Source organism: Pteronotus mesoamericanus, unplaced genomic scaffold, assembly GCF_021234165.1.
Source record: "Pteronotus mesoamericanus isolate MK-2021 breed Mesoamerican mustached bat unplaced genomic scaffold, CSHL_Meso_final contig_98, whole genome shotgun sequence".
Lineage (NCBI taxonomy): Eukaryota > Metazoa > Chordata > Mammalia > Chiroptera > Mormoopidae > Pteronotus > Pteronotus mesoamericanus.
Window position 1 is genome coordinate 6,733,136 of NW_026555295.1, and position 288,358 is coordinate 7,021,493.

General features: G+C 36.4%; 2 protein-coding genes, 1 non-coding gene and 2 pseudogenes across 12 annotated transcripts; 4 read left to right on the forward strand and 1 right to left on the reverse strand.

Annotated features, from left to right (window-relative positions):
- Positions 1-51,290: 51,290 nt before the first annotated feature.
- VPS54 (VPS54 subunit of GARP complex) lies at positions 51,291-150,984 on the forward strand. 6 transcript variants are annotated; one of them, XM_054586895.1, is made up of 24 exons: positions 51,291-51,773; positions 66,414-66,532; positions 72,016-72,171; positions 73,548-73,789; positions 81,664-81,742; positions 84,496-84,530; positions 85,670-85,801; positions 89,043-89,428; positions 99,847-99,973; positions 100,961-101,068; positions 104,419-104,474; positions 106,225-106,321; positions 113,696-114,036; positions 119,765-119,894; positions 120,493-120,674; positions 121,265-121,377; positions 124,983-125,046; positions 129,870-129,975; positions 130,873-130,960; positions 131,516-131,637; positions 131,751-131,831; positions 142,889-142,996; positions 145,467-145,561; positions 149,198-150,984. In XM_054586895.1, the coding sequence occupies exons 3-24, from the start codon at positions 72,036-72,038 to the stop codon at positions 149,301-149,303; spliced, it is 2,934 nt and encodes a 977-aa protein (XP_054442870.1). In that variant the 5' UTR covers positions 51,291-51,773; positions 66,414-66,532; positions 72,016-72,035; the 3' UTR covers positions 149,304-150,984. The 6 variants fall into 6 exon arrangements, 5 of the variants coding, with proteins under 5 accessions (XP_054442870.1, XP_054442871.1, XP_054442869.1 ...); XM_054586896.1 differs by lacking the exon at positions 66,414-66,532 and having other exon boundaries at positions 124,989-125,046; XM_054586894.1 differs by lacking the exon at positions 66,414-66,532 and having other exon boundaries at positions 149,198-150,983.
- Positions 53,775-56,380, forward strand: LOC129081351 (asparagine synthetase [glutamine-hydrolyzing]-like; annotated as a pseudogene).
- Positions 75,857-76,062, forward strand: LOC129081408 (small nucleolar RNA SNORA73 family). The gene has a single exon (XR_008530307.1). It is a non-coding gene; the product is annotated as a small nucleolar RNA SNORA73 family (small nucleolar RNA).
- Positions 150,985-151,201: 217 nt separating the features above from the next.
- UGP2 (UDP-glucose pyrophosphorylase 2) lies at positions 151,202-213,994 on the reverse strand. 5 transcript variants are annotated; one of them, XM_054586903.1, is made up of 10 exons: positions 213,755-213,994; positions 194,681-194,808; positions 193,763-193,870; positions 160,848-161,033; positions 159,443-159,576; positions 158,008-158,305; positions 156,549-156,746; positions 155,785-156,027; positions 152,984-153,088; positions 151,202-151,658 (listed from the first exon to the last, which is right to left on the reverse strand). In XM_054586903.1, exons 2-10 carry the CDS (start codon positions 194,792-194,794, stop codon positions 151,551-151,553), a joined length of 1,494 nt encoding a protein of 497 aa, XP_054442878.1. In that variant the 5' UTR covers positions 194,795-194,808; positions 213,755-213,994; the 3' UTR covers positions 151,202-151,550. The 5 variants fall into 5 exon arrangements, with proteins under 5 accessions (XP_054442878.1, XP_054442876.1, XP_054442877.1 ...); XM_054586901.1 differs by lacking the exon at positions 213,755-213,994 and adding an exon at positions 212,730-213,269; XM_054586902.1 differs by lacking the exon at positions 213,755-213,994 and adding an exon at positions 212,399-212,587.
- Positions 213,995-228,103: 14,109 nt separating this feature from the next.
- LOC129081372 (deubiquitinase OTUD6B-like) lies at positions 228,104-229,097 on the forward strand (annotated as a pseudogene).
- Positions 229,098-288,358: the final 59,261 nt, after the last annotated feature.

Here is a 288,358-nt window from a genome sequence, read left to right on the forward strand (position 1 = left end):
AGCTTGAAAACCACTAGTAGCAAAAAGGGAGACTCTGAAGTGTCTGGCATCAAGGCAAGCAGAGACCATTGTCCCTTTGCTAAATTCTCACAGAGCTGGCAGGCTGATGCCATATCTGAGACTCCATCAACCTGGATAACAGTTTGACCCACCTCAGAGGTCCCTAGAGACTCTGCCCCACCAACTTACAGGCCCACCCAAGCTGCTTTTCCATATTAATGACCAGTCTTGGCTCATGCTTTATAACTTCCTAAATCCTGTCAAACAAGCAACAGCTGGCCTCAGTGAGCTCCAGGCATAGCACTGATTCACAGCCCAACTTTACCGGGGAATCTCCAAGACCAGCACAAGTAGCAGCCATCTCAGATTCAGATTGCTTTATAGCTCAGGAAGGGCCTGCCCCTCTGCCTCCGCCCCCGGGCAAAACAGGTAGGAGCTGACCTTGGCCTGCATTACCTGGGCAGACCATGTTGGAGCACCACCACCCTGCCCCTACACGGCTATCTTCCATGGAGGGCGGAGGTTGGTGGTCAGTGGTTACAGCCAGTTCTTGTAGCTGACTGGCCTGGGTAAATAGCTCCCATTGACTTCCCAACAACAATCAAGGCTCAACTACAAGAAGAGGGTGTACTCTGCCCTGGAGGGCACACCTCGAATACCCAGCTTGGGTGACAGGGGAGGCTGTGCCAATGGACCCTACAGTATACCTACTACATTAGGTCACGCTACCAAGAGAGGGAGTCGTGGCAGCTCTACATAATACATAGAAACAAACAGGGAGGCTGCCAAAATGGCCCAAATGAAAGAACATACCAAAACTGCCAAGAAAGAACTAAACAAGATGGAGAAAAGCAATCTATCAGATGCAGAGTTCAAAACACTGGTTACAAGGATGCTCAGGAACTTACTGAGGACCTCAACAGCATAAAAAAGATCCAGTCAGAAATGAAAGATACTACTAATTAAAATAAGGAACAATTTACAGGTAAACTGTAGAGTGGATGAAGCCCAGATTAAAATCAATGATTTGGAACATAAGGAAGCAAGAAACAACCAATCAGAACAACAAGAAGAAAAAAGAATTAAAAAAAAGAATAATAAGGATAGTGTAAGTAGCTTCTGGGACAACTTGAAGTAGTCCAGCATTTACATCATAGGGGTGCCAGAAGGAAAAGAGAAAGAGCAAGAAATTGGAAATCTATTTGAAAACAATAATGAAAGAAAACTTCCCTAATTTGGTGAAGGAAATAGATGTGCAGTCCAGGAATCACAGAGCGTCCCAGACAAGATGGATGCAAAGAGGCCCACTCCAAGACACATCAAAATTAAAATGCCAAAGGTTAAAGATTAAGAAAGGATCTTAAAAGCAAGAGACATTAGTTACCTACAGGGGAGTTCCCATGACTGTCAGCTAGTTTCTCAAAAGAAACTTTGCAGGCTAGAAGGGGTTGACGAGAAATATTCAAAGTCATGAAAAGCAGGGACCTACAGCCAAGATTGCTCTACCCAGCAAAGATATAATTCAGAATCAAAGGGCAGATAAAGAGCTTCCCAGACAAGAAAAAACTAAAGGAGTTCATCATCACCAACCCATTATATGAAATGTTAAAGGGACTTATTTAAGAAAAAGATCAAAACTGTGAACAATAAAATGACAAAAAAATACAAATCTATCCACAATTGAATCTAAAAAACTAAAGAAAAACGGAGACAGAATCATGGATACAGAGAGAGTTTTGTTGGTTGACAGATGGGAGTGGGGTGTGGCGGAATCAGTGAAGAGGTGAGGGGACTAAGAGATAGGTACATATAGGTAGTTACAGAATAGCCATGGGGAGGTAAAGTACAGTATAGGAAGGGGAGTAGCCGAAGAACTTACATGCATGAATTGTGGACCTGAACAATGGTGTGGAGATTGCCTGAGGGAGTGGGGATTGCTGGGTGGAGGAGGGTGGGCAAAGGGGGAAAAGTCAGGACAACTGTAATAGCATAATCAATAAAATATAAATTAAATTTACAAAAGAGAAGAGTAGTAGGTAGAGCGACAGAGGGCAAGGGGGACATGAGGGTGAAACTAGATCTTGGAGGATCTTCTGAGATTTTGGCTTTTATTATGAGGGAAATTGGGGCCATACCATTTTGAACAAGAAAGTGATATGATCTGACTTATATTTTTAAGAGTTTAAACAGATGGAAGTGGGAGCAGAGAGACCAATTTGGAGACCAGTACAGTAATCCTGGAGAGAAATGACGCTGACGTGGGCCAAAGTGGTGTAGTGGAGCTGGCTTGAAGAGTGACCAGAATCTGGGTATGTGTTGAAGGCAGAGCTGACAGTAGTGCTGGCAGATCAGATATGGGCATGAAAAGAAGAGTCAAGGATGATTCGGCTCAGCCTAAGCAACTGAAAGGAGAGGATTATGAACGAAATGCTTTGGGGGGAGGGCGCACTGATTGTGGAATCAGGAACTTAGTCTTAGAGACTAGGTTAGGACTCCCTTTAAACAAGATGTTTGCCAAAGGTAAACTGTCTCTGTTTTTGGTGGTGTTTTTTTTTTTTTAACTGCTGTCAAACTTCTTAACTATTATGATTAGTGTTCTCCATATATTCTATGCTAGTTTAGAAACAAAGTATTCCTCCTGACGAATGGTGAACTTCCTCTCATTGAAATAGAGAGTTGGGACACCTCTCATGTTTCTTTTTGTTTTGGCTGCCCTCTCAGGAAATGAAGTTCTGTTTTCAACTGCAGTAACTTCCTTTAGCCAACATGGTACAGTTTTTCTCCCTTCTCACTTGTGTATACCTTTTTCCTTAGCTCTTGCATTTATTTTTGTAAAGTCATCAATTTTGTTGAATCTTAATATTTTGTTGCTTTAAATACTTTCTGGCAGTGCCAGAGCACATGTGGGGTTTTTTTTGTTCTTTTAAGATTAATATTCAAATATTTACAGAAAGCAAAAAATTCTTAAACCTATCATATAAGTCCTGATTTTAATATCCAGTTTCCCTTAAGGAAATATGCCAAGATTTGATAGTATTGTCAGCAGAAAATGGTGCAAATGAGATCAAAAGGAATTTTCCTTGTAAAGTATCACATCCAAACATTCTGTTAAATGATATGATGGGAAAGCTGGTTTGTTTAGATTGACATTCAATTGTTAACCCAGCTATCAATGTTAATGTTAAAACACAACATAAAATAATTCCAATATTTGAGTGTTTGCTATGTGTCAAGCACTATTCTAAAAGCACTATTCTAAGTATAGAGTGGGGCAAAAGTAGTTTTATAGTTGTAAGGATATATGAGTTTATTTTTGTATTTATTAATTATTGTATAATTTTCCATGTGAACAACTGTAAATCTACTTTTGCCCTACCCTGTATATTGCTGATATTATTTAAAACTCAAAACACCCTGTGCAATAGGAACTATTGTCTCCATTTTAAAATAGAAACCAGACACAGCAATGTCTAGTAACTTGCCCAAGGTTCACGTGGTCTGTGAATAGAGGAGTCAGAATTTGAACTTTGAAGTCTTGTTCCATATCTGTGTAGGCAGCCACCACATTTTGCTGCCTCCTCCCAACCCCCACCTTTTTTTTTGTTTTTTTTTGGAGTGAAATTTGAAGTCTATTTCTTTGTCAACAACTTTTCAAAAATGATTTAAGGTGGCTTACAAAAATTAAGATCATACATCAACAACAAAAATTTTTGGAAGAAAGGAGGAAAACAGTTTTGCATTATAACAAAAGATAGAACTAGAAATGGCATGAGTATATGAATGGATATAATGAAGGCCTATAAACTTGCTAAGTCACAAATCAATTTAGTGTAAAGTTGTTTAGTAGGCCATTCAACAAGAAAACATAATCAGTTACAAGATCTATGTATCTGCCTGAAAAGTAGCCATGCATACACCACTATAGAAACTCATAATCATTTCTGGTTTTTCAACCAGAAAAATTCACATCTAGGAAGTAGTGCCATTCCTTTATACAGTGTATTCATGCAGTACTTGTCTTCCCGTGACTGGCTTATTTTGCTTAGCAAATGTCCTCAAGGTTCATCTATGTTGTCGAATGTTGCAGAATTTCCTTCTTTAAGGCTAAATAGTATTCTGGTGTATGTACATGCCATATTTTCTTCGTTTATCTCTTGGACATCTAGGTTGTTTCCACATCTTTGCTCTTGTGAATAGTGCTGCAGTGAAGATGGAAATCCTAATATCTCTTTAAGATTCTGATTTCAATTCTTTTGGATAAATAATCAGACATGCAATTGCTGGATCATATGGTAGCTGTATTTTTAATTTCTTGAGGAACCTCCATACTGTTTGCAGAGTGGAGCTGCCCCATTTTGCATTCCCACCAGCAGCGTGCAAGGGTTCCAATTTCTCTGCATCCTCGCCAATACTTCTCTTTTGTTTTTTGATAATAGCCAACCTGACAGGTATGAAGTGATGTCTCATTGTGGTTTTGATTTGCATTTCCCTGATGATTAGTGACTTTGAGTATTTTTTCATATGTTTATTGGCTATTTGTATGTCTTCTTTAGAGAAATGGCTATTCAAGTCCTTAGCCACTTTTTCCTTAGTTTATTAGGGGTTTTTTGTTTTTGTTTTTTGTTTTTTACTGTTGAGTTGTAGAAGTTTCTTAGGTATTTTGGAGGTTAATCCCTTAGTAGATATATGATTGACAAATATTTTCTCCCATTACTTAAGTTACCTTTTCAATGTTTGTTTCCTTCGCTGTACAAACAGAACATTAACAGAACAAAACAGAAGTTTTTTAATGTGATGTAGTCCCACTTGTTTATTTTGTTTTTGTTGTCTGTGCTTTTGGTGTCATATATGCTGCTTTCCCATTTTATTGATGGAACATAGTGAAGGAATTATTTCCCAAGTGGACAAGGACTATCGTGGTGCCTGGCACATGACAGAAACTCAAAAACTATTTCTTAGATAATTAGAGAAAACCGTTAGAACTCTGAACCATTAAGATATGAAAACAACCTCTGAGTAGTAGCATTAACAAAAATAGTCAAAAGAATGAAGGTTACTGAAGCAATTTGTTTGATCAGAAAATGTGTTTTCACTGGTTAAAAATACCCCAAAACTGGAAAAGGTGGAGATACTGCAAAAAGTGTCAATAACCAAAAGGTTTACAGGGCAACAGGAGGAAATCCATAGTCAGTGCCAGAAAAAGAACGAAAAGGTTATCCTAAAGAAAAGCAAAAAAAATATCAATTATAGCCAAAAACGTATGTCATCCATACATACAAGTTTTTGAGCCTGTTCTTGGTTAGGAAAGACACAGAAGTCAGCCATGACTGAAAGAGAAAATTAAGATCTACCCACGTTAGAATTTCCTAAAGCTGTACCATATCATTACTGTATGACTATTAATAAAAATATAGACTATAAACTAGAAGGGATCTTGGCAATTAAGTTACAGATGAGAAACCAGAGTCTTAGATAAAATGGCTACTGATTGATGAATCTGGTACTGGAACCTCGGTCCCCTATGTCTGCCCTAATACTCTGGATTATCATAAACCTGAGTCACAAAGATTTGGTTAAATTCCCATGTTTTCTTTGTTGAAACAGAGATAAGACATTACACTTTAATAGTTTTTATTTTTAAATAAAAAGTGTCAGCAGAATAAAAAAATCAGCTCTCATTGTCATAAACAATGGCTCCCAATGTAGGGGACAGTCTGCTTCAGAATTCTTTTCACTAAAAGGCTGCCTTGTTTGGAAATGAAAGACGAGTAGGAAGAGAGAATCAACAGCTGTCCAGCAGTTTCACTGAGAGCTCTCTGGTACTCTATCAGTCACTCAGCCAAGGTGAGTGCTCACTCAGTGACAAGGCTCTTATTTTACTTTTCTATTTATTGTGACGATAGCACCGTTGTTTTGCATACTGCACCTCTGCAGGAATTCAACACATTCAGATACTTGACTTTCAGTTGATTTCCTTGTCAAATGATCTTCAGAAAATGAGTTATTTGAAATATGGTGATTGTAATGTCTCATTACAATGTTAGAATTACTGTATTGTTAAGCATCTCAGAATCTTTCTTAGTCCGCAATATAGTTAAATAATAGTAACCCAAACCCCAAGTACCCATAAAGTTGTCTAAACCTTGATTTATGAGAGGCAGATCCCTAGGTGGAGAGATAGGAGTTGAATTGGGCTAGGTGTACAGGGGCACGAAAAAGAATTTCCTACAGAATGGACCTAAGAGTCCCCAAAGAGGGGTAGGACCAGGTGGCAGCTGAGGGGTTATGGGAGGAATTCCTCACTGAGAGTCTTGGTAACATGTTAGGAACCCTAAAGTAATTACTTCTAGAGTTGAGGTTGCACAGGAATTGGGGGCGGGAGTGCAGGGTTAGAGAACTTATTGTGGTTCCATAGTAATTGTCCAAATGTCCAGGAGTGGAAACTAGAGGAAGGAATCATACCAAGAGACAACTTGGAGATCTCTCTTTCTCTCTGTCTCTGTCTCTGTCTCTCTCTCTCTCTCTCTCTCTCTCTCTCTCTCTCTCACACACACACACACACATTGAACAGCTGCTCCTAATTTTAGAATAAGCATAGCTTTTTAAGATGACTTTTTTAAAGGAATGGTGTTCACTCGAGTGTGTAAATTCTAACAAGTTCATTAGTGTAATTCACACTACATGAATGAAAATGTTAATTATATTTCTATTGATTTTATTCAAAGAACTTTACCATGGCAATAATCCCTGAGTCAGGTGTACTCTGCAAAGTTAGTATCTAGTTGCAGAGGTAATGTAACTGAAGTTATATTTGTGATGTAATGAAATGAAAGTCTGGGATGTTACCCTTGGGACGTAGCCTTTTGCAGAGAAGCAGTAAAAGAACACTTACTGCTTTAGTATATGCTATAGGATTTTGAAAGTTTGAGAGTTAACAATCAAGAGTTTGTTTGAAGGTGCTTTTATGGTTTCATCATTGCTACCGACTTCAAATGTGGCCATATTTATTTACCAAAGTGTTTTAATTCCTCTTTAAATACAAAAGGACCATTGAAAATGTCCTGGTGGAATTTCACAAACAGAATTCTTCAGACAAGGCTCAAGTCCAAGCCTTAATCCAGTCTGGCCTCAAATACCAGTCCTTAGATGTTCCTTTATCAAAGAAGGTAACAATGGGCACTTATTCACTGTAAATAAACTAGAGACTGAGTGAGGGGAGTTAGAAAATATCAAGATAAGCAATCCCCCGTTGGAAAGGATCGAGTTATACTGAAGCCAGCATTTCCTGTAATTTTGTAACATACTTTTATGTTTAACTCCTTGGCTTTATCTGTGGTCATGAATCTCATTGCCTGCTATCCTATGGGAATAACATAATCCAACTCTTTGGCATCAATGAATTAATACTTGTTGTACCTTGTTTTAGTTTCTTAGGACTTTGGTGCTGATCCTGTGTAAAAGCAGATGGTCTTAGACTAATAAATTTATTGCCTCTTTAATTGGAGAGCTCAGTTGCTTCTTTGAAATATAACAAAATCAAAGAATCTTAAAATAACTATAAAATTATCTTCAGGTAAAGACCTTTTTAATCATTCAATGGTGAATGGAAAAGATATTCCAAATTACTCATAGCTGAAACAGTTCTGAAAAGGCATAGTTTGAGAGACAGTTCAGAGCAGTGACCCAAGATAGCAAATTCCCTAACAACAAATTCAAAGGAACAGCCCCTCCCTGGCTGGTGGTGGCTCAGTGGATTGAGCGTCAGCCTGCGAACTGAAAGGTCTCTAGTTCGACTCCCTGTCAGGGCACATGCCTGGGTTGCGGGCCGGTCCCCATTTGGGGGTGAACAGGGGCAACCAAATGATGTTTCGCTCATACATCAATGTTTTTCTCCTTTGCTTTCTCCCTCCCTTCTCCTCTCTCTGAAAAATAAATAAATAAATAAACAATAAAAACAAATTTTTTTTTTTTTAAAAAAGGAAGAGTTCCGTCAGCCTGTATTGGAATTTAATTATATGTTGACATGTGGCCCTTGTTTGAACATCTTTTTGATCTTCGAAAATGTTTGATTGTATTGGGAATTCAAATAGAAAGTTGATCTTAACCTTTTCATGCGTTTCTTTATCATGATGTATTAAGCCTGCTTACCAATGAAAAAAATACACTACAAGATGGGAGAGGCATGAATAAAATATTTGATATAATATGTAGTAGGTTCAATTTTTGCTCTGAGAATATTACATTAATTTGACTTTTAATAATTTGACTTTTGTCCTTATCATTGCTCATTATGGCTGACAATTTGGGCTACAAATTAACCTGCATTCCCAAATACCTTTGGTCTGATTTATAAGTACATCTGTAACCACCCAGCATTTGCTAAAAAAGATTTACACACAAACAAGAAGCTCACATTTCATTAAGTAAGAACATTTTCAGAAAAACTGTTGGTGACGGAAGTTTTTACTTGGAGAACAAGTTGTAATCAAACAAAATGAAATCTTATGTAGTGACGACATCACCTTCCTGGCTGGCAAGAACACATTGACTTTTAAGGACTCTTTCATTTGCTTCTGTTTGCATGGTTCATGTCCAGCTAACACAGCATTTCTGAAATGCCAGCATTTGCTTTTTATTTTCTGGGGTTTTGTCTAAGCAAACTAAACTTACCTGGGTGCCAATAAGGTGAAGCATTCCACCGGCCCCCTCCCCGCCCCCGGAATTCTAGGAGATCGGTTCTCTAAGTGAAATTGGAGATAATGGAGTAAGTTTGTTAATCTAAAATTGATTCCCGTTTCTGGACAATTTATTTTCTTTGGGAGAAAAAATATTCTATGGCCAGCAAACATGTACCAGGGACTAATATGTATTTGAATGAGTGGATATGAGGGTATAGTGCAAATAGTGCAATGCATCATGATAAATATCAAGTTGACCAAAAAGTCCATTTTGTTTTTTCCATAAAATAAAAGACACATCTTTCATTTTCACCAATAACTATTGATTTGGTTATTTTGAGTATGTTAGCTATCTCCCGCTATTGGCTTCTACTGGGAAGAGGCCAAGAGGTGCTGCTAAACATCTTCCAATGCATAAGACAGCTCCACAGCAAAGAATTATTTGGTCAAAATGTCAATAGTACCAAGAAACTCCAAAAACCACTTTTGAACCATTCTATCAGTCACAGGACCTTCTCCATACACTTCATAAATCTTTTTTTGTGTTTCAGTCATTAACGATCTTTCTAGAAATAATAAAGCATAATATGCCAAAAATGTTGCTTATTTTCTTCCAACTTCAATACTGAAAAGGCTGCCCAAAAATTCATCCACTTTGGTAAGTTTTTTTAAGTGCATGCTGATATGACAGCTGTCAATACAACCTAACAAAATTGTTGCGAATGAAATTAAAGACAACTAGGCACTACTAGAGCTATCTTACAGAAAAAAACTAAATGAACTTTTTGGCCAACTCAATATTAGAAAAAGAGCTCAGAGCAAAATTTTCTTAGATCTCTTAAATCAGTAATGTTTGGACCTGTATGACTGGGACTGAAACTACTCATCTGATTTCATTCTGCTTCTTAAAGGTCAGGGTGCTTTTGACAACAGAATAAAGCCCCCTCCTTGAAGTGGAGAGATCTATGCCAGAGAATAAAATACTTGGAGGAAACAAAGGTTTTTGATCCTTTATAAAACCTGAGAAGATAGTAAAAAATAAGAGGATATCTTACATATAATAAGCCTTCAGTTAAATATTCATTGAATATTTGAGCAGAAATGGACCTTTCATACTTCATGAAGTATGAAGAGATATTTTTAATTTTCTAACAACTGTGAGATCACAAGATAGGAGAGAGGAACCCTTGAGTGGAATAGGAAACTAATGAATATTTTTGCTGACAGTTTGTGATACACCTTTTTCTCTCTCCTTGTCCTGTGGGAATCCTAGGGGAATCTCACAGAAGAAAGCCTGTTGATGACTTAAATTGGAAAGTGAGAGCTGATTTTAATTTGATCTTGAGTTTCTTTACATGAACATCACAATTTGTAGGGCTCTGTTAAACTTAGTGATTTCATAAGAATTAAATAAAGAGGTCTGGAGAGCAGGATTTTTTTCTTCATTAAGCACGAGTGTGGTTGTCCCATGGAATATCTCTTAATTCCCTGACTAGTCAGGTGTGTTTTTTCCACTTGAAAAGGGAAGCATGTATTGAGTACTGAATACTGACTTTAGGTTCATTTATTTAGTAAAAATATGTTGAACATCTACCAAGTGAGAGGCACTGGAGATATAAAGGTGAATAAAATAGATAGGGTACCTACCCTCACAATGCTGAAAAATCTAGGAAAGTGGGAAAATAAGCAATTACAGAATGATGTGTAAGTGCTAAGACAGAAATAAAGATCCTTTGAGAACACATAGGACAGGCGCTGAAATGTACTTGAGAGGTCAGATCGGGCTCTGTAGGTGGAAGTAATATTGATCAGGGACCTGGCAGATGAGGGAGGTAGCCAGGAAGAGGGCAGGGTGACAGAGGACAGTGGGAAGAGGAGTCCCAGCAGAGGACAGCTTATTTTGTGGAGAGGCTCAGCACAATAGACAGTAACACGTGTTTGAGGAACTGAAATAGAATGCAGCTGAGTGGAGAGTTAAAGAAGGGGAGCGCAAGAGCTCAGAGACGCAGCGGGGGAGACATTATCAGTAAGGATCTTTGTAAGAAAAGTCAAGAGGTTGAGCTTGAATCCTGACAGCCATAAAGAATCAGGGAATCATGAAATCAGATCTGCACTTTTGATAGATCACTCTGGCTGTACTGTGGAAAATGGGTGTGTGCAAGACTGGCGGCAGAGAATGAATGCAGTTTGAGATCACCGTAAGATACCCATGATGCTGAAATGTTTGTGACCTAGGATAGACAAGAACATTCACATTTAAGAGGTAGGGTAGAAGAAAAGAAGCCCATAACAAAGACTGGGAAAGCGGTGTCAGAGGGAAAAAGAAAAACCGCAAGAGATCAATGTCATGGAAGCCAAGGGAAGAGAATGCATCAGGGAGGGGTGGTCTACATTGCCACATTACTGAGGAGCAATGTGAGTTGAGGACTGAGAAATATCTATTGAATTTAGCTACAAGGGGGATTTTTATGACTTTGACAACAGTATTTTCATAGAGTGGTAGCCATACTTCAGAGGTTTAGAAGATTCTGAGAGATGAAATGGAGACCTGAAAAAGTCAGGTAGTCTGGCTGTGCAGGGGAAGAGATAAAGAGGAAGAAGGAAATGAGAAAAGGGAAGAGGAGCGGATGGATGGGGAAGGGAGGGAAGGAAAGGGAAGAGGAGGGTAGAGAAGGGAAGCTGGAGTGGAATGCAAAGTTGAAGGAAAGTTTTTCTCTGTTTGTTTTGCGTATTGGAGCTCTTTGATGTTTGAAAGCTGAGAGGAAGGAGCAATGGAATTGGGGAGGAAGATAATGAATAGAGGATAGTTCTTCAGTAGGATGGAGAAGATTAGATCCATAACACAGGAGGAATTAGCCTTAGACAAGCAAATTTTATTGTAATTGAAGGAGAAAACAATGCGTGACCTTTAAGGCAGGCAACTGAGAGGGACAGTTGTTATCTAATGGTTTCCTATAACGTCCCTCTGAAATAAGCAGACTTGCTGCTGAGAGGAAGATGGGAGAAAGAAGAGTGAAAAGTTTGAGGGGTGTGAAGGTTTGGAGTGGTTGCTGGAGAGAATGGGAGACACTACTTCATAGCACTGAGGACTCAGGTAAGGTTGGAGAATGCACTGGATATCGGGCACTGATCTCCTTAGTCATGTAAATTGACCATTAGTGTTTAGAAAACCCCAACATTGGTGTGGGGAGGCATTTAGATTGATCCAATATTGTTATATAAGTATGCTCTGTTGTAAATGACCAAAAAGGCCAAATAACAGATGCATAAAAAGGAAAGAAGTTGATTGCTCTCTTACATAAAAATTCAGGTAGACTATTAAGGCTAGAATAGAGTACTACGGTGTCAGGAATCAAGATTATTTCTAGCTCCTTGCTTTGCCATCCTCAGGATTTGACTTTCATATCATGGTGCAGTATGATTTCTTCAACTCTGTGCATTTTATTTGCATTGTAGACAACAGCAGGAAGGAAGGACCAGGAGAAGGGCATATGCCATTTCTATTTAAATCCATTGATCATAGCTTAGTCCCATGGCACATCTGGCTGAAAGAAAGGTTGATAAATACAGTGTTTATTATAGATGGCCATAATAAAGTTATGGTCATAATGATAGGGGAACTCAAGGGTTAAAGATTTTGGCTTTAGTTATAGTTGGTAGGCTTAAGTGGTTGATGCAAGTGGAAAGCTGTTTTCCAGGAACTGGAATACATAACCTACGTGACACTGGGAGGTAGACAAGCAATTCAACCTTTGTGCCCCAGTAGGTCTGCAAGCAATTAAGATGGTATCTGAGCCCTTGTGTTCAAGGGAGGGAAGTCAGTGAAGCAGATAAAGAATTGTTGATCAGTAGATAAAGAAATACTAGGAAAATCACATCTGAACTGCAACTCTTATCTGATGAACCTTTTTCCAAACCCCTTACCTACCCTTTTCTTTTCTTTAAAAAAGATCATCTTGGGATAAGATACAAAGATGGTTTTTGGGGTACAGAACCTGCTGTCTTCTCAGATCACCAGCATCTGAATAAAGCACCCATAAAGATTTAATTCTTGTCTTTACTTATTGGTTCTGGTAGTGACAAGCAGTATGAATGCTGACTTTTTCAGTTTCAATAATAAGAGTTTCATTTTAAATTAAAATTTTGAGCTCATACCTTAGGAGATACTAAGAGTCATTGCCACAATAGGTTTTATCTGAATAGGTACAACGGAATGGGGCTAGGAAGTAAATTATATTGCCAAGAGGATTTAAGTAAAGACAGAAGGAATAAGGTTAGGAAAGTGCTGAATCTATTCATTTTTGTTCAGATACCCATTCATCCAACTGAGGCTTATGTGGTTCAGGGGAAAGTGAACCCCCAGCTTCAGGAAAGGGGGTATAGGAGCCTAAGCCAGCAGATTTTGGCAGGGGCACTATTGGCATTTGGCACAGGCCAATTCTTCATTTTATAGGACTGTCCTGTTCATTGTAAAACTTTCTAAGCTCCTAACTCCCACCCAGTAAATGCCAAAGGCACCCCTAGTCATAACATTTCCAAATATTCCTAAGGAGACATTACTGCTCACAGTTGAGAAACACTGGTCTAAATTAATCATGGTAATTTCACCTCCTTTTCTGCTGCTATTGGCTCAAGGATGGACAAAATACAACTCAAAGAATCAGCACATGGCAATCTCCCAGTCACCATGATTGGTTCATGCTGTTCTAATTAATGGGAGGTCAAGATTTTTGTGTGATGGTTATAGATGCACTCTCTCTAGACATTTAATGAGGAAACATGTGGCCCAGTTGCTGCTGACATTCAGCCTGTAACTGCTCGGGAAGCCAGTCCCAGAATGAAGCTGATGCTGAGGGTGGTAGAGTGGAAGGACAAAAAGGCACCAAGTCCTTGGTAACTCTGAACTGCAACCAACCCCAAGGACCTTGCCACTACTGAATTTTTTCACTTATTTAAGTCAGTGCCCTTAATGTTTAAACCAGTTAGACGCGAGTTTCCTGTTACTTGCAAATGAAAACATATTAATAAAAGAGGAAAGCAGAAGAAGGTTGGGTCAAGGAGGTAAAAATATAGGGAAGGATGTAAATGAGAGTAAGGGATATGATAGATGAATGGAGGGGCTTATGTATTGGGTAGAAACCGAGGAAAACAGGGAGAAGAGGTATACTGAGTTTGGTCAGATGTAAGATTTTATAAAAATTAGTCTCTGTTCTCTTGGACCAGGCGTGGCGGGTAATCAGAACAGTTCTAGCATTGTCCTAGGATAACCCAATGAGATTTACATTAATGTCAATGTGTACAAGAAGGAACTTGAGACTCACCAAGGACCTAAAGCTGGTAGCTGGGAGAGGTTAAGTCCTAGAGAGTTTGACTGCAGTGCCCAAGCTCTTTCCACTACTTCCCCTTTGCTACTTGGTGCCAAGGGAAACACCAGAGTGAAGACAAATACCCCTCATCAACCCCTCTACACCTCACTCCAGGACGGCAGACAAGACTGACTGGGTCAGTAGGATTATTTTCCCTGGTGGAAGGGATGGCCTACCTACAAGATGTACAGTACTGTGTTTGGGGTACAGGTGGGTCATGGGCTAGCTGGAGAGGCAAGATAAACAACTTACAAAACCAAGCTCAGTACAAATGAAATAAATAACCATGGCATGCACTGTGGAGGAGAAGTGGCTCAAAGATTTCTGGTGAGATGTAAAGTATTTAATCCTAATTGTCAAGCATTAAATATCAGATCCTGTGCATCTACATTTTCTTTTCATTTTAGAAACTTTTAATTTATATTTTGAATAGTTAATGCTGACATGTGGTACAAATGCAAAAGGTACAAAATGTGTACAGTGAAAAATATGTCTGTCTTTCTCCTCTGAGCCCCAGTTACTCTCCTGGCAATCAAAGCCCTGCCCAATCCTTTCTTCCCTCCCCTACTCTTCATTATTGGCTGAGGTACATCAAGCCATGTTCTCTTCATTCAGTAATGATACAGACCTCCCTTTTTATATACATTAAAAAAATCAAATACACAAATATGTGTATAGTAACTTTATTGTCCGTAATGACTTCTTCTTGCTTAAAAGCCCCCATTCCTGAAAACACTAGATGTTGCTAATTCAAAATATCTCAGTTGCTCGAGGTTTAAAACAGTCTCTCTTGGGAAATCACTTGGTCTCTCAGGGTTTCTCCCTTATCCCAAAATTCTGCTCTTCCCCTTTCCCTCTCCCAAATGTGGCCCACATTGAGGAGAAGCTGTAGGGGAGTTGCAGGAAAAGTCAGTCAACCTCCAGGACTTTCCAGCCTCGCTTGGTGAAGAAATTGTTCTCTCTGGCTTGGACCTACATTACTGATTCTGGCTACTGACAGCCACAGTCCCTGCCACTATGCTCAGTGGTCAAGGCCACATGTCTTGTACTTGCCTTGACCCAAGGGCAGGCCTCTTCCAGCTCAGCCCATTCATCCTGTCAGCATTCTCCCCCGGATCTCCTGCAGACCATGCACAGGCCCCCAGGGACTGGAGGCACTGTCTGAAGGCCTCTCCTTGCCTCACTAGCATTTCCACTTCTCTGTATTTGGCGTACTTCCAGTTGAAAATGGGGTACACACTTTTTTTGCTTTAGGACTCCCCCGCCACTCATGTGGGGCAACCCTGTGCTTATACCCTCTGAATCACCCCCCTCTCTGCCTGCTACTTAAACTTTTATCTTCCTTTCCAGTCATGGAAAAATGGCTCTGACATCATATCCTGTGTTCTTCCTGGCAATATCTAAGATCTGTTTAGGGGCAGTCCTCTAAGCTCTGTCTCACGGATGTATACTAGTATATTTTTTTCTTTAAGCAAAGCCTGCTTTGGCTAATCAAATGCACTTGATTTCAAACTATGCTCTTGCTATGAAATTTTTAAATCCTATTTTGAAACTCAAAGCTAAATGATGACTTGACTGGGTTGTTTTCCTTCCCATGACTCAATGCAAGCCATTGGCTCAATGGGTGGGGAGCCAGAGATAAGGGTTTACTGCAAAGGCAAATCGTTGGTTGAATAGCTCACAAATGTGTCCTCTGTTACATCAGCATAAGGTTCCCAGTGCAGGTTGAAGGGAAGCCATTGTCAGTGTGGTAAATGCTACAAAGTTTTTATGAGGTGACACAGGTATACCTGCTTCATGTGAAAACTTCATTGTCCTCCAAGTGAACACAATGAAAACTGAACTATTGATTCCACCACTATCCACGCAATTATTCAGGTGCAAACCTGAGTCATTCTGGATTCCTCTCTTTTCTTCCCACCCCACATTAAATCCATCTGCTCCTTAGGACCACTAAAGGGAAAAGGAGACAGTTAGCAGCAGCCTCATTGCTAAACCCCTAGGCCAACCCACCAGTGTCTTTCACTGAACTTCTGCCATTGTCTCCTTTCTAGTCTCCCCATTTCTATGTTTGACATCCTACAGTCCTTTCTCCACAAAGTAGCTAGACTTGTCTTTTTAAAATATAAAACAGATCATATACTTCCCAGCTTCCCTTTATTCTTTGACCTCGCTCTGCCTCCCTCTTCAGCCTCATCTCCTCATTTTCCTTCCAAGCCTTCCCTCTTCCTCTGTTCCAGCCACACTGCCCATCTCTTTGCCTTTAAATACACCAGGCTTATTTCTACCCCAGGTCTTTGGACTTACTATTTCTTTGCTAGTAGAGCTCTTCCTTAGATTGTCACATTGCTGCCTCCTTCTCAGCCTTCAGGTTGCAGCTCAGGTGTCAGCAAGTAGCTACATCACACCCCAGGTATCATCCACTACATTACCATATTTTATCTTCTTCATATCACTCTGTTCCTGAAATTGCATTTTTTATTTGTTCATGTATCTATTACCTATCTCTCCCTCACTTGGAACGTGACCACCTTGGACAGAGACTCAGTTTGCCTTCATCAGCACTGTATTTTTTTGCATTAAACAGTGCCTGGCACATAGTAAACAGTCCGTAAATATTTGTGGACTGAAACCAACTAATTTTGATCAGAGGGGAAAAGGAGGAAGAGAGTATTAATTCCACAAGCTCAAGTACTTTTTTATTAGTTTACCATTTAGAAGAAATGATCCAATTCCACTAGTTTCTTTGTAAGAGAATCAAAAGATTAATGTGGCTTTCTAGTGAGAAACTTGACTGCCGGACAGAACTATCATCTATATTTATGTCACCAAAAAAAAAGCAGCTTTTTCAAATAATCAAGTCAGACCAAAATATAAATTATTAGTCTTATTTGCCAGGTACAAAATTTGAATGATTGCATGTGTGTTGGTGTGTGCTTAACCTGCGGCAGATCATCTGCTATTTTAGGGTCCCTGATTGCTAAACGTTGTTTACTTGATTTCTTTCATTTTAAGTGGGGCTGAAGAGGCAGAGCTGATCAGAGGCAAGATGGAAAAAGAGAGGCAATGTTAATGATTTTCCAGGCACACTATGAAACAGTTACCAGCAATCTTTAGGTATTTCTTGTATTTTCAGAACTGAAAACTAAGCTTTCCTTTATATGTGATTAAAAAAACTGAATAACTAATACACTGGGAAGTCCTGAACAGCTGCATAAACTCTGAAGCAGGGACTTTAAAACTCTGCTCTAAGTGACATGTTTTAGAACAAAGATGCAGGAAAATAATGCCTCATCTTGGTCAGAACAGAGGAGGCCAAACGTGCTTCTCTATTCCTGGTGTCAGAGAGTCTGAAATTTCTACCATTAGTGCTTCATTTTTTTATCCTGGAGTTCTCTTCTAAAATGCAAACATTCCTGGAAATATGTTAGACTAATTCATGAAGATATTGGAACTAATCAGACCCATGTTCCTTCCAGTGGGAGAGATTACCAGTAAGAGAGCCCTGAAAGAGAAATGGAGTGATGTATTGGGGGAGACTAGAACCACCAACTGTAGTTCTTCTGAACCTAGAATGGACCCAGTACAGTACAGCAGTTGCTGAATGACTTTGGATGATAATATTATGGGACAAATAAAATAAGAGTAAGTTTTGTGATGGGGATTACTTCATTTGAGAAAATGGATTTTTAAAAAAATTCAAGGGTTGCTATGCAATATGAATTTTAATGGATTTTTTCCCAGTTAGGGTCCCAACAGGAAACAGATGGCATATTTAAATTAGTATAATCTGGGGAGAAAGTTTTTTTCAAAGAGATTATTGGCAAGAGATTTGGTGTGGTGTAATGGAAACCGAAGGGATAGTCTAGGGTCTAGGTGTTGGAAGCAGCAGCAAGGGAGACATGCTTCAGCCCTGAGGGAAAGATGATCAGAACCTGGGAAAGAAGCATTATTTGGAGCATACAACCGGGAGTGGAGCAATGACTTTAACAGAGCCAAGCAGAGGCAACCTCACTGGGAAAAACCGAAGGGCATAAGTACCTTGACCTCTTTTCCCTTCCTCTGGTCTTCTGCAAGGGCTCCCCAGTGGCTAAATGCCACTGGATGTGAAAGGGAAAAGTAGTACATCCATAAGAGTTTAGCTTCCCTGGCAGAGAGAAATGTAGAAAAGGGTAAAGAGTGGATATCAGAAGCAAATGGAAGAGGTCTGGTGTAACGATATCCCATTCACTTCACAAGAAGTTCTGAGGAAGAGCCATCCCACATGCCTTCCCCTCCCCACTGCAAGCTTTCAGAGTAAAACCTTAAGGAGCTACGATGTAAAGGATGTGTCCTGACATCAGATTTGGGGTTTTGATTAGTATCTTGGTCTTACCTAATTTCTGCATCAAGATTGTGTTTCTAGCCCTGGCCAGTGTGGCTCAATGGTTGGAGCATGGCCCAGCAACTGAATGGCTGTGGGTTCGATTCCTGGTCAGGACACATGCCTACGTTGCAGGGTCATTCCTGGTCCAGATGCAGCCTGTGTGATCCCAATCCCATCATGGATCCCCAGTCTGGGTGCGTATGAAGGCAACCAATTGATGCTTCTCTCGCATCAATATTTCTCTCTCTCCCTTCCTCTCTCTCTCAAAAAGCAAAGGAAAATGTCCTGGAGTGAGAATAAAAGACAAACAAACAATAAAACAACAACAGCCTGTGTTTCTAAGTGAAATTGACAGTCAATGATGTCAGGGTGGCTGGATAATTAAAGGTCCTGTCAGAATTTATATCGCAGAGCAGAGAAAGGTGAATTTGTCCCCTCCATACACCCTACTTTATATATATGTAAAAGAACAGTGGGGACAAAAATAAATGAATAAGGTTGTATTTGATTAGATCAGAGAATTGTGCTTATTCAACATACCACTTACATAATCTTTACCAACTTGCTCACTTTACAAGAAATGAAATGGAATTCCAGAGAGCTTGATTCACATGTCCCATTTCAGCAAGCCATTTTACACACAGATCCAAACTAGAAATATGAATTGAGACATCTATAGGTTATGTGGCTATAGGCTTACACGTTAGGGCAAATTTCAACAAGGTGACAGACATTAACTAACAGCCATTATCTTTAGGTGGCACAGTAAATGGTGAGTGGAGAAGTCTCAGTGACCAGACAAGGCTTCCTTAATACAGTGACTTGTGCTTCTGCTCTGAGGTTTAGACCTTAGCTTTGTGATTCAGTAGCTCAATTACATTTATTCATCCAAGAATAACCAGGTCCTGATGAAGTCATGTATTTGCCAACCGCACAACATATTTACTGGTGAATCAAAATGTCTATTGAATTACCCTCAGAAATGGTATTGTCCAATAGACAAGCCTGGTGTCCTCTGGTTAACATTCTATAACTGAGCTGTTTGGAGAAAGAATATAGACAAATCAGACATTCACTTTTATTCTCAAGAAAATAACTCAAAGTATAAATCCCACTGATAGTGGATCAAAAGCATAAAAATCACATGTAAATGACAATATATACTATTAATATGTCCACTTTTACAAATTTCTGGGTACCTTTTTTTTTAATCCTCACCTGAGGATATGCTTTATTGATTTTAGAGAGAGAAGAAGGGAGAAAAAGATGGAGAGAGAAACATCAATGTGAGAGAGAAACATCAATCGGCTGCTTCCCGTATGAACCCCGACAAGGAATTGAACCCGCAACCTAGATATGTGCCCCAACTGGAAACCAAACCCATAAACTTTTGGTGTGTGTGACAGTGCTCCAACCAACTGAGCCACCTGGCCAGGGCTCCTGGGTTTGTTGATGTGTATGTTCTGCAATGTGGTAAAACCTAGACATCATAAAACTTAGATTTGCCAGACCTTAATTAGAACCCTTAATTTAAAATAATTTCTTTTGATACATGTCCTAGTTATCAGTTTATTTCTTCTCAGCTCCAAATCCACCTTCCACTGCTTTGCTTTGTGAAGCTGGAGCTAAACCCTGTAAATATGTTTTCTTTGCAGCTGCAATGGTTCTCTGTCGTAAAGATCATGCATGGATGACCACCACAGGAAGGAAGTATTTCTCCTCTTTAATTCTGATGTGCTTGTCCTCCAGCAAATCAACCAAAATGCCCAACGGAAACTGTTAAAGAAAGAAAAAAAACCCCACAATAACACTTTGTTAACATAAGAAACATCCAAGTCTTTGGAGAATTTTTGTAGTTTATTTGAGCCAACCTGACAACATATGCTGGGGAGTAAGACCTCAAGTGCTCCAGAGAATAACAGTTTTGCAGCTTCTTTTATGCATTTGAAATTAAGGAGGGGACCTAAGGAAGATTACATGGGGGGAAAAAAGGTGGGAGAAAGCAAGATGGGGATTGCATTACAGGATAGTTAAGATTATTTGCTCTCTGGAGGTGGTTATATCTTAGAAGTGGGGGAGAATCTGAAAGTGTGGTTCACACATTAGAAGGAGGGGTTTGAAAAGAGGCATTTCAAAGATGTGTTAACCTAGATACACAGAAAAAAAAATGGACAGGGGCTTGCTTAAGGCAAAAATAAAGATTTAACTGAAAAGTTATATGTGTGGAGTATGATACCTACCAAGTAACATGTGAGGTTAGTTTCTATAGAACCCCTTTTTTCATCCACAACTTGTTAAAGATGGTAAGGCAGGCTTTATTTAGGGCCTTTGTGATAGAATGACCACTGTGATGGGACTTTGCAGTGGGGGAGAAAGAGAGTGGGCTCAGCTCTGAATGCATCAGGCAAGTAAGGATTTATAGACAAGGAGCAGGGTCAGGGTCAGTGGATGGAAAATTAGTAAGAGGAAACATCAGGGTAAGGGGGCTCCTGGCAAAAGAGACCTAACAGGATTCTTGCCGAAGGTAGACTGAGGTGATCAGATGTCACTTCGGGGATGGTGAAGGGTGAGGAATCTGATCAGATGTTGAAGGTGAGCAGATATTGAGGGAGCAGTGTTCTGGTTAAACTGACTTAGTAGGATTCTTGCTAAAAGTGAATTTTCCAAGGAAGTATTGCACTACTCAGTTGGACCTAGGAGAAAGTTCAGAAGACTGACTAAAGTTTCATCGAGCAAAGAATCTCTGTTAAAACATTGGCAAAGCATATGAATAGCCAGTTCTTAGAAGTGGATACCCAAATGGCTAAAAAGGGTTGAAGAAAAGTACATCACTAGTAAACAGAGAAATACATAGTAAGAGTATTTGAGATACCACCTCACACCCAACAGATACGAAAGTTGGACAATGATTTGGCAGTCTTAGCAAAAATGTGAGGAAACAAGAACCTTCATGTGCTGTTGGTGTAACTGTAATTAGATACAGGTATTCTAGAGAGCACTTCAGCAGTGTTTAAATATGTGTGTGTGTAAGTGCACATGTGCTCACATACAATCAGTGACTCAGGAATCCCTCTCCACACAGGTTCATAAGACTTGTATGAAGATGTTTGTCACATTGTTGTTAGTGGTACAAGTTTGTGATGCAATCTAGGTGTCCATCACTAGAGAAATGGTATGTAAAAAGTATCAGACACATAATATGGAACCTTATGCAGCAGTTCAAAGAATAAAGACGCATGGAGAGAACTTAAAAATAGTATTGTGTTAGAAAGCAATAGACAGAATAAGAGTCATTCTGTCTATTGAACACAGAATTAAAACACATTCATAGAATGACATTATATAAAAAAAACAACTCGGGGCTTTGTGCATATCAAAGCATGTATTAAATACATTAGAGTGGCTGCAGATGCTGGAGATAAAGAAAATAATAAAATAAAACTAGAAAATAAAGTAAAATAAAATAAGAAAAACCTCACATGAGAGGAGGGTGATTAACTCAAGTCTTTGCACTTAAAGTTGAGAAGAAAAGAAAAAAAAGAACTAAATCTTATCTTTCTAGAAATTTTTCAGTCCTTAAGTAAGATGTGATACCTGCATTTTAAGATAATATAAACAGCTATGTGAGTAACCCATCCATGTAGCCAGTTCTTCTGGGGACACTTGAGCAAACACGCACCCTGAAAAGCCAGAGAATGGGAATAGAATAGAGAGAGTGGAGGATAAACCTGTAAATTGAACTCTATAAACCAAAGCCTCAGTGAAGCTTTCTTTATGAAACTAGAAGTTTAGGGTGAGACCAAGAATGAACATGCTGTGATATCAGATCAGAGACCCTGGCTTGGTTATTTCTATCCAGCAAAAAGAAAAATTATGTGAAATATTACCTAACTATGAAAAGCAGAATAGAGACAAACAGGTAGCTCCAAGATATCTGCAAAAACAGTTAAATTGGCAAAGGTGTATTATTTGGCATCATCAGGCAATATAAAATGCATCTACACATATGTGTGTAGATATATGTATATATACATATATGTGTGCATGCATGCATATATATATACATATATACATACACACATACACACACAGTTTTTTAAAGTGATCATCTCAGGATTCTGTTTGTTTCAAAATGCCTTCAATCAAACAGGAAACACAAATCCTGGTTTGATTCCGAGACTCTTCCTTTTTAAGGCTGCTGGTTTGTCCTCTAACAGGGGCTGAGAGCAACCAAGGCTGAATATTTCTCTGTGTTTCTGAGAAGGGCTTGCCTCACCCATCCTTGCAGCTGCAAACACCACGTGTGGAAGGAATCTGGTGCCCTTTTCCAGTTCATTCTTTCTCATCTCCAACTGCCTGCCTAGACAGATGATGTCTGGGAATTCGCCTTCTTTTGTTTTTCATGAGCTTTAAAACTATAGCCACCTAACTTAACTCACACTCCAAAGTTAGCAAAAACTGCTTTTTAATGAAAACCTGAGAGGTAGGGACATGAGGGAGTAAGGACCGAACTTGTAATTCTTTGGTGTTATATGATCACTTGATCCTTCCTCTGAGTTATCTTTTGTAATTAAAAAAAAAAAAGATCCTTTTATATAACCATTAAAGTGAATGATTCTATAAACTATATTCACTCAAGACACTAAGATACTTGAAAACATTTTGGGCTATCATTTTATTTGGCAATCATTTTATAGTGGACTCACCTACAGGTTTAACTAAAAGAATATCGAGATGTCCTTTGGCAGCACACCAAATATTATTTATCTTATAAAGAAAATTAACTTTAAAATGTATAACACTGGAAAAAATGTAACTTCTTAAAAGTATATAAGGACATACTACTAAAGTAAAACTATCACAAAGTCTCTTAGAATTTTATAGGGGAAAAGAACTGTACTTAGCACTTACTGATAGTTCTCAACCTCTTTCTCCTGCCTCTGTTCCACCATACTTTGTAGCATCACTCCTACATAATGAGTCTCACCTGGGAAGGGCAAACATGGTGTAGTTTGAAAAGGTACACCTTTGATTTCCCCATCCAAGTTTATTCACTTTTAGAGACCATTTGGTGCTAATTGTTGATAAAAGTAATACAGGCTTAGCTTGTTGCATTGCACTTTGTTATGCTTCAGAGATGTTGTATTTCACAAATGAAAGGCAAGACCCTCCACCAGCGAAGGTTACGGCTGGCTTTATAGCTATACTCGCTTTATTATACTGGTCTAGAAGCCAACTCACAGTATCTCTGATTTTGCCTGTAGTGTGATTCATAGATTTCCCGTTTTATCAACCAGACTGTGCTTCACTTTGAATCGGATAATGTAGGATAGCTGTCTAAGGGCCATGAACACAAAACAGCTGAGTCTCCATCTGCAGAGAACCAGTAAGTACCTGGACATTGTTTAGTTTCCTTTTTAACCTTTTCATTAAATTCCACATTTTCTGCTGTTGATTGAAGTATTTAACATTTAATTTAGAAGATTTTTTAATGGGCTATTAATATAAAAGTATTTGCTATATTATCAAGAGCCTAAAATATTGTTAATCAGTTAACAATTTTTAAGACACAGTATCTGGCTTTGATTTTTAAAATTTTATTACACATATTCATGTAGAAAAAGTTACAAAATACAGCTGAACAAAAAGAGAAAACAATTTTTTATAATCTTACCACCTAAAGAAAACAGCTTTTTTCCATATGTACTTCTAGTCTTCATTTTCATCTTAAACAACAATATTTTACTTTAAAATTTTCACCCAAATAGACATTTCTACAAAGGTGAGCTTCTGAGAAATCAACGTCTTTTGTGCAAACAGCAGATTTTGCTTTGGGGGGAAGGAAGTGGCTCACATCCTGGCTAACAGGGGCTTATTGTTACTCTATCGGAATTGGCACAAAGCCTTCTTCAGTCAGAAAGACTATTATGTGACAGAGAATTCAAGACTTGGGCCTGTCTTAGGAGAAAGTGGCTTAAAAGACAGCGTGTGCTAGATGTCTTTTCCATGTCTTCTCTCTGATTATCACCCAGAAAAACCTGTGTTTGAATCCTAGTTGACCCTTACAAGCCAGGTAACCATGGATCCATTATGAAGCCCCTCTCTGCAGCAGTTTCCTTATCTGTTAACGATAATAGTACTAACTGTACTGGGCCCTTGCCAAGAGTTATTACAGCAGAGTCCTTAGTGACTGGCCTGCAGTAAGGTTTCAACAAATGTCGGCAGCAGTGTTGTTATGGTCGTGGATTGTCATGAGGATTATATGAAATACTCCATTTGAAACTCCTGCCACCTGTAGGAATTACTATTACAATACTTAGTGTTACAGGGAAGGTTTGTTCTTATCCACACACCTTTTCAGTTGGCAGTGCTCCCTGTTTTTTTCCTCTCGCTCAATGCTCTTCAGTAGAACTTTCTGTGATCATAGATATGGGCAATGATCTGTGCTCTTCAATATGTCAAACACTAGCCATATTGAGCTCTTAAAATGTGGCTAGTACGGCTAAGGCATTTAATTCTTAGTTTTTATTTTGCTTAATTTTAATTAATTGAAACTGACACAGCTAGTTCCTTGATTTATGCCTGTTCGTACCTGTCTCATCACCCCAATTGCCTTTAGAAGCAAAGCAAATCTACCTGTAGGGATGTTAGTAAATGGCTCTTCATTCACACTAAGTTTTGAATAACATAATTTTCTACATAGTACCTTCTTCATAAGTTATAAAATATAATCTTATCATTAAGAAAGTAGAAACAAATTGGATATATTTCCAATATCTAGCTTCTTTGCCAAGTCCTGTTTTCCACTAAGCACTTTGCAAACTTGAATGAAAAGAATTTAATAACCTTTCCAAAAAGCATTTGGCAGAGTAGTTTAAAAGGCTGCTTTACAGATCTGGAATGAAAAGGGGTTACTCTGCTGTCAAGCACCCTCCCTCACAACACGTAGCAGGGTAATTCTTGCTCTGCTCAAATTCTGTGTTTTGGGGCAAATTCTGCTCCTCCCTATGGACTCTTGCTGAGAGTCTATTCTGAGACTCAAGCTGACATGCCTTCACCCACACACTTGGTGCTTAGTCTGCATTTCACCAGCCTCTCTGAGGGCAGCCACTGAGGAATTCAGAAGCAGCGGCTGTGGGGTTGGGTCCAGGAAGTGAGCCCACACTCCTCTTTCCAGGCTCCAGAGTCCCTCTGTTATGAAGTCAATCTTAACTTCTGATCCTATATAAATCAACTGACAATTATATCAAAGAAAAGCTATAAAACCAAAAACTATTTTGCATTAGGTTAAGACAAGCTCTTCTCTTCCGAGGAAAGACTGCCACCTGCTGTAATATATTAGCATTGGGCTTTTCCAAGGTCACTGAACAACCAGTTCCTCTTCACAAAATTAATGTATGCTCAACCCCACCTGCCTTCACCTGAGTGTCAGGAGTGTAAAGAGAAGGGCAAATCCTACCTCCATTTACAGGCAGAAAGAAGCAGATTTTGGAATCAGGAAAGGACAGAAGTGCTTTTTTTGGTGTAAGAGAAGGCTTTAAAAAATTGCATCAATTGCCAAAAAAATGAACCCTTGTAGTATCTGATATTTCTGCATATTCGTGTGTGTGTATATACTTTTTATGAGTATTTTTAAGGCAACATTTTATTTATTTTAATATTATAACAATACTAAATGTTTAAAATTCCACTTCCTTAGCTTTTATTTTTGCTTCTACAGTTTTTTCAGCTGCATTCTTTTTACATACTATTTTGTAATCTACTCAAAATTTTTAATGTCTCGAACATTTCTTTGAATTACTATATTAAAATTTACATAATTATTCCAGTTACTAAAGATTTAGTTTTCAAATTTTTCATTTTAGTTAGTTCTGAACTATCTTTGAGAAGACACTTCTTTCCTTCATCTAAGTTAATTCACCATCCATTACAGTGAGGGGGCATGTAGTAAATGCTCAGCTAATGTTTGTTGTTTAAGTAAATTATTGATAATAGACTATTAAGAATGAAAATATAGGGGTCAAAGATTAAAACAATTCTGATATATACTAGTTAATGTGGGTTTTTTTTGCAAGGTAATTTTATTTACTTGCAGCATGAACTTAATGTCTCCATATAGATCGCTACCCAACTTTCACCAGGTAAGTGTCCAGCATAACAGTTCTATCAATACCTTTTTTAATCTTATTAATTAACAAGAAGTCAAGTTGTGAATAATACTGCTAAAATCAAAGGACATAAAGGGTCTGAGTCAATGTGGAAGGTGTGGACCATGTTTTTAACTATTTATTTATTTTAAAGATTTTATTTATTCATGTTTAGAGGGGAAAGGAGGGAGAAAGAGAGGGAGAGAAACATCAATATGTGGTTGCCCCTCATGCACACCCCAAGAGTGGGGTGTGGCCTGCAACCCAGGCATGTGCCCTGACCACGAATTGAACCAGCAACACCTTGGTTCACAGGCCAGCACTCAGTCCACTATGCCACACCAACCAGGGCCTTACCTGTCTTTTTCAAAGTCTATAATTGACTATAGTTTAATTTTTCATTTCTTGAGGTCCAATTTCTAATTTACAAGGTAGATCATGTAATGGGATCATTTAACCTCCCAGATTCGAACACTTTAGGCAGTTTGGGGTTATTAACTTTAACCCAAAGCACTAAAGTGAGACAGAAATTGTTACCGGGTGAACTATGGGCAAGAGAGGAAGGTCAAGAGGCCCTAGAACTGAACTACTCACACTGGAGTCCCCAGGCCAGCTGCATCAGCATCACCTGGGAGATTAAAAATAAAAGTAAATGTTAGAAATGCAGAAGCCCAGATCTACTGAATCCAAATCTGTAGTTTTAAAGAAGATCCAGGTGATTCTTATGTCCGTTAAGTTGGAGAAGCAGTGCTCTTGACAGTGAAAATTGCTACTGCCAGTTGTCTATAGGCTTTTGCTGAAAAGAGAGCCCACTGGGAATATTAAGAACATAAATCTGAAGACAGCAAAGAGACCTCTGTAATTTTAATTTGGGTGGTTCTTTTGAAAACATTCTCGATAATATAGCCTGGCTTTTAAATAAATATTTATGGAGAGCTTTAAGTATAAGCTTATTCAGTGTCTCACAGCAACTCAGACTTTTCTTTTTATAAAAAATATATTTTATTGATTCTGCTATTACAGTTGTCCCAGTTTTTCCCCCTTGGTCCCCAACCTGGTACCCCAATTCCCTCCAGCAATCCCCCCAACTTAGTTCATGTCCATGGGTCGCGCACGTAAGTTCTTTGGCTTTTCCATTTCCTATACAGTTCTTAACATCCCCCTGTCTTGTATCTACCAATCTGTACTTCTTAATCCCTGCATCTTCTTCCCCATCCTCCCTCTTCCCCCTCCCAACTGATAACCCTCCAAATGATGTCCATATCTGTGATTCTGTTCTTGTTCTGCTTGTTTGCTTAGCTTGTTTTTTAGATTCAGTTGTTTATAGTTGTGAATTTATTACCATTTTAATGTTCATAGTTTTGATCTTCTTTTTCTTATATAACTCCCTTTAGTATTTCATATAATAACAGAATGTTGACAATAAACTCCTTTAATTTTTACGTTGTTTGGGAAGCACTTTATCTGCCCTTTAATTCTAAATGATAGCTGTGCTGGGCAGAACACTCTTAGCTGTAGGTCCTTGCTTTTCATGACTGAATATTTCTTGCCAGTCCCTTCTAGATTACAAAGTTTCTATTGAGAAATCAGCTGACTGTGTTACGGGAACTCCTTTGTAGGTAACTCTCTGCTTTTCTCTTGCTGCTTTTAAGATTCTCTCTTTATCTTTAATCTTTGGCATTTTAATTACAATGTGTCTTGGTGTGGGCCTCTTTGGGTACATCACGTTTGGGACTCTCTGTGCTTGTATGCCTATTTCCTTCTGCAAATTAGGGGAGTTTTCTTTCATTATTTTTTCAAATATGTTTTCAATTTTTTGGTATTCCTCTTCTCCTTCTGGCACCTCTATGATTCGGATGTTGGTACATTTAAAGGTATCCTAGAGGTTCCTAAGACTATCTTTGTGTTGTTGTTTTTTTAATTCCTACTGTTCTGATTGAATGCTTTTTTCTTTCTTATGTTCCAAATCTTTCTTTTGACTCTCAGCTTCATCCCTTCCACTGTTGGTTCCCTGTACATTTTTCTTTATTTCACTTAATGCAACCTTCATTACTACCTGGGTGTTTTTTATGCTCTTGAAGTACCCAGTGAGTTCCTGGGGCATCCTGATAACCAGTGTTTTGAACTGTGCATCTGATAGGTTGCTTATCTTCATTTCATTTAGGTCTTTTTCTGGAGTTTATTTTGTTCTTTCACTTGGGCCATATTTTTTTGTCTCCTTACTTTGACAGCATCCCTGTGTGTTAGGTAGAGCTACTTTAACTCTCTGTCTTAGTAGTGTGGCCTGTTGTAGAAAAGTGTGCCTATAAGCTGTATGGGGCAGGGCCTTAGATAATCACTGAGGCGGGGCAACCCATGTTACCACTCTGTGGCACTGTGTCAGGGAGGGCCCAGAGAGGGGACAATGCTGCTCCCTGGCCTCTGGACTTTTGCCCAGGAGGAAGCTTTCTCTCAGCACTCATCCTGTTGCCAGTCACAATTTCTCCCAGTGTGCCACTGGTGCCCTTCCAACTGTTTTGCCCTGGTGCTGAATCCCAGAGTCTGCATAAACCCTAAATCCATTGCATGCCCTTTAAGAGGAGTCTCCTGAGAATCCTGCAGTTTCTTCCACCGCCCCAACCCCCACTGATTTTTATAGCCAGGAGTTATGGGGACTTATCTTCCTGGCGCTGGAACCCTGGGCTTGGTGGTCTGGCCTGGGACTGGGATCCCTCGCTCCCAAGGTATCCTCTCCTATTTTTATCCACCACATGTGGTAGTGAGGCTTCCCGTTCCACACCTCAGTGCCTCTCTGAATCTCTCCACCTCTCCATGCATCTCCAAATCTCTGCCCCTCCTACCCATCTGGACGAATGTGGCTTCTTTAAATTCTTGGTTGTTTGACTTCCATACAGCTTGATTTTCTGACAATTCTGGGTGATATTTGTTTTATAGTCAGTTGTAATTTTTGCTGTAGTTGTCCAAGGATGCAAGGCATGTTTACCTACCTACACCTCTATCTTGACTTGAAATCCAGACTTTTTCAAGTATAGATTTTATTTCAATCATTCTACCAGACAATGAATTATTTGATTTCTAAAATCCTCTAGAGGTGATTTTTCAACAATCTTTGCTAAAAACTCCTCCTGCCACCAATTAAAAATAACTTGTTTCTCAATGAGATTTAAGTTCCTTCAAAGCAAGGAACTTGGTTTACTTATATCAGAGATTGTCATAATTAGCTCTTTGATCCACTTGCATCAGAATCATCTATCCTGGGGTGACTAGTTTTTAAAATGCAAAGATTTGGAGCTTAATTCAGTCTTCTAAATCAGAATCTCTGGGTTTGGGGCTGAAGAATCTGCATTTAAGTAAGCTGATCAGTTGATTCTAATGCACAACAAAGTCTGGGGACCATCATCTTCCAGGTTTTAGCAGAAAGCTGAACACCTGAGCAATGGTTCTTAAATTTGGATGGACAATGGAATCACCTGGAATACTTTAAAGAAACATTGATGGCTGGGACCCGCTCCCAAAGATTTTTATTTAATTGACCTGGGGTAAATCTCCTGAGCATTGAAACCACTGACTAAGTGCTCTAATAAATATTTATCTCATTATACTTGTCATCCACTTTGTGTGGAAAGAGAAGTGGCCAGAGGTTAAAATATACATAGTGTCATGAGCAGTGGCAAATTCCTTGGCCAACTGGTCAGGGCCTAGAAGAAGAAAAAAATGGAAGATCAGCAATGAGATATGGAATGAGTTGGCCATATGGGAGTGAGTTATAAGGTAGGTATGAAGATTGTATGTTAATACCCACTGGATATCATCTACCACAGGAGAGACATTAAACAACCAACAGACGAAATAACCCAGCTGGTTGACTTCAGTCAGCCTCTATCATGAATTTCTAATGCTAAAATAATAGACATATAAACAGAGCAGCCATGGGGGTAGCATGGAGGCCACACAAGAGCCCCAAAGCCTGGGCTCTCTGTGGGGTCAGCTGTAGCAGCTAACACTGCACCACATCCCCACTTCTCCCTCTGTCCAGTCCTGCCCACTCCTTTTCCCTTCTGCAGGTGTTGCTCCCAAGTGATCCCAAGAGTACCTCCTAATAGAATTCCTGCATGATGATCTCCTTCTCAGAGTCTACTTCCCAGGGAACTCAACTTGCAACAACTGACAATGCCAAATGTTGATGATGATGTGGAACGACTGTAATTCTCATACACTGCTTATGGGAGTGTAACTTGCTACAGACATTTTAGAAAAATGAGAGAATCTACTAAAACTGAACATAATCATAGCCTGTTATCCAGTGATGCTATTCCTAGGTATATACACATGAGAAATGTAGATATATGTACAGTAAAAGACTTGTACAAGAATGATTATAGCAGCACTGTTTGCAATACTTAAAACTGGAAACACACTACATATGCATCAATAGAATGGTTAAAAACCTAAGGGATTTTCACACAATGAAATACTCTATCATGATGAGATCAAACAAACTACTTCTGTACATGACATGGGTAAATCTTGCAAGCATACTGTTGAGTGAATTAAGCCAGACACCAAAGAATATGCTGCTATTTATATATGTAAAGTTTGTACTGTAATTATATGTATACAAAGTTCAAAAACAGACAGAACTTTGGGTTACCCAAAAAGTTTGTATGTTTTTTTCCATAAGATGGCTCTAGTAATGCTTAGTTGTCTTTAAATTCATTCAAAACATTATTTTTAGATTGTATTGTGAAAGCTGTCATATCAGTATGCATTTTTTAAAAACATCAAAATTGGTGAATTTTTTGTGTAACCATTTTAATATTGAAATATGGAAGAAAACATGCAATATTTTCAGCATATTATGCTTCACTATTTCAAGAAAGGTAAAAACACAATTGAAACACACCAAAAAAAGATTTATGCAGTGTATGGAGAAGGTGCTGTGACTGATCAAACATGTCAAAAATGGTTTGCAGAGTTTCATGCTGGAGATTTCCTGGTAGATGATGCTCCGCAGTTGCATAGACCAGTTGAAGTCCATAGCAATAAAATCAAGACATTAATTGAGAACGATCAATGTCATATCACACAGGAGATACCTGACATACTCAAAATATCCAAATCAATAAAGTTATTGGTGAAAATGAAAAACATGTCTTTTATTTTATGGAAAAAGCCATGCATACATTTTGGCCAACCCAATATATGTGTTATACATCAATAAATGGCCCTTACTTGCTGGAGGAACATACTAATGTATTCATGATAATATGATACCTGAATTTTCCTTTTTTAAGAAAACTTCTTGAAAATGATTAGGTATGGGATAGGTGAAACAAAAATATAGAATGTTAATAATTCTTAAGCTGTATGATAAATGCTTGAAAGTTCATTATTGTATTTTTTCTTTACTTTGTGTATTTGAATACTTTTGTAATTAAAAGTTTTTAAATATTATGGGTGAAATGTTAATCTTAGGGTGGAGAAAGACATAAAACCCAAAAGACATAAATAAAAATTATTATGCTTCAACATCCATTTCTTTCTGCCTTCCACTTTAAAGGGTGTAAAGTAAAATGCTGGCATCGGTAGTCCCCTGGCACTGAGCCTATCTATGTGACCTAATGCTGGCTACTGAGTGGTAGGCAGAAATCATACATTATAGCTACATACACAAGCAATACAAGTGAAATATCAATGAGGTGTCATCTATTTTTCCCCTAGTAGATTGATAAAGATAAAAAAGTTGGTTAATATCGTGTTGTTTGCTGTTTAAGGACACAGTTGTTCCCCTACACTATTAGTGGAAATATAAATTCACATAAAAATTTGGAAGGGTAATTTGGAAATATCTATCAGAATTGTCTGGAAAGCAAAAGCAACATTTGGATGGTAACAGTGGGGATAGAAAGGAGGTAAACGGGATATGAGGCAAGAGTAGATTACAGTCATGCCAGGCAGAATGAGGGGGGTAAGTTCTGAGAAATGTGTCATTTTTAGGCTAACACCACAAAGTGAATTCACACAAACCTAGATAGTATAGCTTCCTACACACTTGGCTATATGGTGTAGCTTACTACTCTTCACCTACAAGCCTGTATAGCATGTTACTGTGCAAAGACAACGTAAGATTAAATCAAGCACAAGAGAAAATGATTCAATCAAGAGCCAGTAAACACAAGACGTATGAGGCTGCTGCTGGTGTAACACAGCATATCATTTTACAGTCAACTTTTTTCATAAGTAGAACAAGAGTACATTCTAGAAAACAATAAAAACTATAGTATAGTAAGTACATAAACCAGTAACATAGTTGTTTATTATCAAGTATTATGTACTGTCCATAATTGTATGTGCTTATACTTTTATATGACTGGCAGTGCAGTAGGTTTGTTTATTCCGGCATGCCCACAGACACATGAGTAATGTGTTACGCCATGACATTATGACAGCTACAATATCTCTGGGTGATAGGACTTTTTCAACTCCATTATAACCCAACAGTACCACTGTCGTGCCTGCAGTCCCTTGATGATCAAAATGTTATGTAGCACGTGACTGTAATTACATGACTTACTAAATGTGGAGAAAAGGGTCCAAAATTATTAGGGAACTGAAATGTTGTTTTGCAGTGTGTGACTGTAATTATATGACTGATTAAATGTGGAGGAAAAGGTCCAAAATTGTCAGGGACGTTAATAGAAATAGGGAATAATTTGTTTTACAAATTTTGGGAAGTAGCTGTGAACACACCAGCTATCTTCATCTTCAGAACATATTTGACATATTGACCACTTTGCTCACCATGCTAACTTGCTTCCAACCTTACTTATTATAATAGCTATTATTATGTTCTTCCAGAAGAATCTTCTGCGTTCACTTGCAAGTTCTTGGCCTCTAATCACCTGATATTTGGTTTTGTTGAGTTTGTCATTAACTACTAATATGTATGATCACTCAGTTAAAAATATATCTTATTTCAGCCCTTTTCTCCACGCCTCCCTTTGCCATTGTGAATAGCACCCCTTGAAAAATGCTGCATGAACTCATACTTCTTCCATTAATATTAAACTTTATTTTGAATTCTCTTGTTCCTGTATTGTTCGATCAGATTACAAGGAAGAACAGATCAATTTTCATGTGCCTTCTGTAACTTCAGTTCTCAGTACCTCAATCATGTCCCTTTATAGTCTTCTCTTTTGCAGGCTAAATAATCACTTTGAGTCAGTGGCTGCAGTGAAACTTGAAACCTGGTCACTGGAGAACCCTGCAATTTAGCAGAAAGCAGGGCACACACCAGGATCTTCTGCTCCAGCTGCACATTGAGGATTCTGGCCTTTGCTTTTTGTTTTTTGTTTTGTTTTTTAAGGCCCTTAAATTTTTAGTTAGTTTAGTTGCTCTAATTCTTTCCTTAAACAAATGTCCAAAGTTATTTTTTAAGGCGTTTTTAAGGAACATCATAGTAACCCCCAACTCCTGGGCAGCTCACTGTAGTCTTATGATATATCACCGTGTCATAATTTGTGGGAAGCAACACATGGTTAAATGAAATTACCGGTTAAGCCACTTTATCTTTCAATCTCATTGCACGATTCAAATTTTGAGTTGCTTCATTCCTGGAAATGACACTGTCATGACAGGAGGGCACACACTGCTAGTGGCTACTTTGAACGCACCTCTGACATTTTGTTTCTGTTGTCATTTGTCTCTTTCTACTAAAAGTAAATCCTTTCTCTCTCCTGTGTGTGTGTGTCAGTGTGTAATTGGAGGTGCCAAGTAATACCAGTTAACTGGGTTCTGGTTAATTTGAGGTTTTACTGTTAGCAGACCCAATTATCTCAGCTCTAGAAACACCAGAATCAATTTTCTTACTTTTCTTCTTGTCCTTTTAAACTAAAACACATTATTCACAAAGCCATATTTTCAAACTATTTGTGAAACCACATTGTTAAAAGCTATCAAAAGCCCTTTTTGTACTTCATTTTGTCAACTGGATAGCCAGTGGTTCTGAGTGCATAAAATTCTTTGAAGCATCAGGAGAGAACTAGACCATGGGATCTGAGGAGGATATGGGATATGAGGGCAGATTTAGTAATGATTTGCACAGCTCTAAGCCCTAGACAGAGAGGGAAATGAGTGACATACCAGAAAGGCACCACTACCATCATTAATTCATCCAGCAATTTTTTAAAGTCTACCATGTACAAGTCCCTGTACTCGGGGCCATGGAGAGGACAAACGCGGTGAAGTGGTCTAATGTGGAAACAAACGTCCATTAATATTTTGAACAGGAGCTAGTATGTCACAAATGTCTTGTCCATGGTTCAGGAAAAAATGATATGAGAATTGAGAAGTGGTGGAAGATGTCACTTCTGGCTAAACGATAAGGGAAAATTTTGTAAAAGAGATGACATTTTAGCTTATCCTTGAAGAAGTTGGCAGCACGTAGCATAAACAAAGAGGAGGGGAAACCTGTCTGTTTAGGCATAGAAAGGCAGGTAGGATCCAGGTAGGGGCAACTTTTGCAAGCTAGAGTTTGAACTTTATTCCAAGCACATAAACATTTTTGACCAAAGCAGTGGCCAAGCACCCAGGCTTTGGCATTAGATAAATTTAAGCTCAAATCCTTATTCCACTAACTGTGTGTGATCTTGAGCAAGTTACTTACTTTTCCAAGCAGCAGATAAGTAATTTCTATCACACAGGGCAGTTATCAGGATTAAATTCAATTTGGATATGAAGCACTCAGTCATTCAGAAAACATTTATTGACCCTCCACCAGGTATGTTCTAGACAATGAGCTTTGTACTGGTGACACAGAGATAAAGGCTGAAGGAAGGCATGAAGCAATGGGAAAGGCAGGTAGGTAAACAGAAAATTACAATACAGTGTAAGTGAGCACAGAGTCAGAGCAGCTGAGTAACGCAGGTCAGGAATGGGGATGGTAAAGAAAGCTTACCTGAGGAGGCAGCCCCTGGCCGCCTGAAAGGAGCCTTTAAAGGTGGGTAGAAATGGAACTTATTTTCCAAGATCTGATTACTTTTATTAATCTTCTTGTTACATTGTAGTTTCTACAGAAACAAGCATATAAAACTCTAAATTATGTTGTTTGGTGGGTTGATTGTTTTTGGCTTATTTCAAATTTAGAGATATAGAGATGGTGTAAGGGAGAGTAGCCTATTTCGCAGCTGATTCCATTTGAAATCACATTAACAGTGAAAGAAGTAAACAAACCAAATCACTGAAACATTTGTGGTAAAATGAAAGGGATTAAAGGGAAATTGACCTAATATGAAGTAGCAAATCTGGGTTTTTGTTTGCAGGAGACCTGTTACAGGACATTTACTGGGGTTTCAGCCCATAATTATTTTTTCTTCTGAAATGGAGCCCCAGTTTTGTTTTGCTTTTCTTTTTCTGGAGAACCACAGCTTTCCTTATTCTTTTTTTATGTATTCTGGTGTGGTTGACTCCATTGCATTCTGGTTTAGGGGTTGGTTGTGATTCAGGCCTGGTTAATCAGACCCTTACACTGTCCTAGTGATGGTCTAGGACACCCTAGTGCCACCCAATCAGAACCAAAGAGAGACAGTCTGGGACTTCTGCAGAGCCTGTAAGTATGCCTTGGCTACTAGCAGACTGAGAGCTGCTGGTAGCCATTTTCCTACTACTTCGTACCACTTGAAGCCTAAGATTGAAGGCAGCCAATGTGGTTGCATCTTGCATCACCCCTACTGGGGACCTGGCCAGCAACCCAGGCATGTGCTCTGACTGGGAATTGAACCAGCGACCTTTTGGTTCACAGGCCGGCGCAAAATCCACTGAACCACACCATCTAGGACAATCTTACATTCTTTTAATGGATTTATTCCTCAGCATTTGATATTTTTGTGTAGTTGTAAAGGATAACAATTTTTAAGATTTTCTATTTGTTGCTAGTGTATAGAAAAACAATTAAAGTTTTGTATATTGACCTTATATATTGGTTTTCTATTGCTGTATGACAAATTATCACAAACTTATCATCTTATGAAATAAATTTATTATCTCACAGTTCCATGAGTCAGTAGTCTGGATACAAGTTAGCTGGGTCATCTTCTCAGAGTCTCACAAGGCTGAAATCAAGGGGTCAGCCAGGCCTATGATCCTATCTCAGACTGTGAGTCCTTTTCCAAGCTTACTGCTTATTGGTGCAATTCAGTTCCTTGCAATTGTAGGGCCAAGGTTCCCTTTTCACTCTGGCTGTCATCCAACAGCCACACTCAGCTACTGGAGGCCACAGCAATTTCCTGTCATGCAGCCATCTCTGAAACACGGCATGTTTCTTCCAGACCAGCAGGAAACCATTTCTCTTTCTTCAAATATTCTGATTTCTGATACCTCTGACCCCTAAACTCTCTATTAAACTCTCTTTTAAAAGAGCTTACCTAATTAGGTAGGGCCACTGGGATGATCTCCCTTTTGATTAACTCGGGTTCAACTGGTCTTAATTACATCTGCAAACTTCCCTCACCTTTGCCATATACTATAACATAATCATGTGAGTGAAATCTCATACTCACAAGTCCAACCATGCTTAAGGGGGCAAGAGGATTACATAGGGCTTGTATACCAGGAAACTGAAATCTTGGAGGATAACTTAGATTTCTACATACCTTCCAGCAACTTACTGATTAATTAATTCTGCTAATCTATAGATTCCTTGAGATTTCCTAAATATAGTTATATTATTAAGTATAATAACAGTTTTATTTCTTCCCAATTCTTATATTTTTTAAAATTTCTTTTTCTTATCGCACTGGCTAGAAACTCCAATACTATGCTGAAAAGTAGTAAAAGTAGGTTTGCTTTGTATCTCCAATGCTTAAAATAGGGCATGAGACATACTAGCTTTTCAATAAATATTTTTAAATGAATAAATGGATGACAGCAGAGGTGAGAGATGGGGAAATTGGTTCCTGCTTGGTCATTTGGTTTCAATCAAAAGTTTTAAATGATATTACATCTCCTGACCCACAGAATAATACAAATGACCAAATATTTGGGAGAAAATTAATTATTATATTTAGTGGAGTTACTTTTTTTGTTTGTTGTTTTGAAGAACACATTTGAATTCCAAAACATGTTCTTCAAAACATATTTAAATAATTACCATATTAAGAAAATGCTCTCTCACAACCACTTCTACCTACCATTCCATCTAGCCCCTCTTTTTTTTAAAAAAAAAAACAACAAAAGCATTGTACTTATTTATTTTTTAGAGAGAGGGAAAGAGAGGGAGAAAGAGAGAAAGAGAAACATCAATGTGAGAAAAAGACATCTATTGGTTGCCTCTTGAATGTGTCCTAACCTGAAACCAAACCTGCAACCCAGGCCGTGCCCTAGCTGGGAATTGAACCGGCAACTTTTTGCTTTGCAGGATGATGTCCCACCAACAGAGTCACACTAGTAAAGACATTTTTTGGTTTTTTTTACAACCAATCTTCTAAACAGTTTAGTTGTCCTTTTTTTCTCTCCATATAACTGCCCTCAACTCATCACAGTATGCTTCCAGTTCTACCATCTACTAAATGTGTCTTGCTAGGATGAATTGCGACCTTCATGCTCTAAATTTAATGGACAACACACATCTTATATGCTATAGTTGACCACTCCTAGCTGCTTCCAAAAACATTACTTCCCTTGTTTTCTGTGATCCCCATAGTCTCTCCAGACTTCCCTGTTATTTCCCTTCCTTCCTCTTTCTATTCTTCTCTTGTTGCTTTTCCTCCTCTTAGGACCTAACCCATTAACCAGAAGGGTATGATAACTGTGAAGGAAGGCCTTGAGAAGTGAGTTGTTCTCACTCATGGGTCTAATGATATGAAGGGGAACAAGAACGCAGATGTTCAACCTGGCATGACCGGCAAGCTGGCATGCAGAATGTCTTGGCAGGCATGCCACCAAGAATTGAACTATCTTGCTTGTTCTTTGGAGTTCGCTAGAGGCATGGAACGGCCTTGGTTGTAGAAACACTTGAGCCCTGACTAGCTGGGAGTGCATGTGACTGATAACATTGGTTTTTTGCTTTGAATGCATTATTGTCCACCCTCATTCTTCTCCTGTTTAATAAATATGATGAGAAAACCCTGCTCGGGGCTCTTTAGCCTTGTACTCTTCAGCCTTGAGCTGCTGAGTCCTCTGCTCCTCATCTTCATCCGGATCAGCGATTGGTCTTTGAATTGGTCACCATTCACACTACAACAGATAACCATCTAGAATTAGAGTAGTACTTACTGGTACATATCAGTGAGCCAGCTTAATCATAAAAACAAAGCCATTTATACAAACATTTTTTGTTTGCTCGTTGATTTGCTATACGTTAATGTTTGATTGTTGTGTGGATCTGTGGCTAGTCACAGTTCCTCAACCCTTCTTTTTCCTTCCTTCCTTTCCCTTCCACTCCTTTCTCTTCCCTTCATCTCTCTATTCTCTCTCTCTCTCATAAATCTCATACACATCCATCCTCCCAATTATTAACTACATGTTGACAACTTCTGAATTTATATCTTCATTCAGGTCTCTCTTCCGAGTTCCAGATTCATACTCATATACCTAACTGCCTCCCTAAAATTTCAGGTAGCTATTACAGATATCCCAAGTTGGACACATTCATTACTGAGCCCATGGTGCCAAATATTTTTTCCTTCATTTTTTTTCTTCCTTGCTAAATGGTTCCATCATCTTCCTAGTTGCTCATGTCAGAATCTAGAAATCGTTTTTAACATCCACCTATTTCCTAGCTCCTTTGTGCAATCAATCAACAGGTATAGTCAATTCTGTCTCCTAGAATACCTCTCAAATATTAGACACTGTCTTAGTCAGCTCTGGCTGCTATAACAAAATACCAGAGACTTAAAAAACAAACATTTATTTTTCTTGCAGTTATGAAATCTGGGAAGTCCATGATCAAGGTGCTAGCAGATTCATTTCCTAGTGAGAGCCCTCTTCTTGGCTTACAGACAGCCTCCTTTTTGCTATGTCCACATGTGGTAGAGAGAAAGCAACCTCTCTCTCCTCCTCTTCTTATAAGAACACTAATCCCATAATGGGGGCTTCACCCTCATGACCTCATCTAAACCTAAGTAGCTCTCAAAGGTCCCATCTCCAACTATGATCACATTGGGGGTTAAGGCTACAACATATTAATGTGGAATGGGGGTGGGGATGGATTCAAACGTTCAGTCCATAACGGATCCCCTTCTAACTGCTTGTGCACACCTTCTCTTGGTTACCTCCACTAACTCATTAATAAAGGTCAAACTAATAAAGTTCAGACTCTAACATGACCTCTAACTCCCTGTATGGTCTGACTTTTGCCTATTTCTATCTCATTTCATGCCAGCCACATTAACTTTTTCTGTTTCCTCTGCTTACCTACATCCTTCATGACTCAGAGCTTCTTTCTGCTTGCTGTTTCTACTGCCTGGGACTCTTCACTACCACTATTTCCCTTCCATAGCTAGAGCTTATTCATTTTTCAGTTTAAATGCTACTTCCTTTAGCAAGAACCCTCTGTTCACCTACATTAAATTGTACTCATCTTTATAAGCTCTCATAGCTGTTTTTTTTTTACCTTTCAATGACACACATCCAATCTGTTGTTGAACAATTTCTATAACTATTTGTTCAATATCTCTCTTCCCTATTGCTCCACCCCACCCCAGATTGTACGTGCTATGAGAGCATGGACTAGATCAGTCTTGCTGACTGCTAGCCTCTTGGGCCCAGAAAGGTCTTTGATAAATACTCATTGAGTGTGGATGGATGTCTGGATGTCTTCTTGAGAATGAGGAAAAGTGCAGTGGGCTAGGAAGTATTGGCGTAGGAATATTTTTCATACTCCTTCATTATAATAAGAGACTCAGAAGCAGAATATAGGTTCCACCATTAAGAGGAATCACAAGTTTGACAAAAATTAATCTCATTTAGGGGGCAAGTAGTGAGTAACGGAGGGAGACTATAATGTACTGGAGCAAAGTGCAGACAGCTTGGGCAGGCATTGAAGAATCAGACAGAGAGAAGAGCAATTTCCTTCTGGGTACCATTAACCAGAGAGATACGCTGACCACCTGGCATCAGAGCAGCACTCACTGGCATGCATCTGTGAGCCAGTTTAATCATCAAGACGAAATCATTAATACAAGCCTTTTGTTTCACACTTATTTGATATATGTTTGTTGTAGGGATCTGTGGGGAAATAAAACTGCCAGGAATCTGAGTTTAAATTTGTAATAGATAAAAAAAGACTTATATTTTGTAAATGTGTTCTGCATGCTCACTTTACCATTTCTTTTGCTGTGCATACTGAACTGCAAAGTAAAGTTAGGATAAACTTAGAAGAATGGAAATAGGCTTTTGCATATTTATAAAGGTAGAATACATTAAAATAAGCCAGGCATTTCTAAAAGACTACATTCTTGCAACCAAATATGGAGCTGTCTCTTGGATTTGTAAACTGCCAAAAAGTACTTAAAGTAATAAATTAATCTACATTGATTGTTTCAAAAGTTATTAAATAGCTATTACCAAGTAAAATCTTCCTTACAAGATTTTTTTCCTGTAATGAAAACCTTCATATTCCATATTCCATACTTTAGAGAAAGCCATACCTTTTCTTTGGAGGAGAGAGGGAATCTGATAACATTTTTTCATTCAAATAACAAGTAACCCCACTTAACATAATTACTTTTTCAGTAATTTGTTGCTGTGGCATTCTCAAAGGATAGTGTACAGACAAAGAGCTTGGGACTGGAAGAACTTAAACCCGGTGTCTGATTGGAAATGGGCTGTCACCACCAAAATGTTATTTGTCTCAACCTTTTGATCTTCATTTCCTCATTTGTCAAGTGAGAGGCCTCTTCTGTCCCAAAAGTCTTTGATTTCAACGATGTTTTCTTTTTTAAAAAAATTATCTTTATTTGATGTAGATACTTAAAAGCTAGTAAAAAAATGATGGAAGGGGGCAAATGCTGTTCTAAATTTAAGGTTAGGTTTTTGGAAATAAGACTACTAGATTTAAACCAGATTATGTTTGAGAACTTGTTTTCATTAATGCTCAGGAATTCATAGAAATAAAGAGAAAAGGCAAGAAAACACAGAAATTTCACTTCCTGGTAGAATGGGAACCAAAATGACCAGGCAGTGGCATGAGAATTAAATGGCCTTTCTAATGCATTTTGGTATTCAAAGAAAGTCCATTCTATAGTTGCAATCCATTGTTATAGTAATCTTTTACTTTGGATTATGTTGTGAAATTGTCCTGGTTTCATGATATCCAGTGTTCTTTAGTCTCTGTTTATTTTTTCTTGTAAAATATTTCCTCAGTTTGATTTTTTTTTAATTTAAAAATATTACAGAGTGGTGTTAGAATTTGTGTTTCTGCTGCTTAAGGGGTTCTTTCTGAGTGACGGTGGTGTTGAGTCATGTACCCAGTTGACACAGAAGTGGTTCTGAGGAATTCCTTTGAGAGACCAACTATGGTTTCTGTTTCTCTGGAAATGTATGATTTCTAAATTACTCATAATTTTCCTAGAAAATTTTCAAATAAACTTTCTCCTTTTCCTGAAAAAGTTTTAAATGAAATTCTTTTCCTAATAAATGTTTAACCATTTAGTCCATATAGTTATACTTCATTACAGCATTGCATATTTTAAAAATAATTCCATACAGTTATTATTTAAAATACTCCAATTGTAAAAATAGGCCAAGAATATTGTCTTTATCATAAATCTAATAAATTAGTAGTGGCTTACAAAAATCTTGAGCCTTATAATGTATCGGTGGCAAGTTGTTTTCAAGACATTAGACTAACTAGATACTCATGGTGCTTAGTGACTAGAAGAAGGTATTTCACCAGTTTGTCTTTATCTTTCATTCATTATTTTAACAAGTATTTATTGAGCTCTCAACTTGCACCAGGCACTGCTCCAGGTGCTAGGGGGTAAAATGGTAATCAAAAACCAAAATTTTCTGTCCTCATGGACTTGCGTTCCTGAGGGGGAAAGACATTCAATAAACAAATAAAACATATGAGGATTAGATGATAATAAAGTCTAAGGAGAAAAGGAAAGTAGAAAAGCAAGTAGGGCATGATGTTACAATGAGAAATATGTATATCATGAAATGTCTCACTGAGAAGGTAACATTTGAATAAAGACCTGAAGGAGATGAGGGAGTTAGTCATTTGGATAGCTGAGGGGAAAGCATTCCAGGCACTAGGAAGAGTAAGTACAAATGCTCTGAGGCAGGAGCATGATGGCATGACCCAGGAACAGTGAGGAGCCCAATATGATTAGAACAGAGTAAGAAATTGGAGAAACAGGAGGAGATAAAATTAGAGAGATAAGACTGGAATTTGATAATGTAGGGCCTTGCAAGGACTCTTGTCTTTTACTATGAATGAGACAAAGCCACTAGTTAGTTTTAAGAAGACACATGACAGGATTTGATTTAAGTTTTAGCAGGATCAAGCTGACCATTGTGTTTAGAGTAGACTGGTAGGGTACAAAGGCTAGGAGACTTGCAATAATTCAGGAAAGTAGGATAATTGTACTACACAACTCCAAGAAGCATAGTTTACCCTGAAGCTTCTGTGAATGGTGCTTTCTGTAATGAGCAGTGGCTAGCCCAACAACGGTAGTCACGGGCTCCACCAGCAAGATGGGTTGGACCAAGAATGATACAATGTGAGTGGTGAGAAGTGTTTAGTTTAGGCATATTTGGAAGGTAGAACTACTAGGATTTGCTGACACAGTCATTTTGGGATATGAATGAGTCAAGTATGATTTCAAGGTCATCTATGAAGTTTATGAATTATTAATATTTATTGTACCAAATACCATTTACTAAGGGGAATAATTCATGTTTATTTTTTAATTCAACATTTATTCAAAATCTACTATGTAGTATATTGTTGCGTATTCTATAAAGATTTTTTTTTCTTATTCTCTTACAATTGTCCTAATTTTTCCCCCTTTGACCTTCTCTGCCCAGCGCACCCCCTGCTCCCACAGTCATTCCCCACACCATTGTCCATGTCCATGGGTCATTCATATATGTTTTTCGACTAGTCCCTTCCACTTCTTTCCACCATTATTCCTCTTGATCCCCTCTGGATGCTGTCATTATGTTCCATGTTTCCATGTCTCTGGTTCTATTTTGCTCGTTAGTTTATTTTGTTCTTTAGATTCCTCTTATAAGTGAGATCACATGGTATTTGTCTTTCACTGACTGGTTTATTTCACTTAGCATAATATTCTCCAGTTCCATCCATGCTGTCACAAAAGGTAGGCACTCCTTCTTTCCTTCTGCTGCATAGTTTTCCACTGTGTAAATGTACCACAATTTTTTTATCCATTCATCTACTGATGAGCACTTAGGCTGTTTCTAGCACTTGGATATTGTGAACAGGGCTGCTATGAACATACGGGTGCCTAAGTTCTTTTGAATGGGCATTTTGGGATTCTTAGGGTATATCCCCAGCAGTGGAATCACTGGGTGAAAAAGCAGTTCCATTTTTAGCTTTTTGAGGATATTCCAAACTGTTTTCCACAGTGGCTGCACCAGTCTGCATTCCCAACAACAGTGTACTGAGGTTCCCTTTTCCCCATATCCTCGCCAGCACTTGTTGTTTGTTAATTTATTAATGATAGCCATCCTGACAGGAGTGAGGTGATATGTTATTGCATTTTTTTTTCTTAAGTTAATTTTATTTTTAGACAGAGGGAAAGAGAGGGAGAAGGAGAGGGAGAGAAGTATCAACGTGTAGTTGCCTCTCGTGTGCCCCTACTGGGGACCTGGCCCACAGCCCAGGCATGTGCCCTGCCTGGGAATTGAACCTGTGGCCCTTTGGTTCATAGGCTGGAGCTCAATCCACTGAGCCACACCAGCCAGGGCTCATTGTGGTTTTAATTTGCATCTCTCTGAAGGCTAGTGAGGTGGAACATCTTTTCATTTGTCTATGGGCCATCTGTATGTCTTCCTTAGAGAAGTGTCTATTCAGGTCCTTTGCCCATTTTTTGATTGGATTTTTTGTCTTCCTGGTGGTGAGTCATATGAGTTCTTTATATATTTTGGAGATTAAACTTTTGTCCAGTGTATCATTGTCAAATATGTTCTCCCATATGGTTGGTTCCCTTTTCATTTCAATGATGGCTTCTTTAGCTGTGCAGAAGCTGTTTAATTTGATGTAGTCCCCTTTGTGTTTTTCCTTTATTTCCCTTGTCCTAGGAAATAAATTGGCAAAAATATTTCTACATTAGGATATCTGAAATTTTACTGCCTATGTTTTCTGCTATGACTTTTATGGTATCATGACTTATATTTAAGTCTTTTATCCATGTTGAGTTTATTCTGGTGTATAGTGCAAGTTGGTGGTCTAGTTTCATTTTCTTGCATTTATCAGTCCAGTTCTCCCAACACCATTTTTTGAAAAGACTATTTTTACTCCATTGTATACTCGTGCCTCCTTTGTAAAATATGTGAATTGGAAGAATTAACATGATTAAAAAGTCCATACTACCCAAACAAATCTATAGAGTCAATGTAATCCTTATTAAAATACCAATGGCATATTTCACTGATCTAGAACAAATACTCCAAAAATATATATGGAACCAAAAAAGACCCAGATAGCCTCAGTAATCTTGAATATGAATAAAAATGAATATCACAGTACCTGATATAAAACTATAATACAAGTCCACTGTAATCAAAATAGCTTGGTACTAGCATAAGAACAGACATGTAGATCAATGGAACAGAATAGAGAGCCCAGAAATAAACCCATGTCTTTATGGTCAATTAATATCTGACAAAGGGGGCACAAGCATACAATGGAGTAACAATAGTCTCTTCAATAAATGATGTAAGGATATTTTAAAAAGTACAATAGCAGCAACAACAGAAAATCCTGTCTTGGAAGTATTTATAACATAGTTTGTTAGACAAAGACTCCATAGATAAAGGAGCCAAATAAAATAATAAAAGAACCAAATACTGTGTAAAGCAATATAAGAAAAAAAAATATGATGAAACTAATAAAATGGTATATATACACATACGTATATATTTCTCTAGGGAAATGGTCCAATTTGAAAATAATTTTACATTTGTCAGGATATGCCCATATTTCTGATTGTTTTACTCCTCTAATATTTCAACAATTAATTTACTATTTTCTAATACTAACATGCCTCATATGTTTCCTATTTAAAATCCTGGACTAGATATGCTCTATGATTGACTCCTGCTCCAGGATGAAGTATATAAAGACTTCATGTCTGAGGTAGGAATTACCTGTTTCAGGTGCTCTTCTGTTGCTGATGTCTTAGGTTGCATTCCTCACAGGTTGGTTGAGAATTCACAATATTATCTTGTCTCCTAGTTCTTATTTGCTCACTTTCTGACTTGTGACTTTTCCTACCTTCTGACCACTTATCTTTCTTGCGGCCCTTGGGTTCATGAGGACTTTTAAGACCTCATGGCTTCTCATCACAGCCACGCTTTGCCACTTCCTGTTCTGTGGTTTTCATTGACACAGCTTTCTTAATAATAAGAAGATAGTGAAGATTATAATGATGAGTTTGATAGCTAACTTTTTTTTTTAGTACTGATGATGAGCTAGGTACTAAGCTATGTTATTTAAGTATGCTTTAAATGTTATCCTCACAGTACATATATGAAATGGGCACTATCTTTATCCCTGTAGAGAACTGCACTTTAGAGAGCTTGATATGCCTGAGGTTACTCAGCTAGCAAGTGGCAGAGCTAGCATGCAAACTCAGAACCTATGAATAGTATGATGCCATAACATGTCCTTTTCTATCACATGCATAAACATGATTCAAAGGGAAAATAGGTCAACAACAACAACAAAAAATCCCAACAAAGTTCTCTAAGCTCATTTGAAAACTTCTATGTGTAATACTTGTGTTTCTAATGTTATGGATTTATCATTTGTTAATTTTGCCTAGTTTGAGTTGGAGATAACATTTGCAATACAATCCTATTTTTAAAGGTATTGATACTAGAGTTTGTTTTGCATGGCCCTAGACACAGGTACATACACACATACATACACACAGTCTGGACACAGACTGGAGAAATAGCAGTTGAAGGTAGTAATGCCAAGGGGGATTATTAAAATAACATTAAAAAGAGAGGAGGGAAAAGGAAGAAAACCAACAAGTGTTTATTGAGCTTTTCTTTTTGTCAGTTACTATGTTAAAAATGCTCATTTAATCCCAACGACTCTATTATTATGCTCATTTTACATATGAGAAAAATAAAGTATGAAGGGGTTACTACTCTTATATGAAAATAAAAGATTAGAAAATGAGATGAAAATCACACTGCAAAAGTGTCATAGCCAAGGTAAAAAACCAGGGTTAGCTAAATTCCAAAACCTATGGGAATTAATTACTGCAGATTGTAGACAGACTCACTCTAGAGTAGCCACCATGATTCCAACATCCTGGTGTTCACAATTTTGTGCAATTCCCCTCTCCCTGAGTGTGAGCTAAACTTGTGACTTGCTTCTAAACCATAGAGCATGGCAAAAAATGATGGAGTATCAGTGACTTGCTAGCTGACTCACTGTAGAGAGTTTAGAGATACTCTATTCTAGTTATGTGAAGTAAGCAGCCATTTTGGGAAAACCTACATAGTAAGGAACTACAGGTATCCTCTAGGAGACAGGAGCAGCCTCCAGCCAGGAAGAAGCTAGGGCTGTCAGTTCTACAGCCGAAAGATCTTGGAACAACCTGAGTGATTTTGGAAGCAGATTCTTTCTTAGTTTCCAGTGAGATTACAGAGTGATGAATGCAGCCTTATAAGATCCTGAACAGAAGATCAAGCTAAACTGTTCCTGGACTCACAGGAACTGTAACATAATAAATGTTATTTTAAATTGCCAATTTTGTGGTAATTTGTACACAGCAATAGAAAACTAATGCAACATACTACCTTGGTTTTCCCTGTGCTTGGAGCACAATAAATTCTTAGCAAATTGTTGTTGCTATTATTATGATAATCAAAATGGAAATTTAGAATATCAGAGTCAAAGAGAAATGGAATAGAGAAATTTAAGAGTTAAATAATGGTTTCCAAAGTAATCAAGCAGCTAATTTAGAAGACACAAAGAGATGATGACATATGAAAAATTTGCATATTACAAACTCCCAACAATTATTGAGTATATTATTATCATGTGAAATATAAAATTTCCAGTGCTGCTTATACCCATGTTTAGTTTAATGTCTTATACCATACTAAATTGCAAAGTTTTCCTACATTAAGGTAGACTACATTAGATATGGTGAAATATTAAAACATTCAGATTCCAATCATATTGTTATAAATTGTGATCTTTAAACATTTTAATATTTTTAAATAGCTTACATGTGATGGATAAAATAATTCAGGGCACTGGATCAAAAAACTAAATGCAGATGAAACCACTAACAGTGTAATACTTTCAGTTCATTAGTGCACATGATTTTTGCTTTACCAAAGATAATTTACACTAAACACACACTGTAATTATATGAGGCCTGTCCAGAAAGTATACAGCCATGTAATATGAAAAATAGAGACATTTATTGAAGAAGATGCAAGATACAAGAACATTGTACATAGGACAATGATGCCTAATTCCCCTTCAAAGTAGGCACCTTGGGACCTCACACAGTTCTCCCAATCACCATCAGTTGTTGTGTTGTCTTTTCCTGAATCTTAGTGACGGTCTAAAATCTCTTTCCCTTTCAAACGTGATTTTAGTTTTGGGAAAAGGCAGAAGTCGCAGGGCACCACGTCTAGGCTGGAGAGGGGCTGAGTCATCTGAGTGATTTGATGTTTTGCCAAAAAACTCTGCACGAGATGTGATGCATGAGTGGGCATGTTGTCATGGTGAAGCTGCCAATCACCAGCTGCCCATAGCTATGGCCTTGTGAATCATCTGAATAGTTTCCGTGGAGGAATGTTCAAGCTTAAGGCAAAATTTGATGCAGATTCCTTGCTCTACTCACTCAGTCTTTTAAGTGTGACAGCCATACAAACGCTCACTCAACAGCATCTACCACCCCCACTGACTAGTACAGTGAAGATGTCATTGTTCACATATGTGCATTCCAGTCCACTCTTCTTGGCTGCCAGGTTACATCGATGTCATTCGAACTGTTCTTGCCATATTAACAATGGTTGGACTTACACCACCCAGACCTTGAATATTTAGCTATAGAGTAGGTAAGAGGACTTGAATGGGTTTCCATTTTATACATTTAAGTTTTGCTATTGTGTAAAAAAAGAGGGACTAGTGCTCATGTCTAACAAAATTGCAAAATACTTTTTCTGATTGTTCCTTCTACCAGTGTCCCCTTTCCCTTCTGAATTTATATTGGCATTTGAATGGATAGTTTCTGTCAAATCATTTAGAATGGTGTTTATTGATTGAGTTGACATGTTAACCTAACTACTGTCACACAAATAGAACACATTTTATTGGTGTTCTAGAATTTAAAAATTTGTCCATTCTTCCTCTAATGAGAATATATTGCCCTCATAATTATCACCACTCATAATCTTAACAGTTTTAATAAACATGCCAAATGCAGTGTTAGTAATATGGTAGCTAAATATTTTCTCCTTTTTTAGGGCAATGATGATTTCTATCAGTTTTTCTTAATTTTCTGTTATTTGTGCTTTCTGGAAATATATCTATATTTTATATAGCTATACATATTTGTGATTTGCCTTTTCTTTCTAATATGAAATGATTCAAGGTATAATAAATGAACATATTAATTTTAAATTGATCCACCTAAATTAAATTACCTGTCCAGTTAACAGTTTTTTGTTTTGTTTTTGGCAAATCTGATCAACAGCATTTACTTCTCTGTTTAGACTCATGATATGATTAGTTCTGTGGAAAAGTAAAAGTAGACATTATGCTGGATCCCCTGAAAGAACTATGCACAATACCCGATGTGTATTTCCTCCTTATGGTATGTTATCTACAGTTGGATAATGAGTACAGCAAACCAGTCTGTCTTGTTCTAGTGTTTACAAAATACTTCAAGGCTATTATTTAATCCAATTGCCCATTTTAGCCACTTGTAATCTTTTTTGGAACAAGATGGAGTATAAATGCAAATAGTTTTTGAAGTAGATTTGACTTGGGGTAGTGAACACACAGTACAATATACAAATGGTATATTATAGAATTGTACACCTGAAACATATATAATTTTATTAACCATCCAAATAAATTCAATAAAAAGAAAAAAACAAACAGAAAAAAAACACAGTTTTTAAAAGGCCAAACCACCATGCTTAAGGCAGCTTTTGAACTCCTGATTTCCTGGTGCAGGTTCAAAATATAGGAACTTACTAAATCCACTTCTTAGTAAAATCTATGAACTGAATTTGGACTTAAAGTGAAATTATTTTCCTCTCTGGCCTTAGAGGTAATTTGAAGAATCTTTGCTTAATATTTTCATAATATAAACTCATCTTTTTTTTTAATGAGATTAGGGACTTAGGTGGATTTCTTTATTATTTTATAGTTAAATTTATTTCATGTTTGGAATTTCATGTTTGGAATCCTGACTCTCCTCGTTACAAAATTGTGGAGAATTGAAATGAGAAAAACATAATGTAAGAATTACCACTCAACCATTTTTGTTTCTTCTTTTCTGTCCTTCCCTTCCCCCAACTTTAACTCTTTAGTGGGTAAAATATTACTTCACAAAGAATTACGGTCACAGTTTTTAAAGTGATTTCTTGGAAGTGAAACTTGCATGGATTTTTTTTTTCAATTCCCAACTATAAGAGTTACATTTTCACTTTTGTGCTGCTTAAATATACCAAGCGTCTTTTAAATGCCTGAAACCTTGATATTTTTATTCAAATAGTTTCAAAATTGAAAGAACTCTTCCAAAAATTAAGACATTAGGACTCAAATGAATGAGGGCCCTTTTTTTTCTCTTTAAAAATATTCTAAGATACTCCCTTTCTTGCGGACTGTATTTTATTGGATTAAGATTGTAGGCCCTCTTAAATTGGATTACCGTTAAAAATCACAATGGGGAGGTATTAATAATTCACAAAAACTTCAAATATCTCCCTCGATTTCAGTGCCAGAGAAGTGTGATAGGTGCCTGGGAGGAAGGCCTGAACTAGGGGAAAAGGCTGATCGGTCGGGGAAGGCCTCCATGGAGTCCACGTACTGTTTTCAAGGTCCAGGGGGTTGTTGGAGAGGGAGGTGACCTTTAACTTTTCAAAGGACAGTTATTTGGGAAACTGAACAGCGTTCACTTTGAGGGGGTGGGAGGAGAAGTGGAATGTTGTGGAAGTATGTATTTGAACAGGCAATGGGTGATTTAGGGACTTCTGGAGTCGGTGGGTCTGGGGGGAGGGCGAGGGCTCAGTCCCGGGTAAGGTGGAAGGCGGCACCTGGATGCTCTTGAATACAACTTCGGGTGGGGGAAGGGTCGTGAGAAAAGTAGAGTTTAGCGTGGGTTTCTGCCTTCGCACGCAGGACTATGAGGGGAGGTGCAAAGAAACCGTGCGGGGTATTTCCCTCTGCGGTGGAACGCCGGTTGCGCCAATGCCGTAGCCCCTCTCCCGAGGCAGCGAGTACTCCCTCTGGCCCGGGCCGCGGCCCTCCCGCCCCAGTGCAGCCGCGCGGTGGATTGTGGGCTGGGGGCTGCGGCGGCCTCGCGGCGGCCTCCGGCGCTGTCTCCCCAGACCCAGCCAGGCCGAGCGGGGTCAGCTGGGTGAAGGAAAGCAGTCAGCAAGGAGCAGAAGCGCTAAGCGTAGTGGTCGCGACGCGGCGGCGGCTCCCCTGCAGGCCGGGAATGTGGGAGAGGCGGTGGCAGCAGCGGCGGAGGCGGCGCTGCGGACCCGGGGGAAACTGCTGGCTGACAGAACACCCGGGAGAGACGTGAGGGAGCCGCCGCTGCCGCCTCTTACCCGCAAGCGGAGTTGGGCTCAAGAGGGCGGCCCTGTGCTCCCCGGGCTGTCGGACTAGGCGGCGCGGGGCTGGGGCGAGAAGCCGGGCTCGGGCCCGGCCGGGCTCCGGGAGGCGGCGGCCGCGGAGCAGCAGTGTCTGCGCTACGTGAAGGGCTGGAGGCGGCGACGATGCACTAGGCCTCGCTCTGGGGCGGCTGCCCGAAACCCGCAGGTAGGTGTGGGGCCGGCCCCACTCGGCTCTCAGCGCTTCGCGGCCCACCCTCCACCCGACCTCCTCTGTGAAGAGAGGGACCCAGACCCCACCCCCCGTCTCCTCCCCGGTTCCAGGCCGACAGAGTTTCGGTCATAACTGACCAGCGCTGAAGCTCCATTCACCTCTCGGTCACCTCCTTCTCTTTCTTTTTATTCCGTCCCGAGATCGGTCCGGCAGATGTCCTCACCACCTACAGTCCCTGATCGCAAACGCCGTTCTCGCCCCTCTGCCGGATCCGGGCTCTGGAACTTCACCACCCTCCTTAGATGCTGCCCCCAAACTTTCTTTTTACAGCCGGGCCCTTAGGCCCACTTTTGATGGCACTGGAATAATTTAAATTAAAAAAAATCATTTTTGTGTCTGGGCAAGCCTACCAAAGAATAATTCGGTGTTCTGCTGTGTGGCAGTTTAGTTCGCAATATTTTGTTCAATAATTAATGTTCTTCAGTTCTGCTTCTTCCTATCTCTGTTTTGATTACAAAGGCAGGCCTTCCCTGTCGTTGACAAGGGAACTTTTGCCTGCCCATTGTATTTGACCACTTGGGCTGCCCATGTGCTGAGGTCAGAATGGTATTTTTAGAATTTTGGCTGAGCCGGGTTGCATTTTTAAAAAATTCCCCTTTAACCAGCTTCATTTTTTGGTCTTTATCGAGGCCTGCCTTCCTTTCGAAGAATTAAAATGTTTGGAATGTTTTTGTTTTTAATTGGTCCTATTTCTGATTTTTCAAACCCCAGGGCAATCTTAATAGTAAATGCTTACAAGGCAAGTGATATTTTGATAGTATACTGAGAAGAGTGTTATTGTGAAAATTGCAGATTTTGATGGACATTCAGGTTGACTTTTATAAATCTATGGGTAATTCTAATTGGAAAAGTACCTGGAGAGCCTTCATCATTTCTAAGCATTTATGATGGAACAGAAAGAATGATGGGATTTGTTTGTTGGACTGTATTCATATTGTAATTAGAATCCAATTTCCTAGCAATAGTTGTTACTTGATGGTTCATAGTGATCATCGTTGCTCATGATAGGTTTGGGTAAAAATGATCAATATGTGCAAATTTGGTTTGGGGGATTGGATGTTTGTAATTTAATGTGATTTGGCTATTTTTAAATAATGCTGTAGTAACCAGAATTATTACAGTACCAGGACAGACATTATACTTTGAGAATCACTTTTAAAAGAAATGAAACATGTTTTAATGGTTTTGTTTATAAAGAATGTATCACAACAAAACTATTAAGACAGTCCATGTTTTGTTGTTGTTGACTATATTCATATACGGTGTCCAGCAGAAGTAATGCCTGCTTGCGTGTGGTTAGGAGGGTAGTAATATGGGTGTAATAATTTATAGTTTTAATTCAGACATTTCACCTAAAATGTCACATGATGTGTTTGAGTGTGATATTGTTATGTTACAGAATTACATGCTTATGATTTTGTAATAAAAGAGGGGCATTATTTGTGCCGAACTCCTGTATTTTGTTCTTGTGGAGGTATGTTACTGTAATACTACACATAATGTTACTGTAGCATTTGGTTTTCTGAAATGTTTTTCATAGCTTCTAAATCATGCAAAGTTTACTAGGTAAAAATGATTAAATTTGCATGTATTTTTTTCTGGAAAAAGTTAAAATTTATTTCTGGGTAGGTAATGTTTTAATTTTAATTTTTTCCTTTTTATTGAATTTATTGGGGTGACTCTAGTTAACAAATTATTCAGGCTTCAGGTGCACAGTGCTACAACACATCACCTGTACACTGTATCGTATGTCTTCATTCCATCTAGTCTCAGTCCATCACCATTTATCCCCCTGTACTCTCCTCTACCTTCTATCCTCCCTACCCCACCACTCAGCAATCGCCACACTGTTGTCCTTGTCCAGAAGTTCTTTCTCTCTCTCTCTCTCCCTTTTTTTTTTTTTTTGCTTTTTGCTCACTCCGTCTCTCACCCCCTAACAGCTGTTAGGGTATTCTGGATAGGTAGTAAGTTTTTCATAATTTCAGAACTAAAATCAAATCTTATAACTCATGAAATGGCAAAATTTGCGTAATTTATTCTTAATCACATTTTCCTATCAATAAAAGTTGATAAACTTATTTTCCTTCTTTTAGCTTTTTACAGACAACTTCATTGAGTGAAAGTACACTCATGTAAAGTGTAAAATCAGTGATGTTTGGTATATTTACAAAGTTGTACAATGATCACCATAATCAATTTTAGAATATTTTCATCACCCCCAAAAGAAAACATCTCATTAGTGGTTACTCTCCATTCTCCCACCTCATGTCAGACCTAGGCAAACACTGATCTACTTTTCATCTCAATATTTGCCTCTGTGGTTCATTCATATAAGTGGTATTAGCTCAATAGCTTGAAAAGTTTTTATTTTAAAATCAATTTACATGTTAAAATATTTTATTTTACTTTTTTTTATGTTGGAGGGGGTATTTGCATTTATTTTACTGGATATAGCCAATAAGAAAGTATTCCTGGGCAGCAATTTCCATGGAGTCAAACCTTTGTTTAAAACTATGATAGAAAATAGATTTGGCTGTGTGTTCAGAAGCTAAAGTTCTTGTTAACTTGTAGCATTGCACAGCCTTTTTTTTTTTTTTTTTTTTTTTTAACTAGAACCTTTTCTTCCTGGACACTGTGAAGTTTTGGATTTAAAGCCAAATGGCAAAGGTGTGTAGGTGGAAATGGTTAAATGTCATCACTGCACTATGACAGTGTGGAGAAATTATTCCCAGATTTGAGAAAGAAATCGTGAAGAGCAACCTCCAGATCCTTTTTAATAATGCTTTAAGAAATGTTTGATGACAGATGGAAGGATTGATTGTCTTTTATCAGGAGGCTTGGATTCCAGTTTGGTTGCTGCCACCCTGTTGAAGCAGCTAAAAGAGGCACAGGTCCAGAGTCCTCTCCAGACATACGCAGTTAGCATGGAAGACAGTCTAGGTTAACTAGCTGCCGGAAAGGTGACAGATCATATTGGGAGTGAACACCAATACGAGTAAAGTCCTCTTTAACTCTGGGGAAGATATTCAGGTCCTGAAGGAATTCATACCTTCCTTGGAAAACCTATGACATTACAACCGTTTTTGCTTCAATGGATACATACTTAATTTCCAAGTACATTTGGGAGAACAGAGATAGCATAGTGGTCTCTGAAGGTGGTTCAGATGAACTTACACAGGGTTACATATATTTTCACAGGCTCCTTTCCTCTGGTTTCTGGCAGAAGCGGGGCAGAGTTGGCCAGAGACACCCGAGGAGAGGCTGGGGAAGGAGGCTCCGGGGAGAGAACTGAGAGAACTGAGGAAATAACCGGCACGATCCTGGCGCTGACCCATCCCCCCATGTGGCAGCAGGCATCTTGCTTAGGCAGACCCACATATTTAAAATATTTTATTTGAGCCAGAATAAGCAACTGATCGTTGATATTAAGCGATGCTTTCAACACCTGACATGCTTTTTTTTTATTGTATTCAGCATAGATTAATATAATGGGTGAAGAAAGAAAAAAGCAAGAATGTCTCCAGTCACCTTAAGAGGTGGTCTGGTCAGCTGGGAGTCAATAAGTAAAAGCTGAAAGAGTATTTTTGTCAATAAGTAAAAGCTGAGAGTATTAGGATAGAAAGGTAGGACAAGACTTTAAAGGTCATCAGCTTATTTCCTGCTTGCTGCACAAATAGATGGCAGAAACCAGATGAGGAAATCTGCAGAGTGGAAGCTTGAGTCTCTGGAATGCATGGTTCAAGAACCACAATGTGGCCATGAAGGGCAAGAAATGGGGATTTGTCAGTTAGAGTTGTTTAGGTTCTCTTATGCATGTATGCATGTACATACTGTATTTGACATTTTACTAGCAGAGGAAGGAGAGACCTGGACATTTCCCCAGAGGGGGAGGACTAATGTTTCCACATGGATGAAATTCATGTTACAAAATCCTCTAAAAATGCATTAAAGAGTATGGCATATGTAATATATTATTTAATCTGCTTGTACTATCACCATTTTATTTTTAAAAATCTGAATTTTAAAAACAATTAATTTTTAAAGAATTATAATTAATGGGGCTGATTAGAGGCCTCCTTTTTCAAAGACCCAGGACCCTAATATCTAACCAGTGGTTCTCAAGCAGGGATGATTTTACATCCAAGGGACTTTTGGCAGTGTCTGGAAACATTTTTCATTATCCCAAGTGAAGGTGGGGTTCTTTTGGCATTTAGCCAAGGGATGGTGCTAAACATTCTACAATGAACAGGCTATATCGTACCCCCACCCTGCCCCTCCCAAAACAAAGAATTAATTATCTGACCCAAAATGTCAGTAGTATTGTTCTAAACCTATGGTAAGGGCCTGAGCTAGGTGGGAAAATACTCTCAACGGACTCTGAAGGATCAGATTAACTAGGAACTTTCTTTGTAGGGTCAGGCAGTTAAGAGAAAAGTAAAAGGAAACCTATGTATGACACAATGCAGATATTCTTTAGTTTGCTTTGCTGTCTTCAAATCGGAAGAAAAAAAAATTTATTTTTTTAAATTGAATTTATTGGGGCGACATTGGTTAATAAAATTATATGGGTTTCAGGTTATACTACATCACCTGTATATTGTATTGTGTGTTCACCACCACAAGGTAAGTCTCCTATCACCATTTATCACCCCCATACCCTCTTCTCCCCCTGGAGAAAAAAATTTCTTTCCTGAAAATGGCGTCCTTATTTTACTGCAAATTTGGACTACTATTATGTTTTGAATTATTCATTACTGGTGCATAGGTTTTTTTGAAATTGGAAATAGATAAAGTGTAGTAGTAGTTTGTTTATGCGATTTTATTTTTTATGATAGCGTCAACTGTCAAGAAAAAGAGAAGTAGGCTGTTTTAGTTAATTAACTAATAGTATATTAATGTCCAAAAATTTTCAGAGTTTATACATGAATCTTATCATTTTTCTTCCTATAAGCCCCAGTTTTGATTCTTTAGTTTGTTTTTAACAACTCAATTTGGTGATGAAAGAAGATTGACAGTTGGGATATCTTTTGCTATTTACTTGCCTTGTGACCTTAGATAAATTATTCAATCTTTCTGACCTTCAGTTTTCTCTTCTATAAAACAGGAGTAGTGATAATTCCTGTATTATAAGGTTATTGTGAGAATTGAATGAGGTAATTGTGTTAAGATGCTATGTCAACTATAAAATACTGTGTGAGAATTGAATTAGTTAATACATCTGAAACAGTTGTTATATCAATTATACCTCAATTTAAAAAAAGGGTTAGTTACTTAGAAGAATCAAAATAGAATGGGAAAGAGAGGATCCCAAAGGCAGGAATATAGATAGCAAGGCAGAGAACAGTGACTGCTGACAGCCTCTCTAAGAAGAGAGAAATTCTAAAAGGATTACAGTAGTATTATTACCATAATTAGATGCTCTTTAATACAGGGGCACACTGACTTCCTTTAGTAGCATCTGAGAGTATAACTATTATAGAACAGTATAATACTGATTATTAAAATGATGAAATCAAGTTATTAAGGAAAGATTACCTTGTTTTCAAGATATGTTATTTGAAAAATCTAGAAAACACATAATTTCAGAATTAAATTTTGCAGAAGTTACTTATTTGTACAAAAAGTTTTAGGCTTTTTTGAGAGTAAGGTACAGTTACCTGGATTAATTTCCTTTTGGGAATAATTCTTTCTGTCTTCATTTACTATTCTTGCCTCCTTTATATTTGAAGAGTTCTTCTACCACTGGTAGGTATTCTTCAAATGTGAAAACTTACCTGAAGAAATAGGGTTTTAAATCTACCCACCCATTATTTGTAAAATCTATCCTTTTAGATTTATTTCTTTTTCTATTATTTTCCAACATCTTTTTACACAAAGAGATGCTTCGATTCTCTTTGACATGTCTAGTAGTCCATAGTTCTGTAGCATTTAAAGTTGAACTAACTAAAATACATAAAATGAATGGGGAAAAAATCTCTTACAGTTTTATTAACTGGTTAGCTTTCACAATCCTACAAAAGTAAGACTTCAGGTAAACAGCTGAAGCTATTCAGTGAGATTTTTCTGGGGTAGTAGAAGGGTAAAATAGTTTGAGACAGTGTTCAGAATAAGTCATGTAGTGGTATTGGTAGGTATATATATTTTTTAATATGGTGAATTTAAAAGATTAGATTTTAGAAAGTGGAGGGTGTTTTCAGGGCAAGAAAAATGCTGCCAATGCCCTGGCCAAGTGGCTGAGTTGGTTGGAGCATTGTACTGTACAGCAAAAAGTTGTGGGTTCAGATTCCGGTCAGGGCACATACCTAGGTTGTGGGTTCGATCCCTGGTCAGGGCACATATGGGAGGCAACTGATAGATCTTTCTCTCTCTTTCTTCCTTCCTTTCTCTCTAAAAGTCAGTAAACATATCCTCAGATGAGGATTTTTTTTAAGCCACCAATTTGGAGAATTTTATATTCAAATAATTGGTATTTTGACTGAAAAGGAAGTTCAGAGAGTAGGTGGTGTATATATGAATATTGTGATGATGCATGATATTTTATGATGTTTATTTCTTATGGAGTGAATAAAGTACATTTGGAAATCAAAATAATTATTTTAAGGAAGTTCATGCCCTGTTTTTTTCACCTTTCTGTTTGACTAAACTGAGGGGTAGATTGGGCTCAGGTTGTAAAGAGTTTTTAGACTTCATAGACTTGATATATATACCACTATCAAAGAATACTTAAAGAGAGTGACCTAATCAGATCTGAATTTTATAAAGATGATTCTGAAGTTGAGTGAGGTTAGGCTCAAAGAAGGATTTTTGGTACGAGACTCTCACCGTTATCTAATCTGCAAATAAAATCCTGAATTAGAGCGGGAGCAGTTGGAATGGAGAGCAAGACATGGATTTGTAATGAATTCTGGAGTTAGAATCCATTGGACAGTCCAACTTGGTATAGAATTGAAGAATGTAGAGAGGTTAAGGATCCTAGAGGTCCTAGGGTTTCCAAGTTGGGAAACTACGTAAGTTGGTGTTGCCATTCACTGAGTTAGAGAAGGAATACATTTTTGGCAGGTGGAAGAGAGGAGTAAAGGTGGTAGATGAGTGTAAGTTCTGGATGTATTAAATTTTAGGTGTCTTGTGAGACTTGTAAGATTATCCAGTAGGCAGTTTAAATTTGTGTGTGGGACAATGAAAAGAGGTTAGGACTGCAGAAGGATCTAAAATCTATGTAGTATTCTCCATCTCCTCTACCATTATCTGAGTTTTAGTTCAGGCTACATTCATCTCTCACCTAAATTATTGCAAGTTTGCTATGTGGTCTCGCCTAGTCTTCGAGTTCTCTAAATCATTGTCTGTGCTATAATCAGTAATCTTTCTAAAGGGCCCAATTAAATTATTTCTGTGACTTTTATTCTTAAGATGAAATCCTTATTCCTTTAACAAATTTATAAGTTCATTTGTTATTTTCTCAACTTATCTCTCTAGCCTAATGACTCTCCACAACTCCCTCCTCCTCCTAAATATATAACTTTCTCAGAAATATTGACTTAATTTGTAGTTTCTAGCAAGAGGCTCTCTCTTCCCTTCAAGCCTTTGCATGTACTGTTTCCTATTCCTGGAGTGTTCTTGTCATACTCTTATTCCTCTCCATTTGTCTGTCTCATTTCTACTTCAGTTTTTGGTAAACTTTCATTGGTTTGTTATTATTATTATTGAAAAACTTAAAGTCCACAGAAAAGTCAAAAGGATAGTAGAGCGAGAACCTATACACACACATGTGCACACATTTTCTTTTTGCCAGATCTGAAAAGAAGGTTGTAGATATCATGATGCTTCACCCCTAAATATATAGGTATGTATCTTCCAATTACAGGGACATTTCCTTGCACAACCACAATACCATATGACACCTAAGAATAACAACAGTTGCTCAACAACATTATTCAACAGATAGTCTGTACTTACATTTCCTCATTTATCCCCAAAATCTTTATATCTTTACCCCCGCCCCCTGCTCATGCAAGATTCAATCAAGGTTTATGTGTTTGGAATGTTTCTTCAGTCTCCCTCAAGCTGGACTAGTCCCATTGCCTCCCTCTCTTCTTTGGTTTATCTTTTGAAAAGTAAAGGCATTTATCCTCAAGTATATTCCATATTCTGAATTAGTCTGTTTCTTCATGATTAGATTCTGGTGAGATATTTCTGGCAAGAATATCCCACAGATGATATGTGTATCTACCACTTTATTGCTTCAAGAGACACATAATATAAGGCTGTCCCCCTGTTGGTGTGATTCCAGCTTGATCACTTGATAAGGTGGGAACTGATAGATCTCCTAACTGTTTAATTAAATAAGATTGGATGGTATTTTGTGGCCATGTAAATGTCCTGTTCCTAACAACCTTTTAAACCAGTGGTTTTAGCATCCATTAATGATTCTTGTTTGAATCATTCATTGTATTGGATGATTACAAATGGCGATTTTTCTAATCCTTTCATTCCATCTACATTTATTATTTTCATGGACTTTTGAAGGCAGTGATGTGAAGTTAGATGAAGACTGACTATAAGCAATTGAATTTAAAAATCAGGTTACTCTTTACCTTTTTCAGAGCCACGTGAGTGCTGGAGATGGAAGACATTGCTAAGGACATAGACCAAAGAGAGAGTAAAAGTTTACCAATGAAGGGAGGTAAGAAGTAGCTTGAGGAGGTAGAGTTGAGAGAAAGAACTTTAATTTAGTACTTGAACTTTTTTTTTAATTGGCCAATGAGACAAAAGATAGGAGTTAGGGGACAATTAATAAAACAAGGTCTCAGATGAAGTGGGAAGAAGTGAGACCAAGAACAGCTAGCTGGTTTGGGGATTAATCCTGGAAAACACCTATACTGTACCTCAGAAAATTAGGAGTTATGTGTAGGTGAGAATTAGGTATGTTTGGATATGCAGGGAAGAAGTCATATCTGAGAACTTTATTTTGTGGGGTGGTATATGAAGTAAAAAGTCTACTTTTTAAGCATGGGCTTGATGAAAGTAAGTTAGGGGATAGGAGAGTACTGAAAGTTTGTAATAAATGCTGTGGGGTCTGGGAAAGAGAAGGCTTTCACAATAAATAAGTGAGAGGACTGCTGAGCAGGGCTACTTCCGAGATTTCGAACTTACAAATATATATATTTTTCGTGTTTTATGTAAGTTTTCTCTGGCAGTGTTCTGCAAGCCAGGAACAATGCAAAGACATTGTATTGAAGATAGATAAGGGAGGAGATAATTGAAGATATAAGGGAGACTGTTGAAATAATTGACCATGGGATCCAAGTTAAGTAGAGAAGCTAGTAAGGCAGAACTGGGCTATGAGAGCCAAATAGTGGGCAGGCAGGAGTGTAGAGGTAATGTCAGTCAGTGATTACTTAAAATATTAATTTATTGTTGGTTTGAGATTATAGTAATAATGAATTTCATAGTTATTTACTTTATACCTTAAGATAACATTTAATATTTTCATTTCTGAACCACTTCCTGACTCATTGAGGATGAGTTTCTAGCTTTTTGCTTTATTTTCTCTAAAAAGAAAACTCCTTAATAGCATCATCTTTATTGTTACTTAACATTCATAGAGTACTTATTTAGATTACTTGAAGACCCTTCCCTTTAGGAAGCCAGGTATAAAATATATTTTATTGACAAAGATAGACAGTTAACATTAGATTATTTGTGCTCTTAAAAGAAACAAGGCAGGGATAACCCCAAACAGTGAATAATCCAGCCCTAGCAGGGGTGGCTCAGTTGGATGTAGCATTGTCCACTAAACTGAAAAGTCATGGGGTCAATTCCTGGTCATGGCACATGCTTGGGTTGCAGGTTCTCCACATATCAGTGTTTCTCCCTAACATCAATGTTTCTCTCCTCCTCTCCCCACTCCTCTTCTCTCTCTAAAGTCAATAAGCATGTCCTCCAGGTGAGGATTAAAAATAAGTAGATAATTCAATTCTTATTTTTGTTCTTATGAAGATATTAATATACAATTTCTTATAGCAACTATTTTCAAGGTAGCGTCAATTATACCAATTTTATTTTAAATTTACTCTTTTTGTAGGCATTTTAATGTGTCTGGTAGTTTACATATCTGGTAGTAATATGTCCGGTAGTTTAAGACATATGTATTCTCCAATAACTGAATGAGCGATTTTAGGATTTATTTGCTAATCTTTGACCAAGACACCAAACATAGAATACCAGTGTTCTAATTTGACTCACTTTGACAAAAATGTCGTAAATAATATAGTCATATCAATAGCACAAAGGAGTAAAATAAGCATCCAAGTTATATTTGATTTTTATTGAATTTTTTACATGCTAGAGACAGATTTTTATCACAGTATAATTTTATTAATCAATTCTAGGCCTGTAACTCTTAATTTCAGTGGCTGCTGTATTATGTTATTTTAGTGTATTAAGTCTAATGAGTGCTTGGGAAAAAAGACATTGCTTTATTTTGAATAATTTCTAGATTTAAAATACATACATATATATTGTTTTTAAAGATATTTATGAAAATTTATTCCTGATACGGATGTCACACATGAAATATCACTTATTTTGTAGCCATTTAAAATAATTTAAGTTTAATAATACAGGTAGTTGTACTTTTTGTCCTTCTAGCCAAAATTATCTCCATCTTGTCACTAAATCAAAAGTAAATAAAGAACTTCAAGAAACATTTATTCAGAGTTTCCTACAAGGCATAGGGTTTTATAAATGTCAAATGAGAATGTAAGGAAAAGCAAATTAGATTAGTTCAACTTTGTTTTTATTTTCTGGGTTCTTTAGTTTCTCCCATTCTCTTTTAATGCCAAGATGACAAGACAAGTACTTATTTATATGACAGCCTTAATTCGTTAGCATTTTTGAAAGCCTGGATATTTATGTTTACATTTTAGCTTCATTATTGAGATTGTGACCAATAATGTGTATAATAAATGATTTTAAATTTTTTAAGTACTTTTAAAAATTGTGGTTAAACTAGATTTTTGTCACAAGGTGCTAAATCTTATACCTAAATAGTGTATGAGTTTACTGTTGTTTCTTTGCTTTTTGAAAGAAGGTTAATTATACCACTTTACAGAAATTAGCTCTTAAAATTCCAAAAGCGTTGTGGGAAGTGATTTTTAGAATATGAGATGTTTGAGATATTTTAAATTTTTATGATTAAAAAAAACTCTACTGATTTCTATAAAGTCAATCTTTAGTGTAGGACATTACAGTTTGTTTTTTTTTCCTTGCATAAATCAATACTAAATTTGAGGAATTCAAGTTTGCCATTTGTTTGCTTTTTTAAAAAATAGCATTGAGTATTGAATTTTTCTTTTTTACTAAACTTAAATCCATTGTATCAAAAAAAAATGCTACCTCTGTCTAGCTCCAGTGTAAAAATATTTCCTACTTTATCTGTAGGAATAAATACAATTCTCAAAATACAATTAGGCATTATAAAAATTCATTAATAAGTCAATTATTTAAAATTTAGAACATAATTCCTGTTGAGAGTGCTAAAATGATGGTCCATGGTAGCATATTTATTCCACATTGCAGCTCAAGAATTATATCTTTGCTAAGAAAATACTATATATTGAGTTATACTGATGAAAGTGTAGAGTGTCTCTTTACCTGAACAATGATTCTCTAGCAGTCTTAATTTTATAAAATTCCTTGACCCTAAAAAGAGAAAGTCTTAAAAAGTTTATATCACAATCAGATGTTAATTATTGCTATATTTGCTTTATTTCTTTATTTTCCCACCTGAGGATATGTTGACTGACTTTTTGAGAGAGAGAGAAAAACACTGATGTGAGAGAGAAACATCAGTCAGTCGCTTCCTATAAGCTCCCCTGCTGGGCGGGCTCGAACCTGCAGCTGAGGTATGTGCCCTGACTAGTGATCGAACCTGCAGTGTTGGTGTACAGGACGATGCTCCAACCAACTAAGCCACCTGGCCAGGGCCACTATCACTTATTTTTAACATAAAATGGACATCAATGATAATTATTTATGAGTGTAAATAATTGTTTTTGGATCAACAATTAATCTTATAATTATATATCTTATAGATTATAATCTTATAATCTATAAGGAGAAAAAGAAGAGGAAAGTACTAGGTGCCTGAAATGCTTGGGAGACAGTAGTGAAATAACTTAGGTGTTTTGTTTTGTTTTGTTTTGTTTTGTTTTGTTTTGTTTTGTTTTTTTGGAGAGGCAGTCTGGAGTAAAGATAGAGGCATGGAATTTAGAATCAGAAGATCTGAATACAAATAACCATCTTCACAGTTAACTAAATGGTCTTGAAACTGACTACTCGAACCTGTACATTCACCCACATAATGAGGATCATTGACTCATTCATTCACTGATAGATTTATAAATGTGTTTCTTAGTAAGTGGCTAGGAAGACCAACAAAATAAGCTGAAAGAAAGCAAGCAATTTTGAACTGTGTAAGTATTTAGTCAAATATTAGTGATGACATAATTTGTCTTACTGTCTTTCTATTGGTTCCCTCTCCTCTGCCATCCCTCCTTTAATGATAACATATTTTCAATGCACTCTTGATCTTAGGACATCACAGAAACTTTAGAACTAGTAGCCCCAGAGTGAGGCAATCCAGGTTTGCCCAAATCTCAGCTTGATTCCCCTCACCTCTCAGTAGGCAGGAGAGTAGGGTGGAATTCAAGTTCCCTGGATTAGCTTGCTCATTTCCTCACTGTTGCCTGATAAAGTCCTGTCTTTCTCAAGTTGGGGGATAGCCTACGGTGCCTAATAGTTCCTGGGTGTGATTAGTCTCTTTCTCTCTGCCTCTATTCCCATGTATATCTAAATTTTCCCTCTCCCCCATCTCCTTTCTCTGATACTTTTTCTTGTTCCTTTTTAGTCTCACCCATTGGCTGGTTTCTTGCTGTTTGCCCACAAATATACTCAGGTTTCCCATGGCCTAAAATATTCTTGCTCAACTCCTAGTTTCTCTTCTGTCACCATCAAAGAGATGTTGATCTTATTGCCTTTATTACTTCATCACTTACTTAACCACAAGTGGTATGGCTTCTGTCCCAACCACTGTCCTAAATTTGTTCTAATCCAGTGTCTTTTTGAAGTTAGCAATTTCCTTGGCCTCTCTCTGCAGCATGTTGACACTACTGTTCACCCTTTCCTTCTGAACACTTCTCTTTTGGCTCTTGTAAGGATGGTATTTCTCGTTGTTTTCTTCCTTTCCTCTTAAATGTTTGTACTACCCCTAGCTCTGAGCTCTCATTAGCCTACTTTTCCCTCACTTTCTCCCTTTGTAGTATTACTTTCCTGTGACTAAAATTTACTCTATCATTCCTGTAATGTAATTGAACAGAGGCAGGATTCTGTTCACTACAAGAAATAATTTTTTTCCCTAAAGCAATTATAGTTGTTTTATAGCAATAATCTGCTTTTGAAGTATTCAATTCTCCATTATTGAAGAAGGCTTTCAAGTGGAAGAAGAAAGACCCCTTGCGGAAAGGATTCCTGTATTAGGTAGAAAGTTGAGCCAGACAAAGTCCTGTCCAATTTAGAGATTTTAATTTTGATCTCATCTAGTTGACTCCCAAGGATTCAACTTTGACCTTTATTTAAATGTCTTCCAAAGCATTATTTCCATCCTCTCTGCCTCCTCATCCTTTTTTTCTCCTACGAGCATGGTGTGTGTCATAAAATTTGCTTCTGTTCTAGGTCATCATGCTTTCTAGTTTTAGCATTTTCTAGGACTCCTTTTTTTCTTTCCTTTTACTTGTATGGATTTGAGGACCACTGTCCTGTGCTTGGCTACTTTTCTGATACAATATTATATCTGCCCATATTGGCTTGCTGTCTCTTCTCCCCCTATCTCCCCAAACTAGGGGGACTCAAGCAAAGGGCATCTGTAGAGGAGGCTCAGGATCCTAAGGTTGAAATTGATATAAAACTAGGTATGGCATAGTGCTAATGTTAATACTTAAGATGCTTATAATAATAAATAGCAGTAATTGGAATTATTTATTGAATGTCTTTTATGTGCCAAGTATTATGTCACTGGTTTTTTTGGGTTTTGGGGGGGAGTTGGTCATTTGGAGGTAACCATTGTTAAGATTGTGGTATATGTCCCTGCGGGGCTTTTGTTTTTTGTTTTTTTGTTTTTTGCAAGTATGCATGCTGATTTTAAATTAAAAATTTGGGATCATATTGTGCATGTTTTGAAAACTTTCTACTTAATGTATGTCAAACATTTTTGTCATTAAATATTCTGCAATCCTCTTAACGAATTTTGAAATTGTGATGAAATGCTGATAGCATAAAATTTACTATCTTAATTGTTTTTAAGTGTTCAGTTCAGTAGTAGTAAGTATATTCACATTGTTGTGTAGCCACTCTCCCAAACTTTCTTTGCATCTTGCAAAACTGAAACACTATACCCATTAAACAACTCCTTATTTTTTCCTCCTCCAATCCCTGACAACCACCATTCTATTTCTGTCTCTCTGAATTTGACTACAAGCATACCTCTTTTTATTGCCCTTTGCTTTATTGTGTTTACAGATGTTGTGTTTTTTACAAATTGAAGGCAGGACCTCCACCAGCAAAAGGATTTGACTCAGCTTTATTGCAATATTTGCTTTATTGCGGTGGTCTGGAACTGAACCCATAATATCTCCGAGGTATGCCTGTACTTAAATAAAATACCTTATGTGAATGCAATCATATGGTATTTGTCTTTTTGTGATTGGCTTATTTCACTTATCACAATGTTCTCAATATTCATCCATGTTGTAGCATATGTCAGAATTTCCTTTTTAAGGCTTAATAGTAATATTCCATTGTGTATATATACCACATTTGTTTATCCATTCAACTGTCAATGGATACTTAAAGTTGTTTCCACCTTTTGGATGTTTTGAATAATGTTCCTCTGACATGGGGTACAAATACCTCCTCAAGACCTTGCTTTCAGTTCTTTTGGGTATATACCCAGAAGTGGAATTGCTATATCTTACGGTAGTTCTGTTTTTACTTTTTTGAGGAACTGCCATATTGTTTTCTACAATAGCAGTACCATTTTACATTCCCACCAACAGTGCCTAAGGGTTGTAATTTTTCCACATCTTGCCAATACTTCTTATTTTCTGATTTTTTTTTGATGGGTGTGAGGTCTGCAATTCTATTTTTAATGACCATATAATCCATTGTTTAGTTGTACTATAGCTTTTTAACCAATTCCTCCTTCTTTCAGAGTATGATTCTTTTAACTTTTTCACTCTTAAAAATAATGCTGAGATTTTTAAAAATCTTCATCCAAGGATTATGTTTATTGACTTTAGAGAGGGAAACGGGGTGGGGAGCGGTTTGCAGAGAGAGAGAAACATCGATTTGGAAGAGAAACATAGATCAGTTGCCTCTCGTACCCACCCCAACTGGGGATTGAACCTACAATTTAGGTATGTGCCCTGGCCAGAAATGAAATCTGCAGCCTTTTGATATACAGGATGATGCTCCAACCACCTGAGCCACCTGGCCAAAGCAATGCTGGGATTGTTTTGGAGTGTGTATATTTATTTTCTTAGTCTATGTAATCTAGAAATGAAATTTAAGTGACTTTTGAAGGGAGGAGAGCTATTAGATAAATAGAAAGATGGTGTGATTATTAAGGAGGCCTCGCTAGCATGATGAATTAGAGGCACAATTTGACCCCCTGTCTGAAATTTACATTATCTGTGGGTAATAGGAAATAAGGCTAGAATAGAAGGTAAGTATCAGATTGTGGAAAGCCTGGAGTACCAGCTTGTGAAGCTTGGCATTTGTTTGGAAGCTATAAAATTTTGAGATGAAGTATAACAGAATTAAAACTTTCTAGACTTAATCCTAAAGCAACATGAAGAATGGTTTAGATTGCAAGCAGATAGACCAGTTAGAGGACCACAGTGTGACAGAAGCAAGATACAAGTCAGACAGGTTTAGATTTTATAAAGTGTTTTTAAAGAAGGGTATCACTTTTGAAAAACAGGAGAAGGGAAATAAATGATTAGTTATTAACCATTCTGCTAAACTATTTTGTATACATTGAAATGGTAGAGGAAAAATAAAAAGATTTGCGTATTACCTTACCTATAGTAGGCAGTTTCATGGATAGTTCAGAGTTGACTGTAAATGATATGTAATTCCAGTATTCTCTGTAGGTAGTTACTATATCAGTGTAGAAGCAAGGGAAAAAATTGTTGCACAGTATTGGGTAATGCTTTTGGTAAATGTTTCTCTGTCTCAGTTGCCTTCTCTTTCAGCCTTTACGGCATTCCAGTTTCAATATGTGGTATTATTCTCCCACAACGTTAAAATTTCATTGAAATCTATTGATTTTTTCCCTCTATATTTCAAATTGTACAATAATGCCCCCTTCAGGTAGAGTAAGAGTTACAAATTGAATATTCTTCTTTCTGATATCCATATTTTGCATTATTTATCTATTTAACATTTGACAAATATGAAAGTTTCTTTTCCCCAACATTTTATTGTGAAAATTTTAAAACAGAGAAAAGTGAAAAAGTAGAACATGTTGCACTCATATATTTCACTTAGAGATACCATTTTTAAATGTTGTCATATTTGTTTTATATGTGTATTTTTTTTTTTTTTTTTTTTGCCAAATCCCTCCTAAATACTTCAGTATTCATGTCTTAAGTGTAAGGACATTTTCCCCTAATCTCAATACCATTAATACACCTAAGAAAACTAATTAAAATTCTAAAATATCATATAACATCAAATCCATATTTAAAATTTCCCAGTTGTCTTAAGAATGTATTAGAGCCATTTTTTTTCTTTTTGAATCAGGTCTCAGTCAGGGCTCACATATTGCCTTTAGTTGTTGTCTATTTATTTCAATATAGAATGGTTCTCCACCTTCTCAAAATGACATTGATCTAAGTGCCAAGACCAGTTTTCTTGTATAATGTCTCATATTTTTAATTTGTTTGATTGTTTCTCCATGTTTTGGTTTAACCTAACAATCCTGCTTCTCGCTCTTTCCTGTAGTTGGAAAGGTAGGTCTGGAGTAGAGGTACTTAATCTTGCATTCATAGACTTCATAGGGTCTGTGAATAGAATTCTGGGAGTCTGTGAACTTTGGATGGGGAAAAAAATTGCGTCTTTAACTCTTTGGTTCTCAACTCGGTTGATTTTATTCTTTTCTCTTTTCCACCATCCGCTGGGATGTTTGGCTTTGTCTGGAGATATTTTTGGTTGTCACAGCTAGGTGGGTGAGTGCTATTGGCATCAAGTTATTAGAAGCCACAGATGTTTCTAAAGATCCTGCTGTATGCAGAGGGAGCCCCCCAAACAACAGAAGTATTCAGTTCAAAATGTCAATAGTGCCAAGGTTGAGAACTCATGCTTAATTGGGTTTTAGCATTTCCTTTGATTATGAATTTAGGAAGCTCTTCACAGGGGTATTAGCATTACCTGTAACTTTGTCACCAACAGAAATTTCACATTAAATTGCTGCAGGTATCTCAAAATGTTTATGCTCACTTATTGCTTAGAGAGATTTGCATTCATTGAGAAGCAAAAATATTACTATACTACAATGTAAAAAGATAGTTTGATAGCTATACTTAAGTGTAATTGTCCTTTGTAATTTAATGTATTTTATGCATTATAAACATTATTCTGGGAAGGGGTCTGTAGACTTCACCAGACTGCCAAAGGAATCCCAAGGACCAGAAAGCTTGACACCTGGTCTAGGGGCTTGACCATCTCCCCATTTAGCTTTCTAATATGGCATTTAGGATTTCTTTTTGCTGTAAAAACATTATGGTAAAAAGAATAAATTGAAATTGTAATATATTATTGTTGGAATCAATATTTAATTTATCAGACATCAAGCAATGGGAGTTCAATACAATACATTTTGTACATACAGGGTCTGACACAAAGAACACCCTTTTTTATTACAAAATCATAAGCATGTAATTCTGTAACATAACTATCACACCATATAATGTTTTAGGTGAAATGTTCAAATTGCTGTCCATTAAAGTCCCTGATGAGACATTCACATACCCTACCAACCACACTCAAGCAAGCCTTACTTCTGCCAGGCCCTGTATTTGTAGCTTATCTCCTAAAGTGTCAAAATGTGTTTATTTTAGCCATTTTATTAGATGAAATTAACAAAAAAAGTTAAACATACTTAATGTATAATTTAGAATTGTCTTCACCAAATGCTTAATGTACAGTATTCTGTGTCATATGGGGTTTCCTATCATTTAGATGTTTTTTCTGTCTTAAATATGCAAATAATTTTATACAGAAATAACTGTACAGTTAATGTGTATGGAATATAAGTGCAGTGAACCAATGTGCCTTTCAAACCAAGTCCCTGATTATTTCCCAGATATTTTCCCAGATATTTTCGTGATAGTGTTCTTTTGTCCTAGACAACTCACCCAAACTGCCAAAGAAGTCCACAGGACAAAAAAAGCTTATGGTTCCTTATTGCTTAGAGAACAACTATAGTCTGGCTGTACTGTGGATATGTGTGTGCTTTGTCACTTCCCAGGGTAAACATTTCATGCTAGCCCGGTCAATTTCCACACAGTCTTATGATTCCATGTTTCTTAACCTTTATTCATGCTGTTATTTGCTTTCTGTTCAGGGAACTTGAGGAAGTTATTTATCTTTGTGTATTTTCTTAGTAGGTTGTTTCTTGTTTCCTGTGGTCTCAGTGAATGGTGTAATTGCAAGTGTCTCCTTTGCATTAGAAGGACTGGGACAGATATGCAAGGAAGTCTGGGAAATGTAATTTTTAGTTTTCTGCCATACCAGAGGGAAATGAGAGTGGATGAACTTTTTGTCACTGGTTCTAGCCTTATGTCTTTGCTCATTTTATTTTTCTATTTACCAGATGTCCTAAGTTGGCTTTTTTTTTTTTTTTTAATTTATTTTGTAAACTTGTTAAACCATATGTATCTTTGTAAACCACTTAGTCTTTCTAGGCCTTGCTATACTTACCTCCATCATGAGGGAACTTAGGTTAGGTGATCTTTTTTTTTGGCGGGGGGGAGGGTAGCTAGGTGATCTTTAGGTTTCCTTTCAGCTATAAACTTGTTATATCCACTTATTTATTCCTTCATTAAAACTATTTATTGAATGCCTGCTATTTGACAGATATGCTCAGCAATAAAAGATTGTCTACTCTTTAATAGTAAAATACTACATGTTTTTCAGTGTCCAGGTTATATACTGCTTCATTGTAAAGTCTTACCCAACACTGTAACCTATATTATGTTGTCCACCAATTCTTTCAGTGCTTACTAAGAAACATAGACATAGGTTAACTGACATTTTGCTTAGTGTTTTGATAACTTAATTGCAGGTACCTTGAAGAATGAGACTTTTATAATCATTGACAGTCATATAGTAATAATAAATATAATGATAACATTTATGAACACAGACTTTGAGGCGGGCATTTTTAAATGCTTTACATATATCCATTCCTTTGTTATGTCATGTTTATGAGATGAGATCTCTTTTTTTCCCCCTTTTTACAGATGAGATAAAGCACACAAAAGTCAAGTAAATTTCTTCAAGGTTATACTGCTGGTATATGAAGCTGGGATATGAATCCAGGGAGTCACATTTCAGAAAAGCGTGTACTTACCCATTTTCCTATAAAGCATAATTACTGTATACTTGTTGAATGAATGGAATGTTTTCCTTTTTAATAGATATTGATTACAGCTTTGCTATCTATTTGCACTTTGGATTAAGATTAAGAAAAGATTAAGGATAGGTCACTTTGAGAACAATACTTTTTAAATAAGGACAAATAACTTTCTTGCAAACTAAATAAATATTGAGTCACTCTCAGCAGTGAATATTCAAATTGTGTACTTGGGGATTTTGAGTAATGTGTCTGTTTTTGTAAGATAGTTTGTGACATGCATAATACGTATATGGGGTGGGACAAAAATAGGTTTACAGTTTGTTATGGAAAAAAGACATGCAGGTTATGGTTATTGTAGCAGCTTTGTTAACTGTGTTTCACATACTCACAACTAACAGTAAACCTACTGTTGCCCCACCCTGCAGATGAATTTTGATTTATATCAAGTATCTTGATTATTTGTTTCTTACTCATTTTCAGTTGAGTGGTGATTTTATGCAATGGCTTCAAGCCACAGTTCTTCACCAGTGCCTCAAGGAAGCAGCAGTGATGTTTTCTTTAAAAAAGAGGTAGATCCAACTAAACACATTCGACCTGTGCAGTCACTGCCAGATGTGTGTCCCAAGGAACCCACAGGTAATGCTTTTTTTTTTAGGGTTTGTATTATCTTTAAATGAGTAGACAGATTTCATATACTTATCTTAGAAGAGTAAATTTTATCTGAAGAGATATAAATGATTTGGAACTAAGTACGTTAGGATATTGGAATATAGTTGTTTTCATGCATTTTCATATAATACGTTATTTACATAAATGTAAAAAATGTTTTGAAAATGTAGGTACAGATCGAAAGATCTTTAGTTAAACATAATACTGTCAGTTCTCATTATTTATAGTTTTCATATTTGCAAATTTGCCAACTCCTTAAAACTTATTTGTAACCCCAAAATCAATATTTTTGGCACATTTGTTGTCATTTGCAGACACACAAAGAGGAATAAAAAATTTAAATCGCCTGATGTACACATTCCCACCTGAGGTTGAGCAAGGCAACACTTCTCGTGCTGCCTTCTTGTGTCAGCTGTCATGCTGTAAACAGGTGTCTTCTATGTAGTCTATTTAGTACCATGATTTTTGCATTTTTATGCCTTTTGTTGGTGATTTTGCTTTTTAAAAGGTTCCCAAATATAAGGCTGAAGTGCTTTCTAGTGTTCCTAAGCAGGAGAAGACTAATGTGCCTTATGAAGAAAATAGGTGTGTTAAGCTTCATTCTGGTTTGAGTTATAATTGTGTTAGCCATGAGTTCAATATTTATGAATGAACTATATATATTACATAAATTGTCTTTAAATAGACATGCACAAGATTCTGTATTAATAAGTTGATAAAAATATTGTGACCAGAGACTTGCAGGAATCTAACCCTGTATTTCCACTAGGAGCAGTGGTTCAGTATTTGCTAATTAAGTGTTCAGTGACTCACTAGAACAGAACTACTGTGAATAATAAGAATCAACTGTGAGTTTTCCTTTCCTCTGTGGTTAACGTCACAGCAACATTTGTGTTATCTAATAAATAAAAAATTTTAGAACCAGTCCTGTCTGCCATGGTACAGCAGAAGAAAGGCCTATGTATGGGGGGTAGGGGGAACTGGAATATGGAAGGATAGAAGATATTCAATAGAGGTAGAAGAGTTTCGATGTGGAAAAAAGTTGGAGAAATTGTACAGTAAGGAAAGGAATTATTAGAAGACTGTCTTTATCACCTAACTCACCCTGCAACTATAGCCCTTAAATTTTGCATATCTTTTATCTTGTACATGTTTTTCCCTCCTTTGGTAATTGATACAGAAAGTTCAAGTTTATTTAACCAGATTGATTTTTATTAAAACATTTGCTAAAGAGGAGAGTTAGTTGCTTTGTATAATGTAGAATCTAACCATTTTTATTTTTCTAGGACATACTTTCAAACATAGAACTTACTTTACAGAGTCCTCTTGTTTACTTTTTGCAGGTGATTCAATTAGTATATGTGTTGCCCCATCTCTAGTTACAGATCAACATAGATGGACTATATATCATTCCAAAGTAAATCTCCCAGCAGCATTAAATGATCCTAGATTAGCAAAAAGAGAATCTGACTTCTTCACAAAAACATGGGGATTGGACTTTGTGGACACTGAAGTCATACCTTCATTCTACCTCCCACAGATCAGCAAGGAACATTTTACAGTATATCAACAGGAAATCTCTCAGGTAATATCTAATCTTGAAGTTAGTTATAGTAAGGTCAAAAGTAATAGAAATTCTTTTAATTTGATTTATAATGGATTTTGACCAAGAGTCTTTGAGGAACATATTGTATTCTTTTTTGCTCATATACATTCTGTACTAGGTTGTATTTAATTCTTTGCTTAGATTTATATAAATACATTTCTTTTATTATAGTGATTTTTCAGAATTACATATTCCTAATATAAAAAGAGGAGCAAATTTAAACCAAACAGAAGAAATAAATATCAAAGTCAAAATGAATGAAATAGAAAATAGAGAAACAATACAAAAAAATCAGTGAAACCCAAAGCTGGGTTATTTATGAAAAGACCAATAAAATTGACAAACCTCTAGCAATACTGATCAGGAACAAAAGAAAGAAGACAAAATCACCAATAACAAGAATGAGACATCACTACAAATTCTAAAGAGAGAAAAAGGCTGATAATGAAATATGAATAACTTTATGCCAGTAAATTTAACAACTTAGATGAATTGACATATTCCTTGAATGACAGAAATTACCAGAGCTCTATCAAGAAGAAATAGGTAACCCAAATAGCTTTATCTTTATTGAAGAAATTAATGTATAGTTAAATACCTTTCTACAAAGAAAACTCAGGTCCAGATGGCTTCTCTGTTGAATTCTACCAAACATGTAAGAAAAAAAATACCAAGTCTGCACATATTTTTTCCCATTTTGGTGACCATGTGGAGGACAAGACCAGTTCTAGGATGCGGTACGTGAGGTGCTCAGGGTGTAAAATATGAAGGGGCAGCAGAATCTGAAAATAGGTGCCTCCTTAAATACTCTACCCATGGCTCCTTACTTGCCTCACCCTATTACCAGCCCTGGTGTAGTAAGTAGAATTCCCATACACTATTGGTGAGAATTTAAATTGGTAAAACCCTTTTGGAAAGTAGTTTTGCAATTTCTTAAAAAGCTAAAAAATACTTCTGGTTCAGCATGTAAGGAACTTGGAAGTTTTTACCTTGGTCCTCACAAGAAGAAAAAATCTGAACAAACTTAAAATCAACAACTGAGAAGCTATTTGAAAGTCACAGTCCAGGGACACGACTTACTAAAAGACTGAGACCTAATCAAAAGACTGTAGAATGCTTCCCCTCCTCCCACACCTTACCACCGCGTCAGTAGGGAACCTGTATAGTAATAGGGGAATACAATGGAAAGGCTTGCATGTCTCAGACTTTACTTAAGAAGTCTCTAAAGACTGCAGCAAGGAAGATCAAAACGAGGATACCATAGGAAATTTTAGCCTCTCACACCTGTAGCTACAGTAAACAGTAAATACAGCCTACTTCCTAGCCAGGTAGACATAAGACCTTGCAGTTAAAGGCCTATTTACCTCAGTTCTTTTTATCCAGTACATCATATGTGGATTTCAACCAAAAAAGTTAAAATATATAATAAAAACAACACATACTGCTTAAAGAGACAGAAAGTACCAGGACAAGCTACAAATATGGCAGCAATGTTGGAGTTATCTGACCTGGGAATTTAAAACAACTGTGGTTAATATGCTGAGGGTTCCAATGGAAAATGTGTATAACATGTAAGAATAAATGGGTAATGTAAGCAGAGAAATGCAAACTGTACGGAAGAATCAAAAGAAAATGCTACAAATTAAAACACTAACGTATGAATAATGCCTTTGATGGATTTCTCAATAGACTTGGAATGGCAGAGGAAACGATCAGTGAACTTAAGGAAATGTTGATAGAAACATATCAAAATGTGTGGGTTGAAGTGAAAGCAGTGCTTAGGAAATTTAATAACATTGAATGCATTTATTAAGAAAGAAGAAAGATCTAAAATGAATAATCAAGCATCCACTTTAGGAAACCAGAAAAAGAAGAGCAAATTAAATTTAAAGTAAGCAGAAGAAAAGAAATAATAAAAATCAGAGCATAAATCAGTAAAATTGTAAGCAGGAATTCAGTAGAGAAAATCAAAACCAAAAGCTGGTTCTTTGAAAAGACGAATAAATTTGACAGACCTTTAACCAACTTAAGAAAAAAAGAGAGAATCTAACATGGATACCCCTGGGAGATCACTCCCCTTGAGTCTCTGTCCAGGTGGTGTAGTGGAGCATAGGGCTCTGCCTTGTGATGGACAGTCCCTTTCTGCAGTGTTGGAGAGAAAGCTGGACCTTGAGTCTGTACCTGTATATTTCTGCAGCTTCTCAGAGTTCTGTGGACAATGACTGAAGAGATAAGCCATGCAGAAAACATCTTTAAAAAAACAGAAAGAAAAGAAAAACAGAAGACATAAATTATTAATGATCCCATGGACATTAAAAGTATAATGAAAGAATGTTATGAACAACTCTGTACCCACAAATTTGATAGTACAGATGAAATGTACCAATTCCTTGAAAGACACAATCTACTATAACTTATACGTGAAAAATAAGTACACTGAATAGGCTTATACTTAAAAAAATTGGATCAATAGTAAACTCTCAAAACATTTCTTTGTATTCTATTCCAGAAGAATAGAATCAAAGGGGATATTCTCTAATATATTTTATGAGGCTAGCATTAACTTAATACTAAAATTAGACAAAGATTTTTTAAAATATATTTTATTGATTATGCTATTATAGTTGCCCCAGTTTTTTCCCCTTTGCCCCTCTCCATCCAGAACCCTCGTTCCCTCCAGCATCCCCTCCTTGCAGCCTTAATTAATGTCCATGCATCATGCATACAAGTTTTTGGCTACTCCAATACCTATACTATTCTTAACATCCCCCTGTCTAACCAATTTGTGCTTCTTAATCCCTTGACCTTTCTCCCCATTTCCCTCTTACCCCTCTCAAGTGATAACCCTACAAATAATATCCATGTCTATGATTCTGTTACTGTTGTTCTGCTTGTTTGCTTAATTTGTTATTTGGGTTCAATTATTGATGGTTGTGAATTTATTGCCATTTTAATATTCATAGTTTTGGTCTTTTTCTTATGTAATTCCCTTTAGTATTTCATGTAATAATGGCTTGGTGATGATGAACTTCTGTAGTTTTTCCTTGTCTGGGAAGCACTTTATCTACTCTTCAATCCTAAATCATAGCTTTGCTGGATACAGTAATCTAGGCTGTAGGTCCTTGCTTTTCATCACTTTGAATACTTCTTGCCAGTCCCTTCTAGCCTGCTAGTCCCTTCTTTTGAGAAATCAGCTTACCATCTTACGGAAACTCCTTTGTAGGTAATTCTCTGTTTTTCTCTTGCTGCTTTTAAGATTCTCTCTTTATCTTTAACATTTGACATTTTAATTATGATGTGTCTTGGTGTGATCCTCTTTAGGTCCATTCTTGTTTGGGGCTCTCTGTGCTTCCTGGACTTGTATGTCTATTTCCTTCAGCAAATTAGGGAAGTTTTCTTTATTTTTTCAAATAAGTTTTCAATTTCTTGCTCTTCCTTTTCTCCTTCTGGCACCCCTATGATTTGGATGTTGGTACATTAAAGATGTCCCAGAGGTTCCTAAGCCTATCCTTGTTTTTTTTTTAATTCTTTTTTCTCCCTGCCATTCTGATTGAATGTTTTTTCCTTCCTTATGTTCCAAATTGTTGATTTGATTCTTGGTTTTATCCTCTACACTGTTGGTTCCATGTAGATTTTTCTTTATTTTCATTTAATGCAACCTCTATTTCTGCCTAGATCCTTTTTATGCCGTTCAAGTACCCAGTGAGTTCCTGGAGCATCCTGATAACAATGTTTTGAACTTATCTCCATTTCATTTAGTTGTTTTTCTGGAGTTTTGTTCTGTTCTTTCATTTGGGCATATTTCTTTGTCTCCTCATTTTGGCAGCTTCCCTGTGTTTGTTTCTGTGTATTAGGTAGAACTACTCTGACTCTGGGTCTTAATGCAACTGTTAATTTAGGTGGAGCCTTAGGTAATCACCAGGATGGGGCCACTGTGTCACAGCTTTGTTGTTCCGTGTGGGAGAGGGCTCAAAGAGGGGACAGTGCTGCTACCTGGCCTCTGGAGTTGTGCCCAGGATGAAGCTGTCTCCCCACTTGTACTCACTTTCTCTCCACATACCACTAGTGCCCTTCCAGCTCTTGCCCTGGTGTTGAAACCCTGAGGGCGTGAGTCTGCATGAGTCCTAAGTCTGTTGTGGGCCTTTTAAGAGGACGCAGCTTCTTCTATTGCCCCAACCCTCACTGTTTTTTTATAGCCAGAAGTTATGGGGACTTATTTTCCTGGTGCTGGGACCCTGACCCAGGTGGTCTGGACTGGGGCTGGGATCCCTTGCTCCCGAGGTATCCCTCTTGAATTTTAACCACCACATGTGGATGTGGGACTGCCAGTTCCCATCTCCACATCTCTCTGCACATCTATGCATCTTCACCCCTCCTACGTTCCTGGATGAATGTGGCTTCTTTAAATCCTTGATTGTCAGACTTACGCACAGCTCAATTTGCTGCCAGTTCTGCATGATATTTGTTTTGTAGTGTTGCTGTATTTTTTGCTATAGTTGTTTGTGGAAGTAAGGCATGTTTACTTACGCCTCCGTCTCTACCAGAAGTACCTAGGCAAAGATGTTATAAGTAAGGAAAACTATAGACCAATATCTCTCATGAAGAAGGATGTAAAAATTCTTAACAAAATATTAGAACTGCAATTTCCAACCTTTCTCATTCCTGGCACACATAAACTAGAGTTCTGTGGCAAACCAAAATATATAGTTTTTTGCTGATCTGACAAAAAATTAAGTATGATTTTGATTCATTCATACCAGATGGCTATTGTTCGCTGACTGTTGTCATTTTTTTTATTTGACAGACTAAGGGAAAAGAGGTCAGTGACTCTGACTAACTGGTCAAGTATTGCATATTTTAAAGATTCTTATGATACATCAGTGTGCTGTGGCATACTGGTAGAAAATTGCTGTATTAGAAAGTCAAACACAAAAATGTATAAAAAGAATTATATATCACAGCCAAGTAAGATTTGCATGGCTGGTTCACTATTCAGAAAGCAATTAGTGTGATCCAGCACATTGACAGGATAAAGAAGAAAAATCCTATGTTTTTATTAATACATATAGAGAAAACATTTGACAGAATTCAATATGGATTCGTGATTAAGAAAAAAAGCAAACCTCTCAGCAAACCAGGAACATAGAGGAACTTTGTCAGCTGGATAAATAATATCTACAAAAACTATACAGCTACTGGTGAGAAACCAGAGGCTTTCCCTTAAGCTCAGGAACAAGGTAAGGTTGTTCCTTCACACCCATTACTTGTCAACATCATACTGGAAACCCTAACTAATGAAGCGAGACAAGAAAAGGAAATGAAAAGTACACAAATTGGGAAGGAAGAAATAAAACTATGTTTATTCACAGATGTCATGGTTGTCTGTGTAGAAAATCCCAGAGAATCAAAAAAGAAACTTTTTGGAACTAATTAGCAATTATATAGCAGGGTTGCAGGATACAAGTATACTATTACAAAAGTTTGCTTTCTTATATACTAGTGGTGTCCAGTTGGAATTTGAATTGAAAACACACCACCATTTACATTAGCACCAAAGAAAATGAAATACTTAGGTATACCTAACAAAATAGGTGTAATATCTGTGTAAGGAGAACAACAAAATTCTGATGAAATCAAAGAAGGTCTGAATAAATCGAGAGAGATTCCCTTTATACATAGATAGGAGTACTCTATATTGTCAACAACTCTGTTTTCCCAACTTGCTCTATAGAGTCAATGCAATCCTAATTAAAATCCCAGCAATTTATTTGTTAGATATTAAGAAGCTGATTCCAAAGTTCATATGGAAAGGGAAAAGAGAATAACTAACACATTATTGAAGGATAAGAACAAATTTGGAGGATTGATACTGCCTGACTTCAGGACTTATTGTAAAGCTACAGTAATTCAGACAGTGTGGCACTGGTGAAAGAACAGATATTATAAATAAGAGAAGTAGTATAGACAGCTCAGAAATAGACCTATACAAACATGGCCAACTGATTTTTGACAAAGGCACAAAGACAATTCAGTCATGAAAGGAGAGTTTTGAGTAAATGGTGTTGGAACAACTAGACATCCACATGTAAAAAAAAAAAAATTTAGATGCAGACTACTTATACCTTTCAAAGAAATTAGAGCAAAAAGGCTCATATACCAAAATGTAAAATGCAAAAGTGTAAAACTTCTAGAAGATAGCATAGGAGAATATTTATGACCTTGAGTTTGGTGATTATTTTTTAGATATGGCATCAAAAGCACAATCAATGAAAGAAAAAGTTGACATATTGATTTCGTAAAAATTAAAAACTTGTACTATATGAAGGACACTGTTAAGAGAAGGGAGACTGGAAGAAAATATAAGTGATAAAGGACTGGTATCCAAAATATACAAAGAACTCTTAAAACTCAGTAAGAAAACAACCCAATTTAAAAAATGGGCAAAGGACTTGAATAGATATTTCTTTGGAGGAGATATACAAATGACCAATAAGAACATGAAAAGATGGTCAACATCACTAATGGTTTTAAATGGTAAATTTTATGTTATGTGATTTTAACACACACACACACACACACACACACACACCCCACCCCCCCCCCCACCCCCAAAAGAGCTGAACAAATGTCTTCACCAAATATGGTTAAATAAATGTATCAAAAATGCTCATCATCGTTATATGTCATCAGGGAATTGCAAATTAAAACATGAGATGCCACTGCATATGTATCGGAATGGCAAAAATCTGTCCTGGCCAAATAGCTCAGCTGGTTAGAACATTGTCCGTGGAAGGAAAGGTTAGGGGTTCAATCCTAGGTCAAGGCACCTACAAGAATCAACCAATGAATACCTAAGTAAGTGGAATAACAGCCCTGCCCTGGCCAGGTGGTTTAGTTGATTGGAGCTTCATCCAGTACATCAGAAGGTTGTGGGTTTGATTCCTAGTCAGGGCACATACCTGAGTTCCAGGTTTGATTCCTGGTTGGGATGTGTGCAGGAGGCAACCGGGCAATGTTTATTTCTCACATTGATGATCCTCTCTCATTCTCTGCTTTCTTCTCTAAAAGTCACTAAATGTATCCTCAGGTGAGGATTAAAAAATAAATAACTGTAACAACAAATCAATGTTTCTTGCTCTCTCTCTACCTTCCTCTCTCTCCAAAATCAATTAAAAAATATTTAGAATGGCAAAAATCCAAAACACTGACAACACCGAATGCTGGCAAGGATGTGGACTAATAGGAATTCTCATTCATTGTGATTAGGGATGCAAACTGGTACAGCCACTTTGAAAGATCTGTGTAGTTTCTGACAGAACTATCAGAACTCTGAATACGACTAGCCCAGTGTTCTTTCGTTAACACACTGCACTTTCCCATGTGTCCTATTTGTGGTATCTCTGAAAAGGTGACAGTGTTGTTAGTGGTTATTTAATCTGAAATCAGAGCAGACTTTTTTTTTTTTTACTCAATTTCAACTAATAACTATCTTAGGTATGTTCTCAAAATTTCTTCCTTGTTTTAAAAAATTATTTCTTACTTGATTTTTGTTATATAAAGTAATTTTTCATTTGCTTTCCCACTTCATTCCAAATTTGTGGAGATTTTACTAATTATGTAAAATGGACAAGTATAAGTATATAGGTGTTTATATATCTCAGTGATATTTCGTTTATTAAGCATACTTGTTATTTATATAAAAGTTCAAGAGGCTAATGGTTTCATATTTAAAAATCATAGAACTAATTTGGTATATCTGATACTAAGTTGTGAAACATGTTGATTCTTTGAATATACGATACATATTACCACATACCATTGATCACATTATTTATTAATTGTCCTTTTATCAGAGAGAGAAGATTCACGAGAGATGCAAGAATATTTGTCCTCCTAAAGATACCTTTGACAGGACTCTCTTACATACTCATGGTATGAATATGTGCTATTTGTAGATAAGATGTAGATGAATATGTGCTATATAGCATAGCATAAATATTAATGAACACAATATTTTGGGACTTGCTGGCTGTCCCACCTGTAATTTTTATTTCTAGTGAAACTTTTATACCTTACAATTACAATCTTTTCTGAAAGCTTTTAGAGAAAATCTTGGGTCTGATGGTAGTGTTATCTTCAACAAATACATATTTAATATCTGGATGCTTGGTACTGTGCTTGTTGCTTAAAAATACATAAATAAGAAATAGTCCCTCTCATCAAGAAGCTGATGGTCTCCTCAGTAAGGTTTAAAAAAAATAAACCAAAAATTGCAGCACTGTATATCAAGCATTAAGTTCAGCATGGTAATGTATAGAGCTCTTAGCCTTAGAAGATTTCCTGGAGTTGATGACGATAGCCTGCATTTTAAACCCGCTATTGAGAAAGATTTATGTGAGAGAAGGCATTACAGGAACAGGAAACAGTTTGTGCAAAGCTATAGAGTCAAGTGATAAATTAGCATGTTAAAGGGACTGCAGGAGTTCAGTCTATTGACTCTACCAGGGTCAAGAAAAGAAGCTGAAGAAATAGGTGGGAGTCAGATCAAGAGCCTTGTATGCCATGCTAAGGAATATTTTCTTAAAGCAGTATAGAGCTAAAAAATCTTTTAATCAGACATAATCAGATTTATGGTTACACACTTCACTGTGAAAACAGTTGGGGATAATACATTTTTGAATGATCATAAAACTGGAGACAAGGAGACAGTTGGAGGCTATTGCATCAGTATAAGTGAGAAATTACGTGGCCCCAAATAGCAGTTATAATAAAGAAGAGAGGAAGTTAGGCCTTTAAGAGATTGAGGCACAGGTTTTGGTGGTCACTTAGTTTTTGATGATAGAACAAATTGATTCAAGGATGACTCCCAGATTTCTTGCTTGGGCAGCTGATACAATTTAGTGAGAAAGACAATACAAGAGGAAGAATTTTGGAGGACATGGAGACTGGTTTCATTGTACAATACTTTTGCAAAGAAGATGTCTGGTATGCAGCCTGGAGCTCAGGAAAGAGATCTGGGCTGGAGATACAGGTATAGTAGACATTATCATAGACAATATTCTAGATAATATGGTACTTGAATCCAAGGGCATGGATGGCATTATCCAGGAAGGATGTGTGAATAGTGAGAGGAAAAGAACTGATGATAGAACACTAAGGAGCTGTCACTTTTAAGGGGCAGATAGAAAGTGAGGTACTTTTGAAGGAGACTATAAAGAAGTGGTAAGAGGGCTATTGCCACTTCTCTCCTATTAAAAAAAACAAAACAAAAACAAAACCAGAAAGAGAGAAAGTAGACAGAGTTCTGCTATTGAAATGAAAGGTAGTGAGAATTTCAAAGTGAGAATGATTAATCTACAATGTCAGAATACTTCAATTTGTACACTGAGAAGTCTTCATGGGTTTGGTAATTTAGGGGCTCTTAGGGGAGAGCATTTAGACTGGAGTGGTGGTTACAGAAACCTCGATACTATATATTAAGGTATGAGTTCAAGAGAAAGAAATGGAGGCTACCAGTGTGAATGTGACTTGAAGATCTGAGATACAGGGTATTGACTACAGAGGGAACAGAGTGGAAGAATGTTTTTGCATGCCCCGGACAAGATGAGGCAAGAGAGGCATAAACCTGAGAGAGAGTGCTTTTTTTAGTCTTACACCCAAGTCCTCCTTTGCCTCAGTCTAGTCTGAGCCCTGTGTTAATCCTTCCTTCCTTCCTTCTTTCACTCTTTTTCTTTCTTCCCCCTCCTTCTTCCTTTCCTCCCTCCCTCCCTTCTTTTTTCTTTCTTTCCTTTCTCTCCCTCCCCCTTTCCCTCCCTCCCTCTCATCTCCTTCCCTCCCTTCCTTTCCTCCCTCCCTCCCTCCCTCCCTTTCCTCCCTTCATCTCCTCCCTTCCTCCCTTTCCTCCCTCCCTTCCTCCCTTTCCTCCCTCCCTTCCTTTCCTCCCTCCCTCCCTTCCTTTCCTCCTTTCTCTCTTTCTGGTTTTGTTTTTGTTTTTTTTTTAATAGGAGAGAACGAAACATGTTTATATGTTGGAAGGAAAATGCTCTCAAAAGGAGGAAGAGGTTGAAGATAGGGAGAGAGGCAGGGTAATTGATGAAGTGAACTCACTGTAGAGAAAGGAGGGGACCTTGTCTGAGATGTTATTGGTGAGGTAAAGATAAAGTAGGTTTAATTGCAGATAAGTTTGTAGATGGTACAGACTGAAATGTAAAAGAAAATTAATATATTTTAAAATATTTTTAAAAATATCTTTGATCAAAAGAAATTCTGGAAGGGATAATGGATGTTTTGAATAATAAAAAAACTAGTGTTTCTATTTTAGAATTCAATTCATTTTTAAAAAACTACATAGTATGCCAAACTTAACCTCATCAAAACTTAATAAGATCGTATCTAGCTTTCTGTGTAGCTAATCATTGTAGACTAATTGATCTCACTTAAAATGTATTTAGTTATTTTATTGCTACTGTACAATTGATTAAAATTATTTGAATATATGCCTTATTCAGTGCTTTGCATACTGTTAGGGACATAGGAGGTACTTGATAGATAATATGTTGAACAAAGAAACTTCAGTCATTATTTGTGACCTAGTATAGTATTAAATCTTGTCAAAGTATATTTTATGGAAATAAAATGAATATAAGTTTAAAAAATCATATTTTCCCTTTTCCTTTTTTTCATAGATAAATCCAGGACAGATCTGGAGCAAGTACCTAAGGTACTTATGGGGATACAAAGAATAATAAACTATAAGTCCAATCTTACAGAAGATAGTCCGGGGGGAGATACACATATTAAGCAAATAATTTTTGTTAAGTGTGAGATACATAAGTGTACATGGTATACCTGTGTTCAGAGGTGAGGTGGTTAATCTCTGTGTCATATAAAGAGACATGCTTGCCCCTTCGATTGGGTTGAATAGGAATATAAGCAAGAGCATTCTAGGCCAAAAACATGTATAAAGATACTTAAACATAAGAGGGTATGGAAGATAGTTGAATACTGCTCAAATTCTACTTGTAAAGAGTGGGAATGGCAAGATAAAAAGAGGTAAGTGGGTCCAAAAAAATGAAGGGCTCTCAGTGCCTTTCTAAAGAGTTTGGCCTCTGGGTCATCGGAATCCACTGAGAGATTTAAACAGAGAAGTTAGTTCAGTTGTATTTTAAAGGGCTGTCTCACAGCAATATAGTGAATAGATTGGGTGAGGACATCATTAAAGTGTCCATTTACTGTAATTCGGAAATAATGAAGAACTGCTTTGGAATGCTGTGGAGGTAGACGAGAGAGGGGATTCAAACAATATTTAGGAAATATAATGAGTAAGGCTTAGTACCCAGATGGATGTGATATGTAAGAGAAAAAGAGTAGGCTTTTCATATAATTGAATTTGTTTTGGTTTTAAAATTCAGTGTATGGCTAATCTTTAAAACCAATTTTGAAAGAATTTTGTGCAGGAGAACATAAGTATAGAGAAATTGATATCTGGCATTTAAAAGAACTCCCACTAGTAGTGGGAAATAATATGGAAATTTTAGGATAAGTATGATATCTCCCTTTGGTATATGCCCAGAGGGACTGCTTTAGTGCAGTTGATCAAGTTTAATGGAATGATCATCTCCATTGGTAAGACAAAAACACATTTTTCTATTTTCATGAGCATGCTTAGCTTGATAAGATGAGACTTCTACACTTTTCTACAGATTTTTATGTAAATAACTCAACCCTTGTTATCACTTTCTTTTGATGTTTATAATGAGATCCAAATTAATTATTGTTTAATGGTCTTATGATATTAGAAGGGATAATGGATGTAAAAAAGATGTTTTTCTAATGCAAGGAAATGCATTTTTTTAATAGATTTTTATGAAACCAGATTTTGCCTTGGATGATTCTTTAACTTTTAATTCAGTTTTACCATGGTCTCATTTTAATACTGCTGGTGGAAAAGGAAATCGTGATGCAGCTTCCTCCAAGTTGCTACAAGAAAAGGTACTTTCTTTTTTACTTTTTCCACATAGAAAAATTTTTTGTAGTTAAGTGATGCTGCTTGGTGTGGGTTCAGATTTAGCTATTTAGTAAGCACGACTTTTTAAATTGCATTTTGTTGTTACAGATAATTATAAGCCTTCAAATATTTACTGATAAAGTAATAGTATTTTGTTTGAATGGAATACAAGTTCTGCTGGTAAAAAGGAAAAGCTTATTTGAGTACTGATTATCTGAAACAGCAGTTGATAGAATTTCAATTGAAAATATATATTAGATAAACATGTAATTATAATTGCTTTACATTTATCCCAAACAATATATTGGCCAATTTTATATTCCTCATGATTTAAAGCGCAGAAAATCAACTTACCTGAGGCACTGTTTTTCCCCATTTACGTAGTAAGAGTGATTATTTTAAAGGAAAAATTTACCAATATTCCCATTGTATTTTTAGCTTTGCAAAGCCGAGTCTTTTGCATGTTATTAGTCAACAGCTTTAAAATTTTTCACAGTGTTCTATATTTCAGAAATCAACATCTTGAATGTCATTTAAAATGTAGAACTTTACAAATATCTTAACTCACAAATCAAGAATCTTAAAACAGGAAGCAAAGACCTTTGATCTCTGGTCACCGCCGCCCCACCCCCACCCCTGCCTTCCTGACACACACTCAGTTTAGAGCTTTTCTAAAACTGTGGTTCTTAAACTGAAAAGAAAGCATTTTGTTTTAGTCTACTGACATCTCTTGGTAATATGAAAGCTTGTCTCAGGAAGACGATTCAATAAGTTAGGTCCAGTACTCCTCAGTAACTAAATAAAGGACAGTTTGGGGAGGATAGGAGAAGGAATGTAGGAAAAGAATCATGAGTATTCCTTTTCTTACAGATATATCAGGATGATCACTTAGTAAGTTATTTACTGTTGAATCATTGGATTGAATACCTGAAACTAACATAATAATATATGTTAACTGTAATTGAAAAATAAAAGTGATTTAAAAATGAAAATGAATTCACTTTTTTCCTTTGGCAACATGTCACTGGTAAAGATTTTCCTTCAGAAATTCATAAATCTGATGAAAACAATGGTTTTATAGACATAGGCTCACTCCCAGACCGCTTCTTCACATTCCTGGTAGAAAAATACCTTAAAAGAGAAAAGCAACAAAAGCCAATAAAAATCTCATTGATCTGTATAGATACTTTTAGGAATACTTCAAAAATTGTCTCTTTTATAGAATTTTAGTAAGAAATGATTATGAAAATATTATGCCTTTGGAAAAAATAGATCAATGGAATATCAATAAGTTGCTGAAATCTTTAATATTCAAATGAAACAATTTTCTCTTGCTAAATGTTTGAAGTGACTAAAATAACAACGTTTGGTGGGGGGGGTTTGTTGGGGTTTTTTTTTGGAAAGTTGCAGAATCAAGTTTGGTATATTTGCATTCTGGCTCCTCATTCTGCTCTGTTCTTAGAAAAGTAATGGAAGACATTCCAGGAGAGCAGTTTCAAACTCTATGATTGACATCAGCTGTTTTATTTTTCTAGCTTTAGAGAAAGGAGATGTTACAACCAGGATCAGAGAAATTTGTATGCTGCTATAGTGCTACCCAAAGTGCTGACCTGTGATGAAATAAGGAGTTTGCATTAGAATATGAATCATAGCATTGCTTTCTTTTAAGGAAGTCTTTCTACAAAAAAGACAACGCAGTGGGTTTAGTGATGTAGTTGATTCACTTTCCAGCAAAGTTCTGTCTTTTGTCATGGACCTGCTAAACAATTCACAGACTGGCAGCAGCATATAAACTGCATTCTGAATAACACTGTCCTGAGGGAGTTCCCCATTCCGAATTTATTACTCTGAAAATTGAGTCCATTTTAGCTTGCAGTGTACCCTAGTACTTTTGTCCCCATACTGCTTCTTATGTAAATAAATGAACAGCTGTATTGAAGATGAGAAGAGCAACATCAGGAGGGTATAAATGCAAAGAGATTTAAACTGTGGGAAAATTTCTTGTTTGTGATCTTTTTTATATTATAATAGATCACTGAGGGAGCCTTACTGAAGATATTATGCTCATCATGGTTTTAAGGAAGCAGGATAGGTGGCCATCTCTTCCAATCTTATGAGTCCTAATGTAACCTTTTAACACTGTACACTGTGAAATCTCCTGACATGTTCAAGAATAATGCCTAAATTAATTTTGAGCTATTGGTTGAAGAACCTACAAGTAAAAAAGTGAGAAAGATGTAGAAAAGTGTATGCAGTTAGAAAGGAAAAAAGGACAATTCAAGTTTTAGAAGTCCATATTTGAAATTAAAAAACATTTTTAATATATGTTACTCTAGGAATTAATCTTGGTACTATTACAAAAACATATATGCACTAATTGTTTAAGGCATTTGCCAACCTTTTAAGAGGAAAATTCATTGGAAATTAACTGAATTCTACAAATTAATAAAAGAATAATTTTTGAAATGTAAAATAAGCAACCTTAAAAAAAGATCCAAATTAATTTTAGTACTTCTTATAATTTGTGACTGGACCACCAACCTGTCTTTTGTGGATTCTTTATTTTGAGGCAGCATGGTACAGTAGAAACAACTTCAGCTTTTGAGTCAGAAGACCTGGGTTCAAATTTTAGTTTTGCCACTTACTTACCACGTGACTTTATTCAAGTGCCCAGTTTCCACATCTGTAAAATGAGAATAGTAATAATTACCTGTATTCCAAGATTGTTCAAATTAGAAAATGATGTATATAAAATATCAGTGCCTGGTACATAAAAGGAAAAAGAGGTCAATCAATGGTAGCTATAATCATCTTTTAGATCAGTTATGTGCTGTGTTGGTGATAGCAAAGGTCTCTGGCAGTAAAGAGATAATTGCCTCTCAGATTTTAGAATTTGTGAAACTAGATGATAGTCTGAGATGACTGTGGGGTACTCTTTCTTCCTAGAAAGTGGTTCTTGTTTGGAGGGCAGTAATGGCAGGAGCAGCAGAAGACAGTAAATCACCTTCTTCTACTCTGTTGCATAACATTTATTAATCTTTGGGCTATTCTTTTGACCTCCCTTCCATTTTGTTATGTCCAATATCAAGGACCCCAATATCACACAGTTCACACAATGGGATTTAAAACACATGTAGAAATCTTGTATTATTTTCACAAAGTATTTGGATAGTCAAGGAAGGTATAGTTATAATACTCCATGATTTTTTTTCCTTCCCTCTTAAGCTGAGCCATTATCTGGATATTGTGGAAGTAAACATTGCTCATCAGATCTCTCTACGTTCAGAAGCATTTTTTCATGCAATGACCTCTCAACACGAATTGCAGGACTACCTCAAGAAAACTTCCCAGGCTGTAAAAATGCTTCGAGATAAAATTGCACAGATTGATAAAGTAATGTGTGAAGGATCACTACACATTTTAAGACTGGCACTTACCAGAAATAATTGTGTTAAAGTATACAATAAACTGAAGTTAATGGCCACTGTACACCAGACTCAACCTACAGTACAGGTGTTGTTATCTACTTCTGAATTCGTTGGAGCATTGGACTTAATAGCAACAACACAAGAGGTTCTACAGCAGGAACTTCAGGGCATTCACAGCTTCCGGTATGTCAATTAAGTAAACCATTAGAAATAATGTTAGAAATTTTTAAAGGATAAAGTTTAGTGTGTAATGTTAGCAGAATAAATGTGACTGTTTTTAATGTTACATGGTTATTTTTTTCTTCCAGATTGATCTGTTCAGTAATGTTATTCTGATATTTTATTCTTAGTTAAACAAAACCCATAAGGACCAATATTTACAGGGACTTTTGGATGGAGAAGCAAAACTACATTTTCTAGTAGATGAAATCACAACTTTGAAAAAAATAACATTTTGAAAATGTTGAAATGTTTTTTTTGTCAAGATAGTAGATCAAGGTAGAGGAAGGAATACCAGTATATCTAAAATTAAGTTCATTTTAAAAGCTCTTGAACAGGTTTTAAATTTAATAATTATTAATTTTATTTCTGATTTTCAGTCTGTTTATCACATTACAAAAAAAATCCCACATGATGATGGAAAAGACTCAATTTCTCCTAAGTTCTTATTTTGAAAATACCTTTAAGTTAGGGTTTTAATTATTTTATGTGAAATCATGGCAAAATGTTTAATTTATAGATAGACCAGTTGCAAGCCATCAAAATTTCATTCAGTTAAGCAGGCTTGCAGTGTCCTTATAAAAAAGTTTCTATTTGCTAGGAAACCCATCCAAACCTTACACTGCTGAGTAACTATAAAGAAGTTTTATGGAATTATGTGCTCTGTATCTTAAAAGATATTTAATATATTCTAGAAAACTTTGCTTCAAAATAAGTTTATATTAATTGAATTATAAATTCTTGTTGACTATTACATAAGGATGTAGAATTGGAACATTTATTTAGAAAGCATTTTTAAAAACTTATCCCAACTTTAATTACATAAATGATTGATTCATTCATTGAAAAAATGGCTTTTGATCATCTCTTTCATGGCAGACAAGACAAAATACTAGAAATACAACCATGAACAAAGTAGAGATATTCTCTGCTCTCATTGTTTCTACAATTTATTTGGAAGGAGAGGGGAGACAAATTACTGGGTAGTTATGATACAGTGAAATACAGTAAGATGAGGAAGGTACAGATTGCTCTGGAGCTCTAACCTTAGTGGAGGAAACTAATAGGCTTGGATGTTTATACAAAAAGTTTGAGCCACAAACCTCTTTGAGAACCTCTTGAAAGCTGTGCTTGGGACTTTCTTTTCATAAAAATAACTTAAGGTTAGATTTTACAAGCAATTTTGGTTGGTCCATAGTACTTTGAAACCTACTTTGGGTTTTCCAGCCTGGAACTCAGGGTGACTAAATGATTTTCAGTTTCCTTTTCACCTCTGATAGTTTAAATATTTCTCTTCTGTGAGTGTATGTGAAATATGTTTTTAAAATAAATAATATTAATTTTTGTCACCACGTTAGAGAAATGGACTTCTGTAATGATAGAAGCTGTGTTTTTCATTTATCACTACTATATAATATGAATGTTAATGAATATTGGGATCCAGTTCTGCAGAGTGGAGTGCTTTATCCTCTGAATAGGACAGTGCTGAGAGTAGAATCAAAGATTGAATGCTTGCCTGCTAAACACAAATTCTAAAATTGTTCTCATTTTTACCCTAAAGGTCATGCAATTTTTGAAATTTTATTTTGCTTGACTCAAAATTATGCCCAATAATATTGATAAAAAGTATAGTTATCCAAAGCAATCTAGAAAATATTTAAGTACTGGATTGATATTTACTCCCAATATGTCCTTTTAGAAGACAGAATGAAAATTTTATATCCTATTTATTTTGAGCCCAAGGAAGAGTATACCTTTATTTTCAACCTTACTTCTTTTTGTTTGTACCTTAACTCAAAGGAAAAAATGTTCTTCATAAAAAGGTGTACTGTAAGTCCTCACTTAATGTCATTGATGGGTTCTTGGAAATTGTGACTTTCAGCAAGATGATGTATAATGAAACCAGTTTTACCACAGGCTAATTGATATGAACTATAGTTAACTCCTATGGCATATTTCTGGTCACAGAAACATCACCAAACTTCTAAATAAAGACCCCCCAAAACATGTCTAAGTAAACATTGAAATAAATGTGAGCTATAACTACATTTAAGAAGATTAATGCAAGCAAGTAAGATAATTATTTTTCAACCTGCTTATGCCAGTTCAAGGCATTTCAGGCGGCTGGAGCCTCTCCTAGCAGCTCAGTGCACAAGGTGGGAACCAACTCTGGACAGGACATTCTTCCACCTCAGGTCACATTTATATCCACTCCCACACTTGCTCAGGCTGGGACATTTTAGATATGCCAAAGCACTTTACATGCACATCTTTGGGATGTGGCAGGAAACTGAAGTACCCAGAGAAACCCCACTCAGACATGGAGAGAACATGCAAAAATTACACATACATTGGCCCCTGCTGGGAATCTTTTTTTTCTTAACATTATAACAAAAGGTTTTTGAATAAAAGGATATTATTCAGGGACCTGTTTATGATTTTTAAAAGGACTTTCAAATATTCTGATTGCCTACATTTTGCTCAAACATCTTTTTACTATTATTTTTATTAGAGCCTACACATGTGTAAAGAATGTTTATTCTTCATATAAAACATTTCTGTAAAGCAATCAAATGTCAATTCCAGCATGCTTATCACTGTATAAGTCTGGTATCAAAACTGTGTTGAATGTCTAACTTCTGATAAACATCTTCATTTGCAAAGAATTTTCAAACATAGAAGTATTGTAAAAGAAAATGTTTTTCTAATGAAGGAAGAATACTGTCTCATACTTGAAATAGTTCAAGGCTGACATATTGCAGTCCAGTTTTTTGTTTGTTTGTTTGTTTAAATACTGTTTTGTTTAAATACTATCTGATTTACTTGCTTGACTTTATCATTCATATTGCTATAAAGCTGTCAAATATCAACATTTTAAACTTTCTTTTATAGCTTCACAGGTATGTTTAAGGCCATTTAACTTTATTTGGAAGCTTAAGAATAGTTTGGACTCTATATTTGTCTGATAACTTAGGATAACATAGTTTATGTCTGTTTATTATAAGCATTAGTGGTATAAGGTGTGTTATTAGTTTATTAACATGATTACTCTTTCCTGCCAGAAGATAAGAGATGTACTTGAATGTCACATGCTTTTTTCCTGTTTTTTCATATGAGAACAAATTTTAGTAATTTTTGGAGCATGTCTTAGAAAAGCAAATAGGGCCTTATTTAAAATAAGAAGCCTGTTTTTAAAACACCTATTTGAGAGAGACACAGAGACATCTATTTGTTGTTCCACTTATTTGTGCATTTATTGGTTGATTCTAGTATGTGCCCTGACTGAAGATTGAATCAGTAACCTTGGTGTATCAGGCTGGTTCTCTAATAAACTGAGCTACCCAGTTAGAGCCAAAACAAGGACTCTTTCAGTAGAACCAAGGATTCTATTGGGTTAATTTGTTAATAGTCTTTCCATTCGATAAATCTTAGTCCTGGTTTGCTTTCAGCTATATTTTTCCCCTAACATTTTTAAAGGGAAATTTGATATCAAAATCTTCCAATAGTCAAATTACTACAATTGCAAATCTCTATTTCTTTAAAAAGAATTTGAATGCTTTATTTGTACATAATTTTCCTGAAAATATATTTTCTAGTCAGTGGTAATAAAAAATACTTATGTGTTTTTTCTTATTTTTTCTATATTTTTTACCTTGCTATTTTCTGTATAAATTTTTTGTGACTTCTGAACCTCGAGAACTTTATTTACGTGCTAATGAAGTACAATAACATTCTTCCATATTTTGTCATTTGTGATATTTTTTTTAAAAAATTTTTCTAATGAGCCCTAAGTGTCTTGGGCAAGAGCTGTCATACACATCTTAACACATATTTATGGAATCTGAATGATCCAGAGTGTTAACCTAATGTATATTGACTCTGTATCATTGTTGTATACTTTTTTCCTTTCTTTTACTTTTCATGATCACTATCCCTAGTTAACCATTTATAGTTTATGTATGACTATAGTTCTTAATCCTGGTTGCATATTAAAACTCTCAAAAGAGCTTTATACAGTAAAAAGCATAACACACCCCATCCAAACCAATTAAGTTAGATTTTATAGAGGGTGAGGCCCTCACAGCTGCCTTCTTTTTTTTTTTTTTTATAGAGCGCTTTAGAAGTTTCTAAAATGCACTAGAATTGAGAAGCCTGGTTTTCAATTACAGTTGGGTACTGTACTCTTTCAGGATTTGGAATTAAAGGGGAAACATCTTACATAATTTTATTTTTTTTAAAACAAGGTTTTCAACTAAAACATCTTCCTGTCTATTCAAAGAGGGCTCTACTAATGCATTAGGGGTGCAGTATACTGTTACCAGTGTAAAAATCCCAGTTTGATTCCCTCTTCTGAATGTGGACAGTGATTTACACAGTGGAAAATTTTGGCTTATTGAATAATTCATAATTATTAAAATGGATCTTTTGTACATTTGTTGATTTCTGTAATTGTAAAAAATTTTAAATGATTTTACTGCCTCAATTGTTGAAAAATTGACCAATTTGAATTATTAGGACGTAAATATTTTTAACCACTACTCATGGAATGAAATTCTGCTATTAGCAATAAAAAATGTCTGGTAATCAGTGAAACTAAGTATATCATTTGTGATCTATGGTAATTTAAGTAAAAGTGTTGCCACAGTTAATGACATTCAGTTGTTTGTTAAGCAGATGTAATACAGAAAAATCATTATAGGCCCAAGAATGTATTTGAATCTTGATATCTTGCAGGTTTTGACATAGAAAAACTTCAGTTACCTTGAAATTTGAGGATGTAGTGTTATTATTTGCTCTTTCTTATTGTAAAGATTTATGTAGAAACTTTGTTTTCACCATTGTTAACTTTTTTTCTTGCTACTTATTACCACCGTTATTCTATTACCACCACCACAGTAAAACCTAAGAACATTTAGAAATTCTTTGATACTCTGTAACAGGTACTATGTTAAGTATATATATTTCATGTATTATTTGATTCTGCCTCCCACTTTCCCTTTAAAAACTCTGTATTAGATCAGTGATCTTACCCCAATCTAAGAGTTAAGGAGATTGAGGCATAGAAAGGTTTAGATAACTTGCTGCAAGTCATACAGCAAGTTAAAAAACAGTAGAATCAAGATTCAAAGTAGGTCTCATCTGACCCAAGAGTTGTTATGTATGCTTTCTAATATATTTGAGAATTTATAGGACCTCAAGTAAATCACTTTGAACACCAGTGCTAATTTTATACTGTGATAGATGTAAAACTATGGGCAATTAAGTTACAAGTTTGCCAAGCCAGGACCTACTATGGTAATTGATTTCAGGATAAAAATCAATGAAACTAGCTTGATTTCTAACCCTTTTTTTTTAAAAAGGTGGGAAACATTCACTTAATTATATGTCCCAGTTTATTGTGCTTTCATTGATCTGAGGTCGCCTTGGGATTCCATTTAAGGGATTTTTATTATTGGAAGTATCAAACATAAAGAAGATTTTGACCCTGATGTAATCTATAATTTAGATCTTCAAAACATTATAGTAAGGAAGCATTCACCTTGTATGCTCTGGGGTGAAACCAAAAACTAGACTTTCTGCTACTTGATAAAACGAATATTACTGTAGGGTTTATATATAAGTTTCTCTGATAAAAGCACAAAGGTCATTGTAGTGAACATACAGTTTAGTAGAAGAACTGAATTAATGTATAAATTGAGGCATGTCAAAGGAGGAAGTATTGGAGTTGCCCCAATTTTTTTAGCATGTAAGGCCATAAGTATTTTTTTCAGAAAATGTAATTTTAGTTAGTTATTGTATCAGTATATTTCATTTACCATCCTAAGTTACTGTATGTGATTATTAGAATACATACTTTTAAAATGAGCTGCTAACAGCTTTATTAAATATTTTTGATAAGGTTAATAATGTGCAGGCCATTGTTATATCTGTTGTCAAAGTAGTCAAGAATAGAAAAACAATAAGCAAGGATGAATAGGTGAATCTTGGAGTACACTTTAATCCCGAAAGTTTTGTTTATAGATTTGTTTAGACATATCTTTGTATATATATTATATACTTGTGATTATCAAATACTATTTGATGTTAATATTGAAATCAATACCTGCTCTTTTAATTATATTTATTAGACTTTAAAAGTAGTTAAAGAATGCAAAAGAGTAAAGGTTCTCAGTTATTTAAGACAATATTGGGGTCAAATAGAACCTCTCATATAAGTTATGCTGAAATTACAGTTTTATTATTTTGATGCCCAAACATCAGTAGATACAATAATGCTGAGTTCTTAACATAATTCTATGATGGTATTTGTAGAAGACTCTTCATTCATACCTGAAGGTAACACGTACCTGGAGTGTAACCTATAGTGTACCTTAAAAAGGAATCTGATTTTCATAAAAATTGAGAAGCAAACAATGGTAAAATTATGGGTGGATTCATGTGATACCATGTTACTACTTAAAAAAAAAACTTACTGAAAACACAAACATTAAAAAATAGAGCAAATCATATGAAGAGAGTTGTATGAAGCTGGATACATTGTATATCACCTGGGAGTTACAAACTTGTGGCCAACTTTGTTTTCTCTGTGCCCCCCCTGCCGCTCTGGATTGGAAACAAATTCAAAACATAATTTCATTTTATTCATAAATATTTCATTAGGTATCTTGAAGAAAAACATTTTTAAAAACAACTCTAATATTTATATTTTCAAATAACTAGTCAGTGTTCAGATTTTCCTGTTTGTCTCAAATTCTTTTTTATAGTGTTTGTTGAAATCAGGATCTAAGTAATATGTATACAATGCAATTGGTTGATATGTTTCAAGTATCTTGATATTATAGATCTCCATTCTTTTTATGTATTCTCCCTTTCAGAATATTTATTGAAGAAACTGAGTTATTTGTCGTATAGAGCCTTCTCACAGTCTGGGTATTGCCACATCCCCATGTTTACTGTGTTTTTCCTTTGCCTGTATTTTCTATAAACTGGTAGTTACATTTAAAGACTTGACCAGATTTAAGTTTTACTTTTCAACAAGAGCACCTAATAGGTAGTGGTGTGTATTTCGGTCAAGAAGCATATTATCTAGTTGTCCTCCTTTGTTGCTATTAACAGCTATTTGATGGTCATTACCTAGATTTATTATCTCATTTAGGGTTCCAAATCATGATATTCTAATTCTGTACTTCCTCATTCACTTACTAACTGGAATATTTCCTTAAAGCAATATTTCTACATAACAACTATTTGATAACTCTGAGGTACATTTTTTATAAGTATAGGCAGGATAAATTCTAGAATCTTTTCACTTATTTAGAACTTTTTCAAAAAATGATTTGAAAATCTAGCATCTCCTAAAGGTGATTGATGAGTTTTTAAGACATATTTTTATAAACACATGAATTTATGTTTATGTTTGAAATGTTTAAATTCTTTGCTGTATTTATTTTTATCAGTGTTCAAATTGTCCTCTCTTTTGTAGGAACCTCCTTCAATTCATTCTTGAGTCCTTTTGATATGACTCCATTAGTAGTCAGTCATTGTTTTTTTACTTTGTGTTATGACAAGGTACTCATATTATTTTCTGTCCCAGACTTGTAATCTCCCATTTCTCTAAGGAGCTCTAGTTTCTTTTAGTAGGAAATGTATTTAAAAATTATAGTCTGGGAACCAGAGGTAATTTGTAATAGAGCTAGAAAATAAATTTCCCTTTATAAAGAAAAAAATCTGAGTTTGTATATATGATAGTTTCCACTTAAATTCAGGATTATAGAATTCAGTCTTATCTATATATCCTTTTGAACAAGCTGAAAACTGTGGCTCCTAATGATGTCATCCTAATTACTTTTTGTTTTATCCCCCAATATAAATAGAATGTTCTTACAACTAACAATATGATTACTACAAATGTAGGATTTCTTTCCTTAAGGATATATCCTTTGTTGAATAAATGGATAAATTACCATGTTTTAACATCTTTTGTAATAATTCCTCTTTGGGTAAATTTACCAATACCTCTGTTTACAGTTAAGTTAGTTTGTTTCAATTAGTTTTGATATATAAGGATTCATCTTTCAAGATGGAATGTTGTTTTATAACTATGTTAAATAGTTACGTGGTTCCCAAAGTCAAATCAGTGAAACAAAGGATATTCAGAGAAATTTAACTTCTTTCCTGGTCCCTTTCCTTCCTACTTACCTCTGTAAGTCACCATTTTAAAAAGTTTTAGTTAATATTTTTGCATCCATTCATCCCCTCCATCCATCCATCTCTCCATCCATCTCTCCATCTGTTCCTCATCTTAGATAAACATTAGCATACTGTACATTTTTCTACCTTGCTTTTTTTACCTTGCAGTATACACTGGAGATGACTTTACAGTATACAGTCTCAAAGGTGGTCAAGGATACCACCCCATAGGGGCAAAAGTGGTTCTTGAAGGGTGGAAAAATCTTGGCTATTGTAATGGTTTGTGGCCCTCCAAAGGACTACAGTATGTAACAGATAAACAGTATATCTGTGATACTAAAATTTCATGGGCGAGTTGTTGATTAGGAATAAAAATATCTAAAAAGACTTTTTAGGGTGGCCGTAGTGAAAAGAGGGTGAGAAACTGCTCTGTGACGGTATACAGTATATTAATTGATATTCTTCAATTCTACCAATTTTAAAAGTATGTAGTGTCTGTTATGATATATTCAGCTAGCCCCCATTGGTTAACATTTGGGTTGTTTATATCCTTTTGCAGTTAACAATGCTGCAATGAACATACGTTCTTTTGTATTTTTACCAGTGTATCTTTGAGACAGATTCCAAGAATTGAGATTCCTAGGTCAAAAGCTAATTGCCTGTATAATTTTGCTAGACCCTGCCATAATGCGTATTTGGGAATTAGACACTGCCAAATTCCCCTTATGGCAGTGTTTTAGTTTGTACTGGTAGAGATGTTCTAATAATTGTGAGGGGTTGGTACCATTTATGAGAATCTTATTATTCTTCTAGTTAGCTGTAAGAAGTATAATTTTCATATTTCAAAATGCAAATTTGTTATTTTAAGTAAATGTTGTGTGTCTGAATGTGTGTATATATAAATGTTTGTTATTTAATTTAGTTATAAATGTTTAAGATTGAATTTAAACATTTGTATATGAATATTTAAAAACTTCCCCCAAAGATAGAACTTAAAAAAAAGTTTTATCCTGTGGTATAAACAGATTTCCTAATGGTCCATATCACTTAATTTTTGGAATACTTTGGACCAACTAGATTACCTAGGTTTCTTCAACCCATTGTTTTTATAAAGCTATTAGCCCTGCCTGGTGTGGCTCTGTTCGTTGGGCGTTGACCCACAAGGCAATATGTTGTCACTCGCCAGTTTGATTCCCAGTCAGGGCACGTGCCTGGGTTGCTGGTTTGGTCCCTGGTTGGGGCACATGGAGGAGGCTGCTGATCAATGTTTCTCTCCCTCCCTTCCCCTCTCTCTAAAAATAAGTAAGTAAATAAATAAATAAAGCTATTAGATAGTGTAGCAAATATTCCCTTGTATATGAAGGTATTCATCCTTAGTGCTCTGCAGGGCAGGGACTGCATGCGACCATTCTTGTCATTTGGACAGTGCATGCTTATTCTAAAGGTTCCAAATAGTGTTATTTGCCTTAACCATCCCCACAACTCTGCCCAGATTGGAGTCCTCACTTTAATCCTAGCTAGGATCTGCAACTATTAGAGGTAGATTAAAAAGAAACATTTTATGATAAAAAGTTTCATGAATACATTGTAGTTCAATATTTTTGTGTTTTCAGTCTTTTGTTCTAATGACTTTCAATTAACTGACATGAGGGATATTGCAGGTAACTCAAACTGATGATGACAGATTGAAATGAGTCAATCTGTCCCTATAGTCAGTCCTTCAGATACTTATATGCACCTAAAGCAGGACCAGGCACATAGTAGGTGCTTGTATCTGTTGAATAAATGAATGGCTTGGGAGCTACTGGCATTGATACTCAGTAAATGGTTAATGATGATAGGATTTTTCTCCCTCCCACCTTCCCGCTCTCTTTCCCTCTCCAAAATCAATTTTAAAAACAGGAAAAGACTTAGAATATCTGAATATTTTATTTGTAGAAGTAAACAAAAAAGCAGTCATGAAATTTCTAGAGCCAGCTTTCCTACAACATGTTTAACTGGATGTTAAAGAGAAAATAGAATTTGGGAGGTGCCATGAAACTATTGGGAGTTATTTTTGTTAAAGAACTCCATTTTACTAACATATCACATTATTGCACAAGTACTGTCAGAGTTCTGCCTACTGGTTCCCTTAACTGTGGAGTGAATTTGGATTTTTAATGACTGTAAATAACATTTCTCGTCCTTTGTAGGCATTTGGGATCACAGCTTTGTGAGTTAGAAAAACTGATAGATAAAATGATGGTTGCAGAATTTTCTACTTATTCTCACAGTGACTTAAATAGACCACTGGAAGATGACTGTCAAATTTTAGAAGAGGTATGTATTTTGAACTGTGGAATGAAATTGATGTCATTGCTTAGTACTAATTCCTAACAACCTTAGTTTAGAACACATTCTCAGATTATGGTGAACAAAATGACATTAAATTTCAAGCTCCATTTGACCTAGGAAGTCCTTCACTACATGACTTTAGCAAGTACCATAATTGTTTATTAGTCCGTGAAATTAGAAGGTAAAATAATTTTATAGCTTAATTAGAAATTAGAGTTAAAATGAAGTCTTTATTTAGCTTGCAAAGTTCAAAATACAGATATAGAACAAATTAACATATATCCATGTGTATGCATGTATTGGCGTATATCTTTTTAAAAAGTGGTCATTATTATATGGTAACTTGTCAGTCATTCTTTAGTCATTCACTGAATACCTATTATGAACATGTTTTATATAAATGCATATACAAATATATCATATTCAGGCTTTACTTATCTGGTAACTTTTTAGTGCTGATTACTGCCAAGAACTAGTTAAGAATCCAAAAAGCCCTGATAGCAGTCTAAGTAGTTAAGAGATATTTGTACCTATTTGCAGTTCCACAGATAGTCCAAGTCATCATTCTAGTCTTCTAGACCACTAATTAAAAAACACATGGGTCACAGAGTATTTATTGCTCAGCAGGATCTGCAAAGGACACTTTCTAGCTACTTGAAACTATGCCAAAATATACTCTTGTAAGATTGTTTTGCCCCCAAACAAGCTTCATTTGATCCACTGTTGTGGAATAGAATTTACCTGTTTTTAAGCACTGACTCCAAAAATCTGATGATAAGATTGCTGTGGAAAGAGGGTTTTTTGTTTGTTTGTTTGTTTGTTTGTTGTTTTTTTTTTTAGGCTTCTAGAATATACCACATGAAAGATAGAGTTCTGAGCATCAAAACAAAACGCTTGATATTTAATATTTCTACCTGTGAGATTATTTGATATATAAGATATGAGTTACATACTCTTCTTTTATTTTGATAGGAAAGACTAATGTCTCTTGTATTTGGACTTTTAAAACAAAGAAAACTTAATTTTTTAGAAATCTATAGTGAAGAAATGATTATTACGGCAAAGAATATCATTAAACAGGTAATTACATATTTTTTATATGATCTGTTTTGGTCTAGAATCTTTGGCGAAGTTTATTTTTACATTATTCTAGAAATAATATACAGGGTCTGGCACAAATAATGCCTCTTTTTAATTACAAAACCATAAGCATGTAATTCTGTAACCTAACAATATCATACGCAAGCACACTATATGACATTTTAGGTGCAATGTTCAAATTAAAACTGAATTATTACACCCAAATTATTACCCTACCAACCACATTCAAGTGGGCCTTACTTCTGCTGGACGCTGTATGTAGTATAATAGTAGTATTTTCTCATTTATTTAAAAATTAAAAATGTAGAAAAGTAAAAAAAACCCGAAAAACAACATAGCACTATCAGCCAAAATATTATCATCTAAGAATATTTCTAAGTGTAAATTGTTACTGATGTTTTTCAGTGTTGCTATCATACTGTATATAGTATTTTGATTTGTGCATATATTTTAGTTAGAAACACAAGCATATTCTCAGTATGTAAGCCTTCATAGACATCATTTTTAGTGGTTGTATAAAATTTCAACAATATTATGTTAGTTAAACCTTAACCATTTCTCTATGCTGTATGTTTAGGTTGTTTTCAGTCTGGTACTATAAAGAACATTGTGACAACTGTCTGTGGTATAAAGTTTTGTTTGGTTTTTTTCATAAGAGTGTTTCCTTATAACAGATTTCTAAAAGTGGAATTATTGGTTAGAGTGTATCCAATTTTTAAATTGTTTGAAATTACCAATATACGATCATCAGCAGTAGATAAATATTCATTTCATCTTACTCTGATCTCTAAGAAACCATAATTGTAAACTCAAAACCATGTTTTTTTTTTAGTCTTTCCTGATCTTTGTTGTGACATTTTTTTACTAAGATAAATCTTACTCACTGAACTTCAGTTTTTCTATATATGAAAATGAACAATCTAAAATGTATTTTCTAGGCTTAGTTGATTATCATCAAGTTGAATGTTTGAGTTTTTAATGTTTAAATAAAACAAACCAAATAAAAGATTACAATCACCCCATCTTTTACCTCTTTCAAAAACTAAAACAGTATTTTTAAATTATTAATATCACTTTCAGAAATTGATGGCAATATCTACTAGTGCTAAATATATACTTTATTATTAGCAGTTCTGCCCCAAAGTACTACCTGACAGAAATGCATATGTAAGCTCACCAAAGACTTTTAGTGGCAGCACCATTTGTATTAAAAAGTAGAAAAAAAATGTATAATCATTAGAAAAGATAAATAGAATCATGGTATATTTATGCAGTTGAATACTATACACCAATGAGAATGAATGAATTATGTGGAACAGTATGGATGAATATCACATACATAATGTGGAACCAAAAAACCAGACACAAAGGAATATACGCAGTATGGTTCTTCTTATGTGAATTTCAAACACTGGCCAAATGAATGTATTGTACCAGAAATTAGGATAGTAGTGACTTTTGAGAGGAAGTAGTCAGTTACTAGGAGGGGAGCAGGAGAGTAGCTTATTGGCAGTATTCAGTTTCATGATCTGAGTTCTGGTTACACAAGTATACCCCATTGTGAAAAATTATTGACCTATAAACATAATTTGTACAATTGTCTGTACAATATACTTTTAAACAAGTTTTTTTAAAAAAGAACTGGTGTTTTAATTCCCAGACTTCTTCTGAAGTCTAAGCATTTTTTAAAAACTTTAAACTGTTGTGTGTATTGCAGGGGAACATAACTTCCAAAATAAATTTCTTTTGGACTTAAACCAATTACATTTAAGTCTAGTTGGTATACAGTATTATATCAGTTATATTAGTTTCCAGTATACAATGTAGTCATTCAACATGTTTATACTTTATTATATGATCATTCCACTAATTATAGTAACCATCTGTTCCTGTGCAAACTTTTCACAGTATTATTGACTGCATTTCTCTTCTCTTTTCCACTCATCTCCTCACCCAGAAACCATATAGTATTTGTCTTTCTCTACCTGACTTATTTCCCTTAGCATGGTACCCTCTAGATTTATCCATGTTCTCGCAAATGACAAGATTTCATTCTTATTGCTACATAATATTCCATTGTACAATATATACACACCACATCTTCTTTAGCCATTCATCTGTTGATATTCCTGATGAACAAAATTGTCAACAAAATACTAGCAAACGGAATTCAACAGTACCTTAAGAAGATTATACATCATGATCAAGTGGGATTTATACCAGGCATGAAAGGGTGGTTCAGCATTCAAAAAACAATGTCATGACATCAGCAAAAGCAAGGATGAAAATCCTGTGGTTATCTCAACAGATGCAGAATAAGCATTTGACAAAATTCAACATCCATTTCTGATAAAAACTCAACAAAATGGGCATAGAAGGAACTTACCTCAACTTGATAAAAGCTGTATGTGACAAACTCACAGCTAACTTCATACCCAATGGTGAAAATCTGAAGGCTTTTCCTCTAAGGTCAGGAACAAGACAAGAATGCCCTCTCACCACTGTTGACTCAAGTACTCAAGTCACAGCATTCAGACAAGAAAAAGAAATAAAAGGCATCCAGATAAGAGAGGAAGAAATAAAACTGTCATTATTTGCAGATGACATGATACTATATATAGAAAACCCTAAAGATTCCACCAAAGGCCTGACCAGTGTGGCTCAGTTGGTTGAGCGTGCCGCAAAATGAAGTCACCAGTTCAGTTCCTGTCAGGGCACCTGCCTGGGTTGCAGATTCAGACCCTGGTTGGGGTGAGGACAGAAGGCAGCCGACTGATATGTCTCTCTCATATCATTGTTTCCCTCTCTTTCTCCCTCCCTTTCCCTCTCTTTAAAAATAATCTTTAAAAAAAATGGAATCTACCAAAAAGTTAATGGAATTAATAGAAAAAGTTCAGTAAAGTAGCAGGATATAAAGTCAATATACAGAAATTTGTCATATTTTATTTGGAATTTTAATATGGGGCTTATATCTTATTCCCAAGTATTACAGTTCTGTTCTGTGTTATGTTTCAAACAGTTTTTAAATAGTAGGGGATTTTAATTACAGTTCAAGTGACTCTAGAATAATTATTTAATAAGATAACAGTAATGCTGAAGTATTTAAAATGCTTTGATGTATGTATAAGAGACACAAGAGAAATCTCATAAAATGATTATCAGAGTTATTGAGGCCCTTTTAATTTAATTTTTAGATGTATTTTCAAAGTAATACTTTTTTTTTTTTTACTTTGTAGTGAGTGCATTGAGGCCCTTTTACATATATAATTGAACATGACATGTAGTACTTAGAATTCACATTAATCACATTTTTTTCTTAAAATTTGCAGTGTGTCATTAATAAAATTTCACAAATAGAAGAACTAGACACAGATGCTGTTATGAAGTAAGTATAAATATTAGGTTGGGGTTTATCAGTCACAGAAATGATGGCACAGACATGGAAAGAGAGCAGTTAATAGAATTCAGGAGAATGACATGTATTGGTTGGAAAAAAAGACATACAGTAGTTGAAGTGATCTTCACTGGAAGGAGACAGTCATCTGGAAGGCAGCCCCTCAAAAAGGGGAGATGGAGCTATAAGCACCTTTCCTCTTTCCAATCTTTTGTAAGGGTCCCTCACTGGCCAAGTCCAGCAGGGCAGCCTCCCAGGGCAGAGAGAAGGTAGAAAGGACAAAGTGTAGATGTAGAAAGGAAAAATTGAAGATAATCCATTTCGGAGGAATAGCAGTGTTAAATTTAAATTACTATGTCAAATAAAACAGAGCTTCTAATTGGCTTTGAGAAGTTTGAGTACAGGATTTTGAATTGCCATGTCTGTAATTTTTCTCATCCTTGAAATCCCTATTTTATTTTGAGAATAGTGATAAATATTTTATGATTATGAATTTCTTATTCATAAAGATACATAAACTTTATTAACTGGTCTAAAATATGAATAGCTATATGGACAACTTGTGAAACTTCTCTGGGTCTTACTCATGGAATGAGAATAATAGAGATTTAATTTCCACACTGTTTTCTAGTGAAAACTCAGTTTCAGAATTAGGTGAAGCAACCCTCATAATGCAGGAACCATTAGTACAGTAATTGGAAAAATTAAGTTAATTGGGACTCTGTTAAAAGCCCTATAGACAGGGAGAATCAGTTATTTGGAATTTCTTTTCTTCCCTAGGGAATTTTCTCAAATAGAGAACTTTCTGTATCTCAAGTACAGGAGTATCTCTGGGAAATAAACTCTAAGCCTCAGCAGTACTCATTAAAAATTTGAAGTAATAAGCCATTGTAGTACTATAAAATATTTTTATGGAACTATTTTGCATTAATTTTTTATCGTAAAGTTAAGTGATTGGTGTCAGCTATAAAAATATTGTTTATATGATTATATATTATACTAAGATACATAATAATGAGTATAGTATGTATTATATCCACTATATATTACATATGTATGTATACTATATGATACTGGCTAATACATAGCACTTTTTTATGCACCATGAATTGTTCTATGTACTTCTTATTAATTCATTTAATATTCACAGCAACCATATAAGGTAAATTCTGCTACTTTCCCTATGTTAAATTGAGAAAATTAGAGCATGGAGGGGTTAAGCCACTTGTCCAGAGTGATACAATTAGTAAATGGCCAGGCTGGTACTTGAACCACGGCAGTGTGGCCCAAGAGTTCATATCCTCAGTCACCATGTCATATGTGGAAAAATATTTAGTTTGTAATTAGAAAAGTACGTTATTAAGTTTTTTTGAGAGCGATGTTATGTTCCTATTTTTATCTATTTCAGAATATATCTTCTCCACCTTAATCCAAAATTGGGATATTTCTCTGGCTTTTCATTCAGTGGCCATGAGTTGTGGTCACATGGAATTATTATATAAGATTCTTAAGTCAGTGCACTTGACTAGACTAGTCTTAGAGATATTTAAACAAGAAGGAGTTGTTTGGTAATTGACTTTAAATAAATTTTATGATATCAGTTAGGTATCTAGATAAAATTGCCTGATTCTTCTGTTACTAGATAGTATTTAGTATAGCTTCCTTTAATTTGTAGGTTTTGTTCATATATCATTTGTCCCAAAGACAATCATTATTTTTGTCTGAATTTTTTTTCCCCTAGGCTTGCAGATCAGATGAGAATGTTGAATTTCCCTCAGTGGTTTGATCTGCTAAAGGATATTTTCTCTAAGTTTATAGTTTTCCTACAGAGAGTTAAGGTAAGCTTATGTGATTATCAGTTTATCCAGAATATCCCTAAAATTAAGTCAAGTTTATAGGTGTATAAATATATGTAGAATCAATTAGAATAAAACAATTTCTTTGTTTTTGTAATTTTTCTAAGAGGCTTGGTTTTCAATAAGATTTGAAGTATTTCAGAGTATTTTGGTACTTTGTATAATTTAGATGATTTGTTTTATATTAAGAAATATGTTTGCTTGGCATTAAATGTTGTACAATAGTATTTTCTCTTATGATTTTGTGATACTTGAATCTCTCTAGATTATCTGGAGGTCCAATGTTGTGAAACATTCAAAAGTCTGTCTGAAACCACTTAATTTTTTTAGAAACTTAGTGTTGATAATAATGACATTTTTAAATATAAGTTCATGTTAAAATTGCTTTATTAATGTTTTTTATTGCAGGGTTTTATTTCATTTTTCAATCTGGTATCCAATCAAGGATCTTGTATTACATTTAATTACTTTGTCTCCTTAGTCAAACCACTTTTAGGCCACTCCGTTTAAGAAAAAGAACACATCACACAGCATTTTTCAGGAGAAAAGATGTCACAGACTCTAATATAGCAGCCCCCAGCCTTTTTGGCACCAGGGACCCGTTTTGTGGAAGACAATTTTTCCATGGACAGGAGCAGAGGGGATACTTTCAGGATGATTCAAGAGCATTACATTAATTGTGTACTTTATTTCTATTATTACATTGTAATATATAATGAATAATTTTACAACTCCCCATAATGCAGAATCAGTGGGAGCCCTGAGTCTGTTTTCCTGAAACCAGACAGTCCCATCTGGGGGTGATGGGAGACAGTGACATCTGAAGTGTGTTGCTTATGTCCAGTCTACTGTATAATCTTGTTTTGGTTGCTGTCACTGCAGAAAACCCTACTTCACAAAGACAGGATGTTGGAAATGGAAGCGGGCTTTTCAGTGCTTTTGTGGCAGTTGTAGGATATCTCACCTTGACTTTAATCCAGAACATACGGAGATTTGAAGTTGCCTGAAACATACTTTTAAGGCCACCGTCAACTGCGATCTCAAGCAGTTGATCCTCTTCTAGCACAGACAACATCAATTCACCCGGCTTATTCACAGATGGGTCGGACATTTGTTTTTTACTCATTTTAGCTAGAGTTAGCATGTGGGCTTACCAAAAAGCTGTGACTGAGACAAGTGCGCAGTATGGGAAGGAGGCATGGACAAAGTGGTAAATAATGGACAAGCCACATGTGGACTAAAATAAGTGTCGGATTCTGACTTGAGGCCTGCCACCAGATGCAGCTGTACAATTGAAGTACATCAACTCCCTTGCCACAATAAAGCCTGTTGCCAAATGGAGCTTAATTGCCACTTGCCACTAACTGATAGGGTTTTGATGTGAGTCTGCAAGCAATTGGTTTCTTGTGGTCTCTGTGCAGTTAAAATTCTCTGCTAATGATAATCTGTACTTGGAGCTGCTCCCCAGCGCTAGCGTCACCGCCTTAGCTCCACCTCAGATCATCAGGCATTAGATTCTCATAAGGAGCGCATAGCCTAGATTCCCTCACATGAGCAGTTCGCTGTAGGGTTCGTGCTCCTATGAGAATCTAATGCCACCGGTGCTCTGACAGGAGGCGGAGCTCAGATGGTAATACAAGGAATGGGGAGTGGCTGTAAATACAGATGAAGCTTCTCTTGCCCATCATTCACCTCCTGCTGTGTGACCCAGTTCCTGACAGCAGTGGTTGGGGACCCCTGCTATAAGACATACTGGTTGGGATTATGTTTTGATAAGAGAGCCATTTGGAATTAATGAGTATAATAGGATATTTGTGAAATTAGGTATTTTTTTAATTATCAGGTGTCAGTATTGTGTTTTATGTACTAGTTAATATTCTTGGCATCTCCTGAGTACCACGTTAAAATGGTCTTGGGAACTTTGGTGTTTATTTATGACATGGTTTTTCATTATTGATGTTTGAGTAATGCTAAGTCATATGCATATACTCTCCGATCAGAGTGGGAAAAGTTTTATAAACTGTGATTCACTATATTTAATTTAGTCTCCTACCAAAATATTGGTCCCACCCACTGATAGTGAGAGATAGTAACCTTTTATCTGTGGATTGCTCAATAACTAGGTCATGTATCCACATTTTTTTGTATTCCCATCATGACGTTATCACACACTTCTACTATTACATGTCTGGATATACAGAACTCCCAAATTGCATTATATTAGCCAACATTTTGCTAGTAATTTTTTAAGTAACTATTTCACTTTTAGGTTCTGTATCAGTTAAACTAAGCCAAATTATTACAGTCATTGTTGTCCCCCCCCCCCCCCATTACAGTGTTGCTTTGCACAGTTTTAGTTACCCATGGTCAACCACAGTCTGAAAATATTCTTTGGAAAATTTTAGAAATAAACAGTTTGGTACACAATTCATAAGTTTTAAATTGCTCACCATTCTAAGTACCATGATGAAATCTCATGCTGTCCTGCTCCATCCTGCCTGGGATGTGAATCATTTCTTGTTTAGCAGATCCATGCTGTATACACTCTTTACCTGTTAGTCACTTAGTAGCCATCTTGGTTATCAGATTGACTATTGCACTATCTCAGTGCTGTGTTCAAGTAACAATTATTTTACTTAATAATGGCCCCAAAGCACTAGAGTAGTGATGCTGTCAATTTGGTAATGCCAGAGAAAAACCATAAAGTGCTTCTTTTAAGTGAAAAGGTTAAAGTTCTTGACTTAGTAAGGAAAGGAAGAAAAAATGGATGCTGAGGTTGCTAAGATCAGTGGTAAGATTGAATCTTCTATCAGTGAAATTGCGAAGAAGGAAGAAAACATGCTGGTTTTGCTATTGCACTTAAAACTGCAGATTTCTGGTGACAATGCATTGTAAGTGCTTAGCTAACATGAAAAAGGCATTAAATTTGTGGGCGGAAGGCGTGAACAGAAAATGTTCAATCAATAGAAGTGTGTTGCACCAGAAAACATTGAGCTTATACCAAGACTTTAGCAAGAGATCCCTAAAACAAGTCACCACATTCATGTAGTTTTTACTGCAGTATGTTGTTATAATATTTTATTATTATTGCTGTTAATCTTTTACTGTGTCTTAATTTATAAATTAAACAATCATAGGTATGTATGTGTAGGAAAAATGTAGCATATGTAAGTTTCAGTACTATTTGTAGTTTCAAGCATCTCCTAGAGGTCTTGGAATCCCTGCAGAATGGGGGGATTACTATTTTTGATGTATGTACATACAGTATAGGAACAGTGATTTGTCGTAGTTGTAATTTCTCATTTTCACATTTAGGCCACTTAAACTAATACTTCTGTATACATCTTTGAAGATGACATATAATTTTTAAATACTGTACTTTATCTTTGATAAAAGTTTGTGATTCTGTAAAGGTATGATTTCACTGGAAAATAATGTTAGTTATAAGCTGTTTGTTTTTATTGAAGAATTTAAAAATAACTACAGATTGGAAAGAACCCAGATGTCTATCAGTAGAGGAATGGTAAAATAAGTTATACCTGGTATATTCATTACCATGGAATATCATCCAGCCAAGGATTTTTAGTTATTGAAGAAAATGCATATATTATAACATTAAGTGAAAAGACAGGATACAGGCCTACTTACGCAATATGATTTCAGCTATGTCAAAAAGATTTTTTTATCTCTCACAGAAAAGAGACAGCTTGTCTTTATAGTGATTATGTTTAGGTCGTAAGATTATGTATAATTTAAATTTGTTATTCTTTTTTGTTTTTCCTAAATTTTCTACAAAGATGTATTACTTTTATGATCAGAAAAGGTTGTTTTGTTTTTAACAGTGTTTACCATGTTACAGGGATAAACTATTTGAAGCTCTTATTTAATTTCCCAGGGTTATTAATGTACTGTCCAGCATTCTTATATTTATTTCTTAAAAGCAAAGGATAGTCTATATAACACTTTAGTGTGAAGTAAATTTATTTTAAAAAAGAAATTAAAACTTAAAATTTTAACCAGAACATTTTAATAATATTTTTAATGTAAATAGAGGAAAAATATTAAAAGTTGAGGGCTTGAAAATTTTGTATTTGAGTAATTATTAATGACTTAAGAATTCATATTGTTTTTAATTGTATTTTTTGAAATTTTTTTTTCTGGTAAAATACTCCTCACATTAAATTTATCATCTTACCCATTTTAATTGACCGGTTTAGTGGCATTCACATTGTTGTGCTGTTACTATCACCATCCATTTATAAAACTTTTTTCATCTCAAAAAACTGAAACTCTTTATCTATTAAAACAATAACTCCCCTTTCCCTCCTTATCTCCTGGCAACCACTGTTTACTTTCTGCCTCTGTGAGTTTTACTACTCTAGGTGCCTCATATAAGTATAATTACGCAGTATTTGTCCTTTTATGATTGGTTTATTTCATTTAGCTTCATGTTCTCAATGTTCATTTATTTTATGGCATGTGTCAGAATTTCATTCCTTTTTAAGACTGAATATTCCATTATATGTATATACCACATTTTGTTCATTTCTTCTTCCATCAATGGACACTTCCACCTTTTGCTATTGTGAATAATGCTTCCATGAATGTGAGAGTACAGATATCTCGTAGCTCCTTTCAGTTCTTTTGAGTATATATTCAGAAGTGGAATTGTTGGATCATATGGTAATTCTGTGCACAAGAGTTCTACTTCCTCCACATCCTCTCCAACATTCATTATTTTTTCTTTTTTTGGTAGTATCCATCATAGTGGGTGCAAAGTTGGACCTCCTTTTGGTTTTGATTTTCATTTTTCTAACGATTAGTGATGTTGATCTTTTTATGTACTTATTGGCTATTTTTGTATATCTTCTATGGAGAAATATCTTCTTTGCCCATTTTTTAATCAGGTGTTGCTTTCGAATTATAGGAACTCTTTATGTATTCTGGCTGTTAACTCTTTATCAGATATATGATTTGCAAATATTTTCTCCCACTCTCTGGGTTGCTTTTTGTACTGTGTTGGTTGTGCCCTTTAGTGCACAGAAGTTTTTAATTTTGATGGAGTTTATTTATTTTTTTTGTTGTTGGTGCCTGTGCCTTTGGTATTATATCCAAGAAATCATCACCAAATTCAGTGTTGTGAAGCTTTCCCCCTATGTTTTCTTGTAAAAGTCCATTGTTTTAGGTCTTATTTTAAATCTTTTATCTATATTGATTTAATTTTTGTATGCAATATAAAAAAAGGGCTCTACTTTGTTTTTTGGCATGTGGGTATCAAGTTTTCTAAACACCCATTTTTTAAAAATCTTTACCTGAGGATATGCTTATTGATTTTACAGAGAGGAGAAGGGAGGGAGAGAAAGGGAGAGAAACATTGATGTGAGAGAGAAACATCAATTGTTTGCCTCCCACAAACACCCCGAGAGGAACTGAACCCGCAATCTAGGCATGTGCCCTCGCCAGAAATTGAACCTGTGACCCTTTGGTTTATGGGATGATGCTCTAACCAACTGAGGCACACTGACCAGGGCACACCATTTGTTGAAGACTGTCTTTTCCCCACTGAATGGTCTTAGTACCTTTGTCAAAAATCATTTGATTATGTCTGTGAGCGTTTATTTCTGGGTTCTCTATTCTGTCTCATTGATCTCTTGTTTGTATTTATGCCAGTACTACACTGTTTTGATAACAGTATCTTTTAGTAACTTTTGACATCAGACTTCCAACTATGAGACCTCCAACTTTGTTAGTCTTTACTTTTAATTGTATTTTGAATTTTTATTAAAATTCTTATTTGTTGTCTATACCCCATAGCTTAGGCTGATTTGTATAGTTGGGAAGGGAAAGACCATGTTGACCATCATAGTCTTTTTACTAAAAGAAAAAGTTAAAGAAAATCAACAAGATGGAGAGACAAGGAAGAAGAAAGGCAAAACAAAGGTCGGGAAATAAGCCCATTAAATATTAAGACAGTAGTGGAGATTAAAATCACCAGTGGTGAGGTGTAGCAAGGAGCAGGTTTGTGACAATAGAGGTTACTGATCAAGACAAAGGGAAAAAAAGGCAGGGTCCATAGGCATTTTGGTATTGTAGCCCTTGAAGGCACAGAATCTTTGCTATATACAGTATGGGCTATTGTATCTTTCAGAGTGTTCTTAGTTCCAAATAATGGAAAAATATAAGCCAAAGTGTCTTAAACAATTAAGGGGATTCATTAGTTTATATAACTGAAAAATATTTATAGGTAAGTCAGCTTTTAGTGTTTTATAGAGAAGTTGATGATACTATCTATCCTAGGTTTTCTCTCTACGTTTCTCTCAGTTTGTCTTCTATGTATCTTCTTTAGCTTTAAGCTCAGGCCATAGTGGTTCCATGTGCTGATTGCACTAGTTTAGACCCTTATCTTGTCTTTGAAGACCTGAAGTTGGGAGTCTGCTTCCCTAGAACGATGTAGATCTTGAAAAACAAATCAAGAGTTTTGAGAAAGGGGGCAACAAATTATGAAAATGCAACCATGAATGTTACAGTTGGCAGGTAACCCCTTATTTTCTAATAGTTGATAGAGACTTAATTTACATAAAATTACTTAGTTCATCTAGCTTTCAGTATTTATTAAGAACCTTCTATGTGCTCAGCACTATTCTAGTATCTCAGAGCTAACATTGTAGTGGAGACCTAGAATTAAAAAGTTAAAAAGATAATGAAAACTTATTTTTTAAAAACTGGGTAATGGGATAAAGTTGCTGGGACAAGAGTCAGAGAAGGCCTCTTTGAGGAGGTAACTTTGTGCAAGAACCTGAGTGATTAGAGGAAACACTTACGCAGAGATCAAGGTGAAGAGCATTCCAAACAGAGGAAACAGCAAAGGCACTGAGATGGGAACAATAAAATTTAGAATAGAGAGAAAATCAGAATATCTAAAGAGTAGTGAATGAGTGAGAAAAGGCATGAGATGAGGAGAGAGAGATGGCTATCTCTCCATGGGTAGGCATGGTAAGGAATATAGATTTTTTTTTTTCTTTTAAGCAGCACATCAGTGAGTATGATTCTCTGACAGGCAAGTTATTATTTAGTATAACCTATCTAAGAGGTTAGAGGAATCTGCAGTATATTTATAGAGATATCTATTTACAAAATCAATTAAAATACAGACATCTATTCCTAAGCTTTAGGGAACCTATCTCTCTTGAGCTTTTTCACAAGTCACAGTTTATTGAAAGAGTGGCCAAAATTCTTACATGTATGACCTTAACACATTTATAATTTGTTCAAAAGTACACATACAGAATTCACTTTGGGGAACTTTAAGTGCAAGGTATTTTAAATCCTTTAAAAATATTTCTTCTTTTCTTATAGGCAACGTTAAATATTATTCACAGTGTTGTTCTCTCAGTTCTTGACAAAAACCAAAGAACTAGAGAATTGGAGGAGATTTCACAACAGAAGAATGCTGCAAGAGATAACTCACTGGACACAGAGGTGGCTTATTTAATCCATGAAGGCATATTTATAAGTGATGCATTCAGTGAGAGTGAATTAACACCGATAGCAACTGACACTACCTCTCAAAGAAATGCATCTCCAAATAGTGAGCCCTGCAGCAGTGATTCGGTATCTGAACCGGAATGTACTACTGATTCTTCATCCAGCAAAGAGCAGACGTCGTCATCTGCTGCGCCAGGAGGTGTGGACATTATGTGAGTATGGTAACTACTGCCATCTTAACAAGATTTTGAGTCATTAATGGTTTCAGTTAGATTGATTGTTCAGTATATTGGAAAACCATGTAAACTTTGGTTTTGGAATTTATAAGAAAAGTGAATTAATTTTATGAAACGTGTCTTTTTGAAAAATGTATGAAAGGTAGTAAGGAGGTAAGCTTTGGAAATAATTGAGAACTGCAGAATTTTATGGTTAGAAAGGAACCATTTAATTAAATGCCCTCATTTCAAAGAGTTTAGATAACTTAAAATCACTAGAGGCAGAATTTGTCCTGAAACAAGATCAATATTACTTTGCTTATTTTTCTTCTACTGTGTCACTTTTCTACCTTGTGAAGATGTTTGACTTACAATTTTTGATTTTTAAAGAAATGAATTTCCAAGTGGATCACACTGTCTTTTTAAACATTACTTTTTAAAACTTATTTTGAAATTTCAGATTTACAGAAAAATTGCTAGAATAATACAAAACACTGCATATATCCTTTGCCTTGATTCTGCAGTTTTTTAGTTTACCACATTGCCCTCTTTCTTTTGCCCTTCCTTTTTCTCTCTTCCTCTACCTTCGTTTTTCTTTGTATCTCATGTTAATATTTTTTCTGAATCATTGGACAGTAGGTTACAGACTTGATGTCCCATTATCTCCAAATACTTCAGTGTGTATTTCTTAAATACGGTAACACTACCTTAAATAACCACAGTATACCTATGAAAATCAAGGAAACATTGATAGATTATTCCCATCTAATTCACAAACCCCAATGGTCCTGATATTCTGTATAGAAAGAATGAAAACAAAACAGAGCCAATAAAGTCTTTCTGGTCAAACAATATAGTTGGATTTAATTATCTTAAGAGTAGTAAGAACTCAGCACTTCTGTTCATTTTAACATAAGTCGATTTATGTCCCAGGAGCTTGTATAGATTGCACTAACAGCATAAAGTCAGCTATAATACCTCCCTTCCCCACCAAAAAGATAAGTAAAAACAGAAAACAAAAAACACCTCTGAACTACATATCAAAACATTTTTCTTCTGTTCAGGCTAATATTTTCTCATTTACTGGTTAGGGTACAGTCTAAAACTGCTATTAAAAGATGCAAAAACCTGTATAGCTTAAACAATATAGAATTATGGTTCTCTCATGTAACAGTTCAGAGTTAGGCAGTCCAGAGCTGAGAAGGCAGTTCTTCCATCCTCATTGTGTAGCTTCTAATCTTTGTCTAAGGAGTCTGCTCTAGTTTTTATCATCTCGTCTGCATCTCTAGCAGCAAGAAGGAGAGGGCAAAGGTTTAGTACCCTCTTTACTTTTTTTCTTTTTTTTGCTTTTTAATTGGAGTATAATGCATATATAGGGCAGTGCATCAAGTGCAAGTGTTCAGCTCGTAACAAAGTGAATACACTGGTGTAATGGCCACCCAGGTTAAAAATAGAATGTTATCAACTCACTAGAAGCCCCTCTTGCCACTATGCCTTGACTTCTCCAATTCCTAGACTTTTATTGGTTTTCTGGTTTTTAAACTTTATAGAAATGGAACCATGTTCTTTTGTCTCCGATTTCATTTATTGAATATTATGTTCGTGATACTATTTTTCTAAGTTCCTGCATGTAGCAATAGTTTATTTATTTGTATACAAAGATTCCACTTTCTGACTACACTACAATGTATTTATTCTTTCCTAGTGATGAAATTCAAGTTATTTCAGTTTTGATTCTTGTAAACATTCTTGTAGATATATTTTTGTTGCACAGGTTGTAAGCATTTTTGTTTATATATTTCTGAATGTATACCTAGGAATGAATAAGGTATGTGAATGGTCATTTTAACCAGTTTCCTAAAGTGGTACTCATTTACAACCCCATCAGTAGCGTGGAAGAGTTCCTGTCACTAATCTTCATTCATTCTTGGTATTGTCAGTTTTTTCATGTAAGTCATTCTGGTAGGTATGTCACAGGTGTAGTCGTTTTGACCTTTATTTCCCAGATGATTGGTAAGAGAGACTTTTCATATATTCATTAGTTTGGATAGCCTCTTCTGTGCAGTGTCTATTCAAATCCTTTGCTCATTTCTCTATTGGTATGTTCTTTATTTCTTACTGATTTATTGGAGTTCTTTATGTAATCTCAACACAAGCCCTTTGGCATTTGTGTATATTGTAAGTATCTTTTCTCACTCTGTAGGTTGACTTTTCATTCTCTTATTGGGCTCTTTGGTGAAAAAAGTTTTTAATTTTAATATAATTCTGATTCTTTTTCTTTATGATTTGTGCTTTTGTGTGTGTGTGTCCTATTTAAGAACTCTTTTCTACCCTAAGGCCTTGATGATATTTCTTTATGTTATATTCTAGAAGCTTCAGTGCATTCCCTTTCATATGTAGATCAGTAGTCCATCTAGAATTGATTTTTGTGTGTAGCATGGATATCTTTCTGACCTCATGCCATTTGTTGAGAAGACTGTCTTACTCATTGCTCTATAGTGCCATTCTTGCCTTAAATCATATGTGTGAGTCTGTTTCTAGACTCTGTTGTCTTCATTTGTCTGTCTTTGCACCAGTAAAGTAAAATTGTCTTTGTTACAGTAGCTTTATAATTAGCCTTAATATCTGGTAATTTCTCCTCTTTCATTTTTCTTCCAAGATTGTGTGGATTATTCTTGGTCTCTTGCAAATTCATTTAGATTTTAGATTTGTTAATTCTCTGTTGCCTGCACATATATTTGTTTATATATATATTTTTTCTTTTTAAGAACACAATCCAGAATTTGAATTATTATTTCCACTCATATCATAGTGGCCAGAATATATCACATGACTATATCTAGCTATAAAGGAGGCTTGAAGAATAAAGTCTTTAGCTTGTTGGCTATTTATCAGCTAAAACTATTATTGTGGCAGAAGAAAGATAAGAGATTGAAAGATAGCAAGCCATCAGTCATGCTATTTGAGATTCCTTTAAATCAGGTGCAGCATCATAGTTTATACCTCTCTTCTGCCTTCTCCATTGTGGCTGACTTTGAAGCTTCTGTGGCTTTCCCCAATTGCATGCTCCCATGGCATGATAACATAGGTTATTCAGATGGTTTCTCCTATGTTCCATAGACACATAAATGTCTGCGAACTATATAGTCCACAGAGGCAATGGATTAATTGAGCATATTTATATCTGTGACCCTAATTACTTGTTTCTTACAAGGGCTCTAGCTATTCCTGTATCTAGTTTTTTTGCAATATATAATTGTGTCATGGATACAGCACATGCAAAAATGTTGTATCACTTTTTCTTTGTTAGTGGTAGATTTTCCTTATTTTCTTACATTGTCAAAATGACCTACAATTTTGTAAGTTTAGTGCAATGCAGATATGGACATAAAAGAATAAATAATTTCCCAGGCAGGGAATGAGAAAAGAAAAATAATGGAAAAGACTAGAAAATTCTGTGGGTTTTTTAAAAAAACAAGAATTATTTTAAATTGTGGTTAGGAAAAAAACCGTAAAATTTACCATCTTAACCATTTCGAAGTGTACAACCTGATAGTATATTCATGTTGTGCAACCTATCTCTAGAACTTTTTCATCTCGAAAAAGTGAAACTCTATGCCTAACAAGTCCCTATTTCTTCTTCCACCCACCCCCTGGCAACCACTTTTCTACTTTCTGTCTCCATGAGTTGGACTACTCCAGGTACTTCATATAAGTAGACTCATAGAGTATTTGCCCTCTTGTATCTGGCTTACTTCCACAGCAAAATGTCTTTATTATATCTTTAACCATGTTGTAACATATGTCAGAATTTTTTTTTTCATTTTAAGGCTGAATAATATTCCAGTGTGTGTATGGACAACATTTTGTTTGTTTATTCATATGTCAGTAGTCTCTTGGATTGCTCCCATCTCTTGGCTGTTGCGAATGGTGCTAATACTTGAATATGGGTGTGCAAACTCATTGATATCTTACTTTCACTTCTTTGTTATATATACTCAGAAACACATTTGGTCTTTTTTTTTCCTATTATGAAAAAGATCCAATTAGACTTAAAAATCTTTTTAAAAAGCAAAATTATAAATGATTTCTTTTAAAAAAACAAACCTCAACTTTTTAAATTGTCACCATGTTTTTTAAGCACTTGAATTGTTTCTATTTGCTTTTTTTTTAAAAAATATCTTTGTGAATTGGTAGCATATTGCAAAGAGTTCCAAATTCTTAATCATTATCCAGTTATATGGGGACAAATTTTAGGAGTCCTTCAGAAAATAAAATTTTATCTTTTAAATCTTTTTTTAAAAGATTTTATTTATTTACTCTTAGAAGAGAGGGGAAAGGAGGGAGAATGTGAGGGAGAGAAACACCATTGTGCAAGAGATACAAGATTGGTTGCCTTTCCCATGCCTCCAGCTGGGGACTTGGCCTGCAAACCCAAGCATGTTTGGGAGTTGAACTGGCAAGCTTTCCATCCACAGGCTGGTGCTAAATCCACCGAGCCACACCAGCCAGGACAAAAAATACAATTTTATTTTAATAGTAAATTCGAACTTTGAAATTTAAGCAAACAGTTTGTAGGAGCTGGTATTGACATAGCACTGGATCATCTATATAGGAGTAAATGTTGGAGTAGAGGAAGCTTAGCAGGTTAGAAATAAAATTAGACTAAATCTGAATTCTAGTCTTACTCTCTCATCTTGTGACTTTGGATTGGTCACTTAAATTTTCAAAGATTCAGTGTCCTCATCTATAGAGTAGGTATTTATATACACAGAATGTGTATATCTCACAGAATGTGAGAACCAAACAAGTTACTTTTTCTGAGAGTGCTTTAAGTATATTAATCCCTCTATTATTTTAAAGTACTAATACATAAATTTAGTGATATTATAATTTTGAATGATAGCAGGAAATAACTTTTTAATACCTTACTTAACCCAGTTAGAGTAATGGTTTGCCTCAAATTAATATACAGGAGAGCCTCTTTATAATATCTTTGAAAATTATTTTAATTCAATTGAAAGAAAGAAAATGATGCTAAGGCACTTAACTTGGTTTATGGGAAACTGAATTGTTGGCATGGAATCAGTGATCTTTATATATGCCCAGTGAAAAATGTATAATAAAGTCTTATATTTCCTTTTTAAAACTGGAAGAAAATGCATTACATCTTATAAATACTTCTGTTCAATTTTAAGCCTTGAGGGCAGTAACCCATGATATCGCCTTCAGTGTCAGACATTTAAATACAGTAAGTGCTCAGGAGATGTTAGTTCAGTTAAACTGAATGCTAATGATCATTCATAATTGTAAGTAAACAGAGGGCCTGTTTGCCATGAAATAGCATTCCTTCCTTTTTTCCTCCTTCCACTGTGTCATCCTAGACACCTGTGCACAACCTACTATAGCTACCACCTTGTACCTAAGTAGAATTTTTTTTTTTGCTGTAGTTTTTTCAAAATTTCCAACCAAATTCTGAAAGTAACTATTAAAATTACTATAGTAGAAAGAGGAAATTATTCTTATATAAGACTAGGGTAAAATATATTTGTATTATCTTGACACGTTTAAGTGATGCCTTACCACAAATACAAATATTTGATACATCACAGAATTTTTCCTCAAACCTGAGTTTTACAGCATTTTGTTTTTTATTGATATGTCACATATGTAGAACAATTTGTTCATAACTTTCCCTAACTTAATCTATTTTAATTATTTTCAGGGTGAATGAAGACATGAAATTAACTGACTTAGAACTAGGAAAGCTGGCAAATAATACACAGGAGTTATTGTATAGTGCCTCAGATATATGCCATGATCGAGCTGTCAAATTTCTCATGTCAAGAGCAAAGGTTAGTTGTTTTAATAAAGCGTTAGATATTTTATATATAGTGTAATTATTTTGAAAATCTGGAATCATATCCCTGCTTATGTCCCTGTGTTCCCCATAATGCATATTATATTTATGACACTTAATGAAGTACTGGTGTGGTCTATTAGGAAGATGTTAAAATAAACCAAGTAAGAGAAACAAGAAAACTTACTCAAGCATTCTTTTCAAATAAATGATTTAATAAAAGACATTTTGAAATATACATTAATAATTAATTTGAAATTAATAATGCTGTTTTATATAGTGTGTATAACTGGTGAACTCCAATGTTGTGAGGTTTTTATACAATGACCTGAATTTATTTGAGCTAATGTATTTTAAATGGTCAGAATGAAATTTAGACATCTTAAGCTTTCTATGTGCAATTTCTGAGACTAAAGTAATGGAAGATTTCATTAAAATGATTTTAAAATAATTTTTATGAAGTAATAGAATTATATTACATATCATAAAAATAATATAAATATTAACATTTGTTAGAGTGGTTGGTTTTATAACACATCCATATTTGGTGTTATACTAACTCTCATGATTTTTGTGTTATCTTTAAAATTTAGGATGGTTTTCTCGAGAAGCTAAATTCTACGGAATTCATAACACTTTCTAGATTAATGGAAACATTCATTTCAGACACTGAACAGATATGTGGAAGAAAAAGCATGTCATTACTTGGAGCACTTCAGAGTCAAGCTAGTAAATTTGTAAACAGGTTTCATGAAGAGAGAAAAACCAAGCTCAGGTATCATAACTGTATCCATTCTGTTCTTAATTTTTTTTCCATTTCTTGCAAAACACAATTATATTTAAAAGAAGAAGCTTAATTGATTGGCCAACTATAACTCCTGACAAATTCTTTTCTTTTTAATTAAAGGCAAATTTGAAGTTAAAATCTTATTTCTTGGTTTTTCAATGTGAAATTAGAATGTTTATTTCCATTAAAGCATTTATCAGGGAGATCATTAATAAAAAGCCTTTCTTTCCCACTCAAAGTGAAGTTAATTATGTTTCATCACTTTTCTTGGTTAGGCTAAGAGGTATAAAAAAGAGAAATACTTTTTGAAAATATCCATACTGTTTATGAATGATTTCTATTTATTAAGGTGTTCAGCATTTTTAAGTCTTATGTACTAACAATAGCTAATGGACATCATAGTCTAAAACTCAGTGCCTTGTATTGCATGAGCTCCAGTTGAATTTAATGTGTTTGTAGTTTTTATTATTATTAAAAGACCTAAAAGTCTTACATACTTTCTTAGGTCTTTTTAAACAAGGAAAATGGCATTGGCATATTATTGACGTTTATCTTTCTTTTTTCCTTTTTTTAAATAGCCTACTCTTAGACAATGAGCGCTGGAAGCAAGCTGATGTTCCAGCAGAATTTCAGGATCTTGTTGATTCTTTATCAGATGGAAAGATTGCTTTACCTGAAAAAAAATCAGGGGGTATGTGTATTTTTTCACACACTCTCTTCCAATTTTATATTGTCTGTCCATTTTGTAGAAATGCTTACTATTTTTTTAATTAACAGTGCCTCCTTAAAAGCCTAGAACTAACACTCCCCGCTTAGTAAGAAAGTAGTTGACTGTAAAAGTATCTGAAGTAATTTATAATAATTTCAGATATTTGTTGATGGTTAATTGTATTCCAGACACTGGACCAGCTGCTTTTTAAAACTCCAGTTTATTCTCTCAACAATTTGTTATAAAGATACTGTTGTTAAATTAACAGTGAGGAAGCAAGGAAGCATGAAGCTTTTAAGGGTTAAGGAATTTTGGATAAATGTGATAAGCTGGGATTTGAAACCAGCTTTCTATAATTTCATAGCTATATTCTTAACCGCTGTACCATATTGTTTAGAGACATGTAACCATTCAGCACTCGTAAGCTTTTTGTCAGATATTGAAACAGGCATAGCAGTTATCATTCTTTAAAAGGGTTAAGTCCAATGAAAAAGTATGCATTAACAATCACATTGGGCACAATATATTAGCAATTAATGTAGTATCATATGATAGAGAAAACCACAATGTAAAGTACCATAGAAAAAGAAAACTATGGAGACTTTAGAAAGAAGGACCAGAGAGGTAGGAAGAAAACCAGAAGAACTTAGAAGTCAAAAAATCAGAGTTTCAAGAAGAGAATTGTCATTGGTATCAAATTATCAGTTGAAAGATGAAAATGGTTAAAGTGAAGTTGTCATGTGATAATAATGTAAATTTATGTACAACTTATCCTGTAATACCAGATTTGAAGCTATGAAGTCCTTGAATATTTTTAATGGAGGAGGCATTTGCATTTTCACATTTTATGCATTTAATAAAAGTTTAATATTTTTACATAGAAATATTTTTAAATTGTATACTTCACATTTGCACAAAATATAATTGCACTGCAATAGAAAAACTGAGTAAAATACAGATAGAGACCACTAGTTTGACATGTAGCTCATTTGTTATCTTAGTAATTGAGTAGAGTGATAGAGTCAGATTGTAGGTCAGTGCTAAATAACTTAGAACATGAGGAAGGGTAGATATGTATAGCCTACTTTTTCAACAAGGTTGGCTGTGAAAAGAAAGTGAGTGAGGTGACAGCTAGAGACATAAGAGAAATTAAAGATTGTTACCTTAATCCACACAGGGAATTGAGAGAACAGTTTTAAGGTAGAAGAAACTGAGTTATGTTTTTATGCTTGACAGAAAGAGAAGGTTAATTTAGCGTAAGAATGACATAGTGATTGTGGAGCAGCTACCCTGATGTTGAATCTAGAGTTCAGAAGAAAGGAAGTTGTCTCTTCTACCACTGTGACAAGAGACAAGGGGTTAAAGACAGGTGTAAAATAGGTTAATTCATATAGAGCAGAGAGAGGAATGAAAGGAATTAAGTAAATTTATGTTTTCTAGTGCCCATTGTTAGTAGATAACAGTGTTGGGTGGTAGTCACAATTTTTAAATTGTTTTTATGATACTAGCAAAGCAAAAGCATTCAAGTAGTAAAAACTGGAAGAAAAATAATACACTGATCATTCTAAATCACAAGCATAGAATAAGATTTATCACTCATCTGCTACTCTTTTAAGCTATATTTGATTGACTTTCTACTGTGCAAAGTGTTCTACTGGTTGACTAAGACATGTTTTCTGTCCCCGAACAGCTCAGTCTTGCAATTCACTGTCATGCAAACATAATGAATTTTTAATTAAAATGATATAGCGTGATTGAATTAACTATGTATTTTTCTTGTAAGGTAAACTATTTATTTTCATTTCCTGTTTGAAGGATACTAACAGAAGTTTCTCAATACACCCTACTTCTGTTCCAGTCTTTTTTTCTTTCCTCTGAGAGAGAAGAAAGTATATACTATTAGAAGTCCATTAACATTTTACTAGTTCTTACCGAGTTAAGGGTCCTTGGTTCTTATTTATCCACCATTTATTAAGTTACTTGCTAGTTCACTAAGCATGAGGGAAATGAAATTTAATGGATAACAGTTAATATTGATGCTAGATAGTTTGCTCTAAGCATTTTACATTGTTATCTCATTTATAGGTCCACGAGGTAGTCACTGTTAGTATTGCCAATTAACAAATATGAGAGTGGAGGCACAAAGAAGTTAAGCAACTTGCCTAATGTTACATGACTAGGAAGTAGTAGAGCTGAGATCCACATTAAGGCAGACTGACCTAAGGCTGACTCTAGGGCCCTTTCTCTTAACTGCTGCTATGCCACTTCTCTGCAGTGTAGAGAATTGGTTAAGAAGCATTCCCTATCCTTGAAAAATTTAATCTGACATACAGAGTGAATTGTGATTAGAAATTATATCATACTGAATTTTTATACTTTAAAGAAATGAGGAAGTAAATATTTAATGTATTGACATAGGGATGTCCAAACCTGTAGAGAATTTTTATAAGAGTTTATTTGAGCCAAACTGATGGCATGCAGGAAGCAAGATCTCAAATGCTTCAGCAAATGAGTTTTATGGTTCTTTCTGTACATTTGGAATTAAGGAGGGAATGTAAGGAAAATTACATGTAGGTGGGAGAAAGCAATGTATGGAACAGTTAAGATTATATGCTCTCTTGAAGGTGGTTATACTTCTAAGGGGTCTGAAAAAACAGGCATTTCAAAGGTCTGTTAACCTAGATGCGCAAGAACAAGGGACAGGTTTTGCTTAACGAGAAGATAACTTTTTACTAGGAAAGTTAGAGGGATGAGGCATGACTACCTACCATGGCCTGCCCAGTTTGGATTTTATGATCAGATAACTCTGTGAGGTTACTTTCTGTCACTGAACTTAATCATAGCCCCTTTTTTATTTACAAATGTCTTTGAGCTCAAAGGGGGTTTGAAGTTTAGGAAAGCATGATGACTCATCCATGGTAATCTAATTAATTTGGCTGATTCAGGACAAAAATTCAGTCTACCTTTCTTTTCACTTCAATATGATGAATTTTGTTTTATGATGATAAAAAATACCATATTCTGAAAAGAAAGTAACTTCTGGATTAAAATCTTAAAAATTAAATATATTCTCTCTCTCTGTTGAATATAGGAATTAACTTGCATTTTCAGAATTATAATAAAGAAAAGACAACCACTAGAAATATTCTGCCTTTTAAAACTAACTTTTTTTTTTTTTTTTTTTTTTGCTGTACTACTTACTAATCATTTATCATCTGCCAGACCTACAGGATAGACAGTTTGTAATTTTTATCTCTATCATTAACAATAAGCCCAAAAGATAGATGTAGTTATCCATGTTTAATTGATATATATATAGAAACTCAAATAAGTTGAGTCCAAGGTCATGCATGCAGTAATTGGCAGGATTGGAACTTAAATGCAAATCTCTCTGATTTCAAACTCAATATACTTTACTCTGTGCCAAATTGCTTCCTAAGAAGTAGATATTTATTTTCAGAAATGAGACAGTTTCAGGCTGTAAATAGAAACTATCTTATTCCATTTTTTTGTAGTTTAAATTATTCGTTCATATTTTGTTTCATCTTGTACTTATGTCTTTCCTGTTTATTTGCTTTATTCCCTAGCTACAGAAGAAAGGAAACCAGCTGAAGTTCTCATTGTTGAGGGACAACAGTATGCTGTTGTTGGGTGAGTGACACATTTTTCTTTATTAGTTGTCAATTATTTAAAACATAGCTCTTCCAGCTCCCCCTTGATGTGAACTGGAAATTTTGGATTAACAGTTTAAAATCCTACAAAGAATTTAAAGGAAAATTTATAGATTCTTAATTTTCTGTATTTTGTAGCCTCTGTCCATTAGTGCGTACACTGGCTTAACAAAAAAGGTTATATAAGATTTTTGTCATTTAACAAAAAAATCTAGTAGTACCTGATCCAAGGGTGGTATAGTGTCCTCATAATGCTATTAGTGTCTCAAACTCTTTTTTTCTGCAGCTTTTTTAGTGTGTAGCATATAGCATAATAGTTGAATCTGTGGCTGCTGGAGTCAGACTGCTTAGGTTTGAATCCCAGGGTCTCTGTTAGACTTTGTGACCTTGGGCAAGTTACCTGGTGTATATCAGTTCCCTTATCTGTAAAACAAAATATAAAAAATAGTACTGTACTACAAATTACTGCAAATTTAAACAGATAACTCATACAAAGCTTTTAGCACAGTTTTAGCACCTAGTAAGCAGTTGATAGTTGTTGGTAGTTATTTCCATTATCATCATTTTCACTAGATCTTATACCAATAACAGTATTTAAATTTAAGTTAACTAAGAAAAATATAAATTCCAGTGTTGTTTGTCTAGTATTATGTGCCTTTTTATTAAATGAGTAACCAAAATAATATCTTTATATTCTTTAACAGCACATCACAGTTTACGTATTTTCCTATATATGATCTCATTTGATCTCTACAACCATTTTATAAAATAGACATTTCAAGGTTAACTGTTTCCTTAACAATTAAGAGAATTGAAGCTTAGATGGTTAAAGGGTTAATATAAAATGACCCAAATAAAGCCAGGATTAGAATCAAGATCTAGCTCCCAATATCTAGACCAAAAATTTTTTTCACTCTTCTTTGTTTCTTGTCACTGTATAAGTCTTTTCTGAAATAGCCACTCCTTCCAGGAAGAATGGATGATTTTCTCCATGTAACTATACACACCTCTATTATGGTACTTCTCACAGTATATTAGAATTATTTATTTATGTATATATCTCCCTGGTTGGACTCTGAGTTCCTTAAAGGTGGAACCATTTTTATTGTTTTTTGCACATAGTAAGTACTCAAAAATATGATGCTTTTTCTCAATCTGTTTTATCCACAATTCTGCAGTACCCTGTTGTAAGCTAATTCCTTTCTCCTCTGGAGTTCTTTTCTGTCTTTGGTAGGGCAAAGCCTGTAATCTTATCCCTTCCATCTAATTATGATCTCTCTCTTCAACTACTCTTTATCTGGTTACTCTTCCTGGCTTTTTAGGTAAAAAGCTGAACTCCCTGGCTGAAGGGGGAATATTAAATCTGCTGAGAGAAAACCACAAAAGATAAGCAGTAGACTCCTGTCCAGTAAGAGTAACCATTATGGTCTGATCATTAATCTGTTATAAAGGCTAGACACTATTCTTACCAGACTAAGGGAAAAGAGGGCAGTGCCCCTGACTAAATAGTTGGGTATTGTGTGTTTTAAAAATTCTTGCTGCATATAGTGTGCTGTAGCACATCTGTTGAAAATCACTGGTATGGGAAATGGCACCAAGCCCAGAGTCACAGATAAGTTAGTACTAAAGGACCTGGATCCCCGTGGCTCCAGGGGATGGGTTATAATGGGGGGAAAATCATTAATCATGAGGTGTAAAGGAGCTGGGGTCCTGGGCTCTGCTGATTGGTTGGGGCAAGTGTAGGGAGTATTTGATTGTTACATCACATCCTGATGTCAGCCATGATGTTGTTTTCTCTGGTTTCCTGTATGGTTGTTTTGCTTTCTTGGACCTGGGGCTGAAATACAACTGAAGTCAGGATGTTACCTTTAGCTTTACTAAAAGTCTGTTTCTGTGGTCAGCAGACCTGAAGCCTTGTTCGTAACCCTGTGGAGAGTGAGGTCAAAAAAGTACAACATAGGTTACGTGCATCTAATATTCATTGCTAGTATGTGCTGCAGTGTTCTAAAAAATATTTAAACACTACAGATTTGATTTATTATAGTTATATAACAAAATACATGATTTTTTAATTTTCAGTTATAATCTGGAAATTATTAAGGAAATAAAAACATAAATTGTAAAAATTTTTCTTTTCAAATAATGGAAACATGGATATTGCTAAATAGAACCAAAAAAAGTCTTTAACATTAATTAATCAGAATTTTCAATAGTTGGCTTTGCAAAGCATTTGTAACAGTCATTGCAAACAATATTGCTATGCTCAAAGCGTAAACACTTTTCACAACACTTGCAAAATATTTCAGTGGGCAACTCAAGTAGCATTTGCTGAAGTTCTTCAACATCTTTTGGATTATTGAATCGATACATTTTTTTCCAGCCATTTTCAATAGTAAATGAAGAAAAAAATACAACACTAATTTTGAAGTTCGCCAAAAAGAAAACCAATTAGACCAACACTGACTTCAGAGTTCTCAGTATCTCTCAAATACAGTTTACTATTGAATATCCCACACCCTTACAAAACATGTGTTATAACCAAACTGACGGCTTAAATGTTCATGGCTTAACATTAGTCACATACAAATATGCAGTTAGTCATGACCTTAAACCTATGCATCCAATATATGTAACACTATTTAAGAAAAGAGTTTGCTTGTATCTCTCAGATCAGCCACAACTTCCACAGGGTTAAGGCAGTTTGACCAGAATCTGATGTCCTAAGCGTTTAATGATTAAGGAAATGAGTATACAGCAAAACGTGTCATGTTAAAGAAATGGATTTTCTGCAGGTTACACTATCTTTCTTGAATGACTACTTCCTCATATCCTTCAGACTTTTCTAAAATATTATTTTATATGAATCATGTACTTCTGGGCATCTTGAACTTAGATATCCTTTAATGAATGGCTATTTTTCTCCTTAATTTCAATCTTACTTAACCTCCCAGTATTTCTTTTTTCAACTTCTGATATGTCCTGCTAATAAGCGGTAGACTTTCACATTTTTGAAGAACCTTTTGTGACTGTTAGTGTAAGAAATTTCCAAACCTATAGAGAATTTTTGTAACAGTTTATATAAGCCAAACCAATGACACATGCCAGGGAGTAAGATCTGAAATGCCCCAGAGAATAACAATTTTGTAGCTTTTTTATGCATTTGAAATTGAGGGGAGGGAAGGAAGACTACCTGGAGGTGGGAGAAGGCAAGGTGGGGATGGGATTATAAAATAATTTTAACAAGATTATGTGCTCTCTTGTGGGTGGTTAAGCTTATTTCAAAGGTGTGTTAATTTAGATGAACTAAAACAATGGATGGGACTTCCTTAAGGCAAAGATAAACCTTTTACTAAAAAGTTACATGCTGGGGGCACCTTCACCTGTCCAGTTAGAAATTTATGATCAGATCACCTTGTGAGATTACTTTCCATAGAACCCCCCTTTTTTTTAATCTGTATGATTTACCAATAAACATTTTAGGAGGTACATTGTTCTTAGTTATCACAGTTTCTCTGTGATCTCACTAAGAAAATCTTGACTACATTCCATTCATTAGTTCAGTAGTTGTGATTAAGGACCTACTATATAATCAGAAACACTGTGTAGCCTTTTTGTCCATGTTTCTGAATCTGTTACTGAACAAAACTGGGATTTGGCTGCTTGCTGCCAACCATTGGCAAATTCTGGAGGCAGAGGATGGTAAGGTCTTTTATTCAAAAGTTGCATGATCTGGGAGGATGGCAGCTTCCTGCCTCAAAACCCATCACCTCCAGAAAACCCAGCCATCCCCTGCCAGACCAGCCCAAGGCTGCGCCCAGAATTCCTTCTCCCATTCAAAAGTACCATCCCTTGGCAATCACAGGTGACTGCAGCATGACTATCCAGACGGCTTAGCTTGTTCACAGTTGCAGTCCAGCTTTAAGCTTATTCCTGGGGGCTCCATGTGTGGCCTGCACCACCATTGACCATGTGGCTTCCAGGGCCAGCCAGTCCCACAAAGCACTGGCCAGTATGTATACAAGATGGGTCAAAGAGAGAGACCCTTTGTCCTTTTCTCTTGGTTTATATATTTCAGACCAAGCTTCCATGTGCTCCTGGAATGGTGTCCCTGACTCCCCCCACCAATCCCATCTTTTTCCCAGGCTAGACTGATAAGTCTTTCTCTGGCACAGCACCTTCCCCTGCTGCCATCTTGACCTCTTAAGATACATGCAGCTGCATCCTCTGGTCCCACCCCCATCCAGGGACCAGAAGGGAGTAGGAGAGCATTTCCCTTTGCCAGTCACCCTTGCTAACCTTGCACATGCTCAGTGCAAGGCCTTCCCCTTCTGTGTCTTGCCATGGCACAAGGTGGGGGTAGAATCTGTCATCACACACCCTGCTAGCTTGGTTTACCAGAACAATGTGGTGCTGCCCCTGAGTCTCCTCCCTTCTGCTCCCACAGGCACTCCTTGCACTAGCCAGGCTACTGGTATCAAATTGACCAAAGAATGGAATACCTACTTTATAGAAGAGACATACTTAATAAGGATGCCACACAGAGAGTGATATGCACACAGCATAAAATTTAAAGAGGTACTCATTCTCAGTGTCATGCAAGTGATGAACCTGCAATTATATGGCCCTGAAATTAAGTGCCTCCTTAATTTTGCACCCTCAGCCTAGTGAGTTCTTACTCTGCTGCACTTGTAGGTAAAACACATCATTTAGCAGTTACCAAGATTATTGTTGATTTTTATATGCAAAACCAGTTTGATTTTTCTTATTTTGACTGTCTATTAGATCATCTTTCTTTTCTTATAGAACTGTATTGCTGTTGATAAGAATTATCCTTGAATATTGCCAGTGTGTGGATAATATCCCATCTGTTACTACTGACATGCTTACTCGTCTCTCAGACTTATTGAAGGTGGGTATGATTTTATTCTGTTATGAAAACATAGTTGGAAGAAGTAATTCTTTAGGGTGTGGCTTATCTTCAAACTCTAAGGCATTTCAAGGTTATCTTTAAAACATTTATTTTGTGACATTAAATTATGGTTAAATCACATATATCTGGAAGAAGGCTGTCTGCTTCCTTCTCATGCCACATTTAGTGACTCCTCATTACACCCATAGAGTTGTTAATGACATTGGAGACAGGAGATGATTTGTTCGTTAGGTGCTGAACATGACTGAGGCCACTTAGGTCAAAAAACCTGGACTGGTTTCAAATGTGCATGGAAGGAATTCACTGAACTTTACAAAATTCATCTCACTAAGGTTAGAGATTTTTCTTAAATCATTCTTTCAGAAACATTAATGTAAAATAAAAATGTGGTGATAATTTTATTCAGGCATTTCATATTAAGGTATTTTTAACTGCTAACATAAAGAAAAGTTTTCATTTTTCAAATGTCTAGTCTATCAATTATGTCCCAAAACTGAATTGTCATATTTTAACCCGGAAAGATTTTGTTACCCTTTTGAAAATAGGACTTGTCCAGTAAGAATGACTGAAGAAAATGACTGAAATAGTTCTGTGAATGCAAGTTAAAGCTTAATTTCTGAACAATTGATTGTTAGGATTTCTTAGCTTTTTTTTACTACCAGACAGTACATACTATCATTTAGGAACACCCGTTTCTTCCTTTTTTTTTTCTTTTTTGGTCATTACATGAATAGACCCTATTTGCTCCTACTAGAAGATTTACTTGGTCATTGAATAAGAGGAAAGATGATGCATTTTTTAGATGTTAACACACTGCCAGCATATGAAGAATGTTTTTTAATAAATTGTTGGATTTTTTCCCCCTTCCTTTGTTAGTACTTCAATTCGAGAAGTTGTCAGTTAGTTCTTGGAGCTGGCGCACTGCAAGTTGTTGGATTAAAAACAATAACTACAAAAAACTTGGGTATGGATTCTTTAATTTATATGCTGAGGTGTTATACTTATGTTAGTATATTCCTGATTTTGGTATACCTGATGTTCGTTGCTCTAACCAAAGCCTGTGTTTAAGTGGCAAATGCTACTTCACTCTTTTATGTATCACTATAATTTAAAAATTAAATTCTGGGGAAATGCTATGAGGAATTTCCATTTTAACAAGTATGTTATTTGGAAGTTGCACCACTGCGAAAAATTTTAAGCTGTGTTATGTGTGAAGTACTTTGGGGTGGAAGGTATCTGAATGTCAGAAGAGAACCAGTTGTACCATCAGCTTCCTCATGCCAGCAATACTTATACCTGAGTCTGCCTGGAAAATCAGTACATTCATTATAGTATTGAGTACCAAATGATTTTCTTAAACAAACTGAAATATGTTGTTTTCTGCCACTTTGTTCTTCATTTATAAAATAAACTGGGGTCTGTATATAATTAATGTTTTTTACTTAATTTTATATGTACTTAAAGTCAACTAATATTGTTTTTTATTTCTCCATGATATATCTACCACTTGGGTCTTCAGCTCTTTCTTCACGCTGTTTGCAGTTGATTGTGCACTACATTCCTGTGATCCGGGCTCATTTTGAAGCCCGACTGCAGCCTAAGCAATATAGCATGCTTAGGCATTTTGATCATATCACTAAGGTACTTTTTCATATTTTTTATACTGGAGTTGCATAAATTTAATTCCTGAATCATTAAGTGTTTTTTAGATTTATCCCAGGGACTTTAAAATATAATGCTATTTCTCATTTCAGGACTATCATGACCACATAGCTGAAATATCAGCTAAGCTTGTAGCGATAATGGATAGCTTATTTGACAAGCTGTTATCTAAGGTAATTATTTACAGAAATTATTTGGCTTTGCTTAAAGGCATTGTGACTTTTTCATAGTTGTATAACAAATCAAATTTTTGAGGGTTTAGGAAAAAACTCAATGAAATCTTCAGATTGCTCAAAGAGTTGATATTCATCTCCTAAGGGATTCAGGAGGAGGGAGGGATGATTTCAAAGATGAAAGAAACCTTATATAGAAGCAATTTTATATTAGCTGTATTGACAAATATATACCTCTTCAAAAATAAGTTTTACTCTGAAAGCCTTCCAGAGACAGAATTGAGAACAAAGATCAAAATAGAGAAAAAAGTAAATAAATTGTGGTAAAATATGTTATTAAAAATGCGGAGTCTGAGGTGCTCTATTTTTTCCCTTATAGATAACCAGTTTCAATGTCTGTTTCTTGTTTGCATCTCATTCCCTGTAGGTTATTAAAAGAAACAATGTTTTCCAAAGAATTCTCAATTACACTGGAGGATATCTTCAGAAAAATGTCACTTAATCAGCCCCAGTCACTTTTGTCCTACCTGTCACTCTTTCCTTTTTCTTAAGTTTTTCAACACATATCTTAAGGAGAAAGCAGATATTTTAGAACTTGAAAGTTTGAAAGTTTACTTAGTTTCTACCTTTATCCAAGAGCATGTTTAGAGTAAGTTTATAAAGCAAGTCACTTTGATATGCTTTTCCTCCTACTTGCATCCTTCATAATCTGAGATGGCAGGAGCAACAGGCACATAAAAGTCATACAAGGGCAAGATAAAGTGGTGCCCATTCACATACATGGACATGTGTCTAAACTTTTGTTGGTGACAGTAAAAAATGAGTGCTTGGAAAAAAAGATTGTGTTTATTTAATAGTTCTCAAATGTTTTGGCCACAGAACCGCTTTATACTCTTAAAAATAATTGAGGACCCTAAGTACAAGCTACATTCAAAAGCAGTTCTATTCCACCAGTTTCCTTTTTGAAACATGGCATTCTGTGTACCAAAAGTCAATAAATAATGCATTGTGACGACCCTCAATGTTTACCATATAATATGGCAGGTTACTGTAAACACCTAACAATGTAGAATAAGGTAAACGTTAAATAGTAGAACTAGTAATTAGCTGTGGGATATAATGAAACACCCCCCCCCCCCCCCCGCCAAATTCCAGTATCCCTAAAACCCTGACTTTATTCTGTTGTAACTTAACCAGAAACAAAGGAGGGGAGGTTGGATGCCTGCTGCCACAAAAGCCAAATTCATGAGCCAGTTGCTGGTGCAAAGGAAAGAGGTTTTATTCAGGTGCTACGCAATCTGGGAGAATGGTGGACTCCTGTTGCAAAGCCCATCTCCTCATGAAGGCCAGACAAAGTTCACAGAGTTCAGAGCCAGTGTTCAGAGTTCCTGCTCCAAAGTACAGTCCTTTGGAGTCCGCATTCAGCTGCCACATGGTCATATCCCCATCCAAGTAGCTTAGTTTGTTCCCGGCTGCTTTTCATTTCATGCTTCCTCCTGGAGCCCACGTGTGGAGGCTGCATGACCATGAGCCATGCGGTTGCTGGAGCCACATGATCACATGCTCCCAGGTGAGAGAGCACATGAACTCATGGGTGAGTTTATCATCAGGTGGGCAAGGCAGAGAGAAAGAGAGGCTTCTTCTTGGAATCTATGGGTCATGTGGCCTTAGCAGCCATGTGACCCATTAGAAAGAACAGGCAGTGCACTATGCAAGTGCAGGTCGCAAGCAAGCAAGTCACAAGAGAGCTGGCCACATACCAGAGCAAGCCTCTTTGTTCCCCTGGGATTATATTAGCTTGAGTATGGGATGGGCCAGGTACTTTCTCAAAATGATCAATCAACTTCTCAAACTTGCACATACTTTGGGAGGGTCCACCTCCCAACCAACCCCTTCTTTCCCCAGGCTATACTTACAGGCGGCTTTGGTCTGGCATCTCCCCAAGTGCATTTTGACTTTGCTGCCCATGTGCCTGTCTTCCCCTGATCCCACCCCCAATCTGGTACTGGAACAGGGTGAGGAAGACTTTTCTCTATCCAATTATCTTGCTAGCTTTTCACACACTCAGGCCCTATCCACTGATATCTCTAGCTTTCCACGTTGTCGGTGTAAGAACATCCACCTGCTACCGTCTTGGCTGACCAGGGAGACTCCCTAGTGTCCCAAATAGACTGTCTACTGATAACATTATCATTTTGGTCATCCAGAGTTTTTGAACAAGAATTGGGTCTGTGTCTCAACTTTTTCCTGTGACAATTCAATTTATTTAATTTTGGCAAAGAAAGATGAGGATTATTTAATGAGCTTCCCATATATTCATCACCTATTTTTAATAGTCATTAACATTTCGCTTTCTTTGCTAAAATATTTTATATATTTGAGGCTTTATGATATTTCATTCCTAAATACTTATGTATTTCTAAAAGGACACTTTCTTATATAATCACTCTAGCATATCATACCTAACAAAATTAAAAATAATTCCTCCTAATACCTATTTCTATTTGAATCTTATCAATTATACCAAAATGTCTTTTCATAATAACTTGCTTGATCAAAGATTTCTACATGGTCTGCATATTACATTTAGTTATTATGTCTCTTAAGTCTTTTAGAAGCTTCAAATGTCCCCCTTCCCATATTTTATATCTCTTTTTTAATGTCAAAAATGTGCCTAGATGAATGCAACTTAGTGTTTTTTCTACCACCTTCCCCACCAATGACTTCTGTTATCCTGTGTTCTTTCCTTATTAACAAGGGTCTTTTTGTCACTCCCTGTCATATATACTTCCCCTCCCCCCACCATGGGTTGCCTAGGAGTTTGACCCTGGTTTTTTGTTTGTTTTTTTGTTTTTAATCTCGTCACCTGAGACCATTTTTTTCATCGTTTTTAAAGAGAGAGGCAGGGGGAGAAGAAGAGAGGAGGGGGGAGAGAGAGAGAGACCTCAGTGTGAGAGAGAAACATCTATTGGTTGCCTCTTGTAGGCTCCCCAGCCGGGGACTGAACCCACAACGTAGACATGTGCTCTGACCAGGAACCAAACCCACAGCTTTCTGGTATACAGAATGACACTCAAACCAGTTGAGCCACACGGGCCAGGGCTGGCCCTGTTTTTAATTCATACCAACAAAACAGACAGTGATTAGTTTTGGTTAGCCTCTTACTTTTCAGCTTTTCATTTTATTATCTGAAATTTTAATTTGGGTAAAGAAGGATAACACAATAATAAAGGCTGATTCAAAGAGGCTAAGTAAGTGGACATTGCTTGGGTAGAATGAAACATTAACATCTAATTGTGCTATTGGCTAGAGTGATGTCTTAGCCATAATTCATTCATTTATTAAGTTAAATGGTGTTAGGTAACAGGGATACATAAGAGTGTAGAAGCCTTCTATCTTGTCCTCAAATAATAAATATTTATAATTTTAGATATTAGATATTTACCTAGTAGGAAATGTATACTATCTATAACAAGAGGTAGACTATACAAAGTGTCATAAGTAAAGAATTAATTTAGTGCCATTGGAACTTTTAATGTTTTGGAAGAGATGGTTGCCAGCTAGGGAGGGAGACCGGGGAAAGCTTTATGGGCGAGGTATGCATATAAGGTTTGCTTTAATAATAAATATGGTTAGAGCAAATGAAGTTGCAGTATGGAGACACTCTGAGGTGACAGCATAAGCAGACATGTTGATAGGAATCATAAGAAGGAAGTTTAATGTCAAGGTTTTAGAGTCAGGTAGACTTAAGTTCAAGTTTCATATTTGTCACATATTAGCCATTTAAGGACCTTGGGCAAATTATTAATCTCCTTAAACCTCAGTTTCTGTCTCTAAATGGGGGTTATAATAGAGTTCCATAAAATTGTAGTGAGGATTAATGAGATAGAATATGTGAAGAACTTTTCTTTTACTATGTGTCTAACTATAGCAAGTTCTAGTAAATGTTGACTGCTAATGCTTCTGTTAATAACAAATGTAAGCAATACCATTAAACTAATGTGTTAAGGTGAGTGAACAGAAGAGTGAGAGATATGTTGGAAAGATAGTGGAGAACTTTACTGGTGGAAAATGAAGCAACTTAAGTCAGGTTTTATGGAGATACAACTTACATTCAGTAAAATTCATTCAAATATATATTTTGATGATTTTAACAAGTACATACAGTAGTAGAACTACCACTGTCAAGATATTGAATAGTTTCATCACTGTCATTCCTTCCCTTAGGCACTTTTGGGGTTAGGCCTTTCCCCACATCTTAAAACCTGATGACCTCTTCTGTGATTTCCATCTGTATTGTTTTACCTTTTCCAGATGTCCTATGAATGGAATTACATTACACAAACCGTAGCTTCTTGTCCCAGGCTCCATTCATTTAATATAATACTTCTGAAATTCATGGATATTGTAGCATGTGTTAGTAGTGTTTTTTTCCCTGTTTATGATAAAGTAGTATCCACTGTATGGATGTACCACTATTTCATTATCCATTCATCAGTTGATAGATATTTGGGATATCTTCAGTTTTTACCTGTTATGAGAAATGCTGCTGTAAACAGTTGTGTGCACATCTTTGTGTGGGCATTTGTTTTCATTTCTTTTGTGTAAATACTTTGGAATAGATTGATGGTAGTATAGAAATATAAAACTGCATAACTATAAAAACCGCCAGATTATTTTCCAAAGTGAATGACTACACCATTTTGTCTTCCTACTTGTGATGTTTAAGAATTGTAGGTGCTCTTCATCTTTGCCAGCATTTTTATTGTCTATTTTTTTAATGTTAGTCCTGTAGTAGGTCTGTGTGGAGTGATATCTCATTGTGTTTTTAATTTTCTTAATGACTAATATGCTGACCATCTTTTCATGCATCAGTTTGCCATCCATATCTTTTCTTTGTTTGGTAAAATGTTAAAATTTTTTCTTCATTTAAAAAATTGGGGATAGGGGGTCTTCTCTGGAGCATGCACATACCTTTCTTTCCCCTTTCTTTCTTGGGCATACTTTTTCTCCCGAAAATCTAAGGGTCTCCACAAGACTTGCAACCAGGGGAGCAATGGGCAGCAGAAGGTTGTCCTGGGCTAACCCCTGAACCTTGTCTTCAGAGCTCCCTTTTCTCTGACTTTTGGTGAACCAGCAGCAGCCCTGCCTATACTCATTTCTCTCCTATAGTACTTCTAATGAGCCAAAGCAGTTCCACCTAGGCTCTCTCCTTGTTGCTTCTTCTATCCTAAGTCCTTCCTTTTTTCACTATCCCAGGTTTGATAAACATACTCTCAAAATCAAAAAATAAAAAATAAAAATAAATTAAAAATTGGGTTTATGAATCTTGCTGAGTTATATATCCTGGATACAAATCCTTTGTCAAATATGTGTTTTGTAAGTGTTTTCTCCCAGTCCATTTTCATTTTCTTAACAGTCTTAAAAAAAGCAGTTTTGAATTTTGATGAACTTAAGTTTATCATTTTTTCTTTTATTTTTCATGTTTCTTGTATCCTGTGCTAAGAAATTTTTGTGTAACTCAAGTTACTATGTTATTTTCCAGTGCTCCCTTCTAGAAGTTTTATTTGTTTAGCTTTTACATATAAGTCTATATCCATTTCTACTTGATTTTTGTGTATACAGTTACCATTGAACACGTCGGGGGTTAATGTGCTCCTGTATATATTGTGCACCCACATTTTTGGCCCAAACTTTCCGGAAAAAAAATCTTCTGTTTTAATTTTTTAATTTGATTTTTTATTTATTTATATTTAGAAACAAAACTGATTATCGTATTTCAGGGTATTATTTTGCATATGGATGTTGTTATTGCTCTCTAGTGTTACACTTTTAACACATAAGCATAAATAAAAGAATTAAAAACATTTGTAGAGATACAGAATTAGTACTACCCATGTATAATGGGCATCCTTGTTTTTCCCTCAAAAATTTGAGGAGAAAATCATACACAGCAAAATATGGTAACATTAGACTCTGCTAAACCTTAACTTCACTTGGCCCTTTGCATCTGCAGATTTCCAACCCTGGATCAAAAAGGCTGACGTTGAACAAACCAGTATTTTAAAATTCTGTATATAAGTGGACATGCTCAGTTCACGCCCATGTTGTTAAAGGGACAACTGTAGTACAAAGTATAAGTCAGTCCTATTTTTTTTTTTTTGGACAGTTCCAGCATTTTTTCTTGAAAAGATCATCTTTATTAGCCCCGTTGTAGAAAATCAATCGACTTTTTGTGTGGGATTACTATTGGACTGGAACTCTATGTCTGTCTTAACTACTGTAGCATTATTCTAAGTCTAGAAATCAGGTAAAGTGAGTCCTTGGATCTGAAGCCTTCTCAGTGTTCCCACCCCTCCTGCAGGCATAGCCAACCTCCGCTTCGATTGGGGTAGAATCCTGAGCTTAGTGTGTTTTCCTTCCTTCCCTCTGGAAGCATGTTTTGTTTCTACCCCTCACGCTCTCACACTTGAAGTGACTTGGAGTGACTCCAGGAATAAGTTTTGTGTCTCTTCTCAGAGACTTAAGGTTTTTGCCTTGTATAAGAGGATTCCAGGAAGTGGTTGGCATTTCTTGCTTTTTTCTAGTGGTAGCCTCCTCCTGTTTGCACATGCAAATGAGTGTGACTCTGTGGTGTTCTGCCCTGACCCCAGTGTTGCTTGTGAGTACCTGATGAAGACCTTTGTGAGTTTGCTCTTTCCTTGTGGCTAGGATTCTTATTTACTCTATGCTAGTCTATATTTGGCCTTTGAAAATTTGTGAAAATGTTAGTTGTTTTTTTATTTGCTTCTATTGTAATCACTTCTTCTTTCTGTGTTCTGCCCAAAGTGAGACCGTTCCTATGTCCTGTCTCCTGAGAAGGCCTTGTCAGCCTTTGGAATTAGTTCCCTTGGTTTCCATGACCTCTGCTCTCTGATGAGTTTAAGAAAAGTTTATTTTTTTACAGAGATGGGGGGAGAGGAGGAATGAGGGGAGTGAGAAAGAGAGACAGACAGAGCGATATAGAGAGAGACAGCAATTTGTTGTTCCACTTATTTATGCGTCTATTAGTTGATCTTGTATGTGCCCTGACCGGGAATCAAACCCACAATCTTGGCCTATCAGGGTGACACTCCAACCAATTGAACTACCCAGCCGGAGCAAGAAAAGTTATGATTTATAAATTATTCCAGTTTTTTCTTGTGGTTAGGGTAGTAGCAACATGCTCTTGAAGCTTTCTAAATTTTAAATAGAAGCAAAACTCCAAAGTGTTTAAACTAATCAATCACATGATTGCATTTTAGAAGGATTAATGAGATAGTATGTAGAATGGATTTGAGGTATGTACTCTATTTGGAATACTTTTACTTAATTTTTTCTAAAACTTTAAATTTTATTTTTCAGTTACAGTTTATATTCCATATTATTTTGTATTAGTTTTAGGTGCACAGTATAGTGGTTAGGTAATCATATACTTTACAAAGTGTTACCCCAATATTTACAGTACCTACCTGGCACCATTCATAGTTATTACAATATTATTGACTATATTCCCTATGCAGTACTTTACATCCCTTGACTATTTTGTAACTACCGATTTACTTCTTATTCCCTTCACCTCTTTCACACAGCCTCACTGCCTCCCTCCCCTCTTGCCACTACCAGTCCACTCTGTGTCTATGAGTCTATTTCATTTTTACTTATTTTTTTTTCCTTTGAAGACTCAGAAGCCCAGGTGTTCTCCTCAGGGAGCCATTTCTGCTACTGCCAAAATGTCCTTCACCTGTGTCCTGTATCATGAAAAATCTGCTCTCTGGCCCACCACCTTTTAGATAGCCCCCCCAAAGAGGACTTTCTCTGAGTCATCTTTGTATACTCCAGCTAGCAGAATATCTAACCCGTTCATTCAAGCATACACATGCCTACCTGTGTGCTTACATACAAACATATGGGTACATATACACACCCAAGAAAAATATTTGTTTTAGAACTTACTATATGCCAGGTAGTTTTAGTAAATGTTTGTTGAACTAACACCTGTACTCTTGAAAATGGTACTACATTTTTTCAAGTGAGACGTATTGAAGGCCTCACCTAAGATGGTGTTTCTCAACTGAAACAATTTTGTCCCTCAGAGGACATTCAGAAATGTTGGGAACATTTTAGGTTGTCACAGTTGGGGAGTGGGATGATATGGTAACTAGTGAGTAGAGGCCAGGGATGTTGCTGAATATCCTGCAGTATGCAGGCAGCCCCTACAACAATTATCCAGCTTCAAATGTCAGTACAGAGGTTGAGAAGGTCTGACCTGAAGTGCTAACTAATGTGTAAAATAATCTGAATGTACTTAGTCACTGATTCATTCAATACAAGAAAACAAGGAAAAGGAGGAATAAAGACTGCAAATTTCAGTCTATGTGAACAGGATTGTAATACCAGCAATAGTAATTGAAACAAGTCAGAAGAGCAGGCTTGGGGAAGATCATGGTAAACTTAGTTATGGAATGGAACACCTAGGAAATGTGTGACTTAAACTCAATAAGGTGGTTCATGACTAGAGATTTATTAGAAGTCATGAGACTGAATGAGATTGATAGGAGAGAAAAGATGGGAAGGTAAGTGGGGGTTAACTTTGAAGAAGCAGGAGACAAAAAGAGGAAGGGTAGGTGGGGAGCAACCGGGAAAGCATTGTGCTACATAAGGATAGTGTTTCAAGTGTGAGAGTGTTTAAACTACTGCAGAACAATGAAGAAGGAGAACTAGAAGAGTTAACTAAATTTGGCAGTTAAGACGTCTTTGGTGATTTTTTTCCAGAGAGAAATTTCAGAAGATTGTTAATAGTGGGGAAAGGTGGTTTGGGTTACGGCAAGAACCAAATTTATTTTAAGGGTTGAAAATAAAGCTTGTGATGTATCAGGTTTAGTTGACTGAAGAAAAGTGGTGGTGAAGGTAAGATGGAAAGAATAGTATCATTAGGGAAAACAGGGGAGAAGAGGAGGTTTTGAGGGGTGTTCTAGTTTCCCAGGGGTGCCATAACAAATTACCACAGACTGGGTGGCTTAAAACAACAGAAATTTATTCTGTTACAGTTCTGGAAGCTAGAAGTACTAAATCAAAGATTTGCCAGGCCAAGTTCCCTCTGAAGGCTGTAGTGAAGAATCTCTCCTACCTCTTTTCTAGCTTCTAGTGCTTGTTGTCAATTGTTGGTATCCCTGGGCTTATAGATGCATCATTCCTATCTCCGACTCTGTCCTCTCATGGCTGTCATCCCTCTGTGTGTCCCTGTGTCTAAACTTCCCTCTCCTTTCTTTTAAAAGACACCGGTCAGTGGATTTAGGGTCCACTGTAATCCAGTATGGCGTCATGAGGTTCTAAGTAGAGAGAAATTTCAGGGAGATTAACTATTCAATTCATTAGGGCAAGGGATAGTTAGATAAGGGGATGTTGTATAATGAGATGCCACTGCATACCCATTAGGATGGCTAAAATAAAAAGGACGCAGTAATTAGTGATGGTGAGAACATGGAGAAGTTGGAACCCTCATACACTGTTGGTGGGATTGTCAAGTGCTATACCTACTTTGGAAAACATGGTGGCATTTTCTGCAAAGGTAAAACATAGAGTTACCATATGATGCAGTGATTTCACTTCTTAGGTGTATACCCACAAGAATTGAAAAAAAGTCATACACACACACACAGTCTATCCATGCATGTTTATAGCATTATGAGTCTTAATAGCCAAAAAGTGCAAATAATCCAAATGCCCACCAATTGATGATTGGATAAACTATGGTATAGTTATATGATGGAATATCGTGGAGCCATACAAAGGATGAAGTACTGACCCATACTAGAACATGGAGAAACTTTGATAGCTTTATTCTAAGTGAAAGCAAGCCAGTCATAAAAGCCACATATTGTATGATACCGTTTATTGAGATGAGTGGTTGCCAGGGGCTAAGGGGAGGGCGGGGTAGGGAATGACTGCTAATGCATGTTGGGTTTCTTCTTGGGGTGATGAAAATGTTCAGAAATTAGTGTGATAGTTGTGTAACTATGAGTTTACTAAAAACCAGTTAATTATACACTTTAAAAGGATAAATTTTATGGTATGTGAATTGTGTCTTAGAGCTGTTATTAATAAAAAATGGGTAAGGGGATGTTTGATATATTTCTAGGCTGAAGAGAGACAAACTATTGGATGGTCACAACTTTATCTGGGTCTAGTCACATGGTGACTTCAACATGAGCTACAGCAGTATGTTGGAGCTCATCATTTTAATAAACTGTATAAGATGAATGCTTCTAAAATGTATTTAGCCAACTATATCTTATAAATAAGAATGGTATATAATTTAAGCTATGAATTTTAAAATGTGGGCCAAAAGATGATTATCTAAATTGTACCAGGTTGTTGTTCCAAATGTAAGAATATTAAAATGAACTTACCTAAGTTTAAATTTTCAGTATAGATTATTATGGAAAAAGTCTTCCCTTAACTTTAAATATGATTACTATATTGGCCTACCTACTAAAGAAAAAGAACATTTTAATTCTACCAGTTATATTGACTTCAGATATGATTATGACAACACATTCATAAAATCATGTTTTAAGAATAATCTATTGATTCAGAGGGCCTACTTCAATGATTCATCATTGTATTTTGAGCCAGATTAGTAGCTAACATTTTTTGAGTACTTTATCAGGTACTGTTTTATGTTCTCATGAGCCATCTTTTAAAATCCTCACAGCAAGCCCTTTGAGATACAGAGAAATGAAGTTACTTCCCCAATGTTACATAGCTAAGAACCGGAAGCTCTGGGAACCCTAACAGGCCATCTTAAGGAAGACAGCCCATGTTCTTAGCCACAAGGTTATGCTGACTCCCTCAAAGTAGATTGGGATATTTAATGAAAAGTTCTTGAGATTTGCATGAGTAGCCCAGATCACCTTGAAGTATGAGCTTGAGCACTATGTCAGAGTTAGATGTGTAGGGGAAGAAAACACTTGTCTGTGGGGACAGTGTGCTATTCAAAGGATATGAACATAATTCTCGTTATTTCTCCCTGCCAGTATGAGGTGAAAGCTCCCGTTCCTTCCGCCTGTTTCAGGAATATTTGTAAGCAGATGGCAAAAATGCATGAAGCTATAATTGATCTCCTTCCAGAAGAGCAAACACAAGTGAGTAGTAATTCCTAAAACTACTTTTTTGTATATAACATATGATAGACATGTAGAATTAGTATTTCACATATTTTTGGCACAATTAAGCTTAGTTCATATTCTATTATGATTATTTTTTCCAGTTGTTATATTGACAGGGAATATGGATAAAAATTTCTGATTTCAAATTGCCCCTTACTTTGACAGGTCAGAGCAATAATAGCTTTGCTATATGGTCAGCAATTCTAAAAAGCACATTTTCCATTTGTCCATTTAGTATCAGAGATTCCAGATTCTACTTACATCATTCATTACATTATTACCGTATTTTGCCATTTAAAATATACTCCTATGTATAATGTACACCCATGTTTTGGGACCAGACTTTCAGGAAAAAAATCTTTTGTTTTAATGTTTTAATTCAATTTTTTATTTATTTATATTTAGATACATTTTTGTATTATAAAGGAATTTTAGCATTTATTTTTAACATATTATGGTAAAAGAAATTTTATGTAACAAATAATTACAAAGCACAAGAACAGATACAAGGTATTTCAGGTACTACCCATGTATAGTGTGATCTTTAATTTTCCCTCAAAAATTTGAGCAAAAAAGTGTACATTAAACATGGCAAAATACAGTAGTTTGAAAATCAGAGTTGGCATTTATCAATGAACATAAATTATGTTATGGTGACTATTCCAAATTGGATAGGGGAGAAGTTAGTGATAAAGTTAACAATGAGAAGGTGCATAAACTAACTCAATCAATATGCCTTACCACTAATATTTACTAGATCAGGATAAGTGTTCTATAATAGGCACAAACCAGGAAAAATCAAATGGGTAGTCTTTAGCACCTCTCACCTACGAAATATCCATCTGCTGTCCCTACAGTCTTCCTCTACAGAAGTATCATAGAGTTCTCTTCACTTTTTTTTATAGGAGAAAGTTTATTTAGAAAGTCACAGAGGTAGAAGAAGTGAGCCATAGAAGGAGTGGGTTCGGAAACAGTTACAGAGGCAAAACAAGGGCCCTTGGAGCTTAGGAGAAAAAGGCAAGGAAGACACACCTGGGGAAGGGGGTAGGGAAAGCTGTGGTCCTGAGAGAAAGAGCACTCAGGTGAGCAAGAGAGCACCTCCCTCTTTACCCTTCAGTGACATTCCTATACCCCACTCTGGGGTTCCCTCTCCTAGGGCTTCGAAGGTTCTAGAATTGTTTTTTCTTCCTAGTTTTCTTTACCTACCTCAGCTCGTTCCTCTATACCAGGTGAGGTCATTCAAGCTAGCTATAGAATGATACAATGTTATAACACAATCCTAGTTCTATGACTTAAAAACCTAACTTTCACTGGGATTTTTGCTATTCACACAAGTTTGTTATTTCAGTTTGTCTCTAATTGATTCAATGTATGGAAGTGGTAGTTGCAAGCAAAGGGCAGCTTTCTTAGTGACTCGCCTACTCTTGCTCCTGCTAGTCTCCTTTCCCATGCCACATCAGACTTCCATCTTATATAGCTATTACCATTCATGCTTCCCTAGGTTTTCATTAATCATTCTGACCTCATGATTTGGAGCTCACTGAGGACTGAGGAGGAGCCATAAGATATGGAACACCCACTAGGGTCTGTTTTTTCTTTCTCATTTCTTCTAGCCAAGTCACCCTTTTCACTCCACAAGTAAGATCCCCTATCTCTGACTTTCTGACCTTTTTGGATTTGCTATCTGCATTCTAATTCCAGGGCAAGGCTTAGCCAGGTTAGGGCACTGGGCTTACAGGTTATTTCACTTATTTTTATCTACATTATAATTTAAAGGAAACTATTGTCAAAACTGGGCAAAAATGATAGATTTTATGTCAGTATTCTCACTTGAATACCAGTAATTCTCAGAACTTTTCCATAGATGGCTTTATACATATTTTTCCCATATAAAATATTTGTTATTGCACAGAACAGTTTCCATAGATTAACTGCATATAATTTCAGGTCAGATATTTCCCAAAGAAGTATTGGGCCATTGCATTAAAAAGTGCGCCTGCAGGAGCAATAAAATACTTAGAAGTAACTTTACCAGATTGGAAGGGTAAAGGTGTTGTTGCCTCTACCATTGAGACTTTTTTGCTTTCTCTGTCAATTTCCTAATTAATGTATTACAGAATTCTCCATTTCTTTTTATTCTTTTTACCTGTCATATACCACTTATATAGCTCAGAGGACTTTTTCTAAGGGGCAGAAAGGCAGTGATAAGTCATAACACTAAAACTAATAATACTGAAAAGGGGAAAAAGAGCTTTCATCCAACTAATGATAAATAGTGTACTGAAATAGCAATAAAATACTTTCAAGGGAGCATTTTAAAGGTGCAATATATGCCAAAATGAAGGTTATTTTAAAATTTTTTCTGATTTGTTAATTGATAACCCCAGATACTTATGTTTTCTATTTCAGTAGAGCTTTAAGACATTTAGTTTTCTTTCTTTTACAGATGTTATTTTTAAGAATTAATGCAAGTTACAAACTCCACTTAAAAAAGCAATTATCTCATTTAAATGTGATAAATGATGGAGGACCACAAAATGGGTATGTTTTCAAAATATTTTTACCACGTACTGCCATATCAAATTGTTTGATTTGTTGTATTCATTATGCTGCCCTTTTCCACTAGCCATGCTGGAGTGCCAAATATTGTAAAATCAGCGACCTTTTGCTTTTTTTCCCCTCTGTGGATATGATATATATCTATGTCTGTCTGTCTATGTGAAAGTGTTTTATAAAGGTCAGTTACTTAACTGACCTTATATGTCTGTTTTGAGGCAGTGTGGGTTACTAGTACCTTCTTAGGTTACCCAGTATAGTCTGTTGCTATCCAGACAGAACTCAGAAGTCCCACTTTGTAGCTGTAGCACCATGAGAAAGCCAGTTCACCTCTGTGCCTTACTTATGAAATGATAAAATCTGCCTAATTCCTTCAGAGGGTTACAGAAAAGTGTGAATATGTACATATTTTATCATAAGCCATTAAACAAATTGTATGTGTTAGTGAAATAAATCATGGAATATATGAAAAAATATAGGATTTAGAAGAGGAATGAATACTTGGGTTAAGTTCTGTCACTTACTAGATGTGTAACTTTGGGCAGATCACATACCCTCTCTGAAAGACATGGGGAAGGATTGTACAAAATACAGTGATTTCCTTAGTGTATTACCTGTTCCATGGATTTTTAGGAATAAAATATTTTATTCCCTATTAAAGAACTTTTCGGCTTAAATGTCAGATTTGTAGGAAAAAAATGAAAAACGTTTTGGAGTCAGAAATTGGCGTTGCCCTTAAAAAGAAGTACACTAAACTGATTTTGCAAAAAAAAACTATTTAGAAGTGTCAGACTGCTGAATCTTTCAGCCAGGCTGAAATTAGTTTTACACAAAAATCTGATTCTCTCCCTTGAATATTAACTGGTTCATTTTTTTGCTTTGTTTTTAATTTATTTTTTTTAGAAAAGGGAAAGGAGGGCAAAAGAGAGGGAGAGAAACATCAGTGTGTGGTTGCATCTTGCGCACCCCCTACTGGGACCTGACCTGCAACTTATGCATGTGTCCCAGACTGGGAATTGAACTGGTGACCCTTTGATTCGCAGGCCAGTGCTCAGTCCAATGAGCCACACCAGCTAGGGCTTTCTTTTTGTTTTTTAAAAGAATTATTTGTTATTTTCAAAAATTTCAAAGCCACAGAGTTCAAAGCTAGTCTACTGAACCTCAAGTACCTTTCAGAGACTATTCAGACGGAGCTAATATTTTTAAGCCCCACTCCACCCTTCTACTTTTATTCACATACTAAATCTGGGTTGGTTGGTTTTCCTCAGAACGGTAGTTCTGAAGCATACAGTTTAACTCATTACCAGTTACCATATTTGGTAATGTAGCTATTTGGAGGTTGGTACAGGCTTAGAGATCTTCACTGTCATGTACTTTTAAAGACACTAATTCTGTGTAAGTCGATTGGTGTCTTTGAGTGAGCCTTTGAAAGAATTCCTTGAAAATTAACCTCTAGACACTAGCCAAAGATATAATGCACTAACTGCTTAAAAGGAATTTTTGTTCTTATAATGACTGACTCTAAAAATGTACTTTTTCTTTTTTTTCAAAGTGAAATTCACATGAAATGATGTTTTACAGTTAATTCAATGGTACTTACACATTCACAATCACCACTTCTGTGCAATCAACTGTTTAGTTCCCAACATTTTTTACTTCATGAGGAATTAAGCATTGCTCCTTATTCCTCCTCCCCAGCACTGTACTTTCTTTTGAATGTGATTTTTCTCTACTTTAAGATATTGTAAAGAGACATAAAGAGAATATTTATATTCCTGCTACTTAGAATTGATCATTTTAAAATTAGTCACTTTCACTTGAAAAAACTGTTTGTTTTAAAAGGGCATTCATTCCAAATGAAATTGAAGTATCCTTTGACCCCATCACTAGTCTTACTCTCTTTTCCCCAACCCTTAGGCAACATTTCTAGTAAATTTGTCCTGTCCTTCTCATTTATTATCTCTATCTTAAAAAAAAAAAAAGCACTTTTATAAATTCAGTTTACTTATATAGTATATTATACATATTCTGCTTGCTTTTTCCACTTAGTGTTGTTACTGACTTATCTATGTTGATATAAATTACCCATATTTTGACTATTGTATTGTCCCACATAAATCACCTGTATTTAATGTATCCATTTTCCCCTAGTGATAGATTTCTAGGTTAATACTTTTTCTATTACAACCATGCCACAGTGAAGATCTTTATATACACCTACAGGTTTGACCATTTCTTTAGGATATATACTTACAAGTGGATTAGAGCACATGTATGATTCCACTCTACCAGGTATTACCAGAATGTTTTGCAAAATGACTACCAAGTTTACACTCCCACTGTTTCTTCATATCCTGCCAATGTTTGCTGTAAAGGTTTTTTTGTTGCCAGTCTTATGGAAGACAGTGGTATTTTGATTTGCAATTCCTGTTTACCTTTTCATACACTGATTAGGCATTCAGAGATTCTCATCTGTGACTTTTCCTGTTCATATTCTTTGCCCATTTTTCTTTTGGGTATTATCTTTTTCTAGTTGATTTTAGATTTTTCTGTATGCCTTCTAATTCTTTGTTGGTTATGTAAGTTGCAAATGTCTGGTTTCATGTTCTCTTTTTATCAGCTTTTCAGTTTTGATGTAAAACATTTTCTATGCACTTTCTCATATAGACTAAATAGTGTTTATTAAACATAACTTGATATTTTTAAATGGAGATTTCTGTTAATTTTAGTTTTTAATGTAGGGATGTTGCCTTAGAAAAGCTTTATTCTGTTTTGAACCATTGCTGTCTGTTTCATTGTCCTTACCATATTATCACAAGAAGTATAATAATTTAGAATCTTTTTATAGATTTTAAAGCACCCTAAATTAGATGAATTTCAAACAAAAAATATGGTCCTTAGTAAACTGTGCCATGTGATAGAAGGTGAAACATTGAATACGTAAGTCCAAAAATACTTATAAATTAGACTGCAGTACAAATATGAAGGGTACTTAAATACCTTTGCCCCAACGTAATCCAGCAATCCAGAACTTATGTTTTTATTAAAATATTAAGGCTGGACTTCTTTTACAAAGTACTAAATTAAGGTTTCTTGTTTGTTTTTCCATGGGCTACATCTTTCAAAGTATGCATTTAATCAGATCTGTCCCTATTTTTTATTTATGCAGATATTTCTGTTTAAGTGTTCTTGCCAGGAGTTTCTTCAGGTTATAGGCATTAATGTGACAGCTCAGTGCAATTCTCTTTTCATCAAATGTTGTTGTATTGATTATCAGTACTATGATTTTATTAGTCATAGTACTCTATCGATAACAGATCAAAAAAGTTTTAACTTGTTATTTTCTCTATTTCATTGTTTTAAGATAAATCTATTTTATTGGACAGAATTAATTCTGAGATTGAGTCCAACTTGCATTGGTTTATTGTTGGAACAGAACACCAAGTGGTCTCACTATATGACAGCAAGAATTCCACTAAGGTGTATTGACATTTGATCTCTAGGAAATCTGAATTTTGAGTAGCAGTCTAGCAGCTATGATAGGACTGTTAACTCTGAGCATTGCTACTTTACTTGAATAGAAAGTATGAGATTAAAAATAATTTTCTCTCCAATGTTTAGGTTGGTCACAGCAGATGTAGCTTTTTACACTGGAAATCTTCAAGCCTTAAAAGGCCTTAAAGATTTGGACCTAAATATGGCCGAGATCTGGGAACAGAAGAGGTGATGACATACTGGAAAACTGTAGCCTATCTGACCATGGGATATGTATGTTTATAAAGAAAGTATGGATGCCTGTGATTGAAGAACTCAACCTGGAACCCAAAGTGAACTGGGGTAGGGAAAGGGGAGAAGGAAAGCATCAGTGTTGGGAAACTGGTATTCAGTAGAATCTACAAGGAATGCCAGTTTTGTGCTTCCTTCAGTGAGGAGTAGCTGATCAGGTGTCTATAACATTTCTTATTCTCTCTGGAAACAGACTCAGGTTTCTTTGGACCAAATCCAAAAGAACACATAGCTGTAACACAGCTGTAGTTGACTAGAATGCTCTGTATACTTTATATTAAAAAATGCTTTGCATTTCTTCCAGTGCAATGAAATTCATATGGTGTCCCACCTTATTTAATGATGGTACAATTTAAAATATTAAAATCTTAGTCAACCTCTGTAGAAAGTTTTCTCTATGAAAGTAAAACTGAAAAATTATTTTTTTACAGATCTTTCTATAAAAAATAAACAACTTTTGATTGCTTGGATTTAGGAATTTAATTTTCGTGTTAGTGACCAATGTCAAGTTTCAGGCTTCATGTGTCATGTATTTGATCCTTCCACCACCACTCTATGTCAATTGGGGGAAGCCTTCCAGAGTAGTCTAAGTCCTTGAAAGGATGATCACAAGTAATACAAAATAAGATATTGGTGTTTATTTATGCAACTAATTTAAATAATTTTCAGAAGTGGTATATGAAAGCCTGCAGTTTAATAGTTGTATTTTTATAAAAATATCTACGAAAGGGTTGGGTTTGTTTGTTTTTTTTCCTTTTTATGTCTAGCAGAGGTAAGAATATGTTTTTATATATTCTGCCTACTTTGTGTTTTCATTTTAACATTTCGATAACATGGAATATGGTTCCCTTGGGTTCTTGTTTGTAAGTTAATTTTGATGTGTATAAGAACAAAGCCCAGGGAGAAACAGAAAATATAGGCTCCTGTGTTGGGGCCAGAAAATTAGTGATGAGTAAGTTATTTACAGACTTTTTATAATACCTACCTTCAAAATTAGAATCAGCAGCACTCTACAAATGAAAGTGCCTGTGCCTCACCTCACACCAGGAATCTTGCCTAACCCTGTTGGAGTGCCTAACTTTGTGGTGATTATGTACAATGAAATAGTCTTATTTTGTGCTTTTTGGTTTCTTAAAAGAAAAGCCTGTTTTCTTTCCTTTATCATTACAGAGGTATATGTCACCGGCTTTCAAATGTCTGTCTGAAATAAAGCTGTAAACAATTACCAGACTTTAAAAGACAACTTTTTTTACAGGATACACTAAACTTTAAATTAAACAAGCAGCCTACTCAAAAAACAAGTATGGAAGAATTGGAAAACGTAGTTGATTCTTAGAGAAAAGCCACAAATTATACCACCAGTAGACCTGGTCTGAAAGGTTATTCATGAACATTTTTTAGTCACAACAAGCAAGCTTCAAGAAATGAAGCTTCAAGGAAAGGAAACTTCTTAAAAATTATACCCACACCCACAATACTAAAGAACAAGGATGTGAAAGAAATGTCTTACCTCTACCCACCCCCTCTCCTTAAGCTGGTAAAAGAAACACCACTTTGTGTTAAATAAATGGAGAGTCTGTGGAAAGCATGGCAGGCATCCCAGCTTTAGAACTAAATGAAAGGTACTAAATACCTTCAAGTTTAATTCCTATGGGAATAATGATGTGGTTAAGATTCTTAGAAGTGTAGACACTTGGTTTTTTTAGGTAACTGGTGAGTATACATATTCCAAGAACAAATCTTCCAACTGATATAGTAACTAACTCTTGAGAAGAGTAAACCATTTTTTCTTTACCATTTCATAAATTTAGCATTGACAAGTATAAACATACACACGTATTGCTTCACAGCTTTATTTTTGAAATCACAAGCAATCAAAGTGACCATCACTGAGGCCTCTGTTAAAATATTTTTCAGCAGAGCTGCCCCAGTTTTAAGATTAAACAATATTGCACTTTAAGGTGAACACTCAGGATCCTCTTCCAACAAGAAAAGTATTGCTTCCATCTGTGCTTTTCTTAGGCTAAAAGCATACTCTTATGCAAAAAGGCAGAAAACTCTTTGAAAATTAACACTGCAGGTTACAGTAAAATAGTAGCATACCTGCCTATCTTAGAATCCTAGAGAACATTTCATTATAAGAAACTAGCCCATAATTAGTATAAAGTGTACACGGTATTTTTTCATTTCAGTGGTCCAAGATACGAAGGTTCCCAGATACAATCTTGTTCTCTAATACCGCTCCAGGTGGGATGTCAATTCGGTCACCATGATTTGCGATGATGATAACAGTTCCCTAAGTGACAGGGAAAACAAAAAGCAAAAATGTACTTGCAACTCAAGCTGAAATGCAACTGACTTTTCCTAAAATGATCAAGTTTATGTAGAACTCCATTTACAACGGAGTAACTATTTGTAAACAACATTAAACATGAAAAACAACATGATAAAGAAAATTGTACCAAGTCCCCTCTAACAGGTCCTGGCAATAGTTCTAGATTCCTTGTTTCCTTATCAGAAGTGGTACAGGGAGTGGGAAGTGAATCCTGTGCTACAACATGACTGGCCCTTTCAAAGAACTACTTGCAAGGCCACCAGAATACCTACTTCCATAAAGAAACTAAAAGGTGCTTAGTTTATATTTACATATCAGTTTGGGAGTTTTATTAAAAACAATTTACTCAAATTTTTCATATCTTAAGTGAGACTGTTTAGATAAGGCAGTATGAGCAATAAAATTCAACTTGATATATGTTTTTGTTTTTTCAAGATCATTTAAGTAGCTTTAATAAGATCGTTTAAGTAGCTGAAATCTAGGTATGGAATTTTATTTTGTGTGTGTGTTTTTAATTTATTGATTTTAGAGTGGGAGAGAAAGAAACAGCAATTTGTGGTTCCACTTATTTATGCATTCATTAGTTGATTCTTGTATGTATGTACCCTGATCAGGATCAAACCCACAACAACCTTGGCATGTCAGGACAATGCTCTAACCAACTGAGCTACCTGGCCAGGGTTTTAGGTATGGGATTTTTAAAAAACAATTTGATTAGGAAAATACTGTTGTGTCTGGTTCGGAGCTTTAATACTTATACCTACAGTTTTTCCTATTTCTTAAAATAGGCTGGAATGATGGTTATAAAAGTACCCAAGTACTACAATAATGTGAATGACTATTGCTTATAATAGTTGATGACAACAGATTAATAGGAATAGGTTATATTCAGTATAAGTGAAGTCATTTTTTCTACTTTCATTTAGTTTCAAATAGTCATCTTTAATGAGCTAATGCTAATTTAACAGTCATTATATTTTAAAGATTGTCATATTTCAATAAAATAGTACCAGTTCAATTATATATTAGTGTGTGCTTTCCATTTGAATGCTATGTTCCACAAAATTCCCATATATAACGCTTATGTAGTTTAATTGTATTGTATATATGTGGAAGACAGTATTAATACTATTATAGTATGCTATTTCATTTTTTTAGCTATAGCTGTATCTTACAAACACCTTGTACAGACTAGGAAGTATTCCTTAAAATAAAGGCAAATTTAGGACTAGAAAATAGAACCTGTTTTGTAAAGTTACATAGGACCTGTAATTTTTATAACACACCTTTAATGAAACATTCTTGCCAAATGTCACATCTCCTGAAACTGTGAGATGATCTAATTCAAGCATATCTGGTATACTTTCGAATCTCCTTAGATAATCTTGAACCTGAAAGAAAAATGTAAACATATAAATTGTTTCAAAAATGGGTTAGGGATTAAATTTACAGAATAGTTAAACTGAACTGTAAAAATATTCTGTTTATGGCCAAATTCATGCCCTCTATGGGAAGAACCTATTTGTTAATAAGCATTCACCATATGCTAGGATCCTGTACCGGAGAGGCCAGGGGATAACACTGTTCCTACAATCAAGCAATTTACAGCTGAGCAGATCAGACATTAGAGGAAAAAAAAAAATGAAAGGATAACCATCGAGCATGCTAAGAGCCAGATAAGTAGTTCAGATAATCTGGAGTTAGTTGGAAAAAGAGAAGTCGTCATGATCTCAAGCAAACTAGACTGGAGCTCGGCTTTAGGGATGGGTAGGATTTAGGAAAAATGAAAAGCAGCTGCACAGATTATCATTATAAATGGTTACTGCCTTTGCGTCTTATTTCCTTATATTTATAGGCACTAGAAATTGTCCTAGATAGCCTTGTTTCCCTTTTTTGCTGAGAAAAATAGAAGCAATCACAAAACTTTCATTGGCTTCTGCTACCACTGCTACCATGCCCACCCGCCTTTGCCACCTCACCCATTACTCTGCTCCTCCTAGTACTCAGGTGGGACTGTTTCTACTCTAACTTAAGACCAGCCCTTCCTATGGCCCATTCAAGGAACACGGTCCAGCAATTCTCCTTTTTCCCTCTTTAATGATTTTCCCTTCCTGATTGCATCACTTCACATCTACAAATATATAGACATGTTGTAAATTCTCCCATCTTTAAAAAACAAAAAAACCCTCCCAAATGTTATATTTCTTTCTGTCTGTGGTTCCATTTTTGTTTTTCTTTAGGGCAAAATTCTTGAATAAGTTGTCTACATTCATGTCTCCAATTTCTCTTCTATTCTGTTTTAAATCCATACCAGGCAGTCTCCAAAACCTCTTTGCTGATCAGTCTAATGGTGAATTCTCTTTCATGTTACTTGATTCAGCAGTAGCACTTGACAAAGATGATCACTCTCTCTTTTCTTCATTTGGCTTTCAGGACATAAGCATTCATGGTTTTCTACCCAGTTCCTAACCTGTTAACTCCTCAGTCACCTTTGCTGCTTCTTCCATCTTAGCGCCATCCTCTAAGTCTTGGGAGTACCCAAGCGCTCAGTTCTTGGAGCACCCACCTCCATTCCTCACTCACTGTGTAGATGATCCTTATCTTATGGTTTTAAATACTAGCTATAAACTAACAACTCTCAAATGTACCTGTCTCTTCTAGATCCCTCTAGAGTTACATTCATCTTCTCCATTTGAAGGTCTAATAAGCATGGTGTGCCCAAAATTTAACTTCCCATGCTACTCCCCCTCAGCCTACTCTACCTAAGCCATACCCCATCTCAGTAAATGGCAATTCCATGCTTCTAGTTGCATAGGCCAAAAACTTTGAAGTCAACTTTACTCTTTTTCACCCTTTTATCTATGCCAACAATGAATCTTATAGGTACAACTTTGAAAATACCTCAGAATTTTTCATTTCTGAAAAATGTCAACATTTTTCACTATTTCCACTGCTACCACTGTGGTCCAAAATGTCATTCCCTTTTGCCAGGATTCCTGCAACAACCTATTCCCCAGTCTCCCTGATTCACCCCTCAGCCCACAACTCACCAATGGCTTCTCATCCACACAAGGGGGGAAAAAAAAAAAAGCAGCATTCCCAATACTCAGTTATAAGGTTCTACACAATCCACCTACTCCCAGTCCCTTACTTGCTCACTTTGCTCCAGCCTTATTGTGCTCTCAAATGTCCCCAAAACACGTTCTTCCTCAGAGCAACTAACCATTTCCCACTCAGCCCCTGTTCTCAAATTGAGGCAGCTAAAGTTCTTATCTCCTGAGGGGTATGGAGACTGGGAGGGAGGGAATGAGGCTAGGTGAAATATGGTTAGCAATGCCATCTCAGGATGTGAGAAGACAGTGGGTCCTTGCATCTCCAGGATTTTCCCAGTCCAACCAGGCTGACAAAAGAGGCATCAAATAATGGGGAGACTACTAAGAGGCCAGATGGCTATCCTGGAAATTCCAGCCCAGCCATAGGACCCACTACATACATACATACATACATACGTACGTACACACATACATAGGTGGCACTAAACCCCAACCAGAACTAGAATAGCAGGACTCTACAGACTAGCCACAAAGGCTCACCATCATTGCATTAACCTCTCAACATTTTACGTGATTGTGTTTTTGGGATTCCACTTATTGTGTTAGGAATGGGTTGACTGTACTTGCTATTCCTGTTTGGAAAGTTTTCATCCCAGACACCTGCATGACACACAGTTTCTCAGTGAGGCTGTCTCTCGCCACTGATGTACAATGATACCACAGCCAGCCCCACCCACACATTCCTATTCGTGCTGTATTTTTTTTTCATAGCATTTTCTACCACTTGATATACTATACATTCAATTTATTTGCTTATCATCATCCTTACCCCACTAGAATATCCATGAAGGTAGGATTTTATTCTGTTTTATTTACTGCTAAATACCTAGGACATAGAACACTGCCCAGTAAATGGTAGGGGCTATGTCTGTTAACAAAGAATTAACATTCTCTTCCTGATGAAAGCAGCAACAGTCTTAAAAGAGACATTAGATTCTGATTCACATGCATATTATATCTTTGTAATTACATACCTTTGTGAAAGAACTGCCTAATTTAACCAAGGGCACTGTAGGAAATTCCCGCTTTTCACTCATTGTCAAAGATCCTGCATTAAGGCTATAGAGGTTTGACATCACAAGCAAGAGATCTGATGTGGTTTTGACAGGCAGAAAACGGCTTCTAGGAACATTGATACCTAGAGAGTTCTCAAAACTTTTAATGGCAGCCCCTACTGCAGTCTCTAACTGGATGACATTCAGGCCTCCATCCAGAGTCTGTAAGAAAAGGAAGGAGGGAAAGAAACAGGTTTGAACAGTCTAGTTCCATGTTCGTTAATGTCTGGGGAGTGGTTTCAGAGATCCATCGAAGGAAACAGAAGTTTGAGAACTAACATTGATCAAGCACCTAGCATAAACCTGGTAAACGTGATCTTTTTTCAGTGTCATAGTTCCTCCACTCAGCAATATTTCCATTTTATGATAAAGAACCACAGGTTCAGAAAGGTGCTTATGGCCAAAAGCCCTATAAGTATCAGAGCAGCAAGTAAGCTGAGGCAGGTCCTCTACTTTTGGGCCTGGTGCTCTTGCCACTACCACAGCCCAGGACCACGTAAGGGCACCATGTCGGCACACTGAAGGGCTGGATGTAGACTCTCAAAGACAAGGCCAGGACCTGGAGAGACTGACTAGACAAAAGGAGTGACCAGTGCACTAGGCAGGCCAGTGGGGCTAGGGTAGTGGGTCTGTGTGTAGCCTAAAATGATCTCAGGAACCAGGGAGCCAGCACTTTGGCTTACCTTTGGATTCACAATGATTTCCATGTCAATAGCATTCTGCTCCTGCAACCTTTTAACTGCTGCAAGAGAGATCCAGAGGTTGTTTGTGTTAAATATTTTGAATTTTGAGACAGACTTGAACTCATCAACATGTGCTTTTGGCACTTGAGCGATTTCCACCAGTCTCAGTTTTCCTTCATACTGAGTGAGTGTCCCACCCTAGAAAAGGCAGAGAAGACTGCGTGAGTGCTCCACATCTCTCCCAACCACATCCATACCACACTGTTTATACCTATGAATGTTACAGAAGAGAAACTGAGAATAAAATCCTCTAGAAATAAGAAGCATTGGCAGTGATTCGATCTGTGATACAAAGCAACATACGTATGAAGATAGAACCAAAGAAAATAATTTAGGATGTCTGTCATTTTATACTGTATGCCTGCTCTCTTGTCCATGATAAAGCTCTGGAAGACATCAGTCTGCCTCACTTTCTGAAGGCTGGCTACAGGAACAGTCATTCCTCTTATTCCCAAACCCCTGCCCATCACAAAATAATCAGTCCTACCACCTCAGACCCTGCTCTGACTGGCTCTTAAAAAATGGGAGAAAAGGGAAGAAAGAGGCAAAAGTGGACATGAAGGGACCCCTGTGTGGCCTTACAGCCATGAGGCCACAGCAGTGTGGGAAGAGGGGAGCACTCACGCGTGGGATGGACATTTATAAGAGGCATAGAACCCAGCTCAGGGACTGACCGTTTTAGTATTCACACACTGCCCACTTTTTTTTAACTCCCTGTGAGTAATTAGTAAAATCTTGTACACCATTTAGTCAAAGGCCAAGTTTCATTACCACTAAACATGCAAAGTTTAAAAATCAGATTATTAAGTGGTGATGGAAGGAGACTTGGAGTGGTGAACACACAATATTAAGATGGTATCTTGTGTACCTGAAACTATAACCAATAAATTCAATAAAAATTTTTAAGTCAAATTTTTGCTTTGTGCCAAACAAAACTGCATTTTTTTTTTGCAATTACAAAGATATTACAGTGATAAAACACTAAAATATAGAAATACATATTGTACTGGAAACAGTAAATTTTCATTAAAGGAACAATGAAATAGAAATACTTAAGCATCAAACTAGAAAAATAAAGGTTCGAGTAAACATACTGAAAGTGCTTTCACGTATTTAAGATTTCTGTTACAAATATATATGGAACGCTTTTCAGTTAAAATTGCCCACATAGATTATTCAAAAAATTAAAATGATTTTAATACTATTAAATCTGGATTTACATACACATTGTTATATCACATAGAACGTAGGGTACTCTACAGAATACTATGTCATTCTGTCTTACAACAATGTTATCAAGTGGATAAATGTGTTCTGCTTCACATGGAAACTTTCCAATAAAAAAGAAGTCTGAACTACATAACTTACGAAATGTGAAGATACTCCTCTCAGTATTTACCTTTACATCTGCACGTGTTTTATTTGTGACTTCCATGACAAATTCACAGCGTTTTCCATTGGGTGGGTTCATTAGATGATTAAGAATATAAAGATCCACCGTGGCACCCAGATTATCTATGTTAGACACAAAAATATACTCTTTGCCTTCTCCTATGAATATATCAAGTAAACCAGAGTTGTAGAAGCTGGCGTAAATATCTCCATGACCTGGGGGGTACCAAGCTTCTGTATTTTCCCCTGAGTAGGACACATCCTTCGCTACTGGCAGTAAAGATTCTTTATTAATCCTCGGGTACCTTTAAAAAAAAAAGTTCTTTTTCAATATCAACTCTAGAACATTGCAAACCTTCAAGAAAAACCTTCAAGAAAATGCATTTAATGTTAAATAAAACTTCCCTCCTTTTCAGTCTGTCATTAGCAAGTAACTTAATCAGATGTGAATCCATTTAAGGAAATTCTTGTTATCTATTATCCAAAAATCAGTTTCCTAGATAATTACATTTACTGCAAAAAAATTTTTTTCCATGGTCATACACATGGGAGGACACCTCTTAGTTTTAAGATAATACCTTTTATGACTATCCAAGAGAAGAGAGAGATTAAGTTTTCTCAAACTCACTGGTCATGGGATTGTTCTTTTCCCTGAAAACCTATTTGGGGAAAGCTGTCTGAACATATATTCAGGGGTGGTATTCTTTCTTTCATGGAAAACCAACAGCAGATCAGTGCCCAGGGAAGTCGGCTTCCTGCTCCTGACGTGTGTAGGGGCTGGCAATGGGGGAAGAGGAGCTGGCCCTGTAACAGACTAAAGAGCAACTAGAATATGGAGGCAGAGCACCTGTGACATAAGAAAGAGTGCTTGATAAAATAGGTTTTAAAAAAACACCAAAAAACTAAAGGTACATAGAAGCATCCCTTCCGTGCAGGATCACATAAACCCATGTCTATCCTAAAATGGAAGCCTCATTTCCCCAGTTGCCTGGGCTTTATCATACTTCCTTTTTACTTAATCTCCCTTCCACAAATAGAAGATTTTCTCCAGAATTTATTAAATTTCCCTCGAGCCTGTATTAGGATATTCAGGAAATTCCTTACAATAGGAAAGAAGGTTACCAATATTGTGGAATATAGAAAGATTCCACCTGGAGCCCAAACATGCCCTCAGAAAGCAAAGCTATCCTCGAGTATTCTGGGCATGTTAACAGAACATCAAGCAGATTCTCTTTTAAGAACTGAAGTTATAGAACCTCAGTGTGATTATAACAATCATATATCAAATGTTCAGCCTCTAAAGGCATCAAACACTTGTAACATTAGCTTTGGGCATATGCAGTACATCTTGAGGTTACTATGTTCAAGCAAGACAAATAAGTCCTTTCCCAGGAGTACCACCTCCCCCACCCCCCGGAGTTAATTTTTTTTATTCCTTGTACCTGCTTTGATTAAAAGTATAAATTTTCACGCGACAGTGACTATACTTCTGTAGTATCTTTTTTGTATCTTCATCTGTATTAAAAGAGTTCATCAGAACAAGAGGAACATCAGTATTGTAGGTTTTGTTCAAATGCTAGGGAGGAAAATGACAATGAGATTATCCAGACTGACTTTTCTTTTGCATAAAGGCATAAAATTAACTCCTAATTGTTAATCACAAAATGTCCAAAACATTGTATGTAGCCAAATATATAGTTCTGAAATAACTACGTAGCATAAGCCATTTTGCTAAGTAAGCAATTTACCATGTACTTGCTCTTAAATCACAACTCTTGGAGAGAGAAAAACTATTGTCTACAATTTGCAGATGCTGACTGAGGCCCAGAGAGGAGGCAGGTCAGCAGCAGGGCAGGGACACCTTCCTCCCAACCACAGTCTGACTCTGGAGCTGTGTGCCTGGCCACTGTGCCCTAGGGCTTCAGCAAGTGCTGACGTGCATTTAGTGTGTCTCCAGAGCACTGTGGGGATGAAAGTACAAACATTACAGAGTCACGGCTCCCTACTCTCAGAAATATGTCAAGAGTTGTGAATCACACCTCAACTGAAATCCTTTCAGTCTCTGGAAAGTGCCGAGGCAACAGAGAGTGGGTGGAAAACAGGGCCTTAGAAGTCAGACTGTCTCTATTCTCTGCACTTACTAACTAGGGAATCTGGGCAAGTAAATCAACCTCTCTGTGCCTTGGCTTCCTCATCTCTAAAATGGGGAGGATAATAGTACTTCTCTTAGAGTTTTTGAGAGGAACAAATGAGTCAATTCATGTAAAGAGCTCAGGATGATACATGGAAGATAGCACGTACTGGATAAATGTTAGCCACTGCTACTATGTTAGTGTTGTTATTGTGGTTGCCAGCACCGCATTAGAAACTAGGGATAAAAGATGAAAAAGACAGGCCATGGCTCCTGAAGAGCCTATGGTCTCTGATTAATTACTTCATTGTAAGAGAGAAGCCAGGAACAGTTCTTAGCATCCATGGCATCCAACCAGATATGTGAAATTCTCCCCAGCCATCTCAAAGGGGTTAGTAAAGCCACAGCATCCCAGCTGTGATGAAGGCTGCCACTAGAAAGAAGGGGGCTGAGAGGAAGGGAGATCAAAGAAGAATCCAAATAGACCCAGAGATTTCAGCCATCACAAATGCTATTTAAAGATCAAAAGCTTTTACTCACCCCAAGGATATGCCCTTAGGAAAACCAAACCTTTCTATATACTAAAACAGTCTAAACAAAGCAAGCTCTCTGACTAGCTCAAATCCCCATCTGTTAGTTTATAAGGTAACATTTATAATAACCTAGCAACTAAAAGCAATTTTAGGAGCTCATGAGAGAGGCTAAATGTTACTCACTTCAATTTGCTGAACGGTCAAGTCCAAAAACGTATTCTCATTCCGCACGCCAATCAGACTTTTTGGGCCTTTGCAACCCATGCTGGTTCCCAAACCACCATTGAGTTTTACCACCACCAACTTGTTCAGCACAGAAGATATATTATCAGGTAAGCCCCTGGCCTTTATCTTTTCATAGGGTTGAATCTAAAAAAAAAAAAAAAAGAATTATACACAATGGAATACTACTCGGCTGTAAAAAACAAGAAAATTTTACCCTTTACAACAGTATGGATGGACTTGGAGAATATTATGCAAAGTGAAATAAACCAGTTAGAAAAAGACAAATACCATATAATTTCACTCATGTGGAATCTAATGAACAAACTGAACTAACAAGCAAAACAGAGACAGATTCATAGATGGAGAACAGATGACAGTGGGGGTGGGGAACTTAGGGGGTGGAGGGATTGAGCAAAAAGGAAGGACTCATGGACATGGACAACAGTGTGGTGATTGCTGGGGGAAGGGGGTATAAGGGGACTAAATGGTAATGGAAAAAATACAATAAAAAATAAAAATAAAAGAATTATAGAAGTAATTAAAGCAGCTTTATGGAAGGTTAAACCAAACCAATCCCAGGGTTATTTCCAGGCTTAAAAGAGCCTTAAAAGAGCTTAAAGAGCCTTGCTTTCTTGTGAAAAGCTTCAGTTGCACTTACTATAATGTCACAGGCACTTCTGGTTCAAAATCAAGTACGTATTGTCAACTTCCCTTGCACACAGAAGTAGTTCAGTGGTTCATTCACAATGGAGTACAAGAACGGGAAAAGTTACAGGCTACAAATATTTGGCTGGCTGGTAAGAACATGCAGTCCTCTAAGACTACCTCCAAAACCTCAGAATTCCCAATTTGCATCAATACAACAAATGGGATACACAAAACTCATCAAGTCTATAAATAGTTCTGGTGTACTGTGGATCTACTTGAATTCCAGAGAAGTATCTATATATGATCACACACTGTTCCTTTTCCAAAGGAGGGAAACACTAAAACCAAAGTATTCCTTGCCATTCTCCTCCACTCAGTCCTAAACTTGTCCTTCAGAGAATGATGGCATAGGCTTTTTGTCGTATTTCTCGATATGTACAAGGATAGAATTCCTTAAGAATTTAAAGTTGGGGCATCACTGTATAAAAGATTATATTGGAAAAGCTAAGTTTTCTCATTGTTCCAACCAATGTTGTGGTAGGGAGAAAGGGCGAGATCTGGGGCTTGAAAGAATCCCAACCCGATCTCCCTACACCCTCATCATTTCTGTCAGTACAGAGACTTAATCTTCAACTCTTCCCTTATCCAAAAAGAACAATGGCACAGTGGAACCCCAAATTCTTTTGTTCCAAGCAGAGGCACAAGCAAGTGTAAACATTTCATATCAAGAATGAAAGTTTTTAAAAAGATCACAATGTATTTTCTATCCACTTATGGGGCATTTTTTCCTGTTACCTTTCTTTAATGGAATAGGGCATCAAACGTACTCCTCAGTTACATCACAGCACAGGGCAGATAACACTTGAGGGGGCTGGGGAAAAAACCCCACTAAATAAGTGCTCAATGAACACTGTGCTGGCTTTATTTGTTCTGGTACTTGGGCGGGGGGGAGGGGTGTGTGTGTGTGTGTGTGTGTGTGTGTGTGTGAGAGAGAGAGAGAGAGAGAGAGAGAGAGATGGATGGATGAAGTCTGTGATGGGGAAGGGAGTTGATGGGCTCACTCTCCAGTGATTAAGCTGTGGAGGTAAAAATCCCTTTATATGTGGTCAAACATACATGTCACATTAGTTAACACAATTCCTGCTATTAACAGTTCTTTTCACAAAAACCAGTCTGTGACTTTTATTTCCTCTCCCCTGCGAGACACTGTATTAACTGCCAAGTGCAGATGAATATACTTCGTTGGTTGGTGTAAATAATGAGGAACATGAAGCCCTCTTCTCCAAGACTCTCCACTGGTTGTCACCACTGTTATCACTCATTCTGAATTATTTTTTAATGTGGTAAGATTTCTAATCTTCTTGGTAAGTGCCAGGGCTGGTGAAAGAAAAAGACCAGAAGGGACAGGCCCATGGACGCCATGGACTTCCAGTGGGTGATACTTAAATACCCAGGGTGCTAACCACCAAAGAAAAGCAGGAAGGAACACAGACCACGATGGGTGTTTCCCTGGCAACACTTGGTCCAGGCGAGGACAACAGATGGGTGATAACAACCTGGATGCTTAACATACACAAAGTGTCCATGTTCCAGTTCACTGACTTTCCCTGAAGGATGTTTTATTTTTATTTTCTCTCCGCTGCCATGAATGAACATCATTTGTTCAGCATTTCAAAGAAATGGGTATGGGAGAAAAAGTCCAATTTAATTGTCACACTACTAATAGAAGTAAGAGTACATGACAGAGATGGACCTTTTGCTCCCCTGATATAATATGGTAGCTTGTAATCCTTTCTAGCCAAGCTGTTGAAATCAACCAGCCAGTAAAAGCAATGCCACTGTGATACAGCCTTATTCACAATGGCCAATAAATGGAAGCAACTTAAATGTCCATCAACAGATGAGTGGATAAAACAAAATATGGTATATACAAAAAAAATTGCAATATTATTCAGCCTTAAAAAGGAAAGAAATTCTGACACATGTCACAACATGGTTGAACCTTGAGAACATTATGTTAAGTGAAATAAGCTGGTCAAAAGAGATAGATACTTTTATGATTCTATTTCTTTAAGGCACCTAATCAGATTCATATAGAATGAAAGTAGGTACTGATTTCCAGGGGCTGGGAGTACATAGAAATGGCAAGCTTTTGTTTAATGGATATACAGTTTTAATTTTGCAAGATCAAAGAGTTCTGGAGATTGGCTTTGCAACAATGTAAATATACGTAAAACTATGGAAGTGTACGCTTAAGAAAGTTTAAAGGTAATTAAAAAGATTGTTCCTGTATAAAATGAATTAGAAAATAAAACATTAAAAATCTTCTATAATACCATCAAAAATATCAAATATTTAGGAATAATCTAGCAAAAGATATGTAAGAGTTCTACATGGAACACTGCACAGCATTTTTGAGAAAAATTGAAAAGACAAAAAGAGAAATGCATTTATCATGTTTATAAATTAGAGGACTTACTAATGTAAAGATGTCAATTCTACTCAAACTGATCAATGCAATTCTAGTCAAAATCTCAAGATTTTTTTGTGTGTGGAAACTGGCAAGCCAATTTAAAGTGTGTATAACAATGCAGAAGGCCAAGAATAGCTGAGACACTCTCAAAGTTGGGAGAAACAGTTTTGTAACTTTTTTAAAAAAATTGTAGTAATTTATGCATAGCATAAAAGTTGCCATTTTTAACCACTTTACGTGTATTTGCATTATTTTACAATGACAAGAACTTTCTTTCATCTTGCAATACTGGAAGTATATTGATTAAAAAATAAATCCCCATTCCCTCCCTCCTCCACCACCTCCTGGCAATCAGATTTCTACTTTCTCCCTCTGTGAGTCTGACTATTCTGCGTAACTCATACAAGAAGAATCACACAATATTTGTCTTTCTGTGACTTATTTCATTTAGCATTATGTCCTCAAGATTCATTTAGCCTTTTTTTTAAAGTGGCTTATATGCTTGAGGAAGTCCCAAAATAATGCAGGTTTTTCCAGAAAAATGTCCATGTTTAATAATGTTTACTTGTATCTATGCAACATATCAGAGAGAAGGAGGGATTGGTACAAAGGACTGGAATACAGGTATATGTGTAAGTTGACATTCTTTGGCAAATTGATCCTTATAAAACTTATTTATTCCATTTGCAGATATTAAATAGAATACAAGTTCTGAAGTCTTAGTTTAGTAATCATAAAAACTGAATCCCTTTATTTAAATTTAATACACATAACACCCTTAATTTAAATTAAAGGAATTAAAAAATTAAAAGGGGGAAAAGAATACTGCAAGCATAACCACAGTTCTATAAGTTAAATCTAAGAAAATGCTGCTCTTCAGATACATGTGGAAACAAAGCAGAATGGCAGGACTTGGGTTGCAAATACTGTTCAACACCTGTGTTCTGAATTTACTAGTATCTCTGAGGGATGTACAACGTCTTATTTCAAGGCAAAAACTTTACAAAAACGTAAACAATGTAAAAAGAGATTTCATTTTATTTAACTATGGAGTCAAAAGATCAAAGGAACGGGACATTTTTCACTGTCACTCTCTAGACAAAGTGCTGCAATTATGGAAATGTCTTATAATTTCTGTTGGCTATAGGTGGCTATTAAGCACTTGCAATATGGCTAATGCAACTGAGGAACACAAGTTTTAATTTTACTTAAAATTAATGTAAATCAATGTATGTGGCTAGTGGCATATGTGGTTCTAAATAGTCGATTTAAAAAAATCAACCATGGGATCAGAATTCATTTTACTTCATTTTAATAAAACTCTGCCAGAATCTTTTTTTAATATAATCTTTTTTCATTTAATAACATGGACATCACAAAACATTGAAACACATAAAGGGACTAGCTAAAACCTTGTTCTTCCTTATCTTCACACATCAACATCCCAATTACATAACAATACATAGTAGTATACTGTAATACAATGCATAGTAATGAATAGCTTTTACTAAGGATACACTGATGGTCAACTCCCACTTCAGAATTTCACCAAATAATTTGTATTCACCTTAGCCTAAGACTGAGGAAGACCAAATGCCAGCTACTATACTCAACACCCTTTCAAGAGTCTCTGAACCAATGATGAGGTAGGTACCTTACATATTTTATCATTAAAACAACATCAGCTATTCAGACCAGGCATATTGTTGGGAATAATATTTGACTATTCTACTTCAAACAGAAAATTTCCAAATAACATTTATATTCTATCAGTTAAAGTCATGTAAATGCCTTTTATTACATGAGTAAAATGCTATGTTAATTATTTTAAAAACTTAGTTTTGTACACAATGCTTACAAATATTTCAGTTAAATTTAAACTGGGAAACCTACTGGCAGTAAGCATAAAAACTGAATATATTAAGACATCTTTAGGAATAATATAATTCCCTCTTTGACCCCACAAATGTTTATATAATTTCAAATAATAGTATCAAGCAGAGCAATGTAAATTGGATATCTTAATCCTAACCTTTAAAGATCTGTTTGGTATACTAACATTCATAGCATTAAACAAAGTGAACCAACCATTTTTAGCTATTTAATTACATTTAGATAATGAGTCTTCAAGAAAAAGTACTAATAGGAATTTTCACTTCCTGAATTAAAAACCACATGTTGCCCCAACCAGTGTGGTTCAGTTGGCTGGGCATTATTCCACAACATGGAAGGTTGCCGGTTTGATTCCTGGTCAGGGAACATGCCTGGGTTGGGGGGTCCAGTCCTCAGTCAGGGACATGTGAGAGGCAACTGATCAATGTTTCTCTCACATCAATGTTTCTCTCCCTCTTTTTCTCCCTATCTTCCCTACTCTCTAAAAATAAATAAAATCTTTTTAAAAAAGTCAACCTTGTGCCTTAAAACTTCACAAGAAAAAAAAATCCTCCAAAATCATGTATATTCATAATAAATCATCTGTGCTGTATATACCTAAAAGAATATAAAGTTCATGAAAATATTTAGAAAAAAATACATTTTATTTACACTAATCAAACTTCAAAACATACATTTTACTAGAATGCTTTAATAAGACAATTCCTTATGACTGAGTCAATGTAGGCTAAACAAATTTTTTGCTTGTATCCCAAAAACTTACTCTAGGGTGGTAATATAACATCTCAGCCTCCTAATGATTTTACCATTAGGCCATTTGGCCTTCAGCCAAAAGGTATATTAAGTACACTTTTAGTTTTAATTAAAATCTAAGATATATATCTTAAGAACTTGTTTAAATTTTAAATTGATTTCTGAATTTTCAAATTATTTGGTGTGAAATATAATAAGCTAATCTAAGCATAATATTAAGCTTCAAAACCCAGTTATAGAAGACTTTTGGGCACAGGCCAAGGCAACTCACAAGCAGAAAGACTTTTTTACCATTCAGTTGCGTGCCCAGAATTCTGTGAAGTGCCACATTTAGAATCTTGTACCCCAAATTAAGTGGGAAAGGAACTGCCCTACTTCTACAAATGTCAAGGAACCATGGTTCATGTGATGCTTTCAATAATACCTACTTGTCTTACTATATCTAGTCTTTAAAGCAGCCAATTAAATTAAGGCCCCACTGAAAAACTTGTTAACAAGGGGATTCTGAGAAGAGAGCTACAGAAGGAAAGAGAAGAGTCACAGGGTATGTGGTAACAAGCAAGGTATGACGAGGGAAGAAATGTCCAGAGTGGTCAGTTTACTATTGTTAGAAGCCTCCATTGGAGGTCATTCACTTATGTTTGGTGAGTTATTCCCATCTGCCCCCAATACACACACATGCAAAGAAAGGTACCAATTGTTTGATTACAGCAAGCTGGGACATTTTTTGTCTAAGGTTTATTATGGGTAAATCAGGTAGTAAGCACAACTTCCCATCATGTAAATTACCCCATTTTCCAAAAGAAGTTCTCCCTATTGGTCATGCTGTCCTCACCCTCACCCTCGACAGAGCTCAGTTTAGTGCTACAAGCTAAGGGGATCTGTGTTAGAAAGTTGCTTGACAACAGCTGAAGTTACACTGGACACACCTAGTGACAGACACACTTTTTGACCTGCGCTCCACTTTTCCCTCCTCAGCTCTCTCAGGAGAACGCACAAAGACATCCACTCAGGTAAAGATGGGTGGCGTTGGGAGATAACAGGGAGTACCATGTGTTGCCTGATACAGCTTAAACATCATGCTGACTGAGGTGCGTTAGTCAATTACTCGAGTGATCTTTGTTCTTTCAATCCTAATCACCTGTTTTGCTTTCTTCCAAACACGAATAGAATTCAGTGTTCAAAGAAAAGCTCTAGTACAACTAAATATACAGTAGGACCACCTCTATAGGTAATGTAGGGCAAACCCCTTGAGACTCCCTGCAAAATGCGCAAAGGAGGCTAGGCTTTTCTTTTCACTGGGATAAAAGAATTGGTCAAATATCCAACTTCCCCTGGGGAATTAACGAAAGAAAGTAGTTGGCAAGATACTAAAGAACAGTTTAAACAACATTCTGCCCTCTAGGATGTCAATCTAGTTTTTCTGCAGAAACTGATTTTTTTAAAAGATCTTTTTAAAACTACCTACCATGATCTGAATCTTGCCAAGTCAGTTCACAACTTAGTTTCCAGTTAGAAGAAAAGCTGAATTCATCACGCAGTCATAGACACACTGTTCCCATTAGCAATAGTATAACCCAGTTCTTGGTAGCATATTTGTGCTATTCCTGGAGACAGTGCCAAACACCCCAAACAAGCTAACAGTACCTGCCCTGTTATGGTTCACAAGGGTATGATTATTGAAACCTGAAAGACTTTTTTTCAACAAAAGCAAGTTTGCTGGAAAAAATGATCTGTGTAAACAGAAAAACAAGTTTGGAATGTCACTCCATATGTACAGAAAGTGTCCCAAGAACATTGGCTCATTCACTCAGCCAAGACACTTACTGCAGCGTCTGTGTGCCAAGCTCTGTTCTAGGCACCTTCACATATTGTCTCATCTCACACTTCTAAGGGTAATGACCAAACTATGGGTCATTTGAAAGCTCTTACAGATTAATTTAATGACAGAAAAGTCATACCTAGACCACAGATCTTTTTTTTTTTTTAAAGGAAAGCTGACAAATCTTGTACATTACCACATGGTCCACCAACAAGTTCATCAATACCCTCTTAGCCACCACGATGAGCTAAACTCCTATTTCATAAAGCTAAGAAAAGCCATGATATATGGAATGCCCTCAACTTTCTGCCTCCAGATCCTCAGGACCTTCTCCTGCATCTCCATTTCTGCTTCTCCCCCTCCTGGTTACAAGAGCTGTCTCCCATCCTAAGGCAATCGACCAGTGAATGCCTCCAGAACCCCATTTCTTTAATCATCCAATCTCATCTTCAGCCTCCCCCTCTCCATTCCTTTCCATCAGCATGAACATATTGAAATATTTGCCATCTAAAAATCAAAGAAAACAGTGAAGCATAGTCACTCATTCCTTCCAACACCCGTATCTTTTTTTTCTCCATCTTCTTAGAAGCAAAACAACTTGAAAAAGTTGCTACATGCACCTCTGCTTTACTTCCCTTACACTCCTTCACCCAGTGCAATCTAGTTTTCTCCATCATTCAATGAATTGCTCTTAACAAGGTCATCAACATTCTCAGAACAGCTAAATCATATCAATAATAGTAATACTTCTCTTTGCACTCAGCTGCATTTAACACAACTGACTACTCCCTAAACTTTTGAATGCTCAATCCCCCTCGACTTCTGAAACACCACATTCTATTTTCCTCCTCCTCCTATCTGATTCTTTTCAAGCCCATTCTTGAGTAGACCTCCTTGTCCCTGGCAATCTGCTCTAATCCCATGGCTTCAATCACTCCTGTCTCTATGGCACCAAGACACTTCCAGCTGCTAAGCCAGGAGCCTGTTCACATCTGATCAATGACCAAGTCTTGTCAGTCTCTATCAGTCAGCACCCTGTTCGCCTCTCACCTGTGTCATGGCAGGGGCCTCTACAGTCTCCTTACCCTTCACCTTGCAGGTAGGAAACCTTTTAAAAAAGAAAGTTTGAACATGTTTCTCCCCATATTACACCATTCACAAAATATAAGACATTGACATGGCATGGCAAAGTTATTAACTGCCCACCCCAACATCATTTTTTCCCCTTCCACTTTAGAACCCCAATTTTCAGCTGGGCACACCACCACTCCAACTAAAAGACTACACTTCCCAGACTCACTGCAGCTGTCTGTGCCAAAGTTCTGATCAATGTGATTAACTAGAAGTGAGTTGAAAGAGTTCCAGGAAGTTTCGGTGAAAAAGCAAGGGATGTACCATTTGTCCTCATTCCTGCTGTTTGCACTGGAGATATCCAAAGTTCACTTAGGCAGCCATCTGGGACACCATGAAGAGATATGCTAGGATGACAGAGTGCAAGATAGAGAAGCCCAGGTGTCTGATGACCACCACACTGCCATAGTAGCTCTGGATTGTCTCTGTCTAGAATTATTGTGTTATTTGGAGTTTCACTATTAAATGTAGCTGAATCTAATCTTAAATGGAAGAGAGTTTTCACAGTCCTTAATGTTGGCTGTTTTGCCTTTCACACCTTCCTCTCCTACCCCCGGGACACTGTGCTCCAAAAACGTGGTTAGGCTCTCTAATGTGCCACATCTCGTTTGTAGTCCTCTGCATTTTTCCCCCTCGTGCAGCCTCACTTCACCAATTACCACTTCTTCATCCTCCACACCTCGGGTCAGACCAAGGATTCTCAGGCTTTATGAGCTATCAGGCACTTGTAAAAATCAGAAGTTGACAGATGCTCTTTCAGAAAACTGCACCCCCATGTCCACCCCCAAAAACATTTTGCATACAATTTACTACAGGGGAAATTTCATTCACAGAATATAAAAATAATCTTTATAAGAGATGCCATATATTTCCCAGTGAAAGTTAATATGCAAATAAACCTAAAACTAAACTTTGACTCTCTCCAAACTGATTTTCAGTGAGAAGGCTTCGGTTTGGTTTGACTAAGAAGTTGACACTGTGATGTAGTTTGAGATGGTTACATGCATGCCATCCTTATTCGCCATTCTATTTGACTTTTCTTTCTCATGATCATAAGTACTGAAATCCTCAACTCTCTCCAAGGCAAGCTCTCACAACTTGCTCTGACAGTGAATGCAGGCCTGTACTAAGAACAGCAGAATTCTCCAAGATTGTGAGACTTCAAAGCTCAGAAATTTCCTGCGTCTTCAAAGTCAGTAAGGTCATCTTTGGTGAAGTCTGCATCACTCATGCAGGACTGCACTATCTTCAATGCAAGTCTCACAGATACAGAAGGGGATGAACTACAGTGATTAGTGGCACTCACTCTCCTCTGCAACAGCAGGGCCAAAGTGCTGGCTGGCACCACAGATACTATCTGCGCACTGAGCACCAAGATTCTCTTCCAGCACAAGTTTTGCTTGGCTTAGAAATTTTTATCACTTTCAAACATTTTCGTTAGAAGTTCATTAATAATTCTTTGAGGAAACCAGCAGGCACATAAACCAGCAGGATGAAGACCAGTAGTTGGCTGCCCTGAAAAATGTCTGAAATTGCAAGGACATGCTAAGGGGACTGATGTAGCTGCTGTTTCCTCCATGACCTGATTCAAATCACTGAAATAAACTATATCAATTCCAGTGTGAATGGTATCATTTGACAAAAAAGACCACTCCAAAAATGAATGAGGCAGTACAGTATAGTAGCTGAGCACAGGCTTTAATGCCAGGCTGCCTGGGTTTGAATCTTAGGCTCCACTGTTTATTATGGCAAAGTATTAACTGCTCTAAACCTTTTTCATTTACTTCATTAATTAGTTATGAGGATAAATGAGATAATGCATATAAAGTGCTAAGCAAGGTGTGTGGCCCACAGTAAGAATTCAAATCTTGGCTGGTATTAACACTACATCACTGATTCAGACACATTCTCTTAACTGCCACCGCCCACTTTTAACACTACTGAAACCAGGATGCATCATACAACCAATGGGATCCTAAAATTAATTGGCTTCACTTCTTTTCTTTTTTAGTGGTATATAAAAGGTGCAACTTAAGAGTCAATGGCATAAATTTGATAAAATATGGTATTGAATCTCTCTCTCTGCTCCAAGTCACAAAGTAGCTTAACGATCTATCAGGTAAGGGTTTTACCCAAAGTCTCTCTCTAGTCATGTGTAGCTTGAGGATACTTTAAGACAGGGGTCAATACACTATAGTTTGTAAAACAATCAGGCCCGCCACCTGTTTTCATAGTGTGTTACTGGAACACAGACTCTCTCAGTAGTTTACATGTCATCTATGGCTGCTTTCATGCTACCATGCCTGAGCTGAGTAAACATGACAGAGACTACATAGCCTACAAAGCATAAAATATTTACTATTGGACCTTTTCAGAAAAGGTCTGTCAAACCCTGGTTTAAGACAGTCTTCTGAGATGAGAAAAATACAAGTTTTGATAACAATTCTTCCTTTTCAAACTATGCTTCTCCTAAAGCGGCTCCATACAGAGAGCAAGACTTCCCTCAGGCTATGCTGGCTTCATGCTTCCGAGGCAGGAACACTGCCTTATAACAATCCCCCAGGATTTTGCATCTCCTATTTATGCAGGAAAGTAAACCCATGAAAATGCAACTGGTAGCAGAATTCAGGGAATTTTCAGAACAACAGAAAGAAAACCTAAGATTAGAAAGGTCCTTTATTCACTTTTATGAGGTATCTAGAGGAGTCAAATTCATAGAGACAGAAAAGAATGGTGGCTGCCAGGGCAGGGGAAGGGGGAACCGGGAGTTTCTCAATGAGTATAGAGTTTGGGTTTTACAAAATGAAAAAGTTCTGCAGATTGGCTGCACAACAACATGAATATCTTGAATACTACTGAAGTGTACACCTAAAAATAGTTTAGACGGTAAATTTCATGTTATGTATTTTTAACACAATTAAAATTTTTTTTAATGTTTAAAAGTATTTTGTGTGGGTGTATATGTTCAGGCACATATCTGCTCTGTCAAGGACTCCAAGAACCACAGAGCAAAAACATCATTCCTTTAGAAGCCTTTTGTGGCCCTCATGTCCCAGAGTGAATCTGGTACAGCCCCCACTTCTTGCTTCAGGTACTACCAGCTTCTATGGTAGCAATCATTACACTGCCTCCAAATTGCTTGTTCAGTGTTCCACATCTCTTACATGACTATAACTCCATGAGGGCAGAAACTGCCACACTGTACTCCACCCACCATATTCCTCACCTTTAACCAAGTGTCAGGCTCCCTGGTGACACTCAAATATTTGTTGAATAAATGAATGGAAGTGATAGAGTTATTAATAAATGAAATCTATTCTCTGGAAATTTCTTTTCCTACTTTGAATAAAGAACTTATTTCTTGCTTTATTAAATACCAAGTTTAAAGAAAAAGTGGTTTTATCACTAATTAGAAACCAAATTAGAAACATCCATTATTTTAATTCAAGAAAAAAATACTGGGTTAGCATACATTATACTCATGTTCAATAAAGAAAATTGGAATTTAAGACTTCACTTTGCATAACAAATGTTTACAGTCCATAATGTTAATGTAGTAATTAGATAGAATCCCTCTGTGATAAGTAAACAAATAAAATGAACACTCACATCATAAACATTATAACCTGAGCCTGGAAAAGTACATTTCCTAAGAAAGTTCTTTTGTCTTCCTTCACTTATAAATTATAAGAACATAGGGCAAACTATCAAATCAAGTACATATTTCAATTTTGTCAGCTATTAACTCCCACATATTTGGGTTTTTTTTTAAATTAAATGATTCAACAGTGGCGGAGGGAATCAGCTGTCCTATTCATACACTAAGTCCTCATATGTCCAAAGGCAGTAATTTATGACAAAAAGCAAACAGGTACTTTCAAAGAACAAGTCAGAAATCTTGACACTAACACTGTTCTTTAAACAATCACACTCATCAGCACCAACTCAATAACTCATGCTCAATATCCTTTAATACAATCTGTTCCTTCAGTTACCAAAATCAAATTTTGCAAAGAAATCTCAGCAAAAACTATTACCAGGAACCAGAATCATGAAAGTCACTTATTGTCATCTCAAGTCTCATATTGCCCTCTTTGGGGAGCCCAACTTGAATACTATAACTTTTTGTTACACAATGTTAAGGATCACAGCAATTCAAAATCCAATAACCAATTACTACAAATAAAAGAACAGTTCTCAATTAAATATTTCAAGCAACAATAAATTTTAATAAAAATTTAAATAAAAAATTAAAAATATTATTCATCTGAACTAGTAAATTATTTTTATAAGCAATACTTAATGCTTCAATAAAGGTAGTGAGACTGACAATGAAATAGTTTGTAGGTCTCCATTCAATGTCAACTCAGAGAGGTCTTTCCTATCTTTGCCTACCCTATCTAAAGTATTACTTCTATTTCTTCATTCTCTGTACCCTCATCCTGTTTATTCATAACCATGTCACTTATCACTACTTGAGATATAATATATTATCTTTTATTGTCCACACCTTCACCAGATGTAAACTAGAAACTAGATGAGGATAGGGCTTTACCAGCACAGTACTGTAATGCACAGCAGGCACTCAAAAAAAAAAAAAAAAAAGCTGTTGAACCAAAAATTAATCTGAATGAGAGTAGAAACTGGTAGTCTTTCTGGGAAGCAACTGGAAATATGCAACAAGAACTTGCCAAAGTTCATGTCCTATGAACAAAATATCATTTCTGATTATTTATTCTAAGAAATAATTCATACATGAAAAAATTTTTATGTGTAAGAGTATTAATCACAGGGTTTTTATAATAGCAAAAAATCAGAATCAACCTCCATGTGTACTATAGGAAAATCCCCAGAAGTAACACAAACTAATACACTTGTACAAACTCCCAACCCTCATGTCCCATCAAGTATTTCTACTATTTCCTTCAAGTGATAAGGTGGATTCATTGCCTTATCACTTCCCTTTTTCATGGTTCCCTACCATGAAAAAATTAAGGAAATCCAAAGTTTTACCATGCTCAGTAACAGGTGATCAAAGAATTCATCCTATGATTATCAGCCATCCTTCCTATAATTTCACCTAAGCTTTAATACTGCAATGCCTCCCTAGCTCACTAAACCTTATACCCCACAATGAACACACACCAAGCCTTTAAATACCTATACCTTCACACAGTGTAAGAATGGGCACCCAATTCTTTTAATAACTAAAACAGTCCTCTGAGACAAGGCCAATACCTTACATATCTACCCTGAGTTTAGTAGATTATAAAATCTATGAATATATATGGAACTGTTCGTTAAAGACAATTCTACATATATCCTAGGGTTTTCACTAAGTGGATATCCTTTAATAAAACCCACCAAACAGAATAGTAGAGCTAACCATTTTCATAAAGGAGAGCCTTATGTTGTCTATTCTTGCTTACCTGACAGAGTACAGATCTCCTGTAATACTGAAGGTTAAGAGTCAGCTAAATTTGATCTCTGCAATAAGGAAAATTTGCTGGGATAGATAAGCTTTATTTATTATAATGAAAACTACAAACTATCAACACATCTGATACAAGAGAATTATAGGGATGTAAATTATCATTCTACTTTATGAAATATTTTGCCAAAAATATAAAAATAAAAAGTATCACTCACAATCATAAATGACATGTATATCAAATTAAGTATACTGATAATGAATATATTGAAATATATTCACCAAAGACAAATAACAGAACATGTAAGTATGAAACTTAAAGAGTTTTTAAAAGAAATACCATCTATATTCTTAATAAAACTCTGTGTTTCTACTGTGCCCAGGATAGTACCTAACATCTAGGAGGAACTTAGTATTTGTTGAACGCATAACAATAGTAAACATCTATCAAGTTTTTATCAGAGCACCTGGCACAGAGTTAAGTGCTTCACATGAATTCTCAATAATCCTCATGAAAATCTTACTTTTATGTCTACTTTTTATGAGTGAATAAACTGGGGCTTAAAGCAGTTAAATAATCTTCCCAGTGTTACATGGCTAAGAAGTGATGAAACTGAGATTTAAAATTCTGGAGTCTGTGTTCTTGAGCTCACTGGCATTACTACTAAACTGGCAGGGGGTGGGGGGTAGTGTTAAATACACCGAAGGCAGAATGAATTCAGTATGCCTAACTAGGTGGTTTTGTATTGGTTGAATAGACTGTGATTGACACTGAGCATAAAGTAATTTTGCAGATACCTGTTAACTAATCATAAGATTATAGCTCAATCTCATTAAATATTTTAAAACTATAAAAAGTTGCCCAATTCCTATGTAATTTGGGGTTTATTTAGGATTTATGAACTTAAAGCACAGACACTCCTCACCTGCCTCCAGAAATATGTGTATTATTTCAATCAGTATGCTGTAAATCTGAGAACTTCTCATTTCTTCTATTTTCCAGCATCTTCTTCAGCCAAACTGAGCCCTCCTAATTGACAGTAAGTTGCAGACATGGTCCCCACTTACTTTGCCTATTCTCATCTCCCACTCATTTCCATTCTTACTCTCTAGCAGTACTATAAAACTGTAGTTTTTAGAGCACCTTCTACTCTCTCATGTCTTGGGCTTTTGTACACTACATTCTCTTAATCCTGAAATGTCCACCTGACTTTTTGGGCAAACTCTTACTTTTACTCAGTTCTCATATAACCTCTTCATCTCTAACTTTCTCTGGACTTCCCAACTGTCCAGCTGCTCCTTCTTCTGCTACACTTAGTACATATATAAGAAACCTACGTATCTAAAACATTCTGGATAGAACACAGTTAATTTATAAGTTCAAGCACAGAATAATCAAAAAGTTTTGCCATAGGTACATAGGTACATAACCTATTTCAACTTTTTACAAATCAATGTACATTCACTAACAAAGGTCTTTTCCTTAGTTATGGTATGGATCTGTTGACCAGAGCTCTGTGTCATCCTATATAAATCACACCAATAATACAGCAGCTGTGATTTCCAGTTTCATTTCTTCAGAGTGGATCAGGAACTTAGTCATCTGTGAAACAACCTTCATGCAGAAAAATCATTCTAGACTTATACAAATTTTCTCAATCTTTCATACTTGTCTCACCTACATCAATATTTTTTTCTTTTTGTTTTTTGTCACTCATCTTTATCTAATTTTCCCAAAGCATTCAACTCATTTTTCATATAAATAACCTTTTAAAAGCCCATTTCATTGGTTTATATAAAATTTAATTACATTTGTCATTATAACAAATATAACTGGCATGAACAGGTTTGGGAACAGAGTTGAGTTCTGGTGAGCAAACCACTGTTTTAATGAGAGAAAAATAATGATAATAAAGAGAAGATCAGGCATGCAAAAAAAAAAAAAAAAAAGAATACCAGTTAATCTCTCTAGCTTGTCTGGTGAAAAATGACTAGTGAAGGGTCTCCAGATCTACCCTCATAGCTATTACCCCATTGTACTATAGCATGTCTTTATGCAAACGTCTCCCACTATATCAAAAATTCAAAACTGGTCTGCTATTATTGCATGCCTGTACTGTTGATTCCTTTAGCCTTCTAGGTAGCTGAGGAGCGCTTGAGAAAGCAAAAGTCCCCCTGCCAGATAAAGAGCCTCTTATATTTATTCTGGTCACTTTTTATTTATGTTATTACAGGGGAAAGGTTCGGAAGCATTATACAAAGTTGTAAGCTCCTTAAGAACAGTGGTTGTCTTTATTTTTTACATTCCCAATAATTAAAATAGTGGATATCTGAGAAATTTGTAGAATAAAAATAATGAATACAGGAGACTTCCATAGCTTCATGTAGTGACTACAGGTAAACCAGAAAGAAGATACTTCAGCCAAGGAGATGTGAATGCTGAGGGTAAGTCTAGGCCAGAAGAACAGTAATAGCATTAGTCTTTAAGAGTATCTAATTTATTTACACATTCATGTTTTCTCTCTCTCACTAGAATGAAGCTATATTAGTGTTAGGCCCTTATCTATCTAGTTCACTTGTATCCCAATGATGAGATAAAAGCCCACAACACAGTGCTATTCAATAAATATTTGTTAAATGTTTTGCTAGAAGGACTTCAAAGAGAAGCGAGGGTATTTTAAGCTCTAAGGGAAGAAACAGAGCCTACCTAACAGTTCTACTCAAGATGGAGAAATGATGGAAAAGCCATGCTTAAAGACTTTCAAGTTCCTTTCAAACACTGACGGCAGCTGGTGACTGTTCTATAACATACCATAATGGTTAAGAGTCTGAGCTCAGGCAGATCTGGGCCTATATACTGGTTCTACCACTTATTCTCAAGCTAAATCTTCTGTGTGGACAACAAGATCCCTCTCAGTATGAGAGTATTCCATTGTAAAAGAGGGATAATAGTGAGCTCCTAGAGTTGCTGAAGGATCACGTAAGGAAATGAACGTAAAGAGCTGAGAACAATGCTTGGCACATTAGTACTGAATAAGTATGTGCTGTTATTTCTATTACTAGTCTTGTTGATAAGCACATAAAATACTCCACATTCTTTGCACTAAAGATAAAGATAGGTTTGTACTCCTTGCAGCACTCTATTACTGTTATTAAGTGATACCAAAGAACCAGGTCTTTAGAGCCTGACTGCCTAATTCATACCAGGTCTCTTTCTCTTAGGCAAGTTACTGTGAACTTCAGTTTCCTCTTTTGTAAAATGAACATAATAACAGTACCTATCTTCAGGTCTGTTACAAATATTAAAGGAGATCATGAACATAAAGAATTCAGTACAACATTGACATACAGGCACTCCAACGTTAACAATAAGCATTAACTGTAGATGTAGAGCTTTGCAAACATACGTCTTTATACACTTTCCTAAAATAAAAAACACTTTAAAAAGCTTTGCTTCATTAAAAAAATAAAAATTTAGGAATGGCGTTTGCTTCTTGCTTTTCTGAAATAGAAAACTTACCAGTCTCCCAAGGGCTTTAAGACTAAAGACACTTGTTTTAAACAAGCCCATCCATCTATAAATAGAAATCTTTGTTTAATGACTTACATACACCGTTTTCCATATTTAGTCTAGTCACAGGTATCCCTCTGGCATTTCCATGTTTCAGCTTTTTTTTTTTTCCATTTTAAGTTTGGAAGGGCAATTCTGTCAACATCTTCATTAATTATTTGTGCTTCTATTGTCACAGCACAAAGTTTAAAAATGGGAAATAGGTAACAAAATCACCTTGGATATCTAAATGCTGTTTCCAGTTAAAAACAGAGTACCTTTGCAACTTTTCTATAAATCAAAATATCTTATAATTATTTAAAAACATATATTATAAATTGCTTCTGACTTATTCCATCCTTATAGTATTTAGTTTCTTATTTTTGATATTTTCTGCCTCTTAAAGTCCCATACCCACTGTCCTTCTACTAAAAATTACAGCACCAAAAATGGAACTGCCTTTTGATCCAGCGATTTGACTGCTGTGATTTTACCCTAAGAATCCTGAAGCACTAACTCAAAAGAACCCATGCACCCCAATGCTCATAGCAGCGTTATTTACAATGGCCACATGCTGGAAACAGCAGAAGTACCCATCAGTAAATGAGTGGATCAAAAAACTGTGGTACATTTACACAATGGAACACTACACAACAGAAAGAAAGAAGGAAGTCCTACCCTTCACAATAGCACAGATGAAACTGGAGAATCTTATGCTAAGTGAAATAAGCCAGGCAGTGAAAGACCAATGCTATATGATCTCACCTATAAGAGGAACCTAATGAACAACACACACAAATGAGCAAAATAGAACTAGAGGCATAGAAACAAGAAACAGACTAAAAGTGACCAGAGGCAACAGGGGAGAGGAATAAGGAGGGAAAGAAGGGAAAGGGACTAGTCAAGGAACATGTATGAATGACCCATGGACATGGACAACATGGTCGGGATTGACTGTGGGGGCCGGGCAGGGGAGCAGGGCAGTGGAGAGCAAAGGGGGAAAAGTTGGGACAATAAAATAATCAATAAAAAGTAAAAAATGAAAAAACAAAAAAACAAACCCAAAACCTATAGCACCTTCCAAAATGCTGAAGAGATATAAAATTATAATACTCCTAAAAGGACAAAGCCAGCACCAATTGCTTTTGTGGCACCATTTGCCTAGCAGGCCTGTGACCTCTTAAACATGACTGCCATTTTATTCTTTTGAGTCTGTCCCCAGGACTGGAAATTACTGGAAGCAAGAACAGAACTAACCACTCCTTACAGCCACAGGCAGAAGATAACATTGGAGCAAACCTCAGCCTCATGTTACAACACCCCAAGGGCCCAGGGGCCACACAATAGCAACCCTCCACCATCTTTTAATCCAACTGAACAACCAATGCAGCAGCTTTGGGAAAAAAAAGTTCTATGGAATGTTAAAAAGCAGGTGTGGGGGTGGGGGTGCGGAGCACAGTGTGAACAAAGGCTAAGAAAAAGGCCAGGTGACAGGGAACTGAGAGTGGAAGCTAGGCTGACCTTTTCCTTTTGAGAAGTCTGAATGAAGGAAATGGCAGTATTTCAGAAAGATATACACTGTCTTAGCTTATGTGTTTAAGGGAAGAGGTAAGTGGGAACCAGAGCCTTGTAAGGGTTTAAGAAGAAGCATAACTTAAAGTGGCACAGGGGATAATGGAAAAGTTCTATATCTTGATTGTGATGGTAGTTAAATGTTGGGAAACACCCTGTCTGGTTTCAGGAACTATAACCCCACCAACAGGTGAGAGGTCCCCAAGGCTGGAAATACTCAAGGAGGCCTTGGGAAAACAGGCCACTGAGGAGATGAAACCTGTCCCCCTGGCAGGGGCACAGCCCCTGCCTCCCTCACATCACCCTGCTTGTCCCTGTGATGGTCAGTTGTCAATGACAGGTAAGTTCTCTTGCAAGGAGAAACCACCTCAGACAGACATCGGCCGGTATGTATAGCAGGAGAAGGACTTGGGGGACACGGAGAAAGAACAAAGGCCCACAACCCCTCGGCTCAGCCTGGACATGGCCGGAGTCCTCATTCTCTCTGAAAGAAGTCTCCTTGTTTCTTGGCAGCTTCCTCCCCCCGACCTGACTCAGGCTTGAAACAATACTGGAGGCAGTCTTAACCTGGATCCAGCAGTTACCAGGGGAAATCAGGCCTAGAAGTAAATTCTTTAAAGTATGCTTTGTTTCTCCCTCAAAAGCTATGATAGCCAGCTCATGCTGGGAAGAAAATTTACATTATTCACAGACCCTAACCTTAAACCCTTTGGCGCTCTTACCTTTACTACCCTCTCATGTTTACTAGTCTCCTCTGGGATCCTGTAAATAGGTGTGTTCCTGTCATTTGTTTTCTTCAAAACATCATCTATTCTCTGTAAACATTAACACACTGATGTAATGAGATAACCTGAGCATTCCTGTTACCTAGCCCCACTGATAACCCTTTCAATAAAAGCCTTTGAAAAAAGGGACACAGGACCTTCCCCACCAGAGGCAAGAGCCATGTCCTCTCTCCTGGCAAACAGAGAAGTGTTTGAGATGACTCATGTTATTCCCCCAATCTGTGACAACCCTGGGACGGGCTCTGCGGGATTCAGAGTCCACACTCCAATCTCAGCTGGCCGGGGACAGGAACCCTCAGATCCCGGAGTGCCATGCTCCCCGCAACACGCTCCGTCCCCATGGCAGTTAACTGAATGCATTTGCCAGAAATTATAGAACTGTACAGAGAAAAAGGTAAATTGTACTATATGTAAATTACATCTCAATAAACCTGACATTAAAAAATAAAAGCTATTACCAGCTAAAATGCCAATTAACCTTATAAGGTTTCTTTATCACAATAAAAAAAAAAAACAAAAACAAGAATAAGCATTTTTTTTAACTATTTGGGTTGTTTTACAAAAAATCTAAACTAACTGTTTGAGGTATATAATGAAGCATGGTTTTTAAATTCTGTTTCAATCTTCCACCGTTAGTATCTCTCTTAAATGGAAATGGTAATTTCTGACATCTCTCCAGAGTAGCCTCAATCAGTGAACAGGGGCTCCAATGACAGGCAGAGACTCCATATCTGGCTCTCTCAGGGCTTTTCTTCTGGCTGTAGGCTTGGAGAAGCAGACACATCCACCACATTCTACACAACTAGAGAACAATTACATGCTGTAAGGCTATGATTTCTAGACTCCTAACATTCTCGAAGCTTTTTTCTTTGATTTTCTTCTATCATCTGAAATCTTGCTTCAAGGTTAAACCCAGGAGTCTACTAATACCAGCAAGTCTTTTTTGAGCCCCTACGCCAGTGAGATGCTTCCACAGTACCCCACAGATTGTTTATGGTGCTGTTCTATAGTCAGCTGTTTCTTGATCCATTTTCTCTACAAACTCAAGGCCAAAATGCTGAAGAGGGACCAAGACTGATTTTTGTAGCCCCAGCATCCAGCTAGCACCTTGCAGAGAAGAGGTATGCATTTAATGTTTCTTAAGTGAGATTCTAAGATGGTAGTTATTAACCTTTACAGCTCATGAACCCTTTTGAGGGAATCTGCTCTGAAAGACATGCACATTTATACACAGATTTACTTAGAATTTCAAGAAATCTATGAAAGACCTACAATCCCACCAGAGACCTCCCAGACTGAGATCCCTGGTGTAAACATTCCAATCTCATCCTGGTTATACAATGGGAGCATAGTCAGCTGTCCACATGTGGTCTAAAATAGGAAAAAAATTTAGTAAAATATCCCCCAAGGAATGACAGGACAGAAAGGATTAGAATTAGAGGAAGGCATGGAATCTCTCAGTATCAATCTTATAGGTTCACAGCTATCCTATATTAAATAAAGATAATGGAAATTCCCTGACAGTTGTAAAACAGATGAAGATGTGGGATAGAAGAACCTCACACACTTTTCTCATCTACCTATAACACAAAAAATACCTACATAAAGTTACACCTGAAGAGTGAAATACCAAAATAATCTGTATTAAAACATGAGCAAAGGTCCAAAAATACTGTAGGATGGGGGTTGCAGAGGGGAGAATGGCGGTATGTTCAAAGAGTGGTACTACCATCAATACACACACTATGATTTCCCCAAGGACCTCAACTCTGTGAGACTGGACAGTCCCTACAGTGGACACAAAGGCAGTGATTCAAGATCTTGGTTCAAGATTACCTGGGGTCTCTCACAGTCAGTCATGGAGCTGACATAAAGAAGCCATGTGTTTACTATTTATAAAGTAAAATAATAAAAAATTAACCAGAATGGAATTAAGAATCACAGACTTGAGGTCAGCCTCCTTAGGCAAGTCCCTTTCTTAAAATAAAGGTCCTGTAATATAAAGATACGTGTGAAGAAAGGTAGTCCTAGGGGAAACTAAAGACCCTTCAATTCAAAGTGGAATAAAAAAGCACGTGATTAGATTTGGTAATATTTGTTAAGTTAATATTAGTATATTTGCTCAGATTAGTAATTCTACAATTATCATTTAAAAACTTTTATGTCAAGGAAAAGATATGACTCTCGTATCCAGCAATGTCCTCAGGGCCATTTCCTTAAATACCACCATTTCCTTTTTGTAGAAAACTTTTACATTCAGGATCTCATTTTATCTTTACACACATACAAAACAAGTCTCCAATGGCTTTACCATTAGCTGACTACAGTTGGGAAATCTTCATGCTCAGAGCAAACCTGTGTAACGTCATGTCAGATTCTTGGTTAAACTGTCTCCAGTAAGTTTTTCAGAAAGATGTGCAAACATTTGCTGTATAATACACTATAATTCACCTAAAAAAAAAAAAAACTCTGTATTTTTACTCTGTGCATGTATACTATAACTTCCTCAGAATGCTTTGTCTTTGAAACACACATTTCAATCTTTCTGTACTGACAGACTAAGTACAAAAAGCTCTCATTTACTTTATGAAGCAAAACAAAGAAAATCTGATGAAGCTAAATACCATATTGGTATGATATGCTGTATGCCAATTCCCTGCCTCAATTTAAAAAAAAAAAAAAAAAAGAGTTCACTGATATAACTCCTTTTGAGGACTTTAAAACAAGAACAATGGTAATCATAAATCAAGTGCAAACAACTTGTGTTCCTACTTAAATGAAAAAACGCCTTCTTTAGAGAACATTTTTCACATAAATGAGAACGTACTTTATTATCACCAGAGGTCACTGCCAGCCAGGTGACAACAGGCTTTAAGTTATGGCTTAAACGAACCCATTAGCCTCAGTACCATCTTGAGCAAGGTGTGCACCCTCCTCATCTGTTTTATCATTTCCCATCCTCTCTCATCTTCAACAGGTAAGCTCAAACATTAAGCTTGGCCAAGAACAAGACATTCTCACAGACTATAAAAAAATGAAGTTCTTCAATGAAGCTGTAGATGCTGACTGGGTCTCCTTGATCTAATCTAAAACGTTATTCCTAATATTTTTTTCAAATTTGCTGTAATTTATGTAGCTGAATAATTAAGATAATCTTGATTATAACATTCACTTAATTAACAAAATTACGGTACAGCATTATCCATAACTCCAAAAATGGGTTCTTCTTAGCCATTATTCAATAAAATATGGACTCTAAAGGGCTTTTCAAAACACATGTATGTGTTCACTGACAGAGCTAAAATGAAGTATTCAACACAGTAAGCAAGAATAAGTAAAACTTGACAACATAAAATTTCAATGCCCATCTCTAAGTATGTCCCTCAATCTGGTATTTATGAAAAAATAATTTTGTCCAAACACTAATCATCTGAATTGAAAAAGGCACTTGAGGTCAGTTTTCTGAGAGCCAAAGAAGTAAACTACTAAAAATCTTCTGAAAAGAAATACATTAAAACGGAGTCATCACGTACAAGGTCTGTCCAGAAAAAGGCCAACCATTGTTAATGTTAACGAGAACAGTTTGTGCAACATCGATGTAACCCGGAAGCCAAGGAGAGTGGACTGTAATATACATATGTGAACAAAAACAACTTCAATAATCATGGGGGGTACCGTTAAGCGAGCATGTGTACAGTGAGGCCATCACATTCAAAATGACTGAGTGAGTAGAACAAAGAATCTGCATCAAATTTTGTGTTAAGCTTGAACATTCCTCTACGGAGACTGTCTGGATGATTCAGAAGGCTACAGCTATGGGCACCAGGTGACTGGCAGCTTCATTACAACAATGCGCCAGCTCATGCATCATGTCTCATGCAGTTTTCTGGCGAAACATCAAATCACCCAAGTGACTCAGCCCTCCTACAGCTTAGATTTGGCGCCCTGCAACTTCCGCCTTTTCCCAAAACTAAAATCACCTTTGAAAGGGAAGAGATTTCAGACCATCAGTGAGATTCAGACAAAGATGATTGGGCAACTGATGATGATTGGGAGAACTGTGTGAGGTCCCAAGATGCCTACTTTTAGGGGGATTTGAGGCGTCATTGTCCTATGTACAATGTTTCTTGTATCTTCCTCTGTATATGTCTCTTTTTTTCATAGTGCATGGCTGGACACTTTCTGGACAGACTCTTATCTTCCATGAAGTACCAAAAAGAAAATAGTTTAGATTTTGCAAACCATGTGGTCTCGATCACAAATATTAAACTCTGTCATTGTAGTATTATTGCATTGTAACAGCTATAGACAATACGCAAATGAATGAGTGTGGTTGTGTTACAATAAAACTTTATTTACAAAATAAGATGGCCAACTCTGGTAGTTTGTCAACTCCTATTCAAAAATACAGATCCTCTGTTATGACATTATTTATGTGCATACCTTTGATGCAGGGCTGATGTGAGAAATGTCACTCTAAATGCTATTTTCCACAACAAATACCTGTTTGGGTGTTGGGGGAGGAAGCTGGAGGAATGTAGCGGAAGCAGGGTGAAGGAACATTAACCAATGATTTGTATTCTCAGAAGTATTTCCAGAAGCTGTCAACACACAGAGTATAAAGCACATTTCTATCCTTAGGAAGATCATGACACAGTTAAAAGAGTAAACTTGTTTTTTTTCTACATTCCAAAACCAGCAACATGAAAGCACATTTTTCAAAAAGATGCTCTAAGCCTAGGCTTTAAAATAAAGACATTTTAAATAAAGATTTATACTTTTATAAAGGAAAGAAAAAAAGACTTCACAAAATCATATTACATCCAGATTTCTGTTTTCTATTTCTGTTCTTTTTTCTATATCAATCATCATTCCTATCAGTAACTATGGTTCACTTCAGTGACTCAGCCTCTTGAAGGAATTGGTCAGGTCCTTGCTGAGGATGGTTATATTGAACTGGAAAAATCCCTAGATGATTCTGATCCCTCTACTCCCTTCCTTGTTCACCCTCCAATCCTCACTCCAAGAAACACTACTATGTATTATAATCTCTCAAAATACACAAAGGTAGATTTCTCCACTGGCAAAGCAAATCTTGATTCTTAAAATATACTAAAAGTAATAAATCTGCATGCTTTCCTTAAAGGTAGGCTCTGTCATCAAGCAGTTAAGTTCGTGTAAGAGAAAACAAAAAATACCCAGGTCCACAAGCAAGAATTAAGAAAAGCACACCTTTATACCCAGGTCCATCATTAATTAGAAGAGTGAGATTATTTCAATTAGGAGTAAATTCCTAGGCAAAAGTTATATAAGTATCTAAGGAAAGCAAATAGATATGCCTGAATTTTTTTATTATAATTTTAGGCCTGCTCAAAAACTTTTTAGAAATCTAAATGTAAAACTAGTTCTTTTTAAAAACTATATACCTATACAGAAGAATTGTCTTATTACTTTTTCAGGAGAAAATATTATTAATTCTGCCACTTAAATGCAGAAAAATAAGTCACAATACCTTCATTATGGCCAAGAAAATCAAAGACTAAAAAAAGTAGACCCTAAAGAAATGCACTATAATGGGCAAGCATTACAGATGAGTTTTAACTTCAACATCAAAAATGAGACTCCTCAAAGTGAATGCTTAAGTGGAACTTTAATTTTAGCTTGTTAATTTTCTTTTTTATAAAGAACATGTAGTTTGTAAGTTGTTTAAGAACTGAAATATATTTTTCACACAAGAGAATAAAAGTACTACTAAACAGAAATTATATTTAAGATTTTCTCATTAGGAAAAAATTGAGGGACTACACTGGCTTAAACCATCATAGATGGTGTATCAATGAAAGCATGCAGTTATGTTCCAATAAAATTTACAAACACAGGAAGCCCACTGTAGTGGGTAGCCTTCAGGCAGTAGTTTGCCAAAAAAGTCTCCTCTAAAAAGCTCTGTTTTTAAATTAGTATTAGACTATCTATGATTACAAGGACAAAACACATAAACTATCTACATACAATTATTCCACTCTATCAAGTCTTTTCTATCTACAGGGAAAAGCTCTGCTAGCAGCAGATGTCAAAATTGCTGACACAAAAGGGAAGAATGGTCAGTAAGTATGTTAATAAAGCCTATTTTTAAGAAAATCACTTGAGCCCTGGCTGGTGTGGCTCAGTGGATTGAGTGCCAGCCTGTGAATCAAAGCATCTCTGGTTTGATTCCCAGACAGGGCACATGCCTGGGTTGCAAGGCCAGGCCCCTAGTAGGTGGCACACAAGAGGCAACCACACATTGATATTTCTCTTCATTTCTTTCTCCCTCCTTTTCCCTCTCTCTAAAAATAAAATAATTTAAAAATCTTAAGAAAAAGGAAATCACTTCATTTATTATTTTGTATTTATTAAATATAGTTGGTATACAGTATTATATTAGTTTCAGGTGCATAATATAGTAATTCAACATTCATATATCTTACAATATGATTGCCATACTAATTCTAGTAATCGTCTGTCACCATGTCAATTTATCACAATATTATAAACTATATTTCTCTTCAAGTTTTTCATCCATCCATGCATGCCCCTCCCCTGTGGCAGCCATTTGTTTGATTTGTTTATGAGTCTGTTTTTGTTTTGTTTTAGATTCCACATATAAGAAAAATTATCCACTATTTGTCCTTCCCTTCTTATTTCACTTAGCCTAAGACCTTCTATATCCATCCTATCTATATACAATTGAGTGTTGTCTCAAATTACAAGATTTCATTCTTTTTATTGCTGTGTAACATTCCAGTTTATATGCACCACAGCTTCTTTTTCAATTCTTCTACCAATGAACACCTAGACTACTTTCTTATCTTAGCTGGTGTAAATAATGCTTCAATGAACATAGGAGTGCATCTTTTTGATTTAGTGTTTTTGATTTTTTTTTTCAGATACATACCCAGAAGTGAAATCAATGGGTTGCATGGCAGATCTATTTTTAGTTTTTTTAGGACTCTCCATACTGTTTCTCACAGTGGCTCCATCAATCTGCAGTCCTGCCAACAGTGGATGAGAGTTCCCTTTTCTCCACATCCTCACCAACAAATGCTATTTGTTTACTTTTTGATAATAGCCATTCTGACTAGAGTGAGGTGATATCTCATTATGGTTTTGATTTGCATTTCCCTGATGAATAGTGACATTGAGCATTTTTTAATGGTTTTTTTTTTTTGGAAAAATATCTCTTCATGTCATCTGCTCACTTTTTGATCAGATTTTTTTAATTACTGAGTTGTCTGAGTTCTTTACATTCTGAATATCAATCCCTTATCAGATATATCATTTGCAAATATATTCTCCAAAAAGATACTACTCAGATTGATGTCAAATAGTTTATTATCTATGTTTTCTTCTAGGAGTTTTATGATTTCAGGCCTAACATCTAAGTCTATAATCCATTTTGAGTTTATTCTTGTATATGATGTAAGAGAGTAGTCCAGTTTCATTTCTTTGCATGTATCTGTCCAGTTTTCCCATCACCACTTGTTGAAGAGACTGTCATTTCACTATTGTATATTCTTGCCTCTTTGTCATAGATTAATGGACCATATAAGTAAGAGGTTATTTCTGGGCTCTTTATTCTGTTCAGTTGATCTATATGTCTCTTATTTGTGCCAGGACCATACTAGCTTTGTAGTATAGTCTGAAATCAGCATGGGTAACACCTAAAACTTTGTTCTTCTTTCTCAACAGTCTTTTGGCTATATGTGATCTTTTGGGATTCCATATGAATTTTAGGATTATTTGATCAAGTTCTAAGAAGAATGTCACTGGTATTTTGCTAGGGGTTGGACTGAACCTTTAGATTGCTTTGGGTAATGTGGTCATTTTAACAGTATTAATCCTTCCATTTCATGAACATGATATATCCTTCATTTGTGTCCTTTTCAATTTCTTTCTTCAGTATCTTTAATTTTTTATTGATTTTGAGGGGAGAGAAAGAGAGAGACAGAGAAAGAGAAATACTGATTTGTTGTCCCACCCATTCATGAACTTATATGTGCTCTGATAGGGGATCAAACCCACAACCTTGTCATATTGAGACAATACTCTAATCAACTGAGCTATCCAGCCAGGGCAATTTCTTCAGTGTCTTAATGTTTTCAGAGTACAACTCTTTCAGCACATTGGTTAAATTTATTCTTAAGTATTTTATTTTTTTTTGGTACAATTATAAGTGGGATTGTTTTCCTGTTGTGGTTCAGACTTCCAATACCACATTACATAATAGTCATAAGGGTAGGCATCTTTTTCTTGTTCCTCAGCTCAAAGGGAATGCTTTCACCATTTCACCATTGGGTATGAAGTTAACAGTGGGCTTGTCATATACAGCTTTTATCAAGTTGAGGTAAGTTCCTCTATACCAACTTTGTTGAGAGTTTTTATCTTAAATCGATGATGATATTGTCAAATGCTTTTTCTGTATCTATTGAGATAATCATACGATTTTTGTCCTTGGTCTTGCTGATGTTATTAACCACATTGTTTTGCAGATGTTGAACCACCCTTGCATACCTGGTATAAATCCCACTTGATCATAGCACATAATTCTATTAATGTATTGTTAAATAAGATTTGCTAGTATTTTGTTGAGAATTTTTACACCTATGTTCATCAGAGATACTGGCCTATAATTTTCTCTTTTTGTAGTGTCTTTGTCTGGTTTGGGTGTCAGGGTAATGCTGGCCTCATAGAGTAAGTTTAGAAGCATTCCTTTCTCTTCAATATTTTGAAATTGTTTGAGAAGGAGAGGTACTAATTCTTCATTAAATGCTTGGTAGAATTCACCTGTAAAGACATCTGGGCTTTTGTTTGTTGGGAGTTTATGGATTACTACTTCAATTTCATTGCTAGTAATTGGTTTGTTCAGATTCTGTTTCTTCCTGTTTTAGTCCTGGAAGGTTATGATTCTAGAATTTATCCATTTCTTCTGGATTGTCCAATTTCTTCATAGTAGTCTTTAATAGTCCTTTGTATTTCTGCAGTGTTGGTTGTAATCTCCCCTCTTTCATTCCTGATTTTACTTATTTGGGCTTTCTCACTTTTTTGAATCAAAAAAGACTTCATATGATGAATCTTGCTAGATTAGATGTTTGTCAATTTTTTTAATCCTTTCAAAGGACTAGATCTTAGTTTCATTGGTCATTATATTATTTTTCTAGTGTGTTTTATTTCTGCTCTGATCTTTATTTCCTTTCTTCTATTTACTTTGGGTTTGTGTATTCTCCTTTTTCTAGTTCATTGAGGTATAAAGTTAGATTCCTGTTTCTTGAGGTAGGACTGTACAGCTATGAACTTTCCTCTTATAACTGCTTTTGCTGCATCCCATAAATCTTGTAAAGCTGTGTTTTCATTTTCATTAGTCTCGAGGTAGTAGTCTGTTGTTTAATCTCCATAATGTTCTATAAATGTCTAATAAGTCAACCTAGTCTAATATAGCATTTAAGGCCATTATTTCCTTAGTATCCATTGAGGTAAGTGGAGTGTTAATGTCCACAACTACCATTGGTATTAATTTCTTCTTTTACATCCATTAATATTTGCTTTACATACCTGGGTGCTCCTATGTTGGGTGCATATTTACAATTGTTATATCTCTTTGGGCTTGGAATGACCAATTAATCATTATGTAATATCCTTCGCTTCTTTTTTTCTTTTATTTTTAGAGAGAGGAGAAGGGAGGGAGAAAGAGAAGGAGACAAACATCAGTGTGTGGCTGCCACTCATGCACCCCCAACTGGGGACCTGGCCCACATGTGCCCTGACTGGGAATCGAACCGGCAATCATTTGGTTCACAGGCCGGCACTTAATCCACTGAGCCGCACCAGTCAGGGTCCTTTGCTTCTTGTTATATTCTTTGTTTTAAAGTCTATTTCATATGATGTGAGCACTGCTGCTAGAGCTTTGTTATTGTTTCTATTTGCATGGAGTATCTTTTCCATCCCTTCCCTGTCTGTGTTTCTTCCAATCTAAAGTGAGTCTCTTATAAGCAGCAAATAGATGAGTCTTTGTTTTTTTTTACCTATTCTGCCATGTTACATCTTTTGATCGAAGCATGTCATTTACATTTAATGTAATTATTATAGGTATGTGCTTTTTTTTTTTTGCCATTTTGTTATTTTTAGGTTGTTTTGTTGTTCTTCATTGCTCCTTTCTTCTCCTCTTGATCTCTTTCCTTTTGATTTCCTGGTTTTCCTTGGCGTTTTAATTGAGTTCCTTTCTCTTTACTTTTTGTAGGTTTTGGTTTACGGTTACCATGAGGTTCATATATATCCATATATTTCTATGAAAGGCCCTTGTGTGTGACTTGTTTCATTCTTGTCTCTTTACTCTTAACTTTTGCCATTTTTGTTACAGTATGTTTTGGTATGGGCCTCTGGATTTGTCTTGTTTGGTATTCTCTGTACTTCCTGGACTGGAATGTCTGTTTCATTCCACAGTTTAGGAAAGTTTTCTATCATTTTTTCATATATACTTTCTGCCCCTTTCTTCTCCTCTGGAATCCCTATAATGTGAATGTTGGAGCACTTTACCTTATACCAGAGGTCCCTTATACTATCCTTATTTTTAAAATTCTTTTTCTCATTTTGTTGTTCTGATTAGGTGATTTCTACTTTTCTGTGTTCCAGGCTGCTAATCTGTTCTTGTCTGCTAACTAATCTGCTGTCAATTCCTTCTAATGTATTCTTTATTTCAGTTAATGTAGTCTTCGCTGGTTCTTAATTACATTTTCCATTGTTGAAGTGCTCTCAGAGTTCTATTCTATTCTCAAGTCTGTTGAGCATCCTTATGACTGTTTCTTTGAATTATTTATCAGGTAAATTACTTATCTCCATTTTATAGTTTTTCTCCAGGTATTTTTTTGTTCCTTCATTGAGGCCTATTTTTTTGACTCCCTATTTTGTCTGACTTTCTGTGTTTTTTCCTAAGATTTGCATGAAATAGCTATCTCTTCAATTTTGAAAAAGTTGCCTCTGTGTAGATTGTGTCAGATGGATTCAGCAGACCAGTATAGTTAGGGTGGGTACCTGTGGTGCCTGATACATTGCCAGGACAGAGATGTGAGTTCTGGATGGGGAAACCTGGTATGTATGTGCTTCCTTGCTCTTTTGATCTGGGCAGGGCTGTCCAGAGTAGGGAGAGCTGCCCAGTTTGTACAGGGTATGTCCTGTTGGGTTAATTATCTGTCTCCTGAACCAGGTCTGGCAGGACTGCTCTGTGCACATGCCTCACAATACCTTCCTAGCTCCGAACTTTCTCCAGATGGGGCAGCCCTAGGTGCACACACTGCTATACTTTGCTTGCTCAGTACTTCCTCTCTGGGCAAAGCAGCCCCACATGTGTGCACAGCAGTGCCCCACTATCTCTGCCCTTTCTCTGGATGGGCAACCCTGCCTTCAGGCACCACAGCGTTTTGCAATCATCACACTGTTTCTAGGTGAGAGAGCCTCATGTGCATGCACAGGTCAGTTGGTGCACTCTGTGGCACACTGCCATAGCAGCTGAATCAATACCTGGGTGGAGGGGCCCCTTGTATGCCAGCTTCAGTGCCCTCCTCCTGCTCCTGCTGGATCTAGCTCTAGAAAGGGTGGCAGGGGATGTGCTACAGCAGCCTTTCAGGTTGGCCAGAGAACCTGGATGGATCTCCTACCTACTATCTATGTGCTGGGAAACATTAATAGTTGTATTCCTGGATAGTTCCTTCAGCTCCCAAGAACTCCCACAGTTTCCTAACCTTCTCAATGTGGTCTCTCTCTATCATTCGTTGTGCAGAAGCTGTTCAACTGGTTCTTGGTCATCTCTCAGGAGGAACTGCTCTAAATGTAGGTGTATATTCAATGTGTTCTTGGGAGAAGTGTTCGGCATCCTCCTACACCACCACCTTGGGCTCCACTCTAGACAAATACTTCATTCAAATCATCCATTCAACAAACATTAAATCAGGACACCCAGTCCCCTGGCCTTAAAGACTAGTATGAAGACAACACAGGCATATAAGCAACTAATACTAACTAGGTCAGTTAAACACCATAGGATGGTAGAAATAACCACTAACATCTGCAAAATGCTTTAGAGTTTATGTTTCTTAATAAGGCCTCATAACAACCCTGAGAAGGACATAAAGCACTTGGTATTATTCTCATTTTACACAAAGCTTATAAGCAAAGAGATACTACTGCACTATACCTCTTTGGGGCAGCTTTCTGTTAGGAGCTGATGATAGAGGTAGATGCATTTGATAGGTAAAGAGACCACAGCATTCCAAGGAAACTATATACACAGAAGTCTAGAAATACAATATGTGAGAAGGAACTGCTGGGTTGATTCACACAAGACAGGCAGAGGAATATGGCTATTTGGGTTGAAAGCATGGGGAGAGCTTTAAGCAGCAGACTTAGTGTCTGTTCATGACCCTACAGATAATAAGAAATCAGATGGTTTGGGACAGGGAAGGAAGAAAAGAACATAAATGAAGACTTACTGTGCATTTCATACTTTCCCAAAGAATTGCTTCATAGTCAGGGATATTAAGTTATGAGGTACTATTTAAAGGGAGAATAGACTTTCATAAGTCTTCTGCAGAACTGGAAAGAGGGTCTAACAGAGGGGAAAATGGTAGAAGACTATCTCTGCAGTTTCAGTATAAGGGAACAGTAAATGCAAAGCAATATTCCTGTGTCTGAATGATGATTTTTACAGGTTCCCTAGACTATACCTCCCATATTAAAACAATGTCCTAAATTACCTTAAATTTTCTTACATATTTACTAAAACTTACCGAATCTTCTGGAGGTCTCTGGATTTTTCCCCAATCTACAGAAGGTCCCTTTTCTTGCAAAAATCTATGAAATAGCTTGCGAAATCCATCAAGGTCTTTTTTAGTGTGCTATGAAAACAGAAATCATTGTTACAACTAGCAGAATGCTTAATATTTAATAAAACCAGATAAATATTATACACTTAAAATCCTTTTCAATGAAAATCTCACACTATTAGAATGGAGTCTTTTTTTATACCACAATTTAAAATTAAAGAGGAAGTAAAAGCTGACAGGAACCACACTTAAAGGAATACAAGCAAATAATCCTCCCCACCTCCCACCAGTATCATGTAATCTGAATACCATTTGGTCCATAGGAATTCCAAATGGTTCTCTTTTATATTCACCAGTATCTTTCTCAGCTTCTGTTATGTGAAAATTAATCTTCACCAAAAGAACAAGAAGTAACAAAACACAGCTAACCTCACAGTAAGTACAAACTGAAATTTGAAAATGAAAGGGATAATCTATTGATTTATAAATAGAAAGGATGTCTATTATACAATAGCTGACAAGTAGCATAGTTCTATTAGAATTGACTCTTTGGAAAAGGTATGCAAGATATATGGTTCATAAACTAACTTTTCACAATTCTAACAACACTGATATCCATTTCTTCACCCAATGATATCAAAACACAGAATACAGTATAATTTTGTTCTGATTGTCTTAGACTAGAAACTTCCTAGAAATAAAAAAAAAAGAGACAATGGTTTTACAATGGCCAAATGTTGAAAACTCTTAATTGTTAAGCAATCTTAATTTTTTTTATGTTCCCATTACATCTTGTGTTTATTTTAAGCTGGATGATCAGCAACTGCAATAGCAATTCAGCAAGCAGATGAATGAAACCAAAAAGCATTGTAGAGTCCTTACCTCAAACTCATGTGATGGTGCTGTGCTGAGTATTTTTTCTAGTTCCTCCTTCACAGATAATTCTAGCTCTTGTCGAATGACCTCTTGAAACTGAGAAGCGCCATCTTGCGACATTGCTTTGCTAAGATCTTAAAACAAAAATATAAAACCACCAACTGAAAAATCAGATAACCATTCAAACAGCTGGCAAGCTATAACTGATTTCTTTCTGGTGTTCCAGCAAATGAAAAGGGTTCAACTCTATAGTCCCAACATCCTTGCACCTAATTTCAGTAGTAGCAATTAGTTAGGACTATATAATCACATGTGCTCAAATTTGACTACTTGGTACATCTATATGCTTTACTAGTATATCTGAAACACTAAACACTTTTGGGAAGATGGGGCAGGTGGAAGTAAAAGGATTAGTCCTCATTTGAGTACACAATTCTATCTCTACTAATGTTTCCCTCTAGCCATCAAAGCTGGAGAAAAATCAGAACAATTGGAATAATGTTAATAAGGGTATGTTTTATGGAACATATCCTTATGGAACTGCTGCAACATAAGATAACTGAAGGGATCTAGCAACTTCGCAGAAGCAAAAGACTCCTCCTGCCTCCAGGTCAGATGAAAAATTTAAGAAATCCTTTCCACTTTAGAAGGACAGCCGAGTACTCCAGTTTCACATTTCTTGTTGGAACAACTCCTTGAGAGATAGATAATGGCAATTCCAAGGTGCCTCTACTTCCCTGGCATCAAAATTTTCACTTTAAAAGGAAAAAGGAGAAAGGCACAGGGCTGATTCCCCACTCAGGTCCTCAATTTCAGCCAAGACATTTCTGTATTTATTTTTGTCAGACAAGACTATCAGGGCTTTTGGCATAGCTGGGCATTTCTGTGACAGATGGCTCTTACTAAAGGCGACAGAAATGGTTCTTAGATGAAAACAAAAATAGAAAAACACAAAAAAGAAAACATCCCAGGCCCAAGTTCCTTAGGAGAAAAATGCCAACACAGATGTTTCACATACTTAAATATCTAGTAGTAATTATCCTATTTCTTATAAAATAAGAGACAATAAGATTATTGTTCCCCTTCCCCTTTACCCTGAATACCTACTTAATTCAATCTTAATTTATAAATGTATTTGTGAAGCTTATATTCAAACATTTTCTTTGATAACTAATTAGTTCTACAAATACTGGTTAATTTAGCAGAATCATATTTCACATACCATAAATTCTTTCACTTGTTATCTAGGCAGAAGGGAACATTTATATAGATAGAATTAAAGCCAACATAATAAATATTTTGAAGATACTTCTGAGAGCAGAAATTAGTATATTAAGTTAACTCCTGAGGCAATTTATTTAATATACACAGCTTCTCCCTCTCCCTAATATCTAAAAATGTTAACAAATGAGATAATAACATAGCTCTCCAAAAATATTTTATATATACTTTCCATCATACTAAAATCCAAGAGAGGGAAAAAAAGGATATTTGGTGACCGCACACAATCTAATCCCAAAATTGCCATTTTCTAACTGTGCTCTTTTTACAGGAATAAACCCACAACACAACTAAGTTTATGGACTCCAGTAAAACTACCAAAGTGATCCAAACTGTGGTTCATAAATAAGGTCTTTGTGAACTAAAAAAAGACCATAAACACATGTGTGTTCCATAAATAACTTAAAGATATATTTCAACTAATAAATAGCAATTATAATCTGTAAAAATCGATGATAATGGATGAGGATGTTTGCATAACTATGACAGGTAACTAATAACCTCCTCCAGAACATTTTAAACTAGAGCTAAGGTGACATCACTGACACATGTTCATCCCTTGGCTAACTTAGCTGTAATTTAAAATCTGTCACAGGTTAAGTCCTCTACTCTGCCACCCAATATAGACCTGGGATGTCTCTTCTCCAGCCTTTAAGCCAACTCCCATATTAATGTTTAGAAAATAATTTGGAAGCAAAATCTATAAATATAAAATCTCTAAATTAAAGAACACATGAATTACCATGGCCAGGTAGCTCAGTTGGTTAGAATATTGTCCCAAATGCTAAGGTTATAGGCACTTACAAGAATCAACCAATGAACACATAAATAAGTGGAACAACAAAATCAATCTCTCCTCTCTCTCTCAATTTTAAAAAATAAAAAACACATGAATTGTTTCTATGTCAGAGATTGATTAAAATAGATCAAGGAATTGCTATATAAGGATTTTTTAAATAAAGGGTTTCTTTGTTAAGACTCAAAGACATCTACAGACTTGCTGTGTTGTTAAAGCTAGATCCTGAAGGCCAGCATTCAGTCACATTCCTAAAAAATATAGTGATGGAAACATTTAACTTACTTATATTCTGGGCAAATGCCAAAATGAGATAAAACTAAATGTAACTGCTAAATTTAAAAATAACTCTACTAACTGTCTGAGATTTGTCTACATGAGAACAGTCCAAAGGGGGGAAAAAATCAAAACCTCACACCAAATTTTAAAGACTGCAGAACAGCAGCCTATCAACGTTATATGACTTAAGGTCAAAAGGCACAAACGAACCCCTGCCACTATCCTCCTTATCAAGCCAAGCTAAGAAGACTGGCTGAAAGGCTCACATTTAATATTACATGTGATCTTTGCCCACTGTAGCAGCTTCAACCTTCAAACAATGATTCAAAAAGACAGAACACAGATTCAAATGTGAATTGTGACAAATAGCCCTAACCTTTATTCCTCCCATTTGTTTGACATAGCACCAAATGCAGAAAAACAATTTGTATTCCTTCCACCCCCTCTACAAGTATGAACAGCTTACACAACAAAAGAATATTACAACATGCTTATCACTTCTTCCACCCTATTCCATAAGCTGTTTCCCTCTCCCTTCCATGAGGAAAGTGCAACTATGAAGTTCTGTTTTTAACTGATTAGACGCTAAGGAAGGAATTTTAAGGAATAAAGAATATTGAAGAATAAAGAATAGTGCATTTAATCAAGAAGAGTGTCTATCTTGCACAGACCAGGAGGCACAGATCTAGAAACCATTTCCCTTTGTACTGACCTCCTTAGCCATCTTGAATTTTTTAAGAAAGGCCTGGAATTTCTGGGTAGGAAAAGAAGCACAGATATTAGAAGCTTTCCTGAGCTTTTAACATTCTCAGGTTACACTTCTGGCAATGACAGCTGAGATTCTAATGGAAGGTCAATTAAAGTATCCCTTGAATAATGCAAGATTTCTAACCTCCTAAAATGTTTTTTTCCCCTCATTTCCTAGCAATAGAGAATTGATTCTCCCTGACTTTAGACAGAGAGTGGAATAGGAATCAAACATTTCATTAACTCAGTCATAAATCAAAACATTTTTAGAGATGATAGGGAGCATTTAATCTACCCTCAACATTTTACAATAGGAAAATGAAGTTGAAATAATTTAAATGACTTAGCCAAGGTCACACAGCAGGCTATTATATGGAACACAGAAACAAAGCCAATTTATGCTGAGGCACAGTCCCATACAATGAGGGGAAAATATCTTGCTCATTATTTTCCTCTTGGTCTAGCTCTTTAATCATGGCACAAAAATCCCTAAATAACTCCTCCAAAAACACTTCTATCAGAATGTCTTCTTATATTCAATGGGACAAAAACTACCTCCACATTGAAACTGGGCTTACTAGAACTGTCTTGTTTGACTTAATGACAATTTAGACAATTTGGGATAGCACAGGCAGTAACTTTCTACATGTTTTCCCCCACCTCAATTTCCTAATTCTCCCTTGTTCCTAAGAACTAAAATTTCCACATCATGGACTTTCCTCTATCCAACTGGAGCCAAGAACAACTTAAATAATAAATAAACAAACAAATAAAGGAGGCCGAGAAAAAGCAGTAAATCAAGAGGTAGAAGACAATCTAACATGTGATTGTTTTCATTCCTTAATTCAGGTATTTCATTTCATCCATTTCAGCAGCTAAGAAGTGAACGTATTACCCTTCCCTAACATCAAGATACTGGCAAAAACAGAACAACTTCACACTCTGAAGTACAAAGATAGCTTCACAAAGCAAAGGCCATGGAAAGGCTGAAGAAAGAATACCAAGAGCAACAAACAAGGTGAGGTAGCCCTCTCCTGGCCGTGGCCCAACATTCATTGTTTCTGAAGAATCCCAACCTTCGAATTGGAGAGCTCACTTAATCTTAAACCAGGAAATGACTTGAGATCCAAGTAAATGTAAAATTCCAAGAATACAGCAGCAACTGGAAATAATCATGACTAAAGTTAAAGACATATACTGACTAGATTTATGGCCAATTAAAGCTAACCATCCTCTTTTGGGGTTACACTACAGTCCTTTAAACTCCGTTATTTGTTAATTTTCCTCCTAGAAAACTTTTTTTCTTTGGATTCCATTGCCCAATGTTATCCCACATTTTCTTCTACATCTCTGTCCAGGCCTCAACTTCCATTCTTTTTCTGCTCCCTGGATTTCCTAAGATTCTGTCCTCACACCATTTTCCCCTCAATTATCCCCTTACTATTCTCCTTACTAATAACTCCCAAACATGACTCTCATCCTGATTTTTTTTTTTTTTTTTTTTTTTTGCTGTGAGCTACAAGTTTACATTCCCTATAGTCTTCTAGACCTTTTGCACCTGGATACTCAGCCGGGTACCTCAAATTTAACATGTCATCTAAATTCATCTCCATGGCATTAACATTCTCCTAGCCACTCCTAGGTGACCCAGCAATCTCAGTTACAATTGACTCTTCCCTCCTTTCCCTTGATTGTTACATCCAATCCAATATTATACTTCTTAATTAAATACCATTCACTGTTTTCCATTTCCACTGCTGCTACCTTAATTTCTCTTTCATTATCACTTGCCTGGTCATAATGAAAACAGCTTTGTAACTATTATGCCCATCTGTCACTCTAATCTGGTGGTACTAAGCAGAATGAATTGGTTCTCCCTAAACTGCAAACTTAATCATATCACTTTTCTTCCTCACTTTATGGAATTTCATTAGATGGGAAATATATGTAATTCCTTAGCTAGGCATATCTTTCTCTCTCTCTCTCTTTTTTTTTTTTTTTTTTTTTGGCGATTACAAAGGTCTTTTACTATCAAGATAGGTTATATACATTTTACTTTTTTAAGTCATGTTTCTTCTATTACAGTTGTCTCAATTTTCCCCCCCTTGTCCTCCTCCACTCCGCCCCTCCGCCCCCTATTCCCACAGTCAATGCCCACTCTGTTGTCCATGTCCATGGGTCATTCATACATGTTCTTTGTCTAGTCCCTTCTCCTTTCCACCACTATCCTCCTTCCCCATCCCCTCTGGTCAGTCACTTTCAGTCTGCTCCATGTTTCCATGCCTGTGATTTATTTTGTTTGTTTATTTTGTTGAATAGAGTCCACCTATAGGTGAGATGATATGGTATCTGTCTTTTACCCACTGGCTTATTTCATTTAGCATAATATTCTGCAGTTCCATCCATGCTGTTGGAAAAGGTAAAAGTTCCTTCTTTTTTTTTTTAATGCAGATTGATTTTATTAATTCGTTTAAATGTCAAAGTTAATTATAAAATATTTAGAAATTTTTAAAACATTATAAAGTCTCAGCAATTAAAACAACATGACACCAGCACAGAAATAATCAAGTAGATCAATGAAATAAAATGAACATTCTAGAAACAAACATATATATCTAACAATGTAATATATGATTAAACTGGTTTTTCAAATCACCTGGGAAAATAAGGCTTATCCAACAAATAAGGTGCATGGGACACTATTACTTGACATAAAACAAATACAGAGCCCTATTTCACACTTTACACAAAAAATATTTAGGTGAGTTAAAAATCAATATGTAAAATCTAAGGAGTTTTAGGAGAAAATACAAAATAATATTTTTCTTATCCTGAAGTAAAATATTCAGACTCATAAGATATAAAAGTAAAATACTGACAATATGACTATATTAAACACTTAAGACTATATAGTAATATAAAGAGTTAAAGGACAAGTAATAGAATAGGAAAGTATTTGCAACACATCTAAAAAAGGGTTACTAGTTTTTTGGGGATTTTTTAGGGAAAAAATTCTATAAACATTTAATTAAAAAATGGATAAATACCAAAAAGTCATTTAAAGCTTTTTAAAAATAATAGAAATAGGCAAGAAATATAAAAAAAACAGGTTTAGTTTCAACAAATAAGAAAGTAACAATTAAAATAACACATCATTGTCACAATTAGATTAATAAGTATTAAAAATATTGGTAATATCAGGTATTGGTGACTGTGAAAAGAAGTGGGTATTCATAGGCTCTTTTTCTTCATCTTCTTAAAGCAGTCCCTTGAGCATATCTTGGAATGCTGGTTTGGTCGAGGTGTATTCTTTTGGCCTTCTTTTGCCTGGGAAACTCCTTATTTCACCTTCCAGTTTAATTGAGAGCCTTGCTGGATAGAGCAGTCTTGATTGCAGGCCTTTGCTTTTCATGACTTAGAATATTTCTTGCCATTCCCTTCTGGCTTGCAGTGTTTCTGCTGAGAAGTCAGCTGCTTGCCATCCCTTGTAAGTTACTACCTCTTTCTCCCTTGCTGCCTTTAGGATTGTTTTTCTTTGATATTTGCCATTTTAATGATGATGTGTCTTGGAGTAGGCCTCACTGGGTTCCTCTTGAATGGGACCCTCTGTGCTTCCTGGACTTGTATGACTTTTTTCTCTCCTCAAATTAGGCAAGCTTTCTAGCATTACTTTTTCAAATAGATTCTCTATCCCTTGTTCCTCTTCTTCTCCTTCTGAAATCCCTATTATATGGATATTATTATGTTTCAGGTTGTCCTGCATTTCCCTCAACACCTTTTCATTCTTTTTGAGTCTTTTTTTCATTTTCTTGCTCTTTCCAGGAGCTTTTTTCTACCTTGTCCTCCAGCTCACTGATTCATTCCTCTGCTTCATCTAGCCTGCTTTGGATTCCTTCTACTGTGTTCTTCAATTCAGAAATGGTATTTTTCATTTCCTCTTGTCTCTTATTGATAGTTTCTATGTCCTTTTTCATACTGAAATAGTTTGCAGTAAGTTCCTCATAGTTTCCCTGTAGTTTTTGTAATTCTGAATTCATTGAGCTCATTGAGCTTCCTTAGAACTGCTGTTTTGAACTCAATATCTGATAGTTTACTTGCCTCTATTTCATTTAGTTCTCTTTCTGAGGATTCCTCCTTTCCCTTCGACTGGAGTGGGGGGTGTTTCTTTGTCTTCCTATTATTTGTGAGATTCTTCTCTTTTGCTTCTGATTCTTAAATTGATCTGCCTTGATTTCCTGACTCTGTGGTGTGAACCTCTATTGTAGGAGACCACTGTTTTTTCTTTCTGGATCTGCCTTTGATGATGTCAGATGTTGACCCTGTCTAACCTTAGGCAGTCTGTTTGAGACTTCCAGAAAGCTCCTGTCTGTGGCTGTCTCCTTCAGCTGTCAATCTAGTCACTCTGCACTTAGCAGGAAAGCTTAGACACCACAGGGTGGGGAAGAGTCCCTCCTGGGGGTGGGGTTATTGGGACCTCTCACACTACTGCTGCTCAAGGGAATGGTCTCTCTGAGCCAGATGGCTGCTGCCGTATTGGGGAGGAGTCAGCACTGGGATCCCGCCAGCTACTCTCTTCATTCTCTCCCCAATACCTCCATCTCCAGTCTCTCCTCAATTGTCTCTAGACCTCTCTGCACACACTTTAGCCAAGGATCTACTATCTGTGGCTGCCACTCTGTACTCAGCCATCAGGCTTTAGCACTACTGGGCCAGGGCCAAGTCCCTCCTGGGGGCAGGGCTATTGTGTCCTCTCATGCTGTTGCTGCTCAGTGAAATGATTTTCCCAAGCAAGATGGCTACTGCCATTTGGGGGATGAATCAGCACCGGGATCCCACCGGCTATTCTCTCAGTTCTCTCCCTAAAGCCTACTTCCCCAGTCTCTCCTCAGATGTCTCTAACTCACTCTGCCCCCACCTTTGCCAGAGACTAGAGTAATTGGCTGCAAATAAAAATTTATGTGTTAGCCCTTTTAAACAGCTCTTTGCGTCTCCAGCTGCCTATGTCAGAGAGCAACCCTGCAGCTTTTTGCAGCTGGCTGTAATCTGTGTACTTTTTGGGCTCTGGTGCTGTAGGCTGGAGATCCCCACTTATGGTTTAGACCTCGCTGTTCTCAGGGGGATCCAACTGTCCATTTCAATATCCTGGTGCTGCTGCCTATGGGTGCCCCGCCTGCCTTTGCGAATCTCTACCACACTCCTTACCAGTTAGGTTGTGCTAAAGCTGATTCTTCTGTCTGTCCGAGGTTATAAGGCTCCTCTCTTGCTATTGTTCAGTTGTTTGTTCCAGGTGATTTCTCTACAATTTATTTGTAATTCCAGATTGGTCCTGGGAGGAAGTCAGTGTGACTTCCACTTCCTCCTCCACCATCTTGATTCTTATCTAGGCATGTCTTAAAAACCAAGTTGAAGTACCCTTTTTGAGTAGCCAAAGCCAATGAAAGTGCTAAAATAGAAGGTTTAAAGGCTGCATTTCCTACTCGGTTTGTCACATCTCAATAGTGCTTCTAAAGCTTTTAATGTGCATACAAATCACCTGGAGGGCTTGTTAAAACACAGCTCCCTGGGAAACCTCCCAAAGATTCTGACTCAGTGGGTCTGGAGTGGGGAGAATATGCATTTCTAATAAGTAAATGCTGCCAGTATTGCTTTGAGTAGCTCTGAGATAGATTATACTCCATCTTAATATATTTGTAGTAGCTGTGTACATTGTACTCCTCCCTACCCTAATGTTTTTCTGTCACCTATTCTCTGCCCCAAGGCCATGTGCTTAAGAAATGGCACCAGGCCCAGATTTTAAAGCTTTCCCTGGAATTGGTTTAATCATGAAACATAATATGTATGATTCTGGCCAGTAAGCCAATGAGGGTAGTTTGCCTAAGAACTTGGGAGAAAAGCATTCCTCACCGAGGAAAAGAAACACGTGAGAAGAAATAGTACCCTTTTCACCCCTGGACATAATGAATGTGTGTTCATCTGTCACCTCCAGTTTCTTTTGCCATTTCGTGAGCTTAAAGAAAGCCGACCCAAGAATAAGATAGATCTATTTAAGAATGCAGAAGGAAGGAAAAACTGATGCAATCTTTGTACTGAATTTACCAATGGTGGAACATCCTACTTCAAGATTTATGCGATACAAGTCCCTTATATTTTAAGCCAACTGAGGTGGCCTCTTTCTGCTCCATGAAATTAAAAGCATCCTATTATAAGTTTGTTCCAAAACACACATCTCAAATGTCATTCAATGCTTTTAGAGAAGAGTAGGCAGAAATGAGGAGAAAAAGTTGGAAGGTAATAGCCTAGTGTGAATTCTAAAATTATGGGAATCACCCCAATCTCCAGGAAACCTAATCCCTCAGTCCCCAGAGGCTCAAACCCTGTGACTTTCGCTTCTGCTATTTTGGGAGTGGCATTTCTAGTGTTCTGGGTGGTACGTTGTGAACATTCGAAGCGGCCTTCCTTTCTACCACAACTCTTAGGTCAATTATGTTATTCATCTTTTTCCCCCCAACACCTACCTCAGCACCTGGCACACAGTACAGGCACCTGATAATGTGTAAACAAATGGGAGATCTTAAATTCTTATATTAGTGGCTTGAATAGTCATTAATATATCATTTGTCAGAGTTCAATTGTAATCTCCTCCTAGAAATCTTTCTAAACCAAGCAAAGTTGCCATTACATGCTCACATGATAGATCCTCGTGCTACTCTTTTATAACATCATACTTTTAAAAATTTACTCAATGTCTACTTATCCAACAAATTACAATCTCTTTAAGAATAAATCATCTCTATTTTGTTCACTGTTGTATTCCCACTGCCTAACAGAGCAAGAGACATAGTAAATACTCATGTAATGCTTATTAAGTAAATAAGGAAGAGCCTCTTATGATAGTTATGTACTGGGTACAGATAAAGAAGATAGAGTCCAGTCTCATGAAGGTAGTGCCTGATAAGGCCATATAGAAAGTGCTTAAGAGTCTTTTCTGGTCATGGGGAAAGGGGAGTTAAGAAAAGTGTGGACTATTTCCTGAGTACTTGAAATCCCTAAGGCTTCTCAAACAGAGGCTGATTTAGTAGTCAAGTATCAGGGACATGGTCAAAGAAATTTCAAAATGTAGGTGATCTAGACAAAATGACCTTAAAATTTCCTTCCAACTTTTTATTATCCAATATATATGTTAGCATAATGCTTTCACTAAATTTAGAGATTAAACAAAATTGGGCAACTATAAGTACCACTCTCTAACCGACTGCACCACTGGAGCTCCCAAAATCGGGCAATTATACTTAGGCTTAGCTTAATTTAGTAAAAATAGGGAAAAGTTATAGTCCATTCAATCATAATAAATATCAGTAAGTTGATTTTACATGATCTTTTAGTATTAAAGTCAATGTTGATTATTTTAGATTGTAAACTATAATATGACAATTTATATTTACATATTTTTAAATGACTCAGCTTTATACACACATGAATGCTTAATAAAAGCATTTTGGTAACATAAAAAGGCACCAGGCTTTTGAGAACTGTTACAGTACTCGAGTGCTGAATATTCAGAGCCACTTGCTAATTGAGATTTTTGCTAATCATGCACTGCTTACTTTAAAAAATTTTTAACTGTTAGAATTCATATCTAAACCAGACTTCTCATTAACAATTAAGAATAACCTTGCTCTCATACAACAAATAGCTCTTAAAATCTAAAAAAACCCCACAAAAACAGAAAATATCACTTCTGAAAACAGAACATTCAGAAGAGATGTGTCAACTAGTTAACAGTTGGCATCAAATTTAGTGGATGATAGGAAAGAAGGCATTCCAAGGAGCCTATCTCACTCATTTGCTGAGAGGAAGGAAAAAGGATACAACATCAAATCACCACCAAGGACTAAAAACTTATTTGGAGGACTGCTCTGTAATTCTATATATGTGTACTTAGAGTAAACTTTTAAGCTCGGAAAGGCTTAAGGTCAGTGACTGAGTCCAATTCCCTTATCTTAAAGATGAAATGGGGCAGGACAAGGCGGGGTGCTGACTTGCTTAAGGACAGAGTAGCAGTGCTGACTGGAATCCAAACCCTGCTGCCTGGTGTCCTCTTCCTGGAGGAAGGTCTCCCCTTTCTTTGTATGCCACCAAATTTGAATGAAAATTGGCAAAAACTCACTATGCCTTTTATGAAATATTATCACGTGAGGTTAAAACTATGTATCAGAATAAGCATTCTCTTCTGCTCTTCAACTTTTCCTTCTATATAGTTTATTTTCTGGGCAATGAGAAATCGAAGAAAGCTCTTACGCACTCTATAAATATTTTATTACCAAGGCTAAGCATTTTACCATTGGCATAAATGAACCCAAAACAGTCCACAGAATTGTGTTATTCTGTCTTCTTGCACTCACTGGAAGTTTTACAATTCTAGGCAGGGCTATAACATAAAGGAAACATCACATCAGCCTTTGCCAGAGCAGCAACCAGAGAAAAATGCAAATGCCAATCACCTTGTCTGCAGGTCTCCATGGCCAAAGAGTAAGTCATGCTATTGTTAAAGGGAGTGTCCCCTACAATAGTATTTTTTTACAATTTGTTGACTAATAACTAAAAGTAGATTAAGCATAATATGACTATTTTATGTGCATGAATACAATGAATAATATTTTTAAAGCTATAAGTGAAATCATAGAGAAACAGGGAACTCTTGATTTACGAAAAAAATTAACAAATATCTAGAAGTGTTTTTGGAAAATGACACATTTTGTTGTTTATGTAAGTTAACTAAGACAACAAGCCAGTTTCTCTATGGTTCTCAAAAACAATCCATAATTATCACAATGATTTGAGGGCACAATCACTTTCATTTGGCAATGACTGAGAAAAATAAACAATGGAACTGTTGGCAAAGGCAGAATTTGAGCCCCAGACAATTACTGCCCAAAGAACTAAACGAGATGCCTGCATTACCAATCAAGAGAACTGGGAAACAGCTTTCAAATGAAGTATTATCCTCTTTCTCTCACATAAGCCCAATCAAAAAACACAAAGTTTAATTTTCTTTCAGTAGCTTAGCAAGCCAACTTTCAAAGAATTTAATAAGTTGTTAATAAGAAGATGCATGCCTGGTAGAATTTTAGAGGTCTAAGTCAACTAATAGTCATTGTGCCTGAACAATCCATTAAATTACCCAAGATGTCCACAACCCAAACACTATCATACAAAATTCAAATATATTTTAAAAGAAATTGTAATTGTGTCAAAAGGACACCAGTCTTTAGATAAACTCCAGTTTCTAAACAATAAAAAAGGTGGTAAGTGAACTACCTCATTCACTAAAGCCCAAACCCTCAGAAGATCTAACAATTTTATTCTAATATTGCTGAAAGTTTCTCCACTGGCATAAATACTGGATATCAAAAGAAAGAGCATTATGAAGAGTTAGCATAGTCAACTCTTAATTATTCATTTTACAAATAATCCAGAGTCAGTTTGACTTTTGAATATTTGTTTATACTAACTTTTCAATAATGGATACACCTTGACTTTCTGGGAACTCCTGCACTTTCACAAAAAGTACCAAATACAACTTGCTGGAAACTGGAAAACTACAGTATATTATTCTTTTGTCTAGGACATTTTCATTTTAGGCCAACTAATGTTCCTCACATACGATTAAATATCCTATTATTTTAATTAAAGTTACAATTGTCTATGAAGAAAAAATAACACAGAGTGTGTGAATCCATGTTACAAGAAAACACCTGTTGTCCAAAAATTAATGTCTTAATTTCCTCATGAAGTTATTTTTCAATTTATCTTCAGAATATTAAAATGGCACTACTGAGCAGTGTACTAGCTAGTATTTCTTATTTCTCTTATGTTCCTTGTCAATTTCTTTTTTCCTTAGTTGGCTTTCACAAATGAAAATCATCCATCTTACTACAAGACAGACCTAGTTATCAAGAACAAGTCTAAACACAGAGAACAAGGTCTACATTAGAAAACAAAATTTTCATCAGCTCAACTCTTAATTTTTAGTTTAATTTTCCATTTATAACTGTGACTCTGAATTTAATTAAATCCTTCATTCTCTAGCTGAAGGATTAGATGAATCCTAAGGCACATCTTTAAAAAAAATGTGGAATGTGTCTTAGTCATTGCTTTGCCACCTCTGGTCCTACCTCAAGTCCATGCCACAATCCCTCTGGGCTAAAATATCCTAGACCTCTAAAAAAGCAGCAACACTCTCAGTTTGGTCTTAGGATTTGAGAAGAACCAGGCCAAGGTCCAACCTCCACAATCTAGCCCAGAATGTTTCTCATCCCGGTATTCATCTGAGGTCCCTCTAGTTATTATTGGCTCAACTAATCCTCCCTGGCTTGCTGCCATCTACCAAACAAGCATCACCAAAAAAGTCATAAAAAGAGAATTCCAACAAATGGGAAAGTTGACAGGTCTCAAATATTTTTTAAACACAGAGATACTCAAATGGCCTCCTTGGAAATATAAGAAAGTACCTCAATTTAAGAATATTAAGAGACATATTTATATAATTTAGGTAGATAATGGTCTATTATAAATTTTTTTAAAAATTCCTCTAATATTATAGTATAAGCACAGAACATGGCCTTAGCTGGCTAAATGACAGTAGTCCTTGCACCATTTATAAGGTTCATACCATGTACGGTGACTACCTCATTAGCAGTCAGAACTTTTTAAAAAGCAAAATCCCAAAGGGCATGGGATGACAAACCTGGCAAAATGTCAGAGCTGCCAATTACCCCTAGTACCTCCAACTGTGATAAGTAGCCCCTTCTCATTCAGCTAGTACTCACATTTACTTAAAATAACTAAAGGGCCCTTAAGGAACCCCCTGCACAGGGAGAAAACTGGCAAATGAAGTACTATCACAGGCAGGCAGGCAGGTGACCTGAGGGCAAAATACACCAAACTAGGGTATTAAGCCCTAGAACAGATAAAGAAGAGCCTTCCTCTGAAAAGAAATTTTAAGTGCCTGAGAATCACAGACTTGGAGATGCCCAAAGAACGCTCAACCTTCTTTTGGCCAAGGAATATATACTGAGAACTCTTAATACATATTAAGTAGTTTTATTAATTGAACATTTTTACCTTCTACCTTATGGTTAAAGCACTTGAGAATGGAGATGCCCAGCTTTTCTGTAAAAGCACATTGCTTAGGTTTGGTGGAAGAGATTCAAGCCAAGTATAGCAACCCCAATTTCTCAGAAATTCAAAAACATGTATACACAGCACATCTTCTGAATTTCAAGTTCCCACCATAAGAGATACATGAAAAATCCCAATACAGGACACCGTACTTTGTAAGCATTCAAAAAAATTTTTGTTCACTGGATTGAAACAAAAACTGTCACCAACTATGTATTTATATAACTATTAAGCGTCCCCTCTATACTCCACACTTCTTTTTTTGTTGTTATTAAACATATCAACTCCCAAGTGCCACAGGCCTGAACAACAAACCTAGAAGAGGAAAATAAAGACCTGTCATGCCTGCCTTGTTTCTGTTTATTTCTGTTGAGGGTATATGGTTATCTTTATGGTGGCAATGTTATCTGAAAGGCCACTGTCATTTTAAGAAAGAAAAAAAGTAAAAATTATTGGCCATCTAATATGTGACTAGTACATTCACATAATTCATCTCATTTCAGCTTCTCAGTCACCCTGTGGCATAAGTATTAATATCCAATGTTTATATAAGTAGAAACTGAGGTTCAGAAAAGTTATGTGTCTAAGCCTCTTAGTAACAGGGTTCAAACCTAAATCCACACTCTCTTAATCTCTCTCAACATTTATGATATCTTAAAAAATACAACCAAAAACGTAGGCTAACCTACTAAAAACACATGGAAAGTGCTGGATTGATTGCTTATCATTCATGACAAATTCTTATAGAGCACCAGCCACTACAAAATAAAATGTACTTGCCAAAGGGTTATGATACAATGTCCACAGGGAACTGACAGTTTAGGAAAAACATGCCATTTAGATAAGTTTTTAATGAAAGAAGCAAAGGGTATTGGAATGGACAAGAGTTTTAGACGTATCTACGCATATATGAATTTCAGTGCTTAGTAGCTGTGAATTTTGAACAAGATACTTAAATTTTCTCAGCTGTAAGGTCAATATAAACATCTGTTACTGAAGGGGCCAGGCTTTAACACTAGGTCAAGCCTGGGCCGAAACAAGAAACTAGAGCAGACAGTGCCCCAAGATGAAGGGAAGAATTAGAGCCCCCCCTTGGTAGCAGGATAGGACAGCGGCTGAGCCTTGACTCAGATAAACAGCCGGTAGGGGCAGGGTCAGAGCTGAGGATAAGGGAGAAACTGGTACCAAGAAAAACATATCAGGGTGCAGCCCCCATGCAGCTGGGCCAGAGTCGACAAGAATGAGGAGGAGGCATGGGGCGACGGTTGAGCCTTGCCTCGGATAAACATCCTGACCAGAGAAAGACAGAGTAGGGGGCCCAGTAACAGCCTTGAACCTAATTAGCAAAGGGAGAAAGAAAGAAGCTGCCTATCGCTAACTGCCACTTCTCGCCCTTGTATCTTGCTTGCTTGCTCTGCTTATAAAAACCCGTGTACCCTTACAGCGGCGCGCCTTTTTCCTTTCGAGGGAAAGGTGGCCCCTGCGCAGGTAAAACTTGGCCAAATAATAAAGAGTGTGTGATCAAACTCTAATTTCTGAGCTCATACTTGCGGGGATCGTAACAGTTACCACACAGGGTTCTTGTAAAGTTTAAATGAGACAACGCACGAAAACAGGGGCGTAATGCCTAATAGTTGTTCAATCTTTGCCCTATGAGTGGCAAAACCTATGTAAATCAATGAGTGGACATATCACTAAAAAAAATTTGATCTACTAAAAAAATTCAAAAAAAAAATCCCAGTCTTTACACTTCCAAACTGATCTGTGGAGACAGCTAATTCATTAGCCAATTAGATTTATCTCTTAAAAGAGCAACACAGTTCATTAATCATATAAAGGGTTTACTTTACACTTGAAGTACAAAAAAATTTTTTTAACTTTCACCCAAGGATATGTTTATTGATTTTAGAGACAGAGGCTTCCTGTAGGCATCCCCACCAAGGAGCAAACCCACATCCCTTTGGTGTATGGGGACAACACTGTAACCAACTGAGCCACCCAGCCAGGATTTGAAGTACAAAATTTTTAAACAATGATAAACAGGAGCACAATCATGGTAATTGGGGGCAGGGGGAGGCGGATTCACCTCTGTGCAAAACTGCCAATTTAAAAGGCAAACTACCATTTAAAGCAAAAGTGTATCACAACTAAACACAGTGCAGGACTAAGTCATGGAATACTAGTGTGAATAAGTCTAATTTAGTTAGTAGTAATGTACCTATAATTTCTTAGTTTTGACATGTGTGCAGTTGTCCTATAAATTTAAAAGTATTCCAAGATAAAAAAAATTTTTTTTAAGTAGATGATAATAGAAAGGAATGACAACAGTCACAGCAACTCTTAGGTATTGTCACTTGATTTAGAATCTGAAGACAGTTAGCCTTTAACAGTAAAGACTGTGAAATTAGTCAACACACACCACCTCTGGAAGCTATTCTAAAGCACAGCTATAAGGAACAGCTGGAGTTTAATATTCTTAGCTTTTTAAGAGAAGTGACTTGTCCACTTTTACCTAGCTTATTGTTGCAAAATACTGGATTTCCGGTCATTAAATTGTGTTGTTGCTCTTACAAAACCAGCACATTTCTAACAGTTACTTCTGCCTTGCTATTTTTGACTAAGCCATTTACTCAATAAGCATATAAGAAGCATCTCTCACCATATGTAAGGTATATCATGAATTTGAAAGTCTAATGATAAGTGACATTTCTGAGCTTAGTGCTAAAAGCAGGCATGTCCCCTCTGTTTCCAAATTCTTTTACTTTTTTATACAAAACTCAAAGAAGAGTTAATGAAGTGATGTAAAATTTACTATGGCATTTTTATTCCCAGGGTCAAATGAGGGCTATTACTGACATAATTTCTTTTTTTTTTTGAAGTACATTTACATTTATTGAAGAGTCACATTAAGTGGTTGTGAACTTTACTAGCTGTGTGTTCAGCAAGATGGCTGAAGCTTTCATACTCTGGGGTCCACATGAATACAGTTATTTTGCATACCAGAAGGCAAATTCTATGCAATAAACTGGTGACAGAGGTTTAAGATAGCACCAGTTTCAAAGTGTACAACGCATACACGCATACACGCAATGTTACTGCTTAAATCTGTTGAGAGTAATTCCCTAACCCCTTTCTAATATACATGTAGAATTTAGAGGGCAATTTTCAAATTTCAAAGAAACCTAATAATCTTTGTAGATTTTAAAGAAAGAGAAAAATAAACAGCAATGCAGCAAAGTCATTTCTCCTGCTGAAATGACCTCCAGCTTCTATGAGCTACTCCCAGTTTCGCAATAAATGAATTTGAGACTCAAACCAAGCACGCAAACGGAGTAGGTGCTGAGAACAACACTCAAGCTCCCCGAACAGTCTGGCAAAACCCACCTGCCTTCACTAAGCCTTCCCAGTTTGCCTTTTTGTCCGCGCGCGCACACAGTTACCTTAACTTCGACCAGGAAAGGAAAACAGATTATCAGCAACCCAAATCCTGTTTTATCATCATTTACAGCCACGATCCCGGGGAGTTAGAGTGCTCCTAACCTGATTTCAGGGAGGCAGAAGTAAACCCAGCAGAACACAGGGGTATAAATTATACGTATCTGAAACGCCAGTCCAGCAGTTCACGGCAGCTCAAATGTCAACTTAACGAAAAAGGTTTCGCAAATAGTATCTCAAATGAACATTTCCACTTCCAAACTACCCACCAACCCTCTCAAGTGCCTCTCAAATTCGGCTGAAGCAACCCGGGAGATAAGAAGAAGTGTGTCTTACCTTGTACAAATCTCGACATTTTAGGGATTTACTAAAATACTCTGGATTATATATATGTTAGTTTCTAAAGAAGTCACGCTTATCAGGTAGTGATTTCCTCCCCTTCTTTAACAACCGACGTGTTCTTTCTCCTCTTCTAATGTTTAACTACTTAAGGGAGAGTATTTATTGAAAGCGATTAAAACTGCCTCAAAAAAAAAAAAAAAAAGAAAAAGAAAAAGAAAACCTCCACTTCCAAAGACAGAAACTTGGTGCGACTGAGTCTGCTTGTAACTCCTGTCTACACTGTTCTAACACAAATAAAGGCCAACTGGAAACTCCCAGGAAAGGTAAAATCACACGAACTTAAATTTCATCAATGAAAGAGGCGGATCTACAGCGGCTATTTCAACGCCCCCGGGTCCCCACGCCCTCCGGGGTTCGACAGCGGCAGGCGCTGGCGGGTCGCATTCCTGGCTCTCTTTCCCCTCAACGCAGTCCAGCCTCCGACCAGTTCTCCGCAAAACCGGTCAACAGCGGCCCCCACCCAAGCAGGGTTCCGAAAAGCGGGAGAGGCGGGTGAGGTTGGCAGCTGGGGGTTGGGGAAGAAGCAACCATTTTTACCAGCCCATAAATATCTGGGACTAGGAGGTGCTAAGAATTCCCTGCGCGGGCGGGCCGGGGCCTCCAGCTCCCCGCCTTCCCATTCCAAGTAGCGAAACCTCAGCCGACATATTTTCAAGGGAGGGGAGGGGCCGAAGGCTACATCGCCCCTCCCCCACGGTACACTAAGGGGCCGCCGGCAAGGGGAAAATCCGCGCGCCGTCCGGAGTCCTAAGGACAGGAGCCCGGGGAGACCTGATCCTCCTCGCACACACTGTAGTCCCTCCTGCCCAACGCTCATCGAAACACCAAATTCGGCCTCCGGGGCCACACAGCGAGTAAAGGACAAAGGTTCTACACATCTTAGAGTGGGAAATATACCCTCCTATAGGGAGGGGTGGGAAGCCCGCCACCCCTCCCCCCAAACTGCCACCGAGACCCACCTTCCTCCTCTTCCTTTAGCAGCTGGGAAATTGGGGGCGTTTCTGGCGCCCCAGAAAGAAGGCCCGCAAGCTGAGTGAATGTCACCTCAGAGGCACCCTTCTCTCTCTCTCTGTCCCCTCACACATGCACACCTTGAATGCCTCCACCGCGGCTGCAGCCTAGCTGCTAAACCCCTCCGCCCACCCAACTGCTGGCTTCGGGTACCGTAAGCGCCCCCCTACTTTTCCTGTCAATTTCTAAATAGTTCCCCTCCCCCTCAGTTTGGAGCAGCCTCCACGATGCGGAAGTGCTCCTGCCTCGCAGATGAGCAGGAGCAGCCGCCAGTCAGGAGCCGAGGCGAACGCAGGGCCTGGCCAATGAGAAGCGCGAATGTGTCAGGGGGCGGAGCGGCTGTAGCCCCAGGAAGCCCAGTCCAGGTAGGCGCCGAGCCAAACCTGGAGATTCCGAGCATTGGATATGCACTTGAGTCGGCGGGCAGGAATATTTCGCCAGTAAAATGCCTCTCTTTCTATAGATACTTCAGCAAGGGAGTGGTCATTTTTCAGTCCGTAAAACTGTTTCCCTTTACCAGAGGCTGAAGATAGATACTAATCCGGCGGGTAGAGCCAGAGCACCAGACTGCACCTCTCCCGAGAGACCCCAGGCCCTTCTCACAAACTTTACTCACAGTATCTGTTTAGGAAGGGCGAAGATACCTTAAGGAATAAGCAGGGGATGTGTGCGGCCCACTAACAGAAGGAGGGATTTAGAGTATGGAAGAGAGTGCGGAAGGAAGGCTCTTCCACCAGAATTCTCATCTCCTTGCTTCTATCCTTGTAGAGATTTCTATTGTAATAGGCATTTACTTTTCTGGTCAAAGTGTCAATGGCTTAAATTACCCGTGAAGAGATGTTTACCTTTTAAAGTCCTCAAGGGAAGAGGATGTTAAAAGATAGAACGTTGGCAGTGGCCAGGGACTGCAAGAGGGCCCGCCCAGCGCTCGCCAACCCCGCCTTACTTGGAAGATTTAGAACGCCAGTCCATGGGTATATCTCATACTTTACATCTCTTGACTCAACCTGTCTACATCAGGACAGATGAATTGTTCGCACTCTCTTAGGTGCCTTCAATAAACCAAGTAATTCTATAAGCGTTTGGACAACACTAATCAACCCAGGTAAAGTGAGAATTTTTAAATGGCTCATTCTCTAAACAAACTAATTTTTTTATGGCCACCTATTCATGTGGAAATATTATTACACAAGTAACACAGAAAAGGCTAGTGATTCATTTGTCATACTAAAGAATGACAACCTTTGTTACTATATTTGAAATCCAAAAAAATTACACCCAAAAACCTATCAGCTATAAAATAATTTCCCCAAAAAGTAGCTGAAATCTAGATGTCTACATTTTAATAATGGTATTTGGAGACAGACGATCTTAATCAGAATCTCCACATTTTTTGTGTATAGTAGAGAAATTGTTCCAGCTCTAAATAAGCAGTATTTATCAATCAGCATTAACACCAAAATAAAATATCACTAAAAAATTTAGGTCTCATAGGGTTACTTAGCCTGCACTAGATAAAGTTAAAGGGCAATGAAGAGTCTTTAATGATACAAGGTTTATTAGAAGAAGGAAGATCAGTTATTTTCTACCCTTGCAAAAGATTAAGGGAGAGGAAGTGACTTTTTATTGCAGCAAGAGCGTTTGGTAATATCTAAGAATCACATCTTAATTTATGAGTGATTATTTACTGAGATATGGTACTAAAGGATGTTGTGCATGTGCTATCTCAAGAAATCTCCAAAAAGTAAGTACCTGTCTTCAGTGGTTAAGTTTATGACCACCCAGATGCTGGCTGTTAGAGAACACTACAAGCCATATTCCCAAATATTACTTCTAAATAGTGCCCTGTAAGTGAAATTTCCTTATGCAGTGGCTTAAATTTTAATCCTGAACCACAAAAGATTTTGTAAAAGAGCCTCCCACAACCTCAGAACCATTAAAATCAACCTCACTCAGCAGATCATGTGGGGCTAGAAAAGAAAGATAATGGCATGGAGCAGTTTCAAGTCTGTGTAAAAGGCAGTTACCTATTTTTCTCTATGTTTATATATGTAATAGCTGAAAAATTGCTTGTGCTCATTCTCTCTCTGTTTGTGGTTAGTGCTGTTTTTCATAACACACTACAATGGCATTTCCCCTTAAGGTAAATGATACTGATACCTGTATCATAAGAAATGTATAACATGGATAGATAGATATACAGACTGCATCTTGAGAGAAACTCAGGGGTATCTAAAGGAGGGTGAAGATGGGAGGCTGTGAAGGAGTGTATGTGCAAGATTGAGCTGGAATGGATTATAAACTACAAAGTGCTCTATTCAAAGGATGATATAAACTCTGCCTATACTTTTCTCATTCCTTCTTTCTACTTCCCCATAGAAGTTTGAGAAAATTCAGTTTCGTTTAACCAGTCTCATATCCTGGCATGTACAAAACCTTGACATATCACTTTCTTTTTTAAATTATATTTTACTGATTAACAGTTGTCCCAAGGTTTCCCCTTTGGCCCTCTCCACCTAGCCCCCAACCCCAGCCTCAGGCAATCCCCACACATTCTTCATGTCCATGGGCCATGCATTTAGATTCTTTGGCTACTCCATTTCCTATGCTGTACTTAAAATACCCTTGGCTATTCTGTAACTACCTATTTGTACTTCTTAATCCCCTCACCTCTCCACCCATCCCCTCATACCCACCTCCCATCAGGCAACCATCAAAACACTATATCCATGATTCTGTCTCCATCTCTGTTCTTGTTTGCTTAGTTTGTTTTTTAGATTCAATTGTTGATAGGTATGTATTTATTGCCATTTTATTGTTCATGATTTTGACCTTCTTTTTCTTAAATAACTCCCTTTAACATTTCATAAAATAATGATTTGGTGATGATGAACTCCTTTAGTTTTCTCTTGTCTGGGAAGCTCTTTATCTGCCCTTAAATTCTAAATGATATTTTTGCTGGGTAGAGAAATCTTGACTGTAGGTCCTTGCTTTTCATGACGTTGAATATTTCTTGTCAATCCCTTCTAGCCTGCAAAGTTTCTTTTGAGAAATCAACTGACAGTCTTATGGGAATTCCCATGTAGGTAACTAACTGCTTTCCTCTTGCTGCTTTTAAGATTCTCTCTTTAACTCTAACCTTTAGCATTTTAACTGTGATGTGTCTTGGAGTGGGCCTCTTTGCATCCATCTTTTTTTAGGACTCTCTTTGCTTCCTGGACTTGCATGTCTATTTCCTTCACCAAATTAGGGAAGTATTCTTTCATTATTATTTTCAAATAGATTTCCAATTTCTTGCTCTTTCTCTTCTCCTTCTGGCACCCGTATGATGTGAATGTTGGACCACTTCAAGCTATCACAGAAGCTACTTAACACTATCCTTACTTTTTTTTTTTGGGGGGGGGTGTTCTTTTTTTCTTCTTGTTGTTTTGCTTCCTTATGTTTCATATCATTGATTTCATTCTGGGCTTAATCCACTCTACTGTTGTTTCCCTGTAAATTGTTCCTCATTTTAATTAGTGTATCCTTCATTTCTGACTGGATCTTTTTTATGCTGTTGAGGTCCTCACTAAGTTCCTTGAGCATCCTTGTAACCAGTGTTTTGAACTCTGCATCTGATAGATTGCTTTCCTCCATTTTGTTTAATTCTTTCTTGTCAGTTTTGATCTGTTCTTTCATTTGGCCATGTTTCTTTGTCTCCTCATTTTGGCAGCCTCCCTGTGTTTGTTTCTATGTATTATGTAGAGTTGCTATGACTCCCTCTCTTGGTAGCGTGACCTAATATAGTAGGTGTCCTGTAGGGTCCACTGGCACAGCCTCCCCTATCACCCAAGCTGGGTACTTGAGGTGCACCTTCTATGGAGCTGAGTACACTTTCCTTCTGTAGTTGAGCCTTAATTGCTGTTCAGAGATCAAAAGGAAGTATTTACCCCAGCCAGTCAGTTGCAAGGACTGGCTGTGACCATTGACCACCAACCTGGAAGATCAGCTGTGTAGGGCCAGGGTTGCGGTACTCCAATGTGGTCTGTAGCTGTCCACTGGGTGCTTAGGCTCTGGGGTTTCCTGGATGGTGTAGGCCAAGGTTAGCCCCAACCTGTGTTTTGCCCATAGCCATCCTTCCAGAGCTATAAAGCAATCTGAGATGGTTGCCTACTTGTGCAGGGCTTGGAGATGCCCAGGTGAAACCAAACTGTAAATCTAGGCTGGTTGCTGCTAGTGCCTGGCCTGCAGCCACTTAGGAAGAGGTACAGGAGCTGAGGGCTCACTGAGGCTGGCTGTTGCTTGTTTGAAAGGATTTAGAAAGTTGCGAAGCATGAGCCAAGACCAGTCATGCATATGGAAAAGCAGGTTGGGTGGGCCTGTAAGTTGGTGGGGATGGAGTCTCTGGGTATCTACAGGGTGGGTCAAACAGTGTTAGCCAGGTTGATGCCATCTCACATATGGCACCCACCTGCCTGCTCTGTAGCTCTTTTGGGGGAGGGATCAGAAAAGGGACAATGGCCTCTGTCCACCATTTTGTCCCCTGGCTCTCACCTTGATGCCAAAATCTTCCATTTCCCCCTTATGCCACTGGTGCCTTTCAAGCTGCTACACCAGTGTTGGAGCTCAGAGGAAGTGAGTCTGAGTAAGTCTGTGTTTGGGTTCTTTAAGAGGACCTTCATGGGACTCCAGAAGTTTCTTCGCCGGTACAATCCCCACTGGCTTTTGCAGCCAGAAGTTGTGGGGACTTATCTTCCTGTCATTGGAACCCTGGGTTGGGGGGCCTGGTGTGGAGCTGGGACTCCTCACTCCCAAAATATCTTTCCCGAATTTTTATCCACCACAAGAGAACGGGACCAGCCTGTACTGCATTTCCGCCCCTCCTACTCGTCTGGAGGGATGTGGTTTCTTTAATTCCATACTTGTTAGACATCCATTCAACTCAATTTCTGATGATTCTGAGTGATGGTTGTCCTATAATTCAGTTGTAATTTTGATGTGGTTGTATGAGGAAGTATGGCGTGTTTTCCTGTGCCTCCATCTTGACTGAAAGTAGCTCATTTTCTTTTTCTTTACACAGGAACATTCTATCAAAAACAAGGAGACAATAGATAGTGCTCTATTTCTAAGCACTCTTTTTTGTGCCTGTTTAGATTTAATGTTTGGCACAGTATCTGATACATAGCAAACATCAGTAAGTGTATACTGAATGACCAGTTTATTGCCACTAAATCTTTTTAACTGGCATTGTTTTACTCTTTGAGAGCTGTGAACAAGATTTTTAAAATTTGTATCTAGAGGTATTTGTTTCAATTATTTCTCCTAGAATGTCAACTTGGGCCAAAGTATAAGAATAGCAGCAGCAAATGAAACATCCTGATAACTTCAGAGTAAGCTTTGCTAACTACCCACCATAGTCATTATTCAATAAGGAGTGGTTTAAAAATTGCTAAAGTATGAAATATGTGCACAGATCAGCAATGTGTGTGGGTTTTGGGGTTTGTTTTATTCTCATCTATTCTGTCCCCATTCCCTACACACAATAAAATAAAACAGTGCAGTTTTGGAAAACATGTCAGAGACTTAAAAATTTCCATGTAATGCTCAAAATGTTTAGCCAGGAGGCCAGGTAACAATTATACACTAGGCTGTTGCTCACACTCAATTTTGGCTTCCACCTGTATCCATCTCAAATCCTAGGCAACCCACATAAAAGAGGAAAAAGAGGGCCACTATTAGTCAGACGTTGCCAGTTACTGACTAGAAACAACAATAGGGCATTTCACTTGAGTGAAAAGGTAACTAAACAAGGTTAACTGGAAAAAGATATTAAATGATAACTATGAGATGGACTATGAATGAATGAGCAGTCTAAAATAATGAATGTTGTTTCATTCTTTCCTATTGCCAGCACCCTGTTAATCAGGAAGTTCGCTGAAAGAAGTTATGAATTTGAATTATGACATATCCTTCCATTTCTTCATAGCACGATTTTAAATTACATTGGAAGGTTATATAACTTTTATATCACAGCAGTAGCAATTATTTCAAATAACTAAACTGCTTTAACTAAGCAACAGGGTTTTCTCACATTACAGATAATCAACTAAAAAGTTGAAAAGGCAATCTTTTAAGTAGTTTTAAAAGTCATTCGGCTCTCAGGAAGGCAGTTTGACCACAACATGCACTACATTATTCACATTTATCAATAATTCTCCATGCTGTCCTCTGAAAATTGCTTAGAAGATGGATCCTTATTATGTTGTGTTCCTGTTTCTCCTCTTCATGTTGCATAGAGCAGAGTTGACAAGGATTGGTGGTGCTCATGAAATTGAACCTCACTCATGTGCCAAACTGCATCTCCAAATCCCCCTTGATTATAAAGACAGAAGAGCTATTTCATTTAATGAGTAGACCCAGTAATAAACTATAAAGAAACACCCTGTATTTTCTTAGGGTTTTTAATAAACATAGATCATTGTGTAATCATAATTTGGAAATACAAAAAAAAAAAACCTTAAGAAATAACACATCTCTTACTAAACTCCGAAGATAGAATAAACATTCTTTTCTGTGATGTATATATAGATGATGAGGTTACTTATTCTTAGTGACTTTGAAATCCTTATATAGAAGAGCCATGAAACAGAAAAGCATTCAGTTTAATTCTGTTTTTTGTGTTTTTTTTACTCTTTCAACCATATAAAAGATACCCTGTTGTGCATTCCATCAAATGTCTCTTGATGGTTTTCCAAACATCTCTGCCTCTGATCCAGCTTATTAAATTTCCTGCTAGTGCCACCACTGGGAAGGAAAGGATGAAGAACTTTTGTTTACTACCTTAGTCTCAGGCAATTTATTTTAAGCATTTCATACCCACCACTCTAACTAAATATCAAAGAGAAGATCCTGAGGATTATTCTTTGGATAAATAATTGGGTAATTATATGTCATTAAGTGTACAATATATTTAGGGAATAAAAAGTAACAGTATTCTTCCCTTTCTAGAATGAAAAGGAGAATATCATATTTAGATAAAACACCACGGGAAAAAGTGTGGTATATTAATGTTAAATTCGGGTACCATTTATAACTGACTTTTTAAAATTTTTCAGTAAGGATGCACATCTTTTAAAAAAATCTAACTAGTACCAAAATGCCCATAATGAGTAACAGTACTCTCCTGCCTTACCTCTCTTTACTCCAACCCTGCATCCCAGAGGCAACCATTTTTCTTCTGACAGTTACCTCAGTTATATATACCTGATAATTATTTCTAAATACCTACATTGCTATTTCTTTGCTTTCTGGATTTTAGGCATTATATGTTTTAATTTCCTATTATAAGAGATATAGATTCTGCTCACTTACACACCCAGCCTTCTTTTTTCCATTGTATTAGTTTCCTAAACTTTGTAGAGCTATTTTTCACAATGTTTCCCTCATCATGACATACAGAGGGAAAATGGTAATATTTGCATGGCACCTGGGATAACCTAGAAGGAATATGTGGGTATCTGTATTGGACATGGTGAAAAATTAATTGCTTTTAAAATATACATTAAATTATGAAAATAAAAATTAATGCAAAGTAATAGGGGAATAGTAAATATTGAATATGTATAAAACTCTTTTTAATATTATTAAAGATGTATTTATTTATTTTTAGAGAGGGGAGGGTGAAGATAGAGAGGGAAAGAAACATCAATGTGTGGTTGCCTCTTGTGTGGCCCCTCCTGGGGAGCTGGCCCGCAACCCATGCATGAGAACTAGACTGGGAATCAAACCAGCAGCCTTTTGGTTCACAGGCCAGTGCTCAATCCACTGAGCCATACCAGCCAGGGCTATATAAAACTCTTGAGATAAAATCTTTTCAACTTTTTGAATGAGAAATTTGAACTTTTTTGCTTAAGCATAAAGTTTTTGAATCAGATTTTATGTTTGAAGTAGATGCACATAGTTTCTGATCAAGACTTTGAAATGAAAGCCACACAGTAGTTGACTGAATAATGGCCCTCAAAGATATCCAGTCCTTAAACCCTGAGACCTGTGACTGTTACCCTATATGATAACAGGGACTTCAAAACTGTGACTAAATCAAGGATTTTAAGATGGAGAGATTATTCTGGATGGGTCCTAAATGTAATCACAAGTTTCCTTATAAAATGTGGACAGAGAGAGATTTGAAGACAGAGAAGAAAAAAGCAATGTGATGATAGAAGCAGAGGGACAAAAGGCAGTGTGATTTGAAGTCATGAACTAAGGAATAAAGACTGCGTCTAGAAACTGGAACAGGCAAGCAAATGATTTTCCCCTAGAGCCTCCAGAGGTAGGGTGGCCCTGGTAACGCCTTAATTTCAGCCAAGGGAAATTCATTTCAGACTTTGGGCTTCTAAAACTGCAAGACAATAACTATATGTTGTTATGAACCACTCTGTAGTAATTTGTTTCTTCAGCCAAAGGAAACAAATATAGTCATCATTCATGAGAAACATTGCACAAATAGTGATAAAAATTTTTTAAACCATTTCTTTTGCAACCTTTCAAAAAGTATTCTGAAGTTTCTTCAGAATAATCCCTACAAAATATGTACCTTTGGATAAAGTTTAAAACAAATTTATTGGTGCTTTTTCTCTTTCAGTTACTCATAACAATATTGGTTTCTAAGGAGGCAGAAAAGTATATTGGAAAAAGCAGACTTTGGAAAATAGCCGGGGGTTTTTTTTGTTTGTTTGTTTTATTTTACTTCTGCCGCTTAGAACCTGAAAACCTTGGATAAATTACTTGGTTAACGCTATGAACCTTACTTAGTTTCCTCATCTAAAGATAAATTTAACAACTGGTTACCTGCCTTGCCTCTTACAGGATTATCATAAAGATTATCTCACACAATGTTGGAACAGAGTCTAAGTAATAATGATTTCCTGTGTTGCCTTGCCATAACATTAATCTCAAATTATTATTACTTGATTGATGTTACTTATTAAATATCTATTTTTCCCTCCATAAACTCTAAGCTCTTTGAGGGAAAGGACAATATCTATCTTGTACCCCAGAGCATATCAGTGTGGTTAACACATTATCAGCACACAAAAGAAGTTTGTTGAATGAACTATCAAATGAGATATTTGTGATGAACTTTAAAAGCTCTAAGCACTGCCCTGATCGGGTGGCTCAGTTAGCTGGAACATCATACCATACACCAAAGGGTTGTGGGTTTGATTCCCAGTTGAGGCACACACCTAGGCTGCAGATTCAATCCCTGACTGGGGTACATACAGAAGGCAACCAATCGATGTTTCTCTCTCACATCAATGTCTCTCTCTCTCTCTTTTTTTCTCTTTTCTTTTTTCTCTCTCTGTATTTCTCTGTCTCTCTCACACACACACTCTCTTTCTCAAATCAAGAAACAAATCTTCAGGTGAAGATTAAAGATGATAGGTAGACAGATAGATAGATAGGTAGATAGATAGATAATAGATCAGTAGATATATGCTGTAGAGTGCTATATTGGTGTATATTAGAGTTTTCCCATTATTTCTTTAGGAAGCATGTTTTAGATAGCAAATAGTCATCTTATAAATTTACTTCTAGGAACACTAAATAGAGGAGGCATTTCAAAATGAGTTCTATGTGATAAAGTTTTTGCAAAGATGGCTAAAATTCTTCCTATCCCTCTGGTATGCTTTTCTGCAATATGACCTTGTCACTCCTCCCATTAAAAGGTAGTGTTTTGTTTTGTTTTGTTTTTTACCTATTGGTCTGGTGACTTTCTTCAACCAATAGAATGAAGCAGAAGTGATGTGTGATGTCCAAGCCTTAGCCTCAAGAAGATTTTCAGCTTTAAGTCTCCTTCTTTGGAATGCTTCCCTGAGATGACCATATGAAGAAAGTCCATTCTAATCTACTGGGAAATGATAGGCCACATGAAGTACAAACAGGTGTTTCTAGTTGAGGCCACCTAGACCAACCAGCACTAACTGTCAGACATGCTTTGGAGCCCATCTTAACCTCTCTAGCTCTAATCAGACTGCCTAATAAATCAAAATGGCCATGTGAGTGACCCAGGTAAGATTAACAGAAGAATTGCCCAGCTGAGCTATATCTAATACTGTGTATTGTTACAAACTATAAGATAACTGATAGACCTACACACATAGTGTCAAAGAAAAATCAAACCATGCTCACTTACTCTCTGTTCAGCCCCAGAATTGCCCTTAATCTTTGCACACTGGTACTTGTTTTTTCAGTCCATTCATTACTCACCTCTAAACTCTATTCTCCAAACTCATGAGGAAGAGATTACTTTTAAACACTTTCCTTGTCAAAATCAATGTCCCTGAACTTACATATCTGCTTTTCAGCTAGAGTTTTAGAGATTCTTTAAGTGGAAAAAGATGTTTTGACTTTAAAATATATTTTTAAACATAATTTAAAATATAATGCTTTAAAGATGCACTGTGATACAAAGATATTTTTTACAGTGCTTTAATAGTAAAAAATGAAGATACAACTTAAATGTACCAACAGGGAAGTAGTTAAATTATGATAAATACATTTGGAATCAATGTAAAAGGAAGCATATTATTAGTCATTCACAGATGGCAGTAGCATGTATACTGATTGACCTGAAAAGATATTCTTTATATCCTAAGTGGGGCTAAATCGGGTGATAGATTAGATAGATAAAAAGATCTGGTTCTTAAAAACTTTAAAAAAATTTTGTTTGTTATTTAAGACTGAATAAAAATATACCAAAATGTTAATAATTGCCTCATGGATTAATTTTATTTTCTTCTTTTTGATTATTTTTATATAATATTGCAATGAACAGGTATTATTAGTGTAATAAATATAAAAATATAGACTCACTCAACAACAAAGTATACCTATGTTCCAGCACCAGTATTAATCAACCTAGTTCCTTATTTATCAATGTAGAAAATCAAGAATAACCAGATACTTGAAGAAAACCAACTGCACCAAAGGGGGGAACAATGAAATTTAAAACTGTTTATGAAGAGCATGAAAATTAATTCAGAGAATTCGAGATCCTATGTATATAAAACAAGAACAAGCTATATAAAAAGACAATCACTACATGAAATAATGCTTGGGAATTAAAAATATGATTGCCAAAATTAAACAATTTGATAGAAAGGATGAAAAGTAAAGTTCAAGAAATTCCTGAAACATATAGCAGAGACAAAAAAGAAAATATGAGAGAAAAGTTATGACATGATTTATCAGTCCAGGAATTTCAGTATCTACCTATGTCTTTTATTAAACTATTGAAACTAGTTGTCCCACAAACATGAAACTTTCTAAATGTTTTCTTCAATCATGACCTGTCAAATTACACTCTTCTGTGTCTTGACAAAACCTTGGGCAGATTCCATAGTTTATGGTTACTTTTGGCTTTTAAGACTTGGGCAATTCAGTTCTAAGAGATTCCATTTAAATCTCATCTGCCTTTTCCCACTTCATTTTAGCTCAGACTTTACCTGTGGCTCCAGGGACCTGCAGTGGAGAGGGAAGCGTGGTCTTCTTTTCACTCCTCTTCCCTCTACTGGTTGTAGCTCCTCAGGAGCTGGGAGACTGGAAGGAAAAATGGGGAAGAGTGATAAGTATCTCTTTACTTCACTGGGTTTGTAATTACAGTTCTCTAGTTGTTATTGCTTTACTTCTAAATGGCAGACAGAGATGCAAATGTTATTTTTCTAATGCAGGGCTTATGTGATTTTTAGGGACAGGAGGAGGGTGTTTGCAAGGCCTTCCAGATACAGTTTGCATAGATCTCCCTAACCTAGGAGATCTAATGCAAACTTGACGTCTTTCACCCTATCTCAGCTCTTACAGCTGTCAATGTAAGCCCTTGGTTTACACTGGCTTACATTGGTATGCAAACCCTTGGTATGAGGATCACCTAAGCCAAAGACTGCTGGCACATTAGCACCACCTAAGCCAATGACTTAAGCCTTGCTATCTTCCAAGGAGTCATTGGCTAATGAGAAATTCCTACTTCCTCACCAAACCAGATAGTCTGAGTACATGTTTCTCTGCTTCCTGCTTTCTACCCTGCCATCTTTTTCACTTCATCTTTCCCCACTTAAGTGGTACTAAGGCAGATCAACAAGTAGGCTCCGTAAAAAATATCCAACATTTGAAGTTGTTGTTGGTCTTGTAAGAAGTGATTTTCAGTCTTCATCTTTTGAGAGGTAGGGAAACACTGCCCTACTCCCTGTGGAAAAGGTGCTGCACTCTGGTCTACAGCAATGATAAAAATTTCTTCTTTCACTATCCTTTTTCATTCCCTAGTCATAGATACTGGGGATAGCTGGAGAGGGGGGATTGATGTACTGGTTAAAAATAGCAAAGCTCTTAAGGCCCTGGCTGGTGTGGCTCAGTGGTTTGAGCACTGGCCTGTGAACCAAAGGGTTGCCAGTTCGAGTACCAGTCAGGGTACATGCCTGGGTTGCGGATGAGGTCCCCAGTAGGGGGCGCTCAAGAGACAACCACTAATTGGTGTTTCCCTTCCTCTCTGTTTAAAAATAAATAAATAAAATCTTTAAAAAATAAATAGCGAAGATCCCAACTGTTGAGGCTTTCTCTTTAAAATGAAAGATACTTAATACCTTTTTGTACTCAGCTTGACATATCACCAACTTTGGGGCAATGGAATAAATCCCACTCAAATCTTTTGATGTGTCAAAAAGAAGACCTGGGAAACAACAGAAAATTCAAGGGGTAGAAATAATAAATAGTAAAAGAAAATGTAAAGAAGAACAAGTATTCAGATAAATGTGTTCATGAAAAACTAAACTTGACTTAAATCATTTTTTTTTACATTCTTATGAATTTCAGAGCACAATTTCATTCATTTATTCATTTAATAAATATTCTTTGAACACCTATCATGAACCAGGCACTGGTAGGCTTTAGGTTTATAATAGTGAACTCGATAGAGAAGTTCCTAACCTAAGTGGGAGTGACAGATCATAAACAAGTAAATAAAATAATAATTAGTTAAATAATCGCAGATTGAATGAAAAGCTATGAAGGAAATAAACAAAGTGCTACGATCCAGAATAACAGTCAGCATTAATTTTGTAAGGTGATCAAAGAAATGCCTTGAGAGGTGGCATTTAAAGTGCTGCCTGAAGGAACTAAAATCCAACCTACACTGTGCTCTCCAGAAGGGTACCTTATGCTAAAAACTGAAGGATAAGAAGGAGTGAGCCCATGTAAAGACCTGTGGGCAAGGTATGCCAGATAGAATAGCAAGTACAGAGGCTCTGAGTTGAAAAGGGCATTGTGTATTTTAATAGATGACAGGAGGCTGGCATGAGGAAATAGTGGAGATAGGCAAGAGGCAAGAAATGATTTTGGAGAAGTAGGAAGGAATAAAATATTCAGGGCTGGCTGTATAGGTTTTGAGTTTTATTCTAAATACAGTGAAAAAGCAATCTGTCATTTCGAGCAGGGAACTGACATGATCTGATTTACATTTTAAAGAAAATAGAGATATATTTTAAAGGCAGAGATAACAGGAGTTGCTGATGGACTGGATGAAGAGGGAGGAGTCATAAGGAGTGAATGAAAGAGAAGAGTGAAGGACAAATTAATCAGAGGGCCATTTGTTGAGATGGTGAAGGCTGAGGCAGATCAAGATTTAGAGAAAACCATTTTGGTCATGTTAAGCTTGAAATGCCAGGGAAACATACAAGAGAGATGACAAATAGATTATAAAGATGTGAATCTGTAGCTCAGAAAGGAAGTCTAACCTACCATTATAAATCTTGGAATTGTCAGCAAATAGTTTTAAAAGTATTAGAATGGATAATATCACATAGGGAGAAGGCATAGAGAATAGAAAAGAGGATACAGGAACTTCAACCTTTACAGGTCACATAGAAAAAAGAAAAAAACCTTGAAGGTGAAGATGCAAGAGTAGCCAATTATTCAAGAAAACCAGAACAGTGTGTGGTATAGAGCCCAAAGAGGAAAGTGTCAGAAAAGGCCAATTATGAGAGTTTAATTAAACCAAGGACAGAAAAGAGTCAGCCAAATAGAGGTTGTCAGTTACATTTACAAGAGTGATAGGGACATTGAAGTAGATTGAAGTTTCCCATTTACCTTATCAGCAACATTGATTATTGGAAGACAGTAGATCAATACCTTCAAAGTTCTGAGAGAAAATTATTTTGAACCTAGAATTCTATAGGCAGACAAAACATTCATGGATGAGAACAAATTAGGGACTTTTTCACTTTTTTGACCTCTTATGCACCTTTACAAAAAAAGAAAAAAAAGATTGCTTTCAGAAATGTTCTAGAGGAATAAAAATAAGACAGAAACATGAAAACCCAGGAATGGGATCTGTTCTAGTAGTACAATGACAAGGTGTTTCAGCACAAAAATTTAAGCCTTCAAGGTGACCATAGTATTAGAACAGGAAGTTAAAAAGATCTCAGTAGAACATCTTTAAGAAAAAAGTAAAGGAGTGCTGGTCTACCTGGTGGTCATGGAAGTAGTCTTGGCAGAAGGGCTTGATGAAGAGGAGCAGCTGGTAAGAAGGAGTAGCAAGCCAAAATTCAAGGCATAAAGAATGTGGTTCCCAAGAACGACAAAAAGAGGAGGAAGCACCTCACTGAAGGTTGGAAGCAGAAATAGAACAGAAATATAGAGAGGAACTGGAGCAACTGAAGTTGAGTAAAAGAGATTTTACTGCTGTTAACATTTCAAACCTCAACCACCTAATATATCAAGAGTACAAAAGAGGTCAGATTAAAAAAAGGGGGAAAAAAAGCTGCATTTGGAAAAGGAACAGAAAAAAAGGACAGCAGAGGCTGAAATTGAGAACTACCTCAATTTCATATGGAGCTATACATGTAGAAAATGAAAAACTTGCTCAAATATTGGCAACTAGACAGTTGGAAATTAGATACCATCTGATGGCTACTGTACATATAGAGCCATTGAAGATGAACTGAAAGAACAGGAATGCCCTCTAACTGCAGCTGCCTTAAGAAGTCAAACTGCTAAATATATGCAAAGCCATGTGGAAGACTTTCTGCCATTTTTAACAAACCCTAATTTCAGGAGATACGTAGACTCCAAAAGAGTTTGGAAAGTACTGTGATAATATAAATGCAGCTCCTTGGGGAGGTCAGCTTGAGCTGAGCCCAGTCTCATATTTTACAAATATCAACAGAGATAATACAAGCAGATTCTCCTCCTACTGTAATTGGTGAAAAATATCCAAAAAAAACCCCGTTAATACTTGTATGCATGACACATGCATATATATAACATTCTGTTACATGATTGGTGAACAGAGCTATTGAAAATTGCAGCTAGTTTACAAAATGCTGCACAATTATGTTTTATTATAGTGTGCCAATATGACTATTCATACCAAGTGTTGGATTGTTCTCAATGTTACTGAAAAACACAACTACCTTAAATCAGTTTTTATGACAAAGCTGCCTACAGGTTTTTTAAAAATGTGTCAGAGATAAACTTTAACCAGTGTAATCCTTGGTAGTATTTAAAAAATACTTATAAGTCCATTGTGGAGAAAAATATTTATAGACCAACATGCAACCTTATTTGCTTATATTTTTAATAATATAGGATCCTGAATATTCTGTTAAATCTTAAATGTTTTACTAAAAGCCTTCAGTACCATTTCAATGTAATTTTTCTTGGAGAAATGAAATTACTCAGTCCCTTTGTCACTGCAATAATGTAGGGATGGTGATAGCAAATTTAATTATTCCTTATAAATAAATTTGATTGCAGTAACTTTGGTATTGATGGGATTAACATTGTAAAGCTTTTTATAACCCCATCAAAGTGCAGCTAAGAAGCTTGCTTTAATTATTAAGAATTTTGAAATATTTTTTCTGACAGGAATCAGTTGTTAAGTTTTAAGAAATGAGACAAATTCAAAGGTAAGTAGGTGTTCCTTATCAGATTTAGAACTCTAAAGAATTTTAAAAGACCCAACAGATTAGTGTCTAAATCACTTGTTATTACTTGCTGTTTCTTAAACTTCAGAATGGAATTAGTACCATCATTTCTTGATTATTTTCATAACTACAAGTTTTTATATACTCTGTTGGGCTTTCTCCTTCACTACTTAGCTGCTTTCCTTTTTTCTTTTTCCCAGCTTTTCCCACTGAGAAAAAAAGAGTTTGTGACCTCTCATATTCTTTAACTTGTACAAGTTAAAGGAGTAGCAATGAAAAAGGGTCCAAAGCCAAATTTACTTCAAATCCTTCCTCTTTTCCAATTTGTCTTACAAGATATTTCTCCTTTTGCTTCATCTCTAGGATTAAAAGAAGGCCTTTTTTACCTGTTATTTTGTTCGCATTATTAATGTCACCTTTCTTTAGCTTAAGTATTTGAGAATTTTTGTATTATATATATGGATCAAGTTGAAAGCTACTCTTGGGGAGCCAACATTGTACAGTAAAAATTAGTGTACAATACTTTTTGGTGTGAATGATTTCTCTAGATTAGATTTCAGGCTGCACATAACAGTACTCCTCCTAAGAATTTACATATACAAACATGTCTGATAATTTGATAGGTATGGAAATGATATGAAAATGAGAATTTTTTGTTGGATCTATTTTTCCCCGATTAGAAGTGACTAGAACCATTTAGCACAAAGTTTATAATATTTGAATTTTTGCTTCATGAATGCAACTAATTTTTGCAATTAAGTATCAGGCTTGTAATACTAAAAATGAGTTGTTAATCATATGGCTAGCAGGTGATGTTGTGGGAAGTTAGTCAACCAGAGCAACTGAGTACTTCATGAAGATAATTCAATTTCAAGCCAAAAACTATTCTGCTTGTCAAACAAAATATATTTTAAAGGCTGCCTCTTTTGTAATCCATGATCTGAGTTTTCTTGGGGATCTGAAATTTATAAAATAATGAAATTATAAAATATTAAACACCTTGGCTTTATTTTGAAGTAATCTGTTACTTTAAAAGTAAAATGTAAGCATGAAGAAGTAATAAAACAAGATATCATGAAACCTATTTATTTATTTTTTTAATCCTAAACCAAGGACATTTTTTGTCATTGCTTTTAGAAAGAAAAGAAGGGAGAAAGGGAGAGAGAGAAACATTGATGTGAGAGAGGAATATCAATTGGCTGCCTCCCTTACAAGCCAGTGATCGTAAGTGCCTGGACCACAATTGAACCCACAGTCTAGGTATGTGCCTTGGCTGGGAATCAAACCCATGACCTTTTGGTTACAGGACAACACTACAACAAATTGAACCACACTGCCCTTGGCAAATTCTGGGTGTTATAAATTTCACATATATTTAAAGTATTTGAAAATACCTTAATGGTAGCTATTTTTTTATAAGAAGACGAGTGGAATTTTCTTGATTATAGGTTTACTTTTTATTTTTATTATTTTAACTTTTAAATGGTCACCATGGTTATGAACAACACTTGTATGGTTAGTTTCTGTTCTTTCACAAAACTTCAGATAAAGATTATTTTAACTGTAACCTATAATTGAAGTCTTTAAAAAATGATAGACATTAATTTAAAAACAGATATACTAATTTTGTTTGCTCTATGATAGTAGTCTAATGGAAGTTTTATAAGCTCTGTTTTGTCCTAATTCAGAAAGTATGTGAGAGTTCTGGAATATGTGTTCAACCAAGAATTTTATGTACTTAAATATGTTTACAATTTGCATAAAACAAAAAGAGTGTATATGACTATAGCAAGCACTATAGTTTTGTTCATGTTATCTGTTAACAAAAGAAGAATAAGAGATGAATTAAATAAAAAAAGTAGATTCACGATAGGAAATAGCATGATTAAAAACCTAATAACCATAATATTCTCAACACTAATAATTTTGATATTAATACATGCTTCTCCTGCCATCAACACCAAAGAAAGTCAATTGGAATCTTTAGTAAAGGCAAAAAGTTGTATTAGCCATGGTCCCATAATGAAACAAAATAAAATATGATATATGAGTAATCAATGGGCATATAAGAAAAGAGAATTCATTTGACACTGAAACTTAGAACATTCTCCTTCAATATGTGTATGTTTAGTAACATGGCTTACATTTTCCTTTCATAAGTCCATTCACACTACCTGATTCAGTAGTGAATAGAATTTACAAAATTCTAATACTGACTGGGAAACTTCACTTTTAAAGAAATTTATAGAAAAACGTAGAAAACAACTATATTAATCTTACGTAACAGAGGAGTCAAGAGACACTTTGAAGTGGGTGGATCAAGAAATAGAGGTTTAATTATAGTACAGTTTTGGGGGACTCAAAATTTAAATGTGGATTTTCAACTACAAGGGGTAGGCACCCTTAACCCCTGTGTTGTTCAAGGGTTAACTCTATTCTTTAAAACAATACAGTAACAAATAAAACAATGTAATATAATAAAAATTTCAAAGAGGAAGCTAGGGGAAGAAAAATGGAGAATAATGTGATTGAGCTAAATTCTTACTCATTTTTAAAGTGTGGAGTCAATTTTAAAAACTGAGGACTTGAACCAAAAAGTGGCTATGTGTGTATATAGTTTTATTTGTTTATTTTTAACCATATTTTATTGATTATGCTATTATTGTTATCCCAATTTTTGCGCCTTTGCCCCCCTCCACCCAGCATTCTCTCAAGCAATGGTGTAAACTCCCTTAGGCACACCATTGTTCATGTCCATGGGTCATGTGTATGAGTTCTTTGACTGCTCCATTTCCTATACTGTACTCTACAACCCCATGGCTAATCTGTAACTACCTATTTAAACTTCTTAATCCTTTCACCTCTTTACCCATTCCCCCACACCCTCCTCCCATCTGGCAACCATCAAAATGCTCTCTGTATCCATGATTCTGTCTCTGTTCTTCTTTGATTTAGTTTGATTAGTTTGATTTTTATATTCAATTGTTGATAACTATGTGCTTATTGCCATTTTATTCTTCATAGTTCTGATCTTCTTTTTCTTAATAAGTCCCTTTAACATTTCATATAATAATGGTTTGGTGATGATGAATTCCTTCAGGTTTTTCTTGCCTGGGAAGCTCTTTATTGGCCCTTGGATTCTAAATTATAGCTTTTCTGGGTAGTGCAATCTTGGCTATAGGTCCTTGCTTTTCATCATGTTGAATATTTCTTGCCAATCCCTTCCAGACTTCAAAGTTTCTTTTGAGAAATCAGCTGACAGTCTTATGGGAACTCCCCTGTAGGTAACTAACTGCTCTCCTCTTGCTGCTTTTAAGAGTCTCTCTTTACCTCTAACCTTTAGCATTTTGACTGTGATGTGTCTTGGAGTGAGCCTCTTTGCATCCATATTGTTTGGAACTCTCTGATTCCTGGGCTTGCATGTCTATTTCCTTCACCAAATAATGGAAGTTTGCTTTCATTATTTTATCAAAAAGATTTCCAATTTCTTGCTGTTTCTCTGCTACTTCTGGTACTCCTCTGAAGTGAATGCTGGATTGCTTAAAGGTGTCCCACAGACTGTTTACACTATCCTCTTTTTTTTGGATTCTCTTTTCTTTTTGTTGTTCTGATTGGTTGTTTTTTGCTTCCTTATGTTCCATATCATTGATTTTTATTCTGGGCTTAATCCACTCTACTGTTGTTTCCTTGTAAATTGTTCTTTATTTCAATTAGTGCATCTTTTGTTTCTGACTGGATCTTTTTATGTTGCTGAGGTCCTCATTAAGTTCCTTGAGCATCCTTATAACCAGTGTTTTGAACTCTGCATCTAATAGATTGCTTATCTCCATTTTGTTTAGATCTTTCTTGGGAGTTTTGATCTGTTCTTTCATTTGGGCCATGTTTCTTTGTCTCTTCATTTTGGCAGCCTCCCTGTGTTTGTTTCTATGTATTATGTAGAGCTGCTATGACTCCCTGACTTGGTATCATGACCTAATGTAGTAGATGTCCTTTAGGGTCCAGTGGCATGTTGAATTGAATTTAACTGAATCATAAGGAACAAATCTAATAATTGCATTTTCACATAAAAATATTGACTATAGATTTTCTAAAGTTATAGGTTCATAATTTGACCTGAAAATACCACAAAATGGTTGATAGGGTTTTACAAATAAATGCATATCTTATAATTTTTAACAAATTTAAGTTAACTCATGTAGTGTTTTTTTCTTTAAGTGAAGTCTGTATAATTCATAGTACCGATGTAAATATCTCAGTAATTTCAAAATGTGTAAAGCATAGAAATAACATTGGAATCGATAGCTGAAATACAAAGTATAGGGATGTGCCAAAAAGAGACTGCAGAAAGCAAAACCCTTGTATTTAATGAGGCATTACAAAATTTAATTCCCCTACTTGCCCTGGAGGCAAAGTCAAAGCTGAGATGAACTTCGTTTGGAAACTTTGGAACCATGCATTTAAAGAAAAAAGAGGTTGGTCAAGACTTTCTGCCAAAGTATATCACAAGCTTAACATGTTCCTACTGCCTGCTCTTCAAAGGGAGTGTCCATGAGCTGGCCAGCTGTTAGCATTTGGGATGCCCTCTAGCTAGTTAGGGATCAAAATGGGTCACAGCTCCATTTTGTAAGGGAAGCCCCAGAAACTTTTTGTTTCTCCTCTGTCATATAACTTGTTGGCTCTGTTTTATAAAATCCCTCAATTTTAACCTTAGAGCTAACTTATTAAAATTTATAAATATGAAAATACATTCATAACTAAGCTAATCACCTTCCTGATAAATATGCTCATCCCACATACTCTGTTATGGTGCAGCTGTCTTTGCAAACACCCACATCAAAAAAGTTGAAGTAATAACAATAACAGCTAAAATTGTGCTCTTTGATAGTTGTAAGTTTGTCATCATTTTATTGTTCATAGTTTTAATCTTCTTTTTCTTAAATAAATCCCTTTACCATTTCATATAATAAAGGCTTGGTGATGATGAACTCCCTTAACTGTATCTTGTCTGGGGAGCACTTTATCTGCCCTTCCATTCTAAATTATAGCTCTGCTGGATAGAGTAATCTTGGATGTAGGTCCTTGCTTTTCATCACTTTGAATACTTCTTGCCAGCCCCTTCTTGCCTGCAACGTTTCTTTGGAGAAATCAGCTGATAGTCTTATAGAAACTCCTTTGTTGGTAACGCTTTCCTTTTCTCTTGCTGCTTTTAAGATTCTCTCCTTAACTTTAGTCTTGGGTAATGTAATTACGATGGGCCTTAGCATGTACTTCCATGAGTCCAACTTCTTTGGGACTCTCAGAACTTCCTGGACTTCCTGGAAGTCTTTTTCCTTCACCAGATTGGGGAAATTCTCCTTCATTATTTGTTCAAATAAGTTTTCTATTTCTTGCTCTTCCTCTTCTCCTTCTGGCACCCCTGTGATTCAGATGTTGGAATGTTTAAAGTTGTCCCGGAGGTTCCTAAGCCTCTCCTCATTTTTTTTGAATTCTTGTTTCTTCATTCTGTTTTGGTTGAGGGTTTATTTCTTCCTTCTGCTCCAAATTGTTGATTTAAGTCCTGGTTTCCTTCCCTTCACTGTTGGCACCCTGTATATTTTCCTTTATTTCACTTTGCATAGCCTTCACTCTTTCCTCTATTTTGTGATCATACTCAACCATTTCTGTGGTCATCCTGATTACCAATGTTTTGAACTCTGCATCTGATAAGTTGTCTATCTTTTCATTGCTTAGTTCTTTTTCTGGAGTTTTGATCTGTTCTTTCATTTGGGCCATATTTCTTTTTCTTATATTGTAAGGGGTGGAGCCTTAGGTATTTGCCAGGGCAGGGCAACTCACGTTGCTGCCTTCTGGTGCTGTATGCGAGGGAGTGGTCAGAGAGGAAACAATGGTGCTTGCTCAGCTTTCACCCCACTTTCAGTCACTTCCCCCACTTCCCACAAACAATTGGCACCCTTCCAGTTGCTGCCCTGGTGTTGATTCCCAGGTTGGTGAGCTTGTGTGCATTCTAGGACCCTGTGGGCCCCTCCAAGGGACTCTCCTGAGAGACTGAAAGTTTACTCCACCACCACAACCCCCACAGGTTTTTACAGCCAGAGATTCTGAGGCTTTATTTGCCTGGGGCTGGAACCCTGGGTTGCGCAGTTTATCTTGTTCCCCAATTGTTCCTCCTGGTTTTTATCTGCACACAAATGTGGGACTGCCTGGTCCGCCAGCCAACCTCTTCGCCCCCCTCATCTGTCAGCTGACGACTTGCTGTGCATCCTTTCCACCCCAGCTTCCCATTTCTGCCCCTCCTACTGGTCTGGATGAATGTTTCTTCTGTAACACTTTAGTTGTCAGACTTCCATACAGTTTGATTTTCTGGAGTTCTGGTTGTTTTTTGTTTTTAAATTGGTTGTTATCCTTCTTTTGGTTGTGTGAGGAGATGAAGCATATCTACCTATACCTTCATCTTGTCCAGAAGTTCCGCTAGTCCTGCCACCAAACAGAAGATAACTTTAATCTTAATAGCAATCCTGTTAGCTCCCCACAATAAAAATTGTGGCTTAGAGAGGTTAAATAACTGTTCATTAAGTAACAGAATCCCCAAGGTTTGAACCAAGGGCTGTCTTGACTCCAAGTCCTCTCTTTTACCTTCCTATATATAGGTCCTAATTACTTCTACCTCAACTCTTTCTGTTGGATTCATCTTTTTTAAAACTTTGTTTAAAATTATGATATAAAATACCTACAGAAAATTGTATCAGCAGCACCTGTATGCATCTCTCTCCCCATAGGTAACCACTATCTTTATTCATGGTAATTGTTTCTTTGCTTTTCTTCATTAAACCACATCTAAAAGTACTCTCAAAAAACATAGTTTTTTCTGTTTTGAATTTCATATGAAAAAATTATACTTTTTATATCCTTTTGTGTCTTGCTTTTTCATGTTTGTGATATTCATGCATGTTGTTGTATGTAACCATAATTTGTTCATCTTTGTTGCTATATATTATTTCATTGAGTGAATAATAAATATTTTATTTATCCTGGAATTCATCATTTTTTTCATTCCCACTGTCACTCTCCTACTTCAGGCATTCATTAAACAATTTCTTATTATTTAAGTTACCCCAGTGGTCCCTAACTGTTCTTCTCAATCTCAGGCATTCCCCAACTGCTGCCAAAAGAATCTTCTGAAGGTCCACATGAATCAATATCCCCTCTGTTGAAAGAAATTGTAGGATAGGAAGAAGAAAGTCTGAGAGGTAGGCAGTGACACATTATTTAGGACCATGGAGTCCATTTTAAGGATTTTGATTTTTATTCTAGGGGCAATGAGAAGCCCTATCTGGCTAGTAATTTTTACTTTCTAAGCTTAGAGACTCTTACCTGAGAGTCCCTAGACCATCAGATTAAACCCCTTTGAGAATTATGCCTTCAAGAATCCAACCATTTGTCTAGACCTACCTTAAGCTATGCCTCATGGCACCTTGGGATTACTTCGGCTGCTGTTTAAGTTCTCACAGCCCCGCCCCCATCTGTTGCCAGTTATTTCCTTCATTTCTCTGTAATCAACTGTTAAGTTTTGTAGGGAAGGGAAATTTTTACCTTTACTCAAGGTCCTGTTGGCTGGGTGTTGAGAATTAAATTGACATAAGATAGATCAACAGAAGAAAAATATACCCATTTATTTAATATGTCTTACATGACACAGGAACCTTCATAAGGAATAAAGACCAAGAGAAATGGCAAAACCTACTTTCTTTTTTATTAGGTTGAACAAAGAGAGGCAACTATGGTAAAGTGATTAAACAATGTAGGGAGGCTAACAGAAGATAAGAATTATTTTAACAAGGTCTCCTTGTATAGAATTCTCTCAGTCCTAACTTCTTGTCCTCGATGATAAAAATGTTATTTTCCTTCTAGTGTAGGGAGAACAACATTCATATAGGAATTTCATCATCTGCTTTAAGAAAAATAAGTCAAATCAGAGTGTTTTTCTTAAATATGCTATATTTCAAGGGCCTTTAACTCAAAATAGTTAATATGCTAGAGTGGCATATTTTGGGGTGGCATGTTCTTAACTCCTTCAGGTCCTAGCATATGGCACAGAGGTCATATAAGTTAATGCACATATGGATAAAAGGCCATGACTTTGGACCATGCAGTAGTAAAGTATTAATTGTGCAGCAAAATGGCAAATTAAAGAAAAATGAACTAATACACTAAGAATCATAATCATAGAATTTAGCTCAAAATCTCACCTATGTGCCTAGGGGAATGACATTTCAAATGTCTTAACAAACATTGCTAAGTCATACTGTTGAGAATTATACCATGTTAGGCAAGAAAAGACTTCCATAACTATAGACATAGTTATAGACTATTATTTTAGTGCAAAGGTTGGCAGACTTTTTCTGTAAAGGGCTAGGCAGTAAATATGTTCAGCTTTTTGGCCATACAGTCTCTGTCAAAATTACTCAGCTCTGATTTTGTAGGGTGAAAGCAGCCATAGGCAATATATAAATGAATGGACCTGGCTTTGTTCCACTAAATTTTTTTGGAAGTAGGTCACATTTGGCCCATAGGCTGTAGTTTGCCAACGCCACTGCCTTAGTGTATGATTTCAGTCCTCACTGCTGTTTGTAGTTTTGTGTTTCTCTCAGTATTTTTTTATTACTATCTAATTTACTTTGAATAAACATAGCAGCTCTTAAGTGGACATTTTGATGAGTTTTTGACTAATGTACTCACTTACATAATACCATTCTAATCAAGGTGAAGAACATTTTTATTCCCTGAGAAAGTGCCTTCAAGCCCCTTTCCAATCAATCCCTCACCCCTATTCCCACCTGTAGAGGTTAACCACTCTTCTGGTTTTTGTTTTCATAAACTAATTTTGCCTGTTCTTGAATGTCATATAAATAAAATTATACCATGTCTGTGTGTCTGGGTACATGGCTTTTTTCACTCAACTAGTTTGTGAGATTCATCATGTTGTTGAGGGCTTATGTAAGTTCATTGTTTTTTTAAATTGCTGAATTGTGTTCTGCACTATGAGTACCCCACAGTTTGTATGAATATACATGTTATTCATTTCATAGGGCTGTCATAAGAAATTACCACAAACTCATGGCTTAAAACAATAGAAATTCTTATAGCTTTGGAGGCCACAAACCCCAAATCAAGGTGTTGGCAGGACCATGCTCCCTCTGAAGATTCTAGGGGATAAATCTTTCCTTGCTTCTTTCATTGTCTGGTGGCTGCAGGTGTTCCTTAGCTTGTGGCCATCTAACTCCAGTTTCTGCTTCTGTCTTTACATGGTCTTTCCCTCTGTTTCAGTGTCTTTTTTCTCTTCTGTCTTTTATCTGTGCAGTGTCATTGGATTTCATGCCCACTCTCATTGAGAATGATCTCATCTGAAGATCCTTAATTATAGCTTCAAAGTTTTTTTTTCCCCCAAATAAAGTCACATTCAGAGGTCCCAAGAGGACATATCTTTTGGGGAGCCACTCTTCAACCCACCACAGTATCACAGTTTGTTTATTCAGTCACCTAATAACAGACATTTGCGTTATTTATTTATTTATTTTACTATTATTAGTAAAGCTGCCATGAATATTCTTATGTACTTGTACAAAGTTTTTTGTGGATATGTTCAGCTTCATAGTTTCTGAATTTCAATTCTAATGACCTTAATATTAGATGTGATTAATTTTCTTTTTAGTGATAATTACCCATAATAACATTTTTAACTCTGGCAGGGATTCCTGTAAGAATTGGTCAACCTGCATACATCTGACTTAAATATGTTGTATAACTAAAAATACAATAGATAAGATATGAAATATCTTGCCAAGAGATAAGATAGGGAATTTTAGTAAATATCTTTATTTTTGTTCCTTAAGATACTATCAAGGAACAAACAAGTTTCAGATTAGGAAACCCTGACTTTAACTTTTTAAAATAACATTAATACCTGATTAAACTAAAAATCAAAACAAATATAAGTTGACTCCATTCTGCCAGTTCTCTTGTTTTGTTATAATACAAATCATTAATTCTTACAGTCATTACCTAGGCTAAATTTGATACACTTACCTCATTATGGGCATGACAAACACAACCATTCCACTAGTAGGGGATTGAATGCAGCTCCTCAGTAAACAAACAAATAAGGCCATTCACCTGGACTGTTCTCCCACCCTTAGATTTTAATAGGCCCAGCCTTAACAGAACTACTGGGACATGGTTTAGAGGCTTTCTGCTTATGTGGCTGGCCGCCTCTCTACAACAAAAGCTTCTAGGAATGGAAGATCTCTGTCTCATTTGTCTGTGTATCCTCTGACTCCAGACCCAGCTCAATGCTTGCTTAACCTTGTAAGTGTTTCTTGAAAAAATAGTGACTGTGAATAAAAAATAAGAAGGAAGACACTGATAGCCTTACTCTTCATAGTAATTTCCACTATTGCAGAACAGTTCCTGTTAATGAAATTTCTTAGAAACTGTTTTAATAAATGATTCCTTTTTAAAATCTGTTGGAAAGACTTCCGAATTGTTATTTATTACACTGGTGGTTTCTTATTGAATATTTGCTTCCTTCATTCAGTAACTCTAGGAACTGATGATTGGCTACACTATTCATTTATAAAAGCAATTTAAAACACTACTCAAGCCTTGATGACACTTGGCAAGTGTAACAGAGAAAAGCATAGAGCTCTTATTATGCTTTTAGACAGCTTAAAAATTGGTCCTGTAAAATGGTTTGGAGTTTTAGAAGTAGGAACAAAGTTATGTAATGTGCTCTGTCATTACCACCGCAGTCTTTTGCAATGTCTATAAATCAAAAAAATCTTAACTTGTTTTTGCTTTTTTTTTTTTTTTTTTGAAAAGTGTGGATAGAGCTGCATTATTTTGGAATGCAATTACTTTGAAACTTTTGAGTGGATAAATTTGGAATTTTCAATAATTCTAATTTTCAATTTTTACAGTATCCTGTTCCTTTCATTTTAATTTTAATAGGCCTATATGAAATCAGAGTATGTTGACAAACATACTTTATTGAAATTATAATTTCTTCATTTTTGACACAATTATCCACAGGATGAGGTTTCACAGAAGAAGCAGTGATGGCTATTATAAACACAAATATTAGGTAGTGTAATTTATAATATATTTTTAAAAGATACATAGTGCCATTTTCAAAACCAAATTAGGCATTTTAAAGACATTTCATAGATAGCATTATTTATCAGATTGTATTATATCTAGACTTTTTAATCTCCTCTATTAGTTTGGAAATATTTTCAGCTATAAGCAACAAAATAACACACTAATAGATATCAAGCAAGAGGGGTTTATTTGTCTAACATATGAAGTCTAGAATTAGGTGAGGTGCCTGCTGGCAGTGATTTAGCAGTTTAATGTAAGGGCTTAGGTTGATATCTCTGTAATTCTCTCCCTTCTCTCAGAGTCACACAATGGATGCAAAAGCTCCAATCATCACAACCATTTTCTTTCTTTTTTTAAAGATATTATTTATTTACTTTTTAGAGAGAGGCAAAGGGAAGGAGAAAGAGAGGGAGAGAAATAGCAATGTGTAAGAGATACATCAGTTGGTTGCCTCCCACACACCCCCATCTGGGGAAAGTAAGCCATAGCCTAGGCATATGTCCTGACTAGGAATCGAACCTGCGACCTTTTGGTTTGCAGGCCAGTGTTCAATCCACTAAGCCACACCAGCCAGGGCTTCATCACAACCATTTTCAAAGGCAGGAAGCAGAGGACTCTACTGACAGAGCTTTCTACTTTTCTGTCCCTTTCTCTTTAACCAGAAAAGACTCATCTTTCTCAAATCATCTATCCAGTATTTCTCCTCGCATTTCATTGTCCTTAATGTTGTGTCACATGGCTATCCCTTGCTATAAAGGAGAATGGGATAATGAATGTCTACTTCCACCTTGGACATTATAGGGAGGCAAGGAAGAATGTGTTGGCAATGACTTTTGGGTAACCAATCATATCTTGCATAGATTATGTGTTTGTTATCCACCTGTTGAGTGAATTAATAAGTGATTCACAGTGTTCAACGTGGCTAAAGTTTAGGTATACACCCACCCTTTCATTATCTTTCCTATTAAATTTACATTTTCTTTTCTTTATTTTTCCAGGAGCATTGGGAGAGGCTCTCAGTTGTACAAATTATCAGCAAACTTTTTTTTTTAAAGATTTCATTTAAGATTTTTAAAATGTAATTTTTAGAGAGGGAAAGAGAGGGAGAGAAACATCAATGTGTGGTTGCCTCTCGCATGCCCCCACTGGGGACCTGTCCTGCAACCCAGGCATGTGCCCTGGGTGGGAATTGAATTGGCGACCTTTTGGTTCACAGGCCAACGCTTAATCCTCTGAGCCACACCAGCCAGGGTACAACAAACATTTTTTAAGCATGTGGAATATACTAGCTCTGTGACTGGGGAGAGAATTAGGAATTACTAATACTAACATATTGATCCATTTACTCCAGACATTTATCCTTTTACTCAAGAAATATTTATTGAGTGTCTACTAAATGCCAGGCATCACTCCAGAGTTATTGGATATATATGTAAACAAAATAAAGAGCCATACCCTTGAGGATGTCTACATTCTAACAATGTATATTGACATTTTAATTGGATTTTAAGAGGTGAGTTGGATTTTCATAAGTGAACATAATTGGCACATGCAATTCATTTGAAGCATGAACAAAGACATGGAAATATGAATATGCCTGTCATGTTTGGAGAGCATCAAAGAGCTCCATGAAGCATAGAATACATGGTGAGGGCTGAAAAGGCAGATTACTATCAGGTCATGAAGGGTTATGTCCAGAGCAACGTAAATTTTGCCAGATCAAAACTAGCATCTCTCAAAGTTAGTACCAAAGCTTACTAGATATCTTCACTTGAAGGTTATACAGGCACTCGAACTTATCATGTCCCAGATAGGTTTTATTTCTCCTGAAACTTGCTCTTACTCCTGTATTTCCTAACTTGATTTAGGCCCTCATCATTCCTGAGCTCTTGCCATTATCTTCTGCTTGTTGTCTCCCACTCCTCTAATCCATCCTTTCAGCTGCTTTAGAAAGTGATTTTCCTAAACCTTATATAACTCAGAGGTTGGATGATGGCCACATATTATGAAATATCTATAAATTTGGGGGAGGGGGAGACTGGAGAGGGGAGTTGTTATATTTATATTAGTTTTCTCTTTTTGTGTAACAAATTAACAGGGGCTTAAGACAATACACAAATTTTAGAGGTTAAGACAACATACATATATTATTCCCCAGTCAGGAGTCTGGTACAGTTTAACTGGATCCTCTGATGAGTTCTCACAAGACTACAAAGCGTTGAAAGTGCTATGTTGTCATCTGGAGAAGAATCTGCTGTCAAGCTCACTCAGGTTGTCAGTAGAATTCATTTATTGGTGGTTATCTGATTCTGAGCCCTGCTTCTTTCTGGCTGTTGGCTGGAAGATGCCCTCAGATCCTAGAGGTCACTTACAGTCCTTTGTCATGTGGCTTTCTTAACATGGCTGCTTACTTCAACAAACCAGCAAGGATAGTCTCTAGAGTGAGTCTGCTAACAAGAGGGAGCAATGTGATCATAGGAGTGACAGCCCACCACCTTTGCTATATTCTACTCATTAGAAGCAAGTTACAAGTCCTCCCCACACACCAGAGATGTGAACATCAAGAGGTAAAGATTATGCAGAGCCACCTTGGAGTCTGTCACAACACTCTCATAACCTTCTCTGTCTTTGATATGTACTCAGTGGATACTGTTTCTGGGAAAGATCTTGAAGTAAAGCTTAGTTTCTATCAAAACAAACAAGAAACCAACCACTCAAAGTATTTGTAAGTTAGTGCTTTATAGAAAATATAAGGACGCTGTCATTGGCTGTTTTGCTAGCTTCTCCCACCTCTGTCCCTTTCCCTACAGCTGTTCTAGATAACTTCTTCTGCCCCTGGAAAGCACAGCAGTTCAGCTTTTCTAGCTTTCCACTCACAAATGTGTACAGCCAAATTTCTGTAGGGCTCAGCAAAACAAATTTAGGTCATGCTCTTTAGAAGGCAGTAGGGATTAAAATAGAAAACATTTTTACCCTGTTATATCCAAATCTGATCCTGTTTCTCCTTTGCTTGAAAAGCCCTTTAATGGGTCTTTATTGTTGCACAATAGGATATAATAAATATGGAATACATTTCAATTCCCAAGTATGACAAGTCACCCTCCATGATCTGGCCCTTGCCTGGTTTCTAACCCTTCCCAGGTTTCTAGCTCTTACCCACTTGACACACTAGGGCCCATATTTTAGGGAACTATTTTACAGGCTGATTCATGATTTGGCAACTTGACTCACACTGTTCTTTCCCATACAGTGCTGGTCTACTTCCTCCCCTTTTGTCACTCCTTCACTTAAACATCTATTCCAATATTATTTCCTCTATGAAGCATTTTCTGTCCCTCTTTATACAAATTGATATTATTAATGTTTATTATACATCCATAAAAAATTTTTACATGCCTGTATTTTTCTTTATGAACCTGTAAAACTCTTGAAGAGATTGTCCTATGGGAAGAAAAACAGAGGTCAACACAGCAGGAGAGAGGTGATAGCTGGACTACATGTTTGAAAGTAATTAACATGGCCGATGACAACTGAAATCATGAGAGTGGATGAGAATCCAGAAGAGAATAGAAGAGGACAGATCAAAGCAGTATAGAAACTCTAATTAGGATTCTCAGTGACATGTAAAACCAACCTTGCATTGTACTTGCAGTTTGCTTTGGTCTTTTGGTGCTATTTTATATATTACTTTTTTTAATTGCTCTTTTTTTACTAGGTTTATTAGCCAAACGTGGTTTGGAGTCTCACTATGGTCTACATAAGGTATACCGTAGAGGAAACTTTTCATTTAAAGAAAAAATATTTCTTATAAAGGAATTAAATGTTAAAAGTATTAAAATAAAATGTTAAAATGTTCATAATTTGAGAAACTTGAATGAATTTTCAGTATTCTGCCAGTTTCATTTCAGTAAATTCCAGTTCTACATAGATTTCTATTAAGGATTGATCATACATAACACATAAGATCATAGCCTTGTGACCTTAAGTATTTTATTGAAATGATGAGCTCTGAATGAATACAAGGTCTTAATGTTCAGAGATAAAAGCCTGATTTCTTCAGATTTTATAGAGTCCTTCTATAGTAATTCAACAAGTCCTTTGAACACCTGTTATATTGATCTGTTTCAGCCTTTGTTGGTTTGATTTCTTTCTAACAGATGGCTTCCATATGATATTTGTGAACTTCATCAATCCAATGTAATTTCATTTCCTGAGATTAATTTTTTTTATTTTAGAAGTCTTATTGTTTAGAACTAAATTGAAAACAAAACTCATCTTCTCAGTTTTAATCTTACTATGTGAACATAGAAGATTGAGAGAACAATGCGAAATTAAATATAAAAGCATGGTATTTAATTATCAATGATGTTAACTAGATATCTAAAACTAAACACTGAAAGTATGTATATCTGTGTTCAATATTCTATATCCCCAAGCATGTCTGAAGTGCTTTACATGTAGTTGAACACTGAATATAGCATGTGGTGAATGTAATTGAGGGAGATTTTGAGTCTGAAATGTAACCTCCTCAGTAATATTAAATAAGTGAACTAGTAGGAAATAATTTACATTTTTCTTATTGTCTGCTATAGACTGAATATTGTGTCCTGCCAAAATTTATATGCTGAAATATAATCCTCAATGTGATGGTATTTGAAGGTGGGGCCTTTGGGAGGTGATTATGTCACAAAGGTGGAGCCCCCATGAATGGGATTAGTGCTCTTATAAAAGAGACCCTGGAGAGCTCTCTCCCTACTTCCAGCATGTGAGGACACAGTGAAAAGGGGGCTGTCTATGAATCAAGGAAGCAGAATCTCACTAGGCACTGAATCTGCCAGTGCCTTGAACTTGGACTTTTCAGCCTCTAAAACGGTGAGAAATAAATTTCTATTGTGTGTAAGTCTAGTCTATGGTATTTTGTTATAGCAGTCTGAATGGACTAGGATATTATCTATTTTGTAGAAATAATGAAACATAAAAAAATGTTGGAACAGTAATTTTTATATTAAAAACTATTTTATAATACCCAGAAAATAATTGTAAACACCCAGAAAAAAGAGGTAGAGGTTACAGCAGATAGTAAGTGCTGGCCAATTATGTAAATCACCGATGTTACTTAGGCAAAGAGCCAAGTTTTCCAACTGTTGGTATGTGTTAGTTTTGTATTACTTAACAATATAATATGAAAAGATGATATTTTCAGTTTTATACTATACCAATTCTGCCAAAAAGAAATACTACATTATTTTTAACATACAAGGGGGAATCCAGGAATACCTTGGAATTTTTTTATTAAAAATTGTGTATTTCTTCTTACATGTTTAAACTTCAGTCACCTTCAAAGTACTTTCTTTCCATTTGATACAATACACCTATTGAGACATTTTTTTCACTGCTCAAAACAGTTTTTGAATTCATTGATTTTGATGTCTTTTAGTGTTTCTTCTGTTTTTTGTTTCACCTCTTCCACCATGGCAAAAAGTTTCCCTTTGCGGACTTCTTTCATCTGGAGAAATAATAAAAAGGGTGAGATCAAGTGAATAGGGCATGGAGGGTCATGCCGTTTTTGGTCTAGAACTGCTAACACTCAGCCCAGTGTGGGCAAGTGCACTCATAGATCACACACCACGAAATGGGCAAACATGTTGGAAGAGTCTTCCTAAAACATTCGCTGAAGCCAAATGCAGCCTCTTACAACATGGCTAGCTCGCACATTGGCAATGGGTTCCTGGAACACTCACCTAGCAGGGGAAACCTGTACTATAAGGGCCCGCCCTTCCAAAGATAATTCCAGTTTTTTGGGGTCCCCCTTGTATATTACATATATTTATTGCAGACAATATATCTGATGACCAAATTTATTATTTTTTCAGTATTGAATCAGAAACTTTTTTTCTTGTATGTTTGAAATTCATAGGTCACACTCACCACATTGTCAGCTGTCAGGGTTGGTATCTCTGCCAATGAATGAATGTCAGAGTGAAAATGTCAGAATCTCGTGAGACATAGTTCTATTTAGAAGTTGAATGATGAATTTATTCAAAATTAATGATAAACATCAGTAGTTTGAAAAATAAATTCTGGTGGACAGGCATAGCCTTTTCTGACCATCATTTTCAAGTAGGTAACCCCAAAGATAGTTTTCAAGGTTTGGGCCTTTGAAATGCCAGAGTTTCTAGAAGTATTATAAAAGGATCCACAGCAATTCCTGGAATAATGTTAAATTATTATAATGTGGATGAGGAAAATAAATTGATTCCTGGCTAGGGCTACTCTCTGTGTTTTGTACATTCTCCCATGTCTGTGTGGGTTTTCTCCAGGTTCTCCAGTTTCCTCCCACATCCCGAAAGTATGCACATAAGGTGACTTGGCATGAGTCAGTGTGGGTGTAGATGTGGTTGTGAGTGCCCTGAGGTGGAAGGGTGTCCTCTTCAGTGTGGGTTCCAGGTAATGCCGTGAGCTGCCAGGAAAGGCTCTGGTCACTCACTACCCTGAACCAAAATAAACAGGTTGGAAAATAATTGTCTTACTTGTTTTTATTAATCTTTCTGAAATGTATGTATAGCTCACATTTATTTCAATGTTTAATATTAGAAGTGTTTTGGGTCTTTATCTAGAAGTTTGGTGATGTTTTTGTGATCAGAAATACGCTGTAGGAACTTAACTCTTGTTTATATCAATTAGCCTATGATAAAATTGGTTACGTAATATGTTGTTTCTCTTAAAATTGCGTATCCAAGAGCCTATTGATGATGTTAAGTGAGGACTTACTTACTTATAGTAACTACAAAAAGTAAACCTTGAGTTTTTGTGTTATGACAATGTGAGAAGGGTTCACTTACTGAACAGATGCAAGTATGAAACCTAGGGTTCCAGTTGATTAGAGATTGGGTAGAATCCTCCGTGCTTAGAGTAATGTCCTACACTACCTCCTGTAATTGGTTAAGAATGTGCTAAAGAAATTAGAATTTTTCTGAACTGTCATTCTTTCTCTTATAGGTAGAAGAAATAGAATATATTTCCCCATGTCCTGTTTTTAAATCTGTATAGGCCAACAATGATATAGATAATTTTTCTGATATACATTTGCTGCATTAGGTGCAATGCAGCAAAATTCTTAGGTGAAAAGTTGTATACTGTATAATTTTTTAAATTACATTTTCTTCATTATGCTATTACAGTTGTCCCAATATTTTCCCTGTTTGCCCCCCCTCAACCCAGAGCCCCAAGCTCCCTCTGGTAATCCCCATACCATTGTCTATGTCCATGGATCTTACATAGGTTCTTTGGCTACTCCTTTTCTTATACTGTGCGTAACATCCCCATGGCTATTCTGTAACTACCTATTTAAACTTCTTAATCCCCTCACGTCTTCACCCCTTCCCCAAATCCCCCTGCCATCTGGCAACCATCAAAATGCTCTCCATATTTATGATTCTATCTCTGTTCTTGTTTGCTTAGTTTGTTCTTTAGAATCAATTGTTGATAGATATGTATTTATTGCCATTTTATTCTTCATAGTTTTGATCATCTTCTTTTTCTTAAATGAGTCCCTTTAACTTTCATACAATGATGGTTTGGTGATGATGAACTCCTTTAGTATTTTCTGGTGTAGGAAGCTCTTTACCCTTTGATTCTAAATGATAGCTTTCTGGGTAGAGCAATGTTGGTTGTAGGTCCTTGCTTTTCATGACATTGAACATTTCTTGCCAATTTCCTCTATCCTGCAAAGTTTCTTTTGAGAATTCAGCTATCAGTATTATGGGAATTCCCCTGTAGGTAACTAACTGCTTTTCTCTTGCTGCTTTTAAGATTCTCTCTTTATCTTTAACCTTTGACATTTTAATTGTGATGTGTCTTGGAGTGGGTCTCTTTGCATCTGTCCTGTTTGGGACTCTCTGTGCTTCCTGGACTTGCATGTCTATTTCCTTTACCAAATTATGGAAGTTTTCATTCGTTATTTTTTCAATAGATTTTCAAGTTCTTGCTTTCTCTTCTCCTTCTGGCACCCCTATGATGGGATGGGAATGTTGGTACACTTGAAGTTGTCCCAGAGGCTCCTAACATTGTCCTCACTTTTTTTTATTGTTTTCTTCTTGCTATCCTCATTAGTTGTTTTTTGCTTCGTATGTTCCAAATTATTGATTTGATTCTCAGCTTTGTCTATTCTACTGTTGATTCCCTGTAAATTGCTCTCTATTTCAATTAGTGTATCCTTTGTTTCTACTGGTTCTTTTTTATGCTGTTGAGGTCCTCACTAAGTTCCTTGAGCATCCTTATAAGATGCAGTGTTTTGGACTCTGTATCTGAAAGATTGCTTATCTCCATTTTGTTTAGCTCTTTCTCGGGAGTTTTGATCTCTTCTTTTATTTGGGTCATGTTTCTTTGTCTCCTTGTTTTGGCTGCCTCCTTGTGTTTGTTTCTATGTATTAGGTAAAGCTGCTATGACTCCCTGTCTTGGTAGCGTGGCCTACCTAATGTAGTAGGTATCCTGTAGGGTCCAGTGACACAGCCTCCCCTATCACCCAAGTTGGGTATTCAAGGTGTGCCTTCCATGTGGGCTGAGTACATCATCCTCTTGTAGTTGAGCCTTGATTGCTGGTGGAAGGTCAATGGGAGGGATTTACCCAGGCCAGTCAGCTGCAAGGACTGGCAGTGACCACTGGCCATTAGCTTCCGCTCTTTGTGGAGGATTAGCTATGTCAGGGCCTATTCCACAGTGCACAGCTTACTTAAGAAGGGCTCTGGTCCCTGCTGAGTCCACCCCTTGAGTGTGTCACTTGTGGAGGTGGTTGGGTGGTGGTACTCCAAGGTGGTCTGTAGCTGTCCACTGGGTGCACAAGCTCTGGGGTTTCTTGGGAGGTGCAGGCCAAGGTCAGCCACTGCCTGTGTTTTATTTGGGGCCACCTGGCATTAAAGTTATCTGTGGATGGCTGCTTATTGTGCTGGGCTTGGAGGTGCCCAAGCATGGCCAGACTATGAACCAAGCCAAGCTGTTGTTAGTGCCGGGCCTGGGGCCACTTACCAAGTAGTGCATAGGCTCACTGAGGCCAGTTGCTGCTTCTTTGAGAGGATTTAGAAAGATCTGGAACATGAAACAAGACAAGCCATTTGTGTGTAAAAGCCCCTGTTAAACAGCTTGGGTGTGCTCTTAAGTTGGGTGGGGAGGAGCCTTAGGGAATCACCAGGACAGGCAAACAGTGCAAGCCAGGTTGATGGAATTTCATATATGGAGCCTGCTGCTCTGTGGCACTGTTAGGGGAGGGCTCAGAAAATGAACAATGACCACTGCCAGCAGTTCTCTCTGGGAGAAGGCTGTCCCCCAGCTCTTGCCATGATACTGGACACTTCAATTCCTCTCTGTATGCCACTAGTACCTTTCAAGCTGCTGCCCTGGTGCTGGAGCTCAGAGGGAGTGAGTTTGAGTAAGTCTGTGCTTGGTCCCTTTAAGAGAAACTGATTGCAAATCCAGAAACTTCTTCTACTGACTCAAACACCACTGGTTTTTACAGCCAAAAGTTATAGGGATTTAACTTACTGGCACTAGAACCCTGGGCTGGGTGGCCTGGTGTGGTGCTAGGACCCGTCGCTCCCAAGATATCCCTCTGAATTTTTATCCATTACATGTAGGTGTAGGACTAGCCTCTTCCACATCTTCACATCTCCACCCTCCTACAAGTCTGGATGTATGTGGTTTTTCTTTAATTCTGTAGTTGTTGAACGTCAATTCAGCTCAATTTCTGATAGTTCTGAGTGATGGTAGTTCTATAGATTAGTTGTAATTTTGATGTGGTTGTGCAAGGAGACAAAGCGTGTTTATCTAGGCCACCATGTTGAAGAGATTTCCCCCAGTTTTTAAAAATCATTATCAATAGGAAATCTTCCTCTAAGAAACTCAGTCCAATAGTTTTCACAGTGCTTTACCTTCAGTCAAAGCTGTATTAAGGGCAGCAGGGCATTTCTTTGGTACATTTCTCAGGACATCTATAAACCTTATTATGAGACTAAAAAAAATATCACTGGATATATTATTTCATATAGAAATCTGTGTGAATGGCATTTGCTGTTTATGGGTTGATATTTTCATAAACTTGGTGCTCGTGAGTGGGACCTCCTTCCCACAGCATTATGAGAATAGTAAACCACTTTGATGATGATAGGGTATGCAAGTTTGAGGTTAAAGCTAAGTTTTTCAGGACAATAGAATAGAGGTAAGGAACTTGTTTCTTGCTATTTTGGTGGTTTTAAGATATGCATATAAATTCTTTGCTACTTCTTCCTTGAAGAGCTGGTGCTAACCATCCTCCTCTTTCCCCAGCTTGAGTGTGGGCTGGACTTTATATAGTTACATAGGTAACTGTGGATAGGTACTATCTATATCATCATTACTCTGTAAAAGAGAGAGCATATTGATGCCTCCCTGTCCCTCCAAATTGAAGAAGGGCATGATTTCAGAACAGAAGACAGTACTTTAAACTGAATGAATTCAGCTTACTACATTGCCCTATTATTTTTTTCTTTTTGCCTTGGGCCAGTGGAAAGGCCTTGCTGACACTCTGACCTATAACAAGCATTGGCAAACTACTGGCCCTTAGCTGTTTTATAATTAATGCTCAAGGTAAAAAGAGTTTTTACATTTATAGAGCATTACAAATAAGAAAAGAAGAAGGAGACGAAGAATACTTGTGGCTCACAAGGCCTAAAATATTTTCTATTGGCCCTTTATAGAAAAAGTGTGAAACTTCTTGAATCATCACTCTAAAATTAAATCCCTTTAGAAAAGACTCTTATGCTGCCGCAAACCATTGAGATTATTATTATTGAGTGGTTGTCACCCTCAGGGGTAGTATCAAGGAAAGATTAGAGTTGAGGTTGCTTTGGTATTTTCCTAAAACTTCCACTATGTCTGAGACCTTGTGCAAGTCACTGAATCTCAGTAAGCCTAAATTCTCTCATTTGTAATTGGATAATGGTTGAGGTCACTTCCAAATCTAAAAGCCTCTTTCTAGGTTACTAGGTTTCTATGGTTTACCCTCCTTTATATTCAGTTCCACTTTTTAAATTCAATAACTAATAAGAGCTTTAATTAAGCATTTTAATTTCCTCATAGGCGAGATTTCTTATACATTCCTGTTGACTTTGTCCAAAATTGCTTTTCAGAAATACGGTTGATTTGCATAATAGAAAAATTCCAAAACCAGAAAACTATTATTTGTATTGGCAGACTCAAAGTCTAAATCATTCTTAGTAGGTATGGTAATTAAGCAAAGGTAAGAAACACACATTTGCTCACTTCTAAAACATTTCAGATCATAGACGCATCTTAGATCTAAGAACATGGATTACCAACCACAATTCAAAATAAGTAGTTCTAAGGTTGGTGTCATCTCAACTGAGAAATGTAATGTTTTAAGGATATAAAATATAATATTATCACCTTTCTTAGTCAGAAGAAAGATACCTTAGATTTCAATTCAATAACTAATTATGATAGATGTAATCTAATTATGAGCCAAAATAAAGATATTTATTCTTGTTTAATTTTCCTAACCAGAGATTCTCTCTGGAATAAAAAAAATAAAATAAACAAAAAAAATTTGCACATTAAAATGGCATTTTTAATACTTATCTTTTTTTAATACAAAGAAGCTTAATTGTATACAAAAGGATCAAAATAGAGCAAAGGTCAAATACAGGATTCAGCACAGATAATGCCCCTTTTTTTTTAAGTACAAAATCTTTTATTACAAGATCATAAGCATGTAATTCTATAACATAACAATATCACACTCAAGCACACCATATAACAAATTAGGTGAAATGTTTAAATTAGAACTATAAATTATTATACCCATATTACTACCCTACCAACCACACACAAGCAGGCCTTACTTCTTCCAGACCCTGTATATTATTTACTTATTAATTCTGTTTCTTAAAAAATTCAATTGTTAAAGAATTATTCTATGGCCTTCTGTAAATAGGTAATAAATTATAATATTAACACAAACTTAGAAGAGCTCAGGATAGATAGACTTTAAATAAAATGTAAAACCTTACTGCACTATGACCACTTACTTCTTTGGTAACAGTTGTACATTTTTTCTGAAAAAGTATCTGAAATCAATTGGACTAAAATAGCTCACTACAATTTATCCCAAGACAAGTTGGCAGGGAGTGTGGACTGGCTGTTAAGTCTTTGTAGCAAGAGCCTGATGTTTCCTTAGCAAGATAAATGTAGATCTAATTACTTGGCTCTGAACAGGGAAGAAAAATAGAACAGTGACCAATGATGGTGTACAAAATTTGCCCCCTCCTTTAAAACCAAGCACAAAAGTTATCACCTACATAAAAAGCTTTCCAGCACTGTCCCTTCCTTGTGCTATTTTCTTTTCACCTTACTTTGTCCTATACCTTACTTTGAAGGTATAATCACACCTTTTTTCATTGTCTTGGTATTCTAATAAATTATATAAGTAAGGATGAGAGCCATGTTATCAAGTTTTTTTACTACTCCTCTTTCTTTATAATTTCCACACCCTAGGAATTTTACTGATAGTCTTGAGTAACATTTACAAAATTGTTCATTGCAAGTCTTTTGGACAAAGCCTCAACAATCAAAACTGATTATAGAAAAGTCAGTCTGAATTAATTATCAAATATTTTAAGATTAATGTAACTTCATTCCTTTCATGAACATAACATTTATTTATCATGAATATTTATGATAGAAATCTGCTTCAATGTACACAAAAGAATGATCTACAGTTGGCATATGACTTGTTGAAGTATAGTGTCCTCTAAAGTTTTTGAAAATAACTTCCCTTAACTCAATGACACAGCTACTTTACTGAGTCCTTTAAGAACAAAATGTAAGTACTTTATTCATCTTGGTGAACATAGAATTTAACAAATCCTAGGACATAATAGTCACTCAATAAATGCTTTTAAAATAAATTGAATAAGTGTATGTATAGCCTTGTAATACTTATGTCACTTATTGGCTAATTCTATTAAGAAAAACCTCTATCTTAATTCTTAAAGAAATGGCACAGACACTGCATTAATTTGCTAAAACAGCCATAAAAAAGTACCACAAACTAGTGGCTTAAACAGTAGAACTGCATTGTTTCACGGTTTTGGAAACTAGAAATCTGACACGAAGATATTGGCAGAATTGGTTTCTTCTGAAAGCTGTAAGGGAAGCATCTGTGCCAAGCCACTCTCTTTGGCTTATATATGGCCATCATCTCTATGTCTCCTCACATTGTTTTCCTTCTATGCGTGTCTGTTCCACTTATTGATGCATCCATTGATTGATTCTTGTTATGTGCCCTGACTGGGGTTAAAACTTGCACCCTTCGCATAGCAGAATGCTCTAACCAACTAAGCTACCTGGCCAGGGCAAGCTATGACTTTCTTGTGTCTTTAAAAAGTAGAGAAATCTTTGCCAGAAGTCTTCTAGCAAACTTCACCCATGTCTCATTGATTAGCATGCCCTTCCATACTAATTACTAACAAAGGAATAGGAGATTCATGATTGGCCTAGACTAGTGGGGATTTACCCTTTGGGAGCAGGCATGAGGCCAATCACTCCTTATGCACATAGACACATAGAAGGGGGTGCGTACCTGTACAAGGGTAGGGCTCTTTCAAAAAGGAACAAGGGGGAATGGATGTGGAATAGACAACCAACAGCATCACATATGATAAGTCAAGTTTCATACCTCCCTCTTTCCACACATACAATCTAAAATATCCATACCTACACGAGGCACATTCAGTACATCTCCAGTTGGAAGAAATGGAGTCTCAGCCAGTAACAATATCCAGTTCCAAGGATAAGACCTCTTTGCTAGGTCTGGACATGTCTCCTTGTGAACCAGGGATACATGGCTTAAAGATAAGTTTTCCAACCCAAGTATGTTTAATATACAACAATGGAGATGAAACAGGATAACTACAATTAAAACTCATTTGCAAAGGGAATGACACTCAGTGGAAATCATTCCATAGCTCATATCATATCCTGTTAGAAAGAGAGAGAGGACTGCCTACCCTAGTAGTCATGAATTCCTTGGTTAGCCTGTCTGGTAGTTTCTGAATCTATTTTCCAGGAGGATCCATTGTCCTCCATGGTCCTTGGTTCTGTCCTTTAGAAACATTTTCTTTGTTAATTGTGTTTGATGACCACATTTGAGATAGGTATTGGACAGTTTAGCACTTTCTGTTAGTGTGAATTTGGAAGACTCAGGGGGTGCCTTAGAGATTGAACTATTACAAAATTGTTCATTGTGTATTGTATTGGCCAGGCTTAGAATGTCTTTGGAAGTCAACTCTTAAAAACTTAGTGGGTCCTGATTTTTCCTTTTAGTCAATTTTATAAGTCAGTAAATATAATCAAAGAGTGCATAGCCCTAATCTCTGTGTTTGAGAACTCCAAATCTAGAACTCAGATTTGTCCATTCCCCTGGTCCACATTTTGATGACCTTTGTCCCAAGTACAATTGGAAACAAGAGATTTAGGTGGAGAATCCCATCTGTAAGCCTATATTTGATGCAAAACTAGTTGCCTTTTCTCAATGTAGATTATTTGACAGGAAATTTTTAGGAGAAACTTTGGCAGTGAAGCTTATCTCCCACCATGTTCTTCTCTGCTTTCAGTCCAAGCTTCCCTCTTTACTATAGGTTTTCAGTGAAACGCCTAAGTAGTAGCCAACACACACCAACCATTTTCATTCTTACTACCATTTCCCTTAACACTAGAATCTCAAAAGGTCGTGTTTCAGGTACAAAGTGCCAATACAATAAAATGTAGTCTTCAACCAAAGAACAATAGTGACTTTATTCTCAGTCTGGAATACTGGGATCCTCATTGTCCTTTGATCTACCACTTCCACTTATCCATTTCCACAATTTGGGGTTTGTTGTTTGCAGCATCCCATATTTTGGTACTAAATTCTTTATCAGTTTGGTTGTTTTCATATTCAAACAATAGAATACTCCAATTCCAGTTGTCTTAATAAATGGCAATATTTGTTAGTCAAATAATAAGAAGGCTGAAAGAAGTGTGCTCCAGCTGTTAAATGACATTATTAAGGACTCAGGCTTTTTCTTTCCATTTTTCTGTTTTGTCATTTTCAGCATATTGACTTTGTCCTCAAGCTACCTTCTCTCATGGCTGCAACAGTTTCATTCCTATCCTACATGATCACATCTAGTAGAAGAAGCTAAGAACAGGTATTGGGTAAACAATCAAAATGTTTGCTATGAATGACTAGATAGAAGAGTGATGATGATAGTTTGAGCTAAGAAAGACAGCCTGTTAGTTGGTCCATCAGGTTAGAAGCAAAATGGTAGGCAAAAGTGGTAAGAAATTGAATTACTTAGAACGCATTCAGTTACATGTAACAGAAATCAATCTCAAACTGGTTCACACAACTGGAGGTCCAGAGGTACAATGGACTTCAGAGTTGGTTGAATCACAGATTAACAATGTCATTAAGAATTTAAGATATCAGTTCTATACTAAGGCAATTTCCTTGTGGTCAAAGAATAGTAGTAGCAATTAGAGCTACATGCTTCTTTGTGCCAAAAAAAAAAAAAAAAAAAAAAGAGAGAGAGAGAGAGAGATGCTATTTCTTCTAATGACTCTCACTTAAGGGTGAATTGAATGTGAGAGGTGGGGTGGGTAGGACAGGGGGAGTAATGGAGGAAAAATGGGGACAATTGTAATTGAACAACAATAAAAAATTTTAAAAAAAGAAGAAAAAAGAGTGAGGAGACTTTTCCTAGGAACCCCCTTAAGCAATCTTTTTGTCATATTTTATTGGCCTAGAAATACTGATGTGGCTATTCCTAAACCAGCCTGTTTCCAAAGAAATGTGCTATTTGGTTTAGGATCAGATTTTCTTGATTGACTCAGACTTAATCAGAGCCTGCCTCAGTTACACAGGTCAGTTCTTTCAATCATATGGCTAATGCACAATGTCAAGAGGTGGGATAGGTATTGAAGAGATGACCTTAGTGTCTACTACACAAATGGAAACCAATATTAAGGGATAGAAGATAAATGGCAAAGTACAAACATGAAACATGGCAATTCAGAGCTGGGTATTGCCTGAAGCATGCCTTTTTTTGTATGATCTAGTCAGCTTGACCACATGAGAAATAGAAGATTCAACAACCAATATCTGCCTTTTTTTTTTTTACCTAATATTTCATCTATGTGTATGATTCAACAGATGCCTTTAATTATAATTCAGTTCCTCTAAGTTCTTTTACAATCATTTTTCAAAAATTAAATTTCCTGCCAGCATACTAAAAATGGCAATGTGCCATATGTATTATGAAAGTACTACTTTACAAAATTGAGAATTTTAAGAATTTTTATATTTAAATTGTTGATAACATTAACAGAGTTCAGTGTAGACATATCTACATTAATCATTAGAAGACCAAACATTTCACATTGAATAAGTCATTTTTATTAGGTAATTTTTAGTCAGGCCTGTGACTACCAGGGGTGCACACAGAGTGTTAATACCATAGATGTGGGAGCACAGATAGGGGTCCTAGAATTTCATTTTAATCACTGTTGAAGATGTATAATTTTGTTTTTGTTAAAAAATCAATAAATAAAATATACTTTATTTTTTAAACTTATTATCTGAATACCTTTGGAATCATTTGGGCATTACATTTACATTAAGAGGGGAACATACTTCTTGAGTAGCACATGGGCATCTACTATGGTGGTTCTGCTTTTGTTTTCAGTGTTTTTCAAATCCACAATATTATGAAGTGTTTGGAGTGATTTTTCTAAAACATAATTTGATCATGTTGCTCATCTGCTTAAAATCTATCAGCAGCCATTCACAGCCCTCAGGTTTGATCCCAAACTCCTTAGCTCAACAAGGATGATCTGAAGCGATCCCTGCCTACCTTTCCATTTTCCTCTCTGACTTACTTTCCTACTCCATTATCAAATCCCACAATTTCCCAAATCCACTAAGCCCTTTCAGACTTCTGCCAGGAGCACCTTTTATCTCCCTTTCCTCCTAATCAGTTCTTTTCTTTAAAATGCTCTTCTAGAATCATATCTACTAGTTTACATTCCCCTCCTATGACTATCTTCATCACCCTGTGTTGATGTCTATCATTGCACTATCCACAGCATATTGTGCTCAAGATGTCTATTATTCCTTTTTACTAAAGGATCATGTCATCTCCACCTTTGTACTTCCCCTCAAAGCTCAGTATGATACTCGGCACCTAATAAGCACTTAATAAACATTTATTGGATAAATGAATGTACTTTTCCCCCTCAAATTTACTAGTAATTACAATAGCTGTAATTTGGTAAGCAGTATTTATGTTAGATACTGTAGTAGATGCTTTACATTATTTATCTTATTTAATTTTCACAGTTAACATGTAAGTAAGAATCACTACTCTCACTTTTACAGATAAGGAAATTGGCTTAGAGGAGTTCAGTGATTTATTTAAAATTAAGTAACAGGATCAACCCTAAGTCTCTTAGGTTCCAAACCTTTGGTTATTTTGCTCCACACAACTTTTCTTATGTATTAGGAGATCCTCCCTAATGCTTAAGTGTGAAAGGGTGCCAATCCCAGTGTTATTCCAGGCAGATATTCAGGCAGTAAGCAATGGTATAAAATAAGCAGGCACCATTTCCATGGTTTAGGGTTATCATCACTTTCAGAAAAGAATCTTCATCAAAAGCTAGAGGTATAGGAAATAGGGTTCAGTGTTTCAGGATTCAAGCTCAGAGATAAATCAGCTACCCAGCCAAGTGGACTGGGTCTCAGTATTAGAATCCATCCTCAAAATTAATTGGACTACTAAGGGAGGAACTTGAAGACCAGTAATTGAGATTTAGCCAACTCAGAAGAGATAAGGAGTAACATATAGCCATTCATGGGTCACCAGATATTAGGCTTATGAAAATAAGTCTAATTTGAAGTCTATTTATGATATATTTAATCACCTACTGTATTCCCTACCCTACACCAGGAATTGAGCAATGATATGTGGGGGTTAATAATGGATCCCAGTGATGTCCACAATTGGCACATCCTGTCTCTGCGGTGAATCAGGCAATGAGTCAAGAGGAAAAAAATGTGCTGAGCAGCTTCCTAGGTAAGGAAGTCATGTCAAACAATTGCTAAATCAGTGTTTAGGAAAAGAAAGCTACTTTTTAAATCCTTACTTAATCCTTCTTAAATTAAAAAAAAGGAAGTTTTTAATTACAATCTGTATTGGCATTTTCTTTCTTGCCTTATGTATAAAGGAAAGCTAAAGAACATATACTAAAAATATGACTACTTCTTACTCCCACTAAAACAACATTTCCACTTACTAAAAGGTCTTCTTTTTAGAAGTAGCTTAAGTTTTAAGTTATCTTTATTTTGTTGCTAAATTTTATGCAACATGTTTTCTTTTGATGGCTTATTTTAAAAGCTGGATACATTGGCAGGGCCTTCCTTTACTTTATCATCTTTGCTGAAGGAGGAAGGCAACTGTAGAGACTGAGAAAGAGGTCTCTCAGTCTCTACAGTTGTCTTCCTCCTTCAGCAAAGGTTAACTTGTTCCTAATCATGAGCTCGGCTTACCCTACTGTCCAATCCAGACCTTGAATAGAAGAGATTTTAGGGGGTGTGGCTCAGTGCTGAAGGGTTCAGCATCAATCACCTTTATTGTTAGTCTTGCTCTTGACTACTTGCCCAAGTTCTGATTACAAGTCTTATTCTCCAAGCCATGCTTGTGCATTAGTTGGTTAACTGAGTTTCTACCTTGCTTCCTTGTGTCTGATATCTTACTTAGTATCTTCAACAGCCAGAATCCTGTTTTGTTATTATCAACCTCCACTGTAAACCCTTCCCAGGGACTGGAGTCTGTCTGTGAACATCAGCCAGGTCACTAAAGTTCTGTTACCTGCTGAGGGACAACCCTGAGGCTGACTCTTTGCCTACTTGGACTTCTAAACTCTGCATTCTCTATTTCCTCCCTTGAGGTCACCCCATTTGCGGTATCAGAACTCATGATACCAACTATTAGAATTTATCTATTGCTATTCCTTTTAGATATCAATGCTGCCCTCTATTTCTCCCAGTACCTTGAGAGATGACTGCTGGCTCCCAAGTTCTCCCATCAAGCTCTAACCGGTTGGTGGGTGGGTCTAATTCTAGGGGTTGGTGCTTCAGAAGCAGCTCCATTAGGAAGCAGTTAACCCAACCATGTATCTAGGTTTTACTTTGTCTTTAATTGAGTGTCTTAGACTTTTAGCACTTGATGGAAATGAAGCAATCTAGAAATTTTGAGGTTAAACTATTTTAGAGTGGGAATGTTGTCAAGTAGGACATGAATAGAATAAGCAATATCAGGTCACAATATGCATTTTATTTAAGTAAGGTATTTTAACTTGGAACTCTATGTGGAAGACTTCAGTTACTTCAAAACATTGGTATCTTGGGACTGGCTGTAATCCTACTCACATATGTTTCTTATTATTCAGTTAGAGGGAAAGAAGAGGAACCATTTTCTCCAACTAAGCAACATAACTCAAAGGAATAAATTTCCAAACACATGAAAATCAATTTGCATATTCTTTGGAGACAGAAAGAATTTTATTTTAATTTTACCACTCTTCAAGAATGAAAGCACAAGGAAAAATATTGTTTCTTGACTGTGAAATCATGTGATGGTCTCTAGCCTCATTTTCTCTGCCTCTGCCATTTTGGCTTCCCACTGGCTGGGTTCAATATCTCTATTAGCAGGTGTGGTACCATCATAGCTTCCAGACTGATCAAGTGTGGAGGCTGGGTATGCCAAAGAACTTTTAGCATAGGCTAACCCCTCCTTCACTAAATTGAGTGTCATGTCACTACTCTCAGGCCAACAGCCATTCTTACATATTTTTTCAATAAACATCTAATGTGCCAGGTTCTGAGTCAGGCAATGGACAGAGGCAGATTCATGTTTCTTGTGACCTGAAGCTTATAAAATTTGGGACACTCTTTAAGAAAAAGAATACTGGGTTACCAAAAAATGGGTATGAAAATGAATAGAGAAAAAGAATCATATCAAGTTAAATTTTATAAATTGTGGTAAATACCACAGAAATTATAAAATCTAGAAAAATTACATAATATTTTTGTTAACTAATTGCCTGAAAAACCTCTATATTTCTTTTTTCCTAGTTTTTGTCAGCATACTCTTTGATAGTTTGTTCATATAACACTAGTTTTGTAAATTTTTTTCTGTAGAGATAACTTCTAGTATGGTTGATCAAAAATAAAATCTTCATTGAGAGTTTAGAAAAGATTCTTTCAACCTCACTACTCATTATTAGTAATTTCATGTAAATTTTTAAGATTTGGGAAAATATCTCTCAAGTTTCCTTCATTTATAACCAGTAATATTTGAAGAATTTCAAATATCCTATTGCAGGGGCTAATCTTAATACTCTGAATTGTCACTGATGTCCTCACTGTAGTGGTGTCTTATGAGTTTTATGTTATATTTATTGATTCAGTATTTCATATCAAATCAGCTAGCAAAATTGAAATCTTTTATCAGTATGTTCATGTGATAATACTCTGAGATACATAAAACTACATACTCAACTGTTCTTATTGTTTGTAAAAAGTTACAGGTTTGTTCCCCATGAACACAAGGATGATGATAAATTCTTATTTTCATTAAAATGGGAGAGAAGTGTATAGTGCTTTTATAATTATACAAGTGGCATTGTTAAGTTCATTCTGAACAGAAGAGACCTGTTTTGTTTAACATTGATGAGAATTAAATCCTCCACTTGTAATCATACACATCTAATGACTAGACCATTTCCCCCAGACTAGCTTCTGGTTCCACACATATCAAACCTACTTTCTCTTCCAATACCTGTATAATTCTGTATTTTCCACTATAGGACAGGTTCACATAGTGACACAACCTCTGGCTCTCTTTGCCTTTGGATCACAACACACCTGATATCATGGCTGAGTTAGTGGTATTCTTGGGAGCCGTTCCTACACTGAGATGATTAGCAAAAACTTAACTAATTCAGAAAGAACTACAAACCACATGAATATTTCCACTAAACCCAAACCAGATTTATCTCCAACTCAACTTTTTCTTAGCCGAATCCAGCAGCTACTCCAACACCACACCATGAGGAAAGGTGTGAAAAGCTCTAGTGGGGATACTTTTACTTTAGTTGTAATTGTAGTTAGAGTATTTCCTTTTGCAAATTTTTTGCAAAAATTTTGCAAAAGCATCTGAGACGTGAACACCCCTAAGCCGACACAAGTGAAGTGTCCCAAAGCCTCAACTTAATTAGCTACATAGAAAATTTACTTCTGTCACTACAGGAAAAAACTATAAAACAGACATAGTCTCTGCTCCAGGCCTGTCCCTCCTTGTTTTTGGAACAGAGGGTGCACAGGGTAATACAGACAAAGAAATAGGCTTCACATTCTGAGCTTTGTCCTTGTGTCAATCCTAATATGTGATATAGTGTCCTTCCCATCACTTCCCCTCTTTCCCACCCCTGCCCCATACTCTCTTTGTTTTGGTTTTGTTGGTATTTTTTGTCTTGTCTTGTCTTTTTGTTGTTGTGTTATTGTATAAGGATATCTGTTTAGGTTCTGAGTGGTAGAATTACAGGCACATTCTACACACAGATGTGTGATACTAAAGTCTGGCGATGACAGAAGCAGAAGGCAGTATATTTGGACAGCAGAGAAAGAAACGAGATTTTAAAATGTGAGGGCAACCAAGGAAGATAGAATTCATATGTACCTAATAATCATTTTCAAAACCACTTGTAGAATTAGTATAACAAAAAGTAACAAAAAGAAACCTGGATGTTTCTTCTTTTTTTAAAAAAAAATAGTTTTATAACTGAACAACATAATTCTGGTAGTTTGTTTTTAGGTAAAAATAAAAATTTCCTTTAGATAATATTTATTCCAGTTATAATGAATAATGATACAAGTGAATAAAATAGGACTATATCTGCATTTAGCATTAGGGAGAAAGGAAGTCATTAAAAGAGTTCTGAAAGAAGCCTTAAAGATGTGACTACAAACAATTTTCACAGGTCTCCTACCACTGCTAAGTGTGTTAAGTATTGAACCATATGTTTCTCTCAAGTGTAAAAATATGAAGTTGGAAAATTTACTAAGAAAAATTTTCCTCTTTCCCATTACATCAGCTGATCAGACTCTTTATTGGGAAGAGCATTGACTAATGTCCTGCGAGTCACACACATCAATGACCTATTGCTTATTTTTGTTTCTTGTAATATTTGACTGTACTAGAACATCATGATCTGGAAAATTATACTACTTGTTTGTACATGTGTCCTGAGGAGCTATGTCATTATTTTGGTTATAAAATTTTGCAATATATATCTGCAGATGAGCTAGATAACATAAATTCAAGCAAAGGCTGAAAGAAAACAAGATAATATAAGAATGGCTCCTAACTTCATTAATCAAATTGACTTAGTATTTTCTACCATAGTTTATTTCTAATTTATATTTGCTATCATTTTCATTGACAGAATTTGGATTATGGTTAGTTCTCAAATTTACCTCTAATTTTATGTAATGTTGCTCTGATGTATGCTTATTATGAATGTATCTTTTAGAGTAGTATGTTCTGGAACAGCCAAGAGCCAATAAAAATAAGTCACACATTTTATTCTTAAAAATTTTAGATAAGGTATGTTTAAGTAAGTCAAAATTACTTTAGTCTAAGATAAAAACAAATTCTCTCCAGTCATTGAATTATTTCATCTTTCTTTGTCCAATAGTTTTATCAATAGGTGTACGTAGAGAAACTTCTCAGTCAGTTTTTGTACTTTACTTGCTTAAACACGCTTTGCTTGTGGGGCAGGAATCCAGGTGACCCTGGGCAAACACATGGTAGGTGATGTCTGTTTTGGATATCTGCCTCTTCTTGCCTGAAGTCACCATTGTCTTTGGGCCCTATCATAGGCACTCTATCCTAAAAAAATTTTTTTCAGTTCCTAATATGATGAGTACCCTCTTTTCTTTCTCCAGTTTAAATTTACCTGCTCTCTGTTAGGATCTCAGGATGCACTAGTTCATAAAATTTTAAAAAATAGTAAGTAAAGGCAGATGTACTCATATGAGAAGATTAATCATGAATTAGGGAATGTAATAATTTGATAGAAATGATGCCCTTTCTGCATCTATATTGTCTTGGTCATTCATTCACTTGACATATATTTACACCTGTATGTGCCAGAAACTATCCTAGGCATTTAGAATACGTCTAGTACCAAAGAATAAAATTCACTGTGCTTGCAGTACTCACATTTGTACAGTTTTACACCTCTTGAGAATATGAATCATTCTTTTTCATATTGTAAATCATAGCATCAGTGCATGCAATTTGATTATTTTTGGCAGACTGTTTCCTCTGATCATGCTTTATGTCACATCTGTGTAACTTGATGAAACACAATTTAGTGTCTCAGATGTGGCCATGTAAGTGAGTCGGTAACAGACTTGCTTCTCAGCATATTAAAAACAAAGTGAGAGGCTAAACAGGTTAAAGTTCACTATTTTCAGGTGTCAGGGCACAGAGCAGGATTTAAGGAGGCTGTGCTAATCACACATACTTGGCACCAGCAGTATCATGAACCAATCCTAGGCATTAAAATTTATCCAGGGCACCTGAAGTGTTTGATTAAGATGTTTACTCAGGTGCCCTCTTCAAAAATGCATAAAACCATCCTCCTAAATACTATACATAATAGGACTGATTTTTTTTAATTCAAATATTCATTATCTGCTTAGTTGACTATCACATAGAGAAACAAAATAAAATGGAAACATAAAAATTTTAAATAAGGAATTTGTCTGTGGAAAACACCTACCCATTTTTAAAACATTTACCTAAAGCCAGGTCAATGTGATTAATCTTATTTGTAAAATATGAAGCTATGCTACCAAATGCATACGCTGTTTTTCCTGATATGCATATATTGTTATGATTAGGTTGTCTTGATGTATTCTTTTTTTTAAAAAAAAGTCTTTGTCTTGCTACACAATCAGATAAAAACCCAGTATTAAAACATTTTAAGTTTCTCCAAGTAAACTAAATTAAAACTTGTAAGATTCAAATTAAGGGTCAAAAAATAAACATAAGATTTTAGTGATTCTTTTGCTTTAGTTAAGTTGAAGAATACATGTATCTGGAAGACACCTAATTTTAAGTTGGGAAAAAAAAGGAGGAGAACAGAAAAATATGATAAACCTTTCCTAAAATATAGCACTCTAGGAAAAAAATTATCTGCAGGAATGTTGCCCTAAGAATTTTATAAATATTAAAATAGAATAATAAATGTATATAATTCAATATTAATGGAGTCTTGATTTATAAATGCCTATATAGTATCCTTTCAAAATACTGACTGAAAAATGACACTCTACCCTTCTTCAATAATGAATGAACTCAGCTCTCCACACAGACAGAGGGAGAAACAGTGAGTGTGAACTCACACAAAATAGCCGCCTTAGGTATATAGAGAAGAAGCAAAGCATAGTGTAGGGGTTAAATATAAACCGTTTGCCTCTGATCATGTGTGGAGGTGGGGGCTTTATGAGAGGTCCTAGTGGCTTAATGGCCAGTGATTTCATTCCTACTTCCTCATTTCACTTGACAGAAACTTTCCCTAACTTGTTTCTATCCTGCCTCAATAGGATAAACACAGCCAAACTCTTTATACACATGTACTCTGCCTCATTTTATCCTTATAACTCTATGAAATAGCATAATTATGTTCATGGTCTATATTGAGAAACTGAGGCTTTCAAAAGTTAAGAAACCTGCCCCAAGAATCAGGATTCACATACAGTTTTGCCTATTTCAAAGCCTTGTCCTAAACACAACGTTGGTTCCTTACATGATTTCATTACTGAGATTTCAAATCAAGTACAACATCACAATTGTATACATGGTTTATGATTTTCAGGTCATAAGAGTAAAATAATCATTTCAGTTTGCTAGCATTTGTGTTGGGTAATTGGTCCTAAACATTGATTTAATTGTTATTTCACTATCTTTCCTTGTTGCAGCAAGATCTTTGTCAGGGCTTCCTCCTAGAAGCTGTGTGTGTGTGTGTGTGTATGTGTGTGTACATATACATAGCATTTTCTTCAAAAGTTCAGAATATTAAAAAATCATCTTTGAAGAGTCATCTTTAAAATTTTTCACTTATATTTTCAATATATACAATTAGTATTATAGAAAGAATCAGAATTTTTTGAACCCAGATTTTCTTAAACCCAAATTTTTCTATCAAATGCAGGCACATTTCATTATTTTCAAAAGGAATTTCATATGCCAGTCAATGTGAGACAATGTTATTTAATCTCAGGTCAAAATTTGTCTTTGGCATTCCTCCATTTACTTTTAGTGACTTCTAACTACTTCAGAGATCCTTTCTGGGACCTTCCTGCTGACTCTAGGTTGTACAGAGTGCAGCAGGTAACAACATTCTGCCTTGACTTTTCCTGTTAACAGCATACCTGCTTGTCCTGTTAAAATTCTTCTGTTCATTCACTCAACAAATATTTATTGACTATATACTGTCTTTCAATTTCAATGCCAGATGCTGGATATATTGTGGTGAGTGAAAAGACATGGTCACTGCCCTCATGCAGTTAGTGTGGAAGAGAGTTAGGTACTAATCTGACAACAAACAAGAGTCCCACAAACAAAAGCCAACACTGCAAATGTGAAATAGTGATGAGGATTTGGTACTGGGATTTGGCCTACTCAGGCCAGGCTTCTATATAAGGAAGTGACACTTTGGCTGTAGCTTGAAGGATGAATTAGCATCAGGAAGAGAGAAAGGAAGAGCTTTCTGGGCTAACTATCCAATTCTTTGTGCTTTTCCCAGTTATCCTTTTATATTTGTGTGCATATGCACTCCATGCTATAAGTTGCCTGTGAATTGATTGCTTTGGGTTAAATGCTAGAGAGTCAGAGTATACCACCCCAAAATATGCCATTCTAGTATAAAGATTTTTTTAAAAATCCTCACACAAGGATATGTTTATTGATTTTTGAGAAAGAAGGGAAAGGAGAGGAAGAGAGTGGGGATGGGGGAAGAGAGAGAAACATCAATGTGAGAGAGAAACAGTGATTGGTTTCCTCTTGTATGTGCCCCAATGACCATTTAATGTACAACGTAGGTATGTGCCCTGACCAGGGAGCAAACCTGCAACCATTTGGGTGACTGGGAACGATATTCTAATAAACTGAGGCACCCAGTGGGAGCAGGTATAAAGATTATTTTAAGCTGAAGACATTGGAAATTCAACAGATGCAGACAAAAAAAGAAAAAAGAAAAAATCCCTGGAGCTTCCCTTTTCAAACTACAGGCATCCATTTCTGGGAAATGTGACTGCCATAAATTCTTCTTCAGGATGGATCTACCCCCAGAAGAGAGAGTCTGACTAAAACTTACCCCAAATCCCTTCCCCAAGGGAGTTTATAGCCCTATAGGAGTCATAAAGACCACATACCCATATTGACAAGTGTAATTATAAACTTTTATCTCCTATTTTTTTCCTGAAAAATTATGTATTTTTCTCAGAAAGGTCATTTGTTTCCTTCTAAGTACTGTTCTCCCCCTCCCGCTTTACCTATTAAGATTGTATATATGCTCCAAATTCTAATCGCCCCTTTGCATTAATCATCACAGAGTTTTCCCATGTGTATGAGCATTACACATGTACATAAACTATTGCATTGGCCAAAAAGTCTGTTTAGGATTTTTCTGTAAAAATAAAAGACACATTTTTAATTTTCATGAATAACTTGATTGATTTGGATATTTTGAGTATGTCGACTACCTCCCTCATGGTACAACATTGATTGTTCTGAATTAATATCTCGATTTGACTGCTGTGAACTTCAGTGGTCTGTTTGACCATGGAGAATTGTCCAGCAAGAAATTTCCAGCACGAAACTTCACAAACCACTTTTGACGCATTTAATCAGTCATAGCACCCTCTCCATACATTGCATGAATCTTGTTTTGTGTTCCAGTTGCATTTTACCTTTCTTGAAATAATAAAACATAATATGCCAAAAAGGTTGCATATTTTCTTCCATCTTCAATGTTAAAATGGCTACACAAAAATTCATTAATTTTGATAAGTTTTTTTTTAATGCACACTGATATGACAGCTATCACAATACAATCTAACGAAGTTGTTTCAAATGAAGTTAAAGACAATTAAGCACTCCCAGAGCCATCTTATGGGAAAAAACCAAACGAATTTTTGGCCAACCCAATAGTTTCTTTCCTGCTCTTAATCTGTTTATTGTCAGTTTAATTTGCAGGGCTCCAGTCACTGAACATAAGAGGGTAGAGGAAGAGTTTTTTCCTTTTCTGCAGTGCTCACCTTTGGCTCAGAGAACTGTGCCTGGGGAAAGGAGGATAGAGTCCTAGGGGCTACCTGGAGTTTGTCCTCAGCAGGGTATGGGCAAATGGCGGTTTCACTTACCGGAACCATGGCTGTAATAATTCACGTCGAGGACATGCCCTTGTCTCCAACAAGCTTCCCTAGTTCTCCCAAGCAGAGTGATTGCTTAGTCCTCTGTTCCCCTCTTTCATCTTGTACTTGCTTCTGTGTTACACATACCCCACAGATTGTTTTGTTTCTGGCGTTTACATGTCAGTCTGCCTCCCAAGAAGGCTCTTTCTTTTTTAGTTATTCTATGTCTTTAAAACACTATCACTAAAAGTAGAAATACAATTAATGAAAGTTGGAAGTGAGGAGGGAAACAGAATAGGATATTCTTACTTTTAAATATTTTAATATGCCTTTACCTTTTTTCAAGTTTCTGCCATATCATAGCATGTATTAGTACATTATTTCTTTTTATTGTCAAATAATATTTCACTGAATGAATTTACCACATTTTATTTATCCATTCATCAGTTGATGGACATTTAGGTTGTTTCCAGTTTTTGACTATTATGATAATGGTGCTATATTTTGTTGTGAACAAGGTTATGTAGACATTTGTTTCTTTTTCTTGGGCATGTACCATGGAAGGAATTGGTGGGTCATATGTTTAACATTTTTTAAGAGCTGTGTAACTTTAAATGTGAGCTGTCATTCTTTTTGTTTTTCCCATTTCGCCATCCTTCTCCCCTTGGGCAGCCATCAGCTAGTTCTCTGTATCTATGAATTCATTTTTATTTATTTTTTGTTGTTTATTCATTTGTCTTTTTTTTAAGATTGCATATATAAGTGAAATCACACAGTATTTCTTTACCTGTCTGACTTCACTTATAATACTTTAACCTGTCAGTCTCTCACTTTGTTTTTAATATGGTGAGGAGTAAGTCTGTCACTCACTGCCCACTTAAATGAACACGTCCAACACTAAACTGTGTTTCATCAACTAATTCTGAGATGACATAAAGCATGATCAGAGGAAAGTACATGCAAAAAACCCCCCAAATTGCATGCATTGATGCTATGACTTACAGTATGAGAAAGAATGATTCATACTCTCAAGTCAGCTGACCTCTATCCCATTCCAGCATTTCTGGTGCATGTATTTAGCATATCCTGCATGGGCGGGCATGTGAAATGGCAGATATATGCCAGTCATGGAATGCCTATACGCAGCAAATACTCAGAGCTGGCCGAAGTCCTGACATTTGGACTGTGATTGAGTATGGAAATGATATGGGAAAGAAAAAAGTGGCAACTTACTGTGCTATTAAGGGTATTGCTTTGAAGAACTAATTTAGGTGAAAATAGCACTAGTTGAACTAAGTGGCTCAAAGATGAATACACTTTTCACAAACTAATTCTGTAACAGATCGAATTCTCCAGTTTTTCAGTGTTGGCTCAGTTCCAGCTATGCGTAGAGATCCCACCCATTTTTGAAGTGGTTTTCTTTGTAGAGGAAGAATATAAGACTACTTTGCCTGGTTTTCAGGTCCCACATGCTTTTTGTTTTATTTTTTTCTTTTTTAGAGCCTAAAATGATCCATTACATTGGAGTCTAACTGCCTTTTTATTTTCTTTATTGCTTCCATTCTGCCTGAAGTTAGTTACCGTAGTAAATGTTGTTCTCCAAGCTGTGCATATATTATCCATCAGTGCTATGAAACAAAGATGTGTTGTTCTGGGAAGACCGCTATTGTTAAACAAAGCAGCAGGTGTCTTGAATTAGACCTCAATGACTGATTAAATCGCTATGATTCTCCTCCTGAAGTGGCATTTTACTTGTTGCACATCAGTGCCTATTTCAGATTAGGCCAAGTATGTCCTTTGGAGTTCTGTGCTTAGAAGGAAAAACATGGAACAGGAAAAATATCTACTTCTCTATAATTGAGGGTAATAATGTTCAACCTGGCTCACCAGCAGAGTATCCTTCTCATGAAGAGAAGAATAATCTGTCTGTCTGTTGTTTCCAGATTGTTTTTTGGCAGCCATTAGTCTCCCATGACCTACAAGAGGACCTTTCCACTAGCTTTTGTATGGTGATTGGAAGTTCTACACAGGGTAGATTGAGAGACATAATGTTCATTTATAAAACAGAAATGTATTGAGCCAGCCTTCCTATGAGCCAGGTATTATAAGCAGGGCTGGAAAGATCATTAACTGCCAGTCACTTTTCACATAAGATATTTGCAACTTATGTCAGACAGAGACAAACAGCTGTGCATAGCTGAAAACTTGAGTGCAGAAGTACAGAGCTGGAAGTAAGTATAAAAGACAAAGTTTCTTCACTTGTTTGGCACCCAGAAAATAGCTGTGGGAATATAGGTAGTTGGGAGAAAGATGTTGAGCAACTTGAGGGCAGAAACTCTGTGTTATCTTTGTAGACCCATAACCTATCTGATGAATTATTATTAAAATATGTCAAAGATAAGGACAATATCTTGTTTCCAATAACTAGTTCTTGGAATCTTTCCAGAAAAAGAGATGAGAGGGTAATTCAGACCCATAGATTTTATTTATCAAGTAGCTAAACTAAGCTTTACAGCCCCATGCTCCCACAGTGGATTAGAAGTTGACACTGAATAAGATTTTTTCAATAGTATTTTTGCCCATCTGAGAAAATGATTTGAAAGGTTCTCTTGTAAAATTGCCCTCCGTTTTTGTACTCAAGAATGGAAAGCATTTACTATTTATTCCTCACAAGGTAACTAATCAACATCAAGCCTTATTCTCTTATGTCCCAAGGAAATGCACATTTGCAGATAGATCTCAGGCAAGAGGTATGGGTGGCTTTCCTTGCCAGACAAGGGCTAGACAGGCATGCTCCACCATAGCAGCAGTTTGTTGCCTCTGCGGCTCATGCAAAATCAGACAATGCCAGGACAAGCATATGCCTTATTTCTCATCAATTATATTTTGGCTCCTTCCCAACTTAAAGGATATAATTACCTAAGCACTATAAAAATCCTACCTTTTACTGCAGAAATGGAAGTGAGACTTTAACACATATTGTTCTGAGTCTCCTCCAAAATTTATGTTTTATGGTTGAAGGCCACAGCAATGCATCCTACCATTAAGTAGCCATTTATACCACAAGTTACACATTTTAGAAAACAGTTCTAGTATTTTCACAGATCTCTAGAATTTTATATAAATAGAAAGGTACAATATGTATTCTTTTTCAACTGGCTTCTTTCACCTAGCATAATTATTTTGAGATTCATTCATGCTGTTGCATGTATCAGTAGTTTATTCCTTTTATTGCTGAGTAATATTCTATGCTAATGAAAGTGCCACAATATTTCTATTCACTTACCTGTTGATGGACAATTAGATTGTTTTCAATTTTGGCTTTTACAAGTAAAATTATGAATATTCAACTACACGTCTTTGTATGGATAGATTTGTATGCTTTCAATGTGGTAGATGTATATGTAACTTTTTAAGAAACTGCCAAACTGTTTTCTAAAATAGCTGTCACATTTTACATTCACACCAGCAGTATATGAGAATTCCAGTTGCTCCACATCCTTATGAATACTTGGTATGGTCATTTTTAAAATTGTAGACATTCTAATAGAGGTGGTTTTAATTTGCATTTTGTGATTTTAATTTCCCTAATGACTGTTGATGTTGAATATCTTTTCATGTGCTTATTTACCATCTGTATATGTTTTTCGGTGAAGTAGTTATGCAAATCTTCTGTTCATATTTATACTGGTTGTTTGTGTTCTTATTTTTTCTCTGTCTGTGGCTTGCCTTATCATTCTCTCTGTGTCTATTTCTTCATTTTACATTTGCCTCATGATGATGACCTGGTTATATTGATTCCCAGACTGATTATAAACATTTTCTGTCATAAAAAAACTTTTGTTATTAGATTTGGTGGCCTTTGAAAGTTATTTTTATAATATTTTTTGCCCTATGTAATTTCTGACCTACAAAACTCTGGACTTCACTGATATCATCTAAAATTATGCCTGATTTATAGCCATGACACATTTTTGTTAGAGTAAGAAGTCTTTTTAATTTGAGGTTCAGTTTTTCCCAGACTTCTAATATGATATTTTATATAGTCTCTAGAATATACCATGATTTACTACATTTATAACTCTTCATACCATTATTTTCTAAACAATGTTCATATTTTTATCAGTTTCTAATGCTAAAACAAAATGATAAAATTTTAAAGTTTTTTCTTTTTCATAATAATGTTGAGCTAAATTATATAATTATATTTTGATCACTCTAATGGCACAGTTTGATTTATCTCAAAAATATTTTTGCATCAGCCCTGAAATTCTCTAAGCCTTCTTACTCAACCATCATTTATTTGTCTCTACAAGTAAAAAAGAACTCTCTCCTTCAATATCTTGTACAAATATCTTTATGGGTTATTTTACTGAAGTACTATATATATACAGGAAAGTACAAAATTTGTTAAGTGCTCAGCTTGATGAATTTTTACACAAGGAACATATCCACATCACATCCACCTACATCTAAGAAATAGACCGTTATTTACACCTCAGAAATCCCCTTCTTGTACTCTTCCTCATCACTCTTCCTGCTCAATAAATGGTAATTATTCTCTGACTTCTAACTCAATAGATTAATTTTGCCTGTTTTTGAATATCATATAAATATTATCAAACAACATATACTTTTTATGGTGTTGTGACATATTTAAGTCCTTTATCCATCTTAAGTTTATTTTTCTGTATGGTGTAAGTTGGTGGTCAAGTTTCATTTTTTCGCATGTACCTGTCCAGATCTCCCAACACCATTTGTTGAAGAGGCTATTTTTACTCCATTTTATGCTCCTGTCCCCTTTGTCGAATATTAATTGACCATAGAGATATGGGTTTATTTCTGGGCTCTCTGTTCTCTTCCATTGATCTATGTGTCTGTTCTTATGCTAGTACCAGACTGTTTTAATTACAGTGGTCTTGTAATATAGTTTGTTATCAGGTGTTGTGATCCCTCCAACTTTGTTCTTCTTTCTCAAGGTTGCTGAGGCTATTCAGGGTCTTTTTTAGTTCCATAAAGTTTTTGAAATATTTGTTCTAGATCTGTGAAATATGCCATTGGTATTTTAATAGGGATTGCGTTGAATCTATACATTGCTTTAGGTAATATGCACATTTTAATGATGTTAATTCTTCCAATCCATGAAGATGGTATATGCCTCCATTTATTTGTATCTTACTTAATTTCTTTCTTCAGTGTTCTATAGTTTTCTGAGTACAGGTCTTTTACCTCGGTTGAATTTATTCCTAGGTACTTTATTTTTCTTGTTGCTATAGTAAATGGGACTTTTTTCCTAGTTTCTTTTCTGATATTTCATTGTTGGTGAACAAAAATCCCCTTAATTTCTGAATATTGACATTGAATCCCACTATTTTGCCAAATTTACTTATTTTTTGGTGAAGTATATAGGGTTTTCTATGTACACTATCATGTTGTCTGCAATGATGACAGTTTTACTTCCTCCTTTCCAACTTGGATGCCTTTTATTTCCTTTTCTTGTCTGATTGCTGTAGCTAGAACTTCCAGTGCAATGTTGAATAAAAGTGGTGAAAGTAGACACCCTTGTCTTGTTCCTGACCTTAAGGAGAAAGCTTTTAGTTCTATCCAATTGAGTATGATGTTGGCTGTAGGTTTCTAGTATATGGCCTTTATTATGTTGAGGTATGCTCCCTCTATTCCATATTAAGAAATAAGAAATAGAAATAAGTCATAGACAGAGAAAAAATAAACTTTAAAACAAAAATAAGAATAGGAAGGAAGAAGGTAAAATGGAGTAACAGAAGGAAGGAGCAAAATATGAGATTTGAAATAAGAACTGGTGAAATAATAGGCACAAACTTGAAAGAAAAGAAATGAATGTTAAAAGGCTATTCAAGAGAGAAAATAATTCAAATAATAAAGAAGACCATGGTAGAATTTGTCTCCATCGAATCCAGTGTTTACCACTGTCTTCTCTTTCTGGATCCTCCACTGCTAATGTCAGATGGTGTCCTAGTCTGATCCTAGGCAACCTGTTCGAGATTGCAAGCAATCCACAGTCTGTGGCTGTCTCCTTCATATTTAATGGATCCCCATTGTTCTGCCCTGCTGGCTTTCCCTCAGCCCAGGGCCAAGGAGTGGTTCATTTAATGCCAGGATAGGACTGCCAGTACTGTCTCCACCTGTCTCTAGAGGGAGCCTCTGGTGTAATCGAGAGGGTGGGAACCTTGTGTCACACCCAGGAGGTGCTGTTCAGTTTTCAGGGAAGACGGTGGGAGTGTTTCCTCACCCCTTCACCACACAACTTGGTCTGTCCCAGGTTCTTTCCAATAATGTACGGTCTCTGGTGAATTAGGTGTCCATTTCCTGTAGGGACAATCGTGTAAAAGGGGGTAGTTCTTTCCTGCTTGGCACAAACAGCAGCTCTGTGTAGAGGCAGAGGCTAGGTAGAGCCCTGAACACCCCTTGTTGTGCCTGTCTCTAATCTCTCTGCTATGCTGGTTTCAGTGGATCAGGGCCGGAGGAACAGTACAAAGGGCCCTTTCAGAGCTTTTTGCTTTCTCCTGCATATATGCACCCAGCAGGGGACTACTGAGCCTGGCCTCACTGATCTGCAGAGCCTGTAATCCCGCAGGTGGGGGCTGGGCATGCCTGCCTTTGTGAGGGGACCGACCTGGCCACAGTGAACCCCAGGCATTCAGCTTCTGGCCATTCATTCCCCAGCCTATCACTCCCACCAGAAACTTGGGCCCAAGCTCTTCACCCTGCACAGTTCCCTGCTCATCAGTCGTGTTGTGTTGGGTCACCTATTCCCTCAGCATGACTGTACCCCTCTGAGTTCTCTGTTGACACAGCTGTTGCAGCACCAGTTCCCTGCTGAGCCTGGAGCCTCACCTCAACTCCCCTTTTAAAAGAGTTTCTTGTGTGGCCCCCTCACTGCAGCACCAAACCCTGGGGGGCCTGTTCTCCATGCCCTTCCCCCTCCCCCCAAAGCCCAAAGTCTCTCTGTCAGGATTGGCCATAGCCTGCCAGAGCCTCTGACAGCTTTAGATAAAGTTTCTCCATGGATCTCTCCCAGATGGCTCAGGGAAGGGTCCCACAGTGATACTATAACATGGAGTGGTGGCAGGGTGCTCTCACTGCTCCCTCCAGTGAATCTAAGCCTTGGGTGGGTCTGCTCCTGCCATGCTGTTTCTGCAGCCAGCACCGCCCCTCTGTCTCTCTCTGTTCCTGGAGCTTGTGGTTCCTGAGCCAAACTACAGCTTCCTCAGTCAGAGTCTGTCCGGCTTGTGGTTCTTGTGGTGCCCAGAGTCAGGGAGGCGACTGCCCCTTCCACAGTAAGTTGTGCAGTCCCCAGATCATGGCTCATGGAGTAGCGGGGTGCGTGGCCCTGCCATGGCAGAGGGTACAGAAACATGTCTGGGCACTGAGGTACAGGTACTCCAGAGGCTTCTTCCCTAAGATGATATTTTAAAATCCTCTAAATAGCTCCCACCCCAAATCTGCACAGCCGGGGTGCCAGGTTTGGCAGCGGCATCCGCAGTTATTCTACTAGGAGAGCCCGGGCTGCCCACTCTCTAGTGCCTGGCAGGCTGGCAGGCTCTTGCCCATTCACACACACCCCCCCGCACACACTCGTCCACATACATACACACTCTCACTCACTCTCAGTTGGGTTTTCGAGTTGGTTGCTCTATGGTTTAGCTGCAAGACTGGTCTGGGTCTGGGAGCAAGTGGATGGAACTTCTAGTTATTCTGAAGCCATCTTGGATCCAGGATCCTTTACATTCTTAAAAACTATTGAGGCCCTTAAAGAACTTTTGTTTGTGTTGGCTGTAAGAATCAATGTTTATCATATTAGAAATTAAAATTGTAAAAATTCTAAAACCTATTAATTTAAAACCCATTACATTTTAACAAAATAAGTGTTATTAAAATATCTCTGTTTTAATGAAAATAACAGTATTTTAAAAACAAAATCTGAGAAAAATAATATTGTATTATATTTAAGATCTTTAATATCAAACTTAGTAGAAGACAACCGGATTCTCTTATCTGCTTTGGCTTTTGATCTGTTGCAATATTGTCATGTGGCCTCTGGAAAACTCTACTGTATACTTGTGAGATAAGTACAAAAAAGGAAAATAATGTATGATGATTATGATGATGGTAATGAAGACAGTTTTGGCCTTGTGGACCCCTTGGGTCATCCAAGGGTCCTCAGAATACATTTTAAGAATCTCTGTATTAATCTTCATAAAGAACCAACTTTGTTTTCTATTTCATTATAACAAATTTTGGGTTTTCATGATTTTATTTATTTTATTACATTGAATGAACAAACTGAAATTGCCGTTTTTATAAGAAAAATGGCTGAATACAAATAATTTCATATGATTCATTGTAACACTTCCTTTAGGTTTAAGTTGGTATTCTTTTCCTAACTTCTTAAAATGATTTTCTCAGCCTTTCCTTGTTAAAAAATATATTTATTTAGGCTACAAATATTCCTCTGAGCACAACTTAAGTTGTACCTCAGTTTGATTTTGGTTTATTTTCATAATATGAAACAAAATATTCCTTTCAGTTCAAAATAGTTTCCAATTTTTATTGTTTTCTTCTTAGACCTATAGATTATTAAGGAGTATATTATGTAATTTCCAAACACTTAGAAATTTTCTAATTATCTTTTTTAGTATTGATTTCTAGCTTAATTCCTTTGTAATCAGAGAACATGGTCTATGTAGTGTCAATTTTTGAAAAGTTTTTAGACTCTGTGGTCTATAAAATGGTCAACTTTAGTCAACATTCCATGTGTCCTTAAAGAAAACCATTGTATTTTTAAATCTGTCAAACATTTTACCTGTTACTTTACCTCCATATAAACTTTACAGCACATTATCATTATGCTGCTCAAGTGACCTGCACAAGAAATTGATTCTACCCACTGAAGTTTCATAGTTCTAAGCCTCCATTTCCCAGTGAAATTGCTCCATTATGACCATTTCTATTGTCCCTACCCCATAATACTGTATACCCCTGTATGTTCTTATCCTTCACACCATTAGTTAACCATCAGCAATTTATTTCATTTTCTCTCCATCGACTCTGGGATATAGATTATAACAAAATCTATACTTGTGACCCAACAGTGTAATGCAGTCATTTCATGAAAATTATTGAAGCATCTCATAGACTCAGAAACTCAGAACAGTTAAGCTAACCATTTTTCCAAGAATTCTGCTGATGCTGAAAAGCCTCTGAACTTTTTTGTTAGTACATAGTAGGCCCCTAGTGAATGCAGAATATATAGATTCCACCAAGTCCTTGCCCAGTCTATAGAACTAGAGTGATCCGCTCTCCCAGGAAGTCCAGTGTTTCTGAGGACATCACTGACTATTGGAAGGCATCTCCTTGGGTGGATATGATGTCTGACTCCCTGAAGTTTCTTTCTGTTGGATTAGGAAGAATTGCATTTCTCTTTCACATGATACCCCTTCAAATATCTGTCTCCTTGAAAATTTTTCTTTAAATTCAGCATAATCATTTTTGTGTTATTCATCACTACTTAGTCCCCATAGGAGCATTAAGTGATCACAAGCCCACTAACAGGTATGCTGGGACTTAGTGTTTCCTACCCTAGGTGCACAATAAAATCACCTGTGAAATTTCTTAGAAAATAATGATAATCATATCCCATCCCCAGAGATTCTGGTTTAATTGGTCTGGAATAGTCAAGCATCAGTATTTTTTTAAAGCATCCTAGTGATTGGAGACTTGATATTTTTAAGATGCCATTTCTCCCCAAATTGATCTATAGATTCAATGAGACCTCCATCAAAATCTCAGAAGATATTTTGTAGAAATTGTCAAGTCAATTTTAAAATTCATATGAAAATGCTGAGAATCTATAGTAGTCAAAACAATTTTGAGAGAAAAAAAAGGACAAAGTAGGGAGGACACAGAATACATGACTTAATGATAAAGATATTGGTATCGAAATAGTCAGGTATTGAGGTAGTTCAGTGGAACAGCATAGACTCCAGGAACAAGTCTACATACACTTGGTCCCTTGATTTCAACAAAGGGACAAGGAAAGTAAAGAAAGTATGTATAGTTGTGCCCTGGTCAGTGTCACTCAGTTTATTGGAGCATCATCCCATCACCAAAATGTTGAGGGTTTAATTCCCAGTCAGGGCACGTACCTAGGTAGTAGACTCCATCCCTGGTCTGGGCACATCTGGGAGATAACCAATTGATGTTTCTCTTTCACATTGATGTTTCTCTCTCTCCCTTCCTCTCTCTCTAAAAGCAATGGGAAAAAATCCTCGGATGAGGATGAAAAAAAAAAAGTATAGTTTTGTTTTGGTTTTCCACAAATGGTGCTGAAACAATGGGACATTTATATGCAAAAATAAACTTTTTACCTCTCACCATAAAAAATTAATTCAAAATGGATCATAGGCCTAAATATAGAACCTAAAACTATAAAACTTAAATAAGGAAAAAGAAAGGAAAAATCCCCGGGACCTTGGTTAGTAAAAGATTCTTTAGATGCCACCTCAAAAGGTTACTCCTAATTTTGTTTTGATAAATTGGACGTCATCTAATTCAGAACTTCTGTTCTTCAAAGGACACTATGAAGAGAATGAAAAGACAAGCCATACACCAATAGAAAATATTTGCAAATCACATATTAGGTAAAAGACTTATATCCAGAATACATAAAGATCTCTTGAAACTCAGTATAAGAACACACATACACAAATGGAAACATGGACAAAATATTTGAACAGACCTTTCACCAAAGATACTCAGATGACAAATAAATACATGAAAAGATGCTCATCATCAGTAGTTATTAGACAAATGCAGATTAATACCACAGTGACATCTACTAGAATGTTTAAAATTAAAAAGACTAAACATACCAAATATTGGAGAAGATATGAAACAACTAGAACTCTCATGCACTGCTGGTGGGAATATAAAATATGACAGCCATTTTTGAAAACAGTTTGGCAGTTTCTTTAAAATTTAAGCCATACGTCTACCTAGGTATTTACATTCAACTCATAGGTATTTACCCAAAATAAATGAAAACATACATCCACACAAAGGTTTGAACATGAATGATCATAGTAGGTGTATTTGTAATAACTAAATATTGGAAGCAATCCAAATGTCCATCAACAGATATAAAAGGAGTCAACTACTGGCACACACAACAACATGAATGAATCTCAAAATAATTATGTTGAGTGAAAAAAATCCAGACAGAAAGAATATATGCTTTATAATTCCATTTATATAAAATGCTAGAGAACACAAACTAATCTATAATGATAGGAAACAGATCACTTGTTGCCTGGGAATGGGATAAGGGCAGGACAGAAGGGTAGTATTACAAAGGGACATGAGGAAACTTTTGTGGGTGATCCATCTGTTCATTATCTTGATTCTGGTGGTAGTTTCAGAGGTATATTAATATGTTAAAACTTATCATTGACATTTTAAATATATGAAGTTCATTGCATGGCAATTATATCTCAGTAAAGATGGTTTTCTTTTTCCTTAAGTAACATTCCTACAGAATAAGATAATAACTCTACATAATCTCACTGTCAAAATTAATATTTGGGCATATTTACTTTTAGCCTAATTTCTTTATAAATGTACTTTAAAAAAAAAGATTTTATTTATTTATTTTTAGAGAGAGGGGAGGGAAGGGAGAAAGAGAGGGAGAGAAAAATCAATGTGTGCTTGCCTCTCGTGTGCTCCCTACTGGGTACCTGGCCTGCAACCCAGGCATGCGCCCTGACTGGGAATCAAAACGGCACTTTGGTTGCGGGCCAGCGCTCAATCCACTGAGCCACACCAGCCAGGGCTATAAATGTACTTTTAAAAACATATCTGAAATAAAACTATATGTATTTTTAAATTGTCCATTATGTGCAAGCAAAGCTTAGAATCACTGCTTTGGCTGCTGTTTTCTCACATCTCACCTCTAGTGAGCAGAGAAAACTAATCTTCTGAGTTATCTGGGAAGTGCTTTGGCAGAACTGCCTGCCCTGTGCTGAGCCTCCACTCAGTCATTATAAAGACATTTATTTATTGACTCTCTGTCATGTAGTGTGCATGTTCCAGGTACCAGAATACTACTCCAAATAAGGTGGACAACTTTCATAGCCTCCTGAAGCAAAGGGTGGCTAGGGATCCTGTTCCTGCCCATAGTATTTCTAACCAAATACCTGTTAGGAAACTTGGTCCTGATGTAGCTAAGAGTTATGACTCTATAGGCTGTTCATTGCTGGGGAACCTTTTCTGCGAGGGAAAGCACAAACATGGCTACACCCTTCCTACCACAGAGGAGTTAATATTGTAAGAGTTTCTCATGCAGATGGACAAACATATGTGCCTCTGCACTGAGCCAAAAGTTTAACTTGCCAGCACCACGTGCCTTAGTTTTAGGTCCTGCTACGAGACTTGATCAAGATTCTAGAATAATCCTGGAATTTCCTCAAGAGATTGAATCTACATCATTAGGACACAATGTTACATAGGAGCCTGAGGCATGTACAGAGGACAAACTAATGGCCTAATGCATTTAGCTGAATTTAAAACCTGGGCACCTGCCAAATCCTTTTACCAAGATTTTCAAGGCCCTAGTTCGGATAACACCCCACAGTCTTACAACTAGGAGGGACTCTCTGCCCTGCCTAGAGCTGGATGCTTTTGTAGCAGGATACTCACTGCAAGTGCAGGGAAGTAGCCAGCTCCTTCATAAACTGTGCCCCCTGCTTCTCTCTTCAAGCCTTGTACTTGAGCACACTGGCTTCAAACTCAAGCTCCTCCCACCTCAGAAACATTTGCACACTCTTCCCAACTCCTTATCCTTCAGGATTCAGCTGAAATGTTGCTTCCTCAGGGAAGTCTTCCAGACCTGGTTAGATTCCTCTATTAAATACTGCTATGGCCTACTGAGCTATTCCTTTGTACCCTTTATTATAATCAGCATTTATGTAGTTTGATTTTAAATATCTACCCAGATTATTAACTTCTTGAGGTCAGGGACTATTTAGCATTATATCCTTCATGTCTAACAAATGCCCTGCACTTAGTTCTTCCTACTTTTTTTTTTTCCAAATGGATGAGCTGCCTTGGCCTAGTTTAGGACTCCTCCTTTTTAGCTAAGCAGTTCTTGTAATTTTCCACTTTTTACTCACCATGTCCCCCACCCTGTCCTATCCCAACATGAACCTCAAGAGAATCTGGGCTAGGAGAGTAATCTGAATGACAAATATAACACTAGAATCAGAAAAACCATGCCCTTCTGGTGACTCAGGCTTTGTTTCTGACCCAATCTCTTCCTCCAAGCTCTTCCCTTAGGGTGGATTTTTCTCTCCATGAGGTCTTTTGGTAGCTTCCCCTAAATACGTGAGTCCCTGCACCAGCACACATTCTTCATCAACAGAGTCAAGGCTTTAAAGAGACAATTCCTAGAATTTGTTGGTGTAATGTCTGTGACTTTTTTCTCATTCCAACCCATTTGTAAACTTTGAATTCACAGTTTTCTTTTTAACCACTTACCACATCTCCTGATTGTCAGGTTATTGATAATTCAGAATCACTATGGCTGAAAACCTTGAATATTCTTGAAAACTCAGCTTTTCATTTTGATCTTCTAGGATCACCCAGGCAGCCTTCTTAGAGGCTGTCAGGTCTGTGCAGAGATATGACTGCTACCCCCCGGAGGGCAGATTCATGCTCTCACGTTCAAATCAGAGGTCAGGAGAACATCACTCCTGGGATCATAGGCTGGCCCCTGCTGGCCCTTTAAACCCTATTATTAAATCACTATTTTTACTTATTTGGAGGACAGTAATTTCCATGTTGTTTCTCTTTACAGAGCTGTAACATTCGTACTTACTACACGGAGCCAAAGATTTAAAAATTCTCAGGGTGACTGTTTAATGCATAAGGGGTTTTGATTGGGGATGATGAAAATATTTTGGAACTAGATAGATGTGATGGTTGCCCAACATTGCAAATACACTTAAATGTCATCGAATTGTATACTATATATGTTATGTGAATTTTACCTTCATAAAAAATAATAACAATTGCCCTGGCTAGTGTGGCTCAGTAGATTGAGTGCTGGCCTGCCAACCAAAGGGTTGCTGGTTCAATTCCCAGTCGGGGCACATGCCTGGGTTGTGGCCGGGTCCCCAGTAGGGGACGCGTGAGAGGCAACCACGCATTGATGTTTCTCTCCCTCTCTTTCTCCCTCCCTTCCCCTCTGTCTAAAAATAAATAAATAAAATATTTTAAAAATCATAATTAATCTCAGAAACATAGAATTTCTCTCACAAGAAAAGCCTACGAATTTTAGTTGTTCATCACCTAGATCATAGAACTCGCTGAAGATGTGGCCAGCTGTACCTCCCATATACCCCCACACTTGGTATCATTTGAAGCCAGATGTAGCATCAAATTGTTGGCACAGAGGAATAGTTATAATGAAAGAAAATAAAAATAACTCATGATTAATCTCTGAATACATTCTTTATAAGGCAAATTTTCTATGTAACTTCATTCATCAAGATACTTTTTGTTGTTACATTTCAGAATATATGAGATATATTTTGCTTTCATGAAGTTTTAGTCATAGTAAATTAACAATATATTCATTCTGAGTCATTTTCTCAAGCTATGCTATTTTCACTGGAAATGAATTTATTTATTCAGTCAACAAATGTCTTTTTGAGTATCTTCTATGTGTCAGTCAGGAGATTGGGTGCTAGAAATATAGAGATGAATTTGACACCCTCTCCTACTCAAAAATTTATGGCCTAATAATCACATTAATTATGTAGATGATCATGTTTCAAGCCTGAAAAGCTGTATCAGAAGACAAAGGTGAGCTTCAGGGTATCAAGAGCCTGTTTGTCATGCTGAACACCCAGCATATATAATATGTCTGGCACAATGAAGAAACTCAGCGAACGGATGAAGCTTTCCACAATTACGTGCTATTTTTCATTGTTTCATGTGGTTCTTATAGAGTTGAGCATTGATTCAAACCAAAATGCCTTATTTACTGGCTATTATCTGGTTAGAATGTACTCCTGATACACCAAGGTTGAGAGTTTGATCCATGGTCAGGGCTCATACAAGAATCAACCAATGAATGCATAAATAAGTGGAACAACAAATTGATATTTCTCTCTTTCTCTTGCTCTCTTCTCTCTCTTCCTTCCTCTCTCAAAAGTCAATTTAAAAAAAATTTAAAGACACTGACAGGTTGAGAGAGAGAAAGTGGGAGAAAAGAGAAAGATTTAAAATTTAGTCCCATTAACAACACATACTTTCTGTTTTTCCAACAAAGAACCCATTTTCATTTTGTTCTGGGCCCTACAGTTATGTAGGCAGGGAAGGATTAACTTCCTATTATAAAAGTCCTGTACCTGGCTCACAATGCTTTCCATGTCATTCTACATAGAATCAGGTTCTTGGGCCTGAAGCTTGTATAACATGGGGGGAACCCTTTAAAAAATTATAAATATAATATTGCTAGGTTTCTTCATAAGACATTAGAGGAGGCCTATGTTAGTGAGTGGTCCCGAAACTCACACCTCATTAGCTTTGATAACTCCACTCCAGCATTCATAGCTTGCCTCTTGCCCACTGATGGGTCACTTTAAGAATCTAGGGGTTTCTTGAAAACTACAGAACCTCTTTTGCTTACCATAAAACACACATTTCACAAGCTAATCTGTCATATTTTTTTGACAGGGGAAAAGGTGAACTTTTGTTGAGGCCCTCATGATTGTGGGCCTCAACAATCATGTAATGTAATTTTCTTTCATTCTGTTTTTCTGTCACAGAGCAGTCACTTGTGGCCTCCCTGGAGGGCACTTGTGCTAAACTATTCCTAGTCCCCTTTCTTACAGAAACTCTTGTTAATGAAATGGTGCGGGGCTGCTGAGTTCTGTTTATAGCCACATTCTACAAGGAAAAAAAAAAGTCTACTCTTCTTTCAATTATTGCAGTCTCTCCTTTCCTTGAGCCATGCTGACCAATTGAAAGGATTTTCTGGGTGCCTCAGACTTACTTGGGTCTTTATTCTGAGACACTTTATTGATTCAGAAATTAGCAATGTATACATTGGCCAAATTCTAATGGGATCATTGTCACAAGAATGTTTTAACGACTTTTATTATTCAAAGCCTTTCTCAATTTTACCTTTTATTTTGATGTTGTTGAGGAGCAACTGAGTCTTCTAATGCTATAAGTCTCTGAATTAATAAACTTTCTCTGTTCTCCTTTTTTCCTGTTTGAACCACTCAATTCTTTCCTGATATCATCTCTTTCTTCAGTATCTTGCTAAACACAAACACTGCTAACATTTCATTGTCCAATACCTTTCCCCAGAGCTGTCAGTTTCCTTGGTTATAATCTACCTCCCATGTGACCTCAGGTGACGGCTTTATCAAAGATTTCACCATTGCATAACATGAATCGTATCTTTTCAGACTGATAATAGTTCCTTTACCACACTGCACTTACTTCCACGTATTTTAGCCAATGCATATATAATATATAAATATATATATTACATATTTTATATGTAATATATATTTTATAATAAATATGTTTTATATTTTTATAATATATATTATATATAATATATATTTTTATAATATATATTATATATAATATATATTTTTATAATATATATTATATATAATATATATTTTAGCCAATGCCTATATATAATATATATTAGACTTTTTATTGTAGTAGGACCTCACTCCTGCTACCAATTTCTGCATCAGTACCTCTACTATATCAATATAAATTATACAGCATAACAAACAAATATCTCAGTGGCTTGAAACACAGCTTTTTTTTCAAATGTGCTACATTGTGGGTTGACCAAAGGAAACATCTTCGTGTCCTAACTTAGGGACCCAGGCTGTGAGGGGTCTTCATAATTTGCTAGGCCTTACACCCACAGTTTCTGTTTGTCTTAAGGTCAAAGGTAGAATCTGATAATTTGCATTTCTGACAAGTTCCAAGGTGCTGTTGATTTTGCCGGCTGGGAACTACACTTTGAGAACCATCGGTCTAAAAAGATAACTCCTTGCTCCTGTTCAGGAGTTTCTGGCCAGGTCATTTGTATTCTTAAACAAGATAACCAAAGCTCATCTGATCTAATTACTCCAAAATTTCTTCCTTTCCCTCCCCTTACCCCAAAATTCATTCTCTCTCTCTCTCTCTCTTTCTATTTCCATCTCCCCCCCAATATATACACATATATAAACACATATACAAATACATATACACATATACATACCTATTTAAAATTAACCTTTTCCTCTGTGTTCTGAACTGAGCACAAAATAGTTCACACTGCACTACCCCTAACTTATACTGCATATATATATATATATATATATATATATATATATATATATATATATACGCAACCAGTTAGGTCCCATACCCATCCTGCTGCAACTTATTGGGCATAGGCCCTCTGCAAAAGACTTTGGAATGAGTGTAGTATAGTGGTAAGTACACTAGGAAATGTTCTTAGATACAGGATCTTAGGCAGGCCACTTTGACTTCTCTGTTTAGATATTCCTATCTGTGAAATTCTATTACAAGGCCAAAAACTAAAACCTTTATGTATGGTATAAATGTTTGCCAAATGTTTTCACATAGTTGTCCCTCTTTTAATCCACACAGAACTTTAGAAAGGAAGTTAGTAATCCTGTTTTAGATACAGAATCTTAAATTCAAGAAGACAAAATAACTTCCCTAAGATTTCCTACCTAATGGCAATAGTCAAGATTCCAAGCTTTATGTCCTGTGTGCATTCTACTCCTACCACAGCCTCCTTGTTTCAGGTCAAAATTATTAAATTCTTTTGAAAAATGTATAAAGTATATTTGCATAATTTTTATCATAAATCAAGATGTCACAGAGTGATGGTAATCAGTGACAAGAATTTTGCCATCAGATTTATATAATTCTCTATTATAAAGGACCGATGGACCCTGAAATGAAGCAAAAGTCTCCTTAAATTATTATAGTAAGAAGGCAGCATGCAACAATTTAGAGAATATACAAGTTTTACAAAGCTCTGCTTCTGTCCTTCCAACCAAGCAAGCTTAAGTTTTTAAAAATGAATATATGCTATCCTCAGTGGAGATACAGAAAAAACTAGTTCTGAGCTGTGAAATATTTAGAACAAATCAATAACATTCTGGATTCCAGTTCATAAATGCAGAATATAACACAAAGCCAAAAAAAAAATGTTTGGGACAAATTGGAAAGAAAAATTTCCCCCACTTAAGGTTCACATTGCAACTAAGAGATTATTTCTTCCTCATTAAGCAAAGCTAATTGAAAATGCCTTGCAATTGAATACTTAATCTTCTATCTGAGATTTTACTGTTTTTTTTTTTTACAGGAAATGCATTGGGAATTATCTTGTCTGTGACCTAAATCAGTGCATAGGAAACATTTCTCCAAGGGAAATTCTCAAAGAAGGGGTAGGATATTTTGCTTTTTAATTACTATGTTTTCTAGTTAATGAGTGTGCAGACAAATTGTATTTTTCCCTGTTGTGTGTGTATCTTGAGTTTCACTAATTAACATTAATAATTTTTGAACTTTTTTAAGTCAGTTACTTAAATTGAAAACATTTGTTATAGCCAAGACTAGGATGTTAGCTTTTAAAACAACCTATTGGAATTTAAAAGTGTTTGCCTGTGAGATGCTGTTGGCAAGAACGATTTCATGAAATCAGAAAAAAAATTTAAGCATTACGTTGGCATGATCTACGTAGCTGGAAATTTGCTCACTAAGATCTGCTTTTGTTGTTTTATTTTAGTTACTCACCTCTTGAATGTTTTCTCTTTCTAATTCATTCCCAATTGTTGTAGAACCTGCCAGATGCTCATCTAAATATCTACCCCTACTTCTTTTACTATAATAAAAAATACATGGTTGGCCAGCTCTACTACATAACCTTTCTTTTCCTGCTATTAGATATGGTCATGTGAGTAAAAACCTCTTTGGCCCATAAAAACCTCTCATACATGCTTCTCCAGGCTGATAGCCTGTCTCCAAGATGGCCCCCAATGATGCTTGACTCCTGGCATTTATGTCCCTATGTAATTATTTCCTCTACTGCATATGCCTGACCTATATATAACTAATCAGATATTGCAGAAATTATGGGATGTGATTGCCAAGTCTAAGTCATAAAAGACATTGTGGCTTTCATCTTGCAATTCTAGATCACTTTCAGGCAAGCCGGCTTCTGTGTCATGAAGATATTCAAACAGCCTCATAGAGAGGTCTATCTGGCAAGCAACTGAAGCAACCTGCCCAAAACTAGTACTAAGTGAGCCACACTGGAAGCAAATACTTCAGTCTTAGTAGAGCCTTCATATAACTCTAACTATAGCAGATGCCTAATGACAAACTCATTGAAAGACCTTGAGCCATAGTTATTCAGCTAAGCCACTGTGAAATTCCTGCCCCACGGAAACTGAGATAAAAATATTATATTGCTGTTTTATGCTGCTAAGTTTGTTATGCAGGAATAGATAAGTGATACATCCAGTCAACTGGATGCTGATGTTCATGGCAATCTTGAAAGACACATGTTGAGGAGTTAGAACTATAATTAACTCAGGTTCCTGAATGACCATGTAGAAGAGAGCTTTTTCCTCTAGTTTCTCCATTCTCTGTACCAACCTGGATTGTTCAGACAGAAGTAAACTTCTTTAGAGCCATTATATTTTGGTTCTATATTTAGAGCCACTAAATTTTAAAATAGGTTAGCCTATCCTGATTAATACACCAACTTTGTATT

What these genes read in the sequence shown, in the direction of transcription:
- UGP2 (XM_054586901.1), bottom strand. An exon ending in AAACACGTGCAGATGTAAAG is followed by an intron (nt 156,747 to 158,007) that starts GTAAATACTGAG and finishes TGCCTTTTCTAG; the next exon opens with GGTGGGACACTCACTCAGTA. An exon ending in GCAAGAATGTTTCATTAAAG is followed by an intron (nt 151,659 to 152,983) that starts GTGTGTTATAAA and finishes CCTGTCACTTAG; the next exon opens with GGAACTGTTATCATCATCGC.
- VPS54 (XM_054586895.1), top strand. Translation starts at nt 72,036, where the DNA reads ATGGCTTCAAGCCACAGTTCTTCACCAGTGCCTCAAGGAAGCAGCAGT. An exon ending in CAAAGAATATCATTAAACAG is followed by an intron (nt 101,069 to 104,418) that starts GTAATTACATAT and finishes TAAAATTTGCAG; the next exon opens with TGTGTCATTAATAAAATTTC. An exon ending in TTGACAAGCTGTTATCTAAG is followed by an intron (nt 131,832 to 142,888) that starts GTAATTATTTAC and finishes TCTCCCTGCCAG; the next exon opens with TATGAGGTGAAAGCTCCCGT.